The following is a 230,066-nucleotide window of genomic DNA, read 5'->3' on the forward strand; positions in this document are numbered from 1 at the left end:
ACCACTTATCAGCTGTCTAATAAGAACCTTATTAGAAGCATGTTGGTGGGAGCGGCGTGCTATGGGGATGCTTCTCAGCAGTATGGACCGGGAGAATGGGTAGGATTGAGGGAAGGGTAAATTGAGCAAAATATGGAGAGTTCCTTGAAGAACAACTAATCCACCGTGCACAGGAACTCTGACTGTGTTGAAGATTACTCTTTCAGTACGACAACAACCCAAAGCACACAGCCAAAAGAATACTGTTGTGGCTTTAGGAGAATTCTGTGAATACCCAGCCAAAGTCCAGATTTATGTGAAGAGGCCCAGCCAAAGTCCAGACTTGAATCAATTGAACATCTGTGGAAAGACCTGAATATCACAGTTCATTGATGCTACCCATCCAATCTGACAGAGCTTAAGAGGATGCACAAGAAAAAAATTAGAGCAGTGTTTCTTGGGCCTTATGACCTGGTGTTCTGCATGTTTCCATTCTAACCCTTTAATCAGGAGATTATATAGAACTAGGATACCAGGGGAATGCAATTTTTTTACCAGGTAATGGAAAACTAGTCGTACTCTTGGACCTGTGGCTCAGAGTTGAGAACCACTGCTTTAAAGCACTGCAGTTGCCATAGAGATCTATAGAGATCCAGTTCCAGTAATCAACTGGGTGGCACATCTGATGGGTTAAGGACGGCTCAAATAATTCCAATTCCAAGGTCATCAGGAGGGATCAGCAAATTTATTTGACATGTGAGAAAACATTAACAGCAGTGCCAGTAAATTGATGACTGTGGTATACCTCTTCAAACAACACACTCTAGGTGGCAGTAGACATCATTTCAGTTTGACAATTCATATAATGAAGTAATGTGACTACCCCTGTCCTTTATGCACTGGTCAGTGGCCTCCACGGTCATGTGTTATTGACAAACCTCGGAGGATGGCTTCTAGAGAGTGACAAGTTTTCATAAATACAACAAAATCAGGACACAGTTGTGACTTGAATGACGCAATTCATGGTCCAATATTGATCAATAAAACAAGCTTTAAATTAAGATTTTCTCCTATTAGAACAAACAATCTTCATTAATACTTGGGCATTTAATTTAGGATGTCTTTTTGTTTTGTAGTTGTGTTAAGTCACGACTATTAATTACTTGTGTGAATTTGGACATGGAATTTCAGTTTGCTCATGGAGGCTGCATCATTGCACACTCACTGGACAGGGCAACTAGTGGGTCCAATTAGACTCTACTCATTTGATAACTCTTTCACTTGTGGAAATGGTGGAGGTACGCATGAACGCGCAAATGAAGGTCCAAGGGTAGAGTGGAGTGAGGAGGTTGTAAAGTCTTTTATATGGTAGACAGCAAATTAAGACTCTCAGAAATCATCTGCCCCTTCAGTTTGGTGTAGATCTGTGGTATTGCTAAGTATTGGTAAGGCCTGATATGTTTATATACATCATTTATAATTTATATGTATTATTTATTCATAGACTGATATTCTTCTGCACTAATGGACTGCCTTCGTTCAATTAAAACCACAAGTTCTCAACAAGGCACAATTTAGTTGGCTGTTTCAAATGTTGATTTTGTGGTCAATTAATAGTTTCTTCGTGGATTTTGATGTGTGCTTGGGGTTATTTTGGCTATCATTTCCTTGTAGAGATTCACGATAATGCTGACCTTAACAAGGACCTTCGAATGAGTGGAAGCAAAATAAACCCACGAAACCCATATCCACCACCATATTTTACAGTTGGTATGGGGTTATTTTCTGCATTATGCATCTTTCTTTCAATGCAAAACCCTGTTTTCATGTCATCTGACCATAGCCAGTTCCAATCCCCAGTTCCAATGTGATATAGCAAAGTTGAACAGTTTACATTTAATCAAATAGGCTGTATTTCATGTACACTTGGTTCGACCATGTAACAGCTAAAATAGAAAGTAATGTTGAGTTTACATATAACCCAATTTACCAGATACAATTATTTGCTTGTTGCTGTTGGAAGCCCCACCCTTGCCCTACCTGGTTGCCAGTATGCTGCCTAGCATCGAGTCAAATGCATTGTGAACAGATTGTGACCACTTGGGGACACTCTGAGCTCACTACTGGGACTGAGCTACAATTGTGGGACCCATTTTCAGGTTGACGCTTTCAAACCATAAATCTATATTCAGAAATTCAGGAACTCGTCTAGTTAGTGTTTCGCATAGGGCAAATGGTCTTGGGTTGGATTTCATCTGCTAAACCGTACTATGTGGGTGGTTAACCCACCAGCAGTGTTCCACATTAATGTGTTACTGTATGATGTGGGCTTAGAGAGTGTTGTTCATACAGGCTGAACTCTATATAGAAACCTCAGATAAAATGTACATAAATCTCTGCTAACAATTTCCTGATTAAGAGTATGCTAATTTCAGTAATTACTGTGGGGATGCATTCATCAAAGACATTCCTCTATATAAAACAATGTGCTCTCTCATCTAGTTTGAATTTTGTTGCACTTGGATACAAAACATCTCTTCTATCATTGTGTAGTGGGCTGTGAGAATGCCTCTTTTGAGCTCTCCCTCCTACTCCGGGCATTCTTCCCTATCCACTACCCACACACCCACCCTGGGTCACACAACTTGGATTCTGGAGACATGTGAGACTCACTCTTCCAATAGTGGTTTTGCTCTGAGGTCCAGAATCTACTGACGTCATTATTTTGGAAGTTGGAGTGAATGAGGACAATTCATAAAGGAATAGTACACAGTTTCGTGTTATTCATTGGTGCTTAAATAATGTATTAAATTGGTAAACTAAACAAATCCCTAAACATAAAACATAACTATTTCCCTCTTAAAACGCGTATGACTGCCTTGTGCATAGGAGGGAATGATTTATAAAAGGATAAAACGTTTAATATGGAATAATACTTCTCTCTCCCCACACTCTAGCTGCAATTTTTTCACCTATAATTGACGAGGCTGCTTAGGCTGGCTTCTGCCTGCTATGTCTCTGAGAGGTGTTAGGTCCAGGGTGGGTAGTATACACTGGCCATTTTCCCAGGCTCCCACAGGAAAAGAGACAGGAAGTGTTACACGAGGCCCAAACACACGGCAGGCAGAGCCAGGAAAGTAAAAGGGGGCCAATGGACCACCTCCAACAGAGCCCTCAGGTCTCGGACTGGCCCTAGCTGTTGGGCGGTGTGTAGCGGCTGGCCAGTGGCATGCTATTGTTCGGATTTCTCTACAAGGCTGGATCTGGGACACAAGCCATCCGTCTGATTCACACATGTTGAATATTGGCTATCTTTCTTTTGCTAGACCCTTTTTTTTCTTAGATGAATTTACTCTTGTAGTGGTTCCAGGTCCAGCTCATAGATGAAATGAGTGGTGTTATTGTCTCAGAATTTCCTGGACCAGCTCAAGGTCATGGGGCTATGAATATCATTAAAGAGCCTGCCTTTCTGAGAGTAAAGGAAGACTTCACAGAGTGGTGTTGTCCTTACATGAGGCATTTCTCTGAGGCCATTATTGATTTGAACAACACTAACGCAGGTTAACTTCCCATACTAGCATGGAGCTGCATTTGTTTTGTTTTTCATTATTTTTATGTTTTACAGTGAGCTAGGTCAGTGCTATCCCTACTAAGCCATGTAGTTTATAACACTGATCGCAGGAAAGGGTTGTGTAAATGTTTTGACTCTGTTTAAAACACATTGCATTCCACATCATGTGAGCACACAATACTGTTGCCATGTGTTTTGGTGTTATGTTCATAAGCAAAACATTGCTTCATATTCTATACAGTGAAAGATATGGGGACCAGATGAAGGAAAAACACTGCCTATGCTTTTGTTAGGTTTACAGTAGTAATGACCTAGAACCTTTGTTTACAATACCACTACTTCAGTGAGAGTGATATGTGATGTCTTACATTAAGTGACAAGAACACTGAGATATAATACAATAATGATGACTTCAATGGGAATCTATATGTCATGCTAAGAGAACTTCACCAAATGTCATGGGATCTCAACAAACAAACAAACAAAACTATTGACAGCTTACAGACACCACACATTAACCTCGTGTACTTCTCCATTCCCCTGTGACAACTTTTTTAAACAACCCTTAACTGCTTTGTTTGCCTTTTTTTTGGGTCTTTCACTTTCAATGTTGCCAGTCATTCCCCCATTTGGGATCAGTGATTCTCATCTTGATATATCATATTAAAGATGAATTATTAATCTTGTCTATCTGGTATTATTTACTGGCCTCTCCCTTTCTTGTGAAGGATGCTTGGGACAGAGAAGTTCCATGATAGCTTATTCCCTGTTTGTTTAGCCCAGCGTTATATTATCTCACACAAATGTAAAAATGAGACTTTCTTAAACTCCAGTGGCATTTGGGCATGGCATTTTGGAAAGAAATATCTTAATTTTTCAGTTTTTAAGGAATAATGGTAAATTTCCACTCTAAATCAACTAATATGACCATTATGATTACACTGAACCAGGGATGAAAACACCATTGCACAATCCTGTTTCCAAAAAAGTCGGAACACTAGGTAAAATGTCAAGAAAAACAGAATGCAATGATGTGCAAATCATTTAAACCCTATATTGAATAGAAAATTGAATTTAAAATGTTGAAATTGAGAAATGTTAATGTTTCTTGAAAACAATATGCCTACTTTGAATTTGATGCCAGCAGCATGTTTCAAAAAAGCTGGGACAGGGGCAACAAAAGACTGGAAAAGTTGTAAAATGCAATATATGATGGTCGTGATTTTTGAGCCCTCAGATGCCACTGCATTAAAAACAAACACAATTCTGTAGTGGACATCACTGTATGGGCTCAGGAACACTTCCCAAAACCATTGTCTGTGAACACAGTATGTCGCTGCATCCACAAATGCAAGTTAAAACTCTACCATGCAAAGAAGAAACCATGTATTAAAAAGTTCCAGAAACACTGCCGTCTTCTCTGGGCCCAAGCTCATTTAAGATGGGATGAGACCAATTTGAAAACTGTCCTGTGGTCTGACTAATCAAAATGTGTGGGAATCATGGACGCTGCATCCTCTGGGCTAAAGTGGCGAGGGATCAATCTGACTTGTTATCAGCACACAGTTCTAAACCCAGCATCCCTTATGGTATGGGGGTGCATTAGTGCACATGGCATGGTTGACTTGCACACCTGTGAAGGCACCATTAATGCTGAACAATATATACAAGTTTTGGAGTAACATGCTGTCATCCAGACGTCTTTTTTCCGGGAAGGCCTTGCTTATTTCAGCAAGACAATGCCAAACCACACTTTGCACGTATTACAACAGCATGGCTCGGTAGTAAAAGAGTCTGGGTGCTAAACTAGCCTGTTTGCAGTCCAGACCTGTCACCCATTGAAAACATTTGGAGCATTATGAAAAAAAATATACGACAAAGGAGACCCCGAACTATTGAGCAGCTGAAATCCTAAATCAAGCAAGAATGGGAAAACATTTCACTTTCAAAACTACAGCAGTTGGTCTCCTCAGTTCCCAAATGCTTACAGTGTTAAAAGAAGAGGTGATGCAACACAGTGGTAAACATGCCCCAGTCCCAACTTTTTTGAAACGTGTCGCTGGCATCAAATTCGAAATGAGTTTTGTTCCAAAACAATGACATTTCTCAGTTTCAACATTTAGTATGTTGTCTATTTCTATAAATTGTACTATTTCTACTATTTTTAATTAAATACAGCATGCATTCTGTTTTTATTTGCATTTTACGCAGCATCCCAAACTTTTTGGGTTGTAGTTAAATAAGAATTTTCTGAAATGAAAGTGACGTGCTCAAATTTAAAGTGATGAAACGGAATCTTTTTGTTTTAGGCATCATGTTCTAGTATGGGATCTCCTTACACACAGGGCGGCAGGGTAGCCTTGTAGAGTAGAGCTTTGGGTCAGTTAATGAAAGGTCACTTGTTTCTAATCCCTGAGACAACAAGGTGAAGAACCCTATTGTTCTGTCCCTGAGGAACATGTTTAACCCTGTAATAATAATTACCTGGTAAAATAATGAAATAAAAACAGCTAGGCCCTACAGGCCGATGGTTTGGATGTTCCGTCCCTGGGGGTCAAGCTCCCAACCATCCAGGCCATCTATCTAAAACCTGAAGATGCACAGCAGCATTATCAAGAACTCCACACATGCAATGTTCATCTGCTGACAGAAGGGGTCTGTTTTGGAGTGCTAGGTCCTAGAACAATTGACCCAGAAAGAGCTTCTATTTGTAAATTGACTCAAAGCATGAATTGGACTGGCCGACCACACACACACATACAGTGCAGTCTGTAAGTATTCGTACAAATGTAGAGAGAGTTTTTTTCACAAGGTGAAAATAATAAATTGAGATCTCTAAATCCCCAAAAAAGCCCAGACATTTCTACAATTTGTGTTGTGTTGTAAATGCCTTACATATTTGTTCTTCTATCACATTTTAACAAAACAGAACATTTTCAAATGTTTTAAGTGATGTCGAAATCAAGGAACATTATTTAACATTGTAATTCAAGAATGACACACGGAAAATGTTACTCTTGTAGAGATTGCTAAATGAATATGTAGTGTGTGAAGAGAGCAGCTGCTGTGTTCCCACACCACTGATCTGCATGGGACAGATTATATAAGCTTGAATTGTTGATTTCTGTTTAGGTCAGTGAATCAGCTACAATCCATCTATGAGTTTTCTGACTATGTCATCATTAATTACAAAGTTACTTCCATAATTGGTATGCTGTCAGAGTGGAACAATGTGAGACTATTAGTTATGTCTTTGTTTCACGTTCAAACTATATACACACACGATTAAGTGTGGCCTGTGGATAAAGACCTGTGTATCTTTCTAGGTACTTGTGTGTGTAAGTCTTCCAAATTACAAACACAACAAGCATCTGGGAGCGCAGCACAGTATCTTGGAGTTCCATCCTCTCGCTGTTTTCCGGAAGCAGGCTATTGAAAAACCCTGGTGAGTCAACATCCTCTCTCCTGGACAAACACTGGACAAAGCTGCTGGAACATACAGGTCCAATGACGTACAGTGCATTTATGTGTTTTTTAGCCTCTGCTTGCTTGGCTGATAAACATGTGTACTAAATGGTTAAAGATTAGGCCATAAATATCATACTAAATTCAAATGTTGTTATTATTAATGTGTTGCCTCTAACCCTGCTGTGTGTTTCTAGGCTATGTGTTGAACTGTACAGTAAGATTCCTCCTCCAATGTCGGCAGAATGTTCTGAGTTCCAGGACAGTCTGAACCTCACCACTTCCCCTCTTTCTGGAGACAGGAAGTGGTTACTGTCGCCGCTTCCCTTCTGCTTCTAACCCAGCAGTAACGTCCTATTTAAGAAGGGCTGAGAAGGTTGGCAACTTTGCACGGTTATAGGAAAACAACACAAAGCAACCTAAGAAAGCCTCCACTGATAATGTTGACACTGGGTTTTACTTTCAAGCATGTTGTAAGGCTACTTGCCTGGATGGACAAATTATGTTCCTGTTTACAGAATTGTGTCACCTCCCCTTCTGTTTTGTCACACATGCTTCAAGATGTTCACTATTGTTCCAGTATCTAAACTATATGGTTACTGTCCAGTTACACTCACTTCGGTCATCATGAAAAGCTTTGAAAGGCTTGTCAAGAAGCACTTCACCTCCATTGCACTACTGTGTATTGTCCTTTTTGTCTGTCATAACCACTTTTATTTTGTTATTATTTTACAGTATGTGCATTGTTTAGTAGCCAAATACTATCATTTTAATTCACTTGCCATTTTCCATATTCCATATTTTGAAATAAACAAAATATTGCAACATTAAATTCACACATTTACATCCAATACAGTGGCCGAAATCTGTGGGTGACTTAGGCAAGTTGGAAATGCAACAAGCGCTGATATTGTTAGAATAAATAAATTATAATTTGAGCTTGGTCTGCATTGCCGGCAGTAAGTCCGACTTGTTCCCTGTGCATGTTGGACTCCGGCAGGGCTGCCCTTTGTCGCCGATTCTGCTCATAATTTTTATGGACAGAATTTCTAGGCGCAGCCAGGGGCCAGAGGGTGTCAGGTTTGGGGACCACACGATTTCGTCTCTGCTCTTTGCGGATGATGTTGTCGTGTTGGCCCCTTCAAGCCAGGACCTTCAGCATGCACTTGGACGGTTTGCAGCCGAGTGTGAAGCGGTGGGGATGAAAATCAGTACCTCCAAATCCGAGGCCATGGTCCTCAGTCGGAAAAGGGTGGCTTGCCCACTTCAGGTTGGTGGAGAGTGCCTGCCTCAAGTGGAGGAGTTTAAGTATCTAGGGTACTTGTTCACGAGTGAGGGAAGGATGGAACGGGAGATTGACAGACGGATCGGTGCAGCTTCTGCAGTAATGCGGTTGATGTATCGGTCTGTCGTGGTGAAGAAAGAGCTGAGCCGCAAGGCGAAGCTCTCGATTTACCGGTCAATCTATGTTCCTACTCTCACCTATGGTCATGAGCTTTGGGTCATGAGCGAAAGGACAAGATCCCGGATACAGGCGGCCGAAATGAGCTTTCTCCGCAGGGTGGCTGGGCGATCCCTTAGAGATAGGGTGAGAAGCTCGGTCACCCGGGAGGATCTCAGAGTAGAGCCGCTGCTCCTCCACACCGAGAGGTGTCAGCTGAGGTGGCTAGGGCATCTGTTTCAGATGCCTCCGGAATGCCTTCCTGAGAAGGTGTTTTCCGGTCCTGTCCCACCGGGAGGAGACCCCGGGGAAGACCTAGGACACGCTGGAGGGACTATGTCTCCCGGCTGGCCTGGGAACGCCTTGGTGTCCCCCCGGAAGAGCTGGAGGAAGTGTCTGGGGAGAGGGAAGTCTGGGCATCCCTGCTGAGACTGCTGCCCCCGCGACCCGGCCCCGGATAAGCGGTAGATGATGGATGGATGGATGGATGGATGATTTGATGAATCTACATATTTTCTTTGTGGGTTTTTTTGTGTGCCAGTGACTGTGTCCTTCTCAATGTTCCATTGACCTCTTTTTTACTTCTCTACATCTATAAGATTTCTTTAATGAAGGGGACATTCTCTGAGTTGGACAGTGAGAATCTGTTTGCAATGTGTCCCAATACATCATGGACAAAATACAGCTCCAGAAAAAATTAAGAGACCACTGCACCTTTTTCTTTCAATCCCAAAAAAGTTGTAAAGGAAGGTTTTGAGTGAGGAACAGAAGGGTTAAAATTAAGAGACCACTGCAAAGTGAACGCTTCTGTTCCTCGCTCAACTTTTTTGGAAAGATAAAGGTGCAATGGTCTCTTAATTTTATCCAGAGCTGTATGTCCCTGCAACTGTTGGAGAAGCATGATGTAATACACCTTGGTTACTAATGGTCATTGGGCACACCCATTTTATATCTAGACAATGACCTTTGACCTAGCTAAATATTTGTCTTCAAATGTTTAACCAGTTGTGAATTCTCTTGAGTACAGATTAAATCAAATTAATGGTTAATATCAAACAAGATTAAACATTGACTTTAGTTGAGTTGTTGGAAGCCGTTAATGCAACTTCCCATTTGTATTCTATACCCAATAATTTTAGTTCTCTATTTCACAGCCCTTCAGTGAATGGAGGACAGGGCAAAAGAGATTAAAAAGAGAGAGTGTGAGCAGCTGGGCTCGAATCCATAACGTATTGTGGAAGCAAACATTGTAAAACCATTTAAAAAAGCGGAACACCTATTCATAAATGAAACCTGTTCTGAAACCCATCGCCTACCAGCTGTGGGTTTAACATAAGCTGTGCATAAAATGAATTACACTTCCTGTATGGATGAATCTTAGAATCCCAATAAGTTGCATACTCTATGATCTTTAATGAATTGTTAAAATTAAAGTAAAACATTAACGGTGACCCTAACATATGGGTAAAAGCATGTCACCTAGAGCATATTGTTTATAAACAGTAGATTCAGAGGGGTCCTCTAGCAGCTGTTTAGTTTTTCTAGATGTTAATCTCAGAGGTTAGCAGAACACTAACCATTCAGTAATAGCACAGGGAAATAAAGGCATATTCATATAGACCCACCTGTCTCTCCCTTTGGGTGCAGAAATTATGTCTGTCTGTCTGTATTGGAACTTGCATGTCTATGAACACTGCAGGTATATGAACTTAATATATATTAGAAGTCACCACTTGAGTAACAGCTATGAACTCCAGTTACTTATACTTCTCGTTTTGTGGAATTTGCTGAGCATTTCAGTTTTCTCTGGTTGTTGTAACAAACCTTCATCCTGGTAACTATTATCCACTATCATTCCACTCAAAGTGTGAATATCCACCATTGGTGAATTGGTCAGTATTTTACCACATGCTTACAAAGCCACCTCTCCGCAAAGTGCAAGGGAAGTGTTTGAAAAAAGTGTGAGGATGAACACTAGTCTTTGAGTGTCGAAACTTTAACCAGCATACTTCCCCATTATGAAATGTACATTGGTCTGTGAACATGCGTCACTCAGCGGTCAGACATTACTTGCCCAATTTGAAGAAAATGTAATTGAAATTACACTGATTGGCTATCTGCTGGTGCTATTCTAAGCTATTGTAAAATGCAAATATTGCAAGATCATAGCTCTCAGCAAGTTGTACTCAAAGTCATGAAATTAGGTTAATACGCGGCTTTTGGTCTAATTTTGGAGGTTCTGTTAATTTTGTATATGTAAACCTGACTGGCCAAGGTGGGGGGTGGCGGGTGTGACGTTTGACGTTTCCTGTTAGGACAGAAGTCTGTAGCAGCAGCCACAGTGAACCGCTTTAGGGTGACGATGCAACACTTTCAAAACATAAATTGCTATGTTAGAGCTTCGGCAAGGCACGGCTCTACACCAGATCCTTCAGACTGAGTAGGAAGTATTAATAATGGTGGAGAAGGATATGCCATTGCTGAATAATGGGTGGATCTGGGATGTAATCACTGGGCCTTTTTGGGTGTTGTGTAGCTGGGCCCTAACATTCACCATATACAATCTAGTGGCATATTATAACAACAGTGAAAGCTTGGGTAAAGATGAAATGTGGACTGCCACTGTATCCAACCCACCTGTCTTGTCATTCGGAAAAAGCATACGTTGTTCCATCTAGCCATGCACTTGTCCCCTTGCATCTGTTCTGGCATTCCTGTTGGTCATCCCATACCACCCACCCTGTACACAAACACACCATAATACCCTGTACACCCAGCCATGTGTTGGACAAATGTTTTGTTTATACACCACAGCTCATTTTCTGTATGGTGGTCAGTGATTAGCTAAAATGTAATCTCGTATCAGTTTTTAAAAACTTGTATCAGTTTTTAAAAACTTGTATCAGTTTTTAAAAACTGTTTGCGTGCAGTGCTGAGAGAAATATTGTGAGAAAAAACATGTATTTTGTACAATCATCGCCCACATCCTGTGTGTGTAGACAGCATAGACCCCAGCTCGTATCTTTTCATCCACAGACAACCTAACTGTAAAGCTGCAACACCAACCTACACTAAATTATATTTACGTTGTAGTATCTCGGTGGCTGTTTAACTGCTGACAGCTCATCACGGAATGTGCCACACCACACAGGAAGGGCCTGTTAGAGAAGACCGTTCCACCACAATGTCATTACTGTATCAAAGACTTGTTCTCCTTTCCTCATCTGTGCATGTCATGTAGAATCCGTGACGGTCTCATGTGATCCCTGATGGTTCCCAAAAGAGGAAATATTTTGAGACACTCATGCTCACGTCTGTGCTGTCATTATACACAAAGCTTGGTCTGTAAGCAGTCACAACACTAAACAACCTCACAGTTATTTACCAACTGACAAGTATAGAACTGAAACTTGAGTTGCCAGGACAACAGGGAACTGTTTTGGAAAGGTATGGGTGATAAAAGATCTCTGCTGCTGGTAATCAGGTTTAAAGCCCTCACATGAGAAACAGGAAAATGAAAAAATGAAAGATTATATCTTTGTGTAACAATGTCTATTAAATTGCTGAAGATGGCATAGCAGCTTTCACCATGAATGTGGTCTAGCCTATGGTAGGAAGATTGCCTTTAAATTATAATTGTTGAACCTGTGTTATTGAACACCTTTGGGGCAACCCAAAAGTTTTGTAGATTTTTTTTTGGAAGACTTATTACAGTCAGAGTGACATACGCATTGCCACACATGACCTCTAATAGTGTGGTCATAGCTCTGATGCCTGCCGAAAGACTAACTCACACGGCCCTGAAGCAGCAGACATGGCCCCTTCTCAGAGTTGATGGCCTAACAGTACAGCCTGGACAAGAATCCCTCCATTCCCGTCGTATATACAAAACAAATACAGCACTCTGGCTTTAAACAAGCAGCGGCATATTAACAACGGGGTGATGTGCAAACGGTTACCCTCCCACTGTGGTAATTGCTCTCTGCCAACTGCATGTGCTTTGTTTTGGCTACTTTTTCTTAAATGCCCTACTCACACATCCATTCTGTTTGGGTCATCACCATCCTGTCCAAATTCCCTGCTCATTATGCAGTCAGACTGTAGTGAAATAATGGGCCGCTAACGTGTTTAGAGCCACGAATGTGCATGGTAATCCCTCACATTAGCCTTCCATTCATTCACCCCCTGCCGCTTACAAAAACAGAAGGCCAGAGCCTGACGTGGCCCTGGCTCTGAATGTCTGAGACATGTCTAAATGCCAACATCGCTCAGCGTCCACAGCCCTTCTTTATGCAATTGTAAATTGACTGGGCAGGAGACAAAGGGATTAGCACGCTAAAGGAAAGAGGGAAGGACCACAATGACCTCATGGGTCAGCTGTGACACTTGGGAAGAAAGACCCACCCCCCACCCCTCTGCCCGACCATCAGAGCACTATGCACACCATAGGAATGTAGTGACCGTGAATCCAAGAGCGCTCAGCATTTTCCTGCAAGAATTGAAAAGGAGGTCGGCCAGGGTTTGGAATTCCAGGTCATTCCTTTCTCTGCGCATTCCATGGCATTCTCCCGACAACTAACGGTGTCAGACCAAATACAACAACCTCTGATACTGACAAGCATGCATTCGATTCAGAGGAATGTCTACCACAACCCCATCCCCATCATTAAGACCGTAACATTTACTGAGGTACCACAAGGTTGTGAAAGCACATGCAAGGGATAGCTATGACGAGCATCACGTTATCAGACACTGTTGCACTACCACTGTTGAGCTGTGAAACATGCTGTCGTGTATTGAATTCCTTCCTGGTTGAAATTGATAAAACAGGTGGTTTGTGTGTTGAGATGTCGGGTTAATGGCAACTTCTTTGAACAGATGTGAAGTAGACAGTCAATATTTACTCCAGGAAGCGTTTTCATTTTCACATGCTAGATTAAAAACAAGCAAGGCTCATCAAACGTCACTTATTTATTTTAGGTTTACCAAGACAACACGGGAACAGTACAAAAACAGTAACAAATATGTCTCTTACAAAAAGCTGAATGCGATGGGATATTTGTTTGTAACTGTCAAAAAATAAACAGAACAAACATCCCTCAATCCAAACTTACAAAAAAATAAATAAATAACTTATGAAATCCAGAAATAAGGTACATTATATATACAGGACAGGTGTCTCCTAAACCTGGAGTGTGCTTTAGATCCAAAAGAACCACGGGCTCCACTGGGCCACATGACTAGTTATCTAAACATAGAAAAAGGACGGATTGTGCATTTGGTTTCACTCTCTTTGGCACAATTTCAAATCTTTGGTTAAGAGTCAGATCCAACGTTAAGTCTTTGGGTCAGAAAGAGTCTCTGGGCGTTCAGTCTTTGCTCTCATAGCTTGCTCTCCTCCTCCTCCATCGGCCGGTTCAATCCGGGGATGAACTTGAGGAGGCGCCGGCGGAAGCTCTTCGGTTTGGGTTTCCTCTGTAGCGAGCTGAACCCCCCCGACTGAGCCTTCTGCACGGGCGCCACCGGAGGGTTGTTGTTGGAGCCACGCAGGTAGCTACGCGTGCTGGCACTGCGGGTCAGGTGGGTCTTGGCCGAGGTGAACAGCTCACTGGCGGGGCGGATCAGCCGCTGCTTACCCTGCGGGGGCCTCTCCTCTTCCCGTTGCCCTTTCTCTGAGCCGCCGGTGGTTCTGGCGAGGTCACCGTTCGCACTGAGGAGGTCCTGGTGGTCCCGGGGCAGGCAAGTCTGGTACAAGGGCTCGTCATCCGTGGCGACACTCAGGTGGCTAGCACTGCTACTGGTGCTCCCGGTGCAGTGGAGGGCGCGCATCGCGGCCGGGCTGGGGGCGCCCAGACTACCGTACACCCCAGCAGACTCCAGGGACTCATAGATGGCGGCGTCGCTCATCACAATACCTGAGGGGTGACGGGGACGGGGGTTGGTTACAACTCACATAACTGGCCGAGCAAAGTGAGTTTAGAGGATTTTGCGGGGATCACATGGGCCTTAACACATGACTCACCGTGAACTAGCCTCTGCTCCTGCACCATCAAAGATCTGTATTCATCCCATTTCTCATGTAGGGTTTGCTGGCGACAGAAAATTAATCCAAATTAGAAAGGTGCCAAAAAAGAAATGACATGTGCTTAGATTTCAGCCTGTGGGCCTGATGGCGGAGCTTGAGGAGAGCAGCTGCTGCTGTCTTGAGAAAAGCCAGTTCCCTTCACCCAGTAAAAACTGCCTTTTCACCAGCTAAGTGTAATGTAAGAATGGAACTATGCATCTAGTCCCATTCACTGTGCTCACAGCATTGCAGCCTCTCGTCATGAGACAGGTGCAGGACCAGGGGGAAACAGGTGGGGATAGCAAGTCTAAATGTAGCACACGGGAAGACATGCATTTTCTAGCTGGCCTGGATTCTCAAGACGGCATCATCTCAGTGATATAACAGACTGGCCCCAGATCATTCAATGCCGTCAGGTTAAGGTCTATGATCATTGTCTCACCCCCCGTGGCGGGAGACAATGTGGCCCGTAGAAGCAAGCAGAACCACACGTTCGCGACAGAGGGGGAGAGCGTGACTCACCTTCAGATACTGAAGCCTGGCCTCCAGTTCTGCTTTTCGAATGTTGTCACTGTATACAGTTTCCAGCCTTTAGGAAAGACAGTGAGTGATGTTATTAATTCAGACACAGGAAGGCTACAGAGCCACAAAACAGAATACACAGCATACCTCAATTAGAGGGACTTCAGAAGCACCTATGAAATGAAAAGGGCTCTTATATAGACCCCTACATGCTAGTCCAGGCGCAACATTTTACAAGTGTGTGTGTGTGTGTGTGTGTGTGTATGGGGGGGGGGGGGGGCTTCAGAATGTATCACGTTTCAAAGCACCCACTCAACTGTGCCAACTGTTACACGTCTGGGTGGGGTGAGGGGGGGTTGTTGCTGTTTTTATTGGGCTGATACAAACTCTCTCACTTGATAGTTCAGTAGACTTATGTTTACTAGAGGCGACAATAATTTGACGAAGTCTATAGTGAGACTAGAGGCATGCTGAAAACCTTTCATGTGGTTAATTTCACTGCTTATGCAGTTGCTCTCAGAGTTTATAAATAGGGCGCGATTCTAATGGGCCTTTCATCTTTTACAAGCAGACAAAGAGTGAATGTGTGGTTACAATATAACAACAAGGATGTTAATTCTGCTTACTAAAAAACGGGTAACGACTTGCTTGTAGCCAAAGTTGGTGTGTCAGAACAAACGGTTTACAGAACATAGCACAGTGATTATATTGTAACAATTTAAAGGTTACTACAGAAAAAACCTATGTCTCCTGTATCAGAGAAGATTTACATCAGAGGAGATTAACAGACTGAGACATTCTCAGGCAATAGATACCATTATATGACCAGCTAAGCTACAAGGGACCATCTTTATAGACCAGTCTGACTACAGTCAACACAAAAAGTGGAGCAAACAAGTTCTGTCACCAGTCCTCAATCCTTGTAGACCTGTCCCAGTGAGATGTGATCTGCTTACCTGATGGAGTTTCCAGAGGCCCTGATTAGCTGAACAATGTCCTTGTGTCGAAATCCATCCACGGTGGCTTCGTTCACACAAGCGATGGTGTCCCCTGGGCACACAAACAACACGCATGTTAACAAAACGCCAACAGGCACAGTTAATTCCGGACTGGTTTTTAACCACGGCTGGGGTCTGCCAAGACTAGTTTGATCCTACCAGTGTCTGCGGCTTAAGGAGCAATCACAAAGCAGTTGGTCGGCGGGTTCTTGGGATTTAGGACTTTATTGGGATCCTTAGGATTAGCTGTTTCAAAAGCCACCCTTCCTGGTGTCTGGAGCGGCCCATGTGTGGTGCAGACATAGGGTCTAGGCTAAAAGCTGGTTCCATGGCCATAGCACGTGCCTTGGCTCACGCATGGTTGCTAGACTGCCTGCAAGCATTTTGGTATCTGTTATTGTCAAACTATGATTTATTACATTATGTTTGTTTTCTTTTTGTTTCAGATGGGTAGAAGAGTCTGCCTTGGGCCTGATTCGAGTTTCAATTATTGGGGCAAAAACAAAAAGCTAATTTCCCTTGAGGGCCACACCACAGCCTTTCCTTTTTAGTGAAATGAAGTCACTGACGTTGTCAGAGAGACACAGAGAGGGAACAATAAGCAAGGCATTTTGAGAATGTAGGAAGTGAAACTGACACATTGAGGCATGACGTGTAGGGGGGGACGGGGCCATTCCTCTAGCACTCTGAAATGAACAGACGTGGTGACTGTGGTATAGGTTTAGAGAAATGAAATGTGTGAAGACAACATCTAAATTTAGTTCCCCTGTTCTTATACACGTACGATACATATTCATAACATGATTAGAAACCTAATTACAACTACTACTACCGAGTTGTGTGGTTGTTTTACCAAGTCATCTCAAAATGTACACACTAAGTACAAGTCATTTTGAAATTGAGAGAAATAATGATAGAAGACCTATCAAGTTCAGTTAGGGGAACTTACATAGTCCTTCGGTTAGGGGAACTAACATAGACCTTCGGTCAGGAAAAGAGTCAGAGTTTAAAATGCTAGTGGCCAAAACTGTCCCTAACACAAAACCTAAAGGCCAAATCTGTTTAGGTTTGTAGAAAATTCCTTGGTCCCAACAAACCATCAGGAAAGGCAAGAACAGACACATGAAATGTGTTCCATATGGCGATGGATGAAATAATCTCTACCTATAGTGTATATTGACTGGAAAATTATTAGGCACTGTGTAATATTTGTACTTTCCTAAACAGGATTTTTTTGCAGTTTATTTAGGGACAACTATCCTCAGGCTAGATTATCAAGAAAGTACAGCACCCTTCTATCTCTTTTAGTACTCCTCTGTGTATGAGTATATAGATTAAAATAAGACATTTTCCAGTTCCCCTTACCAATTTTAAGTCCGGCTTGTTGGGCAGGGCTGTCGTCATGGACCTTGCACACAAATGTGCACATCTCCACAGAGTTTTGGTCCTGGTGGTGCAACCCATATGTCTGGGAGGGGAAAAGAGAGCTTCAATTAAAAACATTTTAGACATTTTTTTCATTCAAAGAAATGTATTCCTATAGTAAAATGTGTTCCAATAAACAATTCTATATAATAAATAAATATATAAATATTTCTGCTAATTTCTGCTAATATATATACACACACACGAAACATTTGCATCACTTATCATTAATTTCCTGTCACATATGTTCCTTTCATCTATGAAACCTATAACTAAGCTACAGTCTTTCCTACATGACATACAGAAAGACATTTAAAACAATGTAGACATTTGTGGTACAGTGAAGCCCAATTGTGCAAGTACTGCAATTTTTGTAAGGATTTTTTTTACATTTGTCTAATTAATCTATGAGCTCCTGAAATTGTAGTCTGCATGTGAAGGCATGACTGACAGCAGATAAGATAACACTGGCTGAGAACGAAGCACCAAAAACAATAACTTCAAACATCAAGGCAGAAGGAAGAGGAATGAAATCAGTTTATATGCAAACAAAAATGTCCCTTGTGTTGTTAGTCAAAAATATAATGCAGCTACTGTCAAGCGGTCACTTCTTTAGCTAAGTGATACTAAAACATATTCTGGGTCCTCACACTGTCGAGAGAAAGGTAAACCAAAACTGTTGCAAACTTTTCCACCACTGAGAACAGTCATTGTCCTCATGACAATCTTCCTCAGATTGATTCAGTTTCTCTTCGAGCCAAAATCAGATAAAAACCCGCAGCCAGACTTCCCCATGAGTGGGTTCGTCAAGTGAATCACTACAGGTAATTCACCACATTTGGTGCTCATCTGTATGAAACCAGAGGATTATTTTTCTTTTCCACAGGACTGATAGGGGACTTCATATCTCTGAACACAGAGCTTCCTCCCCTGAACTTGACGACTCCCACCGAAACATTACATGCAAATTATCCTAGAGATGCAAATCCCAATCAAACTATGCTTATACACAGTGGATAAAGACACTATCATCTTTGGACTTCAAGCTAAAGGAAAGGGAAACTGGTTTCTGCCTGTGTCCAGCGATATGAAAAAGCACAGGATCCTATCGCGATCCATTTCTGCTGTCGCCAACCTCACTTCCCAAACAACAGGGCCAGGCAGGAAAGGAGGCACTGTATTCAGATACTAAATTCAACCATTATGTGGACTATTAATAAACAAAAACAGCCTGGTGGGAAACTAAAGCAATACTATAGTAATATTAATTTTCACAGCTCTTAGATTGGCTGGAGAGATTAGGCTGACAACAAGTGGTGTATTGTGAAGTAGGGCTGGGGGACAGAGAGGAGGGACATTTGAGGTGAAGATCTGTAGAATTCTGACTGTGTACAGTGTCCTAAAGGGATTGGTATATCCAGCCTGACACAACATGCAGCAGCATGTGAAAAGTTTTTTTCAAAAACATGTTGCTTTGATAATAAACCAGAGAGAAAACAACTACAAAAACACCTTCTCATCTCAAGTCATGGGACTGGACACATCAGAGCCTTATATTAAGTACCAGGTTCAAGAATACATTTCTTAAAACCTCCTGATGAAAATGCTGATTACCTTTGACCCTTTTAACACATGCACACTTTCTACTCTAAATATTATGGGATTTACACCTTGAAATCATCCACATGGTTTGAAGGAGAAATGTTATAGGCATAATACAACCAACCAACGAACCGCTTACCTGTATTTCAAAGCCAAATGTCTCCTCATCCTTTTTCTCCAGGACAACCACTTTCCTTAAACAATATTAGAAATGACAATTATTTTTTTTGTCAGTTTTCAATGACTTGATATATAATGTTATGGTCTAAGGAAATTGTGACTGCTGACATCACCATCCTTCTCATAAAAAATGATATCATGAAATAGCCACAGTGCTCATCCATCATTTCTCCTTTTAACACTTTACGGGTCTGAAATGGTTTTCTCCACATGAAAAGCATGGCTAGTCAGATTGCACAAAGGACATTGCAATAGTTTGAAGCAAAATCCAACCAGTGAAACCGTTGGTTTAATTACATTTACTATAAAATCTAAAAGTGATTAAAAATGCCATTACCAACGATCTGAAATAGCTAGCTTACGCTGAAAACCCCCCAGTACATTTTGCTTTTACATTTAAGCCTACTACTCTAAACTACATGACAAGTGTGACAAGCAGTCTTCTAAAACTTTTCACATCATAACAAACATTGTGTCCAAAGGTCTAACTGGGAAGTGGCCTGCATTGTCCACTTAACATCATAATAGAGTACAATCAAAAGCTAAATACATTGGAAAGTGAAGTGTGGACCTGCAAACACCTTGCCTCCCTGGATCCCCAGTCTCTCCACAGACCCAACTCATGTTCTGCTCACATGTTTGTAACACACACATTCTTGCGGTCGCCTGCCCTTTCCGACTGTCAGTTGTAAAGGAGAATTATTCCCGTTTTACCGGTGAACTCCAACCGTTCCATAGGGATGGGGCAGTGTTTAGCCCACATTGTTATTCAACGCACGGCCAGTATAAGAATTTACAGAGCAAATGTTGTTAGCTTTAGCAATACCTTGATTTCAGTTCCAGGCAAAAAGCTAAATGTTGCCAGTGCTAACACTGGTTCCGTTTTGATTCAACTAAGAAATTAGAACCAATGGCAAGAATAGCTGGTTCTCTGAGCATCCAAGTAGAGCAGAGGCAGCGAATACAGGAGCACAGTTTGCACAGGAGCTTCAACATTTTAGATGTCAGAAAGAGGGGTCTAGAGAAGTTGCACCTACAGCAAATCTGGAAATAGTAAAAACTCATAGGCATCTAAAATATTAAAATTGCTCTGAAAGCAGCCCACAAAAATGCGTCAACAAGCATAATTTGGGTCTGCTGTGAATGAAAGTGTTTAGTGAGGCCGATTGGGTCTGCTCGGCTTCATTCAACCATATTCAGAGAAAACAAGCAACAGAAAGGCAGATGTATCCGGTAAATGATGTAGGGGGAAAGCTGCTTGACTTACCTCTGCGGCTCTGGTGTTTGAGCCAGGGGCTTCCACTTCTGCAGCCCGCCACTCTGTGAAGACCAAACATGAAAGACGTTAGCTTTTACAACCAACAACAGGAGTTTGCGGGTTAAAAATGAAACACCACTGTGCACTCCGGGGATTTCCCTTTAATGTACGTACTGTATGCCAGGTACACAACTAAAATTCTTAAATTGTCATTGACTTACGTTCTTGTCCACCAAGGCTTCCTAAGGAGTGTTTGTGTTGTTAAGCTACCGAGTCAAAACACAACTAGGAAACCATTACAAAAAAAACTAGAAAAGCGAGTCTGTCTCCTCTGTTTACCAAATGTCCAGGCATATGATTTACGTCAAAGAAAAGAACCTGGACAGCCATATTCAATTCACACTCTGAAGCAACAGACTTGTGATGCTCCTGTTGTGGCTCAAAGCAAACGGTGCATCTCCATTTCTTTTCTGATATCCATCTAAAACATCCTCCTATTTCAGGATATAATTAGCATGTAGACGAACAAGGCGTGGGTATTCACTGGAGCAGTGGGCCTCTTGCCACAACCCCTGCATTCAGGGAAAACCCAAGTCAAACAAGGCCTTCAGGAGACTCACCCAGCCTCCACTTTACCTAGTGTATCTAACACTACATCACTTACTGTATTTAGCTTAAGCGACAATGAATTCACCTCTGTTCCACCTCAATGATCTTAAGTGTTACCCCCATGAATGGGCACTGTGTGATGCTGCCTCTTTGGGTAGTAAATGTTGCTTTCTTTATTTTCCAACACTCTCTGAATTGTCCCAGGCCCTCTCAATGACTTCATTTATTCCCAAATTCCCAGAGAAAGAGACCCATGGGGGGACGGTGGCAGCAGAGCAGAGTCCCTTGCACAATGGCTTGTTATTGCCCTAGGCTCCAACTGATGGTAGAAGATGTAGGAAGGAGACCTCCACATAACTCTGGCTGTACTCGTAGTACAGTAGCACTACAGACAACCAACTCTGTTGGTATACACACACACACACAACTTTCCAAACATATGAGGAAAGCTGTGTGTGTTTGCCAATCAACACCGAAGTAAATCCTCGTTCATGATGGAACTGGGCCACAGTAATTCACGAGTAGACACCACTCTTCCCCAGGAACCCATGTTCTGCTCAAGTACATTCAAGGTTGTTTGCATGCTTAGAAATACTAATTTGATGGCACATTAATTTGGTCCCAAAGCGCTGCTGTTGCTAGGATTATGAAACATTTGGATTGCATTTAATCAAGAAGGAGACCGAATCATGTCCTGGTGGACCTGCGTATGAGGGTATTATAGAATGTGACAAAAGGTACAGTATTTCTTATTCAGTGTGTGGGTGTCCAAGTTAATAAGACTTTTATCAAATAGGGTGTGTAGAAACAAGATGCCGCCCATATGGGTAATGGACAGTGTCAAAAAAATATTCCTCAAATTCAATTAATACTGTCAGATGTATCCATTGATTAAGGATCGACATACATCAACATGTGCTCAGTGCGTGTGCAAGAAACTTTACACACAAATCCCAAGTTCAAATATTGAGCGTACAGTATAACCACGCTGGTATCTACGGGCAAGTGAGCGGTCTTATTTGCCTAAAAGGGAGGATGCGCGTTAAGTGTTTGTTAGTAAAGTAGGTACGTGGATGTTAATGTTACAAACAAGCTAAAGAATATCCATATGAAGTTCTGTCAGCGGTAATGAAAATGCATACCTTTCTAAAGTTTCTAGGCAACGTTCCGCCGGAGTAAGCCAAAGTCTTGTAATTATACACCTCCGAGGAATTGGTTGGTAAATCCATAGTTTTAGAACTCTCTGACTTTGAAGACGGAAAATAAATATCGTCTTGACTCGAAAGTCCAACAGCAGGATCACTGGAGTTAACTTTTTTAAGCCTTCGTAGCGTCATATTCTTCATATTATATGAGCTCCGCTCGAGGGAAGTAACAAAGATAAATCTAAATTTCCGCGTGATATGTCCACAATATCGCTCACGCTCGTTGCAAGTAAGTGGACCTGATGCTTCTGTCTGTCCAAGCAGGGGTCTCCCTGAAAAAACGGAATTTCACCAGAGGGTGGAGCCTTACTTCATACATCACAACAAGCACAGTGTTTCATGCGCGTTCTCGGCAGCAGCATGGGTGTGATTTAACGCAAAAAAAGGAAAAAGAAACTTGTGTGCGAAAAATTTATGATTACAAAATACGTAAAAAAAATTTATTAAAAAACGGTGATTGACTGAGCACTTGGTTTTGACAAAAACCTTGAGATGTTCTGGCTATCTGGATCAGTCATATACACTGGCTCTCAAATGTATTCAAACCAGGTGTTTGACCTTTCCAGATTTTGATTGATCTAGACAGATTTAATTAGGACTTTTTTGCCACTGATTTAATTTTAACTTTTTTGCCAAGTGAAAAGTAAGTGAAATTGTAAATAAATTAATACTACCAAACAGAAAATAATTGATTGCGCAAGTATTCACCCCCTTTAGTCAATATTTGGTAAAGGTACCTTTGGCAGCAATTACATCCGTGAGTCTATTTAGAAAACTCTCCACCAGCTTTGGATACCTGGACACAGCAATTATAGGCCATTCTTCTTTGCAAAATTGCTTATTCTCCAGCAAATTTCAAATTGGATGGAGACCTTTTGTGAACAGCAATTTTCAACTTTTTCCACATGTTCTCAATTGGATTGAGGTTCGGGCTTTGACTTCGCCACTCAGGACATTGAGCTTTTTGTTTTTAAGACACTTCAGTGTGGCTTTGGCTTCATGTTTGGTGCCATTGTTCTGTTTCAAAATGAATCTTCTCCCAAGTCCCAGGTCTCTTGCAGACATCAGCAAGTTTTCTTCCAGGATCTCTCTGTACTTTGCTGCAACCATTTTGCCCTTTATTTTCACAAGCTTTCCTGTTCTTGGTGCAGATAAGCATCCTCGTAGCATAATGCTATCACCATGGTTCATGGTACGGATAGTATTCTGAAGATGATGTGCTGTTAGGCTTCTGCCAAAACATAGTGCTTAGCGTGGAAGCTATCAGACCATAGAATCCTCCAACGCTTGGCGTCGGAATCTCTCATATGCCTTCTCACAAACTTTAGACGACATTGATGTGTTGTCACATACTTTTTTTTGCCAATCTGAAATGAAGGCCACTTTTGTGTGGCCCTTTTAAGCCATCGTTTCATTACATTTCAAGTCCAAGGTGTTGGATTACATGGCCAAAACAAAACGTGCGAATGTCCAAATACTTATGGAACACATTCACTGGAAATTTGACTATTAGTTGTAGATTTGGTGGACAGTCCCCGAGTAAAACGGTTTCCAGAAATGTCCTCAGTTTGCCCTCAGACGTTTTTGTGAAGATGAAGGGCACCTGAGCAGGGGGAATAAGATGTATTAACCACTGATCTAAAGGACTGATGACATCTAGTGGTGTAAAGAGGATTTTTTGTTTTCATTTATAGCTATTTTAATCACTTCCGTAGAATAAAACAATTTTTTTCATAATATCATTACCATATTCTTGATTCCTTACATCCTCTCTTCTCTGCTTCTCTCTCTTCTCTAGAAGGGAACCCTGACCATGTCATCCAGTGGATTTTGAGGACACTACAGAGAAATCGAGCATTTGACAGCTATTACATTTTTGCTCAATGCATGAGTTACAGAGCAAAGAACTTACCATTGTACCCATATATGCTCCAGAAATAGCCCTTAACCCCACCCTCCATAGTCCAACAATTTGTGAGGACCTACAACATTTTCAAGGTGGCAAATTTCTTGATTGATATTATCATTTAATCAGCATTGTAGCAACCCTAACTTTGTAAACTCTGAACTGTTCACTCCTATTTTGTCGAAAGAGAAAAATCGTCTGCCAATTTAATGTTGATTTCTTGGATTTCAACACATTTTACGACCCTACATTAATACATGCTACCCTACTCCTTCAATTGTACCTGCACAACTATTTATCCCACTTTTGCATACATTATACTTAATAAATGTTCTGCCCTTTACTTGCATCCATTGCAAATTTTTTATTGCCATATGTAATGCATTAGCATTAACAACACATCTATACACTCCACTTGTACATACCGTGGATATAAAAGGTCTACACACCCCTGTTAAAATGGCAGGTTTTTGTGATGTAAAAGAATGAGACAAAGAGAAATAATGTCAGAACTTTTTCCACTTTTAATGTGACCTATAATGTGAATAAATCAATTGAAAAACAAACTGAAATCTTTGAGGGGGAAAAATGAAAAATAAAAACCTTACAGCACATGGAAAGAATAATAAATTATTCTTCAAAAGATTTCAAAGTACATCCTCCCTCACAAATGGATTTCTGTAATAAACATAACTCTCGGATGGCTCTCTTCAGGGATTCCACACCTATCAACACCCACCAAACATGAGCAAAAGTACTTTGGCTTGAAGTCTGTAGTAAACCTTCAACTCAGTTAAGGTCTTCAGTGTGGAATTACATCTGTTAAATAATGTTAACTTAAAAAATATATACATGATGCCAATCAGGCCCCTGAGCACTACAGTTGCTCATGCCAGGCTTTATAACTGAAACAATTCACTTAATAATAACAACCTACAGTGGGAAGAGCAAGTATTTTGATACACTGCCGATTTTGCAGGTTTTCCCATTTACAAAGCATGTAGAAGTCTAATTCTTATCATAGGTACTCTTCAACTGTGAGTGACGGAATCTAAAACAAAAATCCAGAAAATCACATTGTATGATTTTTAAGTAATTAATTAGCATTTTATTGCATGACATAAAAGCAGAACTTAATATTTGGTACAGAAACCTTCATTTGCAATTAAAGAGATCATACGTTTCCTGTAGTTCTTGACCAGGTTTGCACACACTGCAGCAGGGATTTTGGCCCACTCCTCCATACAGACCTTCTCCAGATCCTTCAGGTTTCGGGACTGTCGCTGGGCAATACAGACTTTCAGCTCCCTCCAAAGATTTTCTATTGCGTTCAGGTCTGGAGACTGGCTAGGCCACTCCAGGACCTTGAGATGCTTCTTACGGAGCCACTCCTTAGTTGCCCTGGCTGTGTGTTTTGGGTCGTTGTCATGCTGGAAGACCCAGCCACGACCCATCTTCAATGCTCTCACGATACATGGATACAAGATCTCGCGATACATGGCCCCATCCATCCTCCCCCCAATATGGTGCAGTCGTCCTGTCCCCTTTGCAGAAAAGCATCCCCAAAGAAAGATGTTTCCACCTCCATGCTTCACGGTTGGGATGGTCTTTTTGGGGTTGTACTCATCCTTCTTCTTCTTCCAAACACGGCGAGTGGAGTTGAGACAAAAATAGAGCTTTTTGCTCTAATCAGAGCACATGACCTTCTCCCATTCCTCCTCTGGATCATCCAGATGGTCATTGGCAAACTTCAGACAGGCCTGGACATGCGCCGGCTTGAGCAGGGGGACTTTGCGTGCACTGCAGGATTTTAATCCATGACGGCGTAGTGTGTTACTAATGGTTTTTCTTCAGGTCATTGATCAGGTCCTGCCGTGTAGTTTGGGGCTGATCCCTCACCTTCCTCATGATCATTGATGCCCCATGAGGTGAGATCTTGCATGGAGCCCCAGACCAAGGGAGATTGACCGTCATCTTGAACTTCTTCCATTTTCTAACAATTGCGCTACAGATGTTGCCTTCTCACCAAGCTGCTTGCCTATTGTCCTGAAGCCCGTCCCAGCCTTGTGCAGGTCTACAATTCTATCCCTGATGTCCTTACACAGCTCTCTAGTCTTGGCCATTGTGGAGAGGTTGGAGTCTGTTTGATTGAGTGTGTGGACAGGTGTCTTTTATACAGGTAACGAGTTCAAACAGGTGCAGTTAATACAGGTAATGAGTGGAGAACCGGAGGGCTTCTTAAAGAAAAAGTAACAGGTCTGTGAGAGACGGAATTCTTACTGGTTGGTAGGTGATCAAATACTTATGTCATGCAATAAAATGCAAATTAATTATTTAAAAATCATACAATGTGGTTTTCTGGATTTTTTTTTTATTCCATCTCTCACAGTTGAAGTGTACCTATGATAAAAATTACAGACCTCTACATGCTTTGTAAGTAGGAAAACCTGAAAATCGGCAGTGTATCAAATACTTGTTCTCCCCACTGTATTCATTGTATAATAACCACAACACATTGTTGTCATGATAGTTTATTGAAATACCTATAACATAATTTAAACAATTTATTCCACCCTAGGATTCAAGTTGAATTACATGTCCAACCTACAATTCATGGGTTTGAATGAGAAACCTTGCACTAACATTGATTCCTTTTCAATTAAAAGTGTTGGTTCTGCTGTTAAAACAATGGAATTTGAGAAATAAAATTTTCCTGCTTACATTCACTGCTAAAGAATGCATAATAATTTAATATAAAATCTGCACTTGTGGGTATATTGCCAAAATCATTATGCACTGAGCGTTGAATATTTCATAACTTAATTAAACCTGGATAATTGTAGACTTTTATTTACCAAATTATATTTACATATTTAAATTATCGCCCTAACAATTAAAGAAAATGCTAAACCTTGTTGGAAGCCGAGGCCACCTCTTAGACCATGGAAACTAACCTAGTCTTTTGCTCTTTGATAACACAAGATTAATTTGGCTAAATTATGGCAAAGGCACATAAAACCCACTAAAAGCTCCTAAATATACATCCAGAGTCATGTAAAAGAACATTATACACCCTTTCATAATATTGTCAAGCACTGATGCAGAACAAAAGCAATGTGTTGAACATTTAGAAAATGTGTTTCCTTGTATTTCATTGAAATACGCCCATGCCAATGTTTCACAAACCAAGATGCGCCAGTCATTTAAGAAATGTACAATAATAAGCAAGTGCATACAGGCCAGCCATGTTAGCGCATGTAGCCAGAGAGCGGGCTACTACTTTGAGCTGAAGAAGCTGGAGCGGCCCGGGGGAGCCATCAGCATACTGGCCTGGTTCTTGTGTGTGATGTGAATCTAAGAAGGGAAACGTGAGTGAAAGGTTAAGCTAGTCAAATAACCTCGTTAGCAACATTTTACCATGGTACAGTAACATGTTATTAGCATCAAGCCCGATGGCCTCTAGCATTAGTACACCTTTTTCAAACGCTTCAAGCTACATTTCAGTCAACCTGGGTTCCTTGCACTCACCGTACATGGTGGCTGCATCCAGGGCTCCCCATCGATCTGCATCGGTAAAGGTTTCTTAGTCCTGAGAGATGCACAGAGATATAATGCTGTGTTCACAACACTATCATTTAAAAAAACAAAAACAAAAGAGGACCCTCCAGCTGGTTGATATTAGTGGACAGCTTGTCCATCTTAATTCTCTGAGTTTTTCCAATAGCACATCTGACTTCATCTGTCAACTGAAGAAAGTAAGCATCAAGGCTTCTTCAGAGGTTATTGTTTATAGTATGAAGAAAATACAAAATTGTTAATTCAAAATGTATTATGTTCATCTTCCTTATAATGTGTAAATTGAAAACATGCTCTAGATGTGTATTGATATTTGTGGTCAAAATGAATGTCCCCTTTCCCACTTGCTTGTAGTAGGGATGGAATGTTCCAGATGTAAGAAGCCACATCAAACATAACACATACCTCATGCGCGTCACATACTGTCTGATCAACACTAACCTGATAGTGATCTGGGAGGTTTTTGCAAGTCTTATAGCAGTTTTAAGTCCCGTATATATCTGCCCCATCTCAATGGCCCCTTCTAGGCCAACAATCTCCAAACGCCGGTCACTGAGGTCTGTCATGAAAGATGAAAACATTGAACATGCAATTCACAGAGAGGCAGTATAATTTTCAGGCTGAAAACTGCAGTTATGATTCAAACCTATTTCACTTCTCTTAACATCCATGACATGGGAACAGCCCTCATGAAATAACAATGCAATGCCTCACATGATATCCTAACAATATTTTATTCAGGACATTTCTTGATATCATTGTACCTTGTCCACTGACTTTCAGGACTTCAGGGTCAACAATAACCTCTGGCATTTCCTGAGCATTCATCAAGCACTTGCATTCAGTCTTCTTAGCTTCTCCCCACAGATTAGAGCCACCATGCATGCTGGGAATGTTGAGTACAGCGATCCCCTCCATAGAAAGGCCAGTCAGGTCCAATGGGGTGCCACAGCACTAAGGGACGTAACAACATCACACCATTATAACGACATAAAAACACCACAGAACGATCAAGTCTGTGTTTACAACAGCCCTGATGCAATTCTGCCCAATAAAAAAAGGCGCTTGGTTTCTGTGTGTTTTTTAAGTGTTCGCCATCCTCACCTCAATTGTAAGACATTCATTCAGTTTCTTGCATGACGCAGAGATGGTCTCTGAGGTGGCAAACTCAAAGTACCACAACTTGTTCTTCATTCTGGAACATTGAACAACAGTCTTGCATTGCAGAGTTGTTTGAAACATGCAAAGTGAATACCCCTGAAAGGCTAGTAATCTCTGAAAAACCACAGACTCCAGACTGGTTATTCAAATGTATTTACCTGCTGTTGAATTTCTGTGGGTGTTTCTCTCGCATTGTATGAAACCGGTGGGCAATGGAGGCATCCTGTCAACACACACAATGTTAAAAGTTAAATTAAAACAAGCAACATTCTGTTGTGTCTAAGTAGCATGGACCCAGATCAGTGTTTAGTGTCTCGCGAACTCCTATGGTCATTGCCATTGCGAGACTAGCCTCACTCACCACGCCAATGGAGAAGTAATTGTTGATGATCTCGTAAGGCACGGGGTCCCCCCTCTCCTGGGGGTCCTCCAAGATCACCTCGACATTCCACCGGTCCATCAGCACAGGGGTGCTTCCCTCAATGTCCTTCAGAATCCGACACAGATCTGTCCCATCATAGCCTGTACACACCATCAAGAGAAAATAAGTAATTCTGTGCTACAGAAAGACACGGACACACACGCTTAAACACAAAGGTCAAACGGCCACAGACAGCAATTGAATCAATGGACATAAACATAAAAAATTTGAACAGCAAAACATGAGCACAGCTGAAAACACACACACACACAAAAAAACAACATGTGCTCACCTCCTCCCCACCTAAGACAACGTGCAAGGTCATTTCCTGTGCCAAGGGGTAACACAGCAACAGGGGGTCGCGCTTGAAGATTGGCCTTATCTGATTGCACCACAATGGGAAACAGAGAGCACACCAACATATGTCACTTCTAGGTTACTGCTTTTTGAGTCTTTTGTTAGAAATTCATTGTATTGCTCTCCAATACTGACATGAACTTCCGTATTGACATGTACAGTATATGGTTTACCAAAATTGTGTACCAGACCCCACCTATGGCATCAAGTATCCATCCCACAGTGCCATCGCCTCCGCAAACCAGGATCCTGAAATCCTTCAGATTTCGGAAAAAGCTCAGCCTGAAACACATATTTAGTATCATGTTAGGGGAGCTGAACAGGACCTAACATTGACAATCACTGATGGGCCCATACACACTACTAAATAAATTCAGTGGATTTATGAACACCAGAATGACATCAAGCACGTTCCATGGCCTCTCCAATCAACAGTATAAACATCATTAAACTTTTATAGGAGGTTCTAGAGCAAAGAGTGCAAAGTAGCTTTATATCTCCTTCATCCCTAAAAGAACTAGAGGTTTTCTTCTTGAAAAATGATACAATATCCCACTACACAGTGCGGACAAAATCACTACATTTGAGGTAAATGTATTAATTAATGGGGATCCAAATAAAAATAAATAATATTGGTGCCTGGACTGAAGCATCTTCACCAGCACAAATCAATAGTACAGTTTTCCTGAGATTTCATGCATTGAAGAACTTCTGCTTTTTTTGTGTAATGCAAATTCATAACAACTCAGATTTCACAACAGGGACAAATGTTTTTTCACAGAGGTGCCTTCCTGTTTTTTGTTAAAGGCTGTTGCAGCTGAACCTCAAGCTGTGGAGGTACCTTACGATTCAGAAGGTCTACAGCAACATGCTCGCTATTCACTACGGCACGGTGCACAAATACAGGTGGAACTGGGTGGTTCTTAAGTATCAGTCAGGGTTCAGAAATAAAGAAATCTGCACAGAATGTTGTAATTATCTTGAGTTGTCTCAGTCTTAGGCTGAGACAACTGTTTAAAGGTATTTATCTCTTAAAAACTAAAAAATTGCAGAATAATCCAGATGCTGACCAGTTTTTGACTGATAAGACCAGAAATCTGACTGATAAGTAAAAATGTTATATCTTTCAATATAATAACCCCAAAACACCCATTCAAAATGATAACCCCAAAACGCTCTGCAAAGATGATTAAGACCTACTTGATGCAGAAGTCTGCAGATGGAACACGAACAGTATTTGATTGGCCACCTTTGAGGCCCAATCTCTACATAATTGAAACTGTTTAGGATCACTTATGTTCACCTGGCACAGCCAGAAGAGGACTGGACACCCCTCCAAGCCTGTTTCTTCTCTAGCTTTCTTCCTACATTTTGACCCCTCTTAGGGATTTTTTTAATAGCTACTGTGCTAAGAAAACACTGTTGTTGCTTGCTCCTTGGGGTTTCAGGCTGGTTTTGTAAAAGCACTTTGTGACAAATGTTGATGTAAAAGGGCTTTATTAATAAATTGATTGATTGGATCAATAGGGCAGAAAAAAATACCTTAAGAAGATTTATAGTAAATCTCACCAGAAGCTTTGAAGACAGGACAACTTGTTAAAAATAAAATGTCTAGAAAAGATAATTGCTAATTTTTTTTAAATCATGTTCAATAGAAAACTTGATCGAGCTTGTATTTTCAGTCCTAGACTAGGCCAAATCTCTGTCTGTGAAACAGGCCTTTAGTGTTTAAATAAATGGCTTTATGAAATATTCTCAGATGGTCTAAAACGTTTGCACAGTGCAGTGCCTAACACATACACACAATATTATATACAGCTCCAGAAAAAATTAAGAGACCACTGCACCTTTTTTTTCCTTTCCAAAAATGTTGAAAAGGAAAGTTTTGAGTGAGGAACAGAAGTGTTCAATTTGTAGTGGTCTCTTATTTTTAACCCTTCTGTTCCTCACCCAAAACCTCCTTTTTGAATGTATTTCTTTACACACACACACACACACACACACACACACACACACACAAGCCAGTCACCAAAGGCCTCCTGTTCTACAGTGGATATAAAAAGTCTACACACCCCAGGTTTTGTGATGTAAAAGAATGAGACAAAGATAAATCATGTCAGACCTTAACCTGGTTGCATAAGTGTGCACACCCTCTTAGAACTGGGGATGTGACTGTGTTCAGAATTAACCAATCACATTCAAACTCATATAAGTCATTACACACCTGCCATCATTTAAAGTCACTCTGATTAATCACAAATAAAGTTCAGCTGTTCCTGACATTTTCTTAGTTGCATCTCAGAGGAAAAGCCATTGTCCGCTGAGAGCTTCCAAAGCATCAGAGGGATCTCATTGTTGAAACATATCATTCAGCAGAAGGGTACAAAAGAATTTCCAAAGCATTAGATATACCATGGAACACAGTGAAGACAGTCATCATCAAGTGGAGAAAATATGGCACAACAGAGACATTACCAAGAACTGGAAGTCCTTCCAAAATGTATGAAAAGACGAAAAGAAAACTGGTCAGGGAGTTTTCCAAGAGGCCTACAGCAACATTAAAGGAACTGCAGAAATTTCTGGCAAGTACTGGCTGTGTGCTACATGTGACAACAATCTCCTGTATTGTTCATATGAATGGGCTATTGGGTAGGGTGGCAAGACGGAAGCCTTTTCTTACAAAAAAAAACATCCAAGTCCGGCATCCAAGTCCCCCAAAAGCATGTCGGAAAATGTGTTATGGTCTGATGAAACAAAGGTTTAACTTTTTGGCCATAATTCCAAAAGGTATGTTTGGTGAAAAAACAACACTGAACATCACCCAAAGAACACCAAACCCACAGTGAAGCATGGTGGTGACAGCATCATGATTTGGGGCTGTTTTCTTTAGTGGGCAAATATTGCCATGTCAAGATGTGCCATGCTAATAGACTCCTCCCCAAAAAGACTGAGTGCTGTAATAAAATCAAAAGGTGCTTCAACAAAGTATTAGTTTAAGGGTGTGCACACTTATGCAATCAGGTTATTGTGAGTTTTTTATTTTTCCCCCCTCAAAGATTTCAGTTTTTCAATTGAATTGTTGATGTTATAGGTCACATTAAAGGTGGAAAAAGTTCTGACATGATTTATCTTTGTCTAATTCTTTTACATCAAAAGAACCTGGCATTTTAACAGGGGTGAGTAGACTTTATATCCACTGTGTACATACATATGTGTGTGTGTGTGTAAATAAATGTGTTATTGATACCACAGCAGTGTGGCTAGATTGAAGATAGAACTTCATAACACATATTTAAGAGGGGATTGTGCAGCCAACCTTTTTGCATTCATTTTTTTAATCATAATTTAGTAGATGAAGGGCCACAAAGCCTCACTACATTTGGGCCTTTTCAGACAGCTAGTAGAGAAGAGCAGAGGTCCCCACAGAGTGTAACAAATGTGCTAAGTAGCTGATACGTTATGTTGTGGACTACATAATGACTTACCCCCTGCCAGTCAACATCATGTACTGGGATTGGTCAACAATGAGTTTGGTGAAAATGTGATCGTGCATGAGCCCTGACCAAGCTGCCTAGACACAATCTCTCACCCCACTTTAAGATTTGAAGCAGCCAATTACAGTGCATTTATTTAATTAGGAATCAGGAAGAAAATAGTATTTTTTAAATTTTAGTCAGAAGTCTATACATATACATAGAGACATCATAGAGGAATCCTTACCCTGGTCCAGGCCCGCCATTGGAGAGGTTATACACTTGCCGTGGATTCAGCAAATACTGAAATTTACGCAGAACTCTGGAATGGATGAAATAGGACTTGGCATTGAATAATAGGCAGAATGTCAGGTTGTCATATAAATGGAAATAGATGTGGGAGTGGTCATCCTTACCTTTCTCCTTGCTTGCCTCCACTTTTAGGGTTCACAAACACTAACAGAGGATGAGTGTCTGGGACTGGGTTTATCTGTTCACAGATACATGGAAAGAATGCCTGTCATAAGCATTTAGCCTTCTTGGATGTTTTGTTTTACATTTGTCAAATGTCAAAGAGAATAAAAATTAACAACATGAATGTGTTATTATGAAGTAATCCCATGAGTTGTTATGACACATAAATCATTTGGTAAATATATGAGGTTAACACATCAAAGATGCTCACTTTGTGTACTACAAAAGTTACTGGCAGCCTTCTTATCTTCAACTCCGGAAAGGAAGGAATTCTGTCTCACCATAAAGCCCATAGTGATTTTAAAACATTAATGTGGTTCATAAAATGTTATATCCCAAATGGAGATACCAACCATTGTATTAATGACAAATATTCTGAATGGAATATGGTTGTGAGGCGCTTCCTAAAGACTAGCCTCTGAACAAGGTAAAAACAGTCTGATACAGCTGCTCTCATGCCATGTAAGGTCCTGCAGTCCTACAATAGGAAAAGGCCCAGACAGGGTGCTAAACCTTACCTGAAGAACCTGTCCATCTGGAGTAATGTTCTGGTCATTGTCATCCGTGGAGCTCGAGGAGCTGTTTGGCCTCTCCTGACAGTTCCAACAGAGGGATGGACAGGCACAGAATAAAAAAGCAAAAAGCAAACGGTGACCTTATAACAGCGTGGTGGTTTTGTTAATCAAACTCAACGGTGTCTTAGACAACCCACCACATCCAGGGAATACCTGAACATTCCTTTTAAGAAAATATAGACTTGGTGAGCTTTAGGGTGGTTGACACCTGTCGTAGAGCAACAGGTGATCCTGTACCATTATAACAGGGTAGATGGCCCAGGGAGGGAGGATATGGTCCCGGAGAGGTCCACAGCTACAGTCCAAGGGCTCCTCAGAGGCACACTCATCATGGCGCTGGAACACAGTAGCAACCAGTGATACAGCCATTATAGAATCAGTGATTTATAAAGCACATGCATCGTTTTGCTTCATCCTCTGGCGCGACTGATTCCCGACCACAAGGCTACTCCAGGCCTGTCATCCTCACCATGGAGTGGCACCAGACACAGTGTTTTCCAGTCAGTCCGTGATAACTCTTGATCTTCTTCTGACACTTGTCACACTTCCCAGAGTCACAGCTTCCACTCACCCAGTCATGGGTTGGTACCTGAGACAGGAGACAGTGGCACAGTCAGATGCAAGTCTGACATATATACACGGGGATAAAAAGATTGGCACAGACATAGAAGTGGCTGAAACTAATGGATACTGGGGGAAACATTACTGCCCAGTGTTTTCGGATTTTAACAATGTATGACCTATATAAGTTTAAAAAATAGTTCTCCTTCTCTAAAAATGGTAAGTAAACACAACCCTGTTTCCAAGAGAGTTAGGATACTGCCTAAAATGCAAATAAAAACAGAATGCAATGACGTGCAAATCACATATCCCTGTATTTAATTGAAAATAGTACAAAGATAACATCAACTGTTGAAACTGAGAAATGTTATTGTTTTTGGAAAAATACATGCCCATTTTGAATTTGATGAAAAGATTGTGACAGGGGCATGTTTATCACTGTGTTACCTCACTTCTTCTTTTAACAATACTCTGTAAGCATTTGGGAACTGAGGAGATCAATTGCTGTTGTTTTGAAAGTGAAATTCACATTCTTGCTTGATATGATTTCATCTGCTCAACAGTTCGGGGTCTTAGTCATATTTTTCGTTTCATAATGCGCCAAATGTTTTCAATGGGTGCAGGCAGGCCAGTTTAGCACCCAGACTCTTTTACTACAGAGACATGTTTTTGTAATGGGTGCAGAATGTAGTTTGGCATTGTCTTGCTGAAATGAGCAAGGCCTTCCCTGAAAAAGACGTCATCTGGATGAGGGCATATGTTGCTCCAAAACCTGTATATATTGTTCGGCATTAATGGTGCCTTCACAGATGTGCACGTCACCCATGCCATGTTTACAAATGCACCCCCATAACATCATGGATGCTGGCTTCGGAAAAGTGTGCTGATAACAAGCCAGATGGTCCTTTCCTCTCTAGTCTGGAGGATGCGGCTTCCAAAAACAATTTCAAATTTTTATTCATCAGACCACAGGACAGGTTTTCCACTTCACCTCAGTCTATCTTAAATGAGCTTTGGCCCAGAGAACATGGCAGCGTTTCTGGATCTTGTTTAGATATGGTTTCTTCTTTGCATGGTAGAGATTTAACTTGAATTTGTGGATGCAGCGACATACTGTGTACACAGACAATGGGTTTTGGAAGAGTGCCTGAGCCCATGCAATGATTACCACTACAGAATCGTGTCTGTTTTTAATGCAGTGCCGCCTGAGGGCCAGAAGATCATGGCCAACCAGTATTGGTTTTTGGCCTTATCTTTTGCATACAGAGATTTCTCCGGATTCTCTGAATCTATTAATGATATTGAGATCTCCAAACTCTTTATTTTATGTAAATTGTTGCACTATTTGCCCGCAGTCATTCACAGACTGGTTAACCCCTCCCCATCCCCACTTCTGCCAGACCCATCCTATCTGGAATGATCTTTTAATGCCTCATGTTACTGACCTGTTGCCAATTGACCTAACTAGTTGTGTGATATTCCACCAGGTTTAGTTTAGCATTACACAACTTCTCCAGTCTTTTGTTACTTCTGTCCCAACTTTTTTGAAATATGTTGCTGGCATCAAATTCAGTGGGCATACATTTTTCAAGAAACAATAAAATGTCTCAGTTTAAACATTTGATATGTTGTCTTTCGTACTATTTTCTATTGAATACATTGAAATTGCATTCTGTTTTTATTCACATTTTATGCAGCATCCCAACATTTTTGGAAGGGGGGTTGTATGTTGAAAAGTGGGATGGGCATACCCAGACAGAATAATGTGGGTGTGTATACATCATAAAGACTATTTAAGCAAGATTGCTGATTGGCCAGCTCATCCTTCTCAGGAGTAAGACCACACACCCATTTCTCTCCCCCATGGATTAAATTGGAAGGGGGACAATGTAATGGGTTCTGTCTGTTCGTGCATTGGTTTGTTTCCATGTGTCACAGGCAATTTCTCTGGCCCAACTATGCATCATTTGACAAACAGTGGGTGAATGATGGGTTTTACTGTTAAGAACAGACATTTTCAAAATGCCATTGGTTGACACATGCACATACCTAAAACGTTAATTGACATGTGTGCTTGTCTATTTGTAAGAAGAGCATTTGGTGGCCAAACAACCTCTAAACAACTCTGTATAACAAAAAAATGTGTAAAAGCATACCCCCAGAAATCTGACAGATTAAATTGTTACTAGGCTAGGGTGGAGAACTATCATTGAGTGAATGTTTTGCTATAATATCCTATTAAGCTACTCAATTTAGTTCTGCAGTGTATCAATTTGGTTCTGTGATTGTAACAAAACTCAAGTGTCTTGCTGTTGAGAGATGGAATTTTTTGAGAGATGGAATGTGGGGGACAACATGTTTAAGATGCTGTGTTTTTTTATTTAAAAATGTATGTTAAAGAAACAATTGTTTTGTCACAAATACAAATTAAACAACATTACAGTAAACAAAATGTCTGGTTACATAAAAAAATAATACATGGTTATAATACATGTTTCACAGAAAGAAAATCCTACCCCTGTGTCTTTCTTTGACTTGACATAGGTCCTGGTACAGGGAGCTGGGTTTCTGTTAGCACAGCGTCCATGGACTGTATATTTACAACCTTTAAATAGAGAAAAGTAAAAAAGTTTCTCCATTGTGTTTTAAACAGTTGTTCAAACGAAATAATTATTAGTATGCCTAATTAGACCAAATTCATTATGCAGCAGCATCACAAAGCCATGTAATGGTTGCTACAGTTAATCCTTTTAGGATTCTGTCCATTGATGGGCCTATAAATGTTCAATAATAGTTATTTTACCTAGTCTAACGCATTAAGTCAGAACAGTGAGCAATCGGCTGAATAGTGGCACATAGGCATAAGGTGAGGACGCATCAAGTGTGCCATGACATTTTACTCAAATGTTAAAACACTCTGTAACAAAACAGGATTGTCCCATAAATATTCAATCCAGGCAACATTACAACGAATAAAAGTTGAAAAAATAACGAACGTACCGCCGCACTAATAATTTCACCTGTCTATATAACAAATATTTTTGGGGGCTGTTTTGTATTACATACAATGTTCTATCATTTGAGTAAAATGAACAATTATAGGCCCTTCAATTGATGGAATCAAAGAACGATGGGCTGTAGAAACCATTACATGGCCTCATAATGCTTCTGCATAATGATTTTGGCATAATTAGACATACTAATCACTAAGTCGTTCAAACAAGATACTAAGTCGTTCAAACAAAATAAACTAAGTCGTTCAAACGATATAAACTAAGTCGTTCAAACGATATAAACTAAATCGTTCAAACGATATAAACTAAGTCGTTCAAACGATATAAACTAAGTCGTTCAAACGATATAAACTAAGTCCCAAATTTTTTTACTGCCTTCGGCTTCAGGGCGTCCGTAATTATTGCATGCTTTATTTGAACTGAGAAAGTTCTATTGCTTCCCCTCTAATGGTGAGACCGGATAGTGACACTTACAGGTGCAACAAAGTCCCTGTTTCCGCAGTCCTAGCAGCATGTTCTGACACACATTGCAGTAGACAGGCTTGTTGAAATGCTTCATCCTCCACAGGTGCTGGCCATCCTTCTCGGTCATCTGCCAGTGGAGGAGAAAATGTGGTGATTATCTCATAATCAACTTAAAATATGCTACACTATATATTTAATTGTTTTATTTTTTAGTTTGACCACTTTTGCTTGATTCTAGATCAAACACTTAATCTCAGCAATGTTGGGCACACTAAGCCTAATCTGATTTCATATCTGGAGTATGTAAGAACTGCAAGCATAAATACACAAATACATTTCATTTTAATATTATCAGATGTTTTCATCTGCTGTTAGCAGCTAATATAATTGTGTATGCGAGTTGACTCTACCAGACAGTTATGTGTTGTTGTTTTATTTTAATCACATGGACTTTGTGATGCCCTCATTCACAGTTTCAGAATTCTGCTGAAGGAAAATCGTGCTGCATCCACACCTTGCCACTCCCTGTCACTGCCAAAGTCACCTGACAATTACTACAGAGACTGGGACGTAATCTAAGGATACTGGTGCTCATGCTACATTGCAATCATATTTCCATGAAATATCTTTGGGTAAATGAGCCATTTTGATTCAATACTACTACATAATCAACACCAATTCTAACACCAATGTTCCCTACACAAGATTATATGGTAACAAGGTCACAGATTTTATATGCTTATCCAGATTATAGACACAAATAGACAGTAAGAATGCTTTCACAAACTTTAAATGACTCATGGTGCTTCAGTGTAGAGCCAGTGTGTGTGTGTGTGTGTGTGAGTAGGAAGTGTAGCCCCTAAATCAGCACACGGCAATGTGAGTGTTGAATGCTGGCCTCCAAGTCCTCGGTCTCTCATTGGTGGCCTGAAATAGCCTGAGGGGAAGTCCCTGGCATTGTGCAGAGGTGCAACAGAGACCAGTTACAGCTCAGACCTCCAGTCAGTTAGACACTACACTTTACCAGGCAGTCTGCAAATAGACCCAGATGCAAACAGCATTATAAAAACAAAGAACTCAGAGCCCATTAAGAGATATTTTCCCAGATGTTATAACTTCTGTCAGCACTTAAGAGATGAGCAGAAGTGGCACCCCAATTAGTTTAGTCGTTTCACACGTAATGACTTCCCCTGTGAACTGCAACAATCAATGTCTATTTCCTTCCTTTCCCTTGAAGTTACTATAGAGAGAGAGTGAGGTTAGGAGTTGTGGATGAGAGTATTAGATTGTGTAAATGGAAAAAGCAAGCTCACTCTGCTGTTGCAGAGAGGCTGAATGTGAAATAGATGACATTAGCACGCCCGCAGCACTGAGTCAGCAGAAGGGTGGTGTACAGAAGATCAGAGGGAGAGCAAGTGAGTAGTGTGGGTGTGTGTGGGGGGTTATAGAGTATCTCACAAAAGTGAGTACACCCCTCACATTTTTGTAAATATTTGCTTATATCTTTTCAGGTGACAACACTGAAGAAATGACACTTCGCTACAATATAAAGAGTGTACAGCTTGTATAACACCGTACATTAGCTGTCCCCTCAAAATAACACAAACACACAGCCATTAATGCCTAAACCGCTGGCAACAAAAGAGAGTACACCCCTAAGTGAAAATGTCCAAATTGGGCCCTAAGAGTTAATATTTTGTGAGGCCACCATTTAATCCTGCACTGCCTTAACCCTCTCGGGCATGGAGTTCACCAGAGCTTCACAGGTTGCCACTGGAGTCCTCTTCCACTCCTACATGTCAACATCACAGAGCTGGTGGATGTTAGAGACCTTGCCCTCCCCCACCTTCCATTTGAAGATGCCCCACAGATGCTCAATGGAGTTTAGGTCTGGAGACATGCTTGGCCAGTCCATCACTTATACCCTCAGCCTCTTTGGCAAGGCAGTGGTCATCTTGTAGGTGTGTTTGGGGTCATTATCATGTTGGAATACTGCCCTGCAGCCCAGTCTCTGAAGGGAGGGGATCATGCTCTGCTTCAGTATGTCACAGTACATGTTGGCATTCATGGTTCCCTCAAAGAACTGCAGCACCCCAGTGCCGGTAGTACTCTTGCAGCCCCAGACCATGACACTCCCACCACCATGCTTGACTGTAGGCAAGACACTTGTCTTTGTACTCCTCACCTGGTTGCCGCCACACACGCTTGACACCTTCTGAACCACATAAGTTTATCTTGGTCTCACCAGACCACAGGACATGGTTCCATTAAGCCATGTCCTTAGTCTGCCATGTTGAACTTCCAGTGACCAGTATGAGGGATTGTGAGAGCAATAACACCAAATGTAACACACCTGCTCCCCATTCACACCGAGACCTTGTAATACTAACGAGTAACATGACAACAGGGAAGGAAAATGGCTAAATGGGCCCAATTTGGACATTTTCACTTATGGGTGTACTCACTTTTGTTGCCAGCAGTTTAGACATTAATGGCTGTGTGTTGAGTTATTTTGAGGGGACAGCAAATTGGCACTGTTATACAAGCTGTACACACACTACTTTATTTGCACAAATGTGAGGGCTTAACTCACTTTTGTGAGATACTGTAAATACACACACACCCGATGGACAACCAACACCCCCAACAGAGAATGCTGGTAGCTTTTGGAATCAGGGCCAGCCCCGCCCCTACACACCTGCCTCTTATTGGGACCTCGTCTGCTGAGGTTTTTGAGGGTTCCCGGGGAGCAACTCTGGGCCGAGGCCAAACATAAAGAGGCAAAGAAAGATGTGGAACCAGCCAAGTCTGGAAGGAGGAAGAAGGCCAGGACACTCCGAACACAGCCCCCCTATATTTATTAACCCGGTGATAATCCAAAAAGGTAATGTGCTCTTGTACCCTTCACCCAGCAAAGCCAGAAGAGGACCAGCCTTCTGCTCTTCTCAAGGTTCCTTCCTAGGTTCCCGACCCCACAAGGGAAACCTAGGAAACCACTGTGGCTTAATTTCTTGTTGTTGCTTGACTGTGGCTCTTTGGGGTTTTAGGCTGGGCTTCTATATAAGAACTTTGTGACAACTGCCAGTGTAAAAGGGGCTTTAGAAAATAAATTTGGATGGCTTTTATGTAACACAAAGAATTCGTATATCAGCAGAACTTCAGAGGATACAAAACAATACACAAACCACTAATAAGCCTCAAGACCAGGATGGACAGGTTACAGAAAAATGAAAATTAAAAGCTAAAAATGAAAAATAAAGTAAAAGGGTTGTGGAACAAATTCTCACGGTCAGAAGAGACAAAAATGAACCTGTCCATAATTCATAGAACATCAGATAATCTATGAAACGGAAGGCAGGGGGGCGTCATGACTTGAGCATGTATGGCTGCAACTGAAACTGCCCATCCGTCTTCATTGATGATGTAACTTCTGACAGGAAGGAGCAGAATGGATTCTGAGATGCACAGAAACAACATGTCTGCACAGACATATCCAAATGACCCAAACGCACGGCCATGGCTGCCAGGTAACTTCTAAATTATATAAATAGCCAAGTCAATCACCTGATCTGAATCCATTTCAACACACAGAAGACTGAAGGCCTAATGCATCTAAAACAAGCAGGAACTGAAGATAGTTCAACAATAAAGGCCAGGTCTACAGACTTCTGGCAATTATTGCATGTAGAGGAAATATGACCAAGTACTAAAGATGCCTACTTTATTGTATATAATGTCAACGTGTCCAAATACATTTGGCACAGTAATATGTATGTACGTATGTATGTATGTATTTACTAAATCGATAAGGATGGAAATGCCCTAAAGTTAAAGCTGAACAGTCTGCAATCATTGTATAACTTTGAATCCAAAGTGCTGGAATAAGGAGCAACAAAATAATGTCAATGTCTTAATATCTTTTGGGATTCATTGTCTGTCTGTCTTTGACAAAAACAGAGATTAAATGACTGAGTGAACCAATGACAATAAAGTAGGAACTCCTGATAGGGACGGAGGCGGTGTTCATAATGCATTTTATAGAACTGAAATAAAAGGGTAAGTATTGATGTGTGGCAGTGACATTGAGGTCATCTTAAGGACAAACCCTATAAAAATATTTTTTCCAAGGAAACATTTATTTATTTTTGGTCCCTTCTATATACAACCCAGCAGGTCCACCCACCTTCAGCCCCAGTAACACCAGCAGCGGGACATTGTTCATTCCTCCTGCCACCCACTCATCCAGAGAAACCGTACCACTGCTGTCTGCGTCAATGGCAGTCATCATATCTTTCAGCACCTGTAGAAAAGGATTGCGGAGCCTTAGTACTACTTCCAGGTCAGTATTTGGACCTATAGAAATCTCAGCACTCTGTATAACCTATACAGAATATGAATGGTTGGCGGGGGGGGGGGGGGGGGGGGGTTACACAAAACCACCATAGAGGCACATTACATCCCGATCTCCCTTTCAAAATGGGACACAATACGAGACATCCCAAATGTATGACTTACTGGTCTCAGCTCAGACACATCCCAACCCAGGTAGTCTGCAGCATGCATCATCTGAGCAATGATTCTGTCAACCTCCTGTAGAAAGGACAGCTCCAGTTATTATCATGGTCATGAGAAGACCTGCTTTATCCCGTGAAAGTTGAAGGTGATACCCGGTGATGGAATTGCAAAGCACCGTTATTACACCTGACAGCTGGACTGGTAAACTCACCGCTTCCAATCACTGCAGGGTATTACAATCATTTCCACGGTCATTTAAGTTATTCATGCAATGTAATGCATTAAGTCGATTAAACAAATCACAGTCTATATCAATGGGTACGCATCCTGCTTTTAGTTCCTTTTTTTTAACTTCTTGTTTTACTTCTATGGGTACCCATAATCTAAAACCAAGCCAAACTCATAATGTCAGACTGAGAATCAGAGAGTTATTAAAGTGTTCGGCCAGGTGGTGGAACAGCTTTCATTTTAGTGCCTTAAACCAAATTATTTGCTTGTCATGCAATTCTGACAGATTGTTATGAAATGTAGCATTGCAAACAAGCAAAACAGAGCTGTGAAATTAAGATTGGGTGTTCAATTATTAATGTGCTTCCAAGTCTACACTTTGCAACAAATTGCATATCAGCTTTCACCGGACATCTTTGTCCCGGGAGTGTAAATAATCACTTAATGATTATGGAGGGAAAAGTGGCACTCTCAAAATGTTCAGCCGCATTGGCCAATATATATTATACATGTCTGGGTAAACTAAAATGGCTGCTAATCCCCCTCTTATGGCACCATTAACTCAAATGGGGGCAGATGTTACATTCTTATTCATGGTGATGGACAACATCAGAGAGCTTCGTCATGTTATTTCACTGAAATGTTTCATCAAATGTTATTACACTGACAATTACGCAGGTAAGTAGTGCATAAATATATTTTAAAAATAACTTACAGAGCTGTCAAGAACTCCATTGCCATCTCTGTCATACAGTTTGAAAGCAACTAAGAGGAAAAAAATTGCCATAAAGATCTTGGACAAATTCCACATTTTGTATGATGCAATAAACATGTAGAAAAAGCAGATTAGGACTCACACTCCAGCTTGTCTCTTGGTTGTCCATCCTCCAACAGGGAGAAGTAACAGGAGACATCCTTCAGAAATACCTCTTCTAAAGGAGAGGAGTGAGATGTGACAATACTGAAAGTATACTGATCATCAGCTAAAAGGTGTTCCAGAGGTACTCTAGCAGAAGGTAGATTAACATACTAGCATTGACCTGCCCGTCAGGCTCGGTTCCATTCTGGAAGGATCTGAACAGGCGCTGGCAGAGATCCTTGGGGAAGTCCTCCACCTCCAGATAGGTCTTCAGAAAGAGACGAAAGCCCTCCTCATTGATACACTGCAGCAGAGGATAGAAGATCAATTCATGTTTCAACTGATCGATCAATCGATCGTCAATGAATGGGTGGATGGCAGAGGTTGTCGCTGTAAATGACAATATCTTCAGTCAAATCATCTTGTTAAATAATGTACAAAACAATATTACCAAAAACAATCGCATTCAGAGAGGACTGATTGGGGTGATAATTTATAAAGGTAATTTGATTTGACTTAAAGACAAAAAAATCTGCCTTTCTGCATCTCAAAGTATAGGAATTTAGCAGACATCTGGCTGATATTTCTGGAAAAGCTAAGGGCAAATTATTAGCTTTAGGGACAAGTCAGAACTCCCTCTGAAATACTCAACACAAACCTAATTCTGGTTTAGGTTGCTTTTCCCTCCGTGATATGCTACAATATCCCAATAATGAATTTTGACACAGCAAGGCACCCCAGTCTCAACGCTAAGACTGGGGTAGAGTTGTAGAAAAGAGATGCAGAGTGTCTGTGTGTGTTTGTTTTGGACTGAAAACAGGATTTACAATTGCTACCTTTTTGACCAATCAAAACGGTATTACTGGCACTATTAGAAAAGCTGTCCAGTTAAAATACCAAATTGCTTACTCTGCATGAGGGCAGCACATAACTCACAGGCCTGGCAGAACTGGCACAATCCAAAACGCAATTTCCATTAGCAACTTCGGCTGGGGCCAATTCCTCAACCCCAGAAGACATTTCTCTCCTTATTGATTGAATTTGTATGGCATTTCTCTCAGATTGATCATGTTGATGGATGTGACTTGACTATGTTTAAATTAGGTTTTATATACAAAAAGGAGGCAAATGAGTATCATGAGAGCGTAACATTTCTAATTGCTACAAAATATGCAGGAATGTACCACAGACAATTGTCAGAAAGGACTGGGGGCAGAAATGAGTTGTGATGGGGTCGATGGCCATGGTTTCATCTCACCTCTCCATGTCGGTGATGGGCCAGCCTGCCATCTGCATCAAATTCCCTTAGCACATCTTTAACCTTAAGCCTGCAGTCTGGGAAAAGAATCGACAAAGCCATTTCTGCACCTACCACAAACACTTATTTTAACAGTACCAAAAAACATCAGCTTCCCTTATTGTTTCTTAACACTGACGTTCACAAAATGTCTGAATCCAGAGACCTACCAAGAAAACGAATGTGGGCGTGATGCTGCAATGTTTTGCAGATACTTTGAAATATGAGACAGTCACCACCACTTCCAAATATGAGTGCATGTGGGTGTAAGATGAAGGGTGTTCAGGGCTGAGGAGCCTGCCTTCCTGTCTGTACTCACAGTCAATGTACTGCTGTAGCTGGATGAAGTCAACTGGGTTCAGCTCCTTCACCTCTGGGTCTGTGGGGGCGGACATGCTGCCTGCGTCTGCACAAACCGCCGGTGCAGAGAAAGGTGAGAAGAGGAGAGAGGAGGAGGAGGAGAACTAGTTACAACAGTCTCCTTCTATGGAAATGTGGAGGTGGATCAGACATCAAATCAGAAATCGTAAGCTGAATATAACAGAGCATGTGAGTAACACAAAAGGTAAGGGTTGGTTTAGAAATAATGTCACAAGACGCTTCTTCTCATAACACCATGCAAACCAGATCACAACAGCCCGTTCACACCCACAAGATTTACATCTGCAAATTGGCAAAAACCGTAGTTTAAATCCAGCACTGCCTTGCAAATACCGTTGCCCTTCAGTCCTCTCCAGGCACAAGGTTCTGAGCAAATGTCTGACAGAAGCACCTTTTTTCACACCCATGTTTCAAATGTCAACAGTGAGTAAAAGAATGTAGCCTGTGCAGTTTAACATAGAGGAGCTTGGGCAGCAGTTCACTCGCCTTTCACCATTGTGCTTAAGAGCATCCCATGGCCGCAATACAAGCTCTGCAAAAGCTGTACCAGGCCACAGAAACACCAGAGACATAACACGTCTCTGGAGTTACGGTCTCCCCACGGCGTTTCTTTGTGTTGTTCTTTAAATATATGACCCAGTTTTCAATGTATTCATCCCCTTTGCATATTTTTCTTTGAAACATCAAAACCTTGTCTCAAAATAGTGTGGCAAGTGTCAACCTTTTATTCTTTGTATCCCTGCTTCCACCATTCCTCTCCTTATCAGACAAAAACATAGCAGTTGTGGCTTGTCTCAGTGCCTAAAGCACTATGGAAGTACAAGTAAGACAGTCAGTACATCATCAGCACTCAGAGGTCAACAGTCAGTCATGGAGTAGAACTGACAAAAGCAAAATAAACTCCTCAACACCCACTCTTTCCATGTAATGCAGAACCATGGGCTCTGAGCTAACAAAGGGTCATGCTGTCCCTACTTAATTCCCCTCAAAAGGTTAGCACCGTTGCCTAGCAGTTTGGTTGAGACAGCCAATCAGTTGAGGGAAGAGAGAATTGATAGGAGAAGTGTACCATGTTGATGAAAAAAAGAGCCTTTAACGTGAGGTGCCTTTAAAGACATCTAAACTAAAAAGAATATGTTCAAAATGTGCTCAGCTTTTTCACCTATCCAGTTTAGGCATTAGAACTAGCAACCTTTGGTTTAACCCTGACATTTTTTTTACTTTATTTCATAAAGGTCTCATACTCAGACCAAGGTCTTTAAAAGAATTTACAGAAATTTTTTTTTACAGAAATGCACGCATCTGAAGACATACAGAATACAAACAGAAAGAAAGCACATTCAATAAATAAAATAAAAAACTAAATCCGGAATACGGTTCTCAATCAGCTTTCAGATTTACCTTACAGGCACCAAAATATCCCATTTAAGAATGATTTAGAGACTTTTCCACAAATAAAGTGCATGGAAACTATAAGCCAATTTACCTTACGGAGTTGAGATGAAAGGAATTACACACATTTATCCGTTACTAAAAGTTGGACAGACATTTTGGCCAGGGCAACCATAGTAGATTTCCTGATCCGATACTATATTTGCATACATGTAGCACAATGTAGGCTAATATAATAGGTATGATTTAGGCCTACATTGTTCTGTCCGGTAGTGGTATATATCATAAATGACTGGCCTACATGGTCCAGTATTTACAGCCACAACCACAGGGACCTGCGTACCTCAGAGGGCATGGGTTCAAATTCAGCCAACTGCCTTCTGATAAACACTTAACAGCCCCTCCTCATCCACCACCCCAACCACCCCCTACAGGTCAATAGTTTGCTGATGGCGATGAACAGGTGAGTAGTTTACTATCCAGGAACAACACAAACATTAGTAGGTTCTTATCTGCTTTTGTAATGCTGCTGTGCTTGTTCTTAAAACTTGCTTTTAAACAAGCAGATACCTGTTCCTCTCTGACCTAGGGCGTTATAATTTTTTTTTTTACTTTATGCAATATTCATTTTTGCTTGGAAAGACATACATTTTTGGCTCATAGCACGTCATATGGGATTTTAATATAGGATCTGTGTACATTTCCCTGGGAAGATTGGATTTTCTTCAACTTGTTTATCATTCGGCAGAGAAGAAGATAGGCTGATTTTAATAAGGACAATTAGAATATTTGAACACAGTTCACATAAAGGCAATCCATCCCACCAACCAAGGTTGGTTTTAGGGTATTGCTCTAGGGGAAGTATTTTTTATATACTAATATTTGTGCAAGCAGCGGAGACACCCACACAGTGTCAAGGAAATGTGCTGTTTTTGTGGCAGGAAAGAATAACCTGACTTAAATTATTTTTTTTTCTCATGGGGTGGTTGAAAAACTATACTTTTCTGCACCAACATAGACAATCCATAGAGAATACTTCAGGTATAACTACGGTTAGCAGACAGACATGCTTCGTTGCTATGGAAAGTGTTTCCCTACAACGGCTGCGCTCCGTCAGAGCAGGGCCACGGGTGACTGACAGGAAGTCGAGGAAGGAGCTAGCGTGGGCGGGGGGAGCCCTCTGCCCAGACATCCTCCATGAGTGTTCCCCTACACCCCCACGCCGCTCAGCCCGGGGTGTCTGAAACTAAAGGCTACACAGCCTAGCTTGCATTTGGCATTTAGCATGCAGATGCTAGAACGGTGACTCATCCTGCGAACGGGGGAATACTCCCTCTGTCTAAAAACGGACGATTTTCTCAGAAGGTTAATCTAAATGAAAACAATGTGCATGTCCAATTGTGTTAGTTCTTATAGGTGTTCATAAAGTTGAGTGTTAACAGCAGCTGACCACACAGCTAGAGTGCAACTTATGATATAATGATATGGTTCACCGGAACAACTATTTTGGTTGGTCTTATGCACATTTTCCGCCTTGTACATTATCTTAATTGAGGGGTATGCACAATCCTAGATCCGGTTACAAATTTGGTTATAACATTTACAAAAGCATTTAACCCAGACTAATGGCATTTTAAATGTAAACAACACATTGTCTGATGTCAGACTGGGATGTCTGAGTGGAAATACTGACTTCTGGTTCCTACGCATGAATCACATTTCAGGCAATTGTAGGCGAGGCACAGCTCTTTAACACATTTTTTCAACCAGGCAACCAATGTATTGCCCATCACTGAAAATCAATGAAAGACTATGCAATACCCTGTAGTTCCTTGTGGGACACAGTGCACAGAGAACAGACACAAAACAAACCTGCCTGGACTTGTGAAAGTGCACCCTTCCCTCCTGAGCTTGACACGTGTTCGGGGCAACATGTTTGACTCTACAATTAGTGGCAAAGAGAGTAATCACACACTAGCATGATGACACTGACTTGAATTAATTACATTTCTCCAGCAGAAAAAGCGACCCAGTTGTCAAAGCATAGATTGTTTGCTTATCAGCCAACAGGTTGGCCTGACCAGGAATTCCTCTTAGTGTTTCCCTGACATTATTTAATTGTTCATGTACTACAAGTAGACGATAAGACAATAGTCGGTATTTCCCAAATATATAACATTTTACTTTTTTGCAACCAATTGTACACGGTTGAGCGAAACCATATCGTTTTAACATAAAGTGATGAGCTCTGTAACCGATGGCCTAGCATGAATGCAAACATGAAACTGGCAAGGCCTCTTGATATAAATGTCAGTGTTCTGCATAATATGTTCTTTAAAATAACAGTCATGTTTATAGAATACGTAGTGGTTAACATGGTTAAAAAGTCAATTTTCAGGTTTCAAAATCCTGTTGTGGTAAGACTTAGATTCATATATTTCATTTGTAATAGAAAATACAATGAAAGATCAAAATGTAGCCAACATGATATGACTATTGGGCCCACTTGGCTGGTCAAATGTGTGCCCAGATCATTACGCAGAAGTAATTTAAGGAGACACAAAGAAAGGGAAATATAGGCACGCAAATAAGGAAATATATCGAAGGTATAACCACGTACCCTGCAAGTGTTTGTAATACGTTGAGAAATAGGCTGCTTTGTTGATTTTACTACGATTTTCTTTCCTCAATTAGCCTACCGTACATTAAAACAATATTTACACAGATGTATTCCAAATTACAACCAATTTGCATTTATCCGTCCGATTGCTGCATTAGACCCACATTGTCTGTAGTTACTAAATTATAATTTTCCAACTTACCTGTCTGGTCTACAATATGGAGCCATATGAGTGACAGGTGAAGAACAATTGTAATGTTAAACTTATTTTTTTATTTAGTCTATGACATGTCCAATGTTACCCCTATAAAGCATGAGTAGGCTATAGGTTGAACCTACCATGGTACCATGAAGTGCAGATGCATCAGTAGCCTAGGCTACCACTGAAAAAGTAACCACGGTTTTGCCCACCAAAGGAACCAACAGAGATCAGTTGGGCGAGGCGATAGACTACGATGTCTCCCATTCAACATTTACATTACACAAACTTGGAAACGGCTCAACGAATCATACACGGGCAATCTGTATGCAATATTGTAAATAGTAACTCACTGGACTTCAGCTACTGTTGGTAGTCAATGTTTTGAAAGTCGATTACCTATATTTCGCGATTGATGAGCGTTATATGTCCGTCGTCCCTCTATAAAGGTACGGTGCTGTTGGTCCGGTAAGCTGTTTCCTCCACTAGGATCGAAGCAAAAGTTGTAAGATGCAGAAAGACGCCCGAAACTGTCTGTGGACGCCGCAGTAAGGGAGTCTGGTTGTCAGCTTTGAGCTTTCATTTACCGGGATAGAATACGAAAGATTGGCTAATTACTCCCACGCCCGACTCAACGATTTCCCCCTCGAAGCAATATAAAGCAGAGCACCGCCTCGAACTGTCATCTGCGCGAACTTTGACCGACGTGATGTATTGGGCTATCCCGGTTTACCCCAGAATAATGAATGGGTATACGCGTCCTTCTCTAATCACGTTATATAGGCTATGGCGGAAATATTTGCCTGGATACCCAAAGTGCTTGCTCCTGATAATGTTCTTGTTCACAAGGAATCTGGATCTGAGTTCCTCCAAGATGGTTTATAGATATTAAACGACGTAAATGTGGAGTTTAGTCCCAGAAACAATGGCTTGCATCTGCTAAAAATATTTTTTGGCCAGAGTCTGTAAGTGGGTTAAGCAATTTCAAAATTCTAAGTGACTTTGGAACTCTGATGGTTATGGGTTATCCTCCTTATGTATGTTAGGGAGAAAAATACTGCAGTGGGTTTATTCTCATACAGGAATTGGTAGCGAACAATAGTGCAGCAAAAGCTATTCCTTTTAACTCGTCAGGCAATGAGTCAAAGGCTAGAGCACGTTGGTATGAGTTATTGTTGCGTTAGTAGCCTATATTATGCATCCTAGTTGATAAGACAATGTGACAGATGCTGTTGTAGTACCGTAACAGGGTGTGTCGTTGACGATACGATGGATTGACAGTTGCTTATTATTGATATGACATTTTGAGAGCTTTCATTTATGAATTTAAAGCACTAAACATTGGGCATTGTAAGGTCCAACAGTATCTTTACTATATATTTCCAGAGTTTCCAAGTACTGGAAGTCAAACCATTAGATGCCTCAAATACTGATCCTATCTTATAAGATAGGTATTTTGCAGTCCTCTTAAACTACGAACCAGATTGTCCCACGGATGAATACATGTGAAGCATCAAATTGTTACTGTAGAAGGCACAGCAGCCCGACACTAGGACAGCATTGAGTCGAGTAACTAGACCGACTTACTGGAAATCTTCTCTTAAATGCAACTTTATTCTTCATAAATATTCCTGTTTCCAAAAGTAGAATATCTTAAGAACAGGGTGGATTAAATTTTGTAGACATACCCTCAGCAAATGTGGAAAACTTGGTTTAGAAAGATTGCAGGCAAAATTAAGTTACTGCACATTGGTCCTGTTTCCCCTACCATAGACATAATAAAGAGTAGACCCCGCATTGGCTGCTGGGCGCGAGAAATACGGCCGCCATCTTGGACCGGTCGTACTCCTAGTTGCGTAGCAGCTGAAGCAACGGCGCCAGAGCACTGTGCAGCATATTCCTGCTCAAATCGTCGGACCATCGAAAGCAGGGCTCGGTGGATTACTTTTCACAAGTAAGATTTAACAAGTAAGATTTAACATGGTTGTATTTTGTGACTAGAATATAACCAGAGAGTTGAGAAGGAGCAAGGTTCTTTGATATTACTGTAATGCACCAGCCGGTGTTCACCCAGCTATGAACTGAGACTTGATTAGTCATATTCCATAACACTGGCTTAGATTACAACTGACACAAGAATGCTATTGTAGAATTAAAACAAATATTACTGGTATAACATTGGCCAGCTAATTTTACACAAGTGGCACAGACTGTATCATATATAGTCGTATATATAAATAAAAGACAGTATCATCAGTGTTGGGCAATACTAGCTTAGCTGGTAACTTAGTATTTTGGTGGTAGCTTCACTATTTCCAGAGTCAAGGAACTTTTCAGTAGTAGTAACTCCTTTATTTACAAAGTAGCTTGGCCACACAAGCTACACTTTTCTTGTCATGTGAAATTAGCGCAACTTAAAGTAGCTTCCTATGTAGTGAACTAGCCTACTGCTGTATTTTTGTTATGTATTGTGTTCCTAAGATGCTCCTAACTGCTTCAGTTTTGTTTGTCTGAATTGTTTTGTATTCAGTGTTTTTCAGGTCCTAGATGCTTCTAAATGGTATGTATTACACAACATCAACTTTATGCAGGTGTCAGAAAGATTGGTATGTATGTTGATATGAGGTTATCTTGTTTAAATGTTTTTCAATATGCAGTTTGGTTTCTGTTGGCATTATCTTGTACTCAATGTGTTTTTCAGGTCCTAGATGCTTCTAAATGGTATGTATTACACAACATCAACTTTATGCAGGTGTCAGAAAGATTGGTATGTATGTTGATATGAGGTTATCTTGTTTAAATGTTTTTCAATATGCAGTTTGGTTTCTGTTGGCATTATCTTGTACTCAATGTGTTTTTCAGGTCCTAGATGCTTCTAAATGGTATGTATTACACAACATCAAGTACATGTAGGTGTCAAAAGGGTAGGTATTGCATGTGTTGTTTTCAAGTTATCCCAGTTCTGCAATTACATTGTTACAAGTTAATGTTCCTTTGTGTACAAGTATACTGTATAAGTTAAACAAGAAACTGATCCCATTCCTAAAAACATGGATGCAAACTAATTATCTATCTGCCCTGGTAGCTGTTTACCATTTTCATTCTCTGTGAGTTTGCACCCCTGTGATAGGCACTTTACTGCTTTGTATTAACAAAATCACATGGGGCTTTCTTGGGGTGTCTTTTCACCATGATCAGAGTAATAAAACTTTTTTATTTTGAAGGTACTTGTCGGTCATCAGATCAATAACGACGTGTGATGCTGATGATTCCTGAACTGCTTGGAGCTCCTATTTAATTCAATCAGAGCATCAGGAGGGTTGGTGTTCTTTTAATTACAATTAATTTGGAAAATATACCTAATGAATAGCTTTATGTCTTGTGAGTAATGTATGTATTGTGTGCCTGTTTTCCATACGAGGCAGCTGGAATAACAATCCTTCGCCACGCCAGTTCCAGGCCATCTTCCACCGGCTGATGGTTTGGTGTGGTGTCTCACCTGGTGAGACAGGCAATGTGGCAGCCCAGGATAACACTGTGTCCCTGTCTGCTGTGGAGATGTCCTCTCCTGAAACTGCTGAAGAGCACCCATCTCCATTCGCCAACATTTGGCCCTTGTGTGTGACCACAGTTATCTCCCCACTCGGTTTGGTGGTCTGGTGGAAAATGCTCTGGTCTACATAGCAGGGTTTCTAGTCCGGCAGATTCTACGAAAACTGTCCTGTGATGTGTGCCGTGCGAGCTTGGTCTGAGATGCTGTACCATCTTCATTTGACAAGAGCTACCACCTTCTAACCCTGAAAAACAACGGCGGCCTAGTTATTCCATCACAAGGCACAGTGAAGGCTTTTTTTTTTTTATTATTATTTTAATCTTTGTATATTAAGGTTGCTTTGTTCTTATTTTCTCTGTTTTGTAAAGTGTCTTTGAGCACTGTATAAAGCGCTATATAAATATAATGTTTTTTTTATTTTTTATTATTTTAATAATGTGCTGAGTGCTGCAGAGGGGGTGATTCACCAATGCAAGCTCCTGAGGTGTCGACAGTCACACACATTGTCCGGGACGAGATTGGAACGGAGGATGTTTTTTGCTTGGGGAACACATTGAGGAGAAAATCAGTAAGGTATTCACTGAGGTATGATTAAATGAATGCGCTGACAGCTCATTTCACCTCCCAAAACAGATTACACTGAGTGGAGCAGCTGACCGGTCCAAGATGGCAGCCCCACGGCTCGTCAGCGCCAGTAGGAAGTAGCGGTCGATGCGGCGTCTACTCTTTATTATGTCTATGTCCCCTACAATACTCACCACTGTGATATAATGCCCACATGACAAAGGTGACCCGAAATGCTTCTGGTAGGCACTGCTGCCCATAACTGTAACCCAAAAATAAGTAGTTAATATACAGCTAGCTATAAAAAGCATGCTAGTTTGCTATAAAAGATAATATTTTACATTTATATTTTTGGTATTGAGCAGGCAGTCTCATTTTTTTTATACCACCATATTTCACAATGTCAGTTATTTTTCTCTCTCCACTTTGCCATCACTGGTAGATATTAATGTATGTCTGATCTGTCCATAATACCTTGTTTCAGAACTCTTTTATGTACTTTTTAAGCCAGAGTTTTGAGTCCAACTAGAGTTTTTACACCTTACAGTCCAGCATCTATAGTTCAGCTAGTGAAGTCTTATACAAACTGTAGTGGCGGACTCTTCCACGCTCATCTCCTGGAGTGTGTTCCTGATTTCTCTGATAGATTTACTCTGATTTATCATTTGTCTCCCTAAATTGGGGGCACAATGTACAAAAGGTGCTGAAATAAAAAAAATTTCCTAATATGAATGACAATAAGATGCCTCTACTTTGCATGGATGTTACCATTGAAGGCATCCACCATTTAAATGTAGTCAACCGGGTGAAATGTTTCACTTGATTGGCTAAAGTCAGGTCAAAAGGCGATCAGCCAATGGATTTGGAAGCAGGTTGGAATTCCCACCCAAGTGACATCCAGAGTGGAACTCTAAACTCAGACTCCATAATAGGAAAAGTAAGTGATGTCCTCTAACCCTCTTAATGGGACACCAGCTGGGTGCAATTTACTATCAAGTGAAACATGGAATGATGAACCAGGGGGCCAGTTGCTCAAAATGTAAATAAATAGTCAATAAATAAAAATGGTATGGATAAAACTGGCATATCTGAATTGAATGTAGACTCCTGTTTTAGTCATTTTATTTCCATGAATTATTTTCTATCCGATCAGCGTGATCCAGAGGATTTCCAGGCACAATAATGAAACATGCCATTTGGCAATGCAGGACATTCCAACCATTCACAAAGGATGAAAGTCCTCTACAAAGAACACAGGTTGCTGGCAAGAGCTGTGCAGAAACCGTGGCTACAGACATGAACAATGGCTACTTACCATGGGGTGTTTTTGAGTAGACCACAAAGATACTATTAAATTATGAGTAATTATATGAGGTAGACAGAGAAAGCAGTGCCACAAAGCTGCCTGCACACCTAATGAAGAGAAATCATAATGTGTAGACCAGAGGCCCTGTATTTGTGAATGTGTGATGTAAAAACCATGCAGCATTGTATAATGAAGACAATCAGGATCTCAATTTAATTTGTAAGTCTTAACCCTACAGCACAAAAAAAATAACACAAGTGATATAAAAAAATAAGTGGAAAAATAGAAACTTAGAAATATTCAAAATCCAAATTGATCTACATTATGGTGACTAACAAAGTATAATTGACGTTAGATGTCATGTTTTTTTCAACTGTTTGTCTTTGGATTAAGTCCCATTCAGTAATTCAAAGCAGTCTGATAAAATAGTTTGCTAAAAATAATTAATTGTCTATTAACATCCACACAAACAAGCCTTAACCATGATTACATTAAAAACAGCAACACAATCTAACATTGCATTCGTTCAACATCAATTGGACCCACTTACTTTTTACTATGTACAACAGAGGCAATGACAAATATTTACCAGAAAACTAAAACATCAAGTAGCCAAATCTTTAAATAAATAAAAATGCATGGCACAAAAAAACCAAGAAGCAATACATTATCATGACCCATTATGACATTCACAAAAAGCATAATTCAGAAGCAAGCAAGTCATTTCCAGAGGCCCCATCTTGAAACATATTGATGCCATCTGACAAAAATCACATTGTCTTGAGAAGTTGTATATTCTTTTCAATATAATATTTGTATTTACATGATTTTTGAATTCTAATCTATGTACACAATAGAAGGCATAGGATGGGGGAATATAGAGAAGCCTAGGAGAAAATCCAACATAGCTTTTTATAGCACATTGTGACTCTTGTAAACATTCCACCTAAGAATATCCTGGGTATTATTTGTTAGGTGTATTTTTAGAAATGTCCTATTAAGGCAAAGATATTAAATAAGCCTGTATATACAGGGAGCAGCCAAAATAAAGGAAACACTTGGTAAATGGGTGATACAAACAAATGTGTTAAATGAATATCCCATGAGCTTAAGGACATGCAGGGCAGGTCTACTCACCCCCTATTTTGTTTACCATGGCTAAAAGAAAACATCTTAGCAACTTTGACAGAGGGGTCATTGTTCAGGTATATTTGACAGAAAGATCAGTAACAAAGACTACTCAACTTGATGATTTTTCATGATATGCAATGGCCGTCTGTCACCCGTTTTCAACGCTGATGAACACTTAGATGAGACTCTGAAGTTCCAAAACCATAAAAAAAAACACCAAATTATGTTATCTCTTGTGGAAAGATTGTGTTACATCCCTCCAATAGAGTTCCAGATACTTGCAGAATAAATGCTAAGGTGCATTAAAGCACCTTAGCATGTTGCCCAACACCCTCTGAAGAGACACAAAAAACAGCCACTTCAGACAACCCCCAACTACCAAATAAAAACATTACACCAACCAGCTTCCCCCAATTTCACTAACCAGTTCAGTCAGTCCATTGAAATATACCTGGCCGTTTGAAATATTCCACCATTATCTTGGTCGCAAAAAGGTAACCCTCCAAACCGACTACACCTCCACCAGTCTTACACCAGAATACTTTGCAGACTTCAGCTCTACCAAGTGCTGTTGGAGTATAAACTCACTCACCCAGTTGAGTGTACCCAACACCATCTGTGTGATGGATTATGGACATCCAGACAAAAAGAAAACCTCTGGATGAAGATGGCAAAATATATATCAACAATCTCCATCCCTCAGCACAAGGGTACTGGAAGGATGCATGCTTTTACCCCTACTCTACACCAACGACTCCATGTCCAACGGAGAGGTTGACTGCTTGATGGCCTGGTGCTATTAACAATCTGGAACTCAACAATGTCAAAATTCCTTCCCATTTGAAACAGATGGCTCAGTCATCAGCATGGCCAAGTCAATCCTTGAAGATCATACCCTCTAACAGCCTAAAGTGGGAGGACATCACCACAGAGCAGACTAAGGCTTACTACAGGATGTAGCATCTGCGCCAGTTGGAGCAACTTTCATAGACAATACTGTTTAGGTTCTTTGTGTTCTTTGCATCACTGTCTGGTAAGCTGGTTTGGCCCTGGCACTGGGTCTGTGCAGGTCATTCTGCCTGATTCCTGCCCCATGTCAAGGATCTGCACACGTCCAGGAAAGTAAAAATTGCCAATCCCATCCACTTTCAAACTGCATTCTGGCAGATATGGCTTAGGGCATGTGCCAGAACCAACAGCCAATTGTACAACTTCTTTCCCCTTGCTGTGGTCACCATAAACTGGCCATAATACATCTGTCCTTTTTCTAAAAAATTCTAATTATAGCAGCACCTATTCAACATGTCAAATTCCAGTTTTGTGTTAATGTGGAAACGAATGTGATTCTTGTTTATGGTTGGCGTTTCCTTTATTTTGTAAGTAACCTGTAAGTAATGCTTCTCTTCTGGTATTTGTAGGAGCCAATCAGATCTTCCACTGCCCCAACTCATTTTCTGAAATCTACATATCCATTTTTACTGAGTAATACACTCGGTTACAATTTTCATTCAATTGAGAAGCCACTTATTTTTTTTGAAGATACATAACTCACTGATCAAAGGTCAGGCTTGCAATCTATGCCATGCTAGACACCACCCCCTTCCCAATCATGGTGTTGGGTAAATAAAAGGTCCCCCTGGGTTTCCTATAAGATCTCCTCCACCCCATGGGCAAAGATCATGACCAGGCCTGGCTCTAAGATCATGTCCTCCCCCATGTGTTGGTTCTCACAGGCCATCACCACCACTGCCTGTTTCCCCGGGATACGCTTGGCCACGTAGTTCTCGTAGTAACGTCGGTTCATCTGCCGGGTCTCCAGCGTGGCCAGGCCCTGGGGCCAGTTCCTCTCGTGGGCATTTTCGATCAGGTCATTGACGATGGATAGCGGACAGCCACTGTCAATAAGGGAACGCTTAATGACTGCCTGGAGAACTGCGTCTGGCGTGGAGATCATCCCGCCCCAGCGTGTCACCCGTGCAGGCTGGAGGGAGTTGACCCATCTGTTTGGCAGGAGGGGGACGGGCGAGAATTGGAACAATCGGATTGATTTGAGTGAATGCTGCACATTCAAATGACATCTAAAACAAAGTATGTATATTTGAGAACTGAAACTCTAACTGAGCCCGGCCAGGGAGACTGAAGAGTAAACTCACTCGAGGATCTCATTGTACTCAATGCTCTCATCCAGGTTCTGCATATTCGGATTGGCGCTGCGTATTGCTCTGATGTAAGCTTTTAGCAGCTGGATATCCCGTTTCTAAGAAGAGAACCCAGACACACATCAGATCCCTGACCTCTTAGGAACAGGGCACTAATGGATTTTCACACATTTGCATACATGTATGTAACACGTACGGAACACACGTTTGGTTACTACATGATTCCACATGTGTTATTTCGTAGCTATGATGTCTTCAATACTATTATACAATGTGGGAAAAAGTAAAACACCCTGACAAAATACCCTTGAATGAGTTGGTGTGTCCAAACCTTTGACTGGTACTGTATGTGTTCAAATGCATGTGTGTTTACTTGTTCTCCTAGCTGGTGTTTGTGCTCTGCAGCGTTCTTCTCCAGTTCAGAGATCTTGGTCTGCTGCTGTTGGACCACACCACGCAAGTGCTTGATACAATTGTGGCTGCACATCTCATCTTTTGGCATTTCCAGCCTGTAGAAAAAAATTGACATTTATGTAATCAAAGTCATTCGGTTACTCACGTTTTCCCCATTCTGGACAGTCTGGTCTACTCTTTTGGTGTAATTTACTCTAAGGTCGCTCACCCGCAGCCCTCCTCACAGCTGACAGGCCTCTTGGGATTGTGCTCGCAGTCCTTCAGGTGAGACTGCAGCTGATCAAGCCGCGGCGTGGCCGTGCAGCCGAAGCCGGCGTTGTCACAGGCGATCTGGAGCTTGGAGAGCATGTTGCGCATGATCCGGGGCACGGGACGGAGGTGGGCCAGCGTCACCACGGTGCGGTCCACAGGGCAGTTCTGCTGCTGGCTGAACCACTGGGTGATGCAGGCGTTGCAGAAGGCATGCTCACAGTGCGGCGCCTGCATGGGAGATGTTCTTTTGTTAACATGGACGTGGAGGGTGTAACGAGGTAGGTGCGGTTTTGCATGAAACGAAAAGAATAGGTTTTGGGGTTTGGGAAAGTGAAAAACACAAATTCGATGAAAGGAATTCATTAAGAAGTGTTTGAGAATACGGCCGGCGAAGAAGGGATGGTGTGACGCTAACCTGCACTGGTTCCTCCAGCACCATGCTGCAGATGGGACACAGCAGGTCTTCATCCACCTCCCCTTGGAACCTGGTGACGTCGTACCCCATGGCACATCACTGTGACACGAGTTTCTGCAGAAAATAAGCAGGATAGGTTAGTCACAGCCCAAAGGAAATCCGCGTCACACTGTGCAGTATCTACAAAAAGAATGGCAGAAACTGAACAGAGGCTTCCTTGGCATATGAAATAAACCAATTCCTAGCTCAAACCTGGTTGTTATCATGTCTGTAATATCATGATTCGATCAACAAAAAAGAAAACACAGAGCACAACCAGTAAAAAAGGAGTACTAAAACATCAACCACAAATGGCCATTTTCTCTCCCATTCAGCAGGAATGTTCACATGGATTGGTTTGGATGAGAAACTGTATGGGGAAACCAACACAGTCAGAGCCATACATCTAGGCCTAACTTTCCAAACATGAACTTGAAAAGGGTATAACGGTATTACACTCATTATATTTGAGATTCATACAATGATTCATGTTCACCTTATTTTCAGACAAAACACTATACAGATTTGTGAATCTGCATATTTAAATCCCAAAACCACATGTAGTTTGTTGGGAGGGATTTACTGCCTTGCATTCAATGATTTGTAGCAAAATCAAGCAACTAAATAAATGGAGCGGTCGCGGCTGCGCAAAGATTAAATCTAACAAACGTGATATCTCCCACACAATGAACATGAGAATAGCATGTAATCACTGCTGGATAATATGGTAGACTGTAGCCAAATCACAAAACAATTTCTAAAATGGAGAACATGTCTGCCTTACACCAAACTGCTGCCTGTCTAGTGATCTGTATGCTAACCCAACTGTATAGCTTCCCATATTTTAATCAAAGCTCTTTGGCTGCGTTTACACAGGTAGACCATTTCCCCTGCTTGCTCATTTGACACATCAGATCACATCTTTTCACATCACATCTTTTTAAAGCTGATCTGAATGACCCATTAGTAAACAAAAAGTTAAAATTTCGGTTGCCTGTGTGAACGCAGCCTTATGATCCCTGTTGACCTATTTTTTATATGGAAGCAGCTACACACCGCAGACTGGGAATGGATGGGGGGTAAAACAATAGACATTTCAAAATGACATTTAACATACTGTGGCTTTAATGACATTTGATAGCCAACTCAATCAAACTATCTAGCTAGTTAGCTAGCAATCTTAACTGCAGCTAACGTTCGTCAACGTTACAGAGGGTTATGAGTATGAATGAACTACAGTACATTGCTGAAGCTTGAAGGTATCTAGCTGCCAACGTTGTCTAGTTAACGTTAGCTTGGTAGAATAGAAAATAGCTAGTTAGACACTACCTAAAAATGCAGGATACCCATCTACAGTACTAGCACTGCAGCAACAGTAGCTAACTAAGCTAGTGAACTGTGTTGTAGGCTGTTGTTTAATTTGGTAGCTGACTGCCCTAACATTATATCTGAACGTAAGCCCATTTTAAACAATATATAATAGTCGGTTTTATATACTTACATGTTTAAGGAGCATGCCGAATTGTAGCGAGAATTTACGTAATTCCTTAAATCTCTGTTGATTAGCTAATTAGCCTCCATCCACATAAAGTAACCTAGCTGGTTTAGCACACAAGCCACTCCTAGTCATAGCTCTACATTGGTCATGCGCCTCCTATAGGTGCTATTGCATCCAGAGATCAGATTAACTGATTTTGAAATACTGTATAATATGAGAAAAAAACATTTTCTTAAAATGTTTCTGACATCATTTAGGAAATATAACATGTATACTATTCTAAATACTTAACTAACCACTTTATAATAGCGTGACACCTTAATAAGCAGACAATTTCCTCACAATGGCTCACCACTCATATGTTACTAGTGACTTCAACCTCCCGACGACTTTTAATTATTTCCACCTCTTTCTTTTTTTATTCTTCCCTGACAGTTCTGGCCTCCCCTCTTGGTCTTACCCAGAATCAGCTTACAGAACAAAGCTGCAGGCAACTGAGTTAAAACGGAATGTAACTTCTGGATGACCCATCCTCCTTGATATATTATATTTTCCCTCCAGCTACCTTCACTTCCTCTTGATCCTCTGAAAAAGTACCTTTCTTAAACTCTAAATGTCAACCTTCCTTCTCTAACCCTGGGAAACTGTGCCACTTTCTCTCTACTTAATTCTTTATTTTCACTGTCTTTGCAGATTTGTCAATCACTTTAAAAAATAAGGCTGATTATATCTGCACCTCATTCACTCAGCCTTTTCAGGTCACTGGTCCTTCCCACACAGCGCTCTATGCATTAATCTCCTATCACTCCAGATCCTGCAGCTAGTTATGCCTAGTCACTCAGCAACCTGCCCCCTTAAGTCCATCCCCTCCTCTCTTCTCCAGACATCAACGCATCCCTGACCAGTGACTAAGTCCCCTTTGACTTCAGCATGGCCAAAGATGCTTCCCTTTCTTGAGAAATCAATACTTGACCCGTCTGACGTCAAAAAGTACAGACCAGTATCCCTTCAGTCTTTCCTTTTCAAAGGATAAAAGTGCTCTGTCTCTGACAAACACCCCCAATATCTCCCTCATAGCAATCTCCTTGACCTTAATTAGCCAGGCTTCAAACCAAAACCACTATCTTCTGTGTCACGGAGGCTATTCACATCGCCCAAGTGAACCCTCTGTCCTGTTTTTCTTAGATCAGTCAACTGCCTTTGACACTGTGAACAACCAGCTCCTCCTCTCTACTCCCAGGGCCGGCCACCTAAAGCCATGCGCACCTTTGGATTGCCTCCTACCTGGGAGGTCCCCTTAGATGTCAGACCACCACTTCAAGCTGAACAAGATGGAGCTGCTCTTCCTCCTCACGGAAGTCTTGTCTGCTCAGATACCTCTGTATCTTGGTTAACAACTCTACACTGCCCCCCCCCCCCAGAGTGCAAAGAACCTTGAGTGACCCTGGACAAACCCCGGTGTTCTCTGCAAATGTCAAGTCGGTGACAAGCCTCTGCATGTTTACGCCCTACAATTGTAGAATACTACGTAATATGGTGAATCTAACACCTTGTCTTTCCAAGGTGGAGCGATTACTGGATTCTGTACTGGGGTCAAACCCTCTCAGACCTCCATAAGATTTCAGTTGTAGATTTAGGGAAGGGGCCCTTTAGTTTCCCATGCATTTTCCTCTAACTCAAGAGTTTTCCTCCTTTGACTTACTGTGGAAGGCGTAAAATCTATTATCCCATTAAGTAATCTCTCTCACACATAAGCCTATCAAGAGAAAGGCCACGTTTTTTGTTGTTTTTGTAGAAATTCAATCAATTCAACCCTTGTTATTCTCCACCCATTACTGGTTTGAAGATACTGCAGTAACCCAGTTATATGGCAAAGATTACAGCGTCACGTGCCTTGGGCAGGGGCAATCAATCCATCCTGTTGCATTGGTCAAGGTAACTTACTATGTGGGTGAATTGCCGTAATCAAAGCTTTGCCGCCCTCCCTTTATCTGTTTCATCAACATTTGGCTGTACGTCAGAATCGTTATATTAACGCAGAAACTACATTTCCCCCAGGCACTTCAAACCTCTGATCAGGAGGGTAAGAGAAGGTTATTTCATGACTGGGAAAAACAACGAGGAACCCGCGTGATTTGCCTGTAGGCCTAATCAAGTCTGTCGGATTGTATAGATTCGCAGGACTGTGAAAACTTAGTCAATGTTGCAGAGTTTCAGCTAGTTGCGGATTCGATTTGGCAGAAATTAGCCAACTGAGGACCTGTAAGCATTCAGTGATTTAGACTGTCTACGGTACGTAAATATTGAATATACAGTTTAAAGGCATCTAGCCTAAACTAGAGTTAGAACCTTTATTGGTCTCTGCAGTTATTTTGTAAGATGTCACTACTACTGACAGCCGCGGTATGTATCTGTCTGCCTCTGCTTGAGTTCGGGATAGGGGCGCGAGTCCCAGAACCATCTCTCGGTGTTACAGTCAAATGGAATATATCAAACAGGACATCAGACGGAAGTCAACTAGAGGGGTCAAAATACAAACATTTAGATGAGGCTTTTGAAGAGCAGGTAAGAATGTAGTGATTGAGGGATTGTGTAAGCATCTCAAATATCAGAGTTGGGCCTCAATAGTTTCGTGACAACTTTTTAAATAACATTTCTAATAACTGTTATGAAGAATCCGTTATAATTTCAGCTTTCCACTTACAAATATTGTCAAAACCCCTGTTTGTTGTTTTTTACCCCCCACCTCCAGTTCTACTACTTACAGCGTCTTTTCAATCAGTATGGAGAAAACGAGACCCTGTCCTTTAAAGGCTTGCAGAATTTGTTGGGCAGTTTGGGATTGGGGGAGGTCAGTGTGTTGGAGATCAGCCACCAGGGGCTGAGGCACAACCCCCTGACACCAACTCACTTTTCTCATGCACAATTTAATGAGGATCAGGAAACTGATCTCCCTGATTCTGTTAAGCCTGTTGAGTCACCACCCTCTGCACACCCAGCCAGGTGAGATACAGATATTAAACCGATCTTATTCCATGATTGTTGAAGATGTGAGATATACAGGATGCAGCTTGTGAAATTGTGACATTTTTTGGCATTTGTTCTCAAATTCGTAATTGTTAAGCTGGGACACCTATGTAATGTGGTGCCTCTCCTCAATCCCCTCTGAAAGCACGCCACATCCTGGGACATCAGGGTCAGCTGGACCTAGGTCAAAGGGCAGCAAGGATCATGTGATAATGGAAGAGGGCCATCAGTGGCCCTCCCCTACTGCGCGCAATGTTCCTGTCCAAAGAGTGTTTGACTCCCGTGTGTCAAATCATCCGACACAGCAACATCTTCATGGGAACGTGAGTAGTCAATAAAACAAAAAGCAATTGGTCTGGTTAAAAGAGTTCACAGCACAATTGTGCATATTGTGTTCATGTCTAAATGTTATCCTCTCAGGTTCTCATGTTTTTTATTTTTATTTGACGTGTTAAGATATGGGGGAGGTTTTGGGAAAAGGGTGTTTGATCTAGCAGTTCTTTTTTTCTACAAACAACAAAGGTTAACTCACTCCAGCAGCTTTGCAACATCTTTGGAGTATGTTGTCTCACACAGGGAGCAATGTATATCCTAATCCAGGCCTCGTCATCTCCCACTTCGACCACAGACTCTGTTGGTAGGGCACCCTGGTTGTGCCGTCAAACCCCTGCCACCTCTGCAGACCTCTGCCTGGTGTCCAGTCCTCCAATGATCTCCGTTTTGTTTTGCTTCTCCGTAGACTCCACTTCTTCCAAGTTGACGTTTAAGGAATCTTCAAGATTGTGATGGTTGTGTATGGATCAGCAAAGGAAGGGAACACGTTTAGGCCAAACCAAGCACTCCGTTTAGATAGCTCTGATCTTATTTAGCTATCTTGGCAAGGAGGCCCTAAATATGCTTTCCCAAAGTTTGAGGATACCATAAGCTTCCAATCATTGTGCTAATGCATGTTCGCATTCGCTTGAAAAACTACTTCTCTAACTTCCTTTGCGGAGTCATAAGTGTCCACTAATGGCAGTTTACCTGACTCGGGGGGTAAAGGGCGTCCTTGTTAAAATCCTAGTGTCTGTCTAAGTTTCACTAATTGTAAGTAGCTTTGTATGTGTGTAAGAGCGTCTACTACATTACTGAAATATAAATGTGAAAATGCATGTTTTGATAATTTTTTTGTGTGAAAATAAAGCACCATGAGAAAATGAGCAACAAAAGTTACATACACATTTTCAGTGTGCAGCCCACACTTGAAAAATAGTTAAATATACATTTTTAAACAAACGTATGCATTCCAAAACAAACAAATGTAGTCACACATTAAAATACACCTATTTTTTATCAACAAAATAACTCCCTGATTGAATACTTAACTCTTTCCTTTTCCCAGTGTCTGAACGTCACTCAGCTCTTGTGGAATTTTGGTCTGGGAAAGGCATCCCACATTACACATGATCACTTCACCCTCCTGTGCCCAGCTCTGCTGTACCAGATTGAGAGTGGAGTTTGTCTCCGTCACCCAGAGACTCGGGGAGCACGGTCAGAAAGCAGGGTGACATTCCTCAAAGGTGCATGAATGAAATGATCAGCTACGAGAGAGATTTATTGACACTAGATGCTTTAAAACTCAATGTATTACCGACAACTAGGAGCACAGGAACATAGTTTTACCTAGGGCGTAATAATCCCATTAAATCAACATCTAAAAACAATGTATCTGTTTTGCAGCCCTGGGATGGAGCTCCTTGGCTCTGGCTATGATCAGCCTGCCGTCTCTGCTGGCTCTGAGCCTGGTACCACTGGTTCCCCCTGCCCTCCTCCGCTCCTTTCTCTGCCCTATGACAGCCCTGGCTGTGGGGACGTTGTGCGGAGATGCCCTGCTACACCTTCTGCCTCACGTAAGTACTAGAGTTGGGGTCAGTTCAAGTTCAATTCTGCTGTGGAAGTTACCTTGTTAGATGTGGAAATGTACGTTCGACCTGCCACATAACCACAGACCACATGTAACCACGCCAGCCCAGGAACCCCACATCTGGCTTCTTCACTTGATCCTCTGAGACCAGCCACCCGGATACCATCCAGAAACCGTGTCAGGGGAAACTCATCTTCATGCTCCTCGTCCTCAACAGGGGCCTCGACCTCACTGCAGTTCAGCTTTGTAACTGACCTCTGTAGGCAAATGCTCACCTTTTGATGGCCATTGGCTTGCTCTTGAAGTGCGCATGGATTAATTCCGGTTTCAGCTATCCCGGAGATGGTAGACATTGTGTCGCCATCAATGACACCTCTTGATCTCTGGATCAACGTGTGTGACGCTGTGTTCCACTGACCACGCAATATCTAGCAATGTCACAGTCATTGACTCGTTGCGTTATATGAACTGTCAAATATTTGAAAATGTTTTATTTAAAAATAATAATAATCAGTGTATGTTTCCGGTTTACCTAGGCTGCCAAAAAGCCTGAAGGAATTCTTATTTGAAGTTTCAGGGATAATATTGAATAAGGATTGAAATTAAACTAACTGGAATTGAGAATAATTTGTATAATCTCAGAATTCAATGACTGACCTGCAATTTAATTAACCTGACCCTGGTATGCAACTTCCCAAACTACAAAACATACCAGTGCTGTGATCTCTGCTTGATCACAGTCAGATAAATAATCAAATCCAATGGTAAATGCATGTTAAGACCATTCCATGTATCGGTTTCCTGCAGGCAAATACTGGGCCACACTCAATCCACTCTAAAGAACAGGACTCTATTTTGAAAGGCCTTTGTGTCCTTGGAGGGTGCTATCTCCTCTTTATCTTTGAAAGCCTTCTAGGACTGAGGACCCATTATAAGGTAAATAGAAAGAGGTGAGTTGATGCTGTCGGCTCACTGTTTTCTGACAACCTAATGTATCACTCCATATTTTGTTTGTTGTTGGGAGGGCAGGGTGCACTGTTCACACGTTTCTTCATCATCAGAATGCTACGACGAAGAGGAAGGAGCGGAACACCCGTGCAGATCCGGACCCAGAGTGGGAGCTTACTGTCCTGCAGAGTGAGACCGAACACCCCAAGCACGGCCACGGCCATTCGCATGGCCCGCCCTCCCAGGAGCACGCTGGGATGGGAAGCTTGGTGTGGATGGTGGTCATGGGAGACGGCATCCACAACCTCACTGACGGACTGGCCATTGGCGCAGCTTTCTCTCAGAGTTTGACTGGAGGACTCAGCACCACTATAGCAGTGTTCTGTCATGAGCTTCCTCACGAACTAGGTAGGCACACCAGAACCCCTTCACTGTCTGTGTTCTGTGTAAAGCAGAACAGTTGTAGGCTACAGACGAAAGGTGTAATCGTCGTGAAATCCACATCCATCAAATGTTCAGGTTTCAGGTGCCTCAGCTCTGTGATGAAGTATAGGGTTCAGTCATTGTGTTGTCTGTCCAGGTGACCTAGCAGTGTTGCTGGGAGCTGGGTGGCCTGTTCGCAGACTATTCCTCTTCAGCATTGTGTCAGCCCTGCTGGGCTTCATGGGCCTGTTGGCTGGCTCTGTGCTGGGCCACCATTCAGCCCATTTCTCTCCCTGGGTATTCTCCCTGACTGCTGGGGTCTTTCTCTATGTGGCTCTAGCTGATATGGTGAGTGACTGCTGTGGGTTGACTTCCACACAGCCATTATTAGGCCAAACACTTTCACATTTGATTGATTCTGTTAACCCTAACCATACTTTGCTGGCTTCAATATTTTCCTTTTCATATATTCCTTTCCATCACAGTTAGACCAAAACAGCTCAGTGGGATGATACTCAACTTGGCTCAGTGGTGTAAAAATATGCCTTTTCAGATGGATGTTTATTTTTTTCCCATTTTCTCCCCTCTTGCTCAATAGTTGCCAGAGATGCTTCATGGCGATCCTGGCCCAATGGGACCCTGGACTTGCTTCCTGCTTCAGAACCTGGGTCTGTTGGCTGGGGCCGCCGTCATGTTGTGTATCGCTCTGTTTGAGGACCACATTGCCTTCAACCTAGGTGATGTCTGATTCAGTGGTCGGCTCATGAGTGGGTACGATTCAAACACGAGGCTGTGATGTGGATTCCAAACCATGGGATTGGTTACTCTTAACCCTAGTTCAATTAGCCAATTTCACATTCTTATTATTGTTAAAGCATGCCCGGAGGTCATTCAAATAATTGTAAGGCCTGAAAAATTTGATTTGAGAGAACAAGGCACTGAACTCTACATTGCTATTGTACACATTGTGTCAAAAGTTACATGGATAATTTCCCAGTTTTATAGCTAATTTACCATAATTATACACTTTAAAATGGGACAGAGACACTGTTTGCTTTTTCATGGCACATCATGCTATTGTTCACATTTTGCTATGAGAGAAAATGTTGCTGTTTGAAAGCAGATTTTCAGGAATTCTGCAGATTATGCTATATTTTTGCTGTCTTGGATGCATGATAGTGGAATTAATAATTTTGTAACCTGTGTACAACCAGCTTTTGAGACAAGATTACTTTTGGTCACGTTCCCCTACTCAGATATTGCCAGATCAGGTAGCCCCATCATTATATAGCATTCTGCTGCCTGATGGCTTGGTCAATGATGTGCAGCGTCTGAGCAGGAGAACGTAGTGAGTCAGCAGCATTGCCAGACCAGATGATGTGATCAGAAGAAACCACACCAAGACAGTGACATGGAGCACCGTTTAAATTGGTTTGCCTATTACATACTTTCATGAGCCCTAAGAAATTACATTTTATATTTGAATATACCACATAACTTTTGTTTTTAAAAGGTTCAATATAGCATTGTTATTTTATCAGGTACATTGACATGGAACAGGTTGTCATTTACCACAACAACCTAGGAGCAATTAGGGTTAACTTCCTTGCCCAGCGACAGAATTGGATTTTGTTTTGCTGAAAAAGGAATTAACACTAGTGAATCAATTTCTACACCAAATAACGTACTTTAAATCTTTCTGTATAAATGTCATAATTTGAACAATAAAAGTCAAGTTTCATGTCTCCAGAGGACTTTTCATTGTTTTACATCTAGAAATCAAAAGAACTGTTTCAGTGTATAGTTAGCAATAGTACTTTATTTAAACACACAACCAACCCTAAGCCACAATACTGAATGACAAGACCAACTGGCTGCAGCAAACATAGTATAAAATAGATTTAGGTTACATTTTTAATAAATCTTTTAATTCTTTTAATGTCAGAAAGACTGATGCAAATTCTTCCGAAATGATGCATGAATGATCTTACACATATCCGTAACAAATGACCATGTACACATTGTTGACAAGGGAATAACAAGGCAAAGTGCTTTCAGGATCAATTGCATTGTCAAATAAACAAATGGCTTGTGGATTTGGAGGAAGTGGGGAGTGGGTGAGGGTGTCTGTCTGGCCAGAGACCCAACTGCTTATTTTGTCTCCTATTCACATGGAATTGAAGCCCATACAGATAGGGTTACAAAAGGAAAAACAGGTTGAGTGGATGTTTTTGAAGGCATACCACATGAGGGAAACAAAACTCACCCTCGTACAGAATATAATATATGCAGAACCGGACTCCCCCATGAAAACCTATTAACTCTGCATCTACGTATGCAATTACCACGCCAACAACCAGTCCAGGAAGCTGTAAACTAACTTTGAGAGACTGCATGACAAAAATGGGAAAATCGTTTTACATCTACAGAAGAATCGAGGGCCTTTGTTAAACGCAAACAGAAAATGCCAATGTACTCAATGTAATGCATCCTAAGGGTGATGAAGGGGTAAAAGATGATCATAAATAACCCAGTCTGGCTTAAGCTCCCAGTGGTATTTTGTTGTATAAATGCTTTTCATAAATAATTTCATGTTTAAACACTATTCTACATAAAATCAAGCACACTTCATGTTCAATTATAATTACTCACGGTAATATAAAAAAAAGGTTCCCTGTCTTCTGTGTATACACTGTAGATCTGTATGTCAAAATAAACGGAGTTTAGCTCAAAGCTGCAACTTATAGGAGGTAGGGAAAAATGCTACTACTGAAAGAATTGCAAACACGTTTATTCACATCGATGATTCCATTATATGTATCAGCCATTTGCTGAATTTAGTGAGATTTGTAGCAACCGAGGGGCGTCTTCTTATTCGTTGATGGGTCATTGTTGAATTCATCCATTTTTAAAATGGAGCTACATCATCCGTCCTGTTGTCATTGTCGTCACTGATCTAGAACATGCTGGTGATGGCATTTCTACACACAGTAGAATAATAGTTGCAGGTTTGTAAATGAGGTAAATTAAGAGTTAAATAAGGTATTCTTACATTTGCTGGCAAACAAGTTGGGCCTATGCCAGATGTCAAAGATCCTACCATTCAAGAGCAAAGCAAAACTATTTTTTGTTACCCAACAGCAAAACTCGCAAAGAATCGTTTGGAATGTTTTGGCGGACAAACCAATCTCCTTTTAAAGGTGCATTGAGAAACCATCTGATTGTAACCCTGTAAGCCCTGATTCTGACTCCTTCCCCTTTCCTGATACGGGGGCCATAGTATGTACAACAGGTAAGCCACTGATGAGTGAAACAGGCAACTAACGGTAACCCGTAGTCTGTTTTAATCAGTTCACATTCAGTTCGGGTGCTGCAGAACGAACATAGAAACAGCAGAGGGAACACAGAGCACAGGGACTGGAATGTATGCTAAAGCGGCTGCTACCCAGGCTAGTGAAAAAGGTAATTCACAACCAATATCATAGGGCTTCCAACATGTACAAGTCAAAAGGGTGTGTACAGTAGGCACACCTCATACCCTAGGCACTGAGCTGTTGTTACTGGTGAACCTCTTATTTGCTACTTTTGCATTTCCATTGTGAGCGCTATGTCTGATGTAGACAGGCCTGCTTCTTTGCTCAGACAAGCACATGGTCAACACTATAAAAACCTTTAACAATTAGAGAAGTCTAAAATTGTTTTATTAATATAACCTGTGGGTCACCAGCAAATGCCTCCCCATTTATCACACTGATAAACAGTTTACATGTACAGTGAAGATCAGAACAGCTTCAGAAAGTTTCCTGAACTGTGCAAGCTCAAGTTAAATTGTGAAAGATGCACACGTTTAAAGATTAGTTAGGGGGAATGAATGGGCTGTATCCCTTAATGTTTTTTTTTCTTCAGAAAACAAGATAAGGCATTTCACAACTTCTTTGATCCACTTAATTCATGGCCAGAAAACATTGAACTTGGTACAGAGGACGATGCATACGCACACACTAAGACGTTCCAGGAAAACAAATAAAACACATTCGAGGAGATTGACTCCATAAAATACCATCCAAACGTCTCTATAACAAACACACTGTTATTCAGTCAAATGGTTTTGTGCATGGTCCCTCTAAGAAAGCAGCTCTGATACTGGAATATCAATCACAACTCTGAATGCAATTCCACATTCTAGATTCTAATAAGCGCCACTTCTCTGGATGTGAAACATCAAGCAAGGAGAGGTTGCAATCCTACTGCTTCATCCAGGAGAGAGTATGTTTATTTTGTCTTGTTTTTTTGTTTGTTTGTTTGTTGTTGTTTTTTTTTTTTACACTTGAGGAAGCAAAACGATAAATAAAGAGGTTTATTGCACTCGTCTTTCAGCTATTTCAAAAAGGAGGTCAGCATAAAAAGAGATGCTTCATCACACTCTAAGGCTAATATAAGATAATGCAAGTTATATTACACCACTTCAACAGCATGATCACACTATTAACACAGCACACTGCTAGGGACCCTGACTATTCATCAGTCTAATACTAAAAAACACTACTGTCAACAGTTACAAACAAATTATTACTTTTATGTTCCCGAATATGATTTTACAACTTGAACTATTCTGTACAGCTAGCATTTTTTTTTTTTTGAATTACCAACACATCAAATTGGACAAAACAACCATTTAAATTGATATGCTCAGACGTCAGAGAAACTACAATTACTGGTACAGACTATCCAACCCCATTCTTTCCTCTTTTCATGACCACCTAATATCCGCAACATTGAGACATCATTGCTTGGAGGTGCCATCAAAAAATATGGTTCCATCTTTGGATTTGTGCTTTCAAAAGTTACCCCAATATTGGTTTATTCAACATTAGGTAGGATTGTGTGCAGATAGAACAATTAGTCACCATAAGACGGAACTCACGCTCAGAGATCCATAGCATGCACACAAAATAGGCCAAGAACTTAAACAAGTGCTGCTTATTATAGTTCACATCAAAGGTTGAGAATGTTATTTTCAGAGAGATGCGCCCTTCTGTTCCTTAACATTTTGTCATTCATAAGGCTTCCGGGAGGTATAAATGGAAGACCATGCCGTAGATACAACATGAATTCAGAAACACGTAAAAGGCACCACACCAATCTGTCCTCCATGTCAAACAGGTCCTAATGATGGAAAATTACCAAGGATAGAGGGGAAAATGTGACCACAAGCATTAGTGACACTAAAAAATCTCCTATATTCACTCACCCACATGCACTAATTTGAGGTGGTAAATAATTACAGCGTAGCACCCCGAAACCCCAATTAAATTTCCCCTGGAACTTAACTACACCTTTCTACTCACGTACCACAAATCCCATAATTTGGTGTTTAGAATAAAACTGACAATAGTTTATAGTTAAACTTAAAAAGTATTTTTGTCCTTTATTTTCTCCAACTGGCATTGAGGTACTTAACAGCGTTATTTGGTTTTGGAGATTACAGTAGCTAAAACTACACTGGAAATAAGTTATAATAAAAAATACAAAAAGATTCTCTGAAACACACTAGGAAATGTGGCAAAATCCCCGAAACAATCGACAGCCTTGAGGTGTGCCCAACATCGTGTGCTTCTAGACCCCCAAAATCTGTGGGTTTGTCTGAAGCATCCTACTCCCTATATAGTAGATTGCTGTTTACCATTGCCCATAGTGGGCCTCCATGTAGGGAACAGGTGGATATTTGGTACACAGCGCATAACTGCAACATCAGAGATTTTAGTTAGTCCCACTAAGAAAAAAAAAAGAATTGAGGTTTTACTTGTAAAACAAACAAAACAAAATGATGTAGGTACAGCAAGATACTGGTTCCTTTGCTTTTAAAGGTAAGGCTCAGCTGTGAATGAAAACATTATATAATTGCCTTCAATGAAATATACTTCAAGTATGAATAGGGGCATCCATCGAGGTAAATCTATTCCCTGTTAACCATCCATCTGCAAATATTAAAAGAGTCAAATAATCACAAACCACATCTTACAAATAAAACTAATGATTATTGCCTACACCATGAAGACTTTTTTTTAATACATTTTCCCCCTACAAAATATGTCCAATTATACAGATTAAATCTTGCATCAATTTTCCTTCTTCCAGATGTCTGTTCTTGGACTACTTTCAACCAATGATTGGAACTAAGCGTTGCAAAAACATCAGCACCTGTGTACCAGCAATGATTACAACTCTTCTTCCCTTTTCTCTATTATTTATGGGAATCACAGTAAGAGTCCAGACAGTTCTTTTTTCACTCACCAAATATGACTAAAGGCAAACAAAGGCTTCTATGGCACTAAATGGGTGTAGCTAGGTGTATATTCCTTTTCAAAAACATCAGTTAATGTAAAACATTAAATAAAATGAATGCAGCTACAGTGTAGTTTAACTTCGTGGTTACAAAGTACAGTAAGGCAAGCTCAATGTTGGTAATAGAGATAGATGTTCAAACTCTCTACCCTCCTGATTCCACTGGCAATGCATGGTTATGAATGAAATGGGGGTTTATAGGCTAGCTGGATGTCATTGCAGAGAAACTACCCAGAACAGGAAGACTGAATAGGAAAAGTAGTTAATGTTGCTTCAACAGTCAGGAGAAAATGAATAGTCTTGTTCCAATTTAACCCTACATTCACATTTGTCAGTAAATTCATGGCTCAGATTTATTGTTAGTCTGTACATTGCATGTTCTACAAATCCATTAACATTTTATCTGTGCAATTTGATTCCAATGTCTTTTGGCAAGAAGGGCCCTGTGACCAAAGATTTTCACGACTAATTGTGCAAATCTTTAATTGGCATCTACAGAATGTCCTGTTGGATTGGCCTGAATATAAATGGCAGCACCATACAGCTGCTCAGCATCACTTTCACATGTTCTTTCTACAAATGATCCTTTCATATACGATTCCTTATATGAAACCCAAGTGGGAAATAAAAGTCCTCTTTACTGACATTATTTCAAAGTAAAAATGATCATCTGAAACTACTTTACAATGTGCTCTCTGTCTCTCATCATTTCTTTGCATTCATAGACTTCCGCGAGGTGCAAACACATGCTGGGAAACTGCCATCTGCTGGACAAGTACAGGCATTGCAAGACAGAAAAAAAGCCGACCTGACCTGAATGATTGAAGTAATCGGTGTCTCTGGCTGCATTTACACAGGCAGTGAAGCAACAGTATACAATCCTAGCAACATTTGTCTTGTCTGTCAACTGCACCTCTTTTAGCTACAACGCATACGGATGTAAATATACATATGCGTTAACAGGGGAGGATGATCTTAATACTGGCTGAAATGGTATCAACCCCATGGAAACCGTGTTTGCTACGATTATATCTTTTTTCCTCTCCAGTCATCGCTATGAGCTGGTCTTCTCCAATTAAGCTGCTACCAGCTAGCTGCCTTTTACATAAATGTCCATGTATTCAGGAGTGATCACACGCACACAAACATAATGGGCAATCTAAAGGGTAATTCCATCACTTTTAAATGCAATTTCCATTATCTCCATTACATAACTAGTGTTTTAAAGTGAACAAAAAATAATGTTTTGTTTACAGAAAAATATAAAAGTCCTATTTCATGCTGATTTCCAAACTCTGAGCTTTGACGTTGGGGCAGCCAGAAAATACCATCCTTCTGGTTAGAGACCTGCAGGTTATCCCAACATGCCCCCCCCCCCCCCCCACTGTAATCACAAAATCATAGAAACAAGCCATTTTAAACACTGGTATGGAGCTGCAGATAATGGAATTAAGGTTCACTGGTGGCAGGCTTGCCTTAAAATGGAACCGTTCTGTATACACACAAAATAATGTCAATATGATATGCCTGTTTGTTTGCAATCCAAAACTTAGAAAACATCAAAGACATTACATCAAAAGACAACAGACTTCCCTTTGGCCCTCCTCTACCCCAGACAACGCAGACCACTGATGCATAACACTAGATTACTCCAGTATCATCATGATGTTCCACCATCCTCCTTGTCATATACGACTAAGGCAGGTCATTTAAGCGCTGTCAGGACATGATGATGTGGTGCAGGGTGAAATAAATATGGGAATCTGGGAAATGTAATGGTTCTCTGATGATTTCATGTTAGTGTAAAAAAAATATTCAATTAGGTCAGGCAAAGAGCTCCAGTGGTCTGATACAATCATCTACAATGTATGTAGTACCATCAGACGATATAAGCTACATACACAAAAATAATTCTACAAACCAAAAAGGAATTGTAAACTTTTTGGCTTTACTATTCCAGAGAATCTAAAAACAGAATTACAACTACTGGCCACAAGTGTAACATTAGTTTCCTCTCAGTCCTTTCCAACAGGCTAAAAAAAATTCTCTCTAGTCAGTCATGGCCTCTGTTGAGACGTAAGAACAATCAGGCCTAACCCAGTAAGGTTTCTCTGCTTAACCGGTAGGTGAGATACTATGGTTAGGGTTATGTCATGTTATCCTGCTTCACACTGCCACCATGTCATATGGCTCTAAAGGCAATTAACGAGATGCCAGAGGCAGTCAATTGCATTTTTACTTGGCAATGAGAGAAACGCCTGGGTGAAACCGATGTCAGCCATTACTCTACCATAGGTCATTCACGTGCGTATCAGTACTCAAACAAATAAAGTGAATATTAAACAAGATTTCCAAGGAAACAAAGCCCTTGAGACTATGATTGTCTTTTTGATATTGACAAGAAAGTTAATAGTTCTTAAATTATACAAACACAAAAGAGCACTCTCAGACAAGCAATTTAATCTCATACCAGAACCGACTATTGTACCAGTGTCAATTTAGAAAATAAGCATTCCTCCTCGAAGGTTTTGCGAATGAAAAAAAAAAAAAAAAGGACAAATCAAATCTATTGAAATGGCTTGTAGGATTATCAAAGAGGTACTCAGAATTCAGGAGAATGTGCTCAGAATACTAGAGGCTTCAACGAGGTACAATGAGGCGTGCTCCCAAAGACTGAAATAATCAAGACCTCACTACTTCTATTCTCCGTATCTAGCCGTTCAGCAGCTACAAAATTATGTATTGAGGTATCTCAAGAGCAATCTATCATGTTTCTCTGTACAGTACATCTCAAATAAATATATTTTTAGCCATAGCAGTGATGATCACCTTTGGTCATAATTTGTTTTGTACCACATTCTACCTTAGTAAACACAGAACTGTGTTGTAGACAATACTACTGCATTGACAATAAACAGATCCTAAAATGCCAACCTGTGCAGTATTCTCCTTCACGGAGACATGCTTACATACTCACTTTTCAAACTTTAGCAGCTCTATGAAAATTCTCCACTATGAAATGTTAAACAATTTGAGGCTAGAGGTTTAAATATAGGCTATTAAAGTAGGTACATACTATAATCCTTTTGGAAAAGTCAGAATTGTTATATTTTAGCATTGCACTGTTAGGCAGGACTTTCCTGGGTATGGTTCTTTTATCAAGTCCTATACTCTACTTTAACCCGTTTGATCATTCCGCTTTTAGAAAAAACTGTGCATTCCTATACAAAGCCACTACTACTCGTCATTTCAGATATGATGTAGAAAAAAAGAAGAAAATGGAGAAAAGAAGTGACCACAGACTAAAAAGAAACAAAAACGTGGGTAAACAGTGCTTTTAGCTGTCAGTATTTGTTTCTGTGCTGACCTACTAAAAAAAATAATAACATAGTAAAAAGTACCTATTTGTGGGACATTATTTAAAGGGATTGATGATTTAGGGATGTTGTGGTTTGTTATTACCAACCATTTTGGGACAAACAGCAGTATTCCGTTGACCTTACAGAGAGAGGTCAATCTCTCACCATGTTAAGCATGAACTACCACAGAGCTAGGATAGATGTCGTGTGCTCTATTTGCATATAGGTTTGACTGCACTTCAGGAGAAGACCACGCACGCACACACGCACGCACGTGCACACTCACACACAAACACACCGGCATGTGGTGGAAGTGTAGGACGACCTCACTCGGACAGGCATCCGTCCAGGCCCACGGCGGCGCCGTGGCGGTCTTTCACGTAGCCGTGGTGATGGCGGAGGCCTCCGTTCGGCCGGGGCGTGCAGGCGGCGGTGATGCCGCAGTGCTTCAGTAGGTTGAGACCGGGGGAGATGGAGGAGGACACGGAGGAGGAGGAGGCGGGGTCTAGCTGGGGGAAGGGTTTCATGGTGGACAGGATCAGAGCCAGGCAGTCGGCCACGTCCTTGTTGGGAGCGCAGGCCAGAGCCGGAGTGTGACCTGGGTCGACAACAAACACACCGTCAGGCCGGTGACACCGGGAGCCCACTCTAAATGAGCCACCGTCCCGGAGCGGTGAACGGTCCAAAGAACAGGACCAAAGCCTCCCGGGATCCGAGCCCAGTTAGCTGCCCAGTGGTTCACATTAAGGCGTGAAAAATTAAGCTCTGGTTTTGGGGGGAGGGGATGACGTGGAAAGGTAGATTAGTGTCTCTCCTACCCTCCTCGTCCACTGCCAGAACGGTGGCCCCTCGGCTCAGCAGGGCCTGAACCACGGTGGCCAGGCCGTTGCGTGCTGCCAGATGTAGGGGCATCTGCAGGGCGGTGTTGGTCGCATTGATGAGTGTAGGGTTATGGATCTCTCCTAGAATCAGCAGGGCACACATCTCATGGGCCTGTAAAGGGGGTGGGGGGGGGGGACGTCAACAGTCACCATCAGTGCGTTAGGTCACTCATCTCTCCGTCCTGTTTCTGTCGGGCCTCTGTGACACGGCGAGGGGTTTCACCTTGCTGCAGGCCAGGTGCAGGGCGGTGTTTCCATTGTCATCCAGCAGCGTCAGGTCAGCCTTGGCCCGGTGCAGGAGGATGGCTAACAGAAATGACACCGGATTCATGTTAACACTTACAGCAAGTCTTCCTTTATTCTTGTTCATAGACTTAGTTGAAGAGGGAGCTCATGCGTGACTCAACCCTTGCGCGGACCGTCGACTTACCCACGGTGCCACTCTGTCCGTTGTCGGCGGCGACCATGAGAGCAGAACGGCCGGTGCCGTCCACGGCGTTGATCTCGGCCCCGTGACGTAGGACCAGCTGCAGCCCCGCCACATCCTCAGCGCACGCCGCGGCATGGAGGGGGGTCCTATGGAAAGAAACACCCCCACAGCTCGGTCACGCATGGCCGAGAGGGGAGACACCAGCGGAGAGGGGGGACACCAGCGGAGAGGGGGGACACCAGTGGAGAGGGGGGACACCAGCGGAGAGGGGGGACACCAGCGGAAACAGGTAACACAACGACAAAGAGCTCTCCAGACTCACCTTCCTTTAGTGTCCCTAGTGTTCACCATCTGCACTCCAGATGATTCCAACAGCATCTCGGCAGCACCACTATGGCCATTCATTCTGCAACACACAGCCAGAATCCACACAGATTCACCAATGCTTCCCCACACGCTGAGCCACTGGCACCGGCCCGACAGCGCATCACTGGGTGCTACACCAGACGTTAGAGTACAGAACACTTACAGGGCACAGTGCAATGGGGTGAAGGGGTTTCCCTCCGGAATAACGTTTCTACAAGTTTTGTGTTCAAGTAAAACCTCCAAACAGTCTTCATGCCCTGAAAGAAAAGAATGAAAATATGTTTTAAAACACGCACAGGGGATGTGAGCTACCAACGACCAAGCTACGAAACGTAAACGTCTCTCCCCATTGACACCGTCCAGGCCCTTACTGAGGTACCGGGCGCTGGCCAAGGACCTTACTGACCTTGGTAGGCAGCCCAGTGTGACGGAGTGTACTGGTCGTGGTCCAGAAGGGAGGCCAGAGGCTGGGAGCGTGTGGTGGCACGCAGCAGGCTGGCCAGGATGTCGGTGTGACCCTGCGAGGCGGCGTAGTGCAGCGGGGTACGACCCCAGCTGTCCTGACACAGGCACGACGCCTCGTGGTCCAGCAGGGCCGTCAGACAGTCCTCGCGGCCCAACGCCGCCTACGGTCCAGGGGCAGAGGTTACACACCGTTATCTCAGACTATTACAGTGCCCCTACCGGGCTAGGAGCAGAGCAATACAATATGACCCAGCCAGGCTGGGAGTAGAACAGTACAATATAACCAGCCCAGTGCTTATAGCCTGTTAAGAGACACCCACCCCTCTGTGCAGAGCAGTCCTGCCCCTCTTGTCCTTGGCGTCCGGCCACGCCCCCTTCTCCAACAGCAGGTGGACACAGGCAGCATGGCCCCCCAGCACGGCCAGCATCAGAGGAGTCCTGAGGAGGACCACCGAGGAAGACCACACAGTCATTTACATTACAAACCAACCTCAGCTGTACAGACTGCTAGTGGGCGGAGACAAAAGACCACTCACTGTCCCCGTGTGTCTGTGACATTGGTCAGGTCCGCCTCCTCTCCGCTGTCAACCAGCATGTGGAGACATTCCGTGTGGCCGTTGGCAGCTGATATGAAACATGGATTAATAACACAAATATGACCTCGTTCGTTCCTAACAAATTCTAGCAGAAAACATCAAACAATATGCAGTCAGATTTCCCGTGTACAGGATCATAAGAAACTTCAGACCCCTTTCCTTCAAGATCGGCCCACCGGGTTCATCTTTTGTCGTGACCCCCTGCCCAGATACAGTATGAACGGGTAAGTGTCCAGACTTAAAGAAACATGATGTGATCAGTACCCGCGACATGCAGAGGGGTCCACATGTGTCGGTTCTCGTTGAGGATGCAGGAGGCCCCCTGGGCCAGCAGGACCTCCACACAGCGGGCGTAACCCTTCTGGGAAGCCAGGTAGAGCACGGAGCGGCCAGAGGCATCCTGCACATCCACATAGGCGGCGGTCTCTGTCAGCACACGCAGGGCCTGCCAGTGGCCATTATCAGCCTGGGGGGGGGGCACAGAAAACCGCTGTTTGGCTTCCCTTTATGACCACAGCATCCTCGCCACACAACACACAAGGCACGCCATCTCAAGCCACGGCGGGCCGGCTGAAGATCTTAGGAATGAAAAGCACTTACAGCTAAATGCAGTGGGCTCACTGGAATGCTGCTCTCAATGTCTCCCAACGCATTAAAAGACATTTCCAGGAGCTAGAGGGACAAAGTCACGGCGTCATCAGATTCTCCCAGGTCCGGGTGAGGAAACGACTGACCTGAATGTCTCCGTGGCTATTTAGGGCGAGGACTCACCAGTTCCAGGTTCTGCTTGTTGCCGTGCGAAGCGGCATAGTGTACGGCACTGTAGCCTTTAGCGTTCACCAGGGAAGGGTCAGCACCGTTGTCCAACAGATGCTCCAGGCAACTAGACAAACACAAACACGACAGACAAGGAGGTTGTCATAAAAGAAACACTAATGGGTTATTCAAGCAGATATTCAGTCAGTAGGAAGAGGCAAAACCGTTTGGGGACAGTGGACATAATAAACATACGGAATGATGGTTGCGGATGGTAAACTCACAAATAGGACTCCTTTGCTCCGTCCTCCTCGCTCTGAAGAGTCCCAGGGAAATGTCGGTCCATACTGAAATTGCAGATTGAACATGCCAATGCAGAAACTCAACCCGGAACTATTATTCCTAAGTATTTCGGAGAGAGTTCTTGACTTCCTCCTCTAATGTTTGATGAACAGTGTATGGGCGGTGCTTGACTTCCGCTGAACCAATCCAGAGGGCTACACCCACAACACGATCAAGAGCTCAGTGTTTAGGACATTTTAGAACTACGGAATGAGAGACCAGCAACCTCCCACTTCAACGTGGCTTCAAACGGCCCCGTTTATTGTGGGGATTTGACTGGCAAACACCCTAATCCCAGACGGCTCCTGCACCCTCCCCCCACACACACATCAAGCACTGTCTGTAGGCGTGTCCCTACCGGCAGAAAGCCTGGGAGGCAGCAGAGTAATGCAGGGGAGTGCAGCCTGCAGCGTCTGGCTCGTTCACCTCAGCTCCAGCACTCACCAGGGTCACAGTGCACTGGTACCGCCCGTTAGCAGCTGCGTAATGCAACGGAGTCCTGCGAGGGGAGAAGCCAGCGGAACCATTACCAGTGCATTCATTATTAAACCCCATTATCCGTTCATAATGGACCCACCGAGGCAATTAAATCAATTGTAAAGCCTGTCTCACATTAGCTGGTGCCACAGAGAACTCACGCATGGCCGGCAATCTTAAATCACCCACTTCTACACAGCACGTTCAGACCCAACCCAGCCGGAGTACAAACACAGAACATTTTAAGAATCACAGGCCATGACTCACCTTCCCAATTTGTCCCTCTGATTCAAGTCCGCCCCGCTGCTTAAGAGCAAGTTCAGACATTCAATGTTCCTGTCGGAAGTGAAGTGAGGAATACCAGGGTGAGAACGGGCAACGCATGAGTGCATCCAGTAGTACAAAGGCTCAGAGCTGGTCCGGATTCGGAGTGGGACCTGGTCTCTTACCCTCCAGAAGCAGCGGCGTGTAGACAGGTCCTTCCAAAATTGTCTGGCATGTTGATGTCAAAGCCGGCCGACAGAACATGCTCCTTACTCATGGATGAAACAATACTGTACAGCTGACCTGAGGGGAGAGGGGGGGGCACGTCATACGACCCTCCGTGGTTCAGGCGGTAGTGTATACGCACGGTAACGCACAATCTGACAAGTACCAACCTGAGGAGAGGAGCTTGCGACAGCAGTCTGAGAAGCCGTAGAGCACGGCGAGGTGCAGCGGAAACATCCCGTGAGCCCCCGGTCTGGCTGTGTCGGCGCCGTTGGTCATCAGGGTGCTGATCAGCAGCTCGTGGCCATACTTGGCTGCGACGTGGAGGGGGGTATTGCCATACTCATCCACACTGTCGATCTCTCCGCCTGGGAACAAAGAAGAAAACTTAGCTTTCCAAGATCAGGGGACAAGTGGGATAAGACGTGCGCGCCAAGCATCACCACAGCTGTTATTCAGTCAGAGGATTAGTCGCGGTCACCGTTTTGGATGAGGATCTGAGAGCGAGTGAAGCGTCCGTGAATGGCTGCCATGTGTAGGGGGCTCTTCCCCGCTTTACTCTGGAACGGGGAGAAGAAGAAAAACAGCATACTAAATTACTAGTCTGGTAGAGAACAGAAACACAGTCCGTCACAGGTTAAAGTTGCTGGTCTACCATCACTTTTGCCTTTTAGATCATAATGGATGCGTTTCCAATGACAGGGGAGACCTGATCCAAGATCAGCTTTCCCAAATCACTGATGCCTTCTGAACACAGGCCCAGACCTGCTGGTTGACGTCGGCCCCGTTGTTGACAAGCAGTTCCAGGCAGAGGGCACCGTTGGTGGACACGGCGGCCAGGTGCAGTGGGGTGTAGCCATTCCTGTTGGGCTGGTTGACGTTAGCGCCGTGGTTCACCAGCTCGTTGGCTACAGCCTCCTGACCGGTGTAGCAGGCCACATGCAGCGCAGTGTTCCCAAAGGCATTAGGGTCATCCAGCTGGAAAATCACACAAGGCATGAGTTAGCATTAGGCGCTTCTCGTCATGGCGACATGAGGGATGTCAGATAACGCTGCTCCACCTGCTTTGGCTGTCTTGAGCATCCAGCGTTTACCCATTCGGACTCACTCACCTCGGCGCCGAGCCTCAACAGGAACTTAACGATGTCAATGTGTCCACTGGCAGCGGCAGCATGGAGAGGGGTGTAGCCCTGCTTGTCCCTGCAGCCCTTGTCTGCACTCCGGGACACAAGCAGCTTCACTACCTCCAGGTGACCTGAAAGGAGACATGTGGGAGAAGCAGTGTTTCAGAAAGGGAGAGAACCCGGTGTCCTGAGGAAAGATCCGGTTTTAATGTCAGCCTCTAGTGAAGAGTACAGACATACAGTCCATTCAACTTAAAAACAGGACTTCTGTATTTACAATCTGTATTTCCATCCCGTATAGTGATGACTCTTCACGACATTCAGATTGGTTTTGTACCGTACCCCGAAAGAATGGTGCGAAGTGTTTTTCCAGTGCAGAGCCAAACTCACCTAAGTATGCTGCCCAGTGGATTGGCTGTCTCTCTTTCTTATCATTGGCACTCAGGTTTGCCCCTTTATTCAGCAGCAACTTCACCATCTGAGGTCAAGGTGAAAATATATAAATATAATATATAAAGACATTACTTTTTCATATGCCTGCCAAACTGGGTCTGTGTCAAAGGCATCTCATTAGACATTCTGATCTTTGACAAAATGTTTTCTTAGAAATCATACTGAATGGGGGGGGGGGGGGGTTAGACAATATGTCCATCCCTCGCCTCTCACCTCCATGTATCCACTCTGAGCAGCGTGGTGCAGGGCCGTCCTGCCAGTGCGGTCTGCTATGTTAAGGTTGCTCAGGTGGGGGAGTAGGGTCTCTGCACAGCGCGTGGCTCTGTTGGCAGCTGCGACATGCAATGGTGTCTGCCAGAACTTGTCCCGTGCATTGGCCTCTGCTCCCTGCCTTAAAAGTAGCCCCACTGCCCTCTGGAGAGGGAAGGAATCAAACTGGGCTAGAGAACACACTCCTTGACCACAACCAAACAAACAAAGTACCAAATGGTCTCAGGCATCAATACAGTGCTATATAATCATAACATTAGAGAGAAGACCAAAATGGTTTACTTCATTCCGGGAGGCAGCAGCCCTGTGCAACGGAGTCAACCACAGATGGTCTTTAGCATTTACATTTGCACCTATGAGAGAGTGTACAAGACAAGGACCAATGAGACAAGTACGGTCATTTATTTGAAGTTGCAGACGCTAGGGCCCTTTCATCTTATTTCAACACCATCAACCTAAATCTCAGCATGCAAAATGAATTAATAAATGGAAATTGCCAATTAAGTTGTTGCTATATTATAATATTTTTTAGTAATGCTCAACCTACCCATGTCTAACTACAAAAATTAACAACCAGAGTAAGCTGGTATCAGAAATCCTTATTATAGCGCATTTTGAGGTGGAACAACCCCACTTAACCAAACTGATATAACTGCAAGTAGACCAAAAACCACCTTTTACTTGCACATAGTAGGAAGTCGTTAGAAGTACCAGTGGTTGGTCCATTATAGTCTCAATTACCTGCATTAATTAGGAGGTCCATTATATGGACATCCCCCAAACAAGCAGCAGCATGTAAAGGCGTGCGGCGCTCTTGGTCCTGGGAGATAAGACAAAAATGCACCATTTATTAAGATGCAACATCCATCATAGCCAACAACAGGTATAATGAAGAAATGCTGCTGAAGGAGTATAGAACTAGAGATTCACTGTTAATTACATTTTCTATACATACACTTTGGGTTTTAGGAAAATACATAGAAACAACCACATCATATCTTGGAAAAGGTTCCACTCCTATAAATGCAATAACTGGAGACATTTGTAAATACAATGAATCCCATGAACAGGGGCTAGTTTTGCGGTACCACACATGCCACAGACATACCAGTGCATTGACATCATCTTTCTTGTTGTGCAATAGTAGTTTAATTTCATCGGCATTCCGATTGAAAACCGCCTGGACCAGTAGAGGCTGAGAATCAGACAATAATGTCACACTGTTAGCAAGGAATGATAACTAGTAAATGGCAAAGTCAAGTGAACAGTTTGCAGACATCATTTAGAACCGGCATCAGGCCGCGCCGAGGTTAGGCTAAAGTTAGCAAGCTAGCAATTATTATACGATATTTTGCTTGCAGAACAGATCATTATTTGAATAACAGGCTTTCAGGGAAATGATTTGAAAACACTGGATTAGCTTACTAGCTGACAGTCTATCAGCTATCGTTAGCTATCCAGTGAAATACAGTAACGAGGTAACTAACGTTGAAGACTACCTTCTCTGCTAACGTTAGTTAGCATGCTAGCTAATACTAGCTAGCTCACCTGGTCTGTAATGTTGAGTACTCCCATCTCCCAAACTCAGCCAGGACGGAGCTCCTTCATTAGGGGGAAAAGGCGAGGTATATTAATTGATTGTTTTCATTTTCTTAAGCAAACCCATGTAGCTAGCTATCTGCTAGAGACAGCTCTCGGTCTGTGTTGCTGTCCTCTGCTTGATGTTTGTTTGTTGCTTAGGATTTCGGCTATCTTGCACATGCGCAGTTCCACGGTCTCAAGGGGAAAATCACTTATATAAAATGCACTTGAGAATATTATATCTAGACTTTTTATATAATTTTATGACAAATCATGGTTACCTCCCAGATATGATATTCTGGAATTGGACTACCAAAGAAAAGCTAACCACAAGAATGGAGTTTGCGTTATGGCTTCAAAATAAAAGTCTAAATGACGCAAAAGTATTAAAAAAGAAAATAATGCCATATATGGAGTAGATGAAGATATTTTAACTAAACACAGTAATTCGTAACTTTGACCAAACACATTATGAAGTAAAACGTTGCACCACTGTCATGTTGATTTAAGCCTTTAAACACCATTCGAAAGCAGTTCCAGGCTTCGGTTGTTGCAAAAGCACCTTCATTGGCATAACCGGACTTAACCGATTCTCTTCCGTCTACAGTAGTCTACTTTCGTTTTACCACTAGAATGCGCTCAAATATTTATAACCACTAGTACCACTAGTGCTTCTATTATGAAAAGTTGTAACCTGGAAGTACTTTTTTGGTTTGCTGGTTCACTCAGTATTTATCTTAAAGATCATAGAAGGTCGATATAGGTTTGTCGTCGTGTCAGATAAATCTAAACCGGTAATGTATTTACTCTCAGCGACCAAGGACATCGAGCTTTGAATTAACAAACGACTTCATGAACGTTTTAAACGATTAACGATATAAACGCGGCCCTATTGGTCGCGTCTTCTTGTAAGTGAACTGAAGCTTACCCACCTAGCAACACCGTCCGTAACTTATTGATGCCGTGAATTAAGTTGGTGAAAAGCCCATCCGAAGTGAGCAAAGATCATTGTTTTAGCAGATTTAGTCTACATATTCGGTTTCAGTGGTCCCGGAGGTTCTGATAGTATTAGGCTACTATTTTTGGTCAATAGCCTGACCCAAAATACAATGGCAGCCTCAGCAACTGCCCGGCGAATGCCAATGGGTGTGCGGACATTTAGTGAATTACTAGAGATTGCTGTCGGCTTGGGTCGCTCACCTACTCACACCGCGGGGTCAAGAGAACATACGAGACAGACCATCAGGTATGATAAAACATTTTATTATCCGTATGTGACACCGTGGACTTATCCTGTGCTGTGTACGCATATAACATGGGAACCAATTCGCATTTACAATGACCAACTGCAAGACAACGCTTACACATATACAATCTAGGACACGATGTACAACGGAATATCCAAGAGGTCAATAAATTAGACAATTTAAATTGAATGATAAATTAGTTATGCCACAGGAGGTTATGCAAATATACAGATAAATAAGGTGAATCGTTGCTCACCATATGAAGTGGTATACATATGTGTTAGGTTATTAACAGGTGCAGTTCGTATCAGCCCAGACAGTTCGTTTTTCAAGGAGTAAGGACTGACAGAATTGTAAAGCTTGAGTCTATTGTAACTCAATCCAGACGTTTGCAACAAACTCTTAGGGCAGGTGTCTTTCTTCTGCTTAACTTTATGTACTGGTACAACTGTTGAGAATCAGAAATATTTTTTATTGTTTAACTAAGTTAAACAATAAACAAACAAAGAATCTGTTCTGGCCTGTTGGTGCAACAATTTATACAAAAGAAATAAGAACAGTGGACCGATCCTAAAAACAGTTGACTGAACAAGAAATTACAAAAAAAAGATGAAAGGTTTGAATTTTTTTTCCAGTTGAGGGTTGTGTGTGTATGTGGAGAGGGGTTATAGATTTGTCCAGTTGAGGATTGTGTGTGTGTATGTGGGGAGCAGGCTATAGTCAGTTTGCTTCCAGGGGCATGATCATGAGGCCTACTGCTTTAGGAAAGAAACTGTTCTTGTGGCAAGAGGTTTTGGCCCTGATAGACCTCAACCTTCTGCCAGAGGGGAGAGTTCTGAATAGTCCCTTTCCAGGGTGAGAGGGATCAGCCCCAATCATTGCTGCTCGCCTCCGCGTTGTGGAGGTGTGTAGGTCGTGAAGAGATGGCAGATTGAAGCCAATCACCTCTCTGCCAAGCGGATCATGTGCTGCTGCCTGCCCTTGTCTTTGGTGGTGGCTGCAGCGTACCAGACAGTGATGGAGGAGGTCAGGATGGACTCTGATGGCAGTGTAGAAATGCACCATCATAGCCATGTTGTCCACAGACCTGTTGGCCCTGTAGGCAAAGTGCAGTGGGTCGTGATGGTCTTGAGGTGGGACAGCACAAGACGCTCAAAGGACTTCATAACCGCAGAGGTCAGGGCGATGGGTCTGTAGTCATTAAGTCCTGTGATCCTTGACTTCTTGGGGACTTGATGATGGAGGACTTGAAACAGGCCAGGATGCAGCATGTCTCCAGCGAGGTGTTAAAAATGACAGTAAACACAGAAGAAAGCTGATCTGCACAGTGCTTTAGGGTGGATGGGGAGACACCGTCAGGCGCTGCTGCTTTGTGGGCTTTCTGTCTCTTGAATAGTCTATTAACGTCCCCTTCCAGGATTAAAAGTTCCATTGTAGTGGCAGAGGTGGGGATGATTGAGATGGGGGATTGTGTATGGGCCCTGGTGGTGGGGAGGCTGGTGTTGATGGCTGGACACACAGGGAGAAGGGATGTTGTCCGGACGGCCCTTTTGTCTTCTAAATCTGCTGTCGAACTCATTCAGGACGTTGGCAAGTTGCAGGTCATCAATGGAATTGGGGGTTTAGGCTTCGAGTTGGCAATCTGTTGGAGGTCTCTCCAAAAGGAAGCAGAGTTGTTGGCTGGGAACTGTTTTAATTTCTCTCCATGCAGGGACTTGGCTTCCTTAACTGCTCAGTCTAAATTTTCACCCACTTGGGTGTGTAGATTTCGTTCATTACAAAGTGGGATTGAAATTAATTGAATTGGGATTTGTTTTGTAATCAATCTCTACAAAATGTGATTACATTTCATGATAATAACTGTACAGAAAAAAAGGTGTAGCCTAAACTCTCTATATGCAGTGTATTTACCACCCCTGAGTAAATAGGCCTACATCTAGAAAACCCGTGGCAGTTAAGTCTTACAGGGTCATTTTCAGCTTTGTGCAGCTGGGTTGTGCAATATTTTATCCATTATTCTTTCCAAAATGGTTTATGCTCAGTGAAGGGGTGCCTGGGGTCATGACTATACAGCAGTTCTTTCAATAGATTTTTAAGGCAAAAATGTAATTTGGCCTGTCAGAAACATTCACTGTATTCTTGGTAAGCAACTCCAGTGTAAATAATTGCTTTCCTCCCTTGAGACTGTGGAACTGTGCATGTGCTTGAAATAGCGTGGAATCTACTAACATCTAACAGAGGATTTGTTGTGTTCATTTGACATTTGTGTTGTTGTTGCAGTAGTTAGCGCCTTGCATACATGTTTTTTGGAAGGATTGGTAGTTACTGATGAAACCACGGTTTGAAACTGAGTGGTGAATACAGTGGATTAAAATGACCAGTGAGGACAAAATATATTTTTGGAATATTGGACAGAATCTGTCACCCTCGCTTTCTGTATATGATGACTATGTCGATGATTTAAATATTTTTGGCATCATTCGTATTGGTTTGCAGCCTTGGTGTGTGTGATTGTATTTAATTGAGTGTCACAGAGATACTTGCGGTGAGCACATACTTGGCTATTGGGGTCTGTATGCCAGCTCTGCCAGACACAGCAAGTCACCTGATTTAGTGATGCAACAAGGCATGTAGCCATCTGGGACTCTCAAAATAGAGCATAGTTCATTCTAAAATATAACGGTTGACAATGAAACCTGTAGAGGTATTTCAAATTGAAACTGTGGGGGTAGCATACTTGAAGTGTAGCTTGTCCTAAACATTTTAGAATAGACTATTACTGTCAAGTCTTGCCCCTGGTGGCAATAGACACAGCTCAAAGAAATGAAGGGAACACGTAATTGCCAGTATCTCCTTTGTGCATGGAGGAACTGGAGGAGCAATGCAAGAGCCCTTCAATATGACCTCCAGCTGGCTACTGCTGACCAGACTGTCAGAAACATGAGGGCCTGACGTCCTCTAGTGGGACTTGTGCTCACAGCCCAGCACCGTGCAGCTTGATTGGCATTCATCAGAATTGGCAGGTCTGCCCTTGGCGTCCCGTTCTCTTCACAGATGAGAGCAGGTTCAAACTTAGCACATGTGACAGATGTGAACGAGACTGTTCACCACAGCATCTCCAATATGCTGCCTGCAACATCATCCAGCATGACCAGTTTGGTGGTGGGTCAGTGATGGTCTGGGAGGTATTTTCTTGGAGGGCTTGACTGCTGTTAGGTATTGGGATGAAATCCTCAGGCCCATCGTCAGACCATACGCTGGTGCGGTGGGCCCTGGGTTCCTCCTGGTGCAGGACAATGCCCGGCCTCATGTGGCCAGAGTGTGTAGGCAGTTCCTGGATGACGAAGGCATTGATGCCATTGACTGGCCCTCAGATTCCCCAGACCTGAATCCAATTGAGAACCACTAGGACGTTATGTATTGGGGCATCTGACGCCGCCAAGTAGCGCCACAGACTGTCCAGGAGCTCACTGGTGCCCTGATCCCCCAGGACACCATCTGCCGTCTCATCAGGAGCATGCCCAGATGTTGTCAGAAGTGCATACAGGCATGTGGGGGCCATACACACTACTGAGTCACATTATGAGTTGTCGTGATTAAATTGGAAGTTGGAACAGCCTGTGATTTCAATTGTTTATTCAGGTTTTCGGTGTGAGTTCGAATCCAGACCTCAATCGGTTGGTGATTTTGCTTTCCCTTGATCGTTGTTCTGTTTTGTTCTCAACAAATATCACAATGTACAGTAAAGATTTTGATCTTTAATATATTTTGTTCATTGAAACCCTTGATTTTTTTGAGCAGTGTATTATTTCTGCTCCGACTTCAATGAAATGAAGTCGGAGATGTCACTCCAGTGTTTCTAACATTTCCTCTTCTCCGTCTCTCACTGTCCCATCAAGACACTTTTCATCATGTGGCATTGTAATGACCAGGACACCCAGACTGCTTTGCCACCAGCAAAAGATGGACTCAATGTCATCAGTTCCCCTCAGCAGAACCTTCATGGGCTTCACCAACAAGAGGAAGGAGTACTCAGAGCGGAGGATACTGGGGTAAGATGCTACCATCCATGAAAGGACATGTATTACAGTACTATGTAGGCACTGGCAGAAAGGAGAGTTTAAATGCATAGATTAGGCAGAAATGTAGTACTTTTCAGAAGTCCTGGATGGAAAATGATCCTCTTGAAAATAAGTGTTTGAACACCTTGACAAAGATGAGTAGGATGACATCAAAATACCTGAAGTGTGCTAATAGAGGTTGGTAAAGACCTATCCCAACATACTTGCTGCTGTCATTGAAGCTAAAGTTGCATAAGGGAATACACCCTTATGCAACCAAGAAAATGACTGTTTATTAGTTTTTCAATTGTATATTTTTTGTTTACAAGATCTGATTTAAAGGTGTAAAGGGTATGATGTCATTTTTCATAAGGGTGTGTAGATATCATCCACTGTATACTCAAGTATCATCCTTCTCTAAACTTAAGAGTTTTCTAAATCCATGCTAAATTGTTTGTTTGAGAGTGGGCTTGTTGGTCTTCCCTCTACCAAATGAGTGAACAGGTATCCAATCAAATAACATTTTTCTTTCTGAGCCAAGTCAACTTAACCATTTTTGTGTTACAGGGAGTGGAATGTAACCTAAAGCAACTGTCAGGAAGAATGACATTGTATGAATTTACTTGTTTAAGTTAATGTTACATTTGAAATTCCTTGATATTTTTACATTAAGTTGTGTTGGTAACTGATTCATAAAAGCAGTAAGGCATGCAAAGCCAGTGCCATGCTCCTTTGTGTTGAGGCAAACCATGCCATTTACCTGTAACTATATTAATGAAGTTGCACTGATCTTTCATTGCTTAGCAATGTGGCTTACAAACCTCTCTTGCTCTGCTGCTTTAGGTATTCTATGCTGGAGATGTATGAAGTGGTAGCCAACGTAGATGACTACAAACTCTTTGTACCCTGGTGTAAGAAGTCCGAGACCATCATGAAGAGGGCAGGCCACTCCAAAGCCCAGTTGGAGGTGGGCTTCCCACCCATCGTTGAACGATATACATCCATGATCAGTGTGGTGCGTCCCCACATGGTTAAAGTAAGTCCCTTCTGCGTCATTCCCTGTAACTGTCTAGGTTTTGACATTTCCTTCTCGTTCCCTTCTGACCCGGGTTATCCACAAACCAAGATTTCTTTCAACCCCTTTGTGGTCACAGTTTATATTGGATGATATACGTGATGGTCGTTGTTTTATTGGGTAAAACAGGATCCGAAATAAGTTTGTCATTGGATTGTGTGCTGTCAGGCCGTTTGCACAGATGGAACACTTTTCAACCACCTAGAGACGATATGGCGCTTCAGTCCAGGCATTCCTGGTTATCCTCGCACCTGCACTGTGGATGTCTCGGTGAATATGACTGCCCCCGGCTCTTCCACCTCGTCTCAATATGTCGTGCTGTCTGTTTCTGAATCTGTATCTGTGCACTGAGCCCTCTTGCATGTAAAGGCCGATCAGTTATTTCCTTTATAAATGTACGTATTCTCTGACCCCGTCATCTCTGATTGGTGTTCTGCAATCTCCTTCCTTTCTGTCTAACAGATCTCGTTTGAGTTCCGTTCCCTGCTGCACTCCCAGCTAGCCACAATGTTCTTTGACGAGGTGGTCAAGAAGAATGTGTCCGCCTTTGAGCGTCGGGCCTGTAAGCTCTACGGCCCGCAAACTGTCGTCCCGCGGGAGTTAATGTTCCATGAGGTTCATCAGACATGAGGTCCAAACCTTTCCGGCCCCTTCAGCCTGGCTGTCCCCTTAGCACGTAGCTGGAGCGACTTGACTCTACACCACCCAGCCCCACCAACCACTTCTACTCTCCACTACGACCCAGACGCCGCTAGCCTGGTTTCAGAACTGTGCCGTCTTGCCCAGTCCGATGGTCCCTCTTATTGTGACAGACAGCGACTCTGAGATCAGCTGATCTGCGACCAGGCTAATCTGTCAGTACTGTACCCTCTTCATATTAAGGACCAATCTGGCATCTACCTCTTTACGAGGGGTTACTCTTCTACACAGGACCCTTGTTGCAGTGATGAGTGTGCAAGAGCATAGCAATGGCCACTTCACAAATTGGAATACATAAAAAGAAAAAAGAAATCTGTGAATGAACATAACTTAAAGAATGATGTGGACAACTTTGAGTCTAACATACAGTTCTATGGGCTCAGGTTTCTGAGTGGGAGCAGATTTGTTACACTTCCAGTACTTTGTTGCCACATTCTAGTCCTCTAATTATGTCAAATTCATTTGTGTTTAACATTTGTTTTAATTTACAGTATGGTTTATGCCAAGAATAGCCTTTTATTTGTTTTTAAGTTATTGAGATATTATATTATACATATTTTTAAAATTGGCATATTTTTAAAAAGCTACCTGCTTTTCTTCACCATTTTGTCCGCAGAGAGAATGTTGTCCAAGAGTTTTTTTTTGTTGTTCTTTTTTTTTTTTTGGGATAGAAAAAATATTTTGCACATTTTAAGTAGTACTTTCAATGTTGAGCAACCTAACTATACTGTGATTAGGGTTGGCATACTGCAGGTCACATACCATTTGAAAAACAATGGATTTCAGCAACCGAAGAATAGTCTGCATTTACCAAAGGACTGTGTCATATGTTAGATGCGGACAATTCCTATTGTTGAGTAGGTATGTATATATGGAGATAAGTACCTTGAGTATTCTGTAACGTGTGTCAAGGCGGGCTGCTTAGAAGGTTCATAAATTAAACCAGTTTTATTGCAATAATTATTTATGCATGAAAGATATGGCTACCTGTGAAGGACGTTTTCTTTTGTGTGTGCTTTTGTGGATGTTGAGTGTATTGTAAATAAAGATACTATAGCTGGAATTGTGAGTCCATCCATCCATCTTCTTCCGCTTATCTTGGGCTGAATTGTGAGTCATGTTATAGTATTCCTAAGTAAGCATTACTTTACTTATCTGCAGCAATAAAGCACAATAAAGCACACTGAGTAGTGTTGAGACCCAAATATACAGTGTATGAACATATGGTTTGAGTTTGGCGTGTTTACCACATCTGTTTTAACTCTTGTATAGACCTTGTCTTCATTTTTTTTAGCCATGCTCAGAAAAAGCGCCATCTTGTGTTCTCCATGTTTTCTTCCCCCCATTCAAATTTCGGGAAAATGTTTTGACCATAATGCAGCTGGTTATGATTTACTACAAAAGGACAGTTACAATGTAATATGTGGATTGTGTGTTTAGAACCAAACATATTTCAGCCCTGCACAATAAAAACATGTTTTTTTATTTCATGTACTTAGAATTATTTTAGGTTAATTATTCTGGAGAAGAATGCAATCTGTCCATAAATCACTGCAAGTTGTTGTAAGTGTTGCATTTCCAATCCAATAGTTCACCTTTGAGATTTGCTGAAGGTAGATTTGAGCTGTAGGGATGCTTATTTCTTATAATTATCCTGTGCTCACACATTCTTTAAAGTGAACGCATACCTGCTGCTGAGGGAGGTTGCCCCGGTAACCGTTGTACATTTTCACACAGTCCCATACAATATCTTGATTTCTGGTGATCACTGGAAGGAGAGCTACTGCTTAAATACTGCAATGGGCATTTGATTAAATTCAGCCCCTAGTCTAGTTTTGTTTGTTGTTTCAAGCGCGAAAGCTGTAGCTTGTTCATGAACAAATGGTCAATGCTGCGGAGGGAGGGATGCGGTCCAAGGGGCAACCAAGGCATAAGAAACCAGAGTAGGGTGGCGGTATTTGGGCCGGTTATTAATAACAGCACAGAGAAGCCAGTCCTTAGACTTTCTACCTATATGTACACCACACTGTACTAATTCAATCGTAAAGGGAGACTGAAGGACATAAGACTTACCAGTTAATGTCCTTCAGTTAAAGACATTAACTGCAGTCTATTTCATGTTACTCCCAATGTTAATTTCTTTTGTGTCCCGTAACATTTTTGTGATGTACAGTTCGCCTTCAATGCAGTGTGCAATGGACAGTCAAAGTTGGAGACTTGCTTTCCGATGCATATCTCACCAAGCTATTCTGCTCTTATTCAACTGTTTACTTAACCAGAACATATCTGTCAGAATGCATTTGATCAAAGAGCAGCACATTTTTTGGGCCACAGACTGAAGTAGTATTGAATCTCCCAAATTGTATATATTGCCATGGGTCTTCCCCCAGCTGGGCTTAGCATGGAGCGAGGGGATACCCCTTATTTGTTGGTGCTAAGTTCATGTCCCCTCTCAGTATATTGAAATCAATTCGTAACCATACTCCCATTAAACATAGCACACTAAATCTGAATGCAAATTAAATATAATTCCTGCTCCTGATAGCAAGAAAAACCCTTTTTTGTCCAATCTCAGTGTTATAAAAGGAAGACACACAGGAATCAATTAAAAGGGATCTATATGAGACTCTGACCTCTAGGGAAAACTCTAACCTTCCCAGAAATAACTTTTCAGATACCAAGAGTTTAGAGACTAGGTTAGAAAACATCTTCCTCCGTTTGAAAAAGTAAAGAACCCACCTGTTTGATGTGCTGAATCATTTGCTAAAACCTTGTAAATAATCAGGGCAAATACAGGACAGCACTCTAGCTGTATTCTCAATAGACACATTTTTGTCTATGCGCAATATCGGTGGCCTACTCTTCTTCAGCATCCATACAAACGAAGGCTATTAATGTCTAAATAGGCCACACAAAGCCAACCATAATGCATGTTCAGTCAAATGATTTCCCCCACAGCTCCCTCTGCTGGGATCTCTTTAATGTGCCAATACATATTGGCCTTCAATGTAAAATGACATAATTACTGAACTCTTCATAGCAGATTCACAGGATAGCTTGAAATATAATTCAATCAACTCCAGACTCCTACAGTTCAAGATTTTACTCAGATCACTTTATTCCCAAATCAAATGATATCTTCTCATATAACTCTCCTTTATGTGACAACTGTCAAACTTCAGAAGTTACTTCTCCACTACTTTGACCTGAACTCCAAGCTGCACAGCTACTGGTCTGGAATCTGAGATTTTCTCAGACATCCTACAGGTGATACTTGTCCCAGATCTGCTATTATTATCCTGGAAGGTTCAGAAGTCTTTAACAGACCAACCAAGCCCCATCAACAACTCATTTCTTTTCAGTAAAATATGGGTGAAAAAAACCCATCATGTTTTGCAAAAAGATCCAGGTAAAACATATTTGAAACAAAATAAGTCTGTGTGACTCAGCTGTATAGCCTGTGCACAATACTTGGTGAGATGTAACAAAGACTGGGTGAACTCCTCGAATCACAGTTATATAAGTACTTGTATTGAGAATCAAAAATGGCAACCAGCATCGTTCACACTTGGACCAACAGGTTGAAAGCATTTGACCTCTGAAAATATCACATACATTTCTAGTGAATCCAAAACAAGAAGGAATCGTACTGCGTGACTGAAAGGGATTGTGGCGTGGTGTGTGGGGGAACCATCTGCAAGAGCCAACTGTAACAGTTACTGAAGATGTTGCAGGTATTAGATTTGAGATCTCCTGCAGTACACCTTGTAATGGTTGTCAATGTGAATTTGATTTAATAATAATAATTTCAAAATGTCCACACCTATCAGTGTGTTACTTTCCAAATCCTATGATCTTGTGAGTTTGCAGCTTCTCTCATGCTGCAAGTGAAAACAATACACCCACATGTTAATAAAAACATCTAATAATTCTAAGTTATTAATTATTGTTCTCATAAGCACCTTACCACTGCTTGACCAATCCAGCCCCCAACCTGTTATAATTTCCTAAAGCTGAACTTCAATGGCTATTCCCTGGTTTTACATATATCTTTTATGATCAGATATAACCACATTCCACCACACAGACAATGAAGAATAGAAATGCAAACACATGAAGCCAAAAGACAGGCATTGCATTCTGAGGGGATTTAATTTAGGAAAGCAGGATGAGATGTTCTGAGATATTCTGCACGTGCTACATAAGAGACAGTTGAAAGACCCATTATAAGCAGATGAAGTTGCTTATAGTGGCCTCTAACCAATATCTGCTAGGGTAGACTGAGAACAAGCTTGAAAAAGTCACCCCCCCCCTCCCAAAACATCAGAATCCCATATAAAATGGGAAATATTTATTTACAACAGTGTACACAAGGACAATGTACATCCGTGAGAATACCTTTTTAAACTAGATAAAACAAATAAATATAGTACTCAGTGAGGTTGAAGTCGCACACCTGTATGACTAAGCAATGTTTGCATAGAGCTCATACATTCAAGCTATACATAAATATTTAACTATGTACAAAGTATAAATAAAACCACAAAATAAGCACTCACAATTGCTAATATTGTTTTTATACAATGCTATGCATTCAACACCCATAACATAAAAAGGACAATCAATCAAAACTGGGGTTTTACTACTGGAAAATAATTGGGGTTTCCAAGCTAGCAAGTGCTCATTTTGGAGTAGTAGCTTGATCACGAAAGCGCTCTTCAGGGGAATAAGCGACAACATACACTTAACCAAAATAAAACAGCCACCCAAAAAATAAATATCCCTTCTTGACTGTAGACCGATGTTCAAGCTTGCTCTCACGCACTTAATAAACCTGATCTCTTAACGAGAATAAGTATATAACTATTATTATCAGGGCTTTGAATATTGCAGACCAAAAATCAAATCTCTATCATATTCTCCTAACTACACAAACCCCTCAAAAGGTGCCTAGACTGAAAATATAAGTAAAGAAGTAAAAACAAGACTGAATGAGGAAATACTGAAGCTAATTTAATCATTGTGTTTTTGCGATTTTCCTCTGACAGAATTAGATGAGATGGAATGACATGAGCCAAAAGGATTTAAAGGGGCAGGATCAGCATTATCAAAAAAAAAAGGTAAGAAATCAAATATTCTTCTATTTTTTCTTTAAAAGGACCTTTTTCTCCACCGGAGTGTTCTCTGGAGTAAAATTGATAGTTACTGAAATGTCTCAGAAAATGGCAGAGAAATGTAGAGCGTTTCAGGCCAGAACAAACAAACAATTATGGTTACCGGTGTATTTAGCAAACCTACAAAGCAAAATATGACTCTACTGTGAGTAGAAATGAAAAGTCTACTGTGAGTGGTTTGAGCCTGAGGTACAGAGGTAGGTGGGAGTTCTGTACAGAGGTGCACTGAGACTGGCCCTGCCCACCTATGAAGCATAGGGGTTAATAAACACTAAACACAAAATACTCTAGGCAGGCAAGAAGTGTGCACATGCCTGTTGCGAAACTTCTCTCTTCATCTTCCAAACGTGGAGGCAAAGCAAGATGAGATATCTATGATTACCTGAAAAGGTCTTAAATTAATTAATTAATGGAAATATCAAAAGGCCCTTTTTGGATTTTCAATTAATTTTAAATGTACTGTCTCTTTAAATATTTCATTTTCGATTTGATATTGAATCCTCTCTCCTTCAGCCTGACTTGTTAGCCCCCACCAGGGCCATCAGTCCGTCCGTGCTCATTGACTTGGGACGCTCCAGGGGGAAGCCCAGGGCTCGACTCCAGATCAGCTGCGCCAGAACACCCAGGGCTCGGGACACACCGAACAATACAGTGTAGTAGTTCATCTCTGTCATCCCGTAGTACTGTGTGACACAGGAAGGGAATCAGGGAAAAGGTCAACATCTGTCTATCAGAGAGGTCAATAAACAATGTAATGACTGAAAGGCTGAATTCTTCATGTGTTGTGACACACCAAACTAAACATGTTGACAAAACCTACAGATTCAGGGTGGATGTCTGTATTACTGTTGCACAGTCCTTACATTTTTAATGTGCCGCATTAAAATGAATTTCTGATACCGATCTACACTACCTTCTCCATATTTTCATGTGAAGGAAAGAAAATCCAATTTATATTTTATAAATTAAATAAATTAAATAAATATAACTGCATAGTGCCAAGCTAAGGTCTGCACATCATATATATTATTTTTTTAAATGTTGCTGCATTAAAGAAATTAGATTAGAATTTTACTTTACAGCTCTACACAATAGACCCTACATTATCAAAGCGAAATAAATTATAGTACATTTCATAAAAATAAAGTGTTTTCACACCCCACAGTTCATAAATGATGGAAGCATCTTTCTGCATAAGAGCCTGACTGGACAACTCTTAGGGCGACATATGAACACAATACATGCTGAACAATAAACACTAGATGTCCTCACCTGCAGCAGCACGCCGCTGTGGGCGTCTACATTGGGCCAGGGGTTCTTGGCCTTGCCCTGCTCCAGCAGTACTGGGGGAACGATCTTGTAGAGTTGGTGCACCAGTTTGAACATGGGATCATTGGGCAGGTGCTTGAAAGCAAACTCCTGTTGGCATGTGTACCTGGGGTCAGTCTTCCTCAGGACAGCATGCCCATAGCCTGGCACCACCTATGGCACAGAGACAAAGAGCCAGACAGAAAAAGAGAGAGACAGAGAGAGACAGAGAGAGAGAGAAACAAACAGATATTGAAAGAGAAAAAAAGTCAGAGACAGAGAGAAACAGAGTCAAAGAAACCCCCTAATTACACCATATGGTTCCCATCAGGCTGTTCCAGTCACTGGTCAGAAAGGCACAATGCATCAGAGGTTTTAGCCAGATGTTCCCTCACCCTGCCAGACTTGAGTGTGTTCCAGATGTAATCCCTCATCTTCTCATCAGAAACCTCCCCTCCCATCTCCTTCTGCAGGGCAGTCAGCCAAACCAGCACCTCCTGGAGGGCACACAAAAAACACATCTCATCAGCAATGTACCCTCATAACCATATTACTTGGCTTCTCAGTTTCTGTTACTGTACTTCTGGTGGCTAAAAGAAAACGCCTGTTACACTATCACAATTATCATTATCTATCTATCCATCTACCCTGTTACCCTGTTACACTATCATAATTATCATTATCTATCTATCCATCTACCCTGTTACACTATCATAATTATCATTATCTATCTATCCATCTACCCTGTTACACTATCATAATTATCATTATCCATCTATCCATCTACCCTGTTACACTATCATAATTATCATTATCCATCTATCCATCTACCCTGTTACACTATCATAATTATCATTATCCATCCATCTACCCTGTTACACTATCATAATTATCATTATCCATCTACCCAGTTACACTATCATAATTATCATTATCCATCTACCCATCTACCCTGTTACACTATCATAATTATCATTATCCATCTACCCATCTACCCTGTTACACTATCATAATTATCATTATCCATCTACCCATCTACCCTGATACAATCCATCTATATTTCCCTCCTGTCATGACATCAGAAAACAGGTCTGTCAGTCATGAAGCTGTCAGTGGTGTGACCATGCATTGGAGAGGACTGCCAGACCTGGTTGGCCAGCCCATGCAGAGGTCCGGCCAGGCCGTTCAGAGCAGCGCTGAAGGAGAGGTAGGGGTCAGAGAGGGCACTGCCCACCAAATGACTGGTATGGGCACTGACGTTACCCCCCTCGTGGTCACTGAAACAGGGTCACCAGAGGGACAGTTAGTATGTTTGTCAGTCATCACAAAATTGAAATAAATTGTTACTAATTAAGCATTTATACAGATGAAGATTTAAATACACTTTCCCAAGACAAATGTTTTTAACATAGTACTAGTCTATAAAGTTCAACATATGAACACCAGAGGGCAGACAATACCCATCTTCCCAATTCTGTCACCCAATGCCAAAATGTAGCAGCTAGGGAAAGGGGAAGGTGCTTCAGTCAAAAACTGACAAAATGGCTGTCCCAAAATGGCTGTCCCAAAATGGCTGGCAAAAAAACCCCACAACCTTGCATTGGTTGAAAATAATATCAATAGATTTAACATTTTCAATTATGCTTAAACACGTTAGACCTAAAATAAAAAAGCTATTTCAAAGGGGTATTCTTCCTCTAGACTAGATCTTAAACCGGCCATTGGTATGATACCTGTGAATAGTAAGGTAGAGCCTCATAAGTTCAGTGAATTCTGCAGAGTCACTGTAGCCCAGCATGTTGGCGAAGTTAGCAGACCAGTCCAGGTTGGAGTCTATTGCTCCGATGCTGCTGGCCTCCCGGTACAGGTTACGGTAGATCTTAGCAGCAACACACGGCAACTTGGCAATCAAGTCCATTGAGTCCTCATAAATGAACTGAAATACATGAGGGTAGGTGGTATAATGAATCAGTAGACAATGTCCACCACAGGGAGTTTATTTATACTTAGATCCTGTGCTTAATCTACGTGTTAACACAAGATCACCCTAGTAAGAGTATTCTTTCCCCCGTGGTCACACTGGTCTTAGGCCTTGTCTGTCAAATTAATTGTAGTTATTTAAAACAGGTAATCTTTTAGAATAAGAGTTGAGAACTAAATCCCATTTTCAACAACGACTTCACCAGAGCCATCCAGCTACAACAGGACAGGACACAGAACAACATACAGTGAAAAATAAAAAAATGTAATAAAAAAACACTACATTTCACAAAGTGAATACACATAAGCATCCAATTAGCCTATAAACAGCAAGACACAAAAAAGTTTTGGTTTAAACAAATCAGTAGGTGCACTGACACTCAGCTTGGCAAAGACACTCATATCCAAAATGGGCCTAAAGTTAGTAACATCATCTTAAGAAACTTAGGTGAGACAACCATATAACAAAAATATAGTGAGTCCAACTTTCCTTAGTTTACTACCAGTCAGACACGGGTAATATAAAGCCAAGGGGGAGTGTGGGGAAGTTCTTATCTTTATCTAACCAGGAAGTTGAGATAGAGATTTCCCAAGGGAGACTGGCTGGGTGGGTTAACTCTTACCTAGAGAGAACAGACACTTCAAAATCCCTTCAGTCTGTCACAGTTTAGTGAGGATGATTCAGACAGCTTGAACCCTACATCCACCCCACTACCGACACTTTTATGTTCCCAGGGTCCTTGGTTGTTCCTAGGTGAGTCTGTACCTAAACTAGAATTTCACTTCTGGTTATGTTATTAACCTGGTTATTTTTGTTCCATATTATTGTTCCAGCTAGTGCTAGCTAGCACGATTATGGTTTCATGTTCGCTAGATAGCCATCAATGAGTCTCTAAAATATGGCAATACATCTAATGAAAAAGATAGCCCAGATGACATTTAATTATTGGTTTAGCTGTTTACTTTGTTTATTCTGTGTTCCGTAGTTATGAAAAGGACCCATCAACTTCAATGGCGTAGGTTTGTAATGCGAGTTCGGGGAGAATGGATCCAAGGATTTTCACTCTTTAAACCCATTTGAAACGGAAGTCTGTGTTCAGTGTCCTAGCGGCGACGGTTGGAGGTGACAATGCGGTCAGTAAGCTCATAGTTAGCAATGATTGTCAGATCCTAATGGAGTTATAGAAGCGATGTGGAACTCACTGTTGATAGGTGGCATTAAGTTGCGTAGGGCACGCTTAAATTGTTGCACTATTTGCCCACGCAGTCTTTCACAGAGTGGTGAACCCCTCCCCATCTTCACTACTGACAGACTCAACCTCTCTGGGATGCTCTTTTAATACCCAATCATGTTAGTGACCTGTTTCCAATCAACCTAATTAGTTGTGAGATGTTACCTCATTTTCATTTTTTCTAATACACAACATTTCCAGTCTTTTGTAGCCCCTGTCCCAGCTTTTTCAAAATGTGTGGCAGGCTTCAAAGAAGGCATATATTTTTCAAGGAATAATAAAGATTCTGTTTCAACATTTGATTTGTCTTTGTACCATTTTCTATTGAATATAGGGTTTAAATGATTTGCACATCTTTGCATTCTGTTTTTATTTCCATTTTACACAGGTCCCAACTTTGTTTGAAACAGGATTGTATTTATTGAACTATAATTGATTAAAATGTGTGTTCTACATGGAACCAGCACTTTTTTTGCACACATTTCTTCCTAATAAAAATGAATGTCAATAGCATTTGATCAACAAGTCATTAAAACACTCAACCTCTGCAAGCTGAAAGAAAAATATTCATAACATTTTAAAGTATTGTTAAATTAGGGTCTCACAAAACAATCTAATGGTGTGGAACGAAGTATAATAGGGTGGAAAGCAATACCAACAATTGTAATTTAACCTATGTATTATGTTAACTGCATTATGTAAATAGCAATACTAACAGACATTAGCAATTTGATTACATAGATTTTCTGACAAGATTTCCACACTGTTAACTATGTGTTCCACAGGGATCGTGTATATTCCTAACAGGGCGGAGATTTCAAGCAAATGTCAAGGTTAAGTTAGCAACACTTCTGTGCGAGGGAGAAATATTGATTTAGAATGAACACGAACACTTGACCAGGACTTGAACTTCTCTATCAATTTTTTTTTAAGAACAATGAAACATGATTCATTTTCTGTACAATTTAGTGTAACAGGAAGGAAATGTTTGAGTGAGACAAAGACTAACATGAAAAAGAAATTGAACCAAGATGAAGTAGTTACTGAGCTTTGAACTGTTTTACCATCCCGAAGAAAATGAGTATATTCCCCAAATGTGATATCATTGTAGCAAGGGGCTTCTTAATTAAAGAATAACAACAACACCCAAACAAGGTGGAAAGTAATTACAGCAACACAATGTGTCAAATCTAATTGAAAATATTATTATAAAAATATTTTTGAGATTTTAACAATGACTACAAAATAAAAAAATAAGACATAATTTAATGCTTTACATTTCTCATGGAAGTTGGTGAGTAACACCTCAGTGCCATTGTGCTTGCATTTGTAAAGTTGTTACAAACACGTCTACCTCGAGGACCTTAGTGCTGCTATCTCTGCATCCCGGTTGCTCATGATACCCTACTACATTACTCCTTCATTTGTCTTGTTTGCACATCTAGAATTGCATATTAGAATATTGAAAATGCATATAATTCCGTTTCTATGAAATTACTTTTTTAATTATTAATAACTAATATCTAGGCAGGTGGAAAGTTGATTTCTAAAAGACAATTGGTTAGGGGTTAGTCCCTCTAGGCCAAGGCTTAAGCATTTACCTGCACGTCTGCCTGCACTGGCCAACCTAATATTTGATATACTTCCAACATTTAGCTTTAGCCTGCCTGGCAATAGGTTTAATTTAAGGGGCAAGGTTTATTCCTTTGGAACTTTTGAACCAAAGTGTGGGGCGCTATCAGCGTGACTTACCTCCCAGTACTTGGACTTGTTAACGCCCTCGGAGTAGGCCCGCGCAAAGCTGCTCTCGCTGTTCAGAGCTGTGATGGCGGCACTGAACTGGGACATGGGGTGCAGATTGGTCGGGAAGTTGTCCAGCATGGTGACCACATGAGAAGGGAGGGCGGCCCGCTTAGCCCATTCTCTGGACAGCCAGCTCACCTGGAGAGAGGAGTTGCCAACAGGATTGGTTGAGTTCATGTAGGGCCAATAAAAGTGCTAGTCGGACAGGAAATTTTATTTAATCCCAAGCACTATAAATCCCCACCATGTGGCAATGGACTTCAAACTCTGACGTGAGTAATGAGAAACCAAAAGTAAATGTTGAAATGTCTTCCTCCTTACAGGTAATAACAGTCACTCTCTTCAGCTGAGACATGTGGGTTTGCTAAGACCGAATGTGGCCTTGAGGGAAAAAAAGAAGAAAAAAACAAACATACTGTTGTATGTATGGCTAATCCAGTAATAGGCCAATCGCACCTGTTCCTCTGTGGGGACCTGTCCTGTGACCAGCAGCCAGAAGAGGCCCTCGGGCAGTGGTTCCTGACCTCCGGGAGCCTTGGGCAACAGCTGCTGACACTCTGGAATGCTGTAGCCCCGGAACCGGATGCCCTGAAGACAGAAGCACGACATACGGTGAGGAAGAGCTCATTTAGATGTTTGCAGAGTGTTCAAATGAGTTCAGAAATAAGACAATTCAAGAGAGCCTTCCCAAACAATGTTGATTTTCTTACATTTACTGGATTATTTGGTAAGGCTTCAACTACCATTAGCATGGCCCATGCGACACCAGGGTTGTGGGTTCAATTCCCACTAAGGGTCAAGTATAAAAATGCACAAACTTTCAGTCATGTCTGCTACATCATCTAAAACTTACAAAATAAAATGAAAAATGTTGAGGGCCAGTGCGATACCACCACAGCCAGTGGCAATGGTGCTAAATTATGTAATTCACTCAAGTGAAACCTATTTAGATAAGTACCCCACTTATCTACAAACGCCTTGGGTATTAAGCTTGACACATCCATTATTCTGAGGGTGTTACTATTCTGCGGATCATGTGCTGTGAGGAAACACACCTCATCAGGGTCCAGCACTGAGGTCTCATACACCAGCCCCTTCATGCCCCTCATCCCCCCGTAGACCTGCAAAAACACAAAGGACATTGTATACAAAGAGCTCAAAACAGGCTAAACTAATTTGTTATTCGAGTCAGGCAAAAAATGTTTTGCATGTGTGACATCCGAATCCATGTACTTTCTTCTTAGCCATAACAAGGTCCAAAACATAATCTGAAAGATAAATGTGAGGATGACATACACCGGCAGAGCCAAGTTGTCTGTGTGGCCCTGGAAGGAGTCTTTGATAGTAGGTATGTGAGGCCTAAGTTTTGTCTCAGCTTTTTCTGTGCTCAGCTGACAGGGAGCTGAACGGTTAGTGACATCACATGACCTCTAGTATGCTAAAGGGGATGTCGGAGGGGCAACACCCAATCACTATAGCAACTTATAAGAAAATATTGACATTGATAAATGGAGGCCCCAAACCACAGAAATTATTTTTTGTTCATGGAATTTTTACAGAAGTTAGTCCCTCAGAGCCTTTGGAAAGTATTCAGGGCACAATGTGTTGTGTTATAGACTTCAATAATAAATTATTTTCTTGTGAGTCTACAACCAATACCCCATAATGACAAAGTAAAACATTTTTTTATAAAAGTGCGGCAATTGAATGAAAAAAATGTATATATAACGGAGCAAGAACAGAGCAAAATAAAGATATTATCTTTAAATCCAGCCCAAATCCAGGAGTGCAAAGCTGGTAGAGAGATATCTAAGAAGATAAAAAAATGTATTTTCAATAAATTGGCAAATTCCGAAAAACTGGTTTTTGCTTTATAATTATGGGCTATTTTGTGTAGATTGATTGTAATGTATTTTTTTCATCAATTATAAGAGAAGTGGTCTGAATTTTTTATTAAAGGCACTGTATCTGGTTTATATCTAGATAAAAAGCCTTTCAGATTCTTATGTATGGTTTTAAACACATCAGGTTCGGAGATGGTAAATATGGACAGATCAGTTACTTACCATGTCAACAGTGATTGAGCCAATGTTAGTTTTGCCATACTGCTGTTTGAAGCTCTTGATCCTACTTTGCTCTTTTGGAATAAGTTCTGATAGAACGTCCTTCAGATTCTGCAAAAAGCAACACATTTCACTCAAAGCTCAGTCAATAGCAATATATATCTTTCTAAAAACAAAGCCTAAAGTAAACTACAAATAATGTAATGGAAAAGTGTGACACATCAATACAGGTCAATGTTAGTCAAACAAAACTTAGCTTGAAAAACATGGTTTTATAAAATTAATCACCATGGTACATAAAGGCTGAGAAAATAGGGAATCATTTGCGCCAACCCCTATCAGATTAACATCATGCTTCACAAACCCTTAGGACAATAAAGGGTGATTCCATGACTGGCCTTGAATAGGTCGGAGAACACTTACTGCTGACGAACTGGCATGTCTGGACGCCACAAGGATGTAGGACGCATTCTGTAGTGGAAAAAGTAAGCATCAGAAAACATGGGCCTGAGGGTGTGTGGTCACAACTAAGTCTTGGCGCAAAGGAAGCATTAGAGAAACGTATTGGTTGTGCAGCGCAACTGACAAATGTTAATAAACTCACAGCTACTAGAACAAGGCCTAATGGGATAGCTGGGCGAGGGCAATGAAATCGTGATTGCTTGCTGGTTCTCAGTTTGCCTACAGCAGATGACCAACCCCACAGAGTTAAAACATTCCCAGCAGAGAGCGCAGATAAAGAACATCATACCGAAACAATCTGTTCCCCCAATCTGGAAAGAAATATAGCAGAATTTTTTCAGCCAACCCGACAGGACAAGGGGAGTAAATTTTGTTGGCAGAGGCAGGATATTAAAGTTCTTGACTGGCTGCATATAACCTTGCAGCACAGCAGTCGGTGACTGCTATCAGCAGTGCCGGACCGCCACACTTTCAATGGAGGGGGGAGGAGCCAGGGGGTCAAGAAAAGGAATAGCTGGCTAATTTTCTATAAATCCCACTGGGTGAAACAGCAACTAGTGTATGTAGACTACTTTCCCATAGCACTGACAGGTTTCACCCATCAGTCATTAAGCTATGTTAGAGATTGTCCACAAAAGGTTGAGACACTCATTCTGCATATACATTTTGAATACTATGACTTATGTAATTCCCAGCTTCCATTACTATTCTATTTCTATATTAACACGTAACAGGATATACACTAATTCTGCTTCACCGCACATAAACCCCAAAGGCAAACTAAATTAATTGTGATCAATCTTTACAAATATATGTAGAAGCCCATGTAAAGTATCCAAAGTGGACAGCTCTGTGTCCCTTCAGACAAACTGTGGGATCTGTGCTAGTTTGTGGTGAGGAAAACAAACTGGATGCAATTATTATAGATATTTTTTAAACAACTTTGGGATTTTCACGTAATTTAACAAAGAATCATCTTTTAAAGCCAGACTGTTGGCATATCACATTTATATCTAAAAGGCCTAATCTGGATTTTGAAAGAGTACAACAGAGAAATGTGTCATGTGATCCAGCTTGCTGAGTAATGAATGCCATTTAGTTCATTTAATTTTCGTTTTTCATTCATTTCCAGATTTCTGAAAATATAAAAACGTGACGATTGAAGAAAACAAATTGATTTAGGATTTGGTAATGTTTCTATATTTTATATGTACAGTGCCCTGCAGAATGATTGTCCCCCCCCCCCCCCCCCAAGTTGTTGCTACATTAACCAAATAAAAGGCTTTTATAAAGCCTGCTGTGAGTGTAGAGGGTGTATAACCTTGTGACGTAGAGCGTGCTGTTGCTTTACCACGATGTGAGCGAGAAAGGTGCCACTTCCACAGACAGTCTAACATCAAGTCAGGGAGCTTAAGGCAGACATTTTAAAAAATATGCCGTAGTTCCACTTAAAAACAATTAATGCCAGATATCATGCATATATAAAAAGGTAATTATGGAGCTATACATTTTTTAAAGATGATATTTTAAAAGGTGCTATCTTTTAAATGTTGTCATTCTGACAGCAGGTACTGTAGTGAACTTAAGACTAGGATGTATAAGGTTTAATCAAGCTAACAAGTATTTCCATGTCAGACTGAGAAGGGATAAATAGGTAGCTGTCAACTGCCAACCATCATTTCTCCCCATGCTATAGTTAGCTAACGTTAGCAGCCGCGGACCGTCATCTGGTAAACTCAGATGAACAGACAGTCAAGGTTGCCAAATATTTAAACAGTTTGGCTACGTGAAGCCACTAGCGTACATGAGTATGCTTAAAAAGCCAATTCGACTGCTAGCCTAACCAGCTAGTTCAGTTCATTTGCCAACTACAGTAGTAGTACACTAGTAGTTAGTAACATAACGATTTAGCTTCATGCTAACTGACGTTCAATGTATTTAGGTAAAAGTAGGTGTTATTTGCTTCGGCTTACCTTTGAAGTTAGGAGTACTGGCGCTAGCCTGCTGATACCGGTAGTCAGAAAGGACATAGTGTCTGTGTTTCTCCTTTTTCTGAAAGGTCCTGGTCGCTATACCGTGGAGCTGGTTGAAGGTGCCCCTACAGGAAAAAGCACAACTACTGAAGGTTGAATAGAGATTCGGGCCCACGGACTAGGCGTGTCGTTGATTGGATTGTGGTTGTAACGACGTATAACCTGATTGGCCAGGAGAGCCTCGTGTGTAGGAAAGTGACGCTATAAAAGTACAAGTTGCACAACAAACACTTCTGCAGTCTTGTTAGTTTTGAGCTTGCTCGGATGTGCCTGATCAAGTTGAGAACTTACATTACGGTATAAACGTGTTTATTGCTGTCCGTTTACATGTGTTTTATACTCAGTCCAGTTTCCGCTGTTACACTGAATCTGTTAATCTAGTACTTTTAAAAATGCTCAACCAAACGTTGTTTTTTGATCAGGCAAGCTGTTGAGCGTACATGGTGGGAAGTTGTAGTTTAAATGAAAGGCGGTGACTTGTCGGCATCGTGATTTTTCTTGGCCAGCAAATAGCCTAAATGGTGAGTTCCGCCGGAAAACACACGTCTGTATATTTTAATGAACATATTATTTAGCCACGTTTTCTTCAAGTTGAAAATAAATGTTCATACAATAAAATGATCCAGGAGCGGGACTTTAATTTATATTCTTTAATGCAGGGCCGGCACTAGCCATTAGAGACAAAAGCAGGCGCGTAGGGCCCCTGACTGCTAGGGGGGCTCGGGTCACTAGAGAGGCCCGGAAAAATAGGGGTGAGGGGGCCCGAAATAAATTGTTCCTTAGGTCCCCCAAAAGGCTAGGGCCGGCACACCCTAGTGCCAAATAACTGGGAACATGGGAATCTCCGACCTATCACGTCTGTATTTTCAAGTCAACTGCGAAATCAGAAAAAATGATCTGAGGTTAAAAAAACAAAGTCAGATAGAACTCCAACTTTATTTCAAGTGTGATTTCCTTACATTTTTGGTTAAGTCCCTGGAACATCACTGCATCTCCCAACAAAGTAAAAATATTTGTATTTATCAAATGCACCGAATAACATATCATTCTGAACAAAAAAATTATTGTGACATGGCACACTACTCCAAAGTCTGATTTTCAAAGATTTTGACTCAATATAGTCAAAACCAAGACTCAAAAACAAATCAAGGTGTTAATTGAACCCTTCGCACTGTAGAGCTTAAGACCACTGACATCTTGAATTGGCCAAATTAATTATAACTACAACCTAGAAGCTCACAAGCTTACAATGGGAGGCTTGTGAAGTAGTGGGGAGAGAAAAAAATTATCATACTAAGCACAAGCTAGCAATTAAGTTCTATCTCGCTACACAGGCTTCCACTGCCTGGTAACTACCTGTTTTCACAGGTTTTTGGGGGAATCCGCTGAGTTTATTTATTTTGTGAATCTCAATCAGGGCCATAGCTTACGGCTTAAGGTGACTTTCATAGGGCCCATGGTTTGTCAGGGCCCACTTAATAATGTCAATGTCGTGTAACACTTGAGGGGGCTCGGGCATATATCTTATCATGGGGCCCAGGATTCCTGGCAACAGTCCTGGTCTCAATCTGAATTGTTGAATTTACCACTTACCACACATGGTGCCATAATACTGTTTTTTTTTCAAAAAACATGTTTCCATTTAATTTGTCACACAATTTAAATGAACCAAGTCGGAGTAGTTATTATTGGTCTGCAATTGTTTCTGGACAAGTTGTAGAGCTGATGGAATTGGATATCAATAGTGTGGTGAAAATTCCACCAAACTGCATATTTAATACTTGTCAAATGTATTGGGTCTGGCTGTAGAGGTCTAAGGAAAGGAGTAGAGTATGCCTGTGTATTGCACTAGGACTCAACTACGGATTCAGGAAATTCAGCTTGACAGCAGACATTAATACACTATTTTAAAATTGGTACTTTGGCTGAGGCTCCAATTGTCCTTTCTGAAGCAGTCAGAAACTCACTAAACAATGTTGCTGTAAAACAATGACTACAATATTCTTTATTGTAAATTATTTTTTTTTACAAAAAAGGAGAAAAATCTAATAGGACAGTCATTTGCAAACGGACTACATGCAGTGCATCACTGGTGTTCCAGGGGTCTGATTGGCTTTATATGTGGCTGAGGGAGATTTACAGATTTTAGAGGTGGTGTACACACGAACAACAAAGTATACATGACTATCATAAATAGCCTAATTATTTCAAGAAAAATACAATAGAATTGTAATAAAACACTAACATGACTTGGTTGGGTTTGTTCATTCAGATATATATACACATATATATATATATATATAAATATCCAGTGGCGTCGTTAGGCTGGGGCGTCCGGGGCTATAGCCCCGGATCTTTTATGAATAGCCCCATATCTCAAATTGACCAAAAATAATAATAATAAAAAAATAGCCCCTGATCTATTCATCTATAATTCTGATCGTGCATTATGACAATATAGATGTGTAGGCCGCTAGCGTGTACATGTACATTCAAAACCCTGTACTTTCTGTCCAAGGTGGGGCGGGGTTAAGCCCCAAATGTATTGTGATCCGAGCGACGCCTCTGTATATATCCGAAGTTTAATTTTATATCTGTTAAAAACAATCATGCAAATAGCATGGAAAATACTATGTCTATAATGTCTAGAAGTTTGGATACATCTCTGGCAGAACAGGTTTGTAAACATTTCATTTATTTGGCATATTTAAAGTGTACGTGTTACATAACAGCATAAAAGGCTGATATCAGCTGTAATAAATTAGCCTAAAATAAGATGGACAGGATCAAAAAACTGAGGAATTCATTGCAAACTACTTCACATGCAGCCATTGTGACATGCACGTTTAGATTATTTTGTCAATTGTAGATGGAATATTTGCTCTGACCATGGTCATTTCTTTGATAAAGGATCCACACTGTGTAAAGAATTGTAGACTAAATTCCAACGGTACAAACGATGGTGGGAAGAACTTGTACATTCCAAAAGTTGCACTGAAGTGTTAGAGTAGGATCGACTGTGACCTGATATTCTTTGTCCCCACTTCTGTGCTCTTGTATCTAGTCAGTGGCTGTGTAAAGTGACTAGTGTCTATAGTCTGACTTGGGAAATGCACAGGAGAGTAGGCCTCTGTCTCTATCCAGTGCCAGAGGTCAGAGAAATCAGTCGTCCTCCTCATCCTCACTTGGCTCTTCTATGAAGGCCAAGAGGGGGTTGTGTCTCAGACAAGTCTGTAGGTAGTGCACCAGGGTCCGTTGGGAGTGCTGGATGCTGCGCCGCTCCCTCAGAATGTGGCCCTCATCTGGGTACAGCTGCAGGGAGTAGTTGGCCTCCACCTTCACTAAGCGGCTCAGGAGCTCCGCGCTGTGCTGGAAGTGGACGCGTGCTGGATTACCCAAAGCCAGAAAACACAAATTATTATTCGTAGATTTAGCAGTTGAAGTGAGTGGCATCACCAGATCTGGGGCTGTGTTGTTTTTCCTGTCAGCACAGACACATTAGCGCAGCTGGGGTTGTGTCAATGAAACAGGCACATCGACAACCAGCAGACAGCAACTTTCCACAATGCCAGAGGGTTTTGGAAGGCTGTTGACGTCCCTGGTTGAAGTGCATATTTACTGGGTTAAAATCTAAAATTTTAGAAACTTCGCCATGTCTTACCGTCCGCAGTCCCGTGCAGTAAGAGGAAATTCTCATTTTTAAGCTTGTGAACATCTTCCAATACAGATGCTGTCTGAGGGGAGACAATTAAAAAAAGACAAGGACCTGACGTACTGTATATTTCATGAAAAGCCTTTTTTTTCCTTCACAAGATCTGAGAATCCTCACCAGGTAGGTATGCTCCTCCTTCGCTGGGAGACCCAGATATCTCTCTGAGAAGGCAGCACCTATACGCAACAGCACATTTCAAAATTGATTTGTGTTTCTGTTACCCCACTACATTATTAATCATGTAATGATATTCACTCACTGTAGAGTTTGAAGTCTGTTACAGGAGCCACGGTGACTGAGCATTTGAACAGCTGGTCAGTTGCAGCTAACATCTTGAGGGATAAATAACCACCAAACGCCTGTATGGAAAGATTCAAGCATAATAAAACTGTGATTCTATTAATTATTATTCTCCAACATGCTGCTGAAACATTAAGTGTTGGTCCTGACTAGAATGGTGGGAAATTGTTGTCCAGAATGTCAGTCCATTGTTCTCATGGTACAAACAAAATAGTAACCTTCCCATACAGGGCAATCCGTCGGTCATCAATGTAAGGCAGTTGCATTAACCACCTGTGGAGGCAAAATAAAAGAGGTAATCTACGGATAAATTCTGGTTTGTCAGCTGTCGTGGTTGATAATGACACTGTAGGAAACATACTCTACAACTCCTAGTTGATCTTTCACTCTTAGGGTGCTTAGCTTGCGGGGATCCACACTGCTGGTCTTTTGCCCACGGCCCACCCCACTTCTTCCATCCACCCAGGCCAAGGCCACATCATGTGTGCTGGCAAGCACCTCGGGCCATCCCAGAGCAAACTCCTCTGTCACTGACTGACTGCCTGGAACTCCATCCCTGTTTGACAACGGGAGAAACAGCTGATGTGGACTAAAATGTCGACTGGAAAGACAAAGGTCAAGGGTCAGAAGTGGTAAAATGCATGTGAGAGCTAATCAGCTGTGCTGTGGTTTAGCTTGCTTGGCAATTATGGGGAAATCAAAGTCTGTTAAATGCTACGGTGTAGGCTGTGAAACTGTAGAAGTGAATGCCATTGCCGCTAATTGTAAGGATTAAAGCAATGTCCTAAGAATGTTGTAACACAATTAATGAACTGTGTTGATAATGCATTCTAACTCACACAAGGATGAGAAGCGGAAGAAGGTGGGTCTCATACCCCTGGGGCAGAGACAGCTTCAGGTGCAGATCTAATTGAAAACAAACAGAGGTGAGCTGGTCCCAGCTGATATATATAGAAATACATGTAGCAGAGCTCATCAGTATTCTGCCCTGGAAAACCTCTGTGGGCTCCAAACTAAAGCACCAGTAAATGAGCTCCCTTGAGTCCTATGTGTGTCATTGTAACAATGAGATAGAGAACCCCCCCTCCCCCAAAAAAATATGTTCCTCTCCTGAAAGGAAAGCATAAATGAGGCTTCCGCACTCTTGTCGACCCTATCAACTAATTGAAACAATTAATTTCTTGATGAGCATCCCACTGTCTTTTGCTTGTTATTTTCAGGCCTGTGATAAACCTTTTTAACTTAAAGCGACTGAAGCTGAAGGTAACATTGTGTCTGTGAATGTTAATTATAATTTTAGACTGCTCAGTGAGTATGGGCCCAGGGCAGTTTCACACACCCACCATGGTTATCTGCTGCAAGGGTCTTGAAGACAGTCTCTGGGAGTCTCTTCTCTTCTAGGATCTCAGAGAGCAGTGTGTTGTCCTCCAGTACTATGTATCCTAAAATAGACCAAACAATACATATATTTACATTCATACTCCTTTCACTGGCATACAGCTACCCTTTTACTGAATTCTATTAGGTGTCTGAAACTTCTCCAAATGTATATTGTACTTTATATTTTTATTCCAGTCTACAGGGAATGGTAGTTTCCACATGCTGCTCTCTACTGGCCATTGCTGAAAGTGATGTTAAAATGTGGGGTTGCTGCATCAGAAAGCCCAGACCCACCAGAAGGATCCTTGGTGCTGTGAACTGTCACCTTGGGGACTCCAGGACCTGAAGGGAACATGGGCCAAATGGAAAGAAAATAAATACATTTGTATATATACAGTATCTTACAAAAGTGAGTACACCCCTCACATTTTTGTAAATATTTGAGTAAATCTGTTCATGTGACAACAATGAAGAAATGACACTTTGCTACAATGAGTGTACAGCTTGTATAACAGTTTACATTTGCTGTCCCCTCAAAATAACACAACACACAGCCATTAATGTCTAAACTGCTGGCAACAAAAGTGAGTACACCCCTAAGTGAAAATGTCCAAATTGGGCCCAATGTGACTTATTAGTGTTACAAGGTCTCTGTGAATGGGGAACAGGTGTGTTAAATTTGGTGTCATCGCTCTCACACTCCCTCATACTGGTCACACTCCCTCATACTGGAAGTTCACCTCATGGCAAAGAACTATCTGAGGATCTGAAAAAAATAATTGTTGCTCCACATTAAGATGGCCTAGGCTATAAGAAGATTGCCACGACCCTGAAACTGAGCTGCAGCACGGTGGCCAAGACCATACAGCAGTTTAACAGGACAGGTTCCACTCAGAACAGGTCTCGCCATGGTCGACCAAAGAAGTTGAGTGCACATGCTCAGCATCATATCCAGAGGTTGTCTTTGGGAAATAGACGTATGAGTGCTGCCAGCATTGCTGCAGAGGTTGAAGGGGTGGGTGGTCAGCCTGTGCTCAGACCATACGCCGCCCACTGCATCAAATTGGTCTGAATGGCTGTCGTCCAAGAAGGAAGCCTCTTCTAAAGATGATTCACAAGAAAGCCCGCAAACAGTTTGCTGAAGACAAGCAGACTAAGGACATGGATTACTGGAACCATGTCCTGTGGTCTAATGAGACCAAGATAAACTTATTTGGTTCAGATGGTGTCAAGCGTGTGTGGCGGCAACCAGGTGAGGAGTACAAAGACAAGTGTGTCTTGCCTACAGTCAAGCATGGTGGTGGGAGTGTCATGGTCTGGGGCTGCATGAGGGCTGCCGGCACTGGGGAGCTACAGTTCATTGAGGGAACCATGAATGCCAACATGTACTGTGACATACTGAAGCAGAGCAATGATCCCCTCCCTTCGGAGACTGGGCCACAGGGCAGTATTCCAACATCATAATGACCACAAACACACCTCCAAGACGATCACTGCCTTGCTAAAGAAGCTGAGAGTAAAGGTGTTGGACTGGCCAAGCATGTCTCCAGGCCTAAACCCTATAAATCAGAGTGGGGCATCCTCAAACGGAAGGTCTCTAACATCCACCAGCTCTGTGATGTCATCATGGAGGAGTGGAAGAGGACTCCAGTGGCAACCTATGAAGCTCTGGTGAACTCCATGCCCAAGAGGGTTAAGGCAGTGCTGGAAAATGATGATGGCCACACAAAATATTGACAATTTGGGCCCAATTTGGACATTTTCATTTAGGGGTGTACTCACTTTTGTTGCCGGCGGTTTAAACATTAATGGCTGTGTGTTGTGTTATTTTAAGGGGACAGCTAATTTACACTGTTATACAAGCTGTACAATTACTACTTTACATTGTAGCGAAGTGTCATTTCTTCAGTGTTGTCACATGAACAGAATCATATATTTACAAAAATGTGAGGGCTGTACTCACTTTTGTGAGATACTGTATATTAGATAAGCTTTAAAAGGGTGTGTGTGTGTGTGTAAACGTGCTAGTGCGTATGTGTGTGTATACAAAGCACCTACCTAGGCAATAAAGAATAAAATATGTCTGATTCGGGCTGAACTCTGCTTTAAAAAAGCTACAGCCTTCTAGAAGGTTGCAGGTTAGACACTCGCGCTGGAAGATCCCTTCGAGGTCCGCACTAAGAGAGGAAGAAAGCAGAGCCTTATACACATGAAAAAACTGGCAGAGAGGATGGTCTGAATCTGAAACTATTTGTTGCCCCAAATCAATTCCCTAAGGGTTCTAAATTACAAAAACAAAATATATCTGCAAGCAGAAATGGAGGGGTCCTTTCCTTCCAGGTCCACCATGGCACCCATTTAGTCTTAATGCATTGTCATTCATTAACTCCAATTCTTTCCCCACTGACTCTTATTGATTACCTATAGAGTCTCCATTCATTACCCTTTGACCTCCATTCATTCTCCATAGTCACATTCATTCCTCATTGACATCCATTAATTTCCCATAGAACCCCATTCATTCCCCATTGACTTCCATGCATTTCTCATTGACTCCCACTGAGTCACCATTGACTCCCATTCATCCTCCACTGACCTCCATTCATCTTCCTTTGACCTCCATGCATTCCCCATTGACTCCCATTCATTCCCCATTGACCTCCATTCATTCCCTACTGATCCCCATGCATTTGTTGATTATAGCATCACCATCAGGCTGATCATCTTGACAGGTTGTGGAGGCCTTCTTGCCATAGGCCTAAACCCATATACTAAGATTGGTTAATTAATAAATAAAAAAGCATTTGAATGAAGACCACCCAGAGGAATTTTCATTGACTCATATCAGCCATATTGTTAAAGATATCAACAATCCTTATACCAAATCTTTAGATATTTGTCCCAAGATGCTATATACCGAGCGGCATGAAGATCGGTGCAGCGATCTAGTTGAAGATAACTTTTTTAAATAGTGGACTTTGTGGGTTCTTGAGGCAAATTTGTTCCTTAGGTGAAGAGGAACATGTGGACCGAAATTCAGACAGACCTCAAGGTCATACCTAGGGGTCAATTGGACCTATAGACTAATAGATTAATTTGGCAGACGGTATAGACCTATCGGCCAAGTGGTGTGTCTGTAGCTTAAATTATCTCAGGGTATATGCGGACAAAAAAGTAATAATAATAATAATAATAATAATAATAATACTAACAAAAAAAGGGCTCCTTCAGGCTAGGATCTCTAAAAACAATCATGTGAATGCTAAAATAAATTTTTAAGTTGGCACTTCAAACACTAATAGAACATAGTTCTCAAACAAGAATAGGAATCGTCAGGTTGAAAATAACGGGAACATTTGAAATAAAAACACATTCAATGACCTCTCAATAACTATCTCTCTAAGGGAAGAACCAACAAAGAATTCCCAGAAAATACACCCTAAACCAGCCCCCATTGTCTTCTTCCACTCAATCATCTGGTGAGGCTCAAAGCAAAGTAATAAAAAAAACAATATAAAACATATAAAGCGTATGACTGGAGGGGGCTGCTCACATTCATCACAGGTTGTGGATCATTCCTTACATGTACTTCCCAAATGGCACACTATTCTCTGTATAGGGAACAAGATACCATCTTTGCCGAGGGAATAAGGTGCCATTTGGGACCCAGTAAAATATCCCAATGACTCATTCTCTAGCACAGTACCATCCCATCCTGTCCATGGAGTTGGCTTGGCCCCATCAATGATAAATGTGTTAGGTGGGCTGTTTGCCTAGAGTGCACTGGAGAGGAACGACTTTGGCTGCTGCACAATATAACCCTTTAGCTCACATCTACTCCTCTGACCATTTAACTTGAAACCTCATCACTTGAAACCTCATAATTTTTTGCCATTCATTTAAATTCCTTTGACTTTGATTAGAAAAATATTTTTCTTTCATTGTTAAGTAGTTTTTGACAGGTTATGGCCTCACCTGTAAAGGTGTCTGCTCTGTCTGGATTCTTCTGTGCTGAGGAAGTATCTGCAAACAGAGAGGTCACCATGATGGAGTCAGTAGGAGACGATCGATCAAGTGACCTTATTAGCTTTCTTTTCCTAATATGCCTACATTTCAGTTGTTATTGAATTTCTTTATTTTTTATTTATATTGGACTTTGTTCAGTGGTTTTCATTGTTTTTATTTATTTATTTTCCTGTCAATTGATTGTGTTGCACTCATTTCTGAAATGTGCTCTATAAAAAGACAGAATTGTATTGATTTCCTACTTTCCTAAACTGGAAGAAATGGAGACATGTTAGTCATTTTTTATATACTACAATTTCATGGGAATAGCTGATTTGCAGGACAATGTTTTAGATCCGACCTTGACTCCAATGTCCATACAGCATAATGTGCATTAAAGGCTGAGCATGAAGCCATTGGGAGTGTCTGCAACCATCTAGTTACAACTCCAGGTCCCATTATGCTCAATGACGAAGACACAGCATAGACCTATGTATATTCATGAAGGACTTGTCCATTCAATTTTGCGTGTTTTATTCCTCTATCTACGAAGAGTACCAAGGTATGTGTAGTCAGATTAGAGGGACTCTAAATCCTAAATGCTGTCTAAAGGTTTTGAGCTACTTCTCTAGGGTACACTTGTAGATAAGCATATCATTTTCACAACTGAGGGATCTTTGTATAATCCAAGTCCAAGAAGCTAAATCAGACAACTGATTGTAAAGGTAATGCGGCACAATTTTTTTAAAAACTGTTAAGCCTTCCACAAAGAATAAATGAAGCCAAAGACTCTGTTAATTATGATGCTAATGACTAATAATTATGCTATTTTTGATGCATGCCCCTTTCTTTTGGCTTGCAATGTTTTTTTGAAACAACATCTGTTCCTTGTCCCTGTGGAGTGGGACTAGATGTGGTTGGTTAAATGGCATAGGATCTCTCATGCCTCAATAACTACTGTGTCATTGTATGTGGATTCAACAGAAGTACATATTCACATGTTTATATTCAATGGAACGCTTCAAATGCTTGGCTGCATTGCATTGCAGATGCATTTGCAGGGTGTTCTGTGTGGTGCGTGCAATGGATTTTTACAATGTATGTTTCAAATTAGATGCAGAAACAGTTAAATGGAAATGGTAGCAATGGGTGAATGTTAAAAGTTTTGTTGCACACAGAACTTGATGATGAGTGCATTATATTATGCAGAATTACACTGTAGTGAATGAGGAATCAGAAAACTATTGTATGTTTTTGTTATCGCCAGTTTACAGGATGTAAAGTCTTGCTTTCTATATAGTACTATATATCCAGAGGCTCTCACATGTTATTCTATATGGTACTATACATACAGATACTCTCACGTTATTCTATATAGTAGTATACATTTAGATACTCTCACGTTATTCTATATAGTACTATACATACAGATACTCTCACATGTTATTCTATACAGTACTATACATCCAGATACTCTCACATGTTATTCTATACAGTTCTATACATCCAGATACTCTCACATGTTATTCTATACAGTTCTATACATCCAGATACTCTCACATGTTATTCTATACAGTTCTATACATCCAGATACTCTCACATGTTATTCTATATAGTTCTATACATCCAGATACTCTCACATGTTATTATATACAGTACTATACATCCAGATACTCTCACATGTTATTCTATATAGTACCATACATCCAGATACTCTCACATGTTATTCTATATAGTACAATACATCCAGATACTCTCACATGTTATTCTATATAGTACTATACATCCAGATACTCTCACATGTTATTCTATATAGTACAATACATCCAGATACTCTCACATGTTATTCTATATAGTACAATACATCCAGATACTCTCACATGTTATTCTAAATAGTACTATACATCCAGATACTCTCACATGTTATTCTATATAGTACTATACATCCAGATACTCTCACATGTTATTCTATATAGTACTATACATCCAGATACTCTCACATGTTATTCTATACAACGTCACGTGTAGAGGCTCTTACATACATTTTTCTGTTGTCCTCATCCAGGGCACACAGCTCTGTGACATCCCAATTCCCAGACGTCAGAAAGCGGGGAGGGACTGAAGGGATGGGAGGCTGTGTCAAACAGAAGCAGAGAGAAAGAGAGTGGGATGAATATAGAAACAGACAGACTGTCAGTGGAATGCAATCCAGAGATGTGAAGACGGATAGGTACAGGAATGGGTGCTGCAGAGAAGAACGTTGTCAGAGAAACTTATTATTCAGACACACACAGTGTCACAAACATCTAAAATAATCACTGCAACAACATGCCTTTGGCTCACCGCTGTTAAGGTATCTAAAATCACAAAATATTAATGTTTTTAAAATCACATGCTAGTAAGGTCTCTGAAATTACACACTATTAAGGTCTCTAGAAATCACATATTAGGGGATCTTTAAAATCACATACTATTAATGTCTCTGAAATCACATTATTAAGGTCTCTAGAATCACATACTATTAAGGGTTTTTGAAATCTCATAGTATTACGGTCTTTAAAATCACATGCTATTAAGGTCTCTAAGATCGCACGCTATTAAAGTCTCTAAAATCACATACGGTTTCATGCATTCCTAATCCTGTTAGCAAGCAGTATGGCATTAAATCATCACAAGATGACACGAGTATACAATGTTAATGCCGTTGCACTGACCTGAGCAGGCAGACTGGCAATGTGCCGGAACTCTCCTCGGGCACCCTGCTTGGCTGGCAACGTCAAGTAAAACCAGGAACCATCAGATGAAAATAATGGCACCTCCTGTTGAACAAATGAGATAGGCAGGATCAAAACACCAAACCAGAAAAGAAGTAGCTTCATGATATAAGAAATACCTACCTGTCGTTGGTTTTGCATTAAGTCCATGACCATTGTGTGTTTCTGGAGATTTAAGAGAGAAAGAGAGAGTGATATGAAATAAATAAATGTATTCGAATAGTTCAACAGACAAAGTCAATGTTATAATTAACTGTGTTCAAGTGTCAAGTGTTTGTTCAAGTGCCTGAATAAGAATTATTTTTCCAACTTGGAATGTGGCCCTTGTCAAAGTCACTCAGGTCTTTACTCCTGCCCAATTCCCTGATTGTTCACTTACCATCTAATTCACCCAGACCTAGACATGTGCCCTTGTTAGAAGATGATCAATGTTACTTGATCAGTGAGTGGTCATAATGTTCTGGTTCGTCAGTATCTAAGTAATGCATGACAGAAAGAGGAGCATCGAGACCCACTGGATTACTGAGGAGAACACTTGACCACTCACCTCTGAGCATGCCCCAGTAGTGGCTTCACACACACACAGCTCTGATTGGTTCTGGGCCCGGTTCAACCAACGTACAGCCAGCCGAGTACTGCTGATCCATGTCACCATGGAGATGTAGCTGTCTCTAGGGAGACATTCAAGGGGATAAGACAGGAAGAGAAGGTGTCTTTGGTGGTCTTAACACAGATAATCACTTTATTGACAATTAGGTCATTTTTTTGAAGTAGTACCTGGCCCTGAGAGAGTCTGGAGGGATCATCTCTAGAGTGTGAGCTGGACCATAGAGATTCACCACAAACAGACTTACAATGGGAATGTTGGAGCCAGCCTGTACGTTCATAGATGTACATACACACACAGATAAACACACATACACATACACACACACGCACAAGATGAGAGTATTTTAATTATGGTTGGTTAGATTACATGACAGGCTTGGAGTTAGGAAGAGAATTAGAGAATATCATGTTATTTTATGAGATCAGTGTTATTCACCTTGGGGTAAGGAAAAAAGAAATTGGACGGATAGGCACCACCCAGGAAGTAAGGTATTTCCATTTGGGGTGTAGCAGAGTTGTTGATATTGAGGTATGCCAAGCGAGCACCATCCGTTGACCACCAGTGGGCAGGATAACTCAAAAGCACTTCCTCTGTAAAAATAATGTTTTTCAAGAGAACATTGCAGTAATGTGTCAAAACAATTGAAAATATAAATGTGTTACACTTGAAAGTGAAATTACGCTTTAGTCCAAACTAATAGTCCAAACAGTGTGTGAAATGAATATACTCTCTGCAATACCGTTGTTCTTAGGGAAGAGATTTCAATATGGGAAATCTAATACGGCAAATCGTTTTCGGTCAACTGGCTTCTGCGTCCTAGTGCTAGCCTAGCCTAGGTGAGGAAAGGTGCAGCATCTACTGGAGGTATTACCTTCATACACCCAGTCAGTCAGTCCATTCACCACCAGCCCTTCTCTGCCTGATGATGTAAGGCGAAGTGGCTTGCTGTTCATGTCTGGCTGGTAGTAGATATCCCCTTCAAACACATAGGCCTGACAGCAACAGAGAGAGAGAAGGAGAGAGAGTGCTAATCCTTTATCAAAGCAAGCCAGATAGTGAGCGCAGTGTTGGCTAGCAAAATCCAACATTCAATTGGTTCAAGTGGGAATATATCAGCCAGCTAATTTGGAAGCTAACACATCTGAACTTGCCATTGAAAGAGTTGCATTGCCAGTAGAACACAAATATTGCACCAAAAACAATTAACATTCAGAGCACATAATCCAATTTTAATTTAATTTATAAAAACAAACTGCAAAATTAATCCAAGAAACAAATCATTATAACTCAAATATTAAACCGAGCTAAATAGATGGATTATAGATTTGTTGTGGTCACAAATGCTTTCTAGCCCACCAGACCAGATTGTTTTTTAAGTTGGAATGCAGGATAAGTGTGTGTGTGTGTGTGATTATGAGTGGGTGAGGGCTGTTGCCTACCAACTGGTTTCCATGTGGTCCCCAGGCTGCATACTGTATCACAGTATTCTCCCCCACTGGGGGGTTAAGTTCCAGCAGATCCCTGGGACACACATAAGCAGACACAATGCCTCATTAGGATACATTTGACCTCTCTACAGCTCGTGGTAAATGTAATAATTCACAGAGAAGATCTGTCCATGCCTGTCTCGTAAGTAGCTCAGAGGTATTTTAAAAAGACACGATGCAAATGCAGAAAACAAACAAATTGAGGTTGATTCGTGCAATGGAAAAACATATCTCTTTCAGTGCACTAGATTAACACTTGTATCCTCCTAAAACAAACAGGCATCTTGCGACACATTCCCAGGCATTACATTTCTTGTTGCTCAGCCGGTCCCTCTGAATTCCTTCAACTGGCATTGGTTCTCCTTACACTGTTGACAGCAGGGCCAAGGTTCCCATCCACAGACACAGTAGAATTCTTCTTCGCTGGTGGGCCAGCAGACAGGGATCTCTGATAGCAAACTCAGACTGGATGTTGCCCAGCCAGAGTGACTAATGGATGTCTTACATGAAAGATGAAAGTTTTTTCAGATGAGAAGAGACACACTTGGAGGTGTTCGGTCAGTCGAGGCCAGGGCCCACTTGCGTTGGCAATGCACATGCCCAGTGCAGCCCATGCATTAGCATTTATGGTTTTACTGTACCTACCCATTAGCCACTTTGTAGATAGCATAGGATGCTGTGAAGGACTGAGAGAAAACCTGCAGGGAAAGGAGGACATGAAGGACCAGTGGGCCCCAGAGTTACACAGGGACTTCATCTCAGCTGCAAACACAGACACATTCCTGACCACCCATCAATCAATAATATTTTGATTATTTAAATTCTGCCATTAGATCATGGTACAATCTAACCGTGCAATTTGAGAATAATTTAAAACGAGTCAGTGACCAGGCCCCTGAAATTCCTTCCATCACATTGCATCATTACAAACATCGGACAGAGAAACCCTAACAGAGAATAGAAGAGATTACAGAAAGGAGGTCATGAGAAGAGGAGGGCGATGGAAACAGAAACAGAAATACACCCTCAGTAATTATCATCATTAGATACACTATCCCTCAGAATGAACAATACCTAAAGTGTCAACACAGATTTATCAATAATCAGCCATGCCAGAGGACCAGAATGTGGAGATCAATGAATGTGTCCTGAATATGTAAATGAATGGTGAACTTGTGTGTGTGTGTGTGTGTGTGCGTGCATGTGTTTGTCTCAATTGTGATTGGTCCAAGAAGCATCTAATTAATTTATAAAGGGATACGTATCGATTGTTACAGCTCCATTTCTAAAACAAAGGCTTGAAGTGCCCTCTTTAAGAAGCCAAAGGAAAAGCTTTCCATGTCCCTGATTTGATTGAATGTTGTGTCAACAGTGCATGGATTTTTTCCAGTGTTGTTAGCTAGTCCTCTAGACTGAAATGTAATGAGAGACAGAAGCAGGACTGTACAGATGAATAGGGATATAAAGAAAATGTGTTTCACAACAGAAAATGTGATCCAAAAAAGTTCACTGTGATATCAGCGGGACATTGCTTCTTTGAAGAAAAGGATAAAGGGCTGCGCTGGAGGACTTCACAGCTAATAACTGTTTCTTTCTTTAATAGCTTTGGTACAATTTTCATATCTGGTACATGTTTACACCTTGTAGTACTAAACTCAAAACAGTTAATTTAATCAAGAAGGCAGTAATTAAAATAAAAAAAAACTAACATATTTTCAATTAACATTGAAGTACAAAATCCACTTTTTCAGAAAATGTAATCAGAAGAAGATATATTATTTTTCATTTTGCTTTGTACATTCACATGTCCCCAGACTGTTACTATGTGTAGAGGTGCTGCTAGAGGTAAACAACATAAAGGTACATCATTCACAAAATGCACTTAAGGTTAAAATAAATTGACTAAATAAAAAAGGTGGTGAGCATATAAGGAGGGTATACGTATGTAGCGTTTTGGATTTAGTCAAGTGCACCTGTTTAGTTGGTGTCTATGGGTGAGATGGCCAATTATTTGGGATCATGGCATGGGGAAATTAACTATTCAGGTACTGTCAGCCTGCCCAACGCCTACTGGAAGAATGTAGATAATGTTGTGTTTCAGTGATTAAACTAATGTATTTATTATATAATATTGTATAATATAATTTATTATATTTCAGTAGCAATAGGTGTCTGTTTCTATTTTCACAGGTTTTCCCGTTTCTATGTTCAGTCTTGTTAGTGTATTGCTGTCACCCCTTGTTAAGTCCTCATTTAAGGTCCTCCTTCCCTGGTGTGTTTTTTTCAGTCATTGTGGCGTGTTACGGTCTTCATTTTGTGTCAAGCGGCTGGAATTAAGTACCCGTTTGTTCCACCAGCTCTGCGCCTGTGTCCTGCCACCTCCTCGGATCGTGACATCTGGTGAAAGATGTCTGTAGTATAAACCAAATGAATGTGCAATGGAATGCTTTGAATGCTATGTGACAAGTCTGACCTATGTGGGGGTTTTTTGTAGTGAGTTTACAACACACTTGAAAATAGCACTAAAACGATGAAAAAACAGGTCAAAGAGAGCACGTCCCGCACTCCAGTGACACTGCCCAGGCTAATTAACATCTGAGGAACTGTCAACAAAGACGACAGAGATGAGGCTCATCATTTCTCATAATGGGAGTAAAAGAATGAGACTGTGTGTTTGTGTGCATGCTTCCATCTTTTACTTTATGTGTGAGGAACAGAAATTCCCACTAGGGTAGTAAAACAAGGAAGATACGACCTTGTGGGTGTGTATGTGAGCATGTATATGAGTATACATCTGTGCTCAACCTGTGTGTGTGTGTGTGTGTGTGGAGAGGGCTTGGGAATTCTAATGTGGCTCCCAAGTATGCGAGTCATAAATCCTTCCCCGGTGTTCCTCCAGATCTTTGCTCATCCCCCTTACTGTTACTACACACCCTCCTCCAAATGGAGTAACCAGGCTGTAAGCAGAGCAGACCAGAGAGGATGTACTCACGTGAGACCTGGCAACCACGCAATGTAATGAGATTACAACAGTACTTGTATGGGCAGAGATATTTGGTACATATTGTTGCGCTACTGTACGCACAATGTAGGGATGGCAGAGCTCTTCCCAGAGCCCATTTTCAGTACCAAAAGGACACTTCTCTCGGGTAGAGCCTCAATAAGCAGTCTTTAATGCCAGCACTCAATATTCTTTAACTGCAGAGCAGACCCAACTGTCCATTTGCATTTCCCTTCTTTCTAAAATCTTGGCAGTTTCCATCTGACTGCCTCTGGCTGTATTTCCACATCTACTCCTTCCAGTGTATTTACACATCGATAATCTGTGTCCCCTTTTTGGTGTCAAATAAAAGGACTGTCTCTCACAAGCACTTATACACAGATATGCACACACACAAACACACCTAAAACCTCACATTCATACTCTGACACATCTTACTTGGACCGCAGACTCTTATCCAAATATTGGGGATTTTGAGAAGCATTTGAACCCCTTCGCTACACAGAAACTATGAATTCGTTTTTTCCTATATGCCCTGCACCTCACCCCAAATATAGCACCCTTAAAATCAATTTATATTCGCCAACTAGGCACAAATCTCCCCAAAGCCTAACCAGCTCCAGCTAGCTAAAATAGAATCCAGGGGGAAAGCCTTTTAACTTAACACACAGCCTACTCATCCATTTCCCAACACTGCAACCTTCCTTTAAGCATCCATCCCTCAAATTCTTCTACAGTACACGCGTTCTGATTGATTTCTATTGGATGGGGTGATCTAAGGGCAAATGGGGCATATCACACATTTTTGTCCCCCTATCGCTACATGCTTCTCTCCCTTTCCCTCTTTCTATCACTCCATCTCATCCATCCTCAGTGCCACACCGCCTTCCTCCCCAGTATGAAAGCCAGAGCTTGCTGCAATCTGCTACGGTCAGCAGAAAACCCAGAGATATAGAAATATGAGTTACAGATAGATGGAGAGAGTGAGACGGTGAGAGAGGCAACACGAGATGTACCGAGATGTACTAACCCTAACCCTAACCCTGACCCTAACCCTAACCCTGACCCTAACCCTAACCCTAACCCTAACCCTGAGTCACACACTGTTCACTTACAGAACATACATTTGCACATTAGCCAGCAAGTGACATACAGATGTGTCCATACAGACGGGGCTGGACCACACTGCTTTTATACCGTGGTGAAACTGCTAACCGAGAAAACAACACACGTCGTGCAGTTCAAACCTGATTCAGATTTGTGATGTAGATCATCAGTTCCTTGTTCAATCAGACTAAATTATCTGTTATAGATTTAAGAACTGATTAATGCAATATACAGACTATACTGTATCGATACGAAAGGTGATATTAACTTGTGGCGAATGACACATGCTTTTGGTTCCCCTAGTTTACAGCAGTACTAATCTGATCATCATGAGAAAAACTGGGAGAGTAGATCTGAGAGGTGAGGGAGGGAGAGTGGAACAGCAATATATCTGTGCTGGGCTTTTTAATAAGGCAAACGTTTTGCTGAGGGCTTATTTTTTTCCTAATTCTTCCAGCACCCCTCTGCTTCACTCGTTTATTCCACCTCTTGCGCCCTCCATCCTTTGGGGAAACTGGAAACAATTTATTAAGCGAGCAGTGTTTTACAAAAGGACCAGGTCAGAGGGGGAAACCAGGGAACGCTATTACAAGGCAAGCACAGATGGGAAAATACATGTGTTTTTGGTGTGGTTTGCCCTGGGCTGCCTCAAACCACCTGCAATTGTGCAGTAGACGTTAGGCTCTGGCATCAGCCTCATTAACATTCCCCACCAAACCAGCAGGGTGATTTCATTACAATGTTCAGCTCAAACTTTCCCACCCTGTCTCCTTCAGGACACCTCCCCAACACACCTCCCCAACCCCTCCACCTCCCCCACGGTCAGCCATCTAGAGCAAATTGATCAGTGTCTCTCAGCATCCAGGCAGATGCCGGACCTTGATTTAAACCAAGTTCACACAGCAGGAAAAGATGTCACATGGATTATAATTAACAGACCTTTGTAGGTTGTTCGTACATTTTTGTCAGGGCAAATCAAGACTTTAGGTAGAAGAAATCGCAAACTTCACCAGTTTGCAAATTCCTGCGCCGAGAGGACGATCAAATTAAGATATAGCATCACTCCATCCTACTACACCCCTCCCCCATCATCATTCAGTCTGAATATTCAACTCCGAATACAGTGTGTCTGGCCAGTGATCTGACTATTGGCTGTGTCTAAATTGCATGCAGAGCAACAGACTGCTGCAGTGCTGTAGCAGAATCACCCCCCCCCCCCCCCCCCCCCCAAGAATGCTTGCCGTTGTCATACTACAGACACTATGACCTGTAGAAATGGACCCGTCATTAGCCGCAAACAGAAACAGATTTGACTGGATTGATTTTCTCTGATGGTCAATTTGTAACTCAGTAGAATAGAATCACTACGTGATTCTGCTATGTAAAACAAAGCCAGTCCCAAAAGGCACCCTATTTACTTATCAAAAGAGGTGAACTATTTAGAAAGTAGGGCACCCTTTGGGACGTGCCCACAGTTAGTGTTCAGTTAGAGCACATTACATAGTAATCGTTGTTGGGGAATAGCTTTCACTGTATGATAATGAGTACGACGATCGCGAGAATGTTAATTGGTCAACATTAGCATCACTCACCGGCCGAATGTTGTAGGCCAACAGCACAAACCTCTTGTCCGCGGACACGTGGAACTTTGTGGTGGTCAAATCCTGTACAAAACATGACAGGATCGTCATACGGTTAACGCAATAAGATTTCACAACTGGATAAACATGACACCAACATGTACTACAACAAGTACTAGGTCTTCAGGAACCACACCTCTGTAGATGAGCGGTAGTGGATTGTGAAGCCAGTGCCTGTAGGTCAGGGGTGTAGTAGGGATGGACACAACCCAGTTTATACATTTTGTTTTATTTTTGTTTGAAAGTTGATCCATCGTTTGTTTAAAAAAACTAATTCAAATTCCCGGGAGGTTCCCATTTATTCAGCAGGAGTTTTCCCACCTGTTTTTGGACGACTCAGCCGCTGTCTTCGGCATAGCATGCATGGCTGCATAACGAGCAAAATGCTAATTCCTGTCGTAGGCTACACTGCTACAGTCTTGGATTACATAGTGCCAGAGATGACTAACTGGTGAGAGCTTTTGGAAAGGAGACATCTCGCGATCTTACCAACAGAACCAGGCTTATTACGGCTCCTAGGCAATGACCCATATAAGTCTGTCAGTGTCGCACCAAGACAGCCTCTGATGTTCAAAGTGAGGCCCTTGATAGAAAAATCTCTTTGAAGCCTTGTGTTGAAGGCTCCACTTGCGTAGCGGGGGAACCAAATAGACCGAAAGAACTAAAAACTGTCATCACTTCTGCATGACTATATTACTGTTTGTTACAAAATATCCCTATTTTCTAAAAGGTTGAGAATGTTTTAATAGGCATTCTGTGTTCCTTCCTCCTTCCCAGAGGCCCACTCGGTCTCTATTGAATGGTCAATTTGTCCAGCTGTCTATGCATATGAACCGATCAATAGTGGAATATGTCTCCTCTCCTGCGGACCTGTTACAGGCCTGTTACTCACCAAAGAGCTGTTGTCCAACAGGGTAGCTGTAAGGTTGGAGTGGAGGCTGTAGGACAGTATGTGACCCTCTGTAGACCGGAACGCAACCTCATTTTCTGAAAGGGTAAACATAGGTTGAAGGCAAATTGTTGCCTTTTAGTTGGTTCCCCCAGTACATGAAGGTCCGTTTTCAATGGCTTCCCTGTAGATCTGGAATCTCTTTCCCCTCAGCCAGGACATAAAGGTTGTATAGTGTTCATATCTAGAGGTTATTTGATCTTATATTTGACTCAGTGAGAAAATGAAAAGCTTTAATACCTCGAATCAAACAAAAGCTGGATCACTATATCTTTTGATGCTGATTTGAGCCAGTTACGCTTTCATCTGTGAAATAGAGGCTGCTGGCTACTCAGTGTTATCTAGACCTACATCATCTTACCATTCAGCCAGGTCACACATGGGTCATGAATTGTATACCGCTCGCTCTCAAGTTCCTCCATGGTAAGACGGGATCGCAGTAACAGGTGAGACTCATCTTCGAGAGCGAGAGAGACAGCATGGGAGAGAGTGAGAAGGTGTCAGAAAAAGAGAGAGGAAAGTAGGACAAAACATATAGGTATAAACACACGGCTTATGTGCACCATTTCCACCTGGGAATGATCTTGAAGCTTCCTCTAGTCACACAGTGGAAAACCACAGCGGGTGCTTGGGCTCAGCCTGTCTGTGAGTGCTCTAGAGTCTGTGAGTGTCTTCTCAGTGCAGGGGAATTTTGTATTTGCCAGAACAGGTTTGTTTTATCCTTGCTGACACTGTTGTCTCTATTCCAACTTCTCCTCCTACAGTTTCCTCCCCGCTTTCTCCCCTCTTCCCTGTTTCCTCTGTCTTTTTTCCTCTCTTCTCCTCCCTCCTTCTCTTCCCTCTTTCTTCCTCCTCTCCTGCACACTCTTCTTCCCTTCCTCCCCCGTTGTCTCTATTTGACTCTTTATTTCTCTCCCACCCTCTTTCTCTCCCTCCTCTCCCCTCCCCACTCTCTCTTTTTCCACTATTCTTCCATCCCCATGCACTCTCCCTCTTCAGTCACACTCTGCCTTTATTTATTATCTTTTTCTCATTTGTGATAACGGTTCGTCTCACTGATCAGTTGTACAGCGGCTGAAGATTAGTTGTCTGATGCATCTACCCGAGCATTCCACCTTAATATCTCACTACTTGGTTAACCGGAAATGTGGGCTGGCACACAAATGCAAGAAGAGAGAACATTTCCCTGCCAAAACCCACAATTGTGCTTGCACACCCCCGACCGACCGCAACCTGACAAGACAACCCGGTCAAAGCTGAGACAATTTAAATCGCCCTGTAGGGAACTTCTGGACATTGTTGGTGGGCTGCGTCCAGGAAACAAATCCCCGCACTCCCCCCGTCCCCGTGCTCATTTTCCCTTCCCCATTCTGGGTTGTCCTTTTTACCAGGTGTGAGCATGATGATCGAGAGGATGACCAGTGATAGAACGCCCACAATCACGATCATGGCGATTGCAATGCCCTTCCAGTTCCGAGGTGGACCGGCCGAACTCTGCATGTCCTGCCAAGAGAAACACGTGCACGCACACACACAAACACGGGAATTCACACACAAACACGCGCACAAACCCACACAGGCACACACACATAATGAGTGTAAGATCCACACACACAGGACATTAGTACTGCTTCATTTCCACAGCCTCACAGTGTTTTTTCTTTTACTTTCAGACAGACAGATCGGCAGTGCAGGGTAAGGGGTCCTCTGGGAAATAAGAGTAGCTCACAGAGTGGCAAGACAAACATCTGGGTAAGTTACAGTGATTTCTCTTTTTAGCAGAGCTAAAAAGGTTTGCCTGTGAGGAATGAGAAATTAATTACAGACTATTTTCTGTGATGGCGGTATTTCTCAATTCTGTCGCCTCATTTCACCTGTTACAGCTTTAATGGGCCATGTGGTTGAAGACAGTAGAGGGAGGGTGTCATTTCCTTCTGAGGTGAGGTAGCTACCTAGAATGCCAACAAATCGGCCATAGCAGTACGAAGTATATGCTGTGGTCTGTAACGGTATTTGACGTTTTGGTTTTTCATACTGTGGTGCGCTGTGTTGTCTTTCAGTGTAATTTTCAGGACCAATACAAAATAGCAAACCATGTTAGCTCAGGAAAACACAACCTCTTAAATTATTCAATATATTATGATAATTTCCTGCTAAATAGTGGAGGTGCAAAAAACAGCCCTGGTATTGTTTGCTATTGTCTTGTGACTGATATGATAGCTGATACTGATATGATCCTCTTTCAAGCACAGCTCTGAGGAAAATATACAGGCATAGTATGTCCATTTGATGAGGTTTAATGATGGGAATTCACTGAACACAAAGTTCAAGAACAGAAGGCGAAAAATCTATGAAACAGGTCCCTCAAAGGAGAAGAAAAACAGCTGCCGTGGGAATGTTATGTGTTATGTACTTGCCTAAGATGCTCTTTAGAGATCTGCTAAAATGTGGGAGTCACAGTATCAGACAGCAGCAAACAATTCCAGAGCTGCTCTGTGATCCCTCATATACAGTACAGTGTGTGGCCACCTGAGATCATTGGAGTGGGAGCTCAATCACAATGCAACCATAAAGCTCAGCCTTCATTATCACTGCCTCTCTCATTACCCGGGCCATGTATGTGGAGACACAGAGACGACGCTGCGTTGTCCCCCTATCCTTACCTTCCCCCAGACCTTAATGCCTGGGGCATCATGCAGCTGGAGGTGATACCAAAGGACCAATAGGGGGCAGTCTTCTCTCTGGTTTAAGTATCATATCCCCAACCCTCAGGGTAATGAAGGGGACATTGCCCTGCACAGGGTGCCCCCTTTCGGATGGGACATTTATGTGTCCTGACAATCTGTGGTCACAAGTATCCCACGGCACTCGTGGTAACCATCTAACCCAGGCCATTTTCCCTCGTGTTCAATCAACCACTGGTTCCTAACTAGCATACATGCCTCCTTATAGCTGATGTGTGGTGAGGGTTCCAGCATAAACTGGTCGCTCTGCATCACCTGGTGGGTGCTGCACTTTGGTGACGGATGATTGAAATTCCTCTTACTAAGTAACAATTATTGTCCCTTAGTTGGTAGAAAGGCCTTTTATAAATCCTGTTATGGTTATTGTTATTGATGGGCGGTGGGAAAAGCGATGCGAACCGCTTGTTGATTGATTGCCGATCGTCCTCCCAAAACTCTGTTACCCCGTGTATCTCTGATCAGTCAGTATACAGCCCCGTATGAAATATACAAGCGTCAACAACCCTCAACCTTGCATGATTTTAACCTACTGGTGTATTGAAAACACTTCAACCAAAAACACAATCATAAAAGAGCATTAGAAAACAGATTAACTAACCCTGGGAGAGGGTCATGTCATGAATATATGAATGCAAGGAGTTCCCATGTAATCAGTGTTGATATAGTTTTAAGAGAGAATATTCAACACACCTACATTTCTCAATCTGAATCCTCTAGGGCCTAGTTACAAAGCAGTTATTCCAAGCAGGCTGCCTGATCCAAATCAGACTGAAAGGTTGTTTGAAAAATAGGCGAGACTGGGGAAACAGCTCTGATATTTTGATTGGTTGCCAGTATGGGACTACATCCAAGGTCTCATCTTTAATACATCTCCCTGGCATTGGTTTGATAACATGTTAAAATGAATACCTGCCAGTCCATATTTCTAAATACATACTGTATATTATACATACACATTTTATCCAGAGTTAACTATCTTTCTCAAGGAGAGTACAACTAATTTGTCCCTTTGCCAGCTGGAGGATTCGATCATATAACCGTTTAGTCAGATGCCCTCACTGCTGCCTGCTGCCTCCTGCCTCTTACTACAGTACAGTCAATCATTTGAGGTACTGGCCTGCCTCAAAGCACCAGCACTCATCCAGTGCTAGACCAACTGTTGTACTTGGTTCCCCACTACTCGGTTCCTTTCTTTGATTTTACTCCAGTCAGTCTTTCTCTGTGGTTCCCACTGCTTCTCTCAGCACAGCAGTGGATCCAACCAAGATCATTCCCTCTAGGTGTTATGGAAAGTATGGGGGAAAAAATGAATTCACACACACACACCCATCCACATACACACCTAACAGAGAGGCGCTCTGCTACCTCAACCACAGACAATGTTTTGATTTCAAAGTCCTTCCCTAATTACTGCAGGTACCGCAGCAGGAGGGCGCTTCTGGTTCCACCCCTCCCATAAATAAAACTTTACTTCCAATTAAGGTGGCATGCACAGCTGTAAGTTAGATAGGGAGAACCCCATGCAACCTGGTGGGGGGAGAACCCCACGCAATCTGAGACGCAGATAGAGGAGACATGAGGGTAATCCACAGCCAGGTGAGTCCAAATGGGTTCTGGAGATGGTTCAACTATGTATCTGTGGAATCCAGGAGGAGGACAGATGAGGAATTGGGCCCTGTCAGGAAGAGATGTGCTTCCTGGAATTTGATTGACATGTGAATATTACCAGCATACATTATGCTGACCAAGACAAGGCGAACATGGCAATAAAATAAAAAGAATGTATAATACACTCCAATTCCTAGAGGAGTCAAGAGGAGCCCATTATTTGATTAAGCTGTCAGTCAAACCAACACATAGACAGTTATAGCCATGTGAAATGAAGCATATTGCATCTTTTGGGGAGACCTCGAGGCACGGAGCTTCTGCGAACATTTTGTGGTTCTGACGTGCTTCAGTGAGAGGTAACAGAGCACCCATCATGGACGAAAGACCAGGCAGGCCAAGGGAATTCCCCTCGACCAAATCAGAGCAGGATCGATAGAGCCTGCAGCTGAACAATCTCCAGTCAAGGGGGAAATATAGCAAGAGAAGAGCCCATAAAATGGATAGACAGGCCACAGGAGAGAATCTCTCTCCATAAAACATGAGGCATCCTTACGGAATCACTGGATTTACCCCAAGCTCTTCTTCACTCAGAAACGTAGCTAATGGATTCAGAGAACGGCTTCCTCTTTAAATGTAACACATACTGTAGGTTCACTGTCATTAAATGTTGATTGGCTACAGACAAATCAAGGGAAAACACAAAACAATACAGTCTGTCAATTTGCTCCGAAAGCTCCGGGGCTACTTGGTGTGAGTTTCCACGGGGCTTTTAACAATTCATAAATTAGACTCCTGGGATCTCCTTAGCTCCTTGTCTGTCTGTCTGTCTTTGGAACAGGCAATGAAAATATCTCAATAAATCATCTGGAGCAGAATCACATTGCTAATTAAGCTATTCTTGAGTACATGCTGACTCTCATCTAGATGTCCCAACAGTCAATGAATCACAACTAACCATAAAGCAAAAGAAAATAGATTTACTGCAACATGATGACCTTTGACATTTGAGGATCAAGAGAGCCAGTCAACCATTACATTTTAAGAGACAAATCTAAAATAGAAAATATTTATTGACATACAGTATTTATATATAGCAATATATATTGCATTCGTTTTTTTTCCGGAATCCATACGAAGTAATTTCAGGGGACGAATTCAGATTAACAGTTAACATCTTATCTCTGAATGTATTGCCATCTTTGGCACCTGTTAAAATGATTGCCTTAATGAAGCCGTCTCCCCTTGTTGCTTACTGGTTTATTAAGATAACTAACTGGGGTGAGGTGCAAGGACTTGAACAGAACTGCCAGTTCTCTGTTATATACTTAGACACATTTTTTAAGTCAATCATCATAACTGACATTTGGCAAATCGAATTGCCGTAAAACGTTATACCTTGATTTATTTAGCAGAATTAAAACTAAATACCATTTCTCATTCCTCTCTGCCCGACTAAAAGGCTAATAGGCTATGGATTAGAGTTGAAGAGATTGAGAAATCTGCTTAAAGACTAATGCCAAATATGGAACAGCACTGGCCACTGTTACATGAAATCTGCCTCAGCTTCAGCTTCCATTGCTGTAAGCCATGAATCCCAATTCTCCTTTCCCTTTCATCCATCCCACCAAGAAGGACCACATGACTTTCCAAAAGGGCTATGGCATGGCTGTTGCCCTGTCACATATCCAGTCCTCCTCCACCTATTCCACTCCTCTGCGTGGACATGTCTGCCTCAGGGGGCTGCGTGTCTGTGAAGGGGGTGCAATACCAATGTAAAGCATGGAGGGAAGATCGGTACATGAGAAATGAAAGAGAGACACACATCCTTTCAGCTCCTAACACACTTCAACAGGATTGTTAAATGCATCCTTTTAAAGCTCATACTCTCTTCTTCATCCACCAGATCACAGATCAAATGTTGACACAGATCCAAGACCGAGTTACAGTGTCTACATGAATTGATTGTAATTATAATATAAAAGGATTGGCCCATAACACAGATACCGTTGCCTTTGTAGAAAAAGATAAGAAATAAAAGCTATTTTTTGCACCTTCCTTGATTAACCTACACAATTTAAGGGATGCATTAAATTAAGGGGAGAAAGAAAGTATTCCCACAGGCCAGACAGTGATGTATGTAATCATTTTTAATTTATGTACAATGTTACATGCTATAAAAAAAATACTAAAGCAACCTAATACAGCACTGCTTTATAAAAAGATTTGCTGGCAGTCTGACACATGATTTGTCAACCAGATATGCTTTAGTGATGCTCTGAGCTGACAATGTGGTTGTGCCTGAATTGCTGCTGTCATTGGGAAGGTGATGGGTGATATATATTCTAAGACTTGGCAAGGCTACTGGAAATGGAAAGGATGTTGCCACTCAGGGCAATGGACTTCTTTGAATATTTTCTTTTACATTTCAGGAGCAATGGAATTAATTAAAATTAGCAAGTCTGCAGCTAACTGCAACTGTACATTTAGATGCAACCGAGCACAGTCGCATTTTGTCACCGATATTCCTGGGGTGTAATCAATTCTTATGTATTGGCAACCTACAAGTACATGCAAAACAGACAACTTTTCGTTTTGGTTAGGATTACAATATTGCTGATTGAGCATGCAGTGGACATTACGAAGAAGACACATAATAATATGAACATATAAATATCATATAATAATTGTCAACTTTCCTATTTAAAGGTTACATCAACCCCTGAGTGGAAATAAACAAATAAGAATAAGATGATGAAACAATTTTCTATCTCCTGCAGCGAGTAGTGTGGCTGGGTCATGATCTGCACATTGCAGATCTGTGTTTATCAACATGCTATATAAATAAGATTATAAAGTAAAATATGCCCTTTGGCATTAGTCTCTAGACACGATTTCACTATTGATTAGACCAAATGAACAGGGATGTCAGATAGACCAAATTTTTCAAAACACAGAGGAATATGTCTATTGCGATAACCGAAACGTGAATGCATGTGTAGCTATTCAAATACATAGAAGAGCTTAATTAGTTAATCAAAAACTAAGAAAATCTAATAAATTCCGTTTGCCAAAGAAGAGGCGACTTGCCGTCATGTTTTTGGTGCTACCACTGCGACCACTGCAGTCAGTGTAGAGCACACTGAATTGTTCAACACAAGAGGACTGGATTGAATACAGAAATTATGAACATCACATCACTTTGATTTAAATGGAGGCAAAGAACTAAGACTGGTCACAACAAAGAAATGGTGTGGTTAACAGCGCATTTACCACACTAACCTACCGGACAATAAGCACACATGCGCCCGCACGCGCGCAAATGCACGCACACACATCCTAAATATTTTATCTCAGAATTCTTTCTTCCTTCCAACCCTCTACCACTTTGATGTATACGTGCTCACCCGAGATCTAATTAGCCAATATTAACATATACCCTGCTTTATGTTCAAATGAAAAGCAATGGTGTGAGCAACTAAAAATAGGTAATTAAACTATTGAGTAGTTTAAGCCATTTACCAGATCCGTTGTCACGTTCTGTTGAGTGGTGGCAATCATATTTGCTATCTTCAACAAGCGTTTTTCAAGAATTCAGTCGTGGTTCTTTCAGCAATTGGTCTGGATGCATGCACTTGCGATGTTCGCAAGTTGTCCAAGTAAAATCAGTGCCTCTCTCTTTCTCTCTCTCTCTCTGTCTCTCCCACTCTTGCTCTGCTCCATCTATATATTACAGAGTGGTTGTGTATGTGTGTGTATTTGTGTGATTGCATGTATTTTGTTCAGTCGGATTATGGCCATATGGTCGCTTCCTCACTGCTTTCCAATCCATAGAATTGATTAGCTCAGAAATTAATGCGCGGTCGTAACCTCTGGCTCAGCAACATTCCATGGTCTTAAGAGTCATCTTGGGGCAACACATGCAACAAAAATCAGTTCAAATATCCTAATAATATTAATACTACTAATAATAACTCAGTTAGATAATATGATGGAATCAATGTTAGGTCTGTATAGTCATACAAATAATGAATGTTAAATCAAGCTAATGCTGAATAATGACCGTAACAATAATTACATTTCTTACGTAATTAAAATATAAATGAATAATTGTTCGATTACATTTATTGTTTGTTTATGATTTGTGTTTGCCTAACCTGATTACCCGTGTAACTAGTCTGAGCACTAGTTGGTGGTCAATTTTCTGTTTTACGTTAAGCGACATACAAAGAGTAATCTTGGTGAGTAGAGGGTATGCGATCATCGACTGTCTGATACTGGATCAGCTAAAACAGGCAGTATTCACCCCGCAGTTGGCCGATGGAAATGGGCTGGTCCTGTGTGCTCCTGTGTGCGTCGACGAACCGCTACGTGAAAAACGTCAGTTCGTATTCATTGGCCAGTGGTTACATTTGAAATGCAACGCGCCTGTCTTGAAAACACAATCCATGAGTTGTGCGAGAGATGACCCAAACAAAAGAATAAAACATTTAGTCATTCAAGTCGTCAAAACATTGACGTGTTTAATAATCGCTGTTTTGTTGCTCTTTTTTGTACCGGGAGTGGTGGACTCATACGGTATGTAATTGTTAAATATTATTTAAGCAAGCTAACGTTAGCAGTTAGCTAGCTAGCGGACGTTAATTTACTGGAACGTTAGTATGCTAGCTGCTAGATTAGATGCAACTTTATGGTAATTGAACAGTACTAGTACGGTACAAGGAAAGCTATTTTACCTTACGACCGTTTTTGATTCATACATTGGTGACACGATTGGGTACTGTATTAAGCTTGCTTCTGCCTGGGGTACTAGCTTTCCAACTAAACTGTATTTTGTTAGCTTACTGGAAATGTATGTATCTGGAAAATGTTGTTACTGTACAATATTTTCCATACCATTTTAGATTGAGTACTTGTGATGTCTTGCTATTCGTATGTAAAATATCTACTGAAACTCTTTTTTTTGTTTATAAATGTTATCTATACTTAATAGTTTCCTCTCTTTTTTTACAGAAAAATGGACACTAGTGTGTTAAACCTACACAGCTTGTTTGAAAAATTGCGGTCTCATGTCGACATACTCAATGAGAGCATTGAACCCCGTAAGTAATTAATTTCCAATTGATTTGACATGGTAATGAAGAATAAAGATTACTGGGGAAGATGTATTTAAAGCTTTCCAAACTCATTCTGTGTTTTCAATTAACAGAGTTCATCCAGATGGCCCTCAACTTTGAGGACTGCCGTCGAAGATGGCTCCGGGTTGAGCAGGACCTAGGATCCTGCAAGGAAGTGCTTGCCAAGGCAGAAACAGAGAGGGGATCCCTGGAGGTCAAACTCAAGCATGCTCGTAATCAAGTTGATGTCGAAATTCGGCGGCGCCAAAAGGCAGAGGCTGATTGTGAGAAATTGGTGTGTATTCATTAGACCCCCCCCCTGACTGATCTACTGTTCTCCCAAGGAACGTTTGAAGGAACTTATACACCTTCCCTCACTAACACGCTGTGTTCCGCCTTGTTACAGGACCGTCAGATCCAGCTGATTCGGGAGCTACTGATCACTGAGGGCTCCAGCAACAACATCCAGCTGAATGAAGAGCAGCGTTCTGCTTTGGCCTTCCTCAATGCACGTTCTCAGGCGGCACCAGCCAACCTTAACACCAGCAGAAGGTGAGCATTCACGGCTGGTGCCTTTTTGCTGTGTATTGTCTAGTAGGTTTAACATATTTTGCTTATTTTAGCTGCTCCGTTTCATACTGTAAAATTCATATTTAGCAAATAATCCCAACATAATGTTTACAGCATTTTATTTTATTTTCTATAGATTGCAGACAATAGATGAGTCTGCCTCCATTTTATCAGACATCAGCTATGATAAAACGGATGACTCTCTGGTGAGTTTGTGTTTCTGTCTCGTCTGAATGTATTATGGCCAAATCATTAGCAGGGAGAAGGCTTTAACAACAATACATTTTGTGATTGAGACTATTGGTTTGCCTATTTATGAACATGGTCTGTTGTTTTGATAAACCAATCCAGGACTGGGACTCGTCCATTGTGAGAACTGTGAGACTGAAGAAACGTGAAAAGCGGGTAAGCAAAGTTTATTGGATGCAAGGTACTGCGTTTCTCATAAATGTAATGAATGTGTGAATTCGGGGTGGAGCGAGTATATTGCTTTTAAACCCTTTTGACCTCATCGTTACAGCGCTCTGCCTCCAGAAACTTCATTGACGGTCCACCATGCGCATCCAAAAGGTCTCGGTCAACAGGCAGAACTTCTGAAAGGGTAAATATTTTCGTAACATTTCTATAGCAGACTGAGAAAAATGTCTGCCCAATATACTGTTTAGGTTAGCGGTGACTTGACTCTTAATGGTCATTAGGGAAATGAGTCTCTTGTGGCGAAGACGACATTGACCGTGCCCGCTGACGGAGGGGCCATTGAAGCCGTTTCTACCATTGAGGCGGTTCCCTACTGGACACGGAGTAGAAGGAAGACCGGTACAGGCTTTTCCTCGCTTACTGAAGATTTGATCGACTTTTTAAAAAAAAGAAATCAGCATGCAGCTACATTATCATTTACACTGTGACAGGTGTATGTTCATAACTGCACTGTCAGACTCAGTCCTGTTTGACCTCCCTCTGTTTTTTCAGCTACGCTGGAGTGGGACTCTGAGTCAGTCAAGTCTGAGGAAGTCATATTCAAAGAGCCCAGCCGACCGGAGAAAGAGAGCAGGCCTCAGGAACCCAGCACACCCCAAAGTAACGGGGGTGTTCGTCTTCACGAGTTTGTTTCCAAAATGGTAGGAATGTTATTGGTTTTCCAACTGAGAAGAGGTTCATGTAAAGTTCTTGATGTATTTAGGAGTCTTGGTCTCCCGTGCTGCTTATTTAATTACAACACTTGTTACGTGAGATCAAACCAACCGGCGTCCCGTGTCATGCACAGGTAATCAAGCCAGAGTCTTGTGTGCCTTGTGGCAAGAGGATCAAGTTTGGGAAGATCTCCCTGAAGTGCCGTGACTGTAGAGTGGTCACCCACCCCGAGTGTCGTGAACGCTGTCCCCTCCCATGCATCCCCAGTCTTGGGGGTACGCCTGTCAGAATTGGAGAGGTAAGGGGAAATTCCAAGCAGATATTTTATTATTACTGAACTGCATGCATGCAAGCGATTTGAAGTCAAAGCACCATGGTGCAATATTCAACTTGATACAACGCAAATCTGAGATGGTTGAATAAAAATCCCTTTATGCAATTATTTTCTGATATAAATCTGTTTTATTATAATAAGTGTTTCCCCATGTATCTCATGGTGCAATTGAAAAAACCTTCTCTTTGATGTTTATTCTCCCTCACAGGGAACACTTGCAGACTACGTCTCCCATGTTCAGTCTCCCATGATTCCTTCTTTGGTGGTGCACTGTGTCAATGAGATTGAGCAGAGGGGCCTACATGAGGTGAATGTTGTCTCAGTCTCACAATGGGCTGGGTATTGGCTGTCTTGGTTTATACAGTGGCATTGCAGCCTTAATCTCTCGGTTGTGTTTCACAAATTAGAAAGCTTTATCAGCCTCTTATGGGTCCCAGTGTCATTGTTGTTCTTTCTTTTTGTAGACTGGCCTTTATCGGCTGTCCGGTTCTGATCGCACGATCAAAGAGTTGAAGGAAAAGTTCCTGAGGGGGAAGACTGTGCCTCTGCTAAGCAAGGTGGATGATATTCACTGCATCACTGGCCTCCTCAAGGACTTCCTAAGGAACCTCAAAGAGCCCCTCCTTACCTTCCGTCTCAACCGCACCTTTATGGAGGCTGCAGGTAGGGTTGGTTTTATTGAGTGTTTGACTGAATATTTGTGTGTTGTGGTTGCTTTGCAAAGCCATTTGGTCTGGAGATAAGCAGGCAAGCACTCTGGCTGAATTGTGGGGTTAGTAACAGTCAGATGTGTTCATTATTACAGCCAATGGCTTTGGCTTATTTTTTTTTTAAATGGTCTTAACATTCTGTAAACTAAGTGGAATCGTTACGACTGAGTCATGGGACATCACAACTCTATGGCGTGTCTGCAAAAATAATTCATGCTTCAAAACCTAGTTATTGTGTCAGGTAATTGGCCAGTGCCACCAAAATTAAAAGTTTTTTTTTATTTCTCATTGTGTGAGCCATACTAATCAAAATGTTTAGATGTTTTTTCCCCATGGCAGTCAACCCTGGAAGTGTTTGTTGTACATTTCAGTTTTGTTCTACTTTTTCATCTAGCTGAATGCTGGTGTGTATCACACAGCTTTTTAGATACATGTTTCAACAGTGATGATAGTTTACTGGGAAAAGTGAATACTGAAAAAGGATATGCACATCTGTATGTATACAGTGAATGTAGTCACATGTGAACAGAAAATGCATGTATTGTGTAGAACATTTGCCACAAAATGACATCCATGAAAACAGAACTGCAACAATGAAAAACCCTGTGGTAGTTCAGAAAAAAACAATGCACCTCCTCACGGTATGTAACAGTACAGGTTCCTATGTTCTTGTTGAACATCCTGTCACTCTTGTTGGTCTGGGAAGAGATTTTCGTCAACTTCACTTTCCTTTGCGATGCACCGGGGGGGAAATCTCATGGAGATTGCTATTTCATTACTATGCCACCTGGCAGATAATTTGCAAATATGGCAGGTATCACAAATGTTTAATGTTGTATATATTTATGGAATATTCATGTATGTCTGACAGATTTTGATAATTAAATGGATCATTTTGCATGTGATTGCTCAAACGATGAAAGCAGTTGTGAAGAGTAGGACAATTTCACTGAGAATCAACTCATCCGTTTTGATCAGCAAGCCTGATCATGTAGGTATTGTGCCTATTGTAGACAATTGTACTTGTTCTTTTGCACAGGTGCCTAAACACATGCAATTTGCTTTGCTCTGGTGCAAGAAACTAATTGTTCAGAGATTTGAACTTATTGTTTTGAAAAAAAAGTATTCTCATTTGAGAAATGAGCCAAAACGATTGAGAAAAACTAACTGTAGTTACTAAGTTCCTGTAATATTACTCCTCTGGAGTAAACCTCTTAAATGTATTATTAATTATATATATTTCTATTTTTATTTTTTTAATATAATTTCTGTGCTCTGACATTTCCCTCTGTGTTGCCAGAGCTTGCGGATGAGGACAACAGCATTGCCCTGATGTACCAGACCATAAGTGACCTCCCACAGGCTAACAGGGATACCCTGGCCTTCTTGACCATTCACCTCCAGAGGTGGGCATTGGCCGGGCATATTACTATCAACACTGCTCTTCATGCTCACTTTCATAAAACCAGGTCTTTAATGTTGTAAAATGTAGCCATGCTTCAACACTCTTTGACCCGTGACCTATTGTTCAGGGTCGCGCAAAGCCTGGACACTAAGATGGACATCACCAACCTGGCACGGGTGTTTGGGCCTACGATTGTTGGCCATGCGGTGCCTGACCCAGAGCCCATGACCATCCTGCAGGACACCAAACGTCAACCCAAGGTCAGGCTCATCTGGATGATGAGGGCCACAAAAAACACCATTACAGTCAATGTCTAATCTAATCTGTCTTGACATCAGCACGCTGTAAGTCCTAGGAGGTTGTATAGAAGGGAATGTTTTTCGATCCTTCCCCAGGTTATTGAGCGGCTGCTGGGCCTGCCGCTGGAGTACTGGAGCCAGTTCATGATGGTGGACCATGACCAGCCGCACCCTGATCACATGATCATTGAGAACGCTAATTGTTACACTCCTGACCAGAAAGGTGAGTGCGTGTGCACAGTCTAGCCAGTCATATATCTAGGTGATTATTTTACATGAACTTGTCAATCGTTAACTACCCAGTAGGCCATAGAAGACCTCTGCTGTAGATGACCGAATAATGCTCACCGTCGTGTAGAAGACGAGGAAAAACAGTAACCTTTAGTTAGGACAAGGCTTAAGTTTAAAGGCTATAGGTAAAATCATCTATGTGTACTGAGCTGGTTGGATGTTTTAAAAGCGTGATGAAATCGCAAATGGGTCATTATTTATTATTATAGTAGGCGCTATCAAGATAAGACCAGACCATTCACAGATTGATGCTATACTCCTGAAGTTGGATTCTGTCACACCTTTGTGCATGCAGTGGATGTTTTATGAAACAGTAACACTTTCTAGGCCTTCCTTCCTCACAAATATAGTAAAATATTCCCCAGAATATGAAGCATCTTTCTGCTAGCGTCTTTCTTCCCTTAATATTAAAGCATATTATTTTTGTATGGACATGAAAAGGACCTCTTTTATCATATTTTGACCATTGTTATTCCCCAAAGATATGTCTGCAGTTGATACATTTGATGGTTGATCATGAACGAGGCGAGGGGAGGAACATTTTTTAAGGCTGTTCCTGCAATCTCCATTGTTCTTTGGCATTGGGATAATGGTCTACTACGTGTTGAACATGTATGTTATGGAAAATAGTTATCAGGCCTTTTGGCAGGTTGCCCTGCCTGTCACTCACTGCGGTGCACGGTTGTTCACCACCAGACTCTGGTGACGTGAGTCAAGTTCAAATATAATAAAACATTGTTTATAACATTGTGATGTGGCAGCTAGTGATAATAGCAATCAGTCTTTCGATAGGCAGTCATCACAACGCCCAACTCTTGTTTATAACGGTCGTTACAGCGTATTAGCGTTCCAATGGATTTCATTTGAAACATAACTAACCTGAAATAGGAAATACATTTTTGACCTAGACATTTTGAAATGAGACTTGTTGCTGATTATTTCAAATGCAGTGTATTTGACCTTTTATTGTAAAAAAAAAAGTACTTTATACAAACATGTTCCATCCATATGAAAACCGTTTGGTTACAAACTGAGGTAATCTTCCTAATGTTGAGTTGAATGTTGTTTTGATTTTGTTTCAGTGAGCATTTTGGGTCCCCTTACCACTCCAGAACACCACCAGATGAACAAAACCCCATCCTCCAGCTCATTGGGCCAACGCATGAGATCCACTTTAAGCAAGACTACACCAAAGTAAGAAGTCTCTAGCATTTCATGCCTTTGAACTAGTACATTATTAACACTCTGTGATTCTGGTGGTAGAACTTGACTGGTCATTTGTCTCAATTCGGATGCATTTGTTTGACAACCCTGACAGACTGTTGTTAATTATACCCTAATTATAATTTATTGTCCTCCATGATGTGGGAATATTGGTGAATAATGTGAGTTGCCATGGAGATCTGGCATTTCCAAAATGACACTGATTGGCCTGATGGTGGTGCTATAACAGTCTATTTAAAATGCTAACTTGGCGAGGTTACGGCCCTCCTCCTGTTTGGCCTGATGTCATAACGTTTGGTACATAGACCTTTTTTCTCCTCAGGAACACTGTTGCTTCAGCAGCCTATAAAGTATTTCTTTCATGGATTTTTTTTTTTTACCACTTAAGATTTTGTGGAAATGCAACTCATTTGGCCTGAATTGATCCTCTGTATGGAACTTGATTTACTGCATCAATATACAATGATTGTTCAGTTTAATAATATTCAGATAAGTACCAAAAACATAACTTGATATATTCACATAGGCGTGGTATGGCAGATGCATGTTTACAAATCAGCCAAAGATATTTGTAAATTTGAAAAACGACAACATTGTAACCATGTCTCAAGATTCAATATATGCAAGAACATTAATATTGACCACATGGTGGCGCTATATTTGGGCATTTGTTTGATGACATTTGCTACAGACGCTCAGGGGTGAGACACATGGTACTTTTTGGACCAAACTTGAGTGAATGATGTGTCACGATGCAGTTTCATTGATTGTTTCTAGGGGGAGGTGATTTATTTATGGGGGGTGAAAATTAGGGTTGCTGTGGATTTTAAATGTGGGTGACCTTCGAGTTTGATTCGTTAATTTTAGTCAATTTTTAACCAGCAAGCAAACTTTGGTTACAAATGATTATTGCTATTACTATTGTTCTTTACTTTGGAAAAAAAGTGTTATAGATTTTGAAATGTTCTTTACAATTTTTTGTGTTTTATCTCTTAGATTCGGGAGTAAGAGCAAGTCTGTTGTGGAATTGGGATTCACCAGTCGCCAGGGAAACTTCTTTGCGTCTCCGCTCCTCAAGTAATCCAAAGCAGCCACAGAGTGGGACAATTTCTGATGGATGGATTTTTACTGTTTTGCTCCACAATATTACACCAGACTGATGTCAGTGAAGCTTCCACAGATGTTGTAAATGCATCTTTTATAGGTTTTATATTTCAAAATAGTAAGATTTGTATTTTAATGTTTCACCTGTGTTATTGCATCTTTATCTAACCAAAAGGGAACGTCAATTTGGAAGCTAAGATTTCTTTAGAAATCTGCTCAGAATATATGTTCCATTGATTTCTCATAACCAGTTATAAATTCTAGGTTTGTAGAAAAAAAAAAGTAAGTTTTCTTTTCTTCAGAATCCTCCTGGGATTTATTTACAAAGGAAAAAATATTGTTTCAACATTGGTTGAAAATGCACTTGTCTGATTTTGTCATATTAATGTGTCCGACATGCAGTTTAACCTTTGCATCACTTTTAGTAAAACCGTTGCATTGTTTTTTATGATGGGCTAAACTGAGTGGGATATTTTTTTTTGTTTTCTTTTCCTGTTTGTTTGTATAATCACTTTTTGAAATGTCTACTTGGTTTAGCAGTTAGATGTTGCATGTTTTATTCAGTTTGTCTTTTATATAATCCAGACTAGCCACAGTATTGCAATGACAAGACATTAGAAGTCTGCTTTCTTCGGCTATAATCAACTTACTTAGAAGTATCAGTCTGCTTGGTGAGATGGGTACATTTGGACTTTGATTCATTCAACTTAGTGGTACACATTTGAAGAGAAGAAAAAAACATTTCACATTGTGTATATACTGTAGCTTGCACTACAAGTGCTCTGCCTAATTACTAAAACTTCGACTTGTCTTCATTTTGACTTTCTCGTATCATTTTGTTTACTCAATGGTAGGTTAGTTCTGGATTTCTATTATCATCTCAGTGGTAGGTTAGTTCTGGATTGAATGTTCTGAATCCCTAACTGCAGGACAATAATTCTGATTTGATGTAGAGAACCTGCAAACTGATGGAATTTCAACAAGATTGTCATATTTGCTTTAATTAAAGCATTTTCAGTTCCAGTTCTGCATAATTTCATTAGTACTTTAATCACATTGTGATTTGGAAATAGTCTTCATCTGAGTTTTTTTTTTGTTGCTTTATTTCATTTTAGTAGTATTGCTTATATAACTTGAACAAAAGCAAATCAGAGTACAGATTATTCAGAAGACAGCAGCAGCCTGTTAGGTCTGCTGCAACTAAACAGCACTGTTGTTCCTGTAACTCTTGATACAGTTTAATAACATAAACCTAGAGGTACCACTGTAACTCTGTCCAGGTCTACTGCATTGACTGAATTCAAACATTACCAAAGCTGGTAGGAAAGGTAACTTTGTGGAATTTAAAGATTATATCGACTGTAAACATACAACAGTAGGAACCTCAGTGCACTGCAACTGTATAGAATTTGTAACATCGAATGTTACAAAAAAGGTTAAATCCTGACATTTTAGTGTGCGCTTTGATATGAGACTGTAGGAGAAGAACCACTGGGTACTTGATGATTACAGTGGTCTTGTTCTGAAAGTTTCCCCTTGTCCCAGAACACCAAATTACAAAGGATGTATGTATGCAACACGTTAAAACTTAGGAATTGGCCAGAGGAGAGGTGTGTTCTTGATATAGTTCTGGAAGTCTGGGTCCGAGCCCCACTTCTTCATGGCCTGTTTCTCCAGGATGGGAATGCCACTGACGTGACGCAGCAGGAACCAGACAAAGAGTGGAGAAAGCACGCTGACATGCTGGGAACCCACCATTACAGACGATGCCGCGAGCCACAGTCCAGACCACTGCATTATTTCCCCCAGGTAGTTAGGGTGTCGGCTATGTCCCCACAGCCCGCTCTGGATGAACCTTCCCTGGGGACAGAATGAAAACACTGGATTAAGGGTACTCTCTTAGTAAATTCATGTACTATGAACTATTTCAGTGGAGAGTCGTGACGTTGATTTTATTGGAGGGAATGTTTTTGTGAGAAAACCTCACAAATACCCCACCTCATCCAAGAGAATATACAAAATCGGCAACCCTGAAGAAGCCAACCAAACTGACTTACAGCATTATCTGGGTTCCCTTTGAACAGCCACTTCTGCTGATCAGCAATGGCTTCTACAGCAAAGCCTATGCCCCATATCCCCCAGCCCAGGTAATCCCTCAGGCCCAAGGGCTCATCTCGCTTCTCACTGTTCAGGATGAGGGTGGGCAGGAGTGTCATAAACACCCAGACAGCTGGAAGGTTGAGTAAATAATTAGGTACTGAACCATGGGTTGAATAAACCAGACATCTAAATCAATGTGAATACATGTCAAGATACTGCACCAGCTCTCAATAAGACACCCTGCTGTGTGTAAAATGCAAGCAGGTTCCAAAGCAGAAGAAAACTCTACATTGGTAAACTTAATTTATGTTCTAACGCATTTAGGCACAATAGATAAAGCCCAGATATTCCAATACATTTTCTTACATTTTTAAAGGGCAAAAAGTTTGAGCTGTGAGTTAAAGCGGATTGCATAGCAGGCTAGACAGGCTTGCTCAAGGATTATGGAAATCACTGCTGGAGAGGCTGAATTCAAAAAAGAAAGTTGTGAACCATAAAGATTCAAAGTACTAGTACCTTGAACACTCCAGTACACAAAGAATGTCCCTGGGCTGTCTCTGACATTGTTAAACCTGCGATCATGGCCGTCCTTCAGGATCCGCATAAAAAGGAATGTTCCAAGCCTGCATAAGTTACAAACATGAGCACCACTGTCACACTAGCCAGGCATTATTCATTAACTCAACTTTAATGACTCACATCTATTGAGGTTTCTGCAGCACCCAGTCTCACCTTGGATAAGACTGATGTACTAACTCAATACCTATTTTTAATGGCAAGCAAATGTGCAGAGTACACTAAAGCTCTGTCTCTGCCTTGTTTTTTTGTCTTCTCCATTGTGTGCATGGGAGTTCATTGTTGGGCATGGCAGATGACAATATATATGCAACTGTCTCCATGACGGTTAGCACGCTTACCTTACTCCCCATGCTGTCACCAATCCCGTCTGCACATTTTGCCTCAAATGATAAGTCCCTCCCCAATAACGACTCAGGTGGGCGAGTAATACAAATGTGCCGGACCCTAAAAAAATACAAAGAGCAAGGTTAATCAGTGTAAGACATGGCTCTGCCTACCCCTATTACACAGAAATTGCAGAGTAAGGCGTGTTCAATGAATGTTACCCAGGAGCCTAGAGACGGGGAGAATTGGCTCCAAAGTTCAAGGATAAAACTTTCAGAGAGCACAGACAGATCATAAAGGATTGCCACTAGCAGACAAGTTGAAGAAGCTTGTCTAGGAATGCATTAATTTTTTAATTACATTGAATTACTATTCATCTGTTTATACGGGTAAGTTGCTGTGTTTTATTTGACTAATGGTAAAGTACATTCTGAATAGCATCATATTGTGAAATACTTATTAACTTGTTACTTGTTATACTCATTATGACTTCATATTATAGGTATGATAAAATGATACCAATCTTATGCTACAGTGTTTCAGTTTGTGGCAGGTTATCTCATATTCTCGTTCTCATTGACTGTTGCAATATTATTTGGCTATGGAGGATTAAGGCTTTCAAGTGTTTTGGCTACTTTTACAAGTTTGAAGTTACCGGATGGTTCGCTACATCAAGTACGGTGCTTAATTAGGGAGGAGTCCGTAACAGGTAAAGATAGTTTTATATTGGATATTCAAAACTCATGTGAAAATAATTTAAGTGAAGCGTGTCCTGACTATGATGTCTTCTGACTGTCTTTTGTTTCAAATTCCGATTTGATAGCCGTTCCAAAAAAACGTCCCGAATGCCAATTACATTTTCTGTATCAGTGGAGGATGGACAGTAATCTACACTTCTGCATTTTAGATTCACATTTCATAGTATTCTAATTTAAATGTACATGTTCAATAGCTCTTACAAAAAGCTTATCATGACTATGAGACTATATATTCTGAATTATGGACAACTAGTCACGTTTATATAATAAATAGTAAAAGAACCAGTAAAAAATAAGATGTTTTACAGTCTCCGATGGTTCCGAATATAGTATTTTCATAGTCAAATAACTATTTTGTGAAGAGCTATAGAAAATTCTATCATTGATTTTCAATATCAAAATCGCTGCCGAATATCCAATATAAAACTGACTTTACTTCGCTGTCGTCGAAGTTGTTTCACAACAAACCTGTTTAAATAACAGTGGTTTTGTAACTTGGAAATGGGTCAAATAAAAAATATACCTTAAATTTAAAATGTTAGGCCGAATTAATGTTTACAGTGTGTCTAAACCGAAAACATTTGCATAACCATTTAAACCTTTTAAAATTACAGCAAATCACTGCTAACATAACGACTCGGCATGAATAAAAAAATAATAATAGACATATCAATCAGCATATTACCAGCTAAGTCATAGAACTTCTCAGTTTTGAGAGCTGCTGCTACGGCCCATCCAGCCCACTGGATTCCCAGGTCTGTAGCTGCACATTTCACTATAGTAGTCCCCATTATCATATCCAGTAAATTCTGAAGTATCAACTGGTAATCTAACATTGGACAACCCCCACAGAATCTTCAAAACCAGTCCTGCGTAAAGTTCACTTCTTTCATAATAGTATGTAGGAGTGGCAATTTAAGTCGATTTGAAAAGACACATGCGCGCTAAGAACCCTGGGATTTGTAGTCCAAAACTGTCATGCGCTTTAGACATTGATTATTTCATTTTGAGCTTGAGTTTAATTGGCATACATCCATACTAATGTCTTAACCATATAATTTCTAAATATTTATATTCATAAGGATTAAACCCCAGGGAAAAGGAGAAATTATGGCAGAGGACAACGGCCCAAAAGGAGGTGCTGGTGTTTTTGCCAAAAAACTACAAAGGCAACTGAGTAGGGGCAAAGAAAAGGTATACAGTCCTTCAACTTCCTCAGTGTAATGCACAGCAACAGTATCAAGCAGTTCAGTGTTTGCATACTATACTCTATGTTTTAGGTCTTGCAGAAGTTTGGAAGGACAGTGGAGACTAGAGATGAAAGTTTTGAGCAGTGCCTCCTGAATGTAAATGATCAACAGGTATTCACCATGACAATGCAACACAAATCATACCATGTGACAATAACCTTAAACAAATCTATGATTTCTGTCCCATGTCAAGGCCCTGTAAATCCCATTTATTTATGAACACACTAGAGAAGTCACTCTATACATGTTTCTTTAGACTGATGGTATCCGGTTATACAAGGACCTGAGGATTTACCTTAGTTCTGTCAAAGGTAAAGATTTTTTTTTCTGCCCATCTATGTTGTAAATTAAACGTGCTCTTGTCCAATATTGTCTGTAAATGGAATGGTTTTCTATATCTTTACCACAACCGGTAGTGTCCAACTAAGGCCCAATTAAGGCATGAAATATGCTCTGTGCTGTCCACTTTCCACAGGAATGCGGGAAGCTTCAAAACGTCTTTTCCAGTCTCTATATGATTTATATGAGACGGGCTGGGAAGGAGAAGAGGATCTTGGGTCCATTGTAGAGGTTAGTCATAGCTCTCCATGACTGTTGATTATTATCATGCAGATTTCTGTAAAGAAAATTATTCAATGTTCTAAAAATGCCAATAGGGTGAAGACCTTCTGTGGAATGACTATGAGACCAAGCTGTTGGATCAAGCCCTTCGCACCATGGAGTCTTATATAAGCCAGTTCCCAGATGTCAAGGTAAAGGGATTGGAAACACACACATGCACAAAACTCTAAATATTCTCTCTCTCACATTCGTTCTTTCCTTTAACTCCCAGGAGAGGGTGGCCAAACGAGGCAGGAAGTTGGTTGACTACGATTCCTCCCGTCACCACTTGGAGGCACTGCAGAATGCTAAAAAGAAAGATGAAGTCAAGATAGACAAGGTCAGTCAGACGAGATAGCCTACCCCTCCTCGTAGCTTTTCTCAATCTCGTACTACATTTTTTTTTTTTAGAACTGTGGTTTAACCTGAACATAGCAAAACAGCAATGATCAAATGCTTAAATATGTTTGCAGAATGGTTGATCATTTTCTTGCCATTGTTCCTGCCTGTCTTAGACCCGTGGTTCATAATAGTTTTTTGTCTCTGGAACCAAATTGAATCGTATTGTCTAAATCGTTTTTTTGTTGCCAAAATAATTTTTTTTTATAAATACTTGTATTGACAGTAAATATCTAAATTACTGTATATTAGACAAGGGAAAGACATTCATAATTTTTCATTTTAAATAATTTCCTATCGCATTTTCTCTATGAAGAAATGTGGGCTATCAAACGTGATGGAGACATGGTAGTAGCGCCGCTAATATCGACAGTATATGGAAAATACTCTGATTTTCTTCATGTTTTTCTTGAGAAAATGAAGCAATGTAAAATAATATATTAATTTCTACACATTTTGTTTTTTTTTCAAAATATATGATTATGTTTTTTTGCTTAAACCACCACCAATGACCTTTCTTCTCTTTCAACAATTAGATGACAACGATCAAAACATTTAGTAAATACTGCAGTAATTTTTGCAAAACCACATAAGTAATTATAGCATACTTCAGTAAATATTATATTAGTTACTGGTCTATAATAGCAATAAGGCGTTTTGTGGTATATTTCCAATATACTGTATCATGGCTGTATACAGACACTCCGCCATGTGTCGTGCATAACAACCATATACTACAGTAGGGTTTCTGCACCAAATCATTGAAGTAATTCCTATAGTATACACAGTTAACTCCAGAAGTATATGGACATTATTTACATTTTTCTGCTCTGTATCCCAACAATTCAGATGTTAATCAGAACAATGACAATGGGGTTCAAGTGTAGACAGTGCTTTTATTTGAGAGTATTTTCACACATATTGGATTCATAGTTTAGTGGCATCATGTCTTGTACCCTAGAGGGACAAAAGTATTTAGACAGATTAACCTTATGTACAATGAAGTAATGATCTCTGGTACTTGATTGCTTATCATTTACCTGCAATGATTGCTTGAAGCCTGCGACCCACAGACATCTTTTGATGAATGTATTTGCAGTGTTGAAGGTATCACGTAGTTGGAATATATTTACAGTTAATCTTGCAAAATGCTGCACAGTTCATTTCATAGCATTGTTCTGAAAACCAACAGCATTGCTTCCAAGAAATCTGTATGCGATTGTGAAAATAATACAGTTGAACAGCAAACTTGAACATCATCTGTTGCTTCTCTCTGTACAGGCCGTTGAAGAGGTAAACAGAACAAAAAGTGTTTTTGAGGACATCAATAGAGAACTGAAGGATGAGCTCCCAGGTCTCTATGACAGGTAAGGAGTCAGTACACAGAGCCAGATAGCAGAATACCATTCAAATAAATCAGTCATCCAGTCATGTGTATGATCAAAGAAAAGCAGCAGACAAATTCTAAGTCATGTTTTTTCTTCTCATATTGTTCCTGAAGCCGTATTGGGTGCTATGTGACAGTCTTCACAGCAATCTCAAATTTACGAGACACCTTTTTCAAGGAAATGGCTACAGTATGTACAGGTCATATCTTTCTTAATAGCTAGGGTGGCTTCACTTTGGTTTATTAAAAATAAAATGAATTGTTATCACTCAAGTAACAAAAGTCCTAGTTCTTTAGGTTAACATCTACTTTTGAACTAGTCTAATATTCTTTTTATTTTAGTTCAACAGTAGTTTGCAGAATGTGATGAAGGATCTCAAGAATCAGCATCCAGAAAAGGAGTTTGTTGTTAAGGGGTTGAATCGGTAAGTTACAAAAAGGTGAAATAATACTACATCGCTCACCAGCAGTTTTATTTATCTAACTCCCAATTTTATGTCAGATTGTGGGGTGGGACACATAACAACAGTTACAGAAAATGGTATCAACATGTAACCATCCTATCCCTCCTAAATGTTCTTTTAGGACAGCCTCTCTGAAGAGGCGATCTCTCATGTCACCCAAATCCTGGAAGGCCAGCTTCTCTGACTTCCATCAGAGTCACAGTCCGGGCAAGTCCGGCACCCTCACTAGAGACAAGTCCAGCTTCAGATCCCCTAGAAGTCCTGGCAATGATGAATCACTCACCAGCATTCCTGCAGTCTCCCCACTGCCCCTATCTACTGGAGACCCCTTCTCAGAGGCTCGAAACCTGGACGCAGATTCCACCCGTAGCGAAGACCCGACTGCAGAGAAGATACCGGAATCTCAAAGCAGGAATGAGATCACCACAGAATTGGCCTTTGGCAGTGGCCAGAAGTCAGAAAAGGAAGAGGAGGATGTGAAAGAAGGAGAGCCTCAGTCTTGGACATCAGACCAACAGTCCACCACCTCAAATAAGAGAGGAGAACACTCTGCCGCATTGACAGAGATTACTCCTAAAGTGACCAACTCCTGTAACTCAGAGAGTGTTGAGCTCCAGTCTGTTACCATGGACACCCCACAGCTAACCAAAGAGGGGGCCCCTGAGGACTCTGGGGCTCATGGTGTGCAGAATGGAGCTGCAACCGAAAGCTCTGATTCTGATGTAGAGCCCACTGGGCTTGTCCAAAAGGTGACTTCTCAGAAAAGACCCTGACACACATTTTACACAGTAAACCTGGATACCACAGAACTCAAAATAATTGAGGCTATCAGACATGGTTATTGAACTCATCCATTTTCAGTCTTTTAAATTCCTAGACAATTGTGGTAAATGTTCAGCTATTAAGTCGAACTCCTGAGTAACAGAAATAATTGTTTAAAAAATACCTTAGTGTTTACAGTGTATGATCTCACATATTTGATTTACATATTTGTTTACTCAAATAGACACTGGCCTCATGATAATCAAATACATAGTGAATGCTGCTAGACTTTTAGGATACTGTATATAATACGACTTTGTTCTTTTACTTTTAGGAGGAAAAATTAAACATCCTTGAGCCAAAGGATTTGAAAAACACTGCGGTTTAACAAAGGTTCTCTTTATAAAACATTGGTTCCTGTTGAAAATGACAATAATTGCATTATTTATTATTTTATTTGGAATTTTCACGTTTTCAACCTTTTTTGTTTGTTCACAGAACTAATTACACTTACAAGGGAGATTGAAGGAATACTGAACACAGCAAAATCGGATAAGTTTGAAGAGCCTTTACAATTTTACTGCAGTGATAAAACAGTAGCTGGGAGCTGCTGTATGTGAACAATGCAGTCATTTTATTTTTGCTAATAAAATCATAGTTATACTTATTTGTGCTTTTCATAGGTTTGTGCTAGTATACACAATAACAGTGACTTGTGTTTTAATTTCACTGTAGAAAAACTAAAAGATCACTCATCTATATACTAGATGTTTTTATCAATCCATAAAAAAACAATGACTTATTTTCTGTTGTTTGTGTGCTAAATTGTAGCTAAATAACTTGATTATTGTGTGAACACATTGAATGAATAGCTTGTTGAGTAATATTACTATTAAAAAAAACATTACTGGGTAATATTATTGAATAATATTTCTATTAAAATGAATGCATGTAAATCCTAAGTGTATTTTATCCATTTTGGATTCTTATAAAATGTATTATTAAAGCCCCTATGTAGTAAACAGTCTTCATTTGTGAGCAGGTTGTTGTTCATATTCTGGTAGATCTGCAATATTGTCGCTGAAGCATGAAAGTGTTATCCTGAACTATCTCTATCTACTTCAGTAAACTTAATGGATAAGTAAGGGGCATGGCAATGGTAAGCCTTACCCACTGAGTTTGGCTTACCTTACCTTTAACTTTTACCCGTTTCATGCCTTTGGGGAGTCACAATGTTCACGAGGGCGAGCATACACGATTCTCGTGAACGCGTAGGCAACAGGAAAGTTTGAGACTGAACATCCCGTATTGCTATAGTAAGCACGCCTGTGAAAACTGAAAGCTATTGCTTTTGTGCTGTCTTGTTCGTGGCAGGCTTATTACAGGTAGCTACTATTTTTTATAACCTAATCTATTATGTACCTTTAATTTATAATTTTTGTTAGGACAACGTTTTTCCCACTGAAGGTAATATCGCTCTCAGCAGATCTAGCTAGGTAGGCTAGCTGGCTACTTCAGGTAAAGTTTGCGGACACTTTGAGCACGACTTTGATTAACAATGGCAGTATAGTGCAATGATGTAGCTAACCAGTAAATATGATATGTGCTGTCTTTCATTTAAGACCTCGTTGCTTGATCTAAAGAAATTGTATTCCGGCATTTACTGTATTTGTAATTACCCGTCTACTGTAACGGCGTCAATTTACGGAGACCATTAGGTAAATAGCATCGCGCAAATGAAGGGAGAAACCGGTTTAGTGATCCGGTTTGTTCCAAGATTCTCAGCCGACGTAAACTTATCTCTTCGTCTACAAATTCTCTCTCTAAATGTAATATTGACTAGTTACACAATATTTTCACACCCATAATTCTTGATTATTATGTCCTAAAATGTATCGTCTTTACGTTTGTTCTTCTACATTTTAATGCATTTTATTTAGAGAAGCTTGTTGTAAATAAGGAAGTGTGTAGGGGTCTTAAGTCGAGGTTCACTCATGTTTGAATAGCCTAATGTAAAGAATTAAACATAGTTATTGTACATTTCACCACACTAAGTTATTGTAACAAATTGAGTAAGTTACTAGTGGTTAGGAAAACGGGATATTTTACTTCTGTTGTTTGTTTACACACTGTCTCTACATTGTAATATGGATACTTAAGTTTTTTTTCCAATATAGCCTGTCTGACATCAATCACCATGAATTATTCCACTGTAACAGGTTAGTGAGACATATTTTCTGTGCTAAAGATATCTGATTTCATGTGGCACTTATTTCATGACATAACTTACAGTGTTAGAATATAGTACCGTACCTATATTTACCATTAGGGTTGATCCCAACCCCTTTTCATGATGGCTCAGTCTTATTTACCTCTGATTAAGACACTTATGTCAAAGGCTTTCTGACCTGAGGTGCTGGCTGTTTCAGTTAAGCCTTTTATAAGCAGATTACTTTATAATTACATACAATATATATGGAAAATATTGTTACTTGTGCATATACTAAAGCAGCCTCCAGTAATAAAACAGTTTTTTTTGTCATAAACCTTTGTCTTCATCAACAGACATGAGTCCTACAACAGCGCTTCCTACTCAAACCAATGACTCTGTCATTATTGGAGGTAAGCTATTTTCTTTTCACTTCATGTTTCACCCCCCCCCTGTGCTTTAATGCATATGTATCGATCCTTAGCGTGACCTCAGTATACATTATAAACCTAGTTGACTGTCTCTCCCCAGTTGTCATCGTGGTTGTACTGCTAACGCTAGGTGTGCTGGGTTTCCTTCTGTACCGGTACTTTTGCCACAATAAGGGTGCCTACAGAACCACAGGAGAACCTGCCCCAGGGGAGGACCCTGATCAGGCCCACAGTGACACTTCAACAGAAGAAAAGAAAGAGTACTTCATTTGAACAGAATTGAAGGATGAGAGGGAGGAACGTGAGCAGAACTGTGGGTGGGTTTTAACAAAAATATTCTGTCGGACTGACAGAAAATGGGGAAAATGACGACCATCTATCATATGTCTGTGGACTTGGAAGACCTCATGAAACACTATCGGTTATAGCAGATAAGCTGGGCATGAGATAAGACAAATTGGTAAGAAGGGAGTATGCAAATTGATAGATGACAGGTAAGAGCTGTGTTTAACCACCACTGGTTGCAGAGAGGACATCATCAGTTTGTTGGTTCCATCACATAAAAATGCCCTGACCTGTTTCATCACATCATTCAATTAGTCTCTGGAAACTCAGAATAAAAAAAAAATATATATTTAATGAGTATCTATCTGGGGCAAAATGGGGAATTGTGTTGAATTGACCAAATGGTTAATACTATAAGGATTATATGGCAGCTTTTATGTGAGCTAAACACTTTTTGTAACTTACTATTACAAATAGAAAACATTTTGTGTTTGTATGTTATTGAAGTACTGTTTCTGCCAATGTAGTAACTGTCATGACTGACCTCAATTTGAGATGGCAGGTCAGTAATGGCAATAAAACGGATTGTCTTTACAGCTATAGTTGGGCAGAACATTGTGTTATTTTCACACCTGTTCCTTTAATTTTGATCACAAGGAAGGAGTTAAATCACAAAAATGTCTACACCTTATGCTTCATTCAGGGTTACTTGAGCTGCTCAAGTCCAGATGCATGCCACCAAAATATTTCTCAAAATCATGCAAAAGCACTGGAAAATGTAGCATTTCAAATTTCCAAAATATCCTTTATTCTAAATTTGTCATCTTATATTTTAAGATTAGTATTAAAAAAAAGTGAAGTGCACCAAAGTTCCATTCTGAAGATTTCTTCCAGACACATCTCAGCAAACCAAAGTGACTCATATCCTTCTTAGTAACCTTAAAAGAAAGTGTACCAGTCCATCAAATCACTTTAATACATATATCCATATTATAAAATGTTTAAAGAAAAGAATCCCTGAACTATAATTGTCCATAAATCCTTCAACAAAAACAGTTACTCCACACGGGGTGTGGTTGGCATGGCATCTACTGGTAAGCACTACAGTACATAATATTGCTGGGTCTAAGCCACTATTATGTTGCTGCATTACAAACACAATATTGGGACACAACAAAAAAAAAAAAAAGTGATGCATTTCAACCAATTTTGAAAGCTGTGACCCCTTTTAAAACGTTATGACGTGTTTGTTTGGGAATGGTATACACATTTACAGCCGTGCAAAATATATGAGTGACACGACAGTGATGTTTGAAATGGTAGCTGGTCATGTGATCAGAGTTATCAAAAGCAGATGCAGTCTGATCTTAGATTATGTGCAAACAGGTTGCATGCTAGGCCAGCAGGTTTCCAGACAGTTGGTCAACTGAACAGAGTAACCTAGAATTCATATTTCAGTGAGTAATCCTGTTTTCATGAGGGCCACAACTATCAAATCTAGGTTATGTCGGATACCCAGCGACAGAATTCTGTCAAAACATACAAGATGTCACGATTTAAGTACAGCAAGGAATCACATTAAAATGTTTAAACCAAAATAAATCAAGTACAGACATGGTCTCAATCTAGATCAAACCTAATGTTAGATACTGAATTTATTACTTAAAGTTACATGGTAGTTAAACAGTTTATGCGCTGCTGCTTTAATGCATATTTATTTTTATTAACAAGAAAATTTTTATAAATAATGTTGTGGCTTAATACTACTAAAAATCAGGCAAGTGGAACAATACGCATGTGATTTGATGCAGTCCTAAAACATTTAGGAACCCCTCATACCTTCTGGAGGGACATTACTGTACATCAATATAATTCCTTAAAAAGATTATGTTGCACAGGACAGAGTAGCCTATGCCTAGTGCTGCAGGTTATTAGCTTCTGTACTAAAAGAAGTAGCAAAATCTATCATTTCCAGCAGTGCACATGAATGAATGCTTGTGGTATTTATATAAAAATTTGCAATGACATCTTTACAAATATCTAAATTGTACAAAGCAAAAGTGCAAAGAGGCATGCAAAACCACCTAGTCACAATGACAAACGTTTAAGCACCCAATTACAAAACAAGAACAGCAATGCCCGATCAAAGATCTTAACAGACTCATCACTGCTCCATAAATCTGATATGTTTGCCTTTTAAATGTGCCATATTTGAACTACTATAATTAGAATTAAGTCAAAACCAAACATTTAGTAGTGCATTCTAGACCATATCTTTGGTACAACCAGCTCCTTGGTTATACTGACAAATTAACTCATTATGTGCTTGAAAGTGATAAATACTGAAAAGAAAAACTGGTTACATTTCCACTGAACCGTTCTAAAGGCAGCATTTACACTGTAGTCCTTATAACAACGTGTTAAAGTAAAGTGTTAAATTCTTAACCCCCTGATCTTAGATGATTTTATCTTACATGACAGTGCGAGTTAGTGTTTAAGAACAGACGGGTGCCCTTGTTTTACCTAACAGAAAACCAAACACTGAAATGACGTACAACTCTGGGTATCCGACTTGGGGGGTGGGGACAAACTACAGAAATTAAGCCAACCAACCCTTTCGATGATTCAAATTTGTATTTTCAGCAGATTTTTCAGGTCATTGTGCTCTTCTGCACCTGATTATGTTCATCTATGGTTGCCCAAGAAACTGAAGAAGGTACAGTAAACCACCATGGCATGTAATAATCAATAATTTGGAATCCATTCTTGTCTGTTGTGGTTCTTGTTTAACACACTAGTATTCTATTATACTACAGCACACTGATATCTTGAGATATTTTTTCAAATTCAGTTTAATCCAGTGGTCAGCCTTTGGCCTATACTGTAACTTGCCATAAACAGCAATAAAAAATAAAAAACTCAAAAGGGAAATATATGTGACGTACTACTTAGGGTAGCGCCCTTTTTGCGAGGAAGACATGAGGTCTAGTCTGAGTCTTATAAATATGAAAAACAAGTTATAAAGTACAAAATGGCAATAGTGTTAAGAGTTAAGATCAATGTCATCCACTCAAAACATAAAAACAATAACACTTTGAAATGCGTCGACTGAAGACAGCAGCACTATCCTTGTATGTTCGGGGGAACCGGTTCAGCAGCCCAAATTATTAATCCGTAATTGAGGCTGCTCTGACTGGAGTACTGTACCTTTTATCTGGGCTCTAAAGTATTACATTCCAATGGGTGATGTCAGTACTGTGGCATGGCTTAGAGGCCCGAAATGGGTTGCCAGGTGGGACAGGAGAGGGGGTCAACATGTTGAATGAGGGAGACAAGTATGGGGGAGAGGTTGTGGAAAGCACTGGCTGTTACCAGATGGTGTATCCACCATTGGAGCTGCCCAAAAAGAAGTTGTTCTTGCGTTGTGTCATCATGACGTTGGCACCCTGCATGGCAGCCAGCTGGGCTGCATTAGGCATGTGGCCTGGAGGTGGGGGCTGTGTGAGGGGAAACAAAAAGTCACATGGATGAGTAACTTGACCAATACTGGTGAATCAAAGACACTGGTAATATACCCGAATCCTCCCTCACAACACAATATGAAGACTAAAATAAAACAGACCGGAAACTCCTTTTCTGGAGTGCCAAGGGGTGAACAGATATTTCACCCTCCCTTGTCAAGTTCACGGACCTTACTTCCCATCACCTGGTTGTTTAGGTTTAAATTGAACACTAATTTGGGAAGAAAGAGAAACTTGCAGGGAAAACACACACTGGTCACCTCTGACACACTGTGGCCCAGGCATCAGATACTCACCGGGATGGAACCACCGTTACTCTGCCCAAAGCGAGCACCAGCATCATATCCCCCCTCCACTAGCACAGTGGAGCCAGGAGGGTACATGGGTCCCATGGGGTAGTAGGCCATGGGGACGTTGGGGGCCATGGGTCCAACAGCCATAGACTGGGGCAGCTGCATGTACATCTGGGTGCCAGGGTACTGGGACATCTGCTGTAGCTGGCCAGCCTGAGATGGGTGCACATACCTGGGCTGGTAAATCTTTGTGGAGGAACAGAGAGAATGGGAATGTTAGAGAGTGCAAAGCATGCTCTGTCAGCGTGCTTGTACTGATATGATTTGGAATAGGTATCCCAAAAGCAGAGAGCCATTTACAGTGGAAATCGGTGTGTTACCTCAGAGTATGCAGGTGGTGCGTCTGAGTAAGGGGGTGCCTGGGGAGACACTTGCATAGCAGGGGGGTAGATTGGTGCACTGCTCTGCTGAGGGTACACAGCTTGCTGGGGATAGGAACCTTTGATACACAAAATCAAACGTTTAATCTCAGGTTTGGTCAAGAAAATTTGTAATTAGATTAGATAAGAGTCCTTGACACACTCGGGACAGCCTATTAATTACCCTATAGATTTAATCCTATAGGACAGCCATTTTACCCTATGTGACAGAAATATGACCAAAGACAGTTCAGGTACCTCATAACAGCCTCATCATTTTTTTTTTTTTATCTGTGCAAAGCCATTCTGCTTATTGCACTCGCTTTGCAGAGTCACCCGGCTATTTTTTTCCTGGTCTTGACAAGGACAATAAAAAGAGTTCAGTTTGCTAAGGTCCAAAATAATTTGTACTGAACAATTCACTTAAATTCCATATGCTTATTTTTGGTGGGTATGAGGAGGATTAGTTAGAAACCAATGGCCTGGACAACTGTTGTGGGTGCGTTGTGCAACTGTTGTAGTGGATTTCCTTGTTTTGGGAATGGGGCTGCCTCCCAGTCATGAGAAGTGTACCCTGGTCTGGCTGATGGGCATCGGTGGTCTGGTTGACAACTGGTCCAACACCCGGAGACGCAAGGTTACTTAGTATTATTCTGTTTACACGTCAAAATACTTTTTAATTAAATAGCAGCCTTCTCCATATTATGGAAAACATGTGTATGTTTCTGGACAATGCACCATGCTGCCCTGTTGACAGTATAGCAGAGCGAGGCAGATTCATGTTGAGGGCTCTATCATTTAGTTTAACCACGGCAAGATTAACAGAACTCCATTACGGAGTGGCGTATTTAACGTAAAGTGGCCATGCGGACAGAGGAACTATCCTCGGTCCCCTCAGTGGTTTGTTAAATTAAAAGGCCATTCAAGCATTTTTAACATGAATGGTTATTGAGCTTCCAAACATTGAATAGGTATGCAAATATCTGTAGTGAAGTCTCATTTCAAAAGATTATGGCAGTTTAACTTCCCAAACCAGAACCTATACCCAACCCCAGCTTGCTTTGTGGAACCACTCAGCAAGTTGGGGAGTCCCAGAGTAACCTAATCTTGAGCCCTAGATACGTGGGCGTCTCGGTTCTGTACCAATATTGAATTAATGTATTTGTCTTTACTAGTCAGAAGAATTTGTTGACAGGGTCGATTTCAGCTAACGACAATATGGTCAAACTATTATCCAAATTCAAACACCGGTGGTAGTTTTTGGAAAGATCTCCACTTGTATTTCCGTTTGCTTCACAAAAATAGGAACAAATAAAAAAACATTTTATTTTATTTAATTTTTTTTACATTGTCCATTATCACTACAGACCACTGTGACAACAATTGAAATGTATCTAGTCATCTTTGTCTAAATTGCATCATCAATTAAATTATGTAACTTAACTAACTTAAAGCAGTAACAACAGCACAGTAAATTTACATTATAGTTATTATGAAAGGGACTACACAATTAACTGGGAAGATAACTAACTGGATGGTGGAACTGAGGTCAGATTACGCGGTTACAAGCTAATTAGCAGGTACAGAAAGCTAGCTAGCTTACTATTCTACGCTAGCTAGGGTTACATCTTTGGCAACGTTAAATAGTTGGCTACTACTAGTGTCGACTCTCCCGATATAGACACCCATATTTACCTTCGTATGTGATTAAGCCAATTTACAATGAAAACGTCAGTCAAGCGACGTTAGACCTTGCAGTTTAGCTTGTTACCTAGCTAGCTACTATGTTAGCTACAGTAGCTAGTTATTGAGAGTATAAAATGGTTTAAAATAACGTTAGTCGTTAGCTAGCTAGATTACCTTTGTTGTTCATTGTCCTGAAATGGTGTGTCGTTCTCTGCGTCGAAGACGGTGATTATGAAGTTAAAAGTATTTTCAACCAGGACCGTGTGAATACTAAAAACGGAGATAACTGCTCAGAGTTACGTGACCGTTCACTTCCTTGTTTTTCCTCTTTTATTTTTGTTTTGATGGTGGATGCAGTTACGTCATATAGGTTTCGCCACTCCCATTCCAGGGGTAAAAGTGCATGCTTGCTGTTTTACATTAGCCACACAAATAGCTAAATTTAATATGCATTTAATGTTCTATGACATGGAAAAATAGGTCATTAAAGGAAGATGCGGAATCAATGCTAGATATAAACTGTAATTCAAGAGAACATATATAGCTACCTCAACACATCAACATTATTGCCCATCAGTGTGATGATATAGATGATATAGAATTTTTAATATAAAAGTAATTAAATCCTTCCTAGTACTATGAACGATTTTGGCTTTGGTGATAGACGGCATTGTGAAAAGTAGAAAACAATGGCGATTAATTAAAGATTCAAAAAGCTCAGCTCTCCCTTTAAACTCAATGGCAATACATGCAAATGCCTGTGTCTGCCAGGTGGCAAGAAAAATAAGGAGAATACACACTAAGGATGATTCATAACAAAAACCGAGAAAGGTGGTGTACAGCATAATACATCATACATTTCAATAGTGCATGTGACATGTTAACACATGTTGGAAATATGTAATGAAAACACACAAACCCGTGGCATAGCGTTTAACAAACAATTTATGCTCATGGATGTGGGGGTGTGCTCCATCTGTTTAATGAGGCAATTTCTCCTGGACAGTATTTCTAGACAGGGGACCCCTTTTGACTCAAAGAGGGAAACGTTTGATCCAGTCTTTAATCTACTACTTTCTATGTATTTCCGTCAAATATATTTTAAAGATAAGCAATGAATCGCTCTTTTCCCATTTCAATGTTTTATGATTTTGTAGACGCACTGTCTCTTTAAGGCAGCCATGGCTCCCCTCAAGTCGAGGCCGACATTTTTCAATGCAAGATTTTCCTTGCATAAATTATGTTCATGACGTAGTGCTAAAGGCCAAATTTGTTGAAATTTTGGTGGTCTTCACAGCAGAAGTCGTTTTTTGACGGTATCTTGGGGAATATGTATGCTATCTGAATTGTAGTACCAAAGGGACCGTCATAAAATATTAAGAAAGAAAGGATCTTCACGTTGTCAATCCTCCTTATCAATGCAAATGCCTCTTTTGTGTGCAGCCATAGCGCCTGTCTAGAGCTGTGAGATGAATTTTTAATTATGTGTGACTAAAACAAACTGTGGCAAAGATTTTTAAAAGGAAAAAAACACAGAAAATAAGACACATATTTACGGTAAGTTGTTAAGTTCGCATGCTTTCAGTATAAGATTCCCTTTCGCTATATTGCGCGACGAAATGGCGAAAGGAAATGAGTTTTTGGTTAATATGCAATGCTGTTAGGTTAATTAGCATAATTTATATATTTATGATAAAGAGAGGGAAATACATAAAATGCAGTCCCCAGGCATGGAATTGCGTGTGGTTTTTGTGACCGCATATTTTATGGGTAACATCGTGTCCTCATAAGTACGCGGCGACTTTTGTTGGGTCTAGATTGGGGGTGGGGTACAGATCAACACCTGCGGAAGTTTTGACAGATCTGGCATTTCTGTGTTGGGGTGTGCTGCGCGTGACTGATATTTTTGATGTTAAGTCAAAATAAATGTATATCAGATATTCGTTTGTCAGCTGTTGTAAAAGGCTACTCTTTTGGGGGAACGTAGGAGGGCCTATCTAGGTCGCTTATGATCAAGAAGCTTCCTATTCTGGTGCATTACATGTTTAATTTGAGATGAAAACATTCCCTTTATAAAAAAAAAATATTCATAGTCCCACGTATCATTGTGTGTTTATAACTTACTTCACTGTATAGCGGGGACAAATGTTCAGAAACTGGTTAAATCATAAAAAGTTGACTAATAGTAACATTTTTCCTGTCCCCATTTTGTTTAGGCATGAATGTTAAATTATTAAGTGTAGGTTGAAGTTAAGGTTAGGATTAATAAAAGGAAGATATTTTAAGGGCAATCAACTTTGGTGTCCCCACTTAGATAGCTAAGTAAACATGACCCCTGTTGTCCTCAATACACAAGTATGCTGTCTTGTTTAAATGTCCAAGTTGTGACTTACTTCTTCTGAGGCCAGTTTTGTGGCATCATATGATTTGTTGATGTAGAGTATCAGTACAGCACATAGGTGGACATCACATAGGCTTTAGCCTATTAGGTAATGGTAGTTTTAATGTAATCCGTCCTTACCTAGAATGTGAAGACTGACTGCTTGGTGGTGAAAGCACTAAACCATGGACCCTAAGGATATCCCTACTGACGCGCCCCTAACTGTCAATGAACAGGTACCTCTAACTGCTCTGCCAACAACACCTTATATTACATCTGTTGCACATCCCAGCCTTAGATTCCTAAAACCTCTTTTGCCTCTGCTTCATAATTTTCTGTCATAAGCTGCTGCTGCCTCGGTCATTATGTACAGATGTGGTCAAATGTAGACACCCTTATCATTTTTAAAATAAAAAAAAAAAAGGTCCAGTATGTGGACACCCTTTTATGGTTTTTCATTCATTTTCCTGCATTGTTAATTTTAAATTAAATATAAATTACATGGACGAAAACAAGGAGCTGGTACTTGATGGCACAGTCTTTGTCCAAGCTAACTTCCAAAATGGTTCTCATAGCTGTCAGTGGGCCTGTTGTACCTTTCACATTGGTTGACTTTTCAGGTATAAACTGGTCAAATTCTTCAGTGTTTGAGGGGTGCCTTCTATCAACCTTAGGTTTTAGATGTGATTCAGGTCTGGACTGTTTACTGCCAAGAACAGTCCACTATGAAAGCATTCAATAAAACACCTTCCCTACAATAAAATATTTAATAAAAGTGATAATGATGTGGGTCGCTTTGCTGGTTCTGGTACTGTGGACCTTTAATGTGTGCAACACATGAAATGGGCATATTAATAAGTGTTTTAGAGTCCAATGTTCACTCCAGTGTCCAAACACTGCCTCCATTGAAGTTTGTGGGCCTTCCAACAGGGCAACGACCAAAAACACATAAGAAAACACCCAGGAACCCAGCAGTTTTGTGGCTCACACACCACAAACATGCAAGAGTTTCAGCAGTGTGCAGCTAAAAAGTTGTTCAGTTTGCCTGAGGAAAAGGTGCCGTCCACTCATTGTCTACCGTATGCATTAGTCTGCCGTGACATTGTCCAAAGGCTGTTCATCCAAGTACTAACTCTAGGGTGTAGATCATTTTCTCCATGTCATACATTTTTATTCTCTGAATATTAATTGCAAACTTGAATTTACAAAAATACAATTTGTTCTGTAATGCTGAAAATTTTATAGAAATAACCAAATATTTATTTAAGATTTCGGTAAAAAAATGAATGGGTAAGCCTTTGAGAAAGATGTAAGAGTTTCTTTATATTTTTCTGCATCTGTATTTATAAATTATGACCACCACACAGTCATTTCGAGGTTTATATAGTATTCTTCTAACATGCCACCAGTGAATACACCTTCAGTAAAAAGTCTGAGGTTTGCTGTATGCTCCGATATGCCTACTGATTAATTGTGTATGTCCACTCCAGCTGTCTTTTACACTGACAATCAGCAAACAAAAGCAATGCATTTTTTGAATGACACAGGGAGCTTTCAGAAAGCATTGCTTTGAACTTCTTGTTGACTGATGTCCATTGTCGTTTCATTGTACTCATGTTTTTTTGTTTTTTTCATTTGTGTGCTTTTATTTTGGTCCATTGTGTCCTAACGTGTGTGCTTGGCCTCTCTGTTCTCCTTAGCTATTCACTGTCTGACCGCAGAAGTATTTTTTCAGCCATTAGGTTCCTGCACTTTGAAATACCCTTCCAAAGACAACCAGGTATGCTTTCAGTCTTTCCTGCATTGCACTGTTTCTCTGTCTGCGCCTTGCCATCCAGCTCAGGTTGCATGACTCGGTCTCCTGATCATAAAGCCTCCCAGGAGTACAGATCTAGGATCAGGTCCCTTCTGTCCGTATCATCGTAGTCATTGGGATCATCTGAGGCTCTGGTCTTGTGCTGTGATCCCCACTGCTGTGCAGGTGATAGTGATGTCTGGACACGAAACGATCCGAGTCCTGGAAGTGGAGGTAGATCAAGCCTCCCTTCCGTCCTCAGAGCCAGATGTAAGGACTGGTTTGGCTGGTGAAGATGGGGGTAGTCAGGCCACAGAGCAACCTGAGGCAGGAACACAGGGCAGCCCGATAGCACCACAAAACACTGGGGGAGTAGGTGAGCCATTTGTTGGGTACCAATACAGTTAGTGAGACAGATTATACTGAATTCTGCTACATTGTAAATAATCTTCCTTTTAAAATAAAAAATCCAAACGTGTAGTTCAATATTTGCTTATGGTCTCCCTGTTTTGTTAGTGCTAGGAGACCAGATGGTGTCTGTGGAGTCTGCTGTCCAGACACTGGCCCAGACCGCAGTCCCCATCAGCGTGTCTCTGTCACAGCCACAGGCCACCATGCCCATCACTGTACAGAGCTTGCAGGGCCTGCACGGTTTGCAGGGCCTGCACGGTTTGCAGGGCTGTCAACAGGTGAGCGCAATACAACTACTGAGAAACAGAAGTTGTGGTTCTGCTGTTGCTCCGTCTCACCCCTCTTCAATTCCCTTCCAACCCTTGCAGGTTCTGACCCAGGATGGCTTGGCCACTCTGGTGACCGGGATGATGGCCCAGACAGGCTCACTGGGCCAGCCGCTGCTCATTCCCCTGAGCATGCCAGGGTCCATGGGGGGCCAAGGAGGCCTCGCCGTCCTCACTTTCCCCACCAGCAATGTTGCCACACTCCCCGGCCTTTCAGCTGCCAGCCAGGCCGGGGGCCTCCTCAAACTACCCTTTGCTGGCTTGCAAAGTTTGCAAGGCCTACAAGGACTGCAAAGTAAGACACGGCGTGGATACGCAGTTCTCATCATGCAAGAGGTTCATTCGTATGGAATCGAGAGTCAACGCTGTTTTGGCTGCTACATTGGGCCAGTGAAGCTTCATCGGTCTGTGCTCTTCTTTCACAGCAGCCACTGTGCTGAATTCTGTCCAGCCTCAGCAGGCTGTCTTTCAGCCTCAGACAGCCTCGCTCCAGCAGGTCCAGGCAGCCATGCAGCAGGCTCAACAGAGCTCCCAGGTTACCGCGGCCCAGCTGGCTCAGGCCTTGCCAGCCGTCTCTCAACCCAGCGTGTCTGTGGCAACGCTCCAGTCTGCAGGCCTCTCCATCAACCCAGCCATTGTGAGAATGTATTGTTTCGTTTGTGACCTGTGTAATTGTATTGTATTGCTGTGTTTTTTCTGCTGTTTTTTTTTATGTGTATATTACGTCACAACCACACTTCTGAATTATGGTGTACTTTGCAGTCAAAATGTCGACGTTATCGATAGTTGATCAGTATGTTTCTGGATACCTCCGTTCCTCTCAGATCAGTGCTGCGTCGCTTGGGGCTCAGACTCAGTTCATCAGCTCCCTCACCTCCACCCCCATCATCACCAGTGCCATGTCTGGAATTACCAGCCAGATAATCACCAATGCCCAGGGACAGGTGGGTGTGACAGTACTGAAATGGCCACCCAGCGAACGTGTCCTCTGTTCGTCATGGATCAACTATTCTATCAAACTATTTCTATCAGAGCTGTCAAAGTTAAAGCTTACATATTTTAACTGACATTCATGTTTTTGACTCTGTAAAACACGTTTCAATTCCTTTACCTGCATGTTACCGGCTGTATTATCTATGGTATGTATGGTACTGGATCCTGCAGACCCTTTTACGTGCGGCACACAACACATTTGGGCAGTGTGCGCCGGGTCTCTGTTGACAGTTGCTGTGGCTCTGTCTGTTTTGATGCTGGTGCTTGAACATCCATTGACATCCACACAGCTCTGAGCAACGTTAATGAAGCAATTTAAGTGAACGTTGTTGCAATCATATTCTTGCAGTCATACTGTAGAATGTAACTGTTGCATTCATATTTGACTCTGATAGTAAACGATGAAATGACTACCTAACGTCACAGGCATCGCTGTTGACCTCTGTTTCATCTCCACGCTGCCTCTAATTTAACATGCCTCCTAAATCTACCTGGCACAGTCCTTCATCAACTATTTGCTTTACCATTTTTTCCTCATCAACTTTGCTTGAAGCACTGAGTTTTGTAAGGAAAGCGCTATAAATGTTTAATATTGTAATAATCCATTTTTTCAAAATATTATTCTTATAGTTTGGAAAACTTTCTATTTTTTTTTAATATTGTTCTAATTCTAGACATTAAGGGACATAGCATACAAAATGTTGTATTTTCATGTAAATAGTTTTTTGTGTAAAATGTTTTGTTTTAAAGTGGTAGAATTAATCTGATAACTAGCCCTTACTCACATCTTAAGTGGTTACTTAAATGGTTACTTATAGTTTAAATGGCTTGGACCGTCGGGCTAAATTGATGGGAAGACTAGCAGGTTGTCAGTGTATAAACAAAGTGGCTGGATTCCAACTGTGACCGGATTCCATTTGGAAGTACACATCCCATTGCCAGCCTGCATCATGTGGCCTGTAAAGGAGTCTACTAACACAAACAAATTTGATGTGGTTTTCTAAATGCACCAGGTGATTGGAACCATCCCCCTGATGCTGAATCCTGCCTCACTGACAGGAGGGGCTGCTACTCAAGCTCTGAACCTCCAAGGCCTGCAGGTCCAGGCTGTCCAGCCACAGCTTATTCTGAACTCCCAGGGCCAGATCATTGCCACCATAGGGAATGGAACAGCCCCAGTCCCCACTTCCACAGCTGTAATGCCCAAACCTAATGTTCCCGTGACATCATCGAAGCCCAACACCCAGGTACCCACCTCCATCAGTTTGGTTCTGTGGCAGGATTTCTAAAACATTTGGCAACGTCTATAATTTGTTATGGGTTGAATTACCTTTTTGACAAGGAATCCAATGCAGATGTTGAAATGTCCCCTCAGGCTCAGGTAACCACTGTTACGCAGTCGCCTGTTGTCATCGCCCCACAGCCGTCTGCAATGAAGGCAGTCACTCCCATCTCATCAGCCCCTGTCCCATGTGGGGAGACACCCACTGTGGGTCAGCTCGTCAGCAGTATGTGGTTAAATGTTTTCATTTTCTATTAATCTTATAGCCTAGGCCATCTTTATGTAGAGCAACACTTCTTTTTTTCAGATCCTCAGAGAGTTCTTTACCATGAGGTGCCATTTTGAACTTCCAGTGACCAGTAAGAGGGAGTGTGAGAGCGATGACACCAAATTTAACACACCTGCTCCCCATTCACACCTGAGACCTTGTAACACTAACGAGTCACATGACACCGGGGAGGGAAAATGGCTAATTGGGCCCAATTTGGACATTTTCACTTGACAGCGGTTTAGACATTAATGGCTGTGTGTTGAGGGGATTTTGAGGGGACAGCAAATGTACACTGTTATACAAGTTGTACACTCATTGTAGCAAAGTAATTTCTTCAGTGTTGTCACATGAAAAGATATACTCCAATATTAACAGAAATGTGAGGGGTGTACTCACTTTTGTGAGATACTGTATATACAGTGGGGAAAACAAGTATTTGATAACCTGCAAAATCGGCAATGTTTCCTACTTACAAAGCATTTAGAGGTCTGTAATTTTTATCATAGGTACTCTTCAACTGTGAGTAACAGAATCTAAAAAAATAAGTATTTACATCAGAAAAGCAGAACTTAATATTTGGTACAGAAACCTTTGTTTGCAATTACAGAGATCATACGTTTCCTGTAGTTCTTGACCAGGTTTCACACACTGCAGCAGGGATTTTGGCCCACTTCTCCAGATCCTTCAGGTTTCGGGGCTGTCGCTGGGCAATACAGACTTTCAGCTCCCTCCAAAGATTTTCTAGTGGGTTCAGGTCTGGAGACTGGCTAGGCCACTCCAGGACCTTGAGATGCTTCTTATGGAGCCACTCCTTAGTTGCCCTGGCTGTGTGTTTCGGGTCGTTGTTATGCTGGAAGCCCCAGCCACGACCCATCTTCAATGCCCTTACTGAGGTAAGGAGGTTGTTGGCCAAGATCTCGCAATACATGGCCCCATCCATCCTCCCCTCAATACGGTGCAGTCGTCCTGTCCCCTTTGCAGAAAAGCATCCCCAAAGAATTATGTTTCCACCTCCATGCTTCACGGTTGGGATGGTGTTCTTGGGGTTGTACTCAACCTTCTTCCTCCTCCAAACACGGCAAGTGGAGTTTAGACCAAATTTTTTGTCTATTCAGACCACATGGCCTTCTCCCATTCCTCATCTGGATCATCCAGATGGTCATTGGCAAACTTCAGATGGGACTGGACATCTTGAACTTCTTCCATTTTCTAATAATTGCGCCAACAGTTGTTGCCTTCTCACCAAGCTGCTTGCCTATTGTCCTGTAGCCCATCCCAGCCTTGTGCAGGTCTACAATTTTATCCCTGATAGCTCTCTGGTCTTGGCCATTGTGGAGAGGTTGGAGTCTGTTTGATTGTGTGGACAGGTGTCTTTTATACAGGTAACGAGTTCAAACAGGTGCAGTTAATACAGGTAATGAGTGGAGAACAGGAGGGCATCTTAAAGAAAAACTAACAGGTCTGTGAGAGATGGAATTCTTACTGGTTTGTAGGTGATCAAATACTTATGTCATGCAATAAAATGCAAATGAATTATTTAAAAATCATACAATGTGATTTTCTGGATTTTTGTTTTAGATTCCATCTTTCACAGTTGAAGTGTACCTATGATAAAAAATGACAGACCTCTACATGCTTTGTAAGTAGCAAAACCTGCAAAATCGGCAGGGTATCAAATACTTGTTCTCCCCACTGTATATATATATTAGGGCTGTCAAAACACGTTAATGCATGCGATTAACTACAAATGCTAAACGCCATTTTTGTTTGTTGCCGTTAACACATTTTTTTTTTTTAGTGCTTGACTTGAGCGGGAGCTGTCACTTACTCATTTGCTACAGCATGAGGGTAACTTTATTTGGCACTGGTCCAGAGTGCTTCACATGAGCTTTTCCCATTATTACAATGTATAGTAGCCCATGCATTCATATTGTGAATCGTGATTACTTGCTACTTGTCTGTCGATCCTGCCGTTAAAAGGAGCACTTGTGCTTTCAATGACGGCATGCCGTTTATGTCTGAACGGGGTGTAACAGCAAGTTAGTACTCATCGTTAGAACAGTCTGCACTATTCCAAGTGGGAAATTGGAATATCTGCAAGAACAGCTGTGCCTCTCCTCTGACCATTTTCTGAAACTGATCCCTAGCTGCTGTGTGTACACAAGTCCACTTGTTTACATTGCTTTTAGCATGGTAAGTTATTTTGTGTTGTTGCTAGCCTAATCTAGACATTCATTTCATCACCAGTAGCATTTTCACTAAAACTTTATAATCGCGAAACTAACAACTTCTATGCTGAGCACGAATAAATTACATATCTGATCCTGATTAATGTTTGTGGATCAACATCTCTGGCTACCTTGCCTAACTTATGCCTTTGCCTATTTAAGGAATCTATAATGACACATGTTTTTGACTGTGGTCAAACACCTATCAAAAAAGCTACAGTAGGCCCTGAACTGAACCCCATTCTAACCCCATTTTAGCCTAATTATCAAAGTACACTATCTGGGAAAAGCATATGTGTGATTCAGTGTTGGATAACATGCCTGCAGCTATCCAGACAGAGTGGCTGATTGGTGTTTTATACAGAATCCTAACATAATTGTAGTTGTACTTGGTGCCTTGATCAAGAGCACAATGGTAGAAGATGGTAGAACTATTGGATCATATACCAGCAATTTTCTATTTAGATTTACATGGGATACCACTAGTTTCTTTCAGTCACTGTGATTATTTGAGGGGAGACATTTAAAGATCCCGGATACAGGCGGCTGAAATGAGCTTTCTCCGCAGGGTGGCTGGGCGATCCCTTAGAGATAGGGTGAGAAGCTCGGTCACCCAGGAGGAGCTCAGAGTAGAGCCGCTGCTCCTCCACATCGAGAGGGGTCAGCTGAGGTGGCTTGGGCATCTGTTTCGGATGCCTCCTGGACGCCTTCCCGGGAAGGTGTTCTGGGCCCGTCCCACCAGGAGGAGACCCCAGGGAAGACCTAGGACACGCTGGAGGGACTATGTCTCCCGGCTGGCCTGGGAATGCCTCGGTGTCCCCCCGGAAGAGCTAGAGGAAGTGTCTGGGGTGAGGGAAGTCTGGGCATCTCTGCTTAGACTGCTGCCCCCGCGACCCGGCTCCGGATAAGCGGAAGAAGATGGATGGACATTTAAAGGCTATGTTCTAATGGACCAACTTGGGACATATCCTGCACTTGTTTAATTGAAAATCAAGCATTGTCAATTTTTTACAATCAAATAATGTGTCTTTAACACAATGCACTGCATTTCACTTTAACACATTCTAAATATGTGATTCATCGCAATGAACTACAGACGTTAAATGCAATTAATCACGATTCATTATTTGAATTGTTTGATAGCACTTGTTCATATGATCATGTGGTGTTTATATCTGGTCTGTCGCTCCCCGACTGTAGAGCCACAGCAAGGAGGCACGGATGATGAGGGCATCAATCTGGAGGAGATTCGAGAGTTTGCCAAGAACTTTAAGATCCGCCGGCTGTCCCTGGGGCTGACACAGACACAAGTGGGACAGGCCCTCACGGCTACGGAGGGCCCAGCTTACAGCCAGTCTGCCATTTGCAGGTGAACCCCTTTGTCCTACTGGGGGGGTTGGCAGCACAATAGATATACTTCTGAAGTCCCTTCTGTGAAATATGATAGTGTATGTTTCTGTGGCCATTGTATGTCAAGGCCTAAGTATTGATATTACTAGGAACAGCGGCTCAGGCAAAAATCTAGTTAGTTAAATAGAGTTGTGATGGGGTTCAGGTATTGTTTTAAAGGAAAGATGTTGTGATACATTTAGTTGATCAGTGGCGACTGAGTATTCTTTAATAAGAATTGCTTCACTGTTGCCACTTGCAGGTTTGAGAAACTGGACATTACACCCAAGAGTGCTCAGAAGCTGAAACCCGTTTTGGAGCGATGGTTGGCAGAAGCTGAGCTGTGGAACCAGAAGGGTCAGCAGAATCTGATGGAATTTGTAGGTGGCGAGCCATCCAAGAAACGCAAGCGCCGCACCAGTTTCACCCCACAGGCCATTGAAGTGCTCAACACCTACTTTGAGAAGAATGCCTTGCCCACAGGCCAAGAGATAACGGAAATTGCAAAGGAGCTAAATTATGACCGTGAGGTTGTCCGCGTATGGTTCTGCAACAGGCGCCAGACACTGAAAAACACCAGCAAAATTAATTTGTTTCAGGTTCAGATGTAAGCCTGTGAAGTAACTTCTTGACTTATGGGGACGTTGGGAGAATAGGATGATCACTAAAGAAGATTTTTTTTTTTATGACAGTAACACAGTAAACCCTCATTCATTTGAAATTATATGGACTTTATCAAGAAAAGACACTGAATGACACTTGACCTGAGTCCTAATATATTGACTTGGAATAATCATTTATCTTGTGTGAGAGTGCGCGTGTGAGAGTGCGCGTGTGAGAGTGCGCGTGTGAGAGTGTAAGGGACTTGGTGAAAGAAAAACATTGCATGTGAAACGTAAATGGTCACAGAATCTTATCATTTGGACAAGCTCTTGTTTCCTTTATTGATGTACCGAGCCATTTGTAAAACAATGGCTGGAATTTGATACATAGTTTTATACACTTACAAAAATATTGTTTTGTAAGTGCTGTCTATAAATGTTTTGGCAATTGCCTCTGATGATATTTGGTTGACTTGCATTACATAGTTAGAGTTGTGCAGCATCAGATTACTCAGTTCTGATGTTAAGATGGTGCCACCAAAATAGGTTGGGAACTGTCAGTTTGTATGATTCTATGTTGGTGTGTTGTGTGAATGTTGTAGTACTTTGAGAAAGTATTCTGAGTCAGAAAAGCCAATGCCCTATTGAATACCATGGTGAAGGTTTTCATTAGTTTAACTCTAAAAGCCACTTATACACATCTATTGTTTTAAATAGTTAAGGGATGACAGTCCTGTGTTTGTGAGAAGATGATACAGTCAAGAGTTTTAAACACTGCCTGTCTCAAGTGAGACAGGTCTGGGTAATATTTAAGATGTACTGTATAGAGAGAATACTTGCATAACAAAAATAATCAATGAGTTAATCAAATTGATTGAATAAATCAACTCGACTATGTGAATTAATTAACACATGTATAGTAGTTTTGGATTTTCATAAAAAAATGTTTTCTCCACTGAAAATAACGATAATTTAGGGACAAACTAAATTGAAGGATTTAATGGTTTCCCAACTCTGTTCTATAACCTTGTAATCTTTTGCACTTTAAGGATAGGTCATCTTGTATGAGATAACTTATTAAAAGCCTTAATTGCAGATGAGTGGAGAAACGTGCAGTTGAAGGCAGCTTTATAAACAGGCAAAATCTAAATGAAGTATATTACGCTTGGAAATCTAGAATGTTTATTGACTCTAGAATATCTTAGATTTTTATAATTTTTTCTGTCTGGTCTGTCAAACATAATTTAATATGTAGCACATACTAGCTGGTGACCCTGCAAATTTAAGTGGTTGATATGTACATGTTTGGTTTGACATACAGACCGTTTTTAAATGGTCAAAATGTTTGTGCATCAATTTTGCAATGTTATCTTTACTTTAGGCATTGTGGTACATGACTGATGAGAATAAACAGCAATACTTGGTCTTTTGTGGTCTTATTGTTATTTCCTGAATTCATATCTGCTTTTCCCTGGAGCCGGCATTAGACATGTTTGCTTTGAATTGTGGGTGTTATTTGGACCACTACTTGAGCCAAAACGGGTTGCCAAAAATAGTTTAGTATATCATGTGTGCTCATATGAACGCCATATCTTTAAAACCACACTTTCAAACTTGTAATTTCATAGGATTATAGGATTATCCTAATAGATAATGCACAAGAAAACAAACATCCCACATCCAACCCAAAATCGGAGGTACAGTTTTATTGATTTATCAGAAAGCATCATTACACCTTCAGGCCTTGACTAATAGCATCTTTGTATCCAAGTGTACTCGCAAGTGTACCAAGAAAATGACAGTGATGATCAGAGTAGGCTAACTCGCTAGAGTACACAAATTATTTAGGCACTCTATGAAGGGTCAGAATAAATTTGACACAAATGTTTTTTTTTATTAAATATAACACGTCCCGACCTCGCATTGGACACGTGGTTACAGTTTGTATTGAACTGTGGGTGATACCAACTCTGCAAGTGAGCAACGTTGTTTACTTGTCCCCTCAAGCTAAATAAAAGGCTGAGGGCATAGCTTGTGTAAACGGAAGGTATTTGAGAGGGGACTTTCGCCGTGGGAAAGTGGCTAAGGCAAGTGCCAAGGGGCTGAATTGAGTCCAGCCTTGCGGTGCACCCCATGTTTCATTTTGCTACTACTGCCGACTGACCTACGAAGATTATTTCCACTCCAATCCAGCAGGAGGCGACGATTTACTTGTGACAAAAATCTGTTGGAACAACCAACCGTAGTATAATATTACGGAAATTACGGAATCAGGTTTTCTAGTTTAGTGGCTAGCTAGATAAACAAACATATTTTGATACATTTGTATATTTTGTTTTTATCACGATACATTTTATTGCCGATTTCATAAATTACAAACTCTAGCTATATGACTCAGTGCTATTATGTTCAAATAGTTAGTGTTCACAGCTTCTGTTTCCCTTAACATTTGCTAGCTACCGTTCTCGTAGCCTGATAGTGATACAGCTACTCTAGCGTTGCGTTAGTTCATGCTTAACTTTACTTTGAGAACGAGGGAGCAACAGGGACATGGCGTGCAGTGGTCGCAGGGTTAGCTAGCCAACTTGGTTTTTAAGGTAGGTTCCGTGCCTATATAAGTACTATAAGTACTAACTAGCTATAAGGTAATATAACACATGCTGTGTTGACAATAAATTGCTAGCGAAAACCTACAACCATTTCTCATCTATGTGAACTTATAGAAATGTCATGAACAAATTTAATTGACTGCTACTACTTCACACACAGCATATTATACTGTACGTCATGCCATTCTACCTTCAATGTGTTTAGTGATACTGAATGTTAATACCTGCCACCTCAGCTGTGATAACTTTTTGTGGTCCATACAATCTAGAGGCTCCAGATATGATCTGGCAATTGATTTGTTAAGCTTTAAACTGTAAAACTATAACACAAATAACGTTAGTCTTTCACTCTTCTTGCTACGATAACATGTAGCTATTTATACTGAGCTATTTGTGTGTTTTGACTTTTTTCTTTCAGTTAGTAGCAGAACACCATCTGCCCAGCTGTAAAAAAATAAAAAAAAGCGTGGACTTCTAAGACCGGGGATTGAGAATTTCATACATCCTAGACTGGAATTGAACTCACGGTCGTCATGGCTTGGGCTCTGAAATTACCCCTTACGGACGAGGTCATTGAATCCGGCCTGGTCCAGGACTTTGATGCCAGTCTCTCTGGCATTGGACAGGAACTTGGTGCTGGGGCGTACAGTATGAGGTATGAATCAACCCTGGAATTTTTTGGGAAATGTTTTTAATCAGTGAGGGTAGGAAAGTCATTGTGACACAAACAGTGCAGTCCTGAATTGCAGCAAACAATGTACCATCCTTATATGTATAACCTGATCGCAATATGTATTTGACTGCCAAGCATTTAATTGATTAATTACAGTACATGAATCAGCTGCCACTGTCAGTTCTGCCAACAATGCCTTTAACCCTTTGTCAGGTATGGGCACCTGGTAAACCCCTTGTAAGGTCAGTGTACACATTTGAGAAGTTAGTTATGGTCCCCATTGATTTGTTAGGCACTCTGTCATATCACATTGAACATTTAAACATTGTTTGTCCTCAGTCAGACATTCTTAAAAACATGTAGAAAAAAAATCAAAATAATGACAAGCATTTACTGCTGTTGAAGTCGCAATAGAGTGCAATATTTTAGTTTATCTCAAAATATATATTAACTCTCAACCCATCTTGTTAGAATTACAAGTATTGGCTTTACACAGGTACTTTTTTATTTATTTCACCGGCCACGCTAGCGTTTGGTCACGGCTCTATACAGTGCATGTGTTTTAATGGCTTTTTTGGGAAAGAAAAATACTGTTATGTTCAATAATGAGTATATGCATGGTGTGATTTACAGCACAACAAATAGTTTCCAAACTTTCTGATGTAGTTTAATAGCTGTACTATTTAAAACATGCGCAGCAGTCGCAGCGACAACTGCAGTGTAGCCCACCGTCGGTAGGAGCGGAGTGGCGCAATTACAGATTACAGCGATAAATACTTTTTAACTGAGATCGTGTCTTGGGTGTTTTCATAGGCTTGGTGGTTTCAATGTTAGTTTTAGTTTAAACTGCAACTACTAGCGTCAATGCCAAATTACTACAGTGTTTTCCGGCCCAGCGAATGGAAGCGAAATCAATTCTTCCAGACACAACACAAGTGCTGTTGTCTCCGTTACCAGGGTTACCTCCTGCCCTTAAAGCAATGGATTGTCTCATCTGTCATTGGTTGAGTTCGCAATATGTTTTGGAAATTGTGCAATGTGGGAGGGGGGGGGGGGGCGCATTTTGGGAAACATTGCACAACACACTCATTCACTGTGTGTGTCTGTTTTAGGTCTTACTAAACTCATGGGGACCAAATGTCCCAATGAGTATAGTAAAACCAGAAAAAATTTGTCTCATTGGGACATTTTGCCGGTCCCCGTGAGGCAAAACATTTCCAGCTCAGGGTTTAGGGTAAAAAAAATCACTGTAGCTGGTGAACCAAGAAGTTAATTTGAATCCTTAGATGTGGATCAGGCAGATTGAATCTCAAAATCCAGACAGATTATATTCAACATTTCAGTAATGCATTGGGAAAAAACATCTACTAAATGTATTGGGTTTATCAGAAAATCTATTAGTCCTCATTTACTCCAGATTATCAAGAGACATGCATTAGTGATTCATATCAAATGTATTTATAAAGCATTTTTACATCCGCAGTTGTCACAAAGTGCTTTTACAAAACACCCGGCCTTAAACCCCAAGGAGCAAACAACAGTAGTGTTGAAGTTCAGTGGCTAGGAAAAAATCCCTAAGAAGGCCGAAATTTAGGAAGTATCCTCGAGAGGACTCCGGCTCAGAGGGGTGACCAGTCCTCTTCTGTCTTTGCCGGGTGAACATATTAAGAGTACAAATTGTAATAATTAATAAATGCATGTGGGCTCCAGAGTTTATTTAAATTTAGTCCAGGTTGGAAGCATGACCAGATGGACAAAGGACAGGGACAACACAGGGGATGGGGAGGTATCAACACAGTGGCAGCTGAAATCGTCAGGTATCGTCTTGATCTTCAACACAACCAGGAGGTCTTTGGACAGGGACAGCAACTGGTCTTTCAAGCCTGGTACTTCTCAGGTGTGGGCCAGGACCTCATGTCCTCCTAGAAATGCAAACTATAGGTGATGGACTGGCCAAGCATGTCTCAAGACCTAAACCCCATTGAGCATCTGTGGGGCATCCTCAAACGGAAGGTGGAGGAGCGCAAGGTCTCTAACATCCACCAGCTCTGTGATGTCGACATGGAGGAGTGGAAGAGGACTCCAGTGGCAACATGTGAAGCTCTGATGAACTCCATGCCCAAGAGGGTTAAGGCAGTGCTGGAAAATAATGGTGGCCACACAAAATATTGACACTTTTTGCACAATTTGGACATTTTCACTTAGGGGTGTACTCACTTTTGTTGCCAGCGGTTTAGACATTAATGGCTGTGTGTTGTGTTTTTTGAGGGGACAGCAAATGTACACTGTTATACAAGCTGTTCACTCACTACCTTACATTGTAGCAAAGTGTCATTTCTTCAGTGTTGTCACCTGAAAAGATATAATCAAATATTCACAAATATTCACTTTTGTCAGATACTATATAACTGTGTGTCATCAGCATAACAGTGAAAATGTACATTGTGTTTCTGGATTACATCACCCAGAGGTAGCATATATAGTGAGAACAATAATGGGCCCAGAACCGAGGCTTGAGGAACACCAAAACATACCTTTGATTTGTCAGAGGATATGCCATCCACACATACGAACTGATATCTTTCAGATAAATAAGATTTAAACCAGGCTAGAACATGTCCACGTAGCCCAATATGGGTTTCCAGTCTCTCTAAGAGAAGGGAGTGATCAATTGTTTCAAAAGCAGCAATAAGATCAAGAAGCAACAGGATGGATGCGGAACCTTTGTCTGAGGCCATTAGAAGGTCATTTATTATCTTCTCAAGTGCAGTCTCAGTACTATGATGGGGTCTGAAACCGGACTGGGGCATTTCATTAATGTTATTTGTCTTCAGGAAGGCATTCAGTTGTTGGGAAACAAATTTTTCTAAGATTTTTGAGAGGTTTGGGAGGTTTGATATTGGCCTATAATAGTTTAATATGTCTGGATCCAGATCTGATGTTCTTCGAAGAGGCTTAATTTCCGCTATTCTTAGTGAGTTTGATGCGCATCTGGAGAAAAGGGAGCAATTTATTATGTTCAACATTGGCTGACCTAGCACAGGAAATAGCTCCTTAAGTAATTTTGTTGGATCATCATTGGTAAAACGTATTATAACTTTTTGATCTATAGTATTTCATCACCTCTTGCACTTGGGTCTTTGCAAGGTCGGGAACAGTTTTTGTGCAGGAGATACAAAACACAGTTTGAAAGCCGGGGTTGTGAGTGGTTTGTTTCTGTTACATAATGCCAAAGTGCCAGCAAAGTGCCTCATTGTCAGTGAAATTCTTATGTTGAAGGGGAGAATGAGATACCCAGGCTGGATACCCCTGTAGCTGATTGTTTTATACACATTTTTGCCATTGTGACTAATGAACCGTGAAGCTAGAGGATAGTATAAATCACTTGCTCCTTTCTCGTGGCTCGTAGTGCTATTTATCGTAAAAAACGTAAAAAAATATTTTAATAATGCCATTTTATTTTAGAGGTAGGTGTATTCTCAGTCTCATGTTGGGGAGATATAAAGTCTGTAGATCTTTTTCATATAGATGTGGATACTATGGCAATTTTATCTTCCTGTGAACCACATTGGGTTGCCAGTTAATTGTCTGTTTTGTTGTACGCTTCTTTCTCCAGTGATGTGCTGGCCCTCCCCATCTTCAAGCAGGAGGAGTCCAACCTGCCACCTGACAGTGAGAACAAGATTCTTCCTTTCCAGTATGTTCTGTGCGCAGCTACCTCACCTGCCATCAAACTGCATGACGAAACGCTTACCTACCTCAACCAAGGTTAGCATCAGCCTGTGTGCCATCTGCATTAGTGTGCTTTTTTTTTGTGCAGTTGTTACTAATTGTAAGTAACAAGGCAAAGAAGCAGTGTTTATGAGCTAAAGCGTGTGCTTTTTTTTAAATTTCAGGGCAGTCTTATGAAATTCGAATGCTTGACAATCGGAAAATGGGGGAACTCCCAGAAATCACTGGCAAAATGGTGAAGGTAACATCAACAAGAACACACTGAGACATCACCATAGGAGTGAGAGTGAGCAAATGCCTGGGCCTCTTCCTATGGCATCATTTACATTGTGGTCTACCTGCAATGCAGATACGTCTGGGTTCCTCAGTTGTGTTATGTTATCCTCAGAGCATCATCCGAGTGGTCTTCCATGACCGCCGTCTTCAGTACACAGAGCACCAGCAGCTGGAGGGTTGGCGATGGAACAGGCCTGGAGACCGCATCCTTGACCTGGGTAAGATCTCTACCTCTGGGTCTGTTGGCCTACTCTGGGTGCAGAACTGGAGGGGGCTGCCAGTGTCTTCTCTGAAATGAAGGATGTTTGACAAAAGCCTGTGTGACATGATTACTGAGTGCTCACCCAGACCTACTGATAATGTCTGACAATGCTCCATTGCAGATATCCCCATGTCAGTTGGTATGGTCGACCCCAGGGCTAACCCTACTCAGCTTAACACTGTGGAGTTCCTCTGGGACCCGTCAAAAAGAACTTCCGTTTTTATCCAGGTAGCATGATAAACAGCCGCGTGGCCGTTGCTTATCTTCCTAACTGTCAAGTTGCTGTCTCAATTAGAGCTCTTGGCTCGCAGAATTAAACAATGTTTCTGTCCCATCACAACTTCAGCGACATCCTCCCGTTTTCAAGTGGCCGTGACAATTCGTTGTTTTAGGTTCACTGCATCAGCACTGAGTTCACCATGCGGAAGCACGGCGGAGAGAAGGGTGTGCCTTTCCGCATCCAGATCGACACTTTCAAAGAGAACGATGGTGGAGAGTATACAGAGCACCTGCATTCTGCCAGCTGTCAGGTGAAGGTCTTCAAGGTGAGAGGACTGTCTGGCTGGAGACCGCTGCTGTTACCATGAGGTTTCATTTAGTGAAGCTCACTGGCTAGGGATAAACGATTCACTGGTACTCAATAATCCATCTTGAAATCTTAAAGTGGGAATGCATTTTCATTATTTCCCTGACTGAGTTTAGTGGTATTTTTTTTGACATCCTTTACCTGATCTGTGTAGATCAACAACTATCTGTCTTCTTTCAGCTCTTTGGTTGTTATCCATGGTGATGAATGGAAAAGGGATTTTGCATGTGTGTGACCTGGTATTTGTACCGCAGGGAAACTGGTGAAAGCTGTTCTATAAGTTCCTGGTGCATGAGACCAATGAAAAAGCATATAATTTCATCAACAGATGACACTTTGTTTAGTTATATTTCAAATATTACTTATTCGCACAGAATAATTTCAGATGAAGTGTTGTTCTTGTGTTGTATCGGAAACCATGTATTGAAATGTCTGGAATTGTGCTTGGCAGGTGATAGGCACATCCTAGCACTATCAACAAAAGACATCATTACTTTACCCTTACAGCCTAAAGGTGCAGACCGGAAGCAGAAGACGGACAGAGAGAAAATGGAGAAGAGGGCTCCTCAGGAGAAGGAGAAATACCAGCCCTCATATGAAACCACCATCCTGACCGAGGTAAGAGTATGTCGACTGAATGGGATGGAGGAAACGAGTCGAAATGAAGACAATATGGCCGGAAAGGAGTGTTGCTTTAGAGAGCATGAAGTCTAAGGGATGAAGCTACTTTCCTGAAAGATGGATTATTTCATAATTTCTGTCAGTAGTTGAATTATAATGTGTAGACAGTCTGTACAACACAGGGTACCTTTCTGTAATCAAGAACTAACATCTGGAAAGCTGCATTATGCAAAAAAGCCTAGTTCTCTCCCTACTAGAATAACAGAAATGTTCTCTTACAGTGCTCTCCCTGGCCAGAGGTCACCTATGTCAATAACTCTCCTTCGCCAGGCTTCAACAGCTCACACAACAGTTTTCCAGTGGCAGAGGGGTATGGATCAGGATAGAAGCACAACCACATTGTGTACAATGTCAATTTATGGGTGTTGCAAATGCCATTCCGATGTGTTTTTGTTTCTTTTGTCGCTTTTCCTTTATGTCCCCTCATATAAATGTAAGGGTTTTCTTTTGTCCCATGCCTTGCAGAAATGGATCCCCCAGTCATCAGCCAGAGCCTGTGGTTCAGGTGGCAGATGTAAGTACTTCTTCCCTTCGACTTGTGTGTTCTAATCTCAACCATGGCTCATTGACATCTGTTCCATCCTTCTCACAAACCATACACCTACATTTTATTAGTCCATATCCTAACTTATTTAGCAATCATTCCACTTTAAATGATTTTCAAAGTAGCACACACTTTCTTTCAGCATCGCCACCACACTTCCATTTGTGTACCTGGGTCGTTCCCCAAGAAAAGTGCCTTTGTATATTTTATGTAAAGTGAACTAAGCCTGTTTTATTTGATGACGTTTGCTTTAATGTCCAGTGGTTTTGGAAATAATCCAGACCCCTTCACCTTTTCCACTTTTTGTTTTGTCATAGACTTGAACAAATATGCCTGCAATATGCACACAATGACCATTATGACGAAATGAAAACATGTTTTTAGAAGTTTGTAATAATTTATTGAAATTGAAAAAAACAGTATACTGACCCTTTTCAGTTCATTATGCAAGAGGCTGTTGTTAAGTCTCACAGGTTTGGGTCTTCTCTGATATACCTTTACCGTCTTTTGGTCTTCTCGGGTATACCTTTACTGTCTTTGGGTCTTCTCGGGTATACCTTTACCGTCTTCGGGTCTTCTCGGGTATACCTTTACCGTCTTTGGGTCTTCTCGGGTACACCTTTACCGTCTTTGGGTCTTCTCGGGTATACCTTTACTTCAGTGAGTTAATTGTGTACATTTTGTTCTCATCAGACCAGAGAATATTTTTTGTTTTGTCGTGGACAACTAAGTGGAATGTAACTGTTAATTAACAAATCATGAATCATTCTGCAACAAGCTGGCTTTCAGTCACCACCACCTGTTATTAACAAGCTACCATTTCTTTCATGGCTCATTGGAAGTTGAAACATGGTTACGTTTTACCCTGTTACTTTATTTTGCAGTTACTGTAATTTATGTCCATAAATATTTTTGATCTTTTTCCTCTAAGTTAAACATTTAACGTATTTTAACAAAGGCACAGAATTGTTGGAACGACCCATACATTCCATACATTTTAATTTGATCACATTTGCATGGCAGTCTGAACGTATTCAACAAAAATAATGAATATATTTGATAATACTGTTTTGTGCTTGATTATCTGTCTGAATATGTTAGCAACCAATGGGAAAAGTAAAATAAATGCATTAGTAAATGTCCCCAGAATTGGGCTTCTTCGTTATATGAACCTGCTGAATAAGAAATGTCATATTAAAATACTTGAATCTGCCATTTCCTTTTAACAGTTATTTTAAAAGGAAAGCAATTTGAATGAGTGACATGCTCGTATTGAAATGTTCATTTCTTGTGATTCCCTCTTTTCCCCCTTAATGGTTACCTTGAAACACAGTTACTAATGCGTGAATCATGCCCTTTGTAATTTTTTTTTGGTCCATCAAAGCATTTTCCATCAAAGCACCTTTTTGCCACTGTTTTAGACTTGTCCTCTATGAAGAATATGTTGTATGGCGCGCATCCCAAATCACAATGATTGATTGATCCAAACGCCCATTTAAATAAGCCTAGTCATCCTTTTCTCTGCACCTATCAGTCCAGCTTTATAAAGGGTGTGTACACTTTCTCTCCCTTCTTTCTCCTGCATTGTTATCCGATATAGATTGAAAGCTGTCTGACTGATACAATTGTAAGTTTCCAACATTTTCTAAATGTCTGATTCTGATTAGAGATGCAGACTTGACGATTTAGACGCTCAGCTAGAATGCAAGTGAGCGACATTCACCGATGTGTAATATAATCGTTAAATAATGGATTGCACTTGTTAAGCTTATCACTCGCTGCCTGAGAATTACACGTGTGTTCCCAGTTGTTTTCTGGTAGTCTGTAATAGTTTGTAGGCAGCAACATGTAACATAATTTTCCCTATGGCCTGCTTGAATTTTGGGCAGTAAGCCTTTTGTGTCAAAGAAGGCTAATCCTGTTCCCTTTTGTTTGTGCCATCTTGTCAACAAAATACAAAACAATTAGTTGGAAGAGCACAAACAAATCTGGTACTGGACTACTGTAATACACCTAGTTTTTCTTTATCAGCATTTATTTCAGTACCCCTCTGTGCATGTAGTATCCATGTAAAAATTGCATTTCAAACTGAATTTTAAATTAGATGTAGCGCTGAGCAATAAAACCGATAGTAGTTTGACAATAGCCTTGCTTTTTGCCATTGTCAATATATCACCAATTGTGTATTACCTCCGTTTAGACAGAAATATGTAGGCCAGGTTGTTTGGGGCTTGGGGAGGTCTTGACATGATGGTACAATATCATTTTAAAATTGAGAGACATTCTGCCTTACAGTTGTCGTCCCATCTACTTACAAGAGACAGTGAAAGTATCCATCAGGTATATATGCATTTATTTGATGATTTCTAGTTTGAATGTCACATTTTGCCCCTTTCAGAGCAAAGCAGGATGTGTTTCACATAGGTGTTCTCTCACCAGGCTCTAGAAATTGTGTGTGTAGAACAATTGAACAATGATAAAAACTCATTTGTTTGTTATTCATCCTATGCAGAAGTGGATGACTGCCACATTGGTCTCAAAGAGTTTTAGTGTGTACTTTAAACGTCTTTGAAACTCTTCTGTCTGCTCTAGCATTGTTATGGGTCTTATCTCCATCTGACCCTACTTTGGAATTCATTTCTACGCTTTTAAAATAATTCAAGGTAAATCATTTTCATGGCTTCGCTCCACATGTCTCTCTTTTGGAACAAACAGAACCTGTTACCCACGGCAACACCACAGGATGCACAGCAGTGGCTCCATAGAAACCGCTTTTCACCGTTCTGTCGTCTCTTCACAAATTTTTCAGGTAGGAGGGTCAATATGGATTTTCATGCAAGTTAATGTGTATTCTCAACGTTGTGGATGTCATCCTGAAACTAAACTAAAGTATGTGGTTGATGTTACTGTGTTCCAGGGGCAGATCTGTTAAAGCTGACCAGGGAAGATGTCATTCAGATCTGTGGGCCAGCAGATGGTATAAGGCTCTTCAATGCATTGAAAGGGCGGTAGGTCTACTTCCTAGTCACTATTTTTTCTGCTTGCTTCCTCTTTCTGTCTCCCTCCTACATCCTTCATTGCAGCTTGCCTCATTGCTCTCTGTAAAGCAAATTACCAGTATGACAATTTATAGTGATATCTTTTTTTTGTTTGTAGTGAGCTTAATTACATTGAGTCAATTGCCCCTGCTGACATCACGCTCCACTGAACTCAGTGGTGTTCAAACTTTCAGCAGAGACCCCACTACTTTACGACAGAATTTCACATTTTCTCCTATTCAGGGCTTTTTTTGTTGTAAAAACAATCTGTAAGCTGCGGAGAATTTTAGCCACCAAGGAAAAATGTTGGATGTCCCTGTCTGCCATTTGTTCTTTGAGGAGAGATGTTTGCGTCTCTTACTGTGGCAGATGGAAGTGTGTGCAGCTTTTCCGTCTGACAACAGATCCAGTGTGTAGTTATTCCCTAAATTGGCTCCTAAGCAAACAAGCTAGGTACCCAACTAGCTGAAGTCTTTTGACAAGGCAAACTATGAGGGATGTTTAAAAATTCACATCTTTCTATTCCACTATTAGCCACGAGGTAGTTTGTCTAGTAACGCCTTGTCTTGTGCCATGGGCGGAGTTTGCCTTTGTACACTAGGTAATGAATGTGCTGCTAACAAGGCAAATCCGAAGAGAAAAGGGAAACATTGTGATCTTACCTGAATGCCAATTTTAGATAAGCTCAATTATAACTTAGTTCTAAGAATTGATTGAAGTCAGTAATACAACGATAAATGAGTAAATCCAAAGAGAATTCCTCCCCCCTTACACACACACACACCATGTCTATATTGCAATACTATCTGTCAGCTTATTAATTTTGTGTGTGTAGGGTGGTCCGTCCCAGGCTGACGGTGTATGTGTGCCAGGAATCCCAGCAGGCTCGCGAACAGCAGCAGAAACATGAAAACGGAGACACAGCTAGTAACACTTTTTTCGGTATGCTTGTGCGTGTGTTTGTGTGTTGTCTATGTATAAAGCATTCGCTACACTGCCTCAGTACCTAAGCGGTATAGGATGGTTTTGATGTGACTTTCATCTCTGGCACACAATTGTCCATTAACCAGCTCTGCAAACATTATAATATGTGGGGCACTTAAAATCAGCAGTTTCATTGAGCAACTGTAATATTTACTGGTGTTATGCACAGAATTTAATACCCAAAAAGCCCATTGGAGGAGAGTGACTGCTGGGTTTTGAGAAGGAAACGTGGAGAGATGAATCAAGTAATAACCAGTTGAGAATTACTGCAGGCAACACATTTTTCGGTATAAATAAGAATTGTTTGCCTTCTGTGTATATTGTCAGTAAATACTATAGGTTCTCTGCAAAACTATGTTTTCTTTTTTAAGTGCCCAACATGTTTTGGCATTGTAATGTGTGCAAAGCTGGTTAATGAACAATGTTATTAGTGCTTTGTTAGTGGGATAGACAAAGTAATATCAAAACTGCCGTCTTCCTGTCAGGTACCGAGACATCATCAAACATGCTTGCTTACCTGCTGATGGTTGCCAAAGTACCAAGTGATGGTATAATCGTGGATCTTTATGGCCTAACACACTGCTGGCTGTGTGGTGGTTATGACCGTTATTGACAATGTGTCCCTATACTTGCCTGTCTTCTTTAGTGTACCACGCCATCTACCTTGAAGACTTGACAGCAGTGGAGCTGACAGAGAAGATTGCTCAGCTATTCAACATCTCACCCAGACAGATTAGTCAGATTTTTAAACAGGGGCCCACTGGTATACATGTCCTGGTCAGTGATGAGGTGAGTCCTGGTCAGTTTACCTTTGTTTGCCTGTAAAGGACTCCCATTCCTTTATCATCCAGTTGTGTTGAGCCTGTAAGTGATGTGCTACAAAATAGGTTCTCATTCTGACACTGCCTTTGTCTCCATTTACTTTGGTTCCTTTTACCTGAGTCCAAATGTGTATGCAGTTCGGCACTTAAGTATATAGTGCTCACAGAAAACAAGAGGTCTGTCTTAGTGGTTTTAGAAGTATTTTTGTAGTTTATTTTCATACCTGAACTAATCCCTTAATTGTTTGCAGTGACGCAAAGTGGCAGCTACACACTGCACTAGATCCACCTTACAAGTGGGCGATTTAAAGTTTATTTTGAATTAAATAATTTGTATCTGCTTAAGTAAGACTTGGACTTTGTTTAAATTGATGGTGTTTAAATTTGTTTTTCAACTGCTAGCGTGTGGCACGCAGATGTTTTTTAACATAAGCTTGGTTATGCAGAACAGTTTGGCTATTAGTTTCTGCAAATGTAGGATACTTGATACGGCAGAACATTTTGCACAACATTTTTAAGTTTGTAACTGTGTGGGAATTACACACATTTTTATGTATAGTACTCCTATTTTTGGGGACCATTGGAAGTAGTATTATGTCTTGGGCATGTATGGCTACTACTGAGTTGGCTCACTTATCTTCACCAAATGTGACTGTTGATGGAAGCACCAGGATTCTGGAATATCTTATTTGCTCATATCCAACCACACTAAGTGGATGGCACTTCACCTTGCAGCAGGGCGATGTTCAAGAACACACTGCTAAAGCAACCAAGGAGTTTTTAAGGGACAAACAGCAGAATGTTCCATTTCAAGTTTAATCACCCTACCCGAATCCAACAAAGCATGCATTTCACTTGCTGGAAACAACACTTAATACACCCACCCCCCACCCCCGCCCAAAAAAACTGTAACTGAAGATGCCTGGCAGAGCATCACTAGGGACCCACAATCTGATGATTTTTGTGGATTTAACTTCCAGCAAGAAAGCAAGCAAGTTTCTTTCTTTAGCACAATTCATACATAGGAGAGATTCAATGTGCTTTACAAAGAAAAAGAGAAATATATAAAAATACAACAGAATAAAAACATCAAATAGGCAATACATGTGCGTTACATAGAGAAGGAAAATAGTAATAGATTAAAAACTAAATAAAAACACAACTGGTGGATTCCATAGTCGATTCCAGTGTGGTTAAGTTTAAGCGCTCAGTCATGGGCATGTGAAAAGATTAGTGTTTTTAACGTTGATTTATAAATGTATACATTCGGGGCATGTCTAAGTTGTTCTGGTGATTTATTTAAGTTGCATGCAGCATAACTGCTAAATGCAGCTTTGCCATGTTTAGTTTGGACTCTGATCTCTACCTGCTGACCTGAGTGGTAGCATATAAAGATTGAACAGTAGCGATCCGAGAACTGATCCCTGGGGGACTCTGCATGTCATAGCCACCCTATCTGATTGATGATTGCCAGGAAGTCTTCGAATGCGAAGTATTTGCAACCAAGTACTAAATAGGACACATTTATTTATGATAATCTTTTCAATTATATGTTGAAAAAAGTATAGGTCCCCTAAAATGGAGGGACTATGTATAAAAAAACACTTCATAAAAGTTTCAGTGGTTATAGATGTACATTTCCTCAAATTAAAGCTAACAGTCTTTAAGTTAGTCATTGTTCTATTTCAAATCCAATGTGCTGGAGTACACAGCCAAAACAACCAAACTTGAGTCACTGTCCAAATATTTCCAAACTGCCCTGTATGTTTGTGACTTCTAAGATGGAATTTCTTGTTTCCCTCAGATGATCCAAAACTTCCAGGATGAAGTGTGCTTTGTTTTGGACACAATGAAAGGTACGTAAGCTTACCTAAAAAGTTTTTCTTTTTCATTCAGGCATTGCAAAGAATTGTTTCTGCGATATCATCCATTACATAGGATCTGATACTTTATCAACAGCCGAGACGAACGACGGCTATCACATCATCCTGAAATGAAGACCGTCTGAGGCATTGCCTGGAACCTGCTCTCTCCTTTAGGCCCAACCCTCAAAGCCACTGTAGAGGCTCAGCCCCTGATGTTCCTGGGCCGTGCTCAAGGTGACCTGATCGTTAATCCTAGCGAATCTCTGGAGCCCCCCTGCCATGGGGACTGTTTGGCTGAAGCACCGTGCCCATCCTTGATACCTTATTGTCTTATTTTAAAGGAGTGACTGTCTTTTTGAGCTGCCATATTGAAGCAACAATTTCCAGTCTCCTTCCCAGCTAGAAACTCTGCATTTCCCTGCTTTGCTGGTCATCTGTTTGAAAGAGAACAAGGGTGGGGGGGACCAGGCTGTGATTAGTGCATCAGAGCATGCTTTGTGCTAAAGCTCTATGCTTTGGAATCAATAAGTTGTCCTGTTTTTAGAATTGACTTACAAGAGGAAGCCACAAAAAACGAGATGCTGAGCGCTAATACAGGGCACCTATATTATGGTCTCTGTCTCTTACTAGTGCTATGTTGCCTTCCTGGACACTAAGAAGCTTGTTGGTGAGGACTGTGGTTATGGCTACGAATAAGCTACGGCGACACAGCTTGCACATGAAAGCGAAATGTAATAGGAAGTCATGTCATAATGGATGAGAAAGGGACACCTGCAGCATCCTTGATACCCCCTATGTCATATCCAAGTAAAGGATGTGCTCTTATGAACGCCTATAACCTGTCAAGTTGTTCCTGTGCCCTCTTACTTGTAGACAATATCTGTGCATTTTCCAAAATTGTTTAGTCCATCTCGGTATACTGTTATGTTCATTATGATTGGCCACCCAGAACCACCCTCCTCATACATTAATCTGATTGACGCAGTCTTTATTATTGACTACAGACAGTGGGAACACCAGCATCAGTCTTTATAAGTGACTACAGACAGTGGAAACACCAGCATCAGTCTGATGTGCCTGCTATTTTGAGTGGTTTTTAAAAGCATGAATTGTGAATCATGTTTTACTTTGGCTGTTTTATAAACTTTTTAACTGATGTGTTCCTACCTTGTTTAGAGAAAAGCACTCTTAGCATTGTTTTTGGATAGTACCACTTCCAAATACTAATAGTTGATTGTTTGTGGTATGCCAAAAATGCATGTGGAAAGTTGGAGTTGGTTCCCATTCAATCAAGTTCTACTAAACACTTTCAGAATATGGATGGCTTGATGTTTAAGTGTTGTCTCGCCCAAATCCTCAGAAAGATTAAACTACTTGTCTATAAATTGACTGGTTGTATTTTTCTGTCATTCTTAGTTTTTGAGGGACACCCCTGGAGGGAAAAAACAATGGTGTAGTCATTGTTTTCATTATTCTGCAAGATTTTGTGTTCTGGAAGCAGTTTGACTCCTTCCACCTGTAGATAATTCCAGTTAAAGATGCACTGTGGGATCTTAAAGCGTAACTATCGTGAAACCAACTTCTTGGAAACAGCTTAAGTCACAAAGTAAGTCTGGTTGAGTTTTTGGGGGGATTTTTGGAACAAATCTCCAATTTACCAGGTAAACCACCCTGTTCATGAAAATTGATAACTCCTATAGACAACTGAGTCATGTGGCAGTGAGGCAAACATGAAGGAATTCAGTTTATTCTTGATTGAATGTAATAATGGGCAAAATGAGTGACCTAAGCAACATTTGACTGCAGAATTGTCGCCAATTCCAGTGTTTCAAACAGTTGCTATTTTGAGCTCTTCTCACAATACGGTGTCTTGGGCTTACTGAAAATTGTGATATAAACAGCAAGGGGATGTACCAGGCTATGCTCAAATCCTACATCGCTGCCCCTGCCCTCCCTGCCTTTTGAGAAGTAATGCTTGCACTTTTTCTTTCTTTTTTCTGGCACAATGTGGATAACTACTTAATTTGCTAAATCTAATTAGTATTACTATTGCATCCTGTCTGTGTCCCTACTAGTGATCTGAAGGTGAATACACTAACTGTAAATTGTTCTACTTAAAAATGTCTGCTAAATTACTATTTTAAAATGTACCTAATAAACTGGCCACTGTTAGTATATATGAGGGTTGGGTTATTATTTCCACAATGTCCACTTTCCCACTAACACAGGATGAACATCTTTTGTGATTGCTATTCAATGACACAGACCATCAGAGACCTAACCAACAGCTCAGACTTACATAACACGTTTAAAAAACATTGACTGCACCAAATGTCAACATGTATTACATATTTCTTGAGTTGTCTTGAATTAATTTGTCTTTTGAGGGTGTGATTCTGACTTTATGGTGTCTCATAGGGAACAAACACGGGTAAATGCCGCTTTAAACTGCACCTTCTGCCCAAATCTTGTTTTTCATGATGAGCCACAGGAAAAGATTGGAATCTGTGTGTGCAGTTGCTTTTTAAAGATTCACTATAGGGTGTTAAGCACACCACATTTGAAAGATGTCTTTTTTATGTCACTCATTTCGTATTCATCATACGAAATGGGTGACACTACACAATTGATTGGCATATGCAAAACATGGAGCCATTTTGGCTCAGGGCACCACTTAAACATCTACTGGCTGAAATTTAAAAGCATCACTCCACAGTTCGTCTTCAACCATTAATGCCTCTCGGCCAAACATATAACATATATCATTAAATACATTGACTGAATAGTTCTGTCCTTGGAATACTTGAGTAACTGATACTTGGATAATAACTGAATACTTAGATAATGATAACCCTATGCAAGAAATACTCAGACATGGTTTAGGTTGTGTTCTGTACATTACTTTAGTAACTATGTTAGTTATGGTAATTTTGACTTTTTGGCATTGGGGAGAATGTTAAATAATTGTTTTGAATATAATGCAAATGTTTCTAACTTTAGATTTAAAAATAATTTGCATAATCATAACGTTGTTCTTTTGAATATCATTATTGCGAAATTGTAATTATTTTAAACCTTTTTATGCAATGTGTTATCGCAAAGAATGGACAAAGAGCTCATTATGACTACATTTCCCAGGATACGTGGCGCTTAGTAGTCTGTTTGTGATGTCACAATGAGTATATATGGCTACACTGTAGCATTCCTTACTCTATTGTTACGTTGTAACAAACCGGGGCAGAGGCGAGGAAAAGGAGGACGTCAATCTGGCTTAAATTCTCTAACATTTGACATTAACCTACTGTACCAAACAAGGCGAGGGAAATAACTACTTGAAGAAAAGCGACATCCGTTCGATGAAACCGCCCCTGCAAAGGATAAACGAATACAGATGTCAGCGGATTGCTCTTCCAATGCAAGCATTTAAAGGCTCAAAACAGGAAGATAAGAAATTCGGCAGTTATCTCCCTATTTTTACATATTAGCCGAAACGGACGATGTCAATAGCCTAATAAATTTTGACCAAACTGCTTGACGTCCTTCTTTCCCACCGCCTGCCCCGGCTATACCAGGATTGCTACGTCAAAGTTAAATGGAACATGCACTCCTGAAGCGACTATAAAATACATTTCCTTAATGTTCTCCAAATTCTGATCTCTGATTTAATCTTGTATAGCCTATTAATGCTAAAATAGTGTATTGTACTGACAATCCCAGATTATAGGCATTCATACTGAACAAATTAACAATTTTTTTTTCCAGAAATCGTTGAGTAACGTTACATCTAGATAGAGGAGCCAAAACTGTCTAGGAATAAATATTAGCAAAAATCGAAATAGGTCGTTACAAGATCCATGAACAATCAACCGTGAATAAAAGGAACGTTCAGCGAGTTGATCGGGAGAAGAGAGTCCTTTTTTCTGCCGAAGGTAAGAAAGGCACTTGGAGGTTTAACGTTTCACATGAGCCTGGGCAGTTTGCCATTGTGCGTTATTCGAGGGGGTGACATGGTATGTCGGAGAGACAGGGTCGGTAGAGGCTCTTGTGTCTGACTGTTGGAATGAGCCTACATTTTGCGGCACTAACGTTGTACGTTGTAAGGTTTATTAGCACGTAGTATACTGTGCGTAGCTTTTGGACCGATCGCTACCACAAATCTATTGCTCGCAGTCAGGATTTTTGGGTACCAGATTCACAAGTTTCAGTAGTAGCCTACCATACCTTATACAATTCTTCAAATGTCATATTTGTCGAATATTAAGTCTTGACATTGTTATTATTAACATAATAGCATAGTATAGGCTCAACTACTTCGCTGATTTGGGTCATCGTCATGAGATGTGTGTCATTGAGTTTTTCTTATTGCCATTACCGCAACCTGGTGGTCTAAAGCTTGGCTACAGTTTTGTTTTATTTGGCCTACCATCTCGCGGCATGAAAACCAAGGCCTGATACTTTGTCCTTTGTATGAGAAAAAGGCTAGACATAACCTAACTCTTAGTTGTGGACTGTAGCCAATCGCGTGATGAAGCTGCATCGTTGTAATTTTATCTGTCCAAAAAATAATAATAAAAATGGGTTGTTAGATGGGGTGAGTATTAATACCTCTTTGTTTTTTGTAGTTGATGTTGCTTTCTGAAAGGCAGTACTGTAAACATTGAATTTACATCAAGTCTAATGTCTATGTGATAATCATGGATTTATGTCCACTGTAACTTTGCAGTCCCATATTTTCCATAGGGCAATGTGATCACATTGAAATTCAGAGGTTTTCTCTCATCTCATGGGAGGGGACATTATTTATCTGGCAGTGAAGAGCCTTGAAAGCATGAAGGGGCATGAAGATGTCTGGAGTCTATTCAAATTTCTTAGCATGGCCTTATTTGACCCTCCTGTGTTGCCATAGAGGCCTTTTTCCCTGGCATCCAAATCCCTTGCTACTGAAGGGCCTGCATTATGATTAATTTGAAAATCTAAAGGGACACAGGGTTATCTATCCAGAGAACAGCTAGTTGCTCCAAGGCCGCTCATGTGAACCCCTAGCTGCTTAACTAGTTGCCATGGTGACATTTTTCCAGACTCCGATCTAGGAGCAGGATTTTCATGCGAGACAGAAGGAGAGAGGGAGGGATCGGCTAGGAATACAGATGAATGGAGAGTGAGACTGTGTCATCTCATGGTATCAGGAATTGAGCCACAGCCCAAAGATGCACTCAGGGAATTCAACTCCTTGTCTTGTGTACTAAGAATGTAGGCTACACCCGACTTTCTAAATCCAGACTTGATTGACTTAGCAAATGTTAATATGCAGTAACTGTGGGACTGGTATTCAGAGGCCCCTATTATTTGAGAGGCCTTGATGGAAAGTGGATGCCTTATTTACATTTAAGATGACTCTCTTGCCTCTATTATCATACCTGGAGCTGTGCATGTATGACAGAATGGAGGCAGATACTGTCTCATATTCGAGACGGCCGCCCTGTCTCTGAGCATAAGTTGGTATGTCTCTCCATCTTCAGACGCCAAGTTTCCATGGAGGCAGTTTCATCTCTCAGCCTCAAGCGAAGATTCGAGGAGGTGGACAGTGGCTCTCCATACTCTACGCCCAAGGACTCAGACGATGACATCTCAAGCAGTGACAGCGCTGACAGCTGTGATAGCCTCAACCCCCCCTCAAGCACTGCACTCACACGTAAGGCCTAGGCCACGGTAAAGCTGGCATTACTACAGTACTCTCCAAATAGTCTGATGCACGAAGGCCTACTAAATACACTATGCAAAATAGCGGGATAAATGGATAAATGATGGACCTCTAATAATAGGCATGTTGTATTAGTCTATTACATCTAATAATAGGCATGTTGTATTAGTCTATTAACATCTAATAATAGGAATGTTGTATTAGTCTATTAACATCTAATAATAGGAATGTTGTATTAGTCTATTACATCTAATAATAGGAATGTTGTATTAGTCTATAACATTTAATAATAGGCATGTCGTATTAATCTATAACATCTAATAATAGGCATGTTGTATTAGTCTATAACATCTAATAATAGGCAAGTTGTATTAATCTATTACATCTAATAATAGGTATGTTGTATTAGTCTATTACATCTAATAATAGGAATGTTGTATTAGTCTATTAACATCTAATAATAGGAATGTTGTATTAGTCTATAACATTTAATAATAGGCATGTCGTATTAATCTATAACATCTAATAATAGGCATGTCGTAATTAATCTATAAAATCTAATAATAGGCATGTTGTATTAGTCTATAACATCTAATATTAGGCATGTTGTATTAATCTATAACATCTAATAATAGGCATGTTGTATTAGTCTATAACATCTAATAATAGGCATGTTGTATTAATCTATAACATCTAATAATAGGCAAGTTGTATTAATCTATTACATCTAATAATAGGCAAGTTGTATTAATCTATTACATCTAATATTAGGCATGTTGTATTGTCTATAACATCTAATAATAGGCATGTTGTATTAGTCTATTAACATCTAATAATAGGAATGTTGTATTAGTCTATAACATTTAATAATAGGCATGTCGTATTCATCTATAACATCTAATAATAGGCATGTTGTATTAGTCTATAACGTCTAATAATAGGAATGTTGTATTAGTCTATAACAGGGATGATCAACTCTGGACTTCAGAGCCGCTCCATTTCTTTTCATTGAAACCCCCTAATCAGGGACTTATTTAGACCAGGGACCCCAGGTGAGTGCTATAAATGATGAGGTAGGACCGAAAACCAGCATGCTCTGGACCTCATTGGGTAAGAGATGAATAACCCTGGTCAATAATAACTCTTATTATACTGTATCAGTGGTAACAACCATTCAATATAACTGTTCATCTACTCAGACCGCTTTTCTCTTACCTGCTCTTTATTTCCACTTTGCTCTCCAGCGACCTCCATCCTAAGACGGCACAAGCCTCCTTCAGGTCGGAAGCGGGTGCGGTTTGATGTGGTGACAGTGTACTACTTCCCCAGACGGCAGGGCTTTACCAGTGTGCCCAGCCAGGGTGGCAGTTCCTTGGGCATGGCACGCCATCACTGCTCTATCCGCCGATACACCCTGGGAGAGTTTGCCCGCGAGCAGGAGACCAGTCATCGCCACACCCTGCGCCAACACCTCCGCCAGGAGAAGCTCAATGCTCGCAAGATGAAGGTAATATATATATATATATATATATATATATATATGAATATGAATATTTATAGTATATGTTCAGGCATTCATGCTTTATTGATACAGACACTGGAGAATGATAAAGGAGAGGGTTTATGTTTAATGAGCTGTGGACTGTATTTGAACGCTTGCTACAGCAGTACTTATAAATTGGAGGCTGCTGCTTAGACCACTGGCCCACCCCAGACCTCAAACATTTGTAGTACAGAGGTACCTAAAGGTTGAGTTTTGAAGGACTTCCTTTACAGATTATATTCATTCTTTGTTTAAAAATTTGGAAATCATATACTGATTTTGAAAGGCACGTGTGTGCATGCTTCTCCAATTTGGATTCTACATTTAATAGGCAATTTACTGTCAATCTTAATGAAATAGAAGACATTTAACGTTGTGTCAAAAGACCTCAAAGACATTAATATGGTTTTTGTGAAATTCTACTTAAAGGTCCCTTGAATTTCTACAAGATTTGAACTTGCTAAATCAGGCTTCTTAAGTGTACAGAACTGGAGACCCCAACATCTACATCCCCTAAAAACATCCCCTAAAAGATTAAAATTTGACATCGGCTAACTAATCAAAACCAGACAGCGTTTATGAAACGCAGGTTTTAATTGGACCACGTACGCTACGTTGTTTATATACTAGATAAGTTCTAACTCAGTTGTGCTGTCTTCTCTCTTGATGCCAAGAAGGCTTTTGATCACCTTAAGTGAGATTTCATCTGCTAGTTTTGCAGAGATTTGGTTTTATCAAAATGGACTCTCTTTTTAATACACAAACAGCATTAGTCCAAATGGATGCTATTTTGGGCGTGGCTCATGCCAGGGCTGCTCACTTAGCCCCACCTTCTTTATTTTGGCATTAGACACATTGGCACAGGCTATTCAGCAGTCTCACATTGGATCCAATTACAATCAATGACTAAACACACTCCATATCTCTGTATGCAGAAGATAATCCTACTCTTCCTTTCTAATGTAACTAACTCAATCCTCAGAGCATTTGAAATATTTGCAGATTATTTAAAAATCTCTGGTAATAAAGTAATTTGGAATAAATACATTTAATTTCTCTGAATAGTAGTGCTAAAATAGCCACCGTCCCTTTTCACCCCTCTATAAAATGCAATTAAATGTGTAATCCAACCCCAGAAAACCAAATCATGAAACTCCTATCTGTTTGGTGGAAGCCTATGTCCTTATTCAATGTGGTTTAACTTCTAAGTGGTAAGTCTGCATAGTCAAAACTGTTTTGTATCAACGGATGATCTATTTTGGTCAATTTGGAGATTGGGGATAACTATCAAATTTCATAATGCTTTTAGACAGTTACCTACACTACATATTGCTAAATCAGTCAGTAGATGGGCATAATTGTCTAGAACACATCCATCCCTCGTTATCATCATGATCAAGTATGTGTTTATTTACATTTCCTCAAAGTACACAGTGCACTCTCAGCACCCACTGCACTTTACCCCAGCAGCCTAATTCCCCCAGATTTGAGCTAGAAATGCCATCTTTACCAAATTTAACATGGTACGTGTTTAACTACTAAATTGATAGTGTGGTTTGTTTTACAGTTTTACAACTATTTACCTTACATGCTTTGGTTTTACTGTGTAGAGAGTTAAAGCTCCCTAGCCACTAAGGTATGATTGAACTTTGCCAGCCTCTTTAAAGACAACATTACATTATGTTTTTACAGTTGACCTCACACATTTCTTCAACATATTTCATGAGTTGCTTGCTGACTTATTGTTAATACAAAATGCTGAAAATATCACACCATAAATTGTTGTCAGTGTATTTGCATTGTATGTATCCCATGTATATAAAATATATATCAAACCTATCAATGGTTTTACAATTACAATAATGATCAATTGCTTGCTTAAGCCAGATTTAAAGAGAGGGTCCTCTTTTGATCAATTATTTATTGTTGGCAGACATGATACAGAAAGGTTTTTGACATTATTTCAAATGTCCGTCATATCAAAAGTCAATGATATCAACAGATTTGCATTTAAACCTGACATTGACCAAAACATATTCATGGCTTGACACTAGGTCCTCTGCCATGAAACATAGGTCTCCTAAAAAATGGCCCATGGTGACCCATTGTTTAATAGTACTGCATACCCTACAGCCATTTTTCAGAATTCCATCACTTACAGCCTCATCTTCAGTCATAAACCCAATATTGGGAAGCAAACCGTTACATAATTTAGGATGGGGTTGTAGAGGTATTCATATACTGGGTGCCCTTTTGACCATAAAGAAAGTCTCCCTTTCCATTTAAAATAAAGTGGGGTGTCTATGTACAAAAAATGCAGTAATTTAAACATAGACAGAATATCCTCAGATTTAACCTGACAGTCTGCGCTTAAACCCAATAATCTTGGTGTAATTTAAAATGATTAAGTCTGAAATACGGTGTATAAATATACAGTATATGTATAAATAGATATATTGCACATTTTATTGAATACTGTTAACAGAGCTTCAAAGTTTCTCTGCAGAGATGGAGGAACCTGCCAGAAAGATATCCATCTGTGCAGCACTACATCAATCAGGTCTTTATGGTAGAGTGGCTAGCCGGAAGCCACTTCTGAGTAAAAGGCACATGACATGCTGCCTGAAGGACTCTAATGTCTCATCAGACCAGATCATATTTTTCCTGATGCTCTCAAACTATTAGGTATGAATGCCAAGCACTACATCATGTGAATCAAAAGTACTAGTCATCACCTGGCTAATACAATCCCTACAGTGAAGCATGGTGGTGGGAGCGTCATGCTATAGAGATGCTTCTCAGCGGCAGGGACAGGGAGACTGGTCATCAGACAGGGCCAAGATTCTGTAGGGAGAAGATCCCAGTTCATTGAGGTTCCCCATGCAGTCTGACGGCGCTTGGGAGGATCTAAAAGTTGAGAATGGGAGAAACTTCTCGAATCCAGGTGTGCTAAGCTGGTGGAGGCACACCCAAGAAGTCTCGAAGTTGTGATTGCTGCCACAGGAGCTTTTACAAAGTTCTTAATAAAGGGTCTGTGTACTGAAGGTCATGAAATATCTCAGTATTTTTTTTCAATAAATTGTCACAAATTTCTCAATGTTTTTTCCACTTTCTCATTATATTTGTGGTGCGTAGATTGATGGCAACATTTTTTATTTGATTATAAATCACTTGTAAATCAAATCTGTAATGCAAAATGCTTTCCAAATACATTGTAAATGCTGTTTATACACACATATATACATATAATATATATATATATATATATTTATTTCACAAAAGATAGAAAAATATCAACATAAGGAACAAATTATAATAGCTTGACTATAAACAGGTACCAGTACCAAGTTAAGGTGTTCTGTTTATTGTTTAAATATGGAAGCTGTACAAGATTCTGTTGGTTATAGATCATATGCACTAGTACCCTTTGTTTGTACAGTCTCTGACTTGTGGTGGAATGAAACAGAGATTCCATCATCTGGGTCTGGAGATCTATTGGGGCGGTATGAAATTAGAGTGGGTCCAGAGTGTCAGGGATGATCCTGTTTATTGAAGTCATGACTAGCCTTTTAAAACATTTCAAGGCTACAGATCTGAGTGATACTAGACAATAATCATTTAGGGAAGTTGCCTTGGCCTTGCCTGCACATAGGGACTCTGGTAGTCTGCTTGAAATCCATTGGTGTTATAGTCTGGGTCAGGGTGGGATGAATATGTTTGGAAAACATCCACCTGTTGGTCTGAATATGGACCCTGGTTATCCACTGGCCTTGCCAATGTTAAATTGTATTCCATCAGATGTGGAGAGTAGTTGTTTTCAGGAACATGCATGATGTAATTAGACTTAGAAAGCTTAGCAGACATGGTGTTACTACACTCGGAAGAAAAGCATAGCGGGCATGTCACTTATCTGGTTGACTCATTTCAGTGGCAGCTTATGGTTGGGATCCATTTTGTCATCCATTATAGTTTATAAACCTTGCCACACCCAACAAGCGTCTGAGCTGGTGTAATATTTCAGTCCTAGTCCTATATTGATGCTTTTCCTTTTTGTGCCTCATGAAAGGATGTAGCAGGATTTCTTGGAAGCATCTGTTTGTTGTCTGCTTCTTAAGTGTCAGCTCTGGCCTTCAGAGCAGTGCGGATCTGACATGAAATCTAAGGCTTCTGGTTGGGGTATTTACATCAACTGTGTGCGTTCGTCACTGTGGTTAATATGTCATTGACACATTTATTATTGATGCCAGCAACTATTGTGGTAAAACCGTCAATGCTGTTAGATGAATCCCAGAACACTATCTAGTCTGTTTTGCTAAACAGTGTTGTAGCTTAGCATGCGCTTAATACGACTTAATAGGTCTTTTTTTATTTTCCTTGTTCAGCCAGGACTCTGTAAAGCATCGAATGCTGCAGTTGTCAGGTCCTATTGTCAGGAATGCCAAGATGAAGTTGTCAATTTAATACTAGATGGACCAACAGTGTCTGTGGTTAGGGACCTGGAGTCATTTGGTGATACACCAGAAGATAAGTTGTGGAATGATACTTTGTTCTCCTCCAGAAACCTAGCTCATCGGGTCATCTGGAAACCTAGCTCATCATGTCCTCTGGAAACCTAGCCCTGGCTCATCAGGTCCTCTGGAAACCTAGCTCATCAGGTCATCTGGAAACCTAGACCTAGCTCATCAGGTCATCTGGAAACCTAGCTCATCATGTCCTCTGGAAACCTAGCCCTGGCTCATCAGGTCCTCTGGAAACCTAGCTCATCAGGTCATCTGGAAACCTAGACCTAGCTCATCAGGTCATCTGGAAACCTAGCCCTAGCTCATCATGTCCTCTGGAAACCTAGCCCTAGCTCATCAGGTCCTATGGACATTAATGTCAGCCAAGTCATTAGTAAATAATAGCACTATAAAAATAATAGCAATTAATAGCATCATTTCTGCACCACCTATTTTTTCCCTTTTGTTTTTCTTTTTCTAATGCATAATTTCACAACTCATTCATACACACACAAAAAAAAATACACAACATGCAGACAGACAAACACAATACTATGCATGCGCTGCGTCGTCCTTTGCTTTTATATCTGGGAGACATGAGGGCCCAAGCTCCAGGAAAACCACAAAAAACTATCGACACGCGGGTTGGTACACCAGTCTTGAGTGAGAATGTAACAATCTGTGCAGTTGGAAATCCAGTGCATTTGTCTGAGTGACACTCGACAACCTCACGTACACATGTACCTTGGGAATGTATATTGTGGATTGTGACCAGATGCACGACTGTACCTGTCTTAGGTTGTCCCAATATCACAGGATCTTACCCGTCATTGGCTAACCATTCCTCTGGTAACCTAGCTCATCAGGTCATCTGGAAATCTAGCTCATCTGATCATCAACTTACTACGACCTTATTAAAGAGTATGTCAAATAATTCAAATAGTCTAGTCAGATGTGATGGTTCTGGAAAAGATTAAAGGTATTGAATGTCTGGAGGTCCCTGAGGAGACAAGGGTATGTGGTGGTCCCACTGTGCTATTGGAACATCCTAACCGTGAGTCGCTCTGGTCTGCTAAATGAGTGAAGTGTGGACTCTATTCAACGAATGATGTGACATCTAAAGACAGTTGATTGCACCACAGCTTCCACTGGTGTCATAGCAAAAGGGGTGCATTTAGGATGGATTTCTCTCTATTTTATATTTGCTAATCATTCTTTTTTCACTTTAGACATTACAGACTTTCTTGTGTTGATCAGTGACAACAACTGCTAATGAAATGCATTCTGAATTCATGTGGGTGGATAGTTCGGAGAGCTTCTCCTAACGTTCCGTTTGACCTGTTCCTCTCCAGCTCACACGCAACGGTACGGTGGAGTGTGCCCAGGCTGACCTGCTGACCCTGGACCAAGTGTCAGACGATGATCTGGATGTGGAGGGGGTGGAGGTGGATGACTGCTTCTTCCTGCAGCCGCTGCCCACAAAGCGGCGTCGGGCACTGCTTAGGGCCTCTGGCATTGCCCGTATAGACACCCGGGAGAAGGCGGAGCTTCGGACAATCAGGCTGTCCCGGGAGGAGTGTGGCTGTGACTGCCGCTTCTACTGTGACCCTCGCCACTGTGGCTGCAGTCAGGCTGGCATCAAGTGTCAGGTGTGTTTCTGATCTGGATATTGTAACCGAAGGTTGAGTTGAGACTCAGAACATATAGCAGCATTCGTTTTATAACAACCTGTTTGCCTTTAATGAATGTCTTCTTCATGACTCTGTTCTGGTCTCTATTCCCGCGTGTTTCTTCCCCCAGGTGGACAGGATGTCTTTCCCCTGTGGCTGCTCGCGGGACGGCTGTGGGAACTCAGCGGGCCGCATTGAGTTCAATCCTCTGCGCGTGCGAACACACTACCTGCACACAATCATGAAGCTGGACCTGGAGAAGAGAAAGCTGCTGGGTCATCGAGCTGTGGTCGGGGACCAGTATGCGGAGGAGGCCGACCTTCTCTCCTGTCCCTCGTCCTCCAGGCCTCCCTCCCCGGATCTTGGCCTGGACTCTGAGTTAGAGGCTGAGGAGAGGGAGGTCCAGATGGTCCTTGAGGCTCAGGACCTCCTGACTGAGCAGGCCCGTCTGGAGCGGGAGAACGAGACCGCCGTGCTCCACCTGCAGAGTGCAGAGGAGCAGGAGAGGATGAGGGAGGAAGAGGAGGAAGAAGAGGCACAGCGGGGTAGGGGTGGAGCAGGGGGCCTTGGGGAGCAGGCGTTGTGCCTTCTGCCTGGGGAGATGGGGGTGGGGGTGGAAGGGGTTCCCGTCTCTCTCCTCCAGGGTCCGTTCCCCACTGGGACCACCCTGCTCTGCATCCCAGAGAACCAGGAGGGAGAGGGGGAGGAGGAGGACAACCCCCGTGGCGGCCCGAAAGACCCGGCCTCCTCCCTGCTCTACTACAAGTATAGCTCCACGGAGAAGGAGCCGCCCGAGGAGCCTCTGCCTGGGGAGAAAGAGGAGAGTGAGGAGAAAGAACCAAGGGTAGGAGAGGTGCGGGAGAGGGATGAGAATGGAGGTATAACCTGCGGGCAGGATGAGGGCGAGGTTCCTTCCCCTGTGGCTCTGAGCTCAGAGATTGGCGGTGGGGCTAAGGAGCCACCTTTCGACCCCCAGCAGAGCTCCTCCGTAGAGCCGAGTCAGGAAACTGGCTGTCTGGCCCCAGAAGGAGAGCTGTACCCACCACTCCCGGCTGAGGTTTAGTTCCAGCACCGCTGCAGATGTTTTGCACAATAGCTTCATTTTGAGCTGAATAAAACCTACACTCCATGGATAGACAGTGCTGTTATTATCAATGACTTGATCGTGATGTTACAGGTTAGAACTCATAATAGTAACCCTAATTACTACACAAATCTATTTGGAAGAAATTAGCATGTCCATTAAAATACAGCGAAGGAGGGGAAATCATCCTGAAAGCACACACAGATCTTTCCCCTGCTGTAGTACTGTCGCTTCAGTTGTTAGTCAGTGGAATGCTCTTAATCTAATGGGAGGGGCTCCTGTTTCCCAGAATGCACTGTGTAGGGAACATGTAGCCCTTTGGAATGAAGCCTTGTTGGCCTTAATGAAAGACATTGCACCAGGAGAACACATGCTTGTGTGGGAGGTGTCGTTCAGTCATTGAGAACTAGTGTTGTAGTCCCCAGCACCACAAATAGATAATGTGGAGTGCAAACGTTTGCTCAAGGGAACATTTTAGCATAATTCCATGGATTCCAGTGGCTTTATTGAAATAGGGAGGTGGGGTTTAGAAGAATATGTGCCCGGTTTTATACTATTGATTGACACGTTAAAAGACCAGTCGTGTTCCGAAAGTGTGACTAGTTAGTGAGCATTGTAAACGTCACGCTGTTCTGATACACTTGTTACAGCTGTTCAGCTCTAAAGCCAAATTAGGACCCCCAGTAGTATCTACCCACTCCCCACTGACTGAGAGACCTAATGAAAAAATCCTGGAGATACTTGTTTTTGGTGTACTGTATAAGTGTTTGTAATGGGGAAGGCAGAGCTGAAAGAGCTGCTTGTTTGATCTATACAGTATGCATATTGTGATCAATAGTCGTAGGCACAGGGTGCTGTGGTCCCATCGCTACATTGGGGCAGAATGGTAAAACGTGTGAAGATCAGAAGGTTTGCACTGGTTTTTCCATCTAAACTGCAACTCTCCGAGTCTACCTACCTTAGACCGCTCGTGCAAACACAGTTTATTTATTAAAGGACAGGTTCACCTATAATAGTGACCATTACAATGTTAGGAGGACATATTACACTTTTGTTAACAATGTGTCTTTGTAAAATTGGGATGCCATTGGTATTGAGCAACAAAAGTCGTTGTGATCTCTGTTTTACGGATGAATGAAAGCAAAGCGGTCTTTGTTTTTAGTTAGCATGTCATATCATCGTGCAGGTGGTCAGAGTCCATATGTGTGGACCATGTTATGTAACATCTAAACCTCATGTAATGAGTATATTAGGGAGGTCTGGGATCCTCTTTGAAACTGCTATTTTGCGTCTTAAAATGTCATTTAAAGAAACATAATTTAAAGAGACAAAAGAAATAGAAAACCTAAGGTGTTTGAAGTATTATAGCAGAAATACAGAAAAATTATGTGATGTTGCTAAATTATGTAAAGAGGATATGACAAAACCTGAATTGTATTAGTTTTGTTGACTGTATGGATGTGTGCATATTTGCACGTTATTTTAGTGTTTGTGTGTATGACTGCACTCGTGTGAATGTTAGACTGTGTGGATGTGTGTGTTGGGTTGTTTTGGGTGTGCATACCCTTAGTCATATTATTTCTTAGAGGTGCTGTTCTTATTGGTTTACAATTTTACATTTCTCCTGCCATTACAAGAAATATAATTTCAAGGACTTAATGTAACTCAATGGAAGTTGAATCGTGGTTGTTTCTGGTCTGAAATCCACAGAAATGGCGTTGTAACCAACCATTTCTCTGTTGAGTGGAGCATTGCATTAAGCCCACAGAGAGATGGGATGCAATAGCTGTTGCACTGTCTGCGAATTATGAGAATTGCTATCATTGTACATGCTGTCAGTATATGTAAATGCAGCACTATTACATTCTTTGTCTTTTAAACGTATTTCTAAGCTGTATCTGTTTCCACTGATTTATGTATCGGAGCGGGCTGACTCATCATGCACATAGTCTTCATCCTCTACTGTGGCACACTTTCCTAACCGTCTATCTGTCGTAACCTCTTAACTTTTCCCATGAAAATTCATCTTAAAGCAGTTATTTTACCTTTTAAATCGTACCTTGAAACTCAAATGAAAGACATAAAATATGGGGGTTCGTAAATCGCATTATTTATATTGTTTTGTACTTTTTACGGTATTATGTTGATTTATTAACTGCCTAGTTTTCCACCTTTTGAACAGTGTTGCAGCTTTGTAGCCTATTTAAATTCCTTTGTTTTCTAAAAACACTTATCTAAAAACAGTGATGGTTTGATATTTATCCTTCACAAACTTCATTACTGTTTTTTTTGTATCCCATGTCCTTGGTTACTAATTTAGATTTGTCACTCAGCCCTCTGTGTTCAAAGTTAAAGGGTGTCACTGCTGAACTTCAGCAACACAAAGGATGCCAATTATATAAATGGACGCTGGACAGCTGGAGCAGTTCACCAATCTTTACTGTACCTATTCAAAGATTATGGTAGTTAAGTCTGGCCCAAGAGACTAGTTGACCAATCGTGTTCAAGTGAAGACCTTACTCATATCCACTGTCAAAAATGCTTTACAAGCTGGTTGAAAAGTTAAAGCTTGTCTTTATCTAACCCAGAGTGACCCTAACTAATACAGGATGAGATTCTGTGCATGTCATGTCTGATATGTTTTTCTTTTGCCTTTATTTGTTTTCTAATGGAATAATGCTTAAGAGTTGCACCAAAGCAGTGGTTTCAAACCTGACTCGTTGCTCTCATCACCCACAAGTCTCTAAGAGAATGAATAGGAGACAAGCTCAGATTCAGTGTGAACACCTTTGGTGATCTTCACAGTTAAATGGATTTTCCACCATTGCTTACCTCAACACATTTCTTGCATTTAAGTAACTGAATATCTACCTATTTTTGAGTATTTGGTTTTGGCTTCCTATGAAGGGATTTAGGTTTGGGACCACTGCACTAAATGGGCTCCAACTCCACTATATCATTATATGTTGGTCTGTGTGAGTGTGTGTGTGTGTGTGTGTGTGTGTGTGTGTGTGTGTGTGTGTATGTATGTATGTATGTGTGTGTGTGTGTGTGTGTGTGAGAGAGAGAGAGAGAGAGAGCAAGCAGAGGTGTACTGAGAGGATTGACAGGTTTGTTTGGACTTTATCTCAAAGCTGTGAGAATTACTATTATGATAACTGTTGCCTAATGTGGACAAAATGTTTTATACAAAAACAAATGTAAATTAAAACATACATAAAAAAATTAAAAATCCATGGCTGTTTTTGTTTTTTGTTTCCATGAGGTTTTTCCATTTCTCAAATTGTGACCTTCAAATGCTGTGGATTTTTAGTGACTAATCTCTTAATTATCTCTTCCTTGACAAACTGAAAAGTGAATGGATAGATGCTGGGAAGTCTACCCGCTGCTGATGTCTGAAGTTTGTAGCTTCTCGCAGTGCTGTTTCTGCACTAAACTGACACCTAGTGAGAAGTGATAGTACAACCAATATAAGTCTTCATTGTGTTACATGGCCAATAGAGGGCAGGATTCTTTCAGTTTTCCTACTTTCGAGACTTGCTCAACTGCATTGCTGTTGTGAACTAATACCTAATGTCAAAGGCCGTCCATAAACTGTACATTTGGGTGAAACGCATTGTATTCAATAGACAAGCCTATGTCTATTATTTTAACTCAGAGATCTCACATTTTTCATTTTTTTTTCACTCAGTGATGTCTCAATGTCTTGTTTTCATCAGTTGCATGAGCTTTGTACACTGAAGCCAAGCCTCTTAATAAAACACATCAGTGTCACCTGCATTCATCAGTCAACTAACATAAAGGCAATTCACTGAAACTCTAAACCAAACTCCCTTTAAAACCTTTGAACAAACAAGTAGTCCAACCCTTTTTTCATTTCTGTGAAAATATCGGTCCTGCTAAATGCTTACGCCATTAACTTTTCTCTGTGAACTGATCGAAAGTTGCCTTTACACTTCAAACACAGGAAGCTTGCTGAGCTAAGTGGCACCTCCTCTGTTCCCCATGAATACCACTGGGTAGATGTGACTTCCTGTTAGTTCAAAATGGCTGCCAAAAACAGACGTTCTCTGCTTGACATGAAGTCCAGGCTCAGGATGCAAACAAAGTGATGTGAAAAATGTCCCCTTTGGATATATGCCATAATAATCTCAACACCCAGAACAAACTATCCTGCGCGCTCATGCCAGCTTGGTCTTCATGGGAGATTGACATCACAGATGTCCCTTAGCCATGTTGTAGTGATGTGTTAAGCAAGCACAACCTGTGGAAATGCAACTCCTAAAACGAAGGGGTAAAAGAGTGAGAGGGTTGACAACATTAAACATCTGTCGCCATAGAAACCTCACAGCCAGTCCAACCCTGATTCTACCACCCGCTAACACCCTTAGCCTGAACAGGGGGATTCAACTCTGACCCGACGAGATCTGGAGCCTGCTGGTTTTCTGTTTTACCTCATTAATCAGACCTACCTGGTGTCCCTGATTAGAGCGTTGTGATGACAAAATGGAGTGGAGCTGGCCTCCAGGTCCCCGCGTCTCAAGGCAATGCAGCCACTGGATCTAAGAGTCCAGCTTTTTGGTGCTGGTCGGGGGCCATACATTAGCCCGTCAGACAGAGGGACTGGGAATGTTGTTCCAGCACTTACGCAGGACCTCTGGAACAATAGCTGGCGGCAATCCATGGCCCGGGACAGCACTGCATCACCCGTTAACCCTTTCCTTCCCTCTAACTTTGCATTGTGTTCTGCTTTTCCAATGGCCGGAAGAGCTCAGCAAGCGCTGATAGCATCAGTGGTGATGACGGAGCTGAGCCCATGGAAGGCCTGTGATGGAGCTTTATGTGTGGGTGGGTGGGTGGGGGGGGGATGACCCTGCAATCAAGCTTTATTGCTGTTATAATGCAATACGAAAAACCTCAGGGAGAACAAAGGCTACACTCAATGCAACAAAAAGATGTTTCTCCCTCTGGCTGTACCCCGGGCTGCTGTAAGAACACCGGGGGGAGCCGTAGTGGCGGGTGGGTGTGGGTGGGGGGGTGGAGGTATGCCACACCACAGCTCCAGCAAACCAATGGACAGACGGACAAACTGGGCCTCAGGCCTGGAAAGAATGTGCTCCCTCTGTGAGTGACACTGTGACATCATCAGAGTTTCATTATGCTCAATTCCATCTTAAATGGAACTATTCATAAAAGTTGCCCAATGGCTTTTGCCTCCCTTTCTGGTCTGAACATGCTGGCAAAACTGAGAGTAACAGAAGGATTTCCAGAACCAGACGCTCCACCACTGAGTTCGATTTCCAGTCGTTTGAGAACAGCAGACAAATCCCAGGAGGTCATGAATAATGAAAGACAATGAGTCAATGTGATACTGAAAATATGGGGATGATGTCTAACAAGGGGGATGTGATTAATGTGTGAGCTACAACCGAGGGAATAAAGGACCTTTAGACATTCTGAAAGGATAGAAGTCATTGGTTTTAATATCTCACAGTTGCCAGTCACACTGAACAACGGTGGAAACCGTGAGAAAAAACAAACCCTGACCCAACTGCAACAGCTCCATGTTTTTGTTTGATTTCATAGTTTTTATCCTCCCTCCATGTTGGATTAAAATGAACTTTGACCTGTGACTTGCCTATGATCCTCCTTCCATGCTCTTCCACCCAAAGCCAAAATAAAATTAAACCGTGTTGCCTATATTAGTGGTGTTAATTAGCAACCCCTAAGGTTTACTTTGAACCTAGAGTGGTGTATTTGGAGCTACACTACGGAAATAGGTTTGGCCACAGCCCCTCTCAGAGACAATTAGTCTAATCGAGGTGAGTTGAGTGGTTTGTTCCATATGTTACTCATAATAAGCTGACTTCCATCTGTAACTCTTCATACGAGAGTAGTCTTCAGTTCATAGATCTTCTGTGTTGGTGGTGAGCTGCTATTTGGGTGTGAGCTAAAACTAGATCATTTCTACTGTGTCATATATTCAGGGGCAAGAGACGATTGTTCTAGAACAGACGAAAAGAAGGGAACCAAACAAAGGTAAAAACACTGTTGCCATGCTACGCCCCCGGGAGTAGAAAAAACAGTTGTGTCATCTGAATAATGGTTAGCCTGGCCATACGTTCTCTTTCTGTCCCTATATAGAACCTTTTCAATTTCCCTAACAACCGGCTAGTTCCCATCCTGTCTGTTTCTGGAACATACAAAACATATAAAAACAGCTTGGATACCGATCCTCCAGTAGTTTTTAAGGAGATTTTTTAACATGCAAATAGTTGTTCACACATTCTTTTTTCCATTAAGTGTAGGTGCTGGTGCTGTAATATAACCTCCCAGGCCATTCGCTAAGCAGTTGGCCTTTATCCCAGTTCTCCCTAAGAGGCGCATGTTTGAATATCTATAGGCTTACATCGTTTCTTTAGAACAATCAAGGGATAACCTCATCTGAATACTTTGTATCTTACACAAGTGACTTCATACCACAGATGTCTAGGGAAAGTGAATGTGGGGATCTGGCAATGTTCTGCACATTCTACAACTTGACAGAATGACAGACTTCATTTCATATTTGGTTAAAGTGATCTGTTACTGTTTGGACATGTACAGTATACTTGTGATTGAACACTGTGGATCCAGACACAGGGCTCCTCAGTGTCACAGGTCATGTATGTGAAATACCAGCTATGGGTAATGTAATATGGGCTGATGAAGATGGATGGCTGGTGAAATCTTCCCCCTCTTGTGGCAGCATGTCATTACCTTATAATGACAGAGCGTAGAAGTTATAACCTTGACCACAGTCTTGATTAACAGATCCAGTATTCAAACATGGAAACAACCAACATCAACTTTGTAATGTAAATGAAAAGTAATTTATAAATACAATGTAATATTAAGATATGAGCCAGTCGGGTGTAGTTCTCTTTCAGGTCATCGCTAGTCTTTGTTCTGGAACTTCTTAAATACTGGGAATCCAGACCAGACGGAATTTAATAAAATGAGTTACTCCCATTTCAATGTATAACTTATAATTTCAGCTACATGAAGCAAAAATGTTCATCTGTGAACTGGTGACATGACTGATTGTGTGAAAATGTCCTTATCTCTGGGATGAGTGTATCACCTCATTTAGACAGGCCTGCTGTAATGTAAGGAGGATTTCATCACGTCTGTTATCTCTGTGCTTTCTTTGGATAACCCCTACTGTGGTCAGATAATCTTCAATAGTGCATCGGTAGGAACAAGCCAACAACACAAAACGTGTGACCGTTTTTTGGGTCAGCTGAACACTGTCTGTGGGCTTTATTCGGGATGTCGTGGAACAACCTGCCAGAGGAAAACCAGCCACTCCTTCCGGCCTGCTGGTGCAGTTGGCCTCTTCGTTCTTAACTTCCCTGTTGTGCTCCACTCCTTGGCCTCTAGTGACAAGCATGGCTCGATGCTACCATTTTCTCATGACTCTTGACGCTGCCTGGCCTATTTTGAATCCAGCTGTATTATCTAACTTTCTCCCACAGCATTCAACACCCTGTGCTGTTTCTGCCACTTCACATTGCTCCTGACCCACTCTGACCCTTCACTCTGGAGAGGCAAAAGGAACTCTTGAGAGCACGTGGGACCTGGGGGTAGACTGTGGTGGGAATAAGGGAGAATACATGATTGGAAAGCGGGGAAAGGAAGGACAAACATTTCCTTTCTCAAACATCCCATTTCCTATTCAGCGAATCACTATCAGAAGTAAAAGTCAAAACTAAAAGTTTTGTCTGTCATGTTACACAGTAACCAATACCGTGTATTGTGCATTCAGTAACAAAAAATGACAACTTGTTTGTTCCCTTGCAGTTTTTACAAGTGTATCAGGGTAATTGTGCAGTAGTAATTTGTGATCTGAGCATTAATAAGTGGTAAAAAAACAACGGTGTCAGCAGTTGTGAAATGCACATGTCAAAAATCTGTACGTATGTATGTGTGTGCGATCAGACAGGTTCAGTTGTTGGGTATTATTGGCTTGCAGCTTTCTGTGAGCATGTTGGTATCCTGTGCTCTGAAACACACCCCTCGTGTCCAACCATCCTGGTGATGTACATGGGCATCTTAACTACCCGCTGCTGGCCTTGCAGTCATGTGTAGAGCCGTTCCCACACCAGGCCTTGACGCAGCTGGTCAAGATGTTCTCAAATTGTGCAGCGATGGTATTTGGAGGGAACCCAGGGTGGCATTCCACACTTCTTTAGCCGGCTTAGGGAGTAGAGCGCCTATTGAGCCCTACTGACACAATTGGTGGTGAACATGATCCAAGTTTGAAGTCATACATATCAAATTTGGCAATGGGTGGACGGTTTAATTCACAAGTCAATCGGAACCAGAGGTGGAAAAAGGACAATGTAAAATAACTCACCTGTTTTCACCAGTGTTAGTTATTTCTTATTAATAGTTAAATAACCAGTTAAAGGGAGTTACTAACCAACCAATGACCTAAATTGATCACTGATTAGATATGAACTCCCTTTACCGGTCATTTAGGTCTTATTTAGAAGCTTCCCTAAACAGTTGAAAACAGCCATGTGTAGCCAAATACTTTTAAGTTGTACTTTTTACAACTTAGATCAAAACCACATTGCCCTGCTGTTTAAATACTTTTTGACATTTTTATTTTGCATGTTGAAAAGGAGTTAGGGGATGGGGGAGGATTAATGCAACTTGCTGCAAGGCCCGGCTACAATGCTATTTGTGGAAGTTAAGGTTTTAGTAGCCGTTCCATTTATTGATCTCCATTTCTAACTTTCTAATGACCTAATTTCCTGTTACACAGTGGCACAAGAGAGACTACCTATGAAAACAATGCTTTTCCCTGTCAGTATCCTCCACTGGTAAGAGTTTCCACACAGTGTGCTTGGATTGGCTGTTTTCTCCGTTGTTGTCATGGCAATGTATGTCTGGGTGAATGCCTTCTGACTTAGGGTGCTTGGTGTTTTTTCCACTAATGGGGTGGAGTGATTAATGTAGAAGATGATGTCGGTTGTGTTTGGAAGTGAGAAGACAATACAGACTTCTGTATATCTTTGCAAACAATAAAATATTTTTATTGTGTTTTGATGATCCATTGGAAATGTTCCACTTGATAACAATCTACTATACATTTTATGGAGCTCAAGAATTGTCCATGTCATTGTATTCCTGTTTAATTGTTCCCACTGTGAATTTTAAACACATTGCTCTTAAACAAATATTTCCTGATTATCAGCTTGGCTGTTGTCACCACAGGGGTCTGTTGTCACCACAGGGGTCTGTGGTCAGAATGTAGTGTGTTTCCTGTTTTGGAGTGATCTGCTTGGGTGTGGAGATGATAAGGGGAATACCTAAAAGGAATGTTGACCCTAATAGGTACATTAGATGGATGGAAATAAGAGGGACAGAATCAAGAGACAAGCACACATTTGTACTTGGTATCCAGTTAATCACGTACACCATCCTGTTAACTATAATCAGGTACACCATCCTGTTAACTATAATCAGGTACACCACCCTGTTAACTATATTCAGATACACCATCCTGTTAAATATAATCAGGTACACCACCCTGTTAACTATAATCAGGTACACCACCCTGTTAACTATAATCAGGTACACCATCATGTTTACTATAATCAGGTACCCCACCTTGGTTTCTATTATCAGGTACACCACCCTGTTTACTATTATCAGGTACCCCACCTTGGTTACTATAATCCGGTACCCCACCTTGGTTACTATTATCAGGTACCCCACCTTGGTTACTATAATCAGGTACACCACCTTGGTTACTATTATCAGGTACACCACCCTGTTTACTATTATCAGGTACCCCACCTTGGTTACTATTATAAGGTACACCACCCTGTTTACTATTATCAGGTACACCACCTTGGTTACTATTATCAGGTACACCTCCCTGTTCACCTTGTTTTCTCCTCCACACATTGAGTCTTGCTATTTTCTTGCTGTTTCTAATTCCATCTGCACAAGTACGTGATGCCGTGGTGTCAGCATGGACCCATGTCCCTGTGAGACATTTCTGACAGGGTTTCTGTTTGGGACACAGAGGGGTACAACCCGGTACTAGATGGGTGTGCTTAATTAACTGGCTTCTGGACGTATTTTCCTCTTCATGCACCGTTCTGTCTGGCATCTCCCTTATTCCTGGCCATGCTTGTTACTCCCCTAAAATGCTATCTCAAATTACTGCTGGGAAAACAGAACTATCCAGAGTCAAACAGGTGATGGAGGGCAGGGAGGCGTGGAAGGAGGGGGAGGACTGGCTGTCATAACACTGCAGGCTCCTCTTCACTGGGGAACTACAGACTCACATTAATGACCATTTGTGATGACCTCACTGTGTTATTTATAGGTCTTTTCGAGGGTTCCAGGGGCTTTAAGAAGGAAAGGGGATCTCCTCTGTGTGAATTGAAGAATCCAGAACTGAACTGAGCAGCAGTTTTCCTTAACAAGGACGGGAGTTGTGTGCTCTTCCCTGACACTTTCTTCTTGTGCATCAGTGAGTGGGTCCACTTTTCAAAGTTCCTCTATTACCATTCACAGATACGCTGTCAATCCTGCCACTAAAAAGAAAGTTCCTCTGGAATGGAAGGCTGTAGACAATATAGGGAATGTAAGAATTGAGAAACTACTGGTTATATTATTTCTGGTCCATGTATGAATATTCCTTTGTCTTGTATGGTTCTGTTAACCAAGCAGTAACCCTTCCTGACTGAAAATATGAGACAGGGTTGACGGGTTACGGACGGCTGTGCTGGAGTCTGGGGTCACGTGAGCCCAGTGATCTGGGACTGGGTCCTGGTTCAGTGTGATTTACTGGTAGAGATTTAGTGTGTCTAAATTCCCTCCCTATGCTTCTCATCTTCCTTTATTAAAGGGGCAATCTGCAGTTGTTACATAGATTTTTTTGACGAAGGTCTTTGACCGAAACGTAACACATATTCATAAAACTTTGAATATGTGCCTCAGGCCTGGAGACTTTTCGAGCTACAACAGTGTGAAGGATGACCTTTTTTCTTTATGTTCTTTTCTAACGCACTTGCCCAGGATTTTACAGTTTGTGATTGGTTTATTATTAGTAAACAAAGTATACATACGTACCATTATTTTGGTGTTCTTATAAAGATGTTAATGTAAACAATGTATAACTTTAAACATGTACAGTGGATATAAAAAGTCTACACACCCCTGTTAAAATGCCACGTTTCTGTGATGTAAAAGAATTCGACAAAGATAAATAATGTCAGAACTTTTTCCGCTTTTAATGTGACCTATAATGTGAACAATTCAATTGAAAAACAAACTGAAATCTTCAAGGGAGAAAAGTTTTAAATAGAAACCTTACAATTACCTGGTTGCATAAGTGTGCACACCCTCTTAAAACTGGGGATGTGGCTGTGTTCAGAATTAACCAATCACATTCAAACTCATGTTAAATACAAGTCATTACACACCTGCCATAATTTAAAGTTACTCTGATTAATCACAAATTAAGTTCAGCTGTTCTTTTCCTGACATTTTCTTAGTTGCATCTCAGAGCAAAAGCCATGGTCCGCAGAGAGCTTCCAAAGCATCAGATGGATCTCATTGTTGAAAGGTATCAGTCAGGAGAAGGGTACAAAATAATTTCCAAAGCATTAGATATACCATGGAACACAGTGAAGACAGTCATCATCAAGTTGTGAAAATATGGCGCAACAGAGACATCACCAAGAACTGGACGTCCCTCCCAAATTGATGAAAAGAAAGAAAAAGAAAACTGGTCAGGGAGGCTTCCAAGAGGCCTACAGCAACATTAAAGGAACTGCAGGAATTTCTGGCAATTACTGGCTGAATTTCTGGCAAAGAAAAACATCCAAGCCTGGCTGAGGTTTGTAAAAACAAACATCAAGTCCCCCAAAAGCATGTGGGAAAATGTGTTATGGTCTGATGAAACCAAGGTTGAACATTTTGGCCATAATTGCAAAAGGTATGTTTGGCGCAAAAACAACACTGCACATCACCCAAAGAGCACCATACACACAGTGAAGCATGGTGGTGGCAGCATAATGCCTTGGGGCTGTTTTTCTTCAGCTGGAACTGGGGCCTTAGTCAGGATGGAGGGCATTATGAACAGTTGCAAATACCAGGCAATTTTGGCACAAAACCTTCAGGCGTCCATTAGAAAGCTGAAGATGAAGAGGAAGTTCACCTTTCAGCATGACAACGACCCAAAGCACACATCCAAATCCACAAAAGCATGGCTTCACCAGAAGAAGATTAATGTTTTGGAATGGCCCAGCCAGAGCCCAGACCTGAATCCAATTGAACATCTGTGGGGTGATCTGAATAGGGCTGTGTACAGTAGATGTCCTCGCAGTCTGACAGATTTGGAACACTTTTGCAATGAAGAGTGGGCAAATATTGCCATGTCAAGATGTGCCATGCTATTAGACTCCTACCCAAAAAGAGTGCTGTAATAAAATCAAAAGGTGCTTCAAAAAGTATTAGTTTAAGAGTGTGCACACTTATGCAACCAGGTTATTGTAAGCTTTTTATTTTTCCCCCTCAAAGATTTCAGTTTGTTTTTCAAATTAATTGTTCACGTTTTAGGTCACATTAAAGGTGGAAAAAGTTCTGACATGATTTATCTTTGTCTCATTCTTTTACATCATAAGAACCTGGCATTTTAACAGGGGTGTGTAGACTTTTTATATCCACTGTAGTTCTCAATTCTTGCATCCATAGGATTGTTTCTGGTTTAGAATGGTTAGGTCTTCCAGCCCCATCTCTCATCCCTCCTCCTGTTTACCAAAACAAGGATGCTTTATTTTTTTTTATCTACTGCAGATATACCCTTTATTTACCTGTCCAAACCAGCTGCTCAGTAGAGAGCATTCCATAGTGTTCCGGCTCAACACTTCCCATCCTGTGAGTTGCTGTGGGTCCGCTTTTTCCCAGCAAGCCTCATAGGAGGGAGCAGAGAGATCACATAGCGTGGCGGCTACCAGGGGTGTTCATTTATCTGGATTTTAAAAACTACGTCTGACAACTAACTTTCCTGTCACACAAACTTCAGAAAGCACAGAGCTCAAATCTCACTTGTGCTACTTTACTCCCTATGTTGGAATTTTTCCAGAGACGCTGATAAAATAATTTGAAGTGGAACCCTACACCCCTGTCCCTGGGATCAGGCTCAGAGGAGAGGAGAGCGCTGGGGGATCTGAAGTGTCATAAATTCTTGGGCCGTAATGTAAACTAAAGGGCCAGGTTGGTTAATGATTAGGACATGACCTGCTATGGATCAGTGAGTCCCCTTTGTAAAACTGTTCTTTCTCCTTCTCTTTCTCCTCTTCCTCCTTGTGTTTCTCCTCTTTCTTCTGTTTCTTCTCTTTCTCCTTGTGTTTCTTCTGTTTCTTCTCTTTCTCCTTGTGTTTCTTCTCTTTCTCCTTCTCTTTTTCCTTCTACTTTTCCTTGTCCATCTCTTCTTTTTTTTAATCTCAATCTTTCTTTTCTTTTTATCAAGTCCATGTTGTAAACAAAAAGTGATTCATGAACTTAGTGATGAAAGCATAAGTCATTACTTCCTGTTGTGGTGCAAGGGTTTAGATGAATCCACTTAGCCTTCAAGAAAGTCTTGTTTTTGGTGCCTCATCCATTTAGTGGTGGTGGACTTGAAGAATGAAGTCCTTTTAGGAGTTGGTCAGCACAGACCTCCTGGGGATGTTTTGGCTATGGGAGCGGATGCATTCTCACTCCACTCCCACCCGTTTCTCTCAACAGCCGGGACGGCAGAAGGCCCAGTTGGTTCATGGGTAATCCTTGTATCCCCTATATCTCAAGTCTCTAATGACCAAAACCTTTTTCCATTACTCTGGATTGGCTTCGGTTGACTTGTAATCAGTATGATGACATCATTAATGGATATGGTCCCTGAATAATCAATTTGACATAATGCATGGAAGAGGCTGCTATGTAATTGTTTTGTGGTTGAGAGTAGCCCTCAGTCTTGGTATATTTATTAAGCAACAAACCACAGGGGGGTGTGGTATGAGGCTAAACACTGGTCTTAGACATGGTCCTATTGCCTTTTTGGTATTATGAATTTGTTTTCAATTGCAATTAGAGCAATAAAACGTTTTGTCCGAAACTCTGTCTAATGTTGTTATTTTCAGCCAATCAGCTTTCAATGTACAAACCATTTAATTTCTCATGGGATTTATCTTGGGGTCTTGGGATTTATTTCTAATACTGTGGGCCAGCAGCTCTGGACTTGGGTGTCACAATGACCACACTAATATAGCTACTTGCTATATAGCTTGTTAGCATCTTCTCACAAAAATTCAGAATCTTGTCTCAGCTGGCATGTCTTAGTGTCTTTGTCCTGAAGAGCCATCTGTTGAAGCCAGACCCTGTTGATTATAAGGTTGAAGAGGGAGTGTGCTACACCTCAGTCCCCCTTTTCTGATTACACAGTACACCCATTCAGGACAGGGTCACCTTGTGGATGGTGTCACTAGATCACCAGATTAGAGGAGTGTTGGGTACCCGTGTGTGCCCCTGAGGGTGTTTGGCGTTCCTTCTCCCACTCCCCCATGGAGGAGAGGTCATCACACAGCCCTCCCTAATCACAGACTCTCTCCACCAACCTCCCAACCCACACCACCCCACCCCACATAACAAGCAGTCAGCCCCCTACCCACCCCACCAACTAACCACTACAGGCAGGTGAATCAACACACTCTTTGTTGAGTCACCTGCACGGCCCCCCCAGGATCTCTCGTTTACAGATTAGTAGCTTGCTTTCTCAGTGGAAAGACCCGTTAGAAAGGGGGGGCTGAAGGTAGCAGCTGGCTCACATTCATTACCTTGCTGTTGCCGTTGACCTCATCAAGATATTTCTGATGTGTGTTTTTATGGCGGTTGGAGTGGCTGTTAGTGACTGTACTCGGAGGCTAACTGGATTCTGTTGAAAAAAGGAAACGCTTTGCTTGAATCCGCTACCTGGTTGGAATGACGAGATCTTTATGAGGTGAGAGAGAGAGAGAGGAGGGAGGAGGGGGTAGTGGCAGGGGGATTTTAGGTAACCCAGGGTGTGTCTTTTTACCAGAGAATAGAGGGGACCGTGTTAGAGGCCCCTGAAGTGTTAATTAGGGGGGGCAGGGGTACAGCTTCTCCACAGCATGGGTGCTGGAGGTGGTGGCGGAAACCCTTAGTCAGTGACAGGTGGCTCTTTGTATGAAGTGTTTCCAGTGTTTTCCTGGTCTTGGTCGGCGTTGGAAGCGCGTACACAGGATGCATGTAGTCTGTGGGATTTTTTTTGTTGGCTCATCCCTTTCTTATTTCTTTGCTCTAATCTTAAAGCAAACTGGGAGTTTTTGCTACACATTTGTCTATGTGATTACCCCAAATTCACCAGTGGTATACCACTCGACCACATTACCATTTATCTTCCATTCGTAATTCTTTTATCCTCCCAAGACATATACTGTCATAATGACTGAGATTGACAATCTCTAAGGATTCACATGAGGTGCCAAGAGGCCTACAGAGGGAGTTAGTCATTTACTCAGAACATGTGACTTTCTCAATAGGTTTGTCAGCCAATACATCACCAGAAGCAAATCTCCAATGTAGCTCCAAGTTCACAGTTTGCCCCAAACGTGTGACTTTATGAGTAGTTGTTATACTCAATACATCACCAAAAGGAATTATTTTTAACTACGTAGCCCTAAGCTTACTATCTGAATAGAAGTCTGTAGAGGTACTGTAGAGGTACTGTAGAGGTACTGTAGAGGTACACTCCAAACGACCCTTACAAATAGTGAATGTAATGAACAATGTGCTACAGGAGGCCTAGCTTGTTCCTAACGTTTCTTCATGTGAGCCAAATGTTTTGCAGTGCAGTTTGTCTCCAGGCATGTCTAATATGGCTTTTCCTGTCTTGTCTCTCGGCAGGGCTGTGTACATAGTGCTGTAGCCGTGTTTCCCTCTCCCATGAGTCACTGCAGCTGGACATCTGGAAGAGCTGTGAGAGGTGTAAATATTTTTGGCGACAATCTGGTTTCTCTGGCTGATGATTACAGTTGGATCTTAAACATACACATTCAAACCAGCAGGTACAGGGAGACTACTCTGTGTTGTTTATGTGCTTATAGTTAACAGGTCTTTGAGGATAGCTTAGAACAAGTAGCCCTTTTTCGATCAGAAGCCCTTCTCCTCACACATTCTGTACACAAAGACACGCGTGCATACTCAGTTGACAGTGAGTAGACCTCGACTGACTGTCTGCTGTCTGGATGTACTCATGTTTCAGCTAGTCACGGGCCATTAGTAGGCATCAGTAGTTTCATTTCAAGACGTCTAGCTAATCTCAGACAGAGGGAGTCGTGGGAAGAAGAGCAGGATGGAGACATGAGTAAAGGCCCTCACCACTCTGACACCCCTGGATTCTCTAGATAGTCTTTGTGAATCAGTCAGTCAATACTTTCACAGTGACAATGATCTCTGTATTCATTACGGGACAAAAGTGATCTCCTCGCAAACTCAGACTCAGTTAAGCTAACCTGACATAGTTTAGCAGATCTTATCAGAATTGCCAGAAGCCTGAAGTCCAATAGACACTCAGGAGCAGGCTACCCTCAGCTCAGTCCGGGATCAAACTCAGGTGATAGATTAACTCTTGTCAGACTGCGTTAGATACTTAATACATTCTAGAGGCTGTCAGTAGGTTTTCACTTTGCTCCACAAAAACAAATTCTCCACATGGATTCTTTCTCCATGGCCGTCCCTGTAGCACCTCTTCTTTGCCACATCAAAGAGCTGGTATGTGATCTGAGGGTGAAGCAAGAACAGCTGGCGAACAGACAGATCCAGGCCGGCACGGTGAGCACACAGCACCTGTGGAATTCAGACCGAAACCCCTCACTTGTCTGCTGTTGGTGAGCAGAGGTTCGAGAGCACCTGGTGGTCTGTAGATAGAGTTCTGTGCTATCACGCTACTTCTCACTCCATTTCTCTCAAATTTCGCTGATATATTACCATGTGCTGAAAGAGTATAAGAGGAAAATAATGTCTCATTCTCCGCGGAGGTTGTCACATAATGTTCCTCAGATAAAAATAACGTAGAACCCCCCGCACAAACACTTTAGAGCCGCGAGCATGATATACAAAATCCCCATGCAATATGTTTTGAATCAAATGTTCTGCCATCTGACATCTGAAGGCCTCTTTTAGCAAATCAGGGAGCCCGTCTTAACTTCTCTTCTCACACATGTTTCATTTATTTTGTGTATTTTCTTTTTGCCAACCTCAGTATGTGTCGGTAGGTTTGTCTGCACTTTAAAAGGTTGTGGTATAGAGATCTTGAGCCATCCCTAAACTCAAATGGTGTAGCCATGGAAATTGAGGTCTATTTGCCGAAGGGAAGGGAAAGCCTTACTCATTTTCACAGGAGGAGAGAGGGTGTGTTCGGTTCACAGTGAGAGGTCTCTCCACAGCAGTCTTATCCATGCGCTGTGCAACTCAGCTGGGAGAGGGAAGTATCCACAAAAAAGAGACGAGCAACCCCACCCTCCCGCTCTCCTTTTCTCTCCTTACCCAGCCTTCATCCCAAGGCGCTATCCCAAGCCTTCCCCATTCATCCTGCTCCAACGCAGTTAGCATAGCTCGCACCACAACTAAGAAAGATGGAAGCAATTACATTTGAGGGAATCGAGGCACGGGAACATTTAAGGAGGCTGAGGTCAAATCAGAGCGGAGCACGAGAATCAAAGCTGCCTCTCTCTCTCTACACTCAGTCAGCCTTACAGCCAATACATTGATCAGTGATTTATTCGATCAATCATTTTTCTCCTGGAGACCTCTGATTCGGGTGGTTGCTGTAGTCATTTGAATTAGATAAGTAACAATCTGTATCATGATCATGATGGGAGAAAACTGATCTGACTCCCATCAGGATAGCCCTAGCTGACTATGAGGGACTGACTATGACAGCATACACTACATGGCTTTATGGCCATTGCATTTGAACCTTTGGCCCATTATCTGAAGTCAATCTTGATTTTTCCACGCGGATTATTTTATATTTCTCACGGCTTGTCATCTACCCCTGCTTTTTTTCCCTGTCTCTCTGATCCGCCCTGAGCAGTCGCAGTGACATCTCTCTGTACGTAGATGCCTCCATTCCTCCATCTGGAACTGGAAGCAGCCACGGCTGAGGTAACCAGTCCAGCGCTGGGCTCGCGTCACAGGGGTTGTTACAAAGGCACAGGCCTCCCAAACTCCCTCGTATTGGACTGACCCAGTCCGGTCTGCAGAGCCAGAAAGTGACTAGCTGAGTCCTGAGCACTTCACACACACAGCCAGATTCGCCCGTGGTGACAGCTCCTCTGAGATTCCAACACCACGCCTTGTTACCCACAGCAACCCAGACTGGTGCCACATACCGTACACAGCACAAGCCTCTGGTTGGACTCAGATGTTCCGGGCTGTTCCAGTCCCTGGGTAGAGCGAAAGGGGGAGATCTCAGCAATGACAGCTCCCGTGGCCAGGCAAAACGCATGCAGGGACCTGTGCCAAATCTCTTAATAGAAACCAGGCACATAACGCATGAGGAACAGGGCTTTCACAGCACAGCCCACCTCCAGAGGGGATCTTGGCAGAGAGTTTGGGCGGACAAAGAGAAGAACACCGAAGGAAACAGCTAGTACAGGCCAGGAGGAAATAGAACTCTTCTTCACAGTATGTTTCAGGTGACAGGGCCTCTCTCACAAGCTCTATCAGATGTCACAGGGTCAGGGGTCAGGCAACCTTCAGTTGCTTTTTGCTACTTTGCCCCACGTACCGTGGCTACATCACGTAGTTGGGAAGAGTTGCTGCCATTCCATTGTCTTCGGTTTGTTTCTCTGACCTCAGGTTGTTTGAGTGGGACCTAGTCCACAGGAGTGTCAGGGGAGATGATTCTCTCCCACTGCCTACACAAGTGAAAGCAGATTGACAGAACGTCAGCTGACATAACACTTCAGTGAGGTATTGGTAGTGGGCCTGCTGTCCATGTAGCTGCTTAGTTTTCCCGAATGAGCACTATTTCAACCTTAAAACCCTTCTCTGACGTATAAAGAAACAAATGCACACACACACACACACACACACACATTTAAAAAAAAAACATATTTACCCTAACCCTAAATAAAGCACAGAAATACAATCTGTAATTTTGTATGTCCATGAGGGATTATTGTAACCCTAACACTCGCCTTGTGGGGATTTTTAGTCCTCAAAAGTATTGTAAAACAGGAACACGCACACACACACACTCTCTCTCTCACTGTCTCTCTCTTCCTCTCTGTATCATATCTCCCTATTTGTCTCCCTTTTTATACCTCTCCTTCTATCTTCAGCAAGTCCCTGACTCCTTACGGATGTTTGCAAAGACAACAGAAGGGAAGAGTGAGAATGTGGGGGGATGTAAGACTTTACCATTGGAGGGAGGGAGGGAGGGAGCGAGAGGGGGGGAGGGAGGCGATCGATAGCATGAAAAGAAAGATGGAGAGCAACAGAGGGAGGGTTAGAGGGCCGGAGTTAAGAGAAATCGTAGTGCAATTTGGGACTTTGGATCAGATGATTCATAATTATAACGTGGTGAGTCATTTTGTTTCCATGAGACCTCAGGGGGTGTTCTTCCCCCTTTCGGCTGCTTCTCCTCTCCTCCTTCCTCCGCCCCTCGTTCATGGTAGCCATGGTGGTCATGTGTGGGGCTTCTGGAAGGGGAGCAGAGGGTCCACTCCATGCCCCTGTCAGAGCACAGGGGAACGTCCTGAACATTGGGTTCTAGTGACTGTGAAGGGCTGAGGACTGGTAAACCGTTACAGAGAAATACCCTGCCTTTTTTAGAGTCACGGAGAGAGAGAACATTGTGAGGCGTAAGTCATCTCCGACTCTGTTTTAAAAGCAGGTTAATTTTAGCACAAACATTTTAATCTCATTGTTTATCCTTTGGGATTGATCATGATAGTCATCGCATAGCCTTCAATGGTCAGTGGAGTTTGTTTAAAGAGAGGATGTTAAAATGATGCTAGACAGAAGCATGAATCAGTGATTACAGGGAGTTCATTCCCCTCCTGAAGGTCTATTCACTGACACATTAGTCTGACGAATAGTCACCACAGTGGTACTAATGTACACCATTTGTTAAAACAATACAAGGTGCTGTATCATACAGGCTAGTCAGAACATATCCCATTTGGTTTCCATCTACTGTAGAAAGGAACCCAAACACTGATCACCAGATCTGTATGTTGTCTTCTGATGAGGGCAATCTGAATTTTACGGGTATGCCTCGATTAGAATTCAGATCAAGGACAAGTGACACGCCTTTCTCCTGGGTTTCGGACAGGAGAAGAGGCACCTGTCCTTGTCTCTTTAGAATAGTGGAAGGATTGCCCCTGTGGTGAATTTATGATTTCATCTTACCAGGAACTGCTTTTCTTTTCTCAATTTCTTTATTGAGTGTTTCAATATACATCCAAAGTATAACCTCTCATTTGTAAAACACAGTGAGGTTTAATTGCTTTGAAAATGTACAAGTTGTCTTCCTCAGCCCAGTTATACAAAGGTTGGATATAATTTTTGTCCTCATCCCTGAATTTTTGCCAAATAAGTACTCCCACTGCCTGCTTGATGCTATAAGAGGTTTTTGATGGCCAGTAGGGGGCACTCTTCCCTCTGGTCTAAGATCAAATTCCAATGCCCCAGGGCAGAGGAGGGGACACTGCCTTTGGTGGGGGGCCATCTTTTGGGTGGGACGTTAAATAGTTTGACTCTCAATAGTTACTCAAGAGCCCATGGCACTTATTATTAGACAAAAGTTGTAAACCTCAGTATCTTGGCTGAATTTCCAATCTGGCCCTCATGTCATCATCATCACCTAATCATTCCCAGCTTCCTGTTGCCTCATTTCTCCCCTCTCCTTCCCTGTAACACTGTTAAGTACTATACATACAGAATTAAATGCAATCAATTATGCATGTAGGTTGCTCTAGATAATATCTTTGACATTCACATACATTAAATTTTGTGCATTTTATTCCACTGCATGAGCTATCAGTCTTCCTACATTGACCGGTGAGACTGAGTTAGCAGTAAGAAAATGTGCAGTGAATCTTGCTCCTGTTAAAGGACCAGAATGTAAGAACGGGGTGAAGAAACCCTTCCAGTCTACAAAGAGCATTCATTTCAGTAAAATCCCAACAAATTGACCATTGTAAAACGCAGCATATGTCATGGACCCCCACTAGCACAGGATGCAACACAAGTGCCCGACCACACCCCATAAGTGTGTCGTGTTGGTTTTGGAGTCAACAAAGTTCAATAAAAAGTGCCTCTCTATCTCTCTATTTCTTTCTTTGAAGGCATGTGATGCTTTAGCAGAAACACAATGCATTCCAATGGGACAAAGGCAGGAAGAAAGGTATTTGTTTCCCTGCCTTGCATGGTATCTTACAAACTGCATTGCCTTGGCTGGGAAGACAATGTGTTGCTCTACCCCCTAATTACATGCCAAGGTTTTTCAATCAGCGTGGCACAAGTACAGAAGGGGTGTGCTCTCGTCAATTATCCTGTACAGACGGGGTGTGGTCTGGACAATAATCCTGTACAGAAGGGGTGTGGTCTGGACAATAAGCCTGTACAAAAGGGGTGTAGTCTGGACAATCATTCTGTACAGCAGGGGTCTGGTTTGGACAATCATCTGGTACAGAAGGGTATGGTCTGGACTCTGTGTTCTTACAGCTGTATCCAAAAAACAGTGATGCCAAATCGTTGACCACGGCTATTTGTCACTCATGGTGGCTTATGGATTTATGTTGGTATTTTCCGTATCTGTCTATACAACCTGTGTCTGGTTTAAGTCCACATGCTTCTTCCATAAAGTGCTTGTCACTAGAGAGTGGGTGTGTAAACCTGCCCTGTATGTCCTAAGAAAGAGAAAAAATTGATAGTTTAATAAAAAAGAGTTAAAGGATATTTTTAGTTTGGGACAGGCTGTTTGAATTACGCTGCTCTGAAAAGCCAGCAGAGAAACCTTACAAGCTGTCGTCATTTGAGCATTAAGTATTGCCCAAAATCTAACAGGCCTAGTGAAACATTTTCCACAGTCATGTCCCAGAGCAAGTCAAAGCTCTAGTAAAACTGACTTCTCCCTTTTACCCATTGGCTGTTTGTTTCTTACATAGGGCCAGTTGGAGTTGAGTGAGCCCAGAAGTGCTCCCAGTCACCTGTCCTCTTCCCCCTCTTCAACCCCCCCTCGGTCATGCATATGTTCTTTCTTCCCCTCCCTCCCTCAAACGTTCAACACTGGGATGCTGTAATAAGCGTACTCCTCTTTGGCCAAGTGTCCAGACCCAGTCAAGCCCTGAGGCGGGCCAGTGGAGGTCACTGTGTGGGCTTGGGATGAGAGAGGCTGGATAAACCTGATTTGGACCTGGATGTGTTGAATTTCAACTGGGGATAGAGGGGGGGGGGGGAAACACTTCGACCAGAATAGATCGGTCGACCCTTGCCCTCTGCATTACAACAGAGCCTTTTGCCTTGTGAAACGATGCTCCAGTTTGTTTGGGATGTAACTCTACCCTCAGACAGGACGTGGTACGCATAAAGCCTCGTCTTCCATCCCGGCACCAAACAAACTGATATCACGCCAATCCCTGTCAAGGCTCGGGGGGAATCGGAAGACATTCCCACTAACGGGAATCCGTTTCTAAACAACCCCTCAGACCCATCACGGGATATGACCCTGCAGTGACTCCAGCTTTAGTCGCAGCCACTCTCAGACAGGGTGATTGCGTTGAACTCCCCAGCCACTCTCCCTAGAAGCGCATGCAGCCAGCCAGGCCAGCCAGGACCGCTATGTATTACAGTTAGTGACCCACAGGCACTGATCGCACAGGGAGCATTCAAAGTGGCTTCTATATAAGGCTGTGCGGCTTGCTCTGACACCCTGGTGGTCTGGACAGCTTCGAACATCAACATGAGCTTATGAGGAGGAAGCTGTCGCGGGGATTTGAAAGCTTCTCGTAACGGTTGCTTTAAGCGGAGGTGTGGTGACTCATCAACCTCCACATTCTTGTTGAGATTTGGGCTGGTGACATGTCTGGAAACGCACATGGTTTTCCGTAATGAAGGACATTCGCTGAACATTCTTCCGCAGTTTTCAGCCAGCAGCGTTCGCCGATCGGCCAGGACTTAACACAGTCTTGACAGGACGTAGGAAACAATGCAGCAGGAAGGTCTTTAGATGTGTGATAAGACAGAGGTTTGAAAACAAACAGAATTTCAGGTCAATATTAGGGTCCTGGTTTGGTCATGAAAATGTGGCAACAGAATACCAAGGAGGAAAGTCATGACTGTTTGTTTGACTCTAACAATGTAAAACCGTTAGCAATAAATCTGCAATCATGCCTATCCTAAAAAGACCCATAGGTTTTCTATTTCCCTTCTGGTCGTACATAGATATATCTGCATACATTTTGTGGTAATCACACAGAATTATATAAATATGTCTGCAAATGTCTGCTAGCATTTCCTCTGAATTAAAAACATAGCCACAGAACTGATAAAGAAGTTTTTAAATAAACTAGGCGTTGGTCTCAGTACCAGGAAGGAAGCAATGACAGATGTCAAACCTCTCTAGATCCAGTACCAATAGATAAAGGAAGATGGTGTATATGTTATTTTACTATAGAAACTGTGCTAAAACCTTTCAGCGGCACAAATCTCTACTGTGTCCCATGATTAGCATTAGACAAGTTTTATGCGTTTCATGATTTTGGGCATTTTTTCATGATGGCCCAGAGGTGGGAAATCCTGAGAAAGACATTGCTTGGAAAGTGTTCTTGGCCCATCAATCTAATCTTGAAGGTTCACTACCAGGGTAGGAAATGAATTTAGCGGGTACTGAGGAGGTGATGAGGGTCCTGACAAAAATGTTTACATTACTGGTGCCCTTAGCCATTTGTTTGAAGGCAATTACACCACACAGGAAAGAGAGCCATAAAGGGTTGGAGTGGGTATCTATAGGATCATGGTCCTCATGTCTTTCAGGCTTTAGGAAAACCAATGTTGAGATACAGAGATTAATAAGCACATCTGAGTATACTTGATCATTTTAAAAATTGATATATCACTTTCCTAGTATGTCTGTGTTTTTTAATGTGCACGGTTTTAGGCATGTAAGGTTGTAGGAGTGGATGAGTGAAAGCCGACCACAGCAGCACCAGAGGAGGGGGTTTCTCCTGTATGTGTTTGTGTGCTTAACAGTTCCCTCCAGCAGCTCCCCAGTGGTCGCT

The 230,066-nt window shown here is 41.4% G+C and overlaps 15 protein-coding genes and 3 long non-coding RNA genes across 31 annotated transcripts; 10 read left to right on the forward strand and 8 right to left on the reverse strand.

The window, feature by feature from the left end:
* Positions 1-13,414: 13,414 nt before the first annotated feature.
* tamalin (trafficking regulator and scaffold protein tamalin) lies at positions 13,415-22,628 on the reverse strand. The gene is made up of 8 exons (XM_010890572.3): positions 22,257-22,628; positions 20,515-20,567; positions 19,207-19,261; positions 17,406-17,508; positions 15,999-16,092; positions 15,043-15,109; positions 14,479-14,545; positions 13,415-14,371 (listed from the first exon to the last, which is right to left on the reverse strand). The coding sequence occupies exons 1-8, from the start codon at positions 22,458-22,460 to the stop codon at positions 13,839-13,841; spliced, it is 1,176 nt and encodes a 391-aa protein (XP_010888874.1). The 5' UTR covers positions 22,461-22,628; the 3' UTR covers positions 13,415-13,838.
* Positions 22,629-26,740: 4,112 nt separating this feature from the next.
* dgkaa (diacylglycerol kinase, alpha a) lies at positions 26,741-51,558 on the reverse strand. Of its 5 annotated transcripts, none has more exons than XM_010890569.3 (24): positions 51,482-51,558; positions 45,521-45,607; positions 45,163-45,239; positions 44,076-44,208; positions 43,903-43,977; positions 43,761-43,810; positions 42,818-42,892; positions 42,486-42,602; positions 38,312-38,429; positions 37,340-37,428; positions 34,732-34,851; positions 34,500-34,598; positions 34,206-34,280; positions 33,630-33,703; positions 33,461-33,535; positions 29,937-30,022; positions 29,676-29,765; positions 29,324-29,484; positions 29,121-29,185; positions 28,906-28,996; positions 28,566-28,755; positions 28,243-28,360; positions 27,754-27,814; positions 26,741-27,579 (listed from the first exon to the last, which is right to left on the reverse strand). In XM_010890569.3, the coding sequence occupies exons 2-24, from the start codon at positions 45,594-45,596 to the stop codon at positions 27,502-27,504; spliced, it is 2,193 nt and encodes a 730-aa protein (XP_010888871.1). In that variant the 5' UTR covers positions 45,597-45,607; positions 51,482-51,558; the 3' UTR covers positions 26,741-27,501. The 5 variants fall into 5 exon arrangements, with proteins under 5 accessions (XP_010888871.1, XP_019906896.1, XP_010888870.1 ...); XM_020051337.3 differs by lacking the exon at positions 51,482-51,558 and adding an exon at positions 51,381-51,449; XM_010890568.4 differs by lacking the exon at positions 51,482-51,558 and adding an exon at positions 50,193-50,460.
* On the forward strand, positions 50,595-53,901 carry LOC114840507. The gene is made up of 4 exons (XR_003782696.2): positions 50,595-50,758; positions 51,567-51,747; positions 52,324-53,112; positions 53,219-53,901. It is a non-coding gene; the product is annotated as an uncharacterized LOC114840507 (long non-coding RNA).
* Positions 53,902-55,464: 1,563 nt separating this feature from the next.
* Positions 55,465-62,888, reverse strand: rnf41 (ring finger protein 41). 3 transcript variants are annotated; one of them, XM_010890566.3, is made up of 6 exons: positions 62,827-62,888; positions 59,588-59,701; positions 59,129-59,400; positions 58,880-59,015; positions 58,501-58,604; positions 55,465-58,347 (listed from the first exon to the last, which is right to left on the reverse strand). In XM_010890566.3, the coding sequence occupies exons 2-6, from the start codon at positions 59,675-59,677 to the stop codon at positions 57,993-57,995; spliced, it is 957 nt and encodes a 318-aa protein (XP_010888868.1). In that variant the 5' UTR covers positions 59,678-59,701; positions 62,827-62,888; the 3' UTR covers positions 55,465-57,992. The 3 variants fall into 3 exon arrangements, with proteins under 3 accessions (XP_010888868.1, XP_010888866.1, XP_019907283.1); XM_010890564.3 differs by lacking the exon at positions 62,827-62,888 and adding an exon at positions 61,128-61,256; XM_020051724.2 differs by lacking the exon at positions 62,827-62,888 and adding an exon at positions 60,123-60,140.
* Positions 60,673-62,836, forward strand: LOC105022305. Its single transcript, XR_004576637.1, has 3 exons — positions 60,673-60,885; positions 61,560-61,635; positions 62,365-62,836. It is a non-coding gene; the product is annotated as an uncharacterized LOC105022305 (long non-coding RNA).
* On the forward strand, positions 62,837-69,141 carry slc39a5 (solute carrier family 39 member 5). Of its 2 annotated transcripts, XM_020051723.2 has the most exons (10): positions 62,837-63,059; positions 63,183-63,689; positions 63,877-64,127; positions 64,297-64,474; positions 65,533-65,710; positions 65,871-66,040; positions 66,862-66,990; positions 67,116-67,410; positions 67,583-67,773; positions 68,024-69,141. In XM_020051723.2, the coding sequence occupies exons 2-10, from the start codon at positions 63,504-63,506 to the stop codon at positions 68,171-68,173; spliced, it is 1,728 nt and encodes a 575-aa protein (XP_019907282.2). In that variant the 5' UTR covers positions 62,837-63,059; positions 63,183-63,503; the 3' UTR covers positions 68,174-69,141. The 2 variants fall into 2 exon arrangements, with proteins under 2 accessions (XP_019907282.2, XP_010888869.2); XM_010890567.4 differs by having other exon boundaries at positions 62,837-63,689.
* Positions 69,142-69,226: 85 nt separating this feature from the next.
* Positions 69,227-85,700, reverse strand: ankrd52a (ankyrin repeat domain 52a). The gene is made up of 26 exons (XM_010890563.5): positions 85,327-85,700; positions 84,887-84,973; positions 84,520-84,598; positions 84,061-84,131; positions 83,722-83,922; positions 83,446-83,533; positions 83,044-83,186; positions 82,697-82,909; positions 82,413-82,491; positions 82,102-82,299; positions 81,892-82,009; positions 81,710-81,778; positions 81,324-81,464; positions 80,908-80,970; positions 80,639-80,750; positions 80,468-80,539; positions 80,132-80,333; positions 79,808-79,895; positions 79,592-79,709; positions 79,213-79,432; positions 78,970-79,063; positions 78,763-78,846; positions 78,441-78,586; positions 78,234-78,316; positions 77,948-78,122; positions 69,227-77,727 (listed from the first exon to the last, which is right to left on the reverse strand). The coding sequence occupies exons 1-26, from the start codon at positions 85,351-85,353 to the stop codon at positions 77,456-77,458; spliced, it is 3,243 nt and encodes a 1,080-aa protein (XP_010888865.1). The 5' UTR covers positions 85,354-85,700; the 3' UTR covers positions 69,227-77,455.
* Positions 85,701-86,054: 354 nt separating this feature from the next.
* On the forward strand, positions 86,055-93,504 carry si:dkey-190g6.2 (coenzyme Q-binding protein COQ10 homolog A, mitochondrial). Of its 2 annotated transcripts, XM_010890561.4 has the most exons (5): positions 86,055-86,605; positions 90,506-90,658; positions 91,511-91,703; positions 91,911-92,012; positions 92,205-93,504. In XM_010890561.4, the coding sequence occupies exons 1-5, from the start codon at positions 86,469-86,471 to the stop codon at positions 92,370-92,372; spliced, it is 753 nt and encodes a 250-aa protein (XP_010888863.1). In that variant the 5' UTR covers positions 86,055-86,468; the 3' UTR covers positions 92,373-93,504. The 2 variants fall into 2 exon arrangements, with proteins under 2 accessions (XP_010888863.1, XP_010888864.1); XM_010890562.4 differs by lacking the exon at positions 91,911-92,012.
* Positions 93,505-96,574: 3,070 nt separating this feature from the next.
* cs (citrate synthase) lies at positions 96,575-108,611 on the reverse strand. The gene is made up of 11 exons (XM_010890560.4): positions 108,437-108,611; positions 106,425-106,472; positions 106,005-106,112; positions 104,994-105,059; positions 104,395-104,526; positions 103,888-104,076; positions 100,657-100,859; positions 100,071-100,200; positions 99,319-99,420; positions 98,888-99,097; positions 96,575-98,298 (listed from the first exon to the last, which is right to left on the reverse strand). Exons 1-11 carry the CDS (start codon positions 108,491-108,493, stop codon positions 98,125-98,127), a joined length of 1,419 nt encoding a protein of 472 aa, XP_010888862.1. The 5' UTR covers positions 108,494-108,611; the 3' UTR covers positions 96,575-98,124.
* Positions 108,612-111,526: 2,915 nt separating this feature from the next.
* On the reverse strand, positions 111,527-137,746 carry LOC105022299 (inactive dipeptidyl peptidase 10). 2 transcript variants are annotated; one of them, XM_010890558.3, is made up of 25 exons: positions 137,333-137,746; positions 130,850-130,964; positions 129,823-129,918; positions 129,405-129,499; positions 128,465-128,536; positions 123,410-123,462; positions 122,717-122,798; positions 122,149-122,269; positions 121,713-121,867; positions 121,445-121,542; positions 121,215-121,338; positions 120,791-120,832; positions 120,608-120,712; positions 119,936-120,027; positions 117,864-117,911; positions 115,947-116,065; positions 114,183-114,230; positions 113,852-113,950; positions 113,348-113,414; positions 112,870-113,064; positions 112,727-112,781; positions 112,468-112,567; positions 112,326-112,384; positions 112,158-112,230; positions 111,527-111,882 (listed from the first exon to the last, which is right to left on the reverse strand). In XM_010890558.3, the coding sequence occupies exons 1-25, from the start codon at positions 137,369-137,371 to the stop codon at positions 111,659-111,661; spliced, it is 2,376 nt and encodes a 791-aa protein (XP_010888860.2). In that variant the 5' UTR covers positions 137,372-137,746; the 3' UTR covers positions 111,527-111,658. The 2 variants fall into 2 exon arrangements, with proteins under 2 accessions (XP_010888860.2, XP_010888861.2); XM_010890559.4 differs by lacking the exons at positions 128,465-128,536; positions 129,405-129,499; positions 129,823-129,918; positions 130,850-130,964; positions 137,333-137,746 and having other exon boundaries at positions 123,073-128,057.
* Positions 137,747-138,172: 426 nt separating this feature from the next.
* On the forward strand, positions 138,173-146,810 carry racgap1 (Rac GTPase activating protein 1). Its single transcript, XM_010890557.3, has 17 exons — positions 138,173-138,388; positions 138,824-138,912; positions 139,020-139,222; positions 139,334-139,479; positions 139,634-139,703; positions 139,849-139,902; positions 140,018-140,098; positions 140,196-140,313; positions 140,467-140,615; positions 140,762-140,926; positions 141,171-141,269; positions 141,427-141,625; positions 142,973-143,078; positions 143,205-143,337; positions 143,473-143,599; positions 144,750-144,861; positions 145,888-146,810. Exons 2-17 carry the CDS (start codon positions 138,828-138,830, stop codon positions 145,970-145,972), a joined length of 1,932 nt encoding a protein of 643 aa, XP_010888859.2. The 5' UTR covers positions 138,173-138,388; positions 138,824-138,827; the 3' UTR covers positions 145,973-146,810.
* On the reverse strand, positions 146,364-150,715 carry si:ch211-210c8.6. The gene is made up of 5 exons (XM_010890553.4): positions 150,442-150,715; positions 149,013-149,118; positions 148,612-148,718; positions 148,053-148,225; positions 146,364-147,855 (listed from the first exon to the last, which is right to left on the reverse strand). The coding sequence occupies exons 1-5, from the start codon at positions 150,590-150,592 to the stop codon at positions 147,577-147,579; spliced, it is 816 nt and encodes a 271-aa protein (XP_010888855.2). The 5' UTR covers positions 150,593-150,715; the 3' UTR covers positions 146,364-147,576.
* Positions 149,197-154,629, forward strand: bin2a (bridging integrator 2a). Its single transcript, XM_034295842.1, has 11 exons — positions 149,197-149,387; positions 150,839-150,950; positions 151,037-151,117; positions 151,263-151,317; positions 151,482-151,576; positions 151,663-151,758; positions 151,839-151,946; positions 153,287-153,372; positions 153,507-153,582; positions 153,735-153,817; positions 153,978-154,629. Exons 2-11 carry the CDS (start codon positions 150,867-150,869, stop codon positions 154,627-154,629), a joined length of 1,416 nt encoding a protein of 471 aa, XP_034151733.1. The 5' UTR covers positions 149,197-149,387; positions 150,839-150,866.
* A 1,262-nt stretch (positions 154,630-155,891) lies between these two features.
* LOC117595379 lies at positions 155,892-158,144 on the forward strand. Its single transcript, XR_004576576.1, has 4 exons — positions 155,892-156,003; positions 156,796-156,837; positions 157,184-157,240; positions 157,359-158,144. It is a non-coding gene; the product is annotated as an uncharacterized LOC117595379 (long non-coding RNA).
* A 351-nt stretch (positions 158,145-158,495) lies between these two features.
* Positions 158,496-163,816, reverse strand: dazap2 (DAZ associated protein 2). The gene is made up of 4 exons (XM_010890556.4): positions 163,637-163,816; positions 161,738-161,856; positions 161,361-161,603; positions 158,496-161,040 (listed from the first exon to the last, which is right to left on the reverse strand). Exons 1-4 carry the CDS (start codon positions 163,647-163,649, stop codon positions 160,912-160,914), a joined length of 504 nt encoding a protein of 167 aa, XP_010888858.1. The 5' UTR covers positions 163,650-163,816; the 3' UTR covers positions 158,496-160,911.
* An 880-nt stretch (positions 163,817-164,696) lies between these two features.
* On the forward strand, positions 164,697-176,565 carry pou6f1 (POU class 6 homeobox 1). 2 transcript variants are annotated; one of them, XM_010890550.3, is made up of 11 exons: positions 164,697-165,019; positions 165,988-166,078; positions 167,824-168,013; positions 168,154-168,326; positions 168,417-168,669; positions 168,800-169,011; positions 169,199-169,318; positions 170,381-170,614; positions 170,743-170,875; positions 174,349-174,517; positions 174,800-176,565. In XM_010890550.3, the coding sequence occupies exons 2-11, from the start codon at positions 166,028-166,030 to the stop codon at positions 175,146-175,148; spliced, it is 1,884 nt and encodes a 627-aa protein (XP_010888852.2). In that variant the 5' UTR covers positions 164,697-165,019; positions 165,988-166,027; the 3' UTR covers positions 175,149-176,565. The 2 variants fall into 2 exon arrangements, with proteins under 2 accessions (XP_010888852.2, XP_019906955.2); XM_020051396.2 differs by lacking the exon at positions 164,697-165,019 and adding an exon at positions 167,543-167,622 and having other exon boundaries at positions 165,995-166,078.
* Positions 176,566-177,377: 812 nt separating this feature from the next.
* On the forward strand, positions 177,378-193,387 carry tfcp2 (transcription factor CP2). Of its 4 annotated transcripts, none has more exons than XM_010890547.4 (18): positions 177,378-177,736; positions 178,167-178,403; positions 182,038-182,189; positions 182,318-182,394; positions 182,542-182,647; positions 182,813-182,919; positions 183,084-183,236; positions 183,785-183,895; positions 184,180-184,268; positions 184,424-184,472; positions 186,103-186,129; positions 186,798-186,842; positions 187,218-187,311; positions 187,420-187,510; positions 188,376-188,482; positions 189,171-189,313; positions 191,150-191,201; positions 191,284-193,387. In XM_010890547.4, exons 2-18 carry the CDS (start codon positions 178,282-178,284, stop codon positions 191,340-191,342), a joined length of 1,584 nt encoding a protein of 527 aa, XP_010888849.1. In that variant the 5' UTR covers positions 177,378-177,736; positions 178,167-178,281; the 3' UTR covers positions 191,343-193,387. The 4 variants fall into 4 exon arrangements, with proteins under 4 accessions (XP_010888849.1, XP_010888851.1, XP_010888850.1 ...); XM_010890548.3 differs by having other exon boundaries at positions 177,379-177,736; positions 191,305-193,387; XM_034295984.1 differs by lacking the exon at positions 177,378-177,736 and adding an exon at positions 177,899-177,919.
* Positions 193,388-194,412: 1,025 nt separating this feature from the next.
* Positions 194,413-208,941, forward strand: csrnp2 (cysteine-serine-rich nuclear protein 2). The gene is made up of 5 exons (XM_010890546.4): positions 194,413-195,139; positions 196,730-196,902; positions 198,156-198,418; positions 204,306-204,602; positions 204,754-208,941. Exons 2-5 carry the CDS (start codon positions 196,743-196,745, stop codon positions 205,684-205,686), a joined length of 1,653 nt encoding a protein of 550 aa, XP_010888848.2. The 5' UTR covers positions 194,413-195,139; positions 196,730-196,742; the 3' UTR covers positions 205,687-208,941.
* The last annotated feature ends 21,125 nt before the right edge of the window (positions 208,942-230,066 follow it).

This window comes from Esox lucius, chromosome 12 (assembly GCF_011004845.1).
Source record: "Esox lucius isolate fEsoLuc1 chromosome 12, fEsoLuc1.pri, whole genome shotgun sequence".
NCBI lineage: Eukaryota > Metazoa > Chordata > Actinopteri > Esociformes > Esocidae > Esox > Esox lucius.

What these genes read in the sequence shown, in the direction of transcription:
- racgap1 (XM_010890557.3), top strand. Translation starts at nt 138,828, where the DNA reads ATGGACACTAGTGTGTTAAACCTACACAGCTTGTTTGAAAAATTGCGG. An exon ending in AGGCTGATTGTGAGAAATTG is followed by an intron (nt 139,223 to 139,333) that starts GTGTGTATTCAT and finishes GCCTTGTTACAG; the next exon opens with GACCGTCAGATCCAGCTGAT. An exon ending in ATAAAACGGATGACTCTCTG is followed by an intron (nt 139,704 to 139,848) that starts GTGAGTTTGTGT and finishes AAACCAATCCAG; the next exon opens with GACTGGGACTCGTCCATTGT.
- dgkaa (XM_010890569.3), bottom strand. Translation starts at nt 45,596, where the DNA reads ATGTCCGCCCCCACAGACCCAGAGGTGAAGGAGCTGAACCCAGTTGAC. An exon ending in GCTACAGCAGTACATTGACT is followed by an intron (nt 45,240 to 45,520) that starts GTGAGTACAGAC and finishes TTCTTTTCCCAG; the next exon opens with ACTGCAGGCTTAAGGTTAAA. An exon ending in ATTACTTCTCCATTGGCGTG is followed by an intron (nt 29,186 to 29,323) that starts GTGAGTGAGGCT and finishes GTGTGTTGACAG; the next exon opens with GATGCCTCCATTGCCCACCG.
- slc39a5 (XM_010890567.4), top strand. Translation starts at nt 63,504, where the DNA reads ATGTCACTACTACTGACAGCCGCGGTATGTATCTGTCTGCCTCTGCTT. An exon ending in AGCAACATCTTCATGGGAAC is followed by an intron (nt 64,475 to 65,532) that starts GTGAGTAGTCAA and finishes TCCTTTTCCCAG; the next exon opens with TGTCTGAACGTCACTCAGCT. An exon ending in GACTGAGGACCCATTATAAG is followed by an intron (nt 66,991 to 67,115) that starts GTAAATAGAAAG and finishes CTTCATCATCAG; the next exon opens with AATGCTACGACGAAGAGGAA.
- LOC105022299 (XM_010890558.3), bottom strand. Translation starts at nt 137,371, where the DNA reads ATGATTGCCACCACTCAACAGAACGTGACAACGGATCTG. An exon ending in TTTTATTCTTTATTGCCTAG is followed by an intron (nt 114,231 to 115,946) that starts GTAGGTGCTTTG and finishes TGTTCCCTTCAG; the next exon opens with GTCCTGGAGTCCCCAAGGTG. An exon ending in AACAGACTTCAAACTCTACA is followed by an intron (nt 112,385 to 112,467) that starts GTGAGTGAATAT and finishes TGTTGCGTATAG; the next exon opens with GTGCTGCCTTCTCAGAGAGA.
- pou6f1 (XM_010890550.3), top strand. Translation starts at nt 166,028, where the DNA reads ATGGACCCTAAGGATATCCCTACTGACGCGCCCCTAACTGTCAATGAA. An exon ending in AGGCCTACAAGGACTGCAAA is followed by an intron (nt 168,670 to 168,799) that starts GTAAGACACGGC and finishes CTTCTTTCACAG; the next exon opens with CAGCCACTGTGCTGAATTCT. An exon ending in TGTGGGTCAGCTCGTCAGCA is followed by an intron (nt 170,876 to 174,348) that starts GTATGTGGTTAA and finishes CCCCGACTGTAG; the next exon opens with AGCCACAGCAAGGAGGCACG.
- tfcp2 (XM_010890547.4), top strand. Translation starts at nt 178,282, where the DNA reads ATGGCTTGGGCTCTGAAATTACCCCTTACGGACGAGGTCATTGAATCC. An exon ending in GAACTTCCGTTTTTATCCAG is followed by an intron (nt 182,920 to 183,083) that starts GTAGCATGATAA and finishes TCGTTGTTTTAG; the next exon opens with GTTCACTGCATCAGCACTGA. An exon ending in TCTCTTCACAAATTTTTCAG is followed by an intron (nt 187,312 to 187,419) that starts GTAGGAGGGTCA and finishes ACTGTGTTCCAG; the next exon opens with GGGCAGATCTGTTAAAGCTG.
- csrnp2 (XM_010890546.4), top strand. Translation starts at nt 196,743, where the DNA reads ATGGAGGCAGTTTCATCTCTCAGCCTCAAGCGAAGATTCGAGGAGGTG. An exon ending in TCAATGCTCGCAAGATGAAG is followed by an intron (nt 198,419 to 204,305) that starts GTAATATATATA and finishes GTTCCTCTCCAG; the next exon opens with CTCACACGCAACGGTACGGT. An exon ending in AGGCTGGCATCAAGTGTCAG is followed by an intron (nt 204,603 to 204,753) that starts GTGTGTTTCTGA and finishes TTCTTCCCCCAG; the next exon opens with GTGGACAGGATGTCTTTCCC.
- si:ch211-210c8.6 (XM_010890553.4), bottom strand. Translation starts at nt 150,592, where the DNA reads ATGTTAGATTACCAGTTGATACTTCAGAATTTACTGGATATGATAATG. An exon ending in GAAGTTCTATGACTTAGCTG is followed by an intron (nt 149,119 to 150,441) that starts GTAATATGCTGA and finishes GTATTTTTTTAG; the next exon opens with GGTCCGGCACATTTGTATTA. An exon ending in TGTGTACTGGAGTGTTCAAG is followed by an intron (nt 148,226 to 148,611) that starts GTACTAGTACTT and finishes TCAACCTTCCAG; the next exon opens with CTGTCTGGGTGTTTATGACA.
- dazap2 (XM_010890556.4), bottom strand. An exon ending in CACCACCTGCATACTCTGAG is followed by an intron (nt 161,604 to 161,737) that starts GTAACACACCGA and finishes TCCTCCACAAAG; the next exon opens with ATTTACCAGCCCAGGTATGT. An exon ending in GTAACGGTGGTTCCATCCCG is followed by an intron (nt 161,041 to 161,360) that starts GTGAGTATCTGA and finishes CCCCTCACACAG; the next exon opens with CCCCCACCTCCAGGCCACAT.
- bin2a (XM_034295842.1), top strand. Translation starts at nt 150,867, where the DNA reads ATGGCAGAGGACAACGGCCCAAAAGGAGGTGCTGGTGTTTTTGCCAAA. An exon ending in GCCAGTTCCCAGATGTCAAG is followed by an intron (nt 151,759 to 151,838) that starts GTAAAGGGATTG and finishes TTTAACTCCCAG; the next exon opens with GAGAGGGTGGCCAAACGAGG. An exon ending in ATGAAGTCAAGATAGACAAG is followed by an intron (nt 151,947 to 153,286) that starts GTCAGTCAGACG and finishes CTCTCTGTACAG; the next exon opens with GCCGTTGAAGAGGTAAACAG.
- cs (XM_010890560.4), bottom strand. Translation starts at nt 108,493, where the DNA reads ATGTCCTTTCTGACTACCGGTATCAGCAGGCTAGCGCCAGTACTCCTA. An exon ending in CAGTGCTGGACCCTGATGAG is followed by an intron (nt 104,527 to 104,993) that starts GTGTGTTTCCTC and finishes TTCTGTCTTCAG; the next exon opens with GGCATCCGGTTCCGGGGCTA. An exon ending in ACACACTCAAGTCTGGCAGG is followed by an intron (nt 99,098 to 99,318) that starts GTGAGGGAACAT and finishes TCTGTGCCATAG; the next exon opens with GTGGTGCCAGGCTATGGGCA.
- rnf41 (XM_010890566.3), bottom strand. Translation starts at nt 59,677, where the DNA reads ATGGGGTACGACGTCACCAGGTTCCAAGGGGAGGTGGATGAAGACCTG. An exon ending in TGCTGGAGGAACCAGTGCAG is followed by an intron (nt 59,401 to 59,587) that starts GTTAGCGTCACA and finishes TCTCCCATGCAG; the next exon opens with GCGCCGCACTGTGAGCATGC. An exon ending in GAGTACAATGAGATCCTCGA is followed by an intron (nt 58,348 to 58,500) that starts GTGAGTTTACTC and finishes CCTGCCAAACAG; the next exon opens with ATGGGTCAACTCCCTCCAGC.
- ankrd52a (XM_010890563.5), bottom strand. Translation starts at nt 85,353, where the DNA reads ATGGGAGTACTCAACATTACAGACCAG. An exon ending in ACACTGGGCTGCCTACCAAG is followed by an intron (nt 79,064 to 79,212) that starts GTCAGTAAGGTC and finishes CTTTTCTTTCAG; the next exon opens with GGCATGAAGACTGTTTGGAG. An exon ending in TCTGGCAGTGGACGAGGAGG is followed by an intron (nt 77,728 to 77,947) that starts GTAGGAGAGACA and finishes TTGTCGACCCAG; the next exon opens with GTCACACTCCGGCTCTGGCC.
- tamalin (XM_010890572.3), bottom strand. Translation starts at nt 22,460, where the DNA reads ATGAAGAATATGACGCTACGAAGGCTTAAAAAAGTTAACTCCAGTGAT. An exon ending in CAAACACCAGAGCCGCAGAG is followed by an intron (nt 19,262 to 20,514) that starts GTAAGTCAAGCA and finishes ATATTGTTTAAG; the next exon opens with GAAAGTGGTTGTCCTGGAGA. An exon ending in ACAAGCCGGACTTAAAATTG is followed by an intron (nt 16,093 to 17,405) that starts GTAAGGGGAACT and finishes TTGTGTGCCCAG; the next exon opens with GGGACACCATCGCTTGTGTG.
- si:dkey-190g6.2 (XM_010890561.4), top strand. Translation starts at nt 86,469, where the DNA reads ATGGCAGCCTCAGCAACTGCCCGGCGAATGCCAATGGGTGTGCGGACA. An exon ending in CATACGAGACAGACCATCAG is followed by an intron (nt 86,606 to 90,505) that starts GTATGATAAAAC and finishes TGTCCCATCAAG; the next exon opens with ACACTTTTCATCATGTGGCA. An exon ending in TCAGAGCGGAGGATACTGGG is followed by an intron (nt 90,659 to 91,510) that starts GTAAGATGCTAC and finishes CTGCTGCTTTAG; the next exon opens with GTATTCTATGCTGGAGATGT.